General features: G+C 39.2%; 3 protein-coding genes across 11 annotated transcripts; 2 read left to right on the top strand and 1 right to left on the bottom strand.

Annotated features, from left to right (window-relative positions):
- Window positions 1–9,057: 9,057 nt before the first annotated feature.
- On the bottom strand, window positions 9,058–15,401 carry E2F6 (E2F transcription factor 6). Its single transcript, XM_068183451.1, has 6 exons — window positions 15,243–15,401; window positions 13,526–13,742; window positions 13,052–13,210; window positions 11,942–12,056; window positions 10,484–10,631; window positions 9,058–9,761 (listed from the first exon to the last, which is right to left on the bottom strand). Exons 1-6 carry the CDS (start codon window positions 15,283–15,285, stop codon window positions 9,706–9,708), a joined length of 738 nt encoding a protein of 245 aa, XP_068039552.1. The 5' UTR covers window positions 15,286–15,401; the 3' UTR covers window positions 9,058–9,705.
- A 12,089-nt stretch (window positions 15,402–27,490) lies between these two features.
- GREB1 (growth regulating estrogen receptor binding 1) lies at window positions 27,491–114,216 on the top strand. 6 transcript variants are annotated; one of them, XM_068183450.1, is made up of 33 exons: window positions 27,499–27,772; window positions 59,403–59,559; window positions 63,421–63,546; window positions 64,279–64,455; window positions 71,117–71,299; window positions 71,582–71,725; window positions 73,008–73,133; window positions 75,025–75,147; window positions 76,017–76,154; window positions 76,341–76,526; window positions 77,062–77,412; window positions 78,116–78,244; window positions 79,764–79,889; window positions 80,338–80,535; window positions 80,626–80,806; window positions 82,324–82,516; window positions 83,120–83,256; window positions 84,383–84,722; window positions 86,344–86,459; window positions 87,163–87,362; window positions 89,105–89,194; window positions 90,575–91,167; window positions 98,239–98,341; window positions 99,058–99,216; window positions 100,927–101,069; window positions 101,831–101,992; window positions 103,810–104,014; window positions 104,824–104,998; window positions 105,906–106,124; window positions 108,337–108,472; window positions 109,014–109,214; window positions 110,713–110,851; window positions 112,485–114,216. In XM_068183450.1, the coding sequence occupies exons 1-33, from the start codon at window positions 27,752–27,754 to the stop codon at window positions 112,646–112,648; spliced, it is 5,841 nt and encodes a 1,946-aa protein (XP_068039551.1). In that variant the 5' UTR covers window positions 27,499–27,751; the 3' UTR covers window positions 112,649–114,216. The 6 variants fall into 6 exon arrangements, with proteins under 6 accessions (XP_068039546.1, XP_068039550.1, XP_068039551.1 ...); XM_068183445.1 differs by lacking the exons at window positions 99,058–99,216; window positions 100,927–101,069; window positions 101,831–101,992; ... (5 more) ...; window positions 110,713–110,851; window positions 112,485–114,216 and having other exon boundaries at window positions 27,491–27,658; window positions 98,239–98,489; XM_068183449.1 differs by lacking the exons at window positions 98,239–98,341; window positions 99,058–99,216; window positions 100,927–101,069; ... (6 more) ...; window positions 110,713–110,851; window positions 112,485–114,216 and adding an exon at window positions 94,290–94,475 and having other exon boundaries at window positions 27,491–27,772; window positions 90,575–91,149.
- A 6,831-nt stretch (window positions 114,217–121,047) lies between these two features.
- LPIN1 (lipin 1) lies at window positions 121,048–202,113 on the top strand. 4 transcript variants are annotated; one of them, XM_068183440.1, is made up of 22 exons: window positions 121,048–121,150; window positions 141,787–141,843; window positions 161,792–161,992; window positions 163,306–163,401; window positions 164,606–164,943; window positions 165,299–165,418; window positions 170,822–170,951; window positions 172,862–173,168; window positions 174,631–174,724; window positions 176,100–176,287; window positions 177,203–177,296; window positions 179,661–179,730; window positions 182,304–182,381; window positions 182,504–182,596; window positions 183,912–183,985; window positions 185,943–186,087; window positions 188,756–188,904; window positions 190,547–190,633; window positions 193,394–193,546; window positions 195,379–195,493; window positions 197,615–197,718; window positions 198,575–202,113. In XM_068183440.1, exons 1-22 carry the CDS (start codon window positions 121,094–121,096, stop codon window positions 198,732–198,734), a joined length of 2,910 nt encoding a protein of 969 aa, XP_068039541.1. In that variant the 5' UTR covers window positions 121,048–121,093; the 3' UTR covers window positions 198,735–202,113. The 4 variants fall into 4 exon arrangements, with proteins under 4 accessions (XP_068039541.1, XP_068039542.1, XP_068039543.1 ...); XM_068183441.1 differs by lacking the exon at window positions 182,304–182,381 and having other exon boundaries at window positions 121,081–121,150; XM_068183442.1 differs by lacking the exons at window positions 121,048–121,150; window positions 141,787–141,843 and adding an exon at window positions 152,183–152,340.
- The last annotated feature ends 24,663 nt before the right edge of the window (window positions 202,114–226,776 follow it).

Below are 226,776 nucleotides of genomic sequence, written 5' to 3'. Positions count from 1 at the left end.
AGGTACGTAGCAAACTTAGTGACCTGCAGAGTTATACAGTTATTGAATATTTTTTGAATTGTCATCTTGGATTTTGGTGTAAGAACCACTGGAGGCAGCTAATCAATCCTTCTTTTGATCTGGCCTTTTGCCATAAGTATGCAGGAACTGGCTTGGAAAATGACAGTAAAACCCCAGTCACTGAATGCTCCTGGCAATTAGGGGGAAATGCCAGTAGAAGATGACTTGGATAGAGCAAGCTAAAAAAAGATGATTAGTGTAGAGGTTCTGTGTGCGTCTCTGAATACCCACATTATGTGTTTCTACATTAGCACTGTCATTCCTGTGATCTGCTTTTCATCAAGACTTAGCTACTGTTAATTGTGGGGAAACCAAGCCAGTCCAGCTGATACCGGGGTGTAAACAACTACAGCTGCTGTGCCTGCTCTCAGGGAACTTGCAGGGGATGTTAGATAGGAATAAGAACAGTTGTGAGTTCATGAGTGAAAACACAGCTTTGCATATAAGGGTTTACAGTCTTTGAGAAATGACATCACTTTGCATTTAAATAGCATCAGAGTTGAGGAGGGAAGGGAAGGGAAGGGAAGGGAAGGGAAGGGAAGGGAAGGGAAGGGAAGGGAAGGGAAGGGAAGGGAAGGGAAGGGAAGGGAAGGGAAGGGAAGGGAAGGGAAGGGAAGGGAAGGGAAGGGAAGGGAAGGGAAGGGAAGGGAAGGGAAGGGAAGGGAAGGGAAGGGAAGGGAAGGGAAGGGAGGGGAGGGGAGGGGAGGGGAGGGGAGGGGAGGGGAGGAAGGAAGTTAGTTTACTGCTTGGAAAAAGTATGACTTTTCTATCTATCCTTTTGTCCAGCATGAACAGTATGTTTAACTACTGTTACTTCTAGACTTGGCTGTCAAATAATAAATGGGATTACTGTGTGAAGAGGCTGACATAGAGATGATCTCAGTTTTGCCCCAGTCTTTGGTGATGGGGGACAATATTAAAATGAAACACTACACCTGGATAAGAAAACATATCCTGTAATACTTTAATTTTCCATGTTTATGGATAAGAAAAAATAAGGTATTACAGGAGGTAATTGCAACCAAATTGGAAGAAAACTTGGAAGATTTTGATGTGAGAAAGCTGAAGTTAGTGGGAATTATTATGAGACATTTCAATGTACAATTTTTATAGGAGAATAAAACATTCTGAAGGATATCATGCTATTCTCAAATTAAAAAGAACTCACTTCATGTAGGATAGCAATGCCTTATGGGGTGAAATAGGGAGGTAGGTATTAGTCGAATCCTTGAAGATTTGGATCAGTAGGAACTACAAGGACCAGTCCCTGCCCATCTTGTTTAACTTTTTGAAATTGGAACCTTTTTGGTTACCAGGATGTAATCCAGGACTACGCTGCTGATGCTGTTTGCATCAGACAACTCAGCAGAGAGTTGAGGGTTGGGATATTGCTCAGAAAATCTGGATCAGCTCAATGATGGGAATGATAGAAACAGGACATCATTAAATGGTACAGTCTATAGAGGGAGTGTCCTTGGGGACTAGTAAGAAATTCTGATGTAATGTGGGAACTTACCACTTGGAAATAGCTGAGGAGAATTACTTCAGGCTTACATGAGCTAATGAAAATGTGTAATTAAAAAAGTATAAATGGTATTGTAAAATTTAACAAAGATACTCAAGTGAGATAGGCTAGGGCAAGATCAAGTGAGAACACTGGGACATAAATAGTTCAATTCCTCTTGACTGGAGAAGAGGAACTGAAAATGGGAATTTGGCAGAGATAAAGAAACAAAGCATCCTGTTTTATGTGAGGTAGCTTGAATAACTCAGTTTTCTAGATCCAGCAGAGAGGTGAATGAGAATATGGTGGTGTCTGAAGATACACCAAAAACATCAACCAAGAAGTTTAAGAGCTGTACATTACAGAACAATGCTGGCAGAAGAGCATATGCAAGTAAACTGGCCACAAATAAGCACAGATGGGAAATAAAACTGTTTCTAGCTATTCACAATGTGTGGTTAGTACAACCTTCATCCAAGTAAAGGCAGCCAGAAAATACCTACCTGCAGTATATCAGTGCACTTTGAAAGGGCCATAAGATATGGTGTCCGGCACCACAAGGACTGGAGTTGGGAGCTCTCAATGTCATTTTCAGTTCTTATGTGGCTGCAGACTTAAGGGTTTGTAAGAAGCATAGGGTAGTCTGGATGAAGGTTATCAAACTATTTCATGATCAGTTAAAGACTTGGTGGAAGTTGCATTTTTGTTCAAGAACTGCCGTGAATGTCATAAAAATCAGCACAGTATGGACATAACTAAACTGGCTGCTTTTCCTTGCTGAAAGAAAATAACCTGAAGGTTATTTCTTTGCATGAACCATTAAATGTTATGTTTTAATCTGATGTAGAATATTTGTTTTGGATTCTTGAAAGAATGTCATAGCATGGATATATACTTAGGATGAGGAAATCCTACTTTTGTCCAAAGGAACTTGAAGCAGAATTCTACTTCTTAGAAAGCTGTCCAAGGACTTGGTATCCATGAAGCAGGACAAATGGGAAATTCTTCCTCACAATGAAGCTGCTGACCTGCACAAATGAACCAAGTTTGTTGGGTCAGCGAGGGGGAGCATGAGGGAGGGAGAATCACAGCTTCCTACTCTGGGAACCAGCCTGCTCCTATGGGAGGTGTGTCCCCATCCCTTGCAACTGGGACAAAATCAAAGTGGTCACAGGAAAGATTGAGCATAGTCCACCTCAACACAGCCTCTGTTAAGGGGTCTCTGCTACCTACGTACATGCTCTGATCATTGAGCTGTTGGGTAATTGGAGACTTTCCTCCAACACAGTTTATCCCCTTCTTTGTTTTTTCTTCCAGCCAAAACTGTGCAGCAGATTTGAAGCAAATAGTTTAGACATGACTGAAACCACATTTTCCAGGGAATTAACTATAAGAATAAATAAATAAATAAATAACCCAACTCTAACTATTACCTCTTTTAAAATCCATGATGCTTCTTTTCCACATAAATTGAAACTTTTTTTTATTAGTAAATGTAATTAAAAGTAACAGTTTGACCCATCTACCCAACCACGGTAGTAAATTGGGGTTCTTTACTTACGCTGTTCTGGAGCACACAAGCTGTTTTATAGCACTTACAACTAATGCTTATTTCTTGCTTTACTCATGTTTTCCTTTTTTTGCAGCCCCTTTCATCCTATCAGTTCTGACAGCTGATCACTGTAGGAGAGGGAACTCTTCTCTATTACATTTTCATGCTTTTCTAGTCAACTAATTTAAACTAATTAAAAAAAAAAAATTGCAGTGAACCTTGTGCTGACTTGTTGATAGTTTAAATAGATTATGCCATTCCACTAGATACAAGCTAAACTATTGGAATAAAATCAAATAAAAGGATATAACCAGATGTAGTTTTTAATAGTGTTAAAACCATTCAACCAGAACAAGGGGGGTTGGAATTAGATTGTTGTCAAGGTCCTTTGTAACCAAAAGCATTCTATGAATCCATGACTGTATGATTTCTGGTCTGCTCTCTTGGACCTTATAGCACTCCAAGCATTGCATCTTATCTTTCCAACTGGTAGTGTCCAAAGACTCTCCCTAGGCCACGGCGAGCAGCCCTCTGATGCATCCGTTGCAGCATTTCTAAGGACTGCTGGTTGCCGTGTGCGATTTGCAGCTGGTCAGGAATGTGAAGTGGTGGTTTGCTTCAGAAGCTGTGGAAGGATGATTGTAGACTTCCCTCTAGTGGCCCCGCAGCTCTGGCATCCCCGGGCTCAGCAGGGGCAGATGTGCTCCTCTGTGCAGCTGGGTCCTCTGTGGGGCTGGGGAACTGTCTGACACACAGATAAGAAATGGCAGATAATGTCTCCCTTTTTCCATTTCATCAAAGTTTCCCTGAAAACTCTGCACCAGTTCAGGGTGTTTAGAGTATTTGTTTCACACAAGCCTTGATACCTGAAGGCTGAACCCATTTCACTGGCCACTGTAAAAAACAGATGTACTGGGAGGTGGTATGAGGAAAAGGTTAATCCTGTCTCTAAGTTTTTTAAATGTCAATTTATTTAACCTAGAGTGAAAACAACTTTGTCATCATTGAAAAAAAAAGCAAGTTATACTTGAAGATTAATTAAATGTTTCGGATCTTCTTGTATCTTTAATACAAGACTGATAGAATACCAAAAGGGAAAAAAAAACAAAAAAACACTAAGTATATGTAAAATAAACATAAGGAACACTTATTTGTACATCTGTACACTTCAGCTTCTCAACTGAAATTGTCAATAAGATGCTAATTATGTGTTTGGAACACTGAATTTATTTTGCTTTTTAATTTGTTAAAGGTCATGCAGCAGAAATGAGAACCCTGGCATAGCATCTTTAAATTAGATAGTGAAGAGGTCTCCAGTACTGTCTTTGGAAAGGATGCTGTCCCAGGGCACCCACTGTGGTTACTTCATGGAGCACACCAAGTCTGGGGATTGCCCTTGCTGGTGCTGGACAAGCATCCTGTGGAGGGTCCCACGGAAGCTGGCATACTCTTAGGAGTCACTGCAGAGCAGAACTGATCAGAGTTTGCAAGAGATCAAGACAGTCCTCCCTTTTTGCAAATGGGCACAGCAGAGAAGAATGGTTTGTTCCAGAGGCAGCAAGCTGCCTGACAGCAGCAGGATGTGGTGTTGAAAGGAGATATGGGTTTATACGCAAGTAAAACTGTGCTTAAAGGACAGCCCACCCCGAGATTTTCTCTGTATGGAAACAGAAACTACACATCTCATCCTTCTGATAATGGTAGTTCTGTATCTCCGTAATTCATCTGTACTACCAGTATTACCATTGTGAATCCATTATTACTTTTAAATAATAATTACCTATACAAAAATATCATAGTGCAACAATTAAGTAAATTACACTTAGAGCTGAACTCATGCCCATTTCAAAGCTATCATTTGCTGTCAATAAAACCGTGGCTGAATGAGTACTTCTAGTTGAACCTCGATTTTGTTAAACTGATTGGAAGCAATCGACTGAACACACACCACCATCCTAATCAGGTTTTGGTTTCAAAGGTGGTTAAAAACTTTTTAAGTTGCATTAGGGAGATTTTTTCCCCATTTAGCTCCCCTTAGTATCATTTTCCCTTCAAATCATAAACGCTGCTTTGCAGACTTCCCTCCGTACGCCCAAAAAATAGATCCATGTGTCAATATAAGAGATGGACAATTGGCATAAAGTCAGCAGAGAGAGCATAAATGCCTGAGAAGTTTTTAGGCGACATCTATGTAAACAATTGCTGTTGTCTTGTTTTCATTTCCAGGCAACTGATCCTCAGAGACACATACATAGAATACAGACAACAATATCTGGACAACTGTCCAATCCCTTCTTTCCAAGCAGTTTATAGTTTCTCCATGTATAAAGGAACAGTATTTTACAGATTGGGAATAAAAGATATATTGATTGGAAGAAACTTGTTTTAAAGAGTCTAATTATAACCAGTGTCACAAATTTAAAGCCTTTTTGAAAGAAGTAAGATTCCTGAGCTTCAACTTGCAGTAAATTTTTGATACAGTCTAGAGTATTTCAGATCAGAAGAAACACACAATTAATCAATAAATACACATTAATCCACATTTGCCTCCTCTGGTGCTCAGTGGCCCAGGGTTGTCAATGTTTTTTGAGTCAAAACTACTAGTCTCTGCATGGACACTGACAATGTGTCAATTTTGGCAATTTGGAAGACTAGCATTTGTTTCTATCCCAAAGATAGAAAACATTTGTTTATTCAGATCTTTAAGATAAATCTGCAATTAAGTCTTTTTTATCTCAAAAGAAAGGCAATGCTAATTCTTTCACAGTATTTTGCTTTTACTTTGCTTTATTTTAACCTCTAATCACAGGAAGAATTAATCCTGTATCTCTGTATTTCCCTCATTAATATTCTTCCAGGATAGGATAATATTGCATAATTTCAAATGTGTTTGTTTTCTCTTCAGCTGAATAAATACAGAAATCACCTCCAGTAGCTTCTTGTCAGCCTGAAGACAATGTCATACATTGCTGGGCAGTTAAGGTTGAAGCTGTTTCTAAAACCAGGGATATTTTTTTAATGACAAATTATATCTTACACAAATTATTACTGGCATTGATGGTGAGAACGTTGTTTGGTAAAAAGGTTCTTTGACCATCTGCAGGGAGTAGCATTATCAAGTAAATCACAGTTCTCAGCTTCTGACTGAATTCTGTGCAACCTGCTTTAGTGTATAGGATAGAGGCACTGTGTGGATATTGTCCTGGTTTTGTAGTTGTTTTAGGGATTGTGAAAAGATCACAACTAACTTCTGGGAAGCTTGATTTGATCCTTGAATGCCCAGCTATCAGCAGAGTGTCTGGTATTGGCCACAGCGCACTGCAGACCAGGAGAGTTCCAAGGGTCTCACTTTGGGCTAGTGTGTGTAGGGCAACAAGAGTTGGGTTTAGCCACAGTTATTTTCCAACCTGGCCACAATTCAGGTTGGTAACTTTCTTTGAAAGTTTGATAACAAAAATTTTATTCCACTTAGGTTGTTGTTCAGGCAACAAAAATAAATTTCCAAGGCTGTTCATTAAACCACAGGAGCTTGTTAAGACAGCAAAAAAGTTCCCGGGAGAAGAGTGTTTCTGATAAGCTCAAGAGAAGCTCAGCCGGCTGCTGTTTGTAAAGGCTGAGAGCTAATGAACATTTCTGAGACCACAGTGTGGCTGGGGTGGGGGGAATGCACCCCCCCAGTGGCCTACTAGAAGTCAATAAAAGAGTTGCAATGTGCTGAGCTTGGATCTTTGAATTTGCCTTTACAGCTTCTAGGATTGTCTTCTATAATCCCATCCCTTAATCCAGAGTCAATTGGAAACACCACCTCATTCATGGATCACATGGTGAGGAGCTTCCATCAGCCCATGTCCACATGGTGGGTGTCTGGAGAGCGCAGCTCCAGGCCCTCAGATCACCCACTGTCTGCCTGCAGGGGCTGGCAGGGAAGGAAGGAACCAGGGCAGCCATGCATGGACAGAACCAGGCTGCCCTTTCTCTGCAAACATCATTAAATTTCCTTCGAAACACAGATCGTGCTTTTCCACAAACGAGTACCCCAGTCCTTCAGTAAACATCTACAAACAGTGAGGAGCCTCATCTAGATTTATATAACCTACACAACAAAGTATAGTTTATAGATTTTAACCTCAGTGCACTTCTCACAAGTTACCCCAAGCAGATACAGAAGTGGAACCAAAAATAGCAGATTTGTGCTCCTGATAAACCCTTCATCAGTTACTGAGGTCCCAGCAGGGTGCCAGGGCCATGGAACACAAGGGTTCCGAGCCTGCAGCCAGCCCCAGCACGCTGGGAGCAGCTCATGGCCTGGCCAGGTGAACCTTGCCACTGACAAGGACAAGCTGAAGTGACTTTTGAAATCAGTGTTTAATTATGCTTATAAATGAGGCTCTTCACACACACCAAAAAGATTATTCAAAATGAAGAAAATTGCTGACTTTTAAATGCTTTCCAACAGATAATAATTTGCAGGAATCTTCACTCTTTAAAAATCACATTATTTAAAACTGTAGTTCACATCTGAAAACTCTGACAAGTGGCTTCCCACACCAAATAAGGGCTGAACTGGCAACCTGCAGTGCTTTTCCCAATAAGAATCAGCAAAACCAGGAATTTATAATTATGGATCCTGGCTGTTGCTCTTGCTGATTAATGTATTTAGATGCTTAGCCATTCTTTTTGAAGGGAAAGCAGAAAGAATACTAGAAACTTTTAATTTATTAGAGTCCTCAAATAGCCAAGAGAACTTCTTACACATACAAATGTACTGAAAATGCACAGATATAGACTCAGCAAAAAAATAATCTCTCAAAAAAAATCAAGCATTATTATAAAAATTTAGAGTGAGGTTCTGTCACATTTACAAGTGACCTTGTAACTTGTGTGTAAGTTCAGCATCACTAAGGAATTTTTCAAGTCCAAGTTGAATCTTTTCAGCTAGTTAGTACACCGAACTTATACAGTACATTGTTTTCCAGCATCACCAATGGGTAATACTGTACGTAACCAAGTAGTAAAAGCAGTGGTTTAATCTTCCAAAGTCCATTTGTTCCACTGAAGGTGCACCATTAAAACCATAGATGTATTTAATAAAATAATAACAGTATAATTGTCATATTACACTTCTTCCATGTCACTGTGACAATTGTGTGGCTAAAAACATTAATTATACTGGTGAAAAACCTGTACAAATGAGTGAGGAAAAACAATCACTAGAAATTTGCTCAAAATGAAAAATCCTAATATTTCATTTAAATTATTTGTTCCATTGCTGAAGACAGACTTCCTTAGCATTTTATGCTCATCGTGTCAGCTGTGCCACATTATTTGTACTGTAGAACATAGAGCATTTAATTTCACTTCATCTGTCTACAATAGGTGGAGAGTTGCTGGCTAGAACATGTAGAAGTTAATTAGCTTTGATGTTCTCACTTGTGAGTGCATGTATAGTTGTCAATACTGTGTGACCCGAGGACTTGGACTTCCTATTTAAAACCAAACCTGCCAACCCTCCTCACCCCTACAGAAACCATATTGGGATGAAGTGAGCACAGCATTTGTACAGTGACAGTTCATTCCTTTGGAAATTCCAGGATACAAATTTGACAGCTTTATGGATATGAAAGATGGCTAACACAGACATAGTCCTAAAGTATTTCATGTATTTTTGCAAGCTGAGCCACAAAGATGTCACGATACTCAACTGTGCTGTAAAGCTCTGCTGTATGTAAACTCCAGAAACTGGAAGGGACCAATTTAAGTAGTTATCATTCATTCTTCCGAAAATTGCTACAGTACTGTGGCATCACAAGATCCAGATCTAAGTGAATCACAGAATCTGACAGCACCATGTAAAACAGATTTTAAATTTACACATAATTAAAATGTTTGTAGTTCCCAAGTGAATTGCAGCAAATGTAACCCAACATGTTTCATTAGACTATTTCATATTTTTGTAAGCTTATTTTATTTCTTTGCTGTACAGAGGCAGAAATGCAAACCATCTCAATAAATGTACATCAGTAACTACCTAGAAATGATACAAGTATGTACACAGAGCCCAATTATTTCACTTCAGTGTTGATACCACAGTTCATGTAGAGCTGGATGCAAACAGCACCTACACAGTGTAAGGCATAACTCTCAGGATATTTACATCTTGTTCTTTATAGCAAAGGCTTCCAATACACCAGTTCTTTGTTACACTTGTATTTGACAATCCTGCTTAGTAGTGCAGCCTCAGAACTGAAAAGTACATTTCTTCATTTTACACATTCTCACGCAGAGTGTGGACCCTTCCAGAAATTGTTCTCCAACCTTAATTTTTGGAAGTAATTGATTATCTGTGTTTTCTGTCAATTAAAATTATAAGGTAAAAATACTGTTTTCCCAAAGCTCTGTAGTCACATGCAATTAAGAAAACAAAGCTCCTAAACGCAACTCCAGAAAAAGCCTTTTGACTTGGGAACATAAGCAATCCTGTGAAAGCACTCAACCAATCCACTGCTGGGTTTTTAAAACACTTTGTAACCTGAAATGTTCCAAAGTTTGTAGATCCAAGCAGTTTGGAAAAGCCCTATAACACAGATATTTACATTCTATAATCTGGCATCTCAAATGTTTTTTTCTCTTCCATCGGAGATCTCACTTTAAAAGGAAAGTAAAAAAGGAATATGATTACTCCAATTGTATAAAATACAATTCTGAGTTATTCCACAAGTGAAATGAATTTAAAAAATGCTTAGGATGAAAAAGCCAACTCTTCCCTTCACCTATAAAGCAGCACTTCTAAAGATAATTTCTTTCTTTGTGTTCTGAGCTACTGCAATTCCTGCCACATTTATTTTTAAGCCACAACATCCTGCAGCACTAGGGTTCTTTGGAATCTCTATTCCATCCAATCTTGTTTTAGGAGATTAAAATACTACGTCCCCTCTTCTGTCTGCCCTCCCTTAGGGCAGGAATGAGCAGTAGCAGTCTCGTTTACAGCAGCATCATAACTCTCATGCCAATAATCTCAGCTGAGCAGACTCTGTAGTGCAGCAGCTGAGAGCAGACACACACTGCTCCATCCACGGAGTGCAGCTCAGACAGGAAACCAGCAAAGAGCAAAGGAAGGAAAAGGCCAGGGAACAAGAGCGCCTTGCTCTGTGTGCACGTGCCTGACTCTCTGACCTGCTGTTGCTGTGAGGTAACACAACAGCACAGACTTCTCTTCCAGGCATTTCCTATACTCCCACACATCTTAGCCCACAATCTATGCTCAGAAATTTATACTTGTTCAACAGTACAGCTTACAACTTTATCAGAATATGATAATCTTAAACAAAAAAATACACTTGGATAAAAATGTAAAAGGAGGCTGTTACCTTCATCAGGATAAAATGATGTCTCCATTTCACTAGTGACAGTATCCATATCTTCACAAGTTTTGGCACCTGGATTTTCTTTATCCACCTCACATAGATACACGTCAATGGGTCCTTTTGTGCTCTTCACATGTACTTCTATGTGATCCTATAAAACAGCAGCTTGTATATAATTAAAAGAATAAATCTTATACATTCTTTATCTATTTTTGCATGTATTTTAAAGACAATAGATTAAGAACAGAACAAATACAGAAATGATGTAACTATTTAAAATTGTGTTACTGCTTCCACATAAATTTTGACTATTACATACATTTGCAGGATAATTATTATGCAGAATTAAGCTAACAAGCTTTCATTTTTGATGAATGTGCATTTAAGTATTTGTTTAGTCTTTCTATTGACCTTCAGATATATGACCAAGACTTACTTATATGTTTAGGAACAGTATTTAAAAACTTGACAAAACAGTGCCATGAAACAGACAACAAACTGGAGCACACAGCTTTAACAAAATAGTAAAGCTTATTGCTTCTACTGCTTTCCTTAAGCAGACATCACATTGCAAGACACAGAGCAAAGAAATCTTAATGAACAATGGAGAAAATATTCGGTTCTAACGTACAACTTTTTAAATTCTGCCTTTTTATTGCTTCAGGAGGCATTTGGAATTATATTTCTTCATCTCCACTGGATGAGAGACAGCTCCTTTGACCAGGGAAACTACTGGAGATCTATGCAGTAGATCTAACACTTTTGGCTCTACTGATTCATTTCCTTTTCCAAAGATATCCCCACCTTTCTATCCACACAGCAAGGCAACCTCAATGACTATGCAATTGGGAAGATTATCAAAAATGCTCATGAAAAAAAGAAAATGGAATTAAAGTTCTGTTTGTTATCTTAGACTGTCTTCCAGGATTTGTCCTCTCAGAGCACTACCAACAGTGGGTTCCCAGTACACAGGTCCCACTATGCAGCTGCAGCACTGCTGGGTGCAGGGGGCAAAGGTCTGGCTCCTCTGTGAGACAAGAATGGAGCCTGTGTATTGCACCGTGGGGTGAGGACAGGGCACAGCCCCACTCCATGAAAAATTCCACTAGATATGACCTACCAGAGTGACAAAATGTTTTCTTTTTCCAGCCATACTGTACACTGCATACTTTATTACAACTGCTCCATTCTCTCTAACAAAACCAGGTAACTAAAGCTCAGATACATTTATTAAGCCATAAATGTATCTGAGCTTTAGTTACCTGGTTATTAGGCAAAAAGAAAAATACAGCAAGTAAGCTTCCAAGACTATTATCCCTGCAGCGTTGTTCAGTGGAACACAAGGACATTTAACTACCTCTATCTGTATGACAGAGAAACTGAAAGTCAATTACTGACTGCTGCTGCAAAAAATCAAATTTGAAAACTTTTGTTCTTTTAGGAGAAATGTATAATACTTACATCTTTAGGAACTGGTATTTGCAAATTGGTTTCCTCTGGAGCTTTGATTGCAATCACAATCTGTTCCTGAAATGCCTGAATGCTTCGGATATCTTGGTACGTCACATAAGCTAGTGTATACATTGGTCAAGGATTACGTAAAGTAATTTGCTCATGGGCAGAAGCAAGAGTGTGATGTCAAGATATGTTGAGGCACAATACCAATTTCTGAAAATTGATCAACAATTCAGCAGAGGTTAATATTAGCTTTGTAAAATGAAGTATCAGCTAATGGTAGAAAAATACTTTTTCTGTATTTCCAGGAAGGAAAAAAAGCTTTTAAAAATATATTCAATATTATAAAAAAAACTGAATAGTCTTCACAGATGTTGCCCGAAGTCTACAAAGCAGAAGGAATACTCTTCTTCAGGAATTACATTGTTTTCTAATAGCACAGTAATAATTTCCTGAGACACTGTAGAACTATTTTCTTAACCAGTAAGGTGTAAAGAATATGAGCACATTTCATTTGCACACACAACTTAACAACCGCCAAACAAGGGAGCTAAGTAATATTTTATTGTAACCCAAAGCCAAAATTCAATCTTTATGCTATATATTAAAATTAATCTCTTTTCTATTGTCAAAACCCATTTGAAAGTCAGAACTGCACTGGAATTTCTTTTAACAGAGAAGGGTATTAGGACATAACCAACATACTATTTTATCTCCTTGGTGACAGGCCACTGGGACTCCACTCTGAGTCCTCTTTGTCATCTCACTATGCAGCTTGAGCTCACTGGTAGGTCAAAACCTGCCCCTGAGATGACTCAAATGGAGAGAACAGGGTGATGGTCAGGGTGCTAAGGCTATTGCCTCACTTCATTCTTCTGCAGTGGAAAGGTCACAAAGCAGCACTCCTCTGAGGACAGGTTAGACTGTCCATGCTACTGCAAAGCAGGGCACATGACTGGCATTCTCAAATGCAAAGTAATCAAAAAGCTTGCTATTATAAAACTCATTACCAAGCAGTACTGCATACCTGTGGTATCAGCCTACACTTCTTACTAGATATTTGAGAACATGTAACCAAAACCATGTGTTAAAATAATGCAAGAGTTGAAAGGATATTTAGCATTCTCTTTGTCATCTGTTAGTTCAAATATCTGATGAGCACAATTCTTGATTAATTCATCCAGTGCTTCTTCCATGACTGATAAGTCAGTAAGTTCATCTCTAAGGGTTTGCTGCTCTGGTGCTTTTCCAATAAGTTGGTCAAGATCGTTACCTCTAGAAGAATATGAAAATTGTCTAGCCTGTTTGTATAAATAAAAGCCTGTTTATTAAACATCAAGTATACTAACAGCAAACAGTAAGGAAGTCTGGCATCCTTTATTCTCCTGAAATATGCTTCCATGTACTTCTGCACTTGATACCTGTTAACATACTAGGTAATTCACACAGCATAAGGAAGGACACAGAACTTAAAATATTATCTAGGAGAAGTAACTTAATATGCTTAAAGATACTCTTAAAGTTATAAACATTACTCAAGACTGTTGGGATTTACTGTTTCAGAAACTAGAAGCTTCAAAGTCAACTCACATCCACTGGATATGATTCTTAGATCTTTTCTGAATCAAGTCGATGCCATCCAACACATTGGTGATGTCATACACTCTTCGTTTTCGTACTCCAAGTGTTGTTGCTACTTCATTTAAATCAAGGACACCGTCTGGAGCTTTTCTGAGAAGAGCCATAAATCTTCGTGTCAAAAGCACCAATGATGCATCAAATCGAGGCCTTTTGACTTCCACAGTTTCTGTAAAGTTTTGGCAGAATATTTAGGGTAAGCTACTACATAAGCATGAAGTAAAAGAAGCGATAGTGATGAAGTAACAATGAAGGTAAAAGTCTGGAAGCAGTGCAGTTTTTAATGCTTACATTGCAATGGCATCATAAAAAGCCTATTAACTACACAAACTTTCATTTGTTTGCAATGATTTTATCTAAATAGCAAGCATGCATTTTTGTGCTTTCAGCATTCATGTGCTTTTAACTCCACACTGCTAGTATGGATATTAATAACTGAGTAACTGTATGTTCTACAGGACATGGGATTGGATTACTGAACAATTACTGAAACCTTTGGTTAACTATGGACAGTGCTGAGGTGCTGCCAGAGAAATACAGCTCTGTCTCTGCTGCATGACACTATTAAGAGTATTTTTTCACGTCTTTTTGGTCCAGTTTAACCAGCAGACCTCGCAAGTAACCATTAGGCATGGTTCAGGAGTCATCTTGGCTTCAGGACTGTTTCAGCCTGGAGAGAACCATTCTGTTCTAGAACTGAAGAACTTACTATGTAGACAAACTGCACTATTTGGTCTCAAGGCAAAAGAACTGGTCATTCCATTGTTTGATTTACTAATACAACAAAGATCTACAGCTACCCTGACACCCTGGTTTAAGAGATTACTGTGCTATGTGTATCCATTACCACCATATTTTCAGAAACAGCATAAATCACTGATTAATAACTTCAGATTGTTATTTATGTATGCAAAAAGCACAAAAAGCACCTACTTCTGAGGCACAAAAAGTCATGGTATGCACACACTCATTTGATGCCAGCCAATAAAAGACTGTCAAATTCTCCTGTTACTTGTCTTTTCTCCTGTAAAGCAAACCAGGTATTTCATCTGATCAACATGTGTCCCTGGGCACATTCAAGTCTAATGCTTCAAGAAAAGGTGAGTGTGTAAACAAAGTACTCTGGACAACACTTTTACTTCAACCATCAGTATTTTTTCCAAGATGAATGAGATATGCACTTTTACTCATAATGTATCACACCCATTCCATGGCTGCAAGTCTGTGCACTCCTTAACACAAAGGGACGGGTTCAACAACTCAGTTTTCGATTGTGTTACTGTGGAATGTATGAAACAATTCAGCTGTTGAGAAAATAAACAAAAAACCCCCCAACACCAAGAAATTCACTCAAGTTTATTTCCACATTTATTAACACCAGTTGAAATGCACCGGTTGCTAGTATGTTGTTCCAGTTTTCTCTAACTCACTTTTCCTGTGTACTATTTTCTATATAGCAGTGGGAAGGTATACTTGCAACAGATCTGAAGAGGAAAAACTATAAAGAATATATTGCTTCACATCTGTTATTTCAGTCAGTGTTCAGCATTTTTCCTGCTCTGCTGATATTAAATAGAATTTTTCATTTGTCTACAGCATTGTACTCACATTATAGAAAGGCACAACATACTGCAAGATTAATTTTCACACATGACACGTAGGAACTTACTTTTCACAAGCTGTGTGTCCTTGTGCACATTCAGGTTGATCATTGATGCCTGAGGAAATAAAAAGGGAAAAAAACAACTGTCATAAAATGCTATCTACAGGGGGAGCTTCTTCAGAAGAAATCATCATATCTACTTTAGAGGTTACAGCCATCAGCTCTGACAACTCAACAGCTATTACTGTGAAGATGCGTCACTAGATAGAAGGAATACATGCTCTTTAATCCCTGCCAGAATTTTCAGCCCTTAATCTCAGCACAACTCACTCTGTTTTCAAAAACAGGAAACACCACTGAACTTGCTGATGCTCAGGCAAGCTGCAACCTCTCTCGCTTCTTTTGTTTCAATTCATGGCCATTTCCTTTCAGGCACCCATCATGTGCAACTGTGAAATATCTGGTAACCTTTTAAAGTTCTTCACTTGCTTGCAAGTATGGAATGAAACTTATCAGGGGAAGTTTGGGTTAGATATCAGGAAAATGGTTTTTCACCCAGGTGATGGTTGGGCACTGGAACAGGCTCCCCAAGGAAGCAGTCACAGCACCAAGCCTGCCAGAGTTCAAGAAGTTCTTGGACAATGCTCTCAGGAACATGAGAGCATTTTGGGATTGTCCTGTGCTGGGGCAGGAGTTGGACTTGGCGATCTTTGTGGGTCCTTTCCAACTCAGGCAATGCTATGATTTTACTGCAGGGCTGTTGTGGCTTAACAAGTTCTCTCGGGAGTTCATTAACAGCCTTCCTGTATTAGTGGGCCTAAATCAGGAACAGCATTCCAAGGGCAATCTAACATGTTTTCAAGTAAAGAAAAAGAATAATTTCCCTCAATTTACTGTTCTCCTGCTAAGACAGTCTCATATGCCTTAATGTCAGGACAAAATGCAGGTGCACATTTAGCCCACCATCCATGAGGAACCCCAGGTCCTTTCAACAGGGTGGTCATCAGCCTATACCACTGCAGGTAAAAGGCAAGGCTTAACACTTGATTTTCAACTTCCCAGGTTCATGAGGTGTTAGATGACCCCTTCCTCCAGCCCATAAACCTCACATCCTCCACCTGACAACAGGACAGACCCTAGGACAGACCCTGCCAGGCACCCACCAAAGCTGGTCTATCACTCCCCTCCACAAGTGGTCAGGGGAGAGATGTAACAAGAAGTTCGTGAGTTGAGCTAAGGACCAGAAGAGATCACTCCCCGAATACCATCATGGGCAAAACAGACTCAACTTGGGAATATTAATTATATTTATTACCAATAAAATCAGAGCAGAATAATGAGAAATAAAACACATCTGAAGAAAACACCTTCCCCCCACCCCTCCCGCCTTCCCAAGCTCCACCTCCTCCACACCAGCAGTGCAGGGAGATGGGAATGGGAGTTATGTCAGTTCATCAAATGTTGTTCCTGCTGCTGCTCAGGGTGGAGAGTCCTTCCTCTACTTCAGTGTGGAGTTCCCTCCCACAGAAGAAATCCTCCATGAACTTCTCCAATGAGTCCATCCCACAGCAACAGTTCACCAACTGCTTCAATGTCCATCACTTTTCCTCAGGGTGCAGTCCTTCAGGCACAGCCTGCTCCAGTGTGGGTCAAGGGTCACGAGTCCTACCAGAAAGCCTGCTCCAGCATGGGCTCCACTCTCCATGGATCCATGGGTCCCTGCTAGGAACCTGCTCCAGCATGGGCTTCCCACAAGTTCACAGCCTCCCTTCAGGCATCGACCTGCTCCAGCCTGGATCTCTTCCATAGGCTGCAGGTGCATCCCCATGGTCCTCCATGGGCTGCAGCTGCTTTGGCACCTGGAACACCTCCTCCTCCTCTTTCTCCACTCACCTTGGTGTCTGCAGAGTTGTTCCTCTCACATACTCTCACTCCACTCTTCTCTGGCTGTAATTATAACGGTATAATAACTTCCCCCCTCCCCCCCCGCCACTTTTAAAATATGTTATCACTGAGGCACTACTACTATCTCTGATTAACTCTGCCTTGGCCAGTGACAGATCCATCCTGGAGCTGCCTGGCATTAGCTCTGTAGGACATGCGGGAAACTTCTGGCAGCTTCTCACAGAAGCCACTGTGCAGCCCTCACCTACTATCAAAACCTGACCACAAAAACACAATTCAGGGTATACAAGCCCAAGGTTTCCTTTGTTTAGGGTCCCTGTTCCAGCTGTTGTTGATTAAGTTATTTTAAGAATCCAAATGTCTAAGACTGTATTACGGGAAACCTGGGGTCAATCTGGTGAAGAGACCTTGTCTGTGCGAGTGTGGGGGTGCTGCTGCAAAGGGGCCTCGGTCCCAGCTCAGGCGGTGTGAGAGTGGCTGACAAAAGTAACTTTTGCATGGTCAGACAGGGAAATTTCTTCAATATTGTGACCTTTGACATTCCCTGCTAGTTTCAACACTAATATTTTGGCTTTCCAAGCATCATATTTGCATGTCCAGGCACTTTTTATCCTTGTTCTTTAGTCTGTCCTGTTCTTTTTGCCATGGGTGTCACGATGAAACATGGTTCTCCTTACTGATCTCCATCTCTTCAGCTCCTCCAGCTTCCAAAGTTGCCTTCCCAAAAGTCACAACCTACCTCTTGGCAGAACAAGCTGGAGTCTTGAAGACTGAGTAAGCTGGAATCCAGGTTCTGCACTTTACTACTAGCCTTCCTTACTAGTAGGCTGAGGGTCTTGAATATCCCACTGTTAAGAAAACTTCCCAGTCTGACCATTCATGAGACTCCCCGCAAGTCTCATGCTGTCACTGCTGGGACTGAAGCCCCTTCATGGTGGACTGCCTCAGTGAGCTACTGGGAAGCCCACTTGACTCCCTACACATCACACTCATGCAGTCAGGCCATGTTTCCTCACTGCTTCAACCCCAGGTTTCCCACTGCAGAGTCTCAGATGTCTCTCCATAAAGCAATTTATTCACAGTGCAGCAATACAGAAACAGCCCAAGCTGGTACCCCCAAAGAGGGACACACAGCAAAGGAACCTCTAAGGTTCTATACCCTCATAGTCTATTCAGGTAAATCTTGCTCTTCACCCTGAGTCCTCTGCTCCTGCTGTGTCTCCCCATGTGTCTCTCTTCGTCCACCTTAGCAGTGCCACCATCTCTGTCCCCTTTTGTTATCCCAAGGGTTGGGCAGTTCATGGCCTCTTGTCTAGGGATCCCACCAATCTGCTGCCTGCACTAGATGTAATTCACACCCACTATTCCATGGCCATCACAGGCAAGGCTGTTAATGATTACCACACCTTTGACCTCCCTGTTCATTGGAAGCTGATTCAGGAAAGTTTCACCCATTGTACATTCATCTAAGTATCTACATAAAGAAGCTGTGCCAACACCATTTGCTTCATACAATCATCACTTCAATTACCCACCTAAAAACTTACATGAACTTTTTCATGGCTTTAATACTTACCAAGTAGCCTTTAGTCCAACTGACGCTATTAATTTTTTTAAGAAGCAATATATTTAAAATATTTCACAAAATTAAAAGTATGCACCATCAGGATTAACTAAAAACATGTAACATTTTTTAAAAAGTTTTACAGAATAGGCTTTTTTGCGAGCTACTTCATAGCATTGCTAAAGGTAATGGTGGCAGCTGCACGTAAGATGATCGCAGACATTAAGAGAAAACACACTGTAGTCCCCTTTTCTCATACTTGGCTACAACATATTTAGCTCGATTAAGAGGCTATAGGTAACACAGGCAAAAAAAACCATCCTTTTGCATTCTAGCACCTTTCCCGGGAAGCCCATCCCGACGTCACGAGGGAGGGAAGCTCCATTCGGGTACCACGCTGCCGGGCCCGCCGCATCTTTCCCGCCCAGAGACGTAGGACGGGCTTTCGGCCGCCTCCTCACAAGCTCCCGCGGCAGGAGCGCAGCTGCAGCGCCGTCCCGCCCTCTCCCCGTCCACAGCCAGCGCCTCCCGCCACGTACCTCGCTCTCGCTCTCAGGCGACGCGTCCGGCTGCTGCGGCTTCAGGCGCTCCCATTTGTCGGGGCTGGCCATGTCCCCCCTGCCCCTCCTCCCCGCCCCGCGGCGAGGCGCTGGAGAAGGGAGAGCGCACAGACGGCCTCACACCGAAGCTCCGAAGCGCGGCCGGGCGCGGGGCGCCGCGGGGCGGCTCCGACCCTCATCGCTGCCCGTCATGGCCGCAGCTCCCGCCTGAGGCGGCCGCTGGGGCGGAAACGGGCGGGGCCCGCGCACGCGCCCTCCCCTCCGCGGCCGGGGCGCGCGCGGCGCCACCGCCTTCTCCCCCTGTTACCCATCGGCCCCCGCGGCGCCTTCCCCCCTGCCCGGCTTCTCCCGGCTTCTCCCGGCCCCCGGGACAGCCCCCGCCTCACCGAGCGCCGGCAGGAAGGCGCCGAATCAGCGCCTCTCCTCCCCTCCCCTCAGCCTGCCAGACCGGCGGAGGAAACGATCCCCTCAGTCCCTGTCCTCGCCTTGGCGACAGCGGGAGCGGCACTGAGCACTGCAGCAGCCAGCGTGGGTTAAGGGAGGAATCACAGAATATGTTGAGTTCGAAGGGACCCACATGGATCGTCGAGTCCAGCTCCTGGCTCTGCACAGAACACTTCAAGAGTCACCGTGCGCCTGAGAATGCGGTCCAAGTGCTTCTTGAGCTCTGGCAGGCCGGTGCTGTGACCGCTTCCCTGCGGAGCTTGTTCCAGTGCCCAACCACTGGTGCTCTGGGTAAAGAACCATTTTCTGATACCCAACCTAAAGCTCCCCTGGCACAACTTCGGTAATGCCATCAGGCCCTGTCCCTGGTCACCGAAGAGAAGTGTCGGCCCCTCCTCTTCCCCTCGCGAGGAAGCTGTGGCTGCGAGGAGGCCTCCCCTCAGTCTCCTCCAGGCTCAGTAAGCCAGGTGACCTCCGGCCCTCCTCATGCGGCTTCCCCTCAAGGAGAGGGTTCTCACTGGTTACCGCGAGGAGGGAGAGCTCTCTTTCCTCCAGGTAGCAGCAAGAGCTAGGAGAGAGCATTCTGGCTGAGCATTGCCATGCAAGTATGTGGGAGAGTAGTTAGTGTTGACTCGCTGCCAAATTACCTGGTTTTGTCAATACTTGCTAGTACGAGGCAGCCAAAGCTATGTGTGTCAGTCACAGGGGAGACATGGACAGAATGACCATGTCAGGTATAAGTTAATTACGAGAGGTTTGTGAGTGAAGGGCAAGGTATGTTCCTCTAGGGCCAGACAGGAGCCATCAAATGTGGCATGTCCAAATTAATCCTGTACATTTACCTTGCTCCTGCCCTTTCCTCCATACTTCTGATAATGTTTTACATGCACTGACATCTTGTCATTTGCCAGCCTCAGCAGTAGTCTCAAAATTTACAGTTGCATAGACAACTTCTGTTTGTCTGACAAAAACATTTCTTCTAAACACAAATCCTTGTTAGGTATCCCATTTGTTGCTTAATTGCTCTTTATGGCAATTAACTCTCTTCTACAGCAGGTAAGTCTATCATGGAGTTCTTTTGCTTTAAGAATTATGAACTATTTTGCTTCTCCTACCCACATTTCAGGTGAAATTTCTAGTCCTGATTTCATCAGACATGTAAAACTGCTAGTCTGGTATGAGGAATTCAAAGCCATGAAGAACTTTATTCATATTCTAATGTGTCAGACCAAACAAGTCATGCTCTTATTATCTTGAATAAATACTGAATTAATTTTCATTTACTGTGTATTTCATAGCCCTTCCAGTTAGACAGTCCTTTAGAGTAGCTTATGGTATCACCAGTGATATATCAGATGCCTCGACAGAGAATGGAGTTTTCTTCATAGCAACCAATTTTCAGTCAAGTACTTGCATGGTAATAATTGACCTTGTAGAGAAGTGTAGAACTGAGGTGAGTCGTTCTTGTGCTCTAATGAATCAACAAGAATAAAAGAGGGAAAAATATATTACAGCTCCTCAAAGACAAGATGTCTGTGTTTCGGGAGATCTGGAGTTGTGCATTTAAAGACGTCATGCAAATGCTGGTTGTCAGTATTGCAAGGCAAGGTTAGACTGCTGCAGGTGCAGGTTTTCCTATCATGGAAGGGACACATGATTACACTAAAATGTAAAAATGCTCATTTTTGTGTGTGCAACATAACCTAATTGCTAACTTCTCTGTGGTAGTGTGTGTGGTTCCATGAGGAATGAATATTTCTCCTTTTTGTATTCTGGAAGATGTATTTTATCATTGCAATTGCAGATTGTATAAACCCACTGTGATAAAGCAGGTTTTTTCCACCTGAAACAGCAAAACGGTTTGGAGTACATGTTTAGGGCCATGTTAGTTTGAGGTGACGTAAGGAATGTGCCAAGCAGTATCAACAACATCGAATAGGAGTTGGTGGTGGCTGTTGGCTGGTCAGACTACTAATAATATTCATTAGCTAACAACTCATAATTTGAGGATTAGGATACATGAATTCCTGTATTAACCCATGTGGAAGGCATTGCATCAATGTTTAACTATGCCGCTGTTCTAGCCAGTCATAAGATCAAATCCTTTTGTTCCCGTGCTTCTCTGCCCTTGCCTGCAGATGTGATCTCATGGAGCAAAGAAGAGCCCCAGTTGGATTCAGATTCAGGAAGTGTTTTCTATATTTATATGAAAATTAAAAAGACTTACTGTTCTTTTAAATGAAAATTAGATGTTGAAGTAATTTGCTTGACTGTAAGGAGTTTTTGCTGTGGCATTCTGCTGATAAAGAGTTTTATTCTGGAATGTTATTATTTACATTTTACAAAGCTGATAATTAAACATAACACATTCTTTATTAGAATTATCATGAAGATGAAAAAGTAAATTATACCCCATTTACTGTTGTCATATTAAAATGACTGTGCATTCTTTTAACACCTCCAGATACTAATTGTACACAGCATGATTCTTAAAAGATTTGCTCATTTATCTGAAATTGGTTTCTTTTTCATTGCATTGATTCTTAGCATGCCACCAGGGGGCAATAATTCATTTCCTAAATCTGATCTTTTACCATCAAAACCTGCCAGAATAGTGGATTCACTAATATTTTTAAATGACTGTATCTGAAAGGCAAAACATAAGTTTCTTAAAAATGCTTCTTAAATTACTTGTAAATACTTTGGTAAATACTTGTAAATACATGGTAAATACTTTGCCGTGCACTACTTAGGCATGGCACGTAGGTTTTACTTTTATTTTGAGCAGCTGAAATTTACTTTGTAAAAGTTTTTACTGGTAAACTTCATGCAGCAGTGCAATAGTGGATGGTTTGTATTTAATGCAGTATGAGTTTTTTGGTGGTTTTTATATTGCCATTGTAATATTCAACCTTTGTTTTAATCATCTTATTTTCCCACTCTTTTACTTTTTGCTGCACTAATATACTAATAATATTCATTAGCCTATATATGTGATCCTGAAATTAGAAATACATCCATTAAAGAGTACCTTATACCCTTATATATTTTTTTTTCTTTCTTTATGTATACAGTGGTTACAGCATTCTGCAGTTAAAGTCAAGGCTGCCTCCTGTAAAACTCTTCAGCTCAGTATCAAATACAATCTTTCCTTTCAAGACAATAATCTTGTAACTGGATCTTACATTAGGTGCACATGTATTGCTGAAAAGATGAGCCAGAGGAAATATATTCCTGCAAAAGTGCAAAAGTACAAAATCATGAAAGACAGCAATAACTGTAAATATCTGTTTGAACTACATGGGGCTATAGATTTATCCATTTTTTGTATATTGGTATGTCAGTCTGTAGAAGCTTCCAGGCCTCCCTAAGGTCCTCACCACCGCATAACCACTAGGTATAAAGGTATAAATTTTTATGCTGTAAAATGTAATGACTTAAATCTGTTTCTGGCAATAGTAGAATTTTTCTTGATGTGCTCAGTTTAAGCTGTCTGAAAAAAATTCTTCTTGTATACATGGCAAATAGTCATCCTTTAGTCTAAGAAGGTAGATCTCCTATTTCTTCACTTTGTTGTGTGAGTATGAGGAAGATTGAGTCAGTTAATCAGATCAGAGCAGCACAGTGCTAAACAGCATTAATTTTCCTCATGTCCTGAGCAACACTTAAAAGTCATGGATGTGGTATCACATTGGAGACATAGGGTTTAGTTCATGATACAAACTGAAGCTCCTGCTTCTACCTCTAATTTAGAAAAGAAATTATATAGATGGAAAAAGGACCCTTAAGGTGACATTAGGGTTGTGTAAATAGCAAGTACTTACTGTATATGAACACTGATGTTTTACTGAAAAAGTTCAGTGAATATTGTGTTCTTAGGAAGGTTTGGAAATTTGGCAGCAAGCCATCTGCCATTGTATGACAGAGCCTGGGGGTTTCTAGGCAAAGGTCTTTACAGAGCCTGCTGGAAGTTTTCATCCATGCTGAAGAATTTATCAACAGAAGAAGATTCCTGTTGCAAAAGGTCATTATTATATTTTTTGTTTGTATCTTTTCTGTGGCAGAGGAGGTGCAAAATTCCCTGATGTATTTAATTTTGTCAGCTTTAAATGTATGGATAAGTTGAAGTATGTCCTCATAAGGTGGTTGTCGTTATATCATGAGTTCAAAAATATCCTTGAAGTTAGTGTTTGTTTTTTTTGTTGTTGTTGTTGTTGTTGTTTTGGATTATTTTTGGTTTTGTTTGGGGTTTTTGTTTTTATTTTAGTTTTTGGTTGTATTTTGTGGTTTTTTATTAGTTTGATGTTGGTTTGGTTTTTATTGTGAGTTTTTTAAAATGTATTATTTAATTTTATCTTATAATGTGAAAAAGTGTTACACAGTACCTACTTGAAATTAGAGTAGCTTACTGTTATGTGTGCAATGAGATTTATGATTTAGCACATTCACTAATGGTGGGATTGTCAAGATGCATAAAAGTAATTCAAGCCTAACATGAAGTACATTGGCCACTTCCATCCTTTCTTCCAGTTTCTCACTCTCTAATAGCAGTGAGAACTTGAAATGGATGAGAAATATTGGGGCACCTGTTTGTGCTGAGGGAAGGTGTAGGAGAAGGAGATTCTGGGAAAGTGGGTTACCTGCCGCTGGGAGACAAGCTGTATACAGATGCTGTAAAAAAGACTGGAAACCACTGGAGAAACTCAGGTACTTGTTTCCATTTTTGAGGCATCTGCATTCCTCCATGCTCTGCTAGTCCAGCTTCAGTGCTTCCATGTCTTACCATCCTTACAGGTGGTTGTAGAGAGTAATAAGGTCTCATTGAGCTTCCTTTTATTCACCTTGAGCTGGTTCTGATCAGAAGGCAAATTCTAATAAATAATAATAAATTATTAATTGTAAATGAAAATTTATATAATTACAGGAAAGGAAAAGTGATCAGTTTTTACAGCAGTGAGTTCTATAATTTTAACTTGTTAGAAAAAAAATGAAGTAATTCTCTTTCATATATGTTCCCTAATCATGTAGTTTGGTACTCTGTAATTCCTGTGTTATGGGAAACTGGAAGAATTTCTTTTCAGTGCACTTTTTCTATATTATTCTCAACTAAATATTTCAATAGATATTTATCAGCTCAGTTACCAGTTTTCCAATTTCAAGACTCCTAACCTATGTAATCTGTTTTGTGTGGAAGTTATTTCAAATCTCTAGTCAGAATGTTGCTTTTCTGTTTTGCTGTAGCCTTTTCAAATGCGACATTTGAAAGGAATAACACTATAATCTGAAAGGGGGGAAAAAAGGGGGAAAAGGAAATTTTCCCCATTGTTCTCCAACATGAGAACAATAAAGCTGTGGATCAGATTGTCCAGAAATGTTGTGCAGTCTTCATCCTTGGAAGTTTCCAAGGATACAACTGGATATAGCCCTAAGTAACCTCACTGCAGAGCTGACTAGTCTTTGACTGTGAGATTGGGTTAGACACAGCTAGTGGTCCCTTCTAAGAAGCTACCTATGATCCCATGATCAGATACCCAGTCAGGGTACAAGAAGTCATAAGTTTAGACTTAATGCAATTTCAAACTGATATTTTCTTCTTTATTCTCTATTCTTTTTCTAAAACATTGTGTGTACCTTTTCAACAACTGGTGAGCATTGAGCCATTTAGAGAAAACTGTCTATGGTGCTCAAGCCCCTCTTTATCAAGTGGCTAGGAGTCCATCATTATGCACGTAGTTGGCAGTTGCAGCCAGAGCAGGGAAAAAAGCATCAAAGGGTGGTGTTGTGAAGTGTGGCTTTGGGAGAAACATCCCTCCATTCTCTCTGTGCCAGGTTACTTCCCTGAATTTGGACAAAAGCAGATAGTAAGGAGAAGGTATGTTTGGGGTTGCCTGGTTCTATGGCTGCTGCTGTTGGCTGAAGCAGTGGCAAAAACGTTGGTTCAAAAAGAGCCAGTTGTCTGCTGCAAAGGAAGAGGACTGCACTTCATGCCACTGGTGTGTCTATTGCCCCTGCTGTGCTCCCGCACTGGAGAGACTCAGCAGAGTTGGACCCAGTTTTAATTCCCTGACCATTCTCCTGCTCTCTGCATAGGTGACTTCTGCTAGCTGCTTTTGTCCTTCCACTGATCTCCAAATCTCTGTAGATTACCCATACTGTCAGCATCTTGGCTCTGAGTGCCACTGTGGCTTGTTAGAGCCACAAGACAGATATTTTCTTGCACATGTGTTGTTTTTCATTTATTAGTACTTAATTGAACCTGCCTTTTCAATAATCCATTTTAATGAGAGATGCCTGCAACATTTCACTGTCTATATTTGTGTATCCTGAATAGTTTTCTGTCACTTCTGTGTTCTGTGCTGTACAAGGTATCAAGCTTCATTAAAGCCATGTTCACCTCATTAGTCAGCCATTGGTGATCCACTCTTCTACTACTGAGGTTGGTTTAAGGTATATATATATATATAGGTCTTAATCTTATAGCTGGTAGTTCAGCAGTTTTGTATTTTGTGTAAACAACCTCTGGTCCTGCTGATACGTTACTTCCAAATGATCAGTGCATTCTAAAGCTTCCTTTGCTGACCATCAGAAAGAAGTTGTGACCTTCAGAAATTGTGCTGACAAATGTGACATCTCTGGACTGTTCTAGAAAAGCATGTAGATGATTTTATAGAGATATTTTAGCGTCAAAATAGAAATCTGAGTGTCTCTCCTTGTTTTAACCTTTTTTATTTTTAAAGTTTTCCTGTTCTTAAAACAAAACCTCTGACTTAGTACAGCTTAGGAGTGGTACGGTTTGGTGGCCAAACATCGCTGGTGAGAGCCAGAAGCATCACAAGACCTCAAGAGGGAGACCCTGTTCACCTAAATAAGGTTGTATAACCTTAAGCAGTCAAGAACTTTTAGAATTCTTCAGCATCACTTACATCTCTCCATAGTCTCTGTAACAAACATAACCACTTTATAAGGACTGTTTTATTATGTGTCTAAATTTAGGTCCTTAAGAAAAACATGCTGGTTAGCTATTACTATATAATATAGTAATTATATGTGATTTTTGGGAGCCATGTACTGGTCGCCTGTTAGTGCTTCTAATCACCGTAACTGCTCAAAGTGAGAAAAGATCCCTTGAACACATTTGTCATTCAAGCTGAAAAGTCAGAGGACTTGTGCTGGCATTTTCTGTGATCTTAAAGGGGTTATTTCATAGCTCATAATCTTAAAAATTGTTACTGATTACTTTTCCCCTTTTATTCTCTATTGTATCATCAGAGTATGCTGGTATTTAAGTCTGGCTGTGCAGGGGAAAAGTTTGGAAGCTTCTTTACAGAAAAGCTATTTAGAATAAAGCTTGAGGAACAAAGAGTATAAACAATAGGTAAACTGGATTTGGGAGATAACTAGCTATCCAGGGTACTTTTCTTTATCTGTATTGATCTCTTAAACTAATCTCCAAGTGGCAGGCTTTGGCTACTGTGATTTGATTTTTTTTTTAACACAAAGATAAACCCCCAAAGTTTCCAATTTCTCCAAAAGGCTTCCACTTTCCCTTTGTATCCCCGGTCTTGCCTGTGCATTTTCTGTTTTATAACTCTTTTTTCTCCGGGGTTGCTGAAATTGTCTGCACTTTAGATCCCAGAACCGACTAAGGCACGTCTGGTTGGGAAGATACCATATTCCGTGGGAAGCAGGGGTGAAGATGCCTGGGCGGAGAGGAAAAGGCGGGGGAAGGGTGAGGGGTTGTATTCTTGACCTTAGGTAGCTGGTGCTGAGAGGTAGCGCATTGTGTGGGAGCCAGGGAGAGCTGGAGCTCTCTGTGGATGGGAAGGAGGGAGCAAGGAGGAGGGAGGAGGAAGCTGGGACAGCGAGGGGGGAGGAGGAGGCAGCAGCATCTCTATCTTTCTTTGCAGACCACGCTGCTAACCAGCGAGGGGAGGCTCATGCTTCCCTAATATCCATCACTCCCTGCTTCCAGCGTGGTCGCAGACAGAGCAACAAAGAGGGTCTCAGAGGTAAGAGCCGTACAACTTGCAAAGCTGTAGCTTCTGCCAAAATAAGGGGAAGCAGCAGCAACAATAGAGAGGAAAGATTATCAGCACCTGGGAATGCTCCGAGACGGCAGGGGGGTAAGTGGAAGCCCAGGGCTCCTGACTGTTAGGGAAGTGTTAGTCCCAGCAGCAGCAGGAGTGCAGTTAGAGGGGAGAAGGGCAGGTCCGAGGGGAGCGGGATAGCAGCCAGCAACCCTGAGCTGCGGGCAGCTCGTGTCCCAGCTGCCTGGGTGGGAAGAGGAGAGAATGGGCTATAACGGATACACGGATACATGGGATTTAGCAAAGGATAGAAATAGTTCATTTACCCAAAATATAGTTTTGGAGTGAACAAAACAATTCATTATTTTTGTGCATGTCAGAAGAAAAAAAAAACCACAAAGTTAAAGTCTGCATATTGTTTTGACTTTTTTTTTACTTTAAAGTTTGATTTTTCACTTCAGGACAATGTTTCAGATTAAAAATGCAGTAAATAGCAACAACAAGAAAGAAGAACATTCCCAAAACAATATGCTTTTAAGGTCAAACAAAATGGGCTGTTTGACAATTGTTCTAAGAAAATATTTATGATACCAAAACAAGGTATAGTGTTTGACCTGAGAAATACTGTTTCATTTCATTTAGGAAAAAAATCAAACTACCATTTTATACTTGCCTGAAATGAAATTTCTAGTTTTGTGTTTTCATCCACTCAGACTAAAAAATCAGTAATTTGGTTAGGTGTATTTATAAAGTGAAATGTTTATTTTTACTTGTGGGTACTGGGAGCTTAAATGGAGACAAACTATAGCATCTCCACACTGCAAAAACTGATGTTTGCTTTTTACTTGTGCTTTGTCTCATTTACTTTACTTTTTGAAGTATAGGCTACATTGGTTTTGATCTAATACTTCATAGACCCTTCTGAAATTTTTAATTAATAAAAGTTATAGTGTCAGTGTTTGCTGTTAAACATGTAGAACCATGTACAGTGAAAATTAACAGTGGTTTGTATGTCTTATGAATGAGAGTCTTTAGGACCTAATGTTGGGTTTTGTTTTGATGGTTTTGTTGGTTTTGGGGTTTTTTGTGGGTTGGTTGGTTTTTTTGTTTTTGGGGTTTTTTTTTGCTATAAAACATAGAATCATTCTCTGAAGCTGGACATTCTGGAATATTTGTGCTTAATTGGAAGTTTCTATGTTTTCATCTCAACATTAGGTAACTAAAATAGCTGTAGTGAGTTGATTTATTGTGTGAGGGAGGAAGTTGGAACCACCTCTCTGGTACATTGGGAACTTGGAGGTGGTAGAGCTAAGTTTGATTTGCTTTTTTGCCAGTTTAAATTGACTGCTACAAGTGCACATCAGATCAACATCAGGGTCTGTACTGGTCTACATTGCCTCAGTTTTCTTATAAATGAGAGAAAAGACAGATTACAGAAATAGGACTTCTCTTCCACCAGTGTTTACAGTTATCTGAATTGCTATTTCAGGGCTAATTTCAGTTATATTATTTTCAGAATATAAATAACAGTCTGACATTACTCACCATGTCTGGTGTAGTAGTTGTCACCTGTAACTTTGATATTTACTTAAGTTAGTAGACAATCAGGGTTTTTATTATAAAAGAAAAACAAAATAACTTGCTTTCCTTTTAATAACTTGCCCACCCCCTTGCTTATACAAATAGTTTGGCTTTGTTTGGTGGGTTTTTTTTTTTTCATTTTTTATTCTATCTTTTGATTTTCTGACTTCAGGAACAACTGATATATTTTTGAAACATCTTGTTCTGTTTAGTCCTTAATGTACAGCTGTTTAAGAAAATACTGAATTAATTGAGGCCTTAAAAGTGATCTTTTGCTTCCTTAGAAAACCTCAATGTACTATGTACAAAATGATATTTTTATTTTTACTTTTCTTCTTGGTTTTGACTACAGTTTTGATTTTCTGTGGCTTCTGTTAAAGATATGGCATGTTCTCACTTAGGAAAGTTTTAGCTGTGTTAGATGCATAAAGAAACAATAATAAAAGAACCCTAATACAAATCTACCATTGCAGGTAAATTTCATTTGAAGCTAACATTCTTTTCTACTTAGACAATAGTTAGCTATTGTTCTCTTAAAACAACTTTCCATGAATTGTATTGTTCTTGAAGTTTATAAGGGCTGGATTCAAAGCTCCTTTAAGTCAGGAAGAGACATTCCACTGACTTCAAATGGCTTTGGATCAGCTTAGATTAGCTCCTGACAGATGTAATACGCAGAAACCCAGAAAGGAATGATTTAGGGATGGAATTTCACTCAGGCTGTGATCATCTTTGTGTTGTGAATATCTCTGAGGCACAATGTTTTTTTTTTCTGTTGAAAGTGTGTATATGCCTTGGTATTGGGAATATGGGGTTTTTCTTTTCACGTATGCCTCAAGTCTATTGTCTATTTGTGTCTGTATTTAAATTCCTTGTTAGGGTAGTCTGCCTTTGGATACAATAGCTTCGAATCTCTCAGATGAGATTTCGTTTTATTCAATAAAACTATGCATAATATGCACAAAGTTAAGGAAAGAGTTTTCTAATGTGAAATAGCAAGTTAAAAGCAATGGTTTGAATTCTTGGTTTTTTCTTGTTAAACCAAAAGAATGTACTCTGTATAAGAAATTACTGGCTTTCATAATTTCTCTTTTAATAAAACAGTACCTGTCCCCAAAACCCAGAAAATATTGCTGTATAAAAAGTGAAAAGTGGCAATGTAAGACATTTACAATTTTTCTGCATTTGAAGCTTATGGAACTGTCACACTGTAAAAGCAACAATGAGAAAAAACAGTATAGTTTTGTATAACAAAATAAAAGAAGGGCATTTTACAGCAGAAAGGAGGGCATTTTCCAGCAGAGTTAAGTAAAGCAAAATTTGGATTAGTAAGCTGTAAACTTTAAAAGGCGATTCTTACTAATAAATCAAAGCCTGTGAGACTCCCAGACCCTCTAGTGATGCTGGGCATAGTTATCTTTACAGAGAAATTGTCTTTGGTTCTTATTGATCGTGGTTTTTCTAATGAATACAAGGCCTGCAAGGTGAATGATAAGTGATCTCTCCCTCCTTTTTTTCACCTTCATACAAAATAAAGCGTTTACTTACTATCAGCTGAGATCAGGCAGAGCCTGGGATTTATTTCATGTGAATAAAAGCCACATAAGGGGTATAAAGGGCTAGTGGAACTACAACCAAACAAAATCTACATGAAGACATGCCTACTTTCACAAAAACATGCCTGCATTCGTGTATTCCACATATGCCCAGGGAAAGTATAGCTTCCTGAACTACAGCTGAATATTACTTTGCTTTTTTTTTCCCATGAAGACTATGGCTAATGATTCAGTCAGCTGGGAAATCTGACTAAATTTTCAGAACTTTTACACAGACTATGGCAGGAAATACTATAATTTACTAAGGAAATTCAAATGTATCACTAATGCTCATTTTATAGATATTTGTAGCTGTGCTTAAGGATTCCGTTATACTTAAGGATTCCAAAGATCATTGGTTTGGTTTTGCTTTGCCTTCATTTGCCATAATCCATGTGCTGCCTTTAATGCTTAAATATTTATGTGAGGAAGTAAGGAAGTCTAAGAAGTAACATTGGCAATGGTGTATCTCTGAAGAAACAGTAAAAGAAAGTTGCCATTTACCTACATTGTATACTGTAGGGAAAATGCTGTAAAATAGAAACACTGATCAAGTATTATATGAAGAAAATACCTTTTTTTCTAGTTAAACAGCACAGCAGTACTTCATGTTCTAAAAGCAATATATAATTATGTTGATGGCATATTTCTATAATTATGCAGTAGATAAAAATGAATAATTATTTGTAGAAAGTTTATTAACATCATAGGAAAGAAGGTGCATAGTAAAAACATAGAATCATAGGATATCTCAATTTGAAAGACACACAGATCACCAGGTCCAATTCCCTACGCCTTGCAGGATAGCCTAAAACTAAATCACATAGTGAAGAGTGTCATCTAGACACTCCTTGAACTCTGTCAGGCTTGGTGCTGTGACCCTGTGCCAGTGCCCAACCATCCTCTCAGTGAGAAACTTTTTGCTAATGTCCAACATGATGCTGTCTTTCCCTGGTTCTGCTTCATTCCATTCCCTCAGGCACTCCCCTAAAGTCTTGCCTTTGACACCATCTTGTCATCCTCCTCTAGACAGACTCTGGTAGTTTGATGTCTTTCCTAAGTTGAAGCACCCAAATTGCACACAGCATTGGAGGTGGGGCTGCACTAATGCAGTGCACAGAGGGACAATCACTGCCCTCGACAGGCTTGCTGTGGCTGGTGGTGCTGTGCCTCGTAGGACATGGTTGGCCCTTTTGGCTGCCAGAACATACTCAGATTCACATTTCCATTGATCCAAACCCTCAGATCTCTTTCTGTGGGGTTGCTCTCCAGCCCGGTTTGTATGTTTAACCAGGATTGCTCCATTCTAGATGGAGAATCCAGCTCTTGCTCTGCTAAATTTCCTTTGGTTGGTATTGTGCTGCTCCCTAATCTCTGCAAGTGTCTCTCTGTATTAGGCCTCTTGACCCTCGACTGACTCCACAGCTCCTCCTGTGTTTTTCAGCAAACTGAACTCCTGTGTCCAGATAATTTACACATAATAAAGAAAACTGGCCCTAAAATTGAGCCCTGTTGAACCCTGCAGTTGATTGGCTGCCAGCCTGATGACACCCCATGTAGTGTAACTCTTTGAACCCTCATTATGTCAGCTTAGAAAAAGATGTGATTTTACAAGAATCCTCAAGAGAAGTTTGTCTTCAAAATGACAGTGACTTTTGTTCTGTATGAAATAGAAGTTATGTAACTGTCTTGAGCATCTTTGAAGTATCATCTGAGAATTTCACAGTATTGTAACTTAGAAGAGACAACCTGCCTTTTTCTCCATGCGTAAGGCAGCAAGAACGTTAAGAAAGGCATGAAATCAGAGTTATAAGAACTTCAATTTTTAGAGTATCTCCTATTTGCCTACACTAGCCCACTGATGAACATTAGTACCAATATGTTCATGTGGCCTCAACTTGATCTATACACTGTTTCTTTTGTAATTTGTGCATAAACAACAGTTTGCAACCTAGACAGACAACATGTGTTTCAACTTAGGTAAATTACTCTGGCCTAAGTGTGTGCATGCTTCTTCAGCTGCTCCATCACAGCTACTTCTGGCTAAAAGCTTTTGTCTTTGAGGCCTTAAAAATGAAGGAGACTTTCGGTTACTTTGAACTAAACCAATTCTATCTTGCAAGCTGCGTTTCCAGCTTCATGCTCAACATATCTTTAATTCTGCTGCCATTTACTTCCTTTTCCATCAAACCTAATCATAATCTTCTTTTCTTTTAGTGGGCTGGGAAGGTGGAAGTGGGAATTTTTGGCAAGCTGTTAATCTAATGTACTGGTCTACAAGCGATCTGTACACTGACAATCCTACGTCTTCCAGTTCAACTGTGACATAGGGAGGTTTAATACAGAAGGGAAAAAAGCTCCTGTTCAGAGAAATAATAGGAGGAACAACTAGAAAATCAGGTAGTGTTGCTGTTTTCCGGGGAGATGTGTTTAGCACTGGTGACAGAATAAATGGGAAATGCTGTCTTTTCCTTGGGATTATTAAGCAGACATTGGGTTTGCTGATGCAAAACTTATCTTACTCATACCCGTTCAGACAGTTGTGTTAATGAATTTCTTTGGTTAATGGACCCACTTGTCCTTAATGGACCTGTCTTTGCTCTTCCACTTATTATTCCTTTTTTCTGACATGCTTCTGCCATATATTACTATAGCTTAATTCACATATGTTCTGTATGATCTAGAAGATTGCTTCATCTGGTTAATTTTGTGCTCCCATCCATGAAGCCCTAACATCATTCTGCATATGGATGTTTTTGTATGGAGGCTCAATCTATCTAATGGGCTGCCTTCCCATATGGGGAAACCAATGATTCCAGGTACTGTACATGTCAAAGTAGATACATGTCTTTATTTGCAGTTTGCCTGATTAGTAGAGAGCTTAGAAAATTGTAATATTCTCCAGCTGTAGTGCAAGTTTTCTACTGAATTTCTCACTGCATATGTAATAAAATAGATATCCCTAATAAAGATCTAGATAATGACTTTGAAATACTCAAAAAAGGCAAACGCTTAATTATACCTATGCATTTCTAGCATTTAGTTATTACTGTGCCTTAAAGGATCCTTACAATCTCAAAAGGTCAGGTTACATTTTCCAGTTAAAATACGAACATCTGTACATTTCAGGCAGTGATTATGGATAGTTCTATAGATTTTAGTATGTCTTTCCTTATGTCTATGTCTTCTTTTATTCAATGAAGTTTCCCAATACATTCTGATGCTTATTTTATTTTATTTTTAAAAATTTCTTTTATGCAGCCAGCATTTCATATGCACAAGGGAAAGGCAAAGGCAGCTGTGGGATCCAATTGGGAGTAACAGTTGGTGTGAAAAAGAGTGCAGCAATGGGGACAGGTGACTTGGCTTGAGTTCATCCCCAGGTTTCAGCCTACTGATGATGTTCATTGTGTGAATTGTGTTCTCTCTTAGGTTCTCTTTAACAGAAATCCAGTGATTTCTCTCTGAGGCAAAACTTAAGCATTGTTCTGGAGCTAATTAATTTCAAAGACTGCTCCCACTCAGCAAAGTGGATGACACAATTACTTATGACTCTCCTAATCCCACATGATTTTCTAATACTATTGAAGTAGGTGTCCTACCCTGTGTGTAAAGTGATGCAACATCCCTGTTCATGTAGCATGTGTTTTTAGTTCCATGCCAAAAAAAATCCTGCTCTGATAAAAGCTTCAATACAGCCTGCATAGTGATGAAATTTAACTGACTGGGGGAAAGACCACACACAAATAGTTATGTCAGGGCCATGGAAGCCCAGCTGAGGCCCAGAGACACTTTGGCCCAGCATCAGGTGAGGTGAACACAGTCCTGCAGTGTGAATCCAGCCCTGGACATAAAGGCCTGGCCTCTCTTCCTGGGCCAGATGCTTGTAGCTGTAGAGGTGTAAGGTCATGCTGACAGGTCAGTCTGGGTGGGAAGTCATGGTGTATAGGATGGCAGCAAGAAAACAAAGCTTTATGGGTGGTGCTATTCCCATTTTGAATTAGCTATACTGCTTCACTGTATTTTCACTGCTAGGTGGCATTGCTTTTGCTTGTAATTTGGTTTCTTTGGCAGTGTGTTCACTTTCTAAAAACAAAAGGCTGTCTTCAAGCTAAATCTTAGTCAGAATGATCCCTTTAAACCTTGCAAATGAGATCTTAATCTACAGGGAAAGGTTTCTGAGGTTTGTTTGTTTTTTTTTTTTTTTTCCATTGTGTGTTTCTGTGGGTCCAGGATGAAATAAACTTTTCTTTTTAAGGTGCAATTTTTGATATATCCAATTAGAAATTTCCTTCACAGTTGTATTTTTTAGGTTATGTGGTGAGAGTCTGAAAACTCCTGAGATGATGTCACAATGGAGAAAGAATAGTCTGACAAACTGCAGGACTGCAAAGGAATAATCTGTTCCTTGTATCTTCTGCCTACATCAGAATTAATTGTAGCTGCAGCCACAGAATTTGCCAACACTCAGGGCTGCGTATAAATGCATACACATGAAAAGGTAGTGTGTTTTACTAAGGCTTCATTCACACATCCTCTTCTGACTGCAACTGTGCTGGCTGAGATTAGGTTCCTGCCCCTAATAACTCCTTACTGCACTTCTGCCAGAGAGGTGACTGTGCCAGCAGAGCTGCTCCTGTGCATGGCTCCTAATTCATTCTGCTTGAAATGAATAGGGCTGCTGAAGATCTATTACTATAACAGTGTTAACTTTCTTTTACTAAAGAGGGTCAGAGATTGCTCACAAGGAAAACAATGTGTGTAAAACTGGCAGGGCAATAATTTCCAACACCAGAGCAGTAATGACCCTCTATAAAATAGTCTGTAATCTTCAGTGGGCACTGCCAGAACTGGAAGATTTGTTGATGGCCTTGTGTGCATTTAATTTATGTCACTGATTTTTCATATTTTCCTCTTGCTATCTAGGTATGACCTTAGGTTTGTATATATGTTGCCTGTTCACAGGTAGTTTTATCCATGGTCAGGTTTCGATTAAATAAAAATATTTATAGACTTGGGATTAATAAGGTTTTTCCCCCCCATTTTAACTTTACCTGTTTTATGTTCTTGCCAGAGCTGCTCTGAGGGCTCTGTACTGATTCCAAATCAGGCCTCCTGTTCTGTTTAAACACATGCAATTAATTTTAAAAATAACGAATTAAACATTGAACATAAATTGTCAGGATCTGTCACTGAACAGGAATCCTTGGGGTCTGGGTTAATTAAAAACCCACCAAAATCAGAAAGATCAATTAGAACAGCCCTTATGTGGCTACTATCAGCATTTTGTCTGAGAACTTTATGAATTCCAAAACATTTTAAAAAACACCTTTTTTTTCCCCTTTGCTATTTTTTTCTTGTTGGTTTATGCCTTATTTTTTATGGTAGTAAACTAATACAGAGGAGAAGAGAGTTTTTAAAGATCTCAAGATTCTTGGCTGTTTGAATCCCATACCATTCCTTTTGTGAATTCAGTTTCACTCTTTTCTGGCAGATATGAAAATAAATGAACATTGGCTGAGCTGAGTAGATAATATTAGGTGATTTAAAACTGGCTTTAAAACAAGCATTATAAATCCCAGTGTTTGCATTATAAATGATGAATAGTTTGGTTTTTAAAATGTTGACATTTATCTGTTATTCTGTATCTGTTGCACTGGTACATCATTGACTTTTAAATTAGGAGGAATATTGTCAGTGTAGGAAAAAATGGTATTGATGCCAGTTTGAAAAAAAAATCAATGTAAAACAATTTATCATTTGGGCATAATTTATTAAACTAAAGATGGTTTAGAAGCTTGTATACTGTAAAATCCATCACATTTTGGACCAGACTTTGTCCTCATTTCAAGCTAAAGAACTTCATGGCAGGATAATATTTTAGCACTGTGTTACAAAAAATTGTTGTCAAAGCATAAGGGACTGAATACTAGTTTGGCTAAACTCCAAATTTGTGCATACATATGGATTGTCAGTAGGTTGGTCTTGTTAAGAGGTTTTACTTGTATATTCACTTATATATTTGGAGTGGGTTTTCAGCAGGCTCTCCCATAATAATAAAGGAGAGAAGGGTGTTTCTCTAGGTGTTTGCCTGACTTCCAGTGTTTTAGCTGGATGTGTATTATTTCTGTTTGACCATTTTCTTCAATTTCAGTCCCTCAGAAAGGTGAAAAATAAAGTTGTATAAAAGTGCCCATGATAATCTCTGGTAGTTTTGTAGAAAATTATTCTCTAAATATTCTGGAAAACAGGGAAACGGATCCAATTATCAATCACACAGGCGTGTAGAGAGCGAAACAGTTTGAAAAAATGTTAAAATCACATTTCTTTTTAAAACATGAATACATAGAAATTGATATCAGTCCTTGACATACAGCATACACCACACTTAGAATGTGTATGTTTACTGAGTGAAGTTATGTCAGCAAGCAACATCTGCATGTTAGAAATAGAAATCTGTATGACACTGGCTAGGTAGAAATACTGTGGGTACATGTGCACACTCAAGGCATTATGATGACAATGTCAAGGCACTTTAGACAGAGTGGTTGGCTTTTAGAAGGCAGATGTTTGACAGTGGTTTCAAAACCAGAAAAATTTAAGTATTTTTTTTCTTGTTGACACTTTTCCTTCTACTCTCTTTGTAAAATCTTTGGTGTTCCCACAGGTACATTAGGACACAAAGCACTTATGGAAAGTAAAATAAATGCTTAGTTTATTGGCTAAATTTGGAAACAATTTTTTGGCGTTTCTGACCATCCTTCAAATAAGGATGTCAGAGTGCAGAGGTCAGGGTATAGAAGCCTTGGGATATCAAAAGGTGGTGAGAAGAATGGCTGGGATTTCCAGCAGCCTGAGAGTACTCTTTTGTCTCTGGTGGTCAGTTGTCTAGGATGATGCCTGTGGACATCAAAGAAATGTACAAACAGTGTTATCAAGGCCTGTCCTTTGCCCCCTGCCATGTAATGGGCCTCTTTTCAGGAAAACATTGGGAAAGCTGAGAAAGGGAGTTGTCCTATCATAGTGCTATTAATTCAGCAAGAAAGCCGATCAATAACATTTGCACTAACCAGTAAAACAGTCTGTTAGTTTCTAAAAATGCAGATTAGGCAAGCCTATAAATTGGACATTGCACATCCAAAAATCAATTTTAATGGTTTTTTTTTCATAATGTGTGTGTAATGAGACCTTAGTTTCAAAGAAGTTTTTGCCTTTTTGGAAATGTTATAGAGAACTGGTCTGAGGAAATGAAACAAAACAAACCCCCTATCTTCCTTTAACACTTGCAAAGAAGTTTGGTTTATGGGGTGTTTCGTTTGGTTGGTTTTATTAATGTGTTATATGTACTGAGGTATTGTTGAAAACAAAAAGGAGCCAGTATTTAATGCAATTCATGCTTGAAACATTGACTTATGCCTGGAAGAGTTATGCCATCATTTTTAAGATAATGTATTTCAAATGCATTCAACTTTTTAGTATCCTGATGAAGGAACAGCTATTGTGAGCTATATGTGCTAAATGCAATAAATTGTAATGAGAAAAAAAAAAACCAAAACAACTGTTTGCTTCTTGTAATTTTGGATTTCTTTTTAGAGATCAGAGCTCTTTAAAACCTCAGTTTTACAAAGAGATATTGCAAATTCCAGTGGTGAACAGCTGTGGTAATAAATAATCTGGTCCTGAACCATGTAATAGCTTATTAAGCCTAAAATAGGAACTAACAGAGAGGAAGGCAGCCTAGAAATGGGCTTGTGCTGGTGATTCCTGTGAACCAAACTCTGGGGTTTTTAGCTGATTCAGAGCCAATGATAGTGCCTGTGTCATGCAGTGCTGCTGCCATTCTTGAACTAAGTAGGCACAATGTAAAAAACATTCTTCACAGGACTGAGGGATCAGAACAATTTCTGACTATAGATCAGTCTCTAGAAATATTTGATAAACTCAGTTTTTAGGATTCACTGCTGCACCCATTTTGCTAAGAGTATATTATTAATTAGCATGTACTTGATATCTTTAATAAAATTAGACTACATAAATACACATAATTGCATTATAGTCATAAGAAAATGACATGAGTTCAATATGAAGATACTTAAACCAAATGGCAATGTTAAGTATTGAAAACAAACCTGTGGTTGAATCGTCAGCACACTTAAATAGAGGAAATCGAAGCTGAGATTTTTCAGCACGTGGTAATATGACATCTTTAAATATAGCTAAAAGTGTAAGTGCAATGTGCTTTTGAAAGTCTGAAATGAAACTATTTAAGGAGCATTGTTTCTCTGCCATAGTTTATTTTACTTTGGTTTAGGCCTGAAGAGAAAAGTTTGATAAAAAACCTATGAGTAAACTGGGAGAACATGGATAATAATATCATTGTTGCTGCATTAAAGTTTATAACAAGCAACAGATGTGCTGGGATAATTGTTATTTATTTGGATGGATACTGTACTTGAAAACTGGCATTTGGGGCTGCTAATATGACTCATCGTGACTACCTTCCTATACCCTCATTTAGTAAAGAAGAGCTGCAGATTTGCTTGTGTGCTTGAGTGACTGCAGAGAGGCTACGGGGTCATATTCATTTTCCTTGCTACTCTCACAGTCCAGATGCTTTTCACTTTCAGAGTATGGATCTTGAACACAGATACTATGTATTCCATAGTTAGTATATCTTATAATAGATCATATATCATATAATAGATCATATGTGCTACTTCTGGGAAAAAACATGGAAAACAAAGTATTGCATCTCCTATAGCATTTTAACTTTTTTCTTACTACACCTGTGTTTTTTCTTGTCATAGTCGCATCCTGATTTTGCAAACTTCTCTGTCCCTAACTTTTCACAAGAGAATATTTTCAATGAGTGAAGAGCATCCTTCTCTATTAATTGGAGAGGTACAGATTTGGTGGAAGGAGTGTTCAATGCATGAAATGTTAGTAGGGTCTGTTGTGATAGGACAAGAAGTAATAGTTTTTTAAAAAAGAGGCTAGATTAAGATTAGATATAAGGAAGTTTTTTTTTTTTTTTTTTTTTTTTTTTTTTTTTTTTTTTTTTAATAGAAGTGCTGAAACACTGGCATAAATTGTCCAGAGACAACCATGGTAGGTGCCTGTCCCTGGAGACATTCAACGTCAAACTGGATGGCACTGTAAGTGACATGGTTAAGCTGGAGATATCCCTGCTCATGGCAGGGAGGTTGGACTAGATGACCTTTAAAGGTTGCTTCCAATGCAAAATATTCTGTGATTCCATGATTCAATGTTTCTCCTCATGAAAGAAGCAGGATAGCCACTGGAATTATCATGCAACAGAACTGAAATGAAGAAATGGCTTGCTTTTATTATTGCTTATCTTCTGGAATTTTGTTTTTCTTTGTTTTTGATTAAATAGTTAACTATTAGATTAAATAGTTAAACTTGAATTTTACAATAATTTCTGAAGAAGTGGGCTCCTATGGTGTTTAGCAAGTTTTTGATCTAACAGTTTTTCAGAAGAGTTTTTATCGTGGATATCTAGAGATTTATTGATTACTAATATCTTTGAATTCTGTCACAAATTTATAAGAAAGAATTCTATCGGAAACCTGTTACATACCATGGGAAAGTGCATGAGAATTTGAGTAATATGAAAGAAAGTGAAAAGCAACTGCTGTTGGATAACACATATTTTGTGTTTGGAGAAGTTGCAGCCTACATTTGGATGACACTGCAACAAACTGTATCAGCTCCCCTACAGGATGAGGTTCCTGTCTTTATTGTCTGTATTTTAAATTAAAGTTCATTATTACTTAGCTCTTCTCTTTAATGTGCGCTGAATCTCATGTCTAGTCTGACTTGACTCAGAAAATGAAGAGTACAATAGTGCTCATTGATACTGTAAAATGATGGGACAGATAGAGAAGAAAAAACAATTGAAAACATATAAACTAATAAGGATACACATAAAAAATGTAAACCTGTTTGTGAAGAAAATGGGAATAGCCTAAAGAAATTTGCTGCTGAGTGGCATGAGCAGTATTACCCTCAAAAGTGTTGTGTGTAACTAAAGGCAGGGAGCAAACACAAGGCTTAAATCATAGTTTGGACAATCTACCCACGGCAAATCAGGAGTTGGTGTAGAACTTTTACTATTATAATGAATCAGATATTCAACTTGCTCCTGTGTTTACTTAATCTATGAAGTTCAAAGGTAAAGAAAACAATGCCTCTTATTGCATGGGTATATGTGCAGCTGCAATACCATTATAGTGTCTACAGGTTTGCAACAGTCTCAAAATGCATTCTCTTAATCTTTTTAACAATGATAAAGTCTAGTGGTGTCCAAGTGTCAGTATTAGTTGTTACATTGTTGAATATTCCAATTCTTGGAAAGGAGAGGTAGGTGGAAGTGGAGCATGTGTATAATTTTTGGGGAGGGCATTGAGAGTAAAACATTTTAAAAAGACAGTGAGTAAAAAAGAAGTTAGAGAAAGTAGGACTAAGAAGGGAAAACTGTGACCAGAGTGCAGATGGACTTGAAGACAGAGTCTGAAAAGGGGTTCCTGGTACAGTTTTGGCCCGTGGCAGTCAATAGTCTTCCAGGCAGTGCTTGGGCTGGCGATGGCATGCACCAGGGACTGTTCCCAGAGCACACGGACCTCACATGCTGTCCCAGCAGCTTTTCCCCACTAAAGCATTTCCACAGCCGTTCTGTTCCATGCTGTGAAAGCACTGCTGTCATGACTTGCAACGCAGCCCCGGCACCAATCAAAATGCTGACTCAAACCACACTTAATATGGCCACAAAGCCACAGGGCACTACATGGATTCAGGGGAGTGGGCATGACTGTGCCACCACCAGTGGCCTGGTTTTATGTAGCAATATAGACATGGCAAAGGAGCAACATTCCCTGTTTGTATGTCGCTGATAAGTTGGTGGGCTTCCTGAGAAGCTGCAGCCTCAACTGAGTGGGAGTGTTTGCCTTGTTGAGTAGTGCTAATGGCAGGGGTTTCATCTGTATGTGCCTTCTGATAAACTAATTTCTCTGGAGTCTATCACTAAGGGCTGCTGAATGTGGCATACAGAGAAGTGACTAATAGCAATAACTAAAAGTTACATTTCTGCGTAAGGGACATATTTTGTCCTTGCCTTTCATGCAAAATTCTTGTGAGGTCATGCAAGTAGAGTGATGAATGTCAACTAATAAAGGAAACTACAGTATATGCACAACTAAGTGTTGTATTATGCATTGATAGCTGAACCTCAGCCTGAGAATATATGAGACTCTCTGTGTATGTGTGTGTGTGTGTGTGTGTGTGTGTGTGTGTGTGTAGGTGTTAATAGGTATGTATGCACAGGTAGTTCCTACCCACCTGGTTTATTTTTATCCATCACTGAGATGTAGCTATTGCTTTAAAAGAACTCCTTAATAGCATACTGGGGCACTGTTGTGGGAAAAAAACAAATCAAAGTGATACATTGAATTTATTTGAAGGAAACAAAGCTTCTAAACGGCTTATAAAGTAAAAACCTATTCAATCAGAGAAAGTTCTGTAAAACTCTGTTTTGGTAAAGGATATCACCTTAATGGGAAGAGGCTTTTCATGTAGTATATAGACTGGTAATTGAATGCAGGAGATGATGAGGCCGAGATAATAATGTACAATTTTCAAGTCCATAATGTCAAGCACTGAAAGAAGTCATCAGTCAGAGTGTTAGGAAGAGTGACTTAGATAACAGAATTCTAGAAGAAGTAGGATTATTTTCTGTGAAACAGAAAATTCCTTTTCTTCTTCAGAATTTTTAGCACAGGAGACAATGAAGAAGGATAATATTTCAATCTGAAAGTGACCTGGGCCCTCCTATGGGCTTGACTCATACTTTTCTTTAGGCAAAGATGATGTTCCTGAGTCTAAATCAGCTTGTAAACAAGCAATAGTTGTGATTATTCCTCAGTAATTTTTCACGTTTCCCTGCATAGGATAAATTCTTGAGAACACTTCCTTTACAGTTCATCCCATGTTCTGTCACAGAGGTAGTATTTGGGTACCTTTGATAGGACGTTTTTCTTTATTCTTCAGGCAGGTGAACTACCCAGAATCACAGACAGCTGAAACTTTCAAAGTTTTTATTACAAGTTTAAGTTTGTTTCCTACTGATCTTGTGCTAATGTTTCTGAATGCATCATCTTCATGCTTTCAAATTATACCAGAGATTGCAATATTTTTCTGAAAGAGCCTTTATCAGATGTCTTGAAAAAAGAATGTCTTTTTTATGAAATTATTACTGCTATTGGATAAATTATAGGTGTGTGTAAAATATACTGGATGCATAATTACAGGGGAAAATAGATGCTGACATTTGTGTAAGACCTGCCCATTAAAGGCAAGAAATTTGCTGTTACATAAAACTTGTTCCTAACATGTCAGTTAGGAACATGTCATGCATTTTGTCCAGCTGTGGTGTTTCAGACATACCATTTTGTACTGTTCCTGCTGTCTGTTTGGAGTGCTGTTCCAGTCTTTCATCCAGTCATATGAACTCTATTCTTTAAGTCTGTCTCGATCATGAGAGACTCTTCTCTGCTGCAGGGACAATGTACAATGGGTAATACTCAAATGTGAGAGCAATGCCCAGCATTTTTGGAAAATGTGAGACACTATCAACCAACTGAAATAATGCTATGTACAATTTGTATTGCTTTTTTAAAATAGATCTATTGCTCCGGATTGCCTTTCCTACTAATATTTCTTGTGTATGTGTTGCAGAACATGCAATCATGATTTCAAAAGGAACAAGACAAAATGTCAAACAAGCCAAAAATGTCTTGACAGTGTTTTCCCCCCAGCTTCTTTTCTGTAGTATGAGGTGTCAAAAATGCTAAAGATTTTAACATTGCTTTTAGCATAATGTCAGAAATCAAACATCTGTCAAATTAAGTCCTAATTTTGTTGACAAATTTATTATCATTCTGGCAGACTTGGGTCCAGAGTGGCTTTTTGATAAATACGTAGAATAAAAGAGCAAACATTATACTTAATTATGTAATTATGCAATGAATACTTGCTTTTTAAAACTTTTTACTACTTTTTCCAAAGTTCAGCAGCAGCATATAGAGTCACTATGCTATTGCAGCTCCACATTTTGATTGTTCAGAACGCTAAATTAAGGTAGATGTTGTAGGACCTTTGCCTTTTCACTTTGATACTCGTTATTCTGTTTAAAGTGAAGTTTTGAGGCCTTGGAAACTGCATTAAATTTTATATGGCGGTAGCATAATGAAAGTATTTTCACATTGTAATATGTTCACAGTAGGTAACTTTATTGTATTCAGTTGAAAAGTGTAATTATGTTAATATATGAGAAAATAATGAAAAATTAATCCCTTTGTATTTTTTGCTTGGGGTGAATTGATAGACTAAACTTGTTTAAATGGTTGTGCTGTTTTGAATTAGGTATAATAAAACATAAAGTAAAGATGAATTGAATCTTAAAAACAGAATGAGAAAAAGGATCCAAAATTTGCAAAATAGTGTTTATAGCTCCTCCAAATAACTGCCTGTTGTTATTATGTAATGGAAAAACAGAGGCAGCTGAATTCCCAGTCTTTAGTACTATTTATTCTATTTGCAAATACTAGACTTGTTCCAATTTTTTTTTTAATATTTGAAAAATCCCTATGTTCGAGTCCCTCTTCCAGCTTTCTTGTAATGCCCCTTTAGGCACTGGAAGGTGTTCTAAGGTTTCCCCAGAGCCTTCTCCTCTCCTGGGCTGAACAAGCTGAACTCTCCCAGCCTGTCTCCATAGCAGAGGTACTCCATCTCTCTGAGCATCTTTGTGGCCTCCTCTGGACTCGCTCCAACAGTGTCCTTCTTGTGCAGGGACCCAGAGCTGGATGCAACACTGCAGGTGGGGTCTCACCAGAGTGGGGCAGAGAGGCAGAAGCCCCTCCCTCACCTGCTGCCTGTGCTGCTTTGGATACAGCCCAGGACACATTTGGCTTTCTGGGCTGCCTTTCATGTGCATCCAATATACAGCACTAAGGTCTTCAGTATTATAGGTGACCAGATGATAGAATTCTTAAGAAAAAAAAATATACAAACCCAAGGTGAACTAAAGAGATTAAAATTCTAATGATTCATAGTAATTAAAGTAAGATGTTCTAATAGAAAGATGTGCTGTAGTACAGCAGTTTTGTGTATAATTGTACTGTGTTGCATTTGTTTGGCTTGCAAACAGACATACATGTTCCTCTCTTGATGCACTGAATATGAAAAAAACCATCCATGGCTACCCACTAGACATGATTCCTTCCAAAGAATATGTGGGGCCTGGAAATACACCTGAATGGCAAATTGGGAAATAGGTACAAAACATGGCAGTGAGTGGGATGGTATGAGTATCTTCAGCAGTTTGCAGTGGAATAGCGTCCTCGCTGGCTCCGTAGTTGGAGATAGGCAGTGGGTTAGCACAGGCGTATCAAATCACACACACTGAGCACAGGATTTTTTCAATTACTTTCAGTTCACGTTAGCAGCAGAATGTAATGTGCCTGTTCCCCAGGTATGAGATGGTGCCACGTCTCGTCTTCTGACCCAATGTACTGTACAGCAGCCTCCATCACATGGCTTGGCATACGAGGTCTTTCACAAAGAAAGTGCAGAAAGTTGAGAGTTCTTAAGAGCTGTTTTTCTAAGCACTCAAAGGGATGTTACTCAGCCTGGAGGTTCAGAGGCTTTTTTGCCCATTACGACAATTACTACAGATGAAGGAACACTCTTAAGGAAGTGTTTTGAACAGTTGGAGTCTTTAATAGCTACAGAAGTATCAGTCAGGCTGTAGCTTTCAAGTTTTTAAAAAATGATCTGTGAAAATTAATTTAAGATTTTTACACAGATACAGCATGTCTGAATATGTGGTAGATGCTTTTGTGCAGTATGTGAATAAAAATAAAATGTGGGTAAGACATGAAAGCAGCAACAGTTTATGACTGTTAAGAGCGACGAAGAAACACATGTGACGTTCTGAAATATTCCTGTTGTGCCCTGAAGAAAGAAAGGGTTTTTCTGGTGTAGGTTCTACCAGTTGTAAAACAATATGTCTGATTGATAATGCATTCTATTGAAAAGGAATGGGAGGTTTGCAGAGGTATCGTTGTCTGTTGCAGTAATTAAGTCTAGCTTGCCTTGAGGTCAGCATGACCCTGTTTATTTTGATTTTTCAGTCTCTGGAAAAAGGAGGGCCTTATTTAACTACTTGTGGAACTAAAGTACAGTGCACACTACTTGTGCACTGAGTGCACAGTGCCTGGATGTAAACCAATGTGTACACAGTGTGATCAGGTGATGCGGAGCTGGAAGCACACTGGAAGAGGAGTCACTTAACAATGTAGATGCACCCATAGACATGCCAGTTTTTGACTTTGAGAGTAGGATTTAGTTTGAGATGCAGGATGTGATTCTGTGTCTTATGTGCTTCTGCAATTTGTGATGTGAGGGCAATTTGTGATGCCCTCAGGTATCCTGCCTGGCATGGTCTCCTACAGGTGTTTGTGGTACCTGTGTTGCTGCCTCTGATACCCTGGAGCATATCAAAGAGCACTAAACATCTTTGTGTAAGCAACTGAATTGAGCCCCAAGACTCCTCAATACAGAGGTCTTTGTGCAGCTACAGCTGCAGCGCCTTGTGGTCACTGAAGCCAAGTGTGGTCAATGGAGCTGAGGAGGGAAGTCAGCTCATGTTGAGCTAAATAAACACTGGCAGCTGGTCAGCTGAATCATCTCTCGGATCTCTCTCAGATCCCTTGATTTTATTGATTATAATGGAAATTTCTGCTTAGCAAAACAGTAGATATCTAGAGCTTAATTCACCTAAATATAGGTGCCTGGTTTCATGGTTTACACAGTTCATTGGTTTACCTGAGGTGTCCATAAAGGACTGGCATATATGACAGAGGACCTACTTCAGAACTCTGCTTCTTTGGAGCAGCAGTCAGAATCCAGACAGAACTACCCAGAACATCTCAAAGCTAAACAATGCCTTGGTTAGGCAGCTGAATTGCAGTCTGTATTTCTAGGTGATCTTAAAGGTATCCTCTTGTACATGTTCAAAGTACAAGACTGAGAGTGTTTCTCATGGAGGAGACAATCTGAGCTCCACATAAGTACCCTCCATACCAGTGTGCTATGTATTTTTAGCTTATATAGATGATATTTTATATAAGATTTTATACACACTCCAATATTATTTCCGTATAAACACAAAAGGCAGGTATGCCTACAGTCATTTTTAAAAACCTTTTGAGAAGAAAAATAGTTATCTGACAATTAAACCAGTCATTCTGATTGGCAGGACCCAGTTTTAGTTCTTTCATACGCAGTCTGCATGCAGAATGCTTCAAATACTAAGTTCTTGGGGACTTTTCAAGTAACAGTCTCCACTTTTATCTGCTAAAGTTGCTGGCTAAATCAGTCATTTGATCATAAATAACCTTTCATCTTCTTGGGGAAAAACCCCAAAACATTAAACTTTACGATCATATCTTAATTTTCCCTTCTGATTGCACAGGGGACCAACTCTTTCCTCATTCTGCCTTATAAATGCATGTCCTGGTAAATTGTTTTTATGATGCCATTTATAATTTTTGTGTTCGTGTGCTTTAGTCTTTTGAAAATCTTGTAACCCTGAGGTTATAACCTCAAGTTACATGACATGTTTCACTTCTAGTCCATTGTTCTCAGTATGTGAAAAACATGTCTTATAGAGTCCTGTAAAATATGATTCACTTCTTTAATGCCTAGGGTACAAGGTTACAATTTTACATACCTTTTGTGGGGATAATTACATGATCAGCTTTCCCTTAACAACTGTTCTGCCAATTCATCACTTACATTACTGACTCATTTCACACAGATTCTGCAGCTCATTTCAGCAGGCAGAGCCCCTCTTTTCTGGTTGATGTGGTATCAGCAGCTGCATAGTGACTAACTCTCACTGCTTCTGTATACAACATCTCTTATACATAAACTCCATGCTCATTGCCCATTCCTGGAATTCCTGCTCTGGCTACTAATCAAACACAATAGAGCCCTTTGTGCCCTCTTGCCCTTTCTTCTCCTCTGGCACTTCTTTTCCATGCTTATATCCAAAGCAGGCAGGCTTCTTTTCCTTTCTGCATTCCATTCCTGAGTATCAGGTTAACATGTTCTTCTTTAACATCTCCGCTATGCTAATATTCTTTAACATTGATGTGGTGTTTCCAGCCACAAAGCAAAGTCAGAGACAGATACTGCAGCATCTTAGACTTCATTCTAAAACACATCCTGGGCGGTGCATCCTAGAGAAATTTTGCTTGTGAATGCACTACAGTTAAGGGGTAAATATGTTTGGCTGGCATTAGTTAAGTTACACTTCTTTAAAAGGTGAATTTCCTGGCATTTGTTTTTGTTGGCCTGGTAAATTATTAAAAGTGACTCTTTCAAAAATCACCTCTCACATGCATATCTATTTTTTGCAATGTTTGTTTTCCTTTTGGATTTCTCTAAAATTTGGCTGTCAGTATTATATTTCAAGTGCCAGTTTGGTCAAGCTAATATGTTGAAGATACACAGTTGTACAGTGGTGGTAGGAAGCCAGTCAGTCATTCCTGCATTTCTTAGCTGAAAGAATTTGTACCCTACTTGAAAATACATGGCTGAGGTCTCCTGTATCTGGTGTCAAATATGGAACATTTATAAAGCTTCTAGTTACTTCCATAGTAACAGAAAAAGATACCAATGACTCTCCTAAATCATTATGTACTACTTTCTGGACGGTTTCTCTTTCACGTTCTTTAATGGAGTGCTTTTGTCTAAAATCCAAGAATAGAATTGACTGGACTAGAGTAGAGCCTGTCAGTTGAAAGAGACCCAGAGTGATCATCCAGTACAACTACCTGACCAGTTCAGGGCCAGTCAAAAATTAAAGCATGTTAAGTATATAGAGAGAGCATACAGTTTAAAAAATTACCAAATAAACAATGAAAATTTTCAATTAGTATGAAAATTGTTTTCAGTGAAAGCACTAAATCACTCAATTCCCAACATTGTGAAGCTTCAAGAAGCTTTAAAATTCAGGTTTTTCCCTCTTACGTTGCAGAAGAATCAGAAATTGTATCTTTCAAATTTTAAAGTGTTCTTTAAAGCATTTTTATAGAAAAAGATACTGTTCTCACCACCCTCCCTAGCCATGTACTGGTACTTTTCTTTTGCATATATTAATGCCTATATACTTTATGCATGGCTAGATGAGGGATCTGATCTAGCAAAACATGACCCTACAAAAACATACGAGTCTTCAGTTATATCAGCTGACATCAATGCCACTGTACAACAGAGGGGGAATATACAGTCAGCAGTGAGAGATGTTCTTTCCAGCAGTAACCTGAGTTCAGAGTCATGAGCCAGTCATGAAACCATGTCCTGAGAGTGAAAAGTGAAAATCAAATTTCACAAGCTGTACCAAAAATACTCTTCATATAAGGTTACACAGAAACTTAATTCAACTGGGAACCAAGGCAAGTGCTTGATTTTACTCATTTCAGTAATATTTAACTGAGTTCAAAATCAAGCATGTATCTGAACATTGCATGACTTGGAGATACAAGAAAAAGAAAATTCAGTTTTCAGAATTATTGCTTTTATCTTCTGAAGTTATTTGTTACCTAAAGAAATGTTTGATAAATATGTTTTTACCAGAAACATTCTCTGTACATGTACTCTAGCTGTATCTTGAAAAGATGCAGTGTTTGTTTAAATGTGATGCAACAGCTGTTTCTTTGTATATCCAGTGTTATACTGAATATGTTCTCTCAAATACTGGTTTGACTTCCTATCCTTTTGTACAGGAGATATGGGCATAGTACCAACACAAAGATAATATTGCTACATGTCTGATTTCATTCTCCTGTTTATCTTATCTTCTGTTAGCAAAACAAAATACCTACAGTACACACTTCATGCTTCCTTTAGTGATTTTGATACCTATATAGTACAAAAGGACACCCTTATTTCTTAAAAACCCCAAACTGTTTCAGTCCTTCCAAAAGCCTCCAACAAAACTGTTGATGTTAATAATGCTTCAGACTGATAAATTCATATGTGCTTGGCTGGGAGCACCATGACCCAGCACAGCACTTCTGTATTAATAAGACATAAAGTCAGACATTTATCATTTAGTACAGCCAGTACACAAATTAGAGAACACCTTGCCAGGGTATGTCGTGGTCTCATTACTTAGTTTTTGCCATAGTTGCAGAATAGATAGCTTTGAAACCTTCTTGTGCTCTGCTGTGACAGGAGAGTGTTCATGTCATGGTGACCCAGCTGAGTTGTTCAGTTGCGCACAGTGCTGACTCAGGAGCCTTAAGTGTGCTCACCAATTTGCCAAGCAGCAGACTCTTGTAAATGAAACAAAAAAGAAAACTCCACAAAGACATAATCTCTGGCAGTTCCACAGGTGTAAGGTATTCAGCACTGCAGTCAGGTTATGAAACTTCAGGAGTCTTTTACTGGAGCTCGCTGAGGAGCACATGCTTTCAGTACGGTACTGTATATTGTCTATTGCATATTTCCATGCTGAAAGGTACTGTTACTGTTTAATAAAAATATTAATATATCATAACATATACCATCTTATATTGGTCTCTGTTCAAATATAATATTTGTGAGACATTTTACAGCTAATATTAATGTTTTAAATATATTAATTTGTCTGCATTTTCTGTCTCTTGTTTGCTGTCCTTGGTTTGAGTGATTTCCTCTTAGGAAAACTTCAAAATACCAGAAGTTCAGACAACTTGAATTTTTAACCTCTCAAAGTAGACAACTCAGATATAAAACTGCTAAGTTCAGTTTCTTAAATGAATTAAATTTGAGGATTCTACTGATACTTCTAACTAAAGATATTTGATTAATGCTTTGGATTGTGTACTTTTATTTGCAAATGTTTCTTATTTAATGTATTTTCAACATATAATACTTGTGCAATCAGTCTCCTGATTGAGTAAACCCTGAGGTTCAGATCTATTTTGTAATGTGATACGCTCATCTGCAGATCTATTTGCTATCCACAGATGGTGAGGCACATTTTAAACTGCTCCCATTGTATTTGTGTCCATTCTTTGTTCATTAGATGGAAAATATGACCTAGATACAGTAGCGTGTGCTTTGCTAGTAGAAGTCAGTGAAGCTCTCTTTCAAGCAGTGAGGCCATTTGCTGTGAATGAGGTGGAGCCTCTGAACCTGTGCACTCTGTGTGCATCCTTGGAGAACTGCCCCAGGCACTGGCTCTGCCTCTGCTGCCCTGGCAGACAGCTCCAGTGTGTTTAAACTGTATACTCTGCTATCTCTGTGTGCATGTGGCTGCCCCTCAGGCCTCTACTGCACTGCTTCTAGGGGCGAGCCTGGAGGGCTAGGGGTAGGAATGAGTCTGGAGGCTTGGTGTAAGGAAAAACAAAAGTCTGGTTTTGAGGATGGCTCAAAAAGCTAACCTGTACAATCGGTACAGCATTACTCTTTGTATACTCCTTTCGGATTTGGAAAAGTTTCTTGGAAACACTCTATAGTACCAGTAACCAGAAGAAAGAGTAGTATGTCCCAAGTTCTGGTCTCTTAGAATTTTCTTTAGAAAATAAGCATTTCAAGATTATCTCTCTCCTGACTTGCCAATCTGCTCCCTACCGCTTTACTCTGAGATGTCAAGTGGCTGTTCTCAAAGCACTGAAGGACATGTCTGAGACAGTTCTTGGAGAGAGAGCTGTATTTCCTTAGGTAATTGTGAGAGAGCCATTGCACTTACAGGAATGCCCCAGACCTGTACAACTTGGGGATATTTTTTACAAATTTCCAGTCACCACTTTGATCATTGCTTCCTAGCCCTGATTTGTGGCACCTCCTTCCCTCCCTTTCTCCTCCCTCTACTTGACTTCCTCCTGCTGCTTAACAAGCTCAATTGGTTTTATGTATGTAATTCTTTTTTTTTTTTTTTTTAAGAGTTTGAAGGTGGCCTCTGAAAGAATTGCTTTCATCCAAAGCCAGGAGCTGATCAAAGCAATGCACAAAAGGCAAATGTGAGCCAAGGCAGTGCTGCCTGACCAGCCACAGAATCAGGGTTCTGTGCTGGAGAAATGGTAAAGCAAATCAGCTGCACTATGCTGGAAGCTGCTGAAAAGGGATTTTCTCTCCAGTAACACCTGCAAAGCCTGTGAGATCCTTTAGGAAAATCAAGGAAATCTGTATCAGAATACATTGTTTCTTGAAGAGAGGAATATGACAGCATTTACAGGATGAAGTGTCACTGCCTAAATGTATTTTTTGCCATATCATATATTAGGCTCAGTCTGCACTATTAATACAGCACTGTACCCAGCTCACATTTATTTTTATCAAGTGGCTCCTTGGCCCAGTTGTCAGGATATAAAGGAATGACAAGTCTTTGAAAAGAAGGTTCATGCAAAAACAAAAAGCAAATAAATGAAAACCAGTGCCATTACTGTATCTAAAGCAAACTTCCAGTGAAAATTAAAATAGATTAATAATAGATGCTAAGCCACTTTTAAAAATTCTAAGTAAAGATTTCTTCTGAATTCTTTTTGCAGATAGGAATTTTTATCAGGCATCAGTCCCAATAGTGCTTATGATTATGATTTTTTAAAACTTAAAGAGTAATCCAATATATGGCTTTTAACAAAGGATTTCTGTTATGAGCAATTTAAACTTTGGCATTTTTTATTCTATTTAAAATAAATTAAAATATAGTGTCATTTTAGCACAAAACAGTACTTTAAATGTCTCAGAAAAAAAATCAGCGCTAGTTTGAGAGTAGGTGTAAGAGTTACTAGGGTGAAGGAAGCTTACCTTTTCTGTCGCCATAAAGGAAGACCAAACTTTCTCTTAAAACCAAAACAGTCTTTCATCCTTAATTAATTACAGGAATCTAATTGCAATTGGAGTTTTCCCTTTCCCCAGAAAACTACAGTGTAGGCGAGTTTTCCCTTTCCCCAGAAAACTACAGTGTAGGCTGTCACAGCTTAGATTCCTTGTCACTAAATTGCCACATGCCTTAGTCCAGATCCCCCTGCATAGCTGTATATTTTAATGAGTTTATGACAACTTAGATGGCTCTGGATTTTTTCAGGCTTTCTTTTTTTTTTTTTTTTGGTTCAATGTAAAGTTGAATTTGTAAGAGAAGTTTTTTGGGTTTTTTTTTTTTTTTTTTTTGTTTGTTTTTTGTTGGGTTTTTTCAGACCTATCAGGAAATTCTTTCTCCTTTTTCTATACAAAATATTAATTTGCTATTTTTGCTACTGTTCCCTGCATGAATTGTAGTATTTAAATTGAAAAAATAAACACTCAGAAATAATGCTTATTGGATTTGCAGTTGAAAAATTTCAGCAAAAAAATAAGAAAACTCTTTTTTTTAAAGCTGTCTTTACTATGGCCAAAATGGATGTGAAATAAATCCATAATAAAAATGATCCATTAAAAAAATGGATTTATTTCCTGCCTGAAGAAAAAAGAAAGCAATAGCATTTTAATAGAGTTTCATTGAGGTGGTTTAACACTGATTTGTCCGAGGTTTTTTTCATCCTTTTTTTATATTGATCAGTTAAGAAATGGACTTGATTTTTCAGTAGGTGGGGGAATTTTCCTGTATTGAATTTCATTGCAAAAGTGTCCACATTAATCTCTGCAACAATCTCCTGAGAATAAAGACATTTTTCCAGTTATTTACTTGTGCAGTGAGTGAGAGAACTGATTTCAGTGAGCAATATAAGAATTGTGGCTTGGAATCAAGAGTTGCCAAAAAAAAAAAAAAAAAAAAAAAAAAAAGAAAGGCTTGACACCTTTCAATCTGCGCTCTTGTTCCAACATCCTGTTGCTTGGAAACAAGAGTCAGGGGAGGAAATCATCTCACTTTTGATGCAGAAGAAAATCCTTGTCTGTAGTCAGCCTGATTTTCAAAATCAAAAGAAGACCTCAGATAAAAATTAAAAGCAAACAGAAGATAAAAAGAAGTGGTAGAGAGATCTGACTAGTCGTGTTACAGTATATTTGTTTTATGGAAGCAGCAGCAGATTTGTTCTTGGCTGTATAAAGGTGGTAGGATTAAGTTCTCTGTGACCTGTCATCAACCTTAATCAGTCTCTGTGTTTCATCATGAGCTACTATCCAAATTTTTTGGAAACCATTAAGTTTAATCTGGACTGGTCTTTAGATAACATTTCTCATATAAGTCCACAAGACATATGGAAATTCTAAGATCTGGTAACAGAGAATGACCTAGGATTTCTGGCAAAGGTAACTGTGGTTTTATTTAAAGGTTTTATGTTGCATTTAAAATGTAAGGGGCCAAAGGGGGTCTACTGAACTGCCAAACTTTTGTCATATATGAAACAGACAATGACTAGAGACTTCTCATTCATCCGACATCTTTACTGCAGAGGAAAAGATTACTTCCCTGAAGAAGTGGATTTCAATCAACAGATCCATAAGTGACTACTGATTTTTTATTCTTGTTGATATTGGTAGAGTTGAGCTCAGGAAAGAATTGTGATTTCATTTCTCAGCCTCTTTTGAAGCTTGAAAATTTCTCTTTCGGGGTAACACTAAGAGACAAAAATCAAGCCCTTCTTGAAGATTTTGGCTAAAATAATTTTGGTAAAACGTTAATCTGGAAGTAATCTCAAATGAGGTGATGGTTCCCACGCTCCAGTATTATATCATAAACATCAGTCCTCTGAGCCCTTTTTTCCAATCTCTCTTACTGCCAAGTCAGTCTGGCAGAATAGTGAGGAAACAGATTTGACTTCCAGAAACTAGTATTTTTCTCAGAAACTGGCAATAATCCACCTTTTTACAATGCTTTTAGGTGGTTTTGTACTGATAGAGAAAAAGCTTTGTAAATTACTTCTACACGTGATAATTTTGTGGTACACAAACAACTAGGTAGTTTTCAGGAAGAATAATTTTTAATTTCTCTTTGCCCATATGGGCTACAGCTGTATTACTAAATGAAGCAATTGAAGGAGAGATTTCTGTGTGCCAGAAATCAATTTTATGTTGTAATGTCTTGGCATAGCTCTGGTGCTTGTACTCTCTCACTTCAGTAGTTCCCAGACGCACTTCAGGAGTCATGATGGACCAGTGACTGTTCCCAAAGGGCATTTTGGATGGAGTAACCTTATTTTGAGACTAGTAATGAAGACGTAACATATAATACTGTATTAGGTCTTGTGGGGGCTGAATATCAGAGTGTCTTTTAGTTCTCCTGAATCAAGAATTTTATATAACCTGTGGGAATAGATTTTATGTAACCTGTGGGAAATAAATACCACACAGTATCACTTCTACATGTGATACACATTAATATAGGAGATTAAAAATAATTTATTCTTTCAAATCCAAAGTTAGAGAAAACACTGTAATTACAGATAGCTTCATGGAAATAAAAGAGTAAATTGTGATGTTTCATGGCTGGACTTAATCCATGAGGAGCATTTTGCAGGATATATTACTGCCATTGAAAAGAATCAGTTTTGTGCTGTCTCTAAATTTATTTTTCTTTTTATAGTTATATTTACATATGAGTCCCTACCCTAAGATTTCTTTCTTGTTAGACTGATGTTTTTAATACATCAGTAGAGACTTTACAAATATTGATGGATTTTGGGTGTTACTGGATAAATATAACTTATGTACAAAGGGTAAAAGGATCACAGAACTTTTCTGGTACTATTCTGTTAACAAATTGTTAACCTGCAGTAAATAATGCTTTCTCCCTCCTCACAGAAAAAAATAAATAGATAGCCTTTTAGATACCTAAATCCATTGTCCATGCAAACAAATCCTTTCTTTCTATGCAAGTGAAAAACTGCCTTTTGTCATAGTGATAGCAAATTCTGTTGGAGAGTGTGAGAACATCTTGCTATTCTCCTCTTAGAAATGATACCATAGAAATTACTCTGTTAAACTATTTCAAAAGATTGAAAGCTGTCTGCTCAAACTCAGAAAACATATTCACCGCTATATAGCAATAATGAAAGGATTACTGTAGTGAAGTAGCGGTGTTGATTATATTGTGTAATGCAAAAAACTTGCAACTTAATATGAAATGTTCCCACCTGTAACAATTTGTAACTTGTATCTAAGGCTGAATTTCTTAGTAATCAACCAGGTCTTCCTATTTTCCCACTTAACTGCCTTGATTCTTTTTAAGTCAACAAAACACAGCCCACATATACTCTTTTGTTTCCTTAGTTTCTGCTGAGGGCAGGCTTTATTTATCAGTCTGTTTCAATGGGAGTTGTTAAAAGCCCTGGATTGCTTGCCATGCTCAAAAGTCCATAGCATTCCTTAGGATACCCAGTCTGTCCTAGGTGTAGGATTAATTTTGTCCAGAATTGCTGTGCTAGATCTTCAATTTTTACAAAACCCTAGTTCTCCTCACTGCAAAAAGTCAGTAAAGTGCTGCTGTCTCTGTTCCACTCTGCACAAGATCTCCCTGTGTGACCTGGGTGCTGGGACTGAATATCCTCCTGCTGGTGGCCATCGCCCTCTCTTGCTGTGACCAGTCATTGTCATGGCCCTCATCGCTGAGGGTACTCCTTACTGAAATCACAGCATGGGAGGGCAGGCTCATAGCAGGTTTTCTTAAGACCTGACTAGTTCAACTGCGGTTGAACTTGAAGTTGACTCTAAATGTGACAGGCATTCACCCTTAAGAAGGTCCCCATTTTTCTTAATTACATACTCCCTGTTTACCACTGAAAAGCTCACAGTTCTTTATTTGGAATTTGAGATGCTCCTTTCAGTGACTAACAAACTATTGCTTGCATTTTCAGATGCTTGGACTTAGCGTCTCTCTTTGCCAGCATTATCCATGTGTTTCTAAGGCATTGTCCTGAGGTGCTTCATTTGTATCTTCAGTTTTTTCTTAGGCTCCCTAGTGGCTCAGAGTGTTTTTTGTCTTTTTATCATGCTTTTATGAGGCTCTTCCAGGTCTATCTCTTTGCCTTTTTTCCCTCCTTATATTGGCAAGTATTTTCCTCTGCATGCTCTCCATGGAAACTGACCATGTGACAGGGAGATGCCCTTTGATTTATCAGTAGATGGGGTCGAGGGCCATCCTTCTGTGTCAGTGTATGGGGGTCTTTTTAGTAGATCTGGTCACCATCTATGTGCATGGCTTGGACTTTCACAAGCATTTGAAAGTTTAGCCTGTGGCACCCAGTTGTATCCAAGAGAAACATAAATCAGGGCTGGGAGTGCTGAGGTCATTGAAGCAGAAACATAGGATTCAGTTTTTGCCTCCTGATGCCATGGAATCAGCAACTGGCAATTCAGATACCACAGTCTAAGCATCTCTAAAGAAAAGAGGGGATGACAGCTGTCGTGTAGTTAGTGGGAAATGGTCTCTCCCTTGCTTGCTTTGGAGAAGTAATTTCTCTTGCAGTTGAGAGTCAGTGGGGCTCTGAACAACAGAGACTGGTGCTGGCAAAAAAGCTCCTGTAATGCCCATTTTCTGGTTCCAGTGGTGTGTGTTTGATAATGAAAAATGGCTAAAATATTTATCACACCTTCCAAAATAGGTTCCTGGGTTTATGATTGTGTTTACACTGATTGTAAGATCACACAAATACATGAGATCTTACAAATCCGGAAAGCATATTTTTGTTTCTTTTTACCAACCCATTCACAAAATTAAGTTAGCTGTCTATTAAACAAACAAACATGTTTGTGTTGCAAAGGATTCCAAAACCCTCTTCTTTCACAAATAATATAATCTTAACTGATTCCTTATCTGTAACATCACATTGATAAGATGCTGGTTTGTGCTATCCTTAGGATTAAATACAGAATTTTTCTTCTGACCACTTGTGAGCTCTGTAAATCCTGAGCAAGCATTCAGCATTGGATATAATTCATTTCAGGGCTGACCTGGGGTTTCCTGCATATAACTTTGATAAAGCCTGTTAAGGACATTACTGATGTCAGTCTTTTCTCATTGTCTTCAGCTGCCTTTGGTGTAGGGGGAAGCAGTACTCAAAAGGAGCCAGAGGGTTCCTATCAATGTGGGATGGGAACTGTGATCAGCTTTCATGTTGGAAGAGATGATGCAGCCTGATTTCCATATTAGCAGTGAACATCTCTAACAGGCTTTGCAGCTTCCTGTTTACCCCTTACCAAATGGATACATCAGTACTATTCAGTGCAACTTCTCTGATTGACTTTGTGTATATACATGAATATTTTGTTTGTAGTGCCTTCTTTTAGTCTAAATAATTTTCCTCAATACTGCCTCCATTGTTTTGTAGTTCTCATTATGGTCCTATTAATACTGTGTATATCCATTATAGCAGTGTTATATACTACTAGCTATACTCTATACAGTATTAACATGATACAAACAAGTACACTAAAATATGATTATATATGTAAAATATGCTTTACAAAGTCCAAAAAAGATATCCAAGTCAACAAGTTTGTGTGTTGTTCCCTTCAAACTCCTTTTCCCTTGACAAGAAGTATGTGGTTTTACAGTGGTTTCCCTTTTGCTTGACTGATTCCTACAGGATGCTTCCCAACAGGCGAATTTCCCAAGTAGCAGCCAGTGCTGAGGAGGGGCTGTTCAGTGTTTAAGAATTACTGCCACAAACAGGAAGCATTTCATGCTTTCTATTCACAGTTACTCGAGGAGGGAAAGGACATGGGGCCCAGGGCAAGAGCTACTTTGTAATAGGGAAAGAAAGCTGACATGGCTTTTGGTTACACCAGTTCATTGTGTTCCCTGTGGATAGTAGGCGTCAGTTAAGTCCATGGAATATTCAGCTGGAATGGACTGCCTGCTCAATGACAGAATGAATAAATTATATGGTTTCACTAAAAGTAAAGTCCTACTAAATAAGCGAATGCAAGATCAATGCATGTGGATGGATACTGTTTCATTAAAAAAAAAAAAGCTGTTTTTTGCAAGGAAAAATACTGTTTAGGATGAAAAGTAAAATCTGGGTTACAGCAATGCTACATTATTTATGAGACGGCATCTCTGAAAGATAAGTTGAACTGCTTTAGCCAGATTCAGCCATGATGGAACATGCAAAGATAAGTACACATGACTGTGCTATTGCCCAGATCATTTAATCTGTTCAAATCGCTTAAAATAGGCTGGTTAACAATAGATTGATGACTGTTGAAAGTGCATCTCCTCAATTGCTATAAAAATCAAGGAATTACTTGAATCAGATTTCTAGTCACTTTTTCAAGAAGGTGCCAAAGCTTGCTGTCTTTCTGCTGAATTAGAGAAAGCTGTTACTTTTAGATAGCTTCCTGTAATTTACCAGCAGGATCTGCTCAGTGACTGCTGCAGTCAATGTTCTTTGCCTTTCTTTGTCGACGATGAAACATTTCTCTTTCATGAGAAATGTTAAGCCTGGCATCAGCATGCAGTGATTGAGTTCTGAGTGCTTAAATTGTAATATCTAATTTTTTTTTTCTCGTCTCTTTTGCCTTTTTTTTTTTTTGAGAAGATGGGAAATTCTTACGCTGGTCAGCTCAAGACAACACGGTTTGAAGAAGTGTTGCATAATTCTATCGAGGCCTCTCTCCGCTCAAACACCTTAGTTCCCAGACCAATCTTTTCTCAGTTGTATTTGGAAGCTGAACAGCAACTATCATCACTGGAAGGTAGGAGAAAATTGAATTTTTATTTCTGTTAAAGGCAGTTCTGCTATTTGCTCAGTCACGGCTCAGCATACACATTTTTAATCATAATATGGGTAAATATAAGGTTTTATTTGGATTTTTTTATGATCTGAAAATATATATGTGTTAGAATTGGAGTTAAAATACAAAATACACTGTCTTTTATTTTGACAAAATTAAGCCACTTGCTCAGATTCATCTATACACATAGATTGAAGTTATAGGAATTGTTCCAATACATTTGTGGAGAAGTCTTTGGAGATTTGGAACATAAATCTGTTACCCCATGATTTATTATATACTGCTCAAAGTCACACAGTAAATGGTAGAAAACCCATAATAGATTTAGAAAACATGTATGTTAAGACTGATTTTCAATGTGCATAAATACAGCAGAAATATTTTTTAGCTTTTGAGATGGTTTGTAATTACTTCAGGCATATTATTTGTAGTTATTCTTTGGTTGAAAGGTAAAATTTAGGATGTGTGCTGTCACAAACCCTGCACACGTTGGTATTTAACACATAGGATTTCTCACTGAATTTGTGTGTGTGTTTACAGAAGCCTGCTTTCTCAGTAATGTAGTTTAGATGAACTGTATGGATCTGATAAACTCGTGATGCAGTTTGGTGTTTGGTGTCTGTTATTTGTAGTGATCTCATGTTTTCCAGTGAGTTTACTGGTGTGTGCATAACACTGGCATGGTGGTGTAAAGTTATGTTTAATAATTTGATTATTTAGTTATGTCTGTCAAGAGAGTGGAGTTTCACATCTACTTTCCCTGTCATACTTTGCTGCTGTTACAGTGAGAAATGCATAACGGTCCACAGTAACACACACACACAAAATCAGGCCAATGCGTAGTAACAGATAAAAGTATTTTGCACAAAATAAAGTATTTGCTATTGCCTCACAGTGACAGCTGTGAATATTTCTTGAAAAAAAAAATTCTGCTCACACATCATTAGTAGTTTCCTCTTTTTTTCTTTTTCTTTTTTTTTGCAACATAGGACAAAATAATGAATATACATCAGTTGTTTAAATAGATATGCTGCTTATTCCCTGGACAAAGTGATCCTTCTATCAAACCCTTCCATAAGGATTTAATAAACTTCCATGGTAGCTGTGATGTCACAAAATTGATTATGACATCAGTTGGGAAAGATACTACAGGAGCAGATGCACTGTTCAGGAACAAAAGTGCAATTTCACACTTCTGTAGTTTCTTTCTTTCTTTCAAGACTTTCAAAGAACTTTGCAAACCTTGAGGGGCTGATTCTGTGTTCGTTGTAGTTAATGGAAACAGAATTGAAGTGTAATTAAAAGTCTCATAACGACCTGGCAGAGAGCATTCCTTTCATGAAAGTTTCAGACAAGGGGAACTCTGAAGTGACTTATAATAGAGTGCCTCTTAGGTTGTTCCTCAGGTGGAAGAGGTCTTCAAGCTGCTCTTTCGTACTGCAGCCTTGTCAGAAATTGAATCTTCCACTTCTAGCTACATGAATCCCTATGCTCTGAGGGCCAGGAGGCACCTGAATCCGAGAGACATCCTTGGGGGCTTGTGCAATGCTAATGAAACCCTTTACAGGTGGCAGCAGCTCATGCTTGAGTGCTTTCTCTTTTACTCTTCCACTTTTGAGCTGAAAATGCTGTAGCTTTCTTGTTTCTTAGTCTCGACTTCCATTTTCCATTTCTTTCTTAAATCACCTATTATGGTTGAACAAACCTCACAGTTTACCTCTGTCCAAAAAGGAAATGAAACATACCCTGTTCTCTTTTCTTCGTCTATCCATACATTCCCATTTTCTCCCTTTTCATGAATTTTGCCATCTTTTGGATATTCCATTGTGCTAATTTAATACATAAACCCAGCAAAAAGAAAAGAGGAAATTGGTCACCTTTTTTTCCTTAGTTGGATTTTTTGCTGGTTGGCAAGCTGGGATGGCTCAGCAAAGGCTCTATTAAGTGTCAGAGCTGTCACAAAGAGGAAAGAAGGAAGGAATTTCTTGTCTAGGAGCAAGGGGAAGGAGTGAAGAGACAGATTCAGCCCTTTTGCATTGCATTTGGATATTAGTCAGGGTTATGTCATAACATATAACTTGCCCTTTACTTAAATAGCACAGATGAAGAGTTTTGCTTCTCCCTTCACTCAGTTGCAGCATTTTTGTCTTTAGACCATGCCCTTAAAATAGTTGTGTATAGTTCTGTTCTTAGTTGTGTGCACCAGGACTGGAGCTTAATGTTCAGAGTTCAAAAGTAAACATACTCTTCTAGATTGGACTGTAAATCTTAATGACCTTAACAGATAAATCTTCAGACTCCAGATTTACTTTCCCTTCTCATTTATCCTATAGTAGTTGTCTAGATGATTGTACAATAATTTGTCAGTAAAATAAAAGGATATTCTGAGGAGGGTCATAGAAAGAAAAGATAAATACTTGATGATATCCTGTGGGATTCTGAGTACATGATCCATAGCTGAAGCAAAGAGAGTGTGTCCAGTTGACACTGGGCTTTGGAGGATGACTGCACTGCTTCACTGTTTTTGTTTCAAGACTAAAATACTTGTCCAAGTACAAGCAGCTATTCAACTTCCTGCTGGTCCTCAAGTACCTGCAGTCCTTCACCACCCAGTTTTGCCAGTGGAAGCTCTTGTGTTTGCTGCAGGCATGTCCCTACAGACCCCTAGAAGCCTACAAGCCTAAGACACAAACCCCACTGGGTTCATTTAGTACTTGTGCACTGTCTCTCTTGTATGTAAAATGTTCCTCAGTCCTGTCTGTGGAAGTGTTTTCCCCATTCTCCAATTAATTGCTCTCCTCTGCTTGCCACTTTTGTCCCATTTGCCACGAACCTATCTGAGCCATAAGAGGGGATGGAGCCATTGGTCAGTATGGTCAGTTTTGATGAAGCTGTTGAATCATGCATGAAAAAACCTTTGTCCTTTGGGTGGAGAGAAGGAAAGAGGCAGTGTCTAGTTGAAGAGGTGAAACACACAGCAATAAAGCCCTCTAAAAACACCTAACACATTCTAAAAATTGGAGCTTATATCATGTATTCCTCTCCAGCATTCAGTACTGCCTCCATAGTGCCTCCTGGACTAGCACAGTCCAAGCACAGGCTGGTGTGAATCATCTTCCTGAACATCTGCCTTTCCTTGACACTGTACAGGGAGTGTTGGTGCATCACTTGAAGCTCTGGATTCTGGTAGAAGACAGGCTGAGAATTAGGTGTTCTTGTCGGGGCATCATCTGTGGTGAAACTAGTTTCAAGCAGGAACTGTTTTCTCACTGTCCTGTAAAAAACCAAGGACATGGTCAATACCTAATTAATAAATTCTGTACTTGGACTGTAGCCAGGACATTCTAAAGTGCCAAGAAGTAATGACTTTGGGGTTTTTTGGCCGTTAATATTATAAACAAAGCATACAGTTACACTTTTTTGATAAGCAAGAGTTCAAACATTAGAAGCTAGTTCCCTAAAAATTGTGCACTTATCTTAAAATAATGTGATTTTTAAAATTAATAACTTGAGGCTTATTTTTATTTGTCCTTTAGAGTGTTTTAATTTCTCAGGTGCAGTTGAGTCATGCTTTTGAACTTCTTTTGCACAGGAACTAACATCTTTATTTTCTTGGTGAAAGACATTCTATCATAAGCATGTCCAGAAGTTGGAGCTTTAAGGAACAACAACTATCAGGAGTTGGCAGCAGTAAAGTCATTGTCAAGAGAAGAGAATCCAGTTTGCTGTAACACTTTCTGTAACTGGGTCACCCTGTTCACACAGTGGTTTGTTGCCAGCATTTTCTGTTGTCCAGGTCATTTATGCTATGATAATTTGCAGCAGGCAGCAGAGCAGATAATGAGGAAGAAGAAGAAGAAGAGGAGGAGGAAGAAGGCTCAGAATCAAGTAGTCCTCCTGTTTCTTACCAGGTGAAGCCTCCCCCAGAAGGATGTTGCACTACTGATGGTAAGACTACAAACTGTGCTGTCAGAAGCATTTGCCCTTCTGAAAAGGGTAGAATTTGGGCTATTTCCCCTATAATTTGTCAGAATGAGATAATCTATATGATATAAAAATCTTAAAAATGTCAGTGTTCATTACCTGCCAGATAAATCTGGATGCTCTTCTATTTGACAGGGTCTTTGTTCAGTGTCAGATAAGCATTTTGTTGGAATGCCTGGCTCAAGGACAGAACTTCTGTACTCTTAGGCAACATAGCCTTTAAATTGTTAAGTTTGCAGGCATGGCATTTGCTAAAAGAAGTGTGATAATACTAATTACTTTATCACCACTCTTTCCTGTTTAAAAGTGGTGTTTAAAGTTTAAAGTGTATCTTATTCTATGAAGCTGTAAAAAATATTTGAAAACCCAGGAAAAGCTGGTGAAATTCACCAGATTTTGAGAATTTTTTCTCCCTTTTTGAATATCTGGCCTAAGTTATGATGATAGTGATGAGTCCTGTAAATATGTAGGTTACAAACTACTACCAAGAGAAACTTTATTGTGCATTTTCAAATTTGTGTTTGTTTATAGCTGACCAAAATGAGGGAAGAAAATTATCTTTTAGTACGCCCTTGATCTTAGAGGGTAAGATTTGGTTTTCATTAAAAATATAGGAAGTCCTTTAACAAAGACAACTGTGAGCAGGAAACAAAAACATCTTGTCAACTTAAAATAAGTTGAATTGATTTTTTCTAGGTTTCTGCCAGGCTGGTAAAGATTTGAGGCTGGTTTCAATTTCTAATGAACATATTGAGGTGCCATCCGGATTTTTACTTGTTGGTGCAAAGTCACCAAATTTACCTGATCACTTGTTAGTGTGTGCTGTGGATAAAAGATTCCTGCCAGATGACAACGGGCGCAATGCCCTGTTGGGTAAGTGTCTGACTGCAGTAACTGGATTCTTCTGTGGCTTCAATTAATAGCTAGTTTTCTGGGTTTTTTTTGAGTTCAGCAGATCTTATTTCTGTTCCACATCTACAGTAATGCTCACAGGTCATGCACAAGAAGATAACAAGTCAGAGCTGGCTGTGTTTGCTTTGGAAAGATACAGATTGAGCCACTTCATTAGAGATGCTTCATCACCTTCTGTCTCTCAGTCCAAGGCTAAAGTTATTATTTGACTGGTGCATGTCGTAGTTGCTGGAACTGCACATCTGATAACTGGACTGGTTGAACTGCTGCCTGTGTCTACTGTAGATTTCCAGATATGGGTGTGTACAGACTGTAGGCCTGTCAAGTGGAAATTTCAGGCTCTTATATACATATAAACAGTTTAATGATAGTTTATACCACAAAAAATAATGACCATTTCAATTTACCTCTTTGAGATAGGGATAGTATTCTCCACTTTATGAACAAAAGCCTGGGTTCTGTATCCTAACCTATGACTTCTTGCTATCATCATAATATAAATAAATATGAGTGATTATAAGTTGAAATGTTTCCTATATGTGCAATCAGTTAACACTATGTGTTTGAAAAATACTCTTACGAGGATGCTTCAATTTATTGTGTTTAATCTATTTAAAAGTTTACCTTCTGACATAAAAATAAATCCTTCTGTCTATTATAGTCTTCCTGATTGCCATTAACTTCATCCAAATCAAGCCAAATAGGGAAAATCTGCAATCATGTGAAATACTTAAATGAATATTAATGTTATTAAAATGGAATATTTTTTATATTGGGAAAGGTGTGCATAATTGGAGAGGGAACTCATTTTGCAATCAGACACTCTCAGGTACGTGTATATTGTTTTCAGAGTTCACTAAAAAAATGATGCATCATATATTTGTGCACCAGTCTGACCTTTGAATAGCAAAAGGGAAACATTTCCCAAGAATTGTAAGAGGTTTCTTTAACAAACACTGAGGGATATGACATGAACTCAACTGTTATCTCAGTTTGAGCAGCTCTTCAAGGCATTTGGGTTGACAGTGGAGTGTGAAGGTGCATAATGTGATCCTATGTACAGTAATTTCTTTTCCTATGTGATCTTGTAGAGTTGGATTGGTCACAGTGCATTTGACCAGTGATTGTAAAAGAATTAGGAGGGTTGTAAATCACCCACGTGTTGTCATTTTAAAGATAAAGACAGGAATGTTGTACCACTCAAGTCATTCAGTGCTAGCACTATTAACAGCTTAAGCTCCTTAGGCTGTTAGCAGAGAGGAAGTAGTGCATTTGTTAATTGCGTGCTAAACAAGAACAGAAAAAAGCAACAGGAACATAATTGGGAGGGTTTTATGCTACTTGCATCCTCAGTTTGCTTATTTAATACATTTTAGTTTCCTGAAACCATTTAAATGCTTATTTTTGACTGTTGTTATAACCCCAGTGAACCACATTCTTTTGCAGAGAATTCTAGTAACTCTGTGGTATGACTTTAATGTGTTCTACAACAAGCTCAAATACAAAAGAGCTTACATACTTTAAGAAATGAAGTCTTTATCTGGAAGGTGGAGATAAAATAATGTTCCTGGTCCCAAATCGAAAGAAAAAAAAATACATATCATAATACATAATTGAATAAAAAATAATATCATACTAACATGAGGATAGTATACCATTTGTACAATAGATCATACTGTGGATAGAAATGATTGTTTGATTCAGATTTTCATATCCCAGTGCAAGTCAAATCAGAGGAAGTAAAATTAGAAGTAGGCATGAGTAGTCTCATGGTTTTGGACACATAGTGGGATAAAAACCAGAGCCATAATTGCTCTAAATAATCTTTTAATGTATCACAGTGATCTCTGTCTGGCAGTAGATTTACATTGAAAACACGACATATGAAGAAGGGAAACGATTTAGTGTCTTGCTTTTCAAGACAGAATAGAAGCCTTATTTTTGGTATTCTGAGTTTAGGCAGTATTCTATCAAACATGTTTGCCTTTTGAAACAGCATGTAAAGTGGTCCCTTCAAGCCTTTGTAAGTTTAGAGGGAAATTGAATTGGATTCATTTTGAATTGAAATTAGCTGTCATGAGTCAGAGTCTATATCCCACACTTTTAGTAAGGCTTCATGGTGATAGAGGCACAGGATTTGTAACCCTTCAGCCTCACTGGGGTTTTTTTTGCCTAATTTCATGCTTTTTCCTCTTAATATACTGTACTTTAGTAAGGCAGCTGTTCCTCAGTACTGTCGACTTTTTTCAAAAGAGTTTATTTAAAGAGAGAAGACACCAATGAGTCACCCAGTAGTTTCTTTTGGTCTGCTGAATGTGTTTGTGAAGCCAGTGGACTGTACAAAAACACCAGAAGAAAGCAGGAAATGTCTCAGTAGTTTCAGGGCCAGATTTTGACTTTAGATCTTGTTCTCATTTGGGGCTGTTGATACTCCTCTGAGGCATGTGCCATTTTATTGATGATCCTTCCAAGTTGTCCCACCATCCAGGCAGATGTGCTTGTGATTTGAAAGTCATTTCTGTTGGAAGTTGTTTTGTTTTTTAGTTTTTACAATTGATGTATTATTCCACAGGAAGAAAACCTCAACAGTTTCTGGAAAAGACTATATTTTTGACAAGGAAAATGTCTTCTGTATCTAGGCTTGTTCCTCTTCTGATTCTGTTAATCATGTTAGATCACAGTTTTAACTGCTTTGCAAAACAGATGCAGGTTTTTGCCTTTAGGAAGCTGTTTCTTGGGTGTTATGCAGTCTAAAGGAATGCCTAGATGGAGGAAGTGATCTGTGATAGTGCAATATTTATTGTTTCCTAACTGAAGCAGCAAACATGTATCACTCCCAAAGGTGGTTTTTTTCTTGTTTTTGTTTTTGTTTTGCCTAGTTCTCCATCTTCAGGGGTGTCTCTCATGATAAACAAAACAGCTACTCACCCATCATTTTCCAAAAGACCAAGCGGCTGCCTACTTTCCTATCAGGGAACAAGAAATCCTTTTTTTTTTTTCCCTTTGGGTCCCTGAGGTCAGAATGACAGAGGAAAAGATTAGTTTGCGTGCATTGTAAGCTCTATGTAAGATGAAAACATTGTAGTATAAAATACTGTGACTGCTTCTTATAAATATGCAGTGATCTGTTAGACTTTTGTAACAGTACTGAGTTTCCTTAACAATGGAGCTCTCTGGCTTGACCATATTGATTTTATTCGTTTTTCAAACTTAAGACTTCAGTCTTCAAATGGAGTGATACTGAGTAGGTGGGAAAACCATGGAGCACTGTCAGTGTTTGAGTGCCTTTTTCTGTGAGTAGAACTGAAAAGAATACTTGTGGTGAAAAGTTGAAAATAAAATCATTCTTTGTTTAAGCAAGCTACAAACTTTCCACCAAAATGTTAATGTTAATTAAAAGCCTGTTACTCATTTAAAAGAGAGACAAGAAGAAAATTTTCTGCCACTTTATGAAAGATTTGACTATGAAATATCAAGTGGATGTCCTTCCATTCTGAATTCCTCTCTTTATCCCTACCACAAGCTCACTGTTGATCCAAAGGAACCATTTTGTCAGTGAGAAGGTAGGTCAGGTTTCATAGCCTTTTGATCCAAGGTCCTTCTTCAGAGCGCAAGGTCCCTGCTGCGGAAGTGCTTTTTAAATTATGGATAATTGATCATTGTGATGTGAGCAAATTCAAGCAAATGCATATGACAAATCACAGATACAATCAAACACCTTCTGATTAAACAAACTTCAGAGGGAAACAGCCTTTAGTCACAACTGAGCTGAGCTCGGTATGAACCAATGACCGAAAGGTGAAAGGCTTTTAGCCCCTAAACTCCAGGCATTGATTTCTAATTCTCTTGTGAAATCAATCCCATGACATAGATATATTGAGTCACCTTATGGCTGACCCAACTCCCCTGACCTTTGTCCTCTCTATAATGTATGGAAGAATATTTAATGCAGCTTGTTTATGAAACAAGCTGTCCCCTCTGTCAGCTGCTGCCTTGGGCCATGGCATTAACAGGACATTCAGAGGAGGATGATGAAATGTTTGGGTTCTCAGTGTTACTCAATCTGCCACATAAAATGCTCTGAGCAGGGGTGGCAGAGCCCTGCAATGAGAAATGACTGAACAGCATTTTATTGCACTGGAACTATAAGAGCATGCTGTGATCTAGCTGTGGTTTCAGGGCTGAGCTGTGTTAATGAAGCAATGGCTGTCACCAGAGAGTGTCAGTCAGAGGGAATGGATGAGAAGGGTGTTGGCAGGAGCTTGCAAGAAAGAATTGAGTCTCACTCAGAGGGGCTGGAGAAACTTGATGTGAAAGATGATAATTTAAGTTAAGGGAAAATTAAAAGATAAACTTATAAAATGTCCTCCAAGGGCTTTTCAAAACAAGTGGGCAATTTAGATCTGTTGAATCCTTACTAGGGCTCACATTATGCTATATAGAGTGTAAACTAATTTTCCAGTAGATGCCACAGAGTTAAGAATAGTTGATTAAGAGAAAAAGTTTTTTTTCAGGTAAAAGTTATTGCTAAATCTGGTTTGGGCAGATGTAATTTACAGAAGTGATCTGAAAATATGAAGTCCAAATGACAAGATTTTGTGTCTGCTGTTCAACTTGGATGGAACAAATACTTCAACATACGGCTTTGTCAAGTTGCTTTGTCATGACACTCCTAGCAAAATGATAAAACCTAAAAAGCGTACTTCTGGAAAAAAAAAGAGGAAATTTGGAAACATATGCACATGGTTTTGTAAGTGGCAGCTAGGCAAAATTACAGTGCTGCTGCTGTGATGCTCTGTGTGCTGCCAAATAGATGGGAAGTTTTTTATTTACTAGCAAAATCATTTTTGATGGTTTCTCAATTGGCATAAAATGCATGCAAACTCTACAGCTTTTGCCACATCCGTTCTGATTTTGTTTCCTTTTGTTGCTTTTATTGCAGCTACTCAAAGCTCTGTGATGTTAGACAGATGCTTTTGTGCTGACTGATATAACACAGAGGATTCTGCAGAGTCATAACTGCATTGTGATTTTATGAGTCACAATGACTTTTATCATCCTACTGACTAGGATCAGAGAGATAATAGGCAGCTTTCAATGGTTGTTAGCCACTTGTTCCCATGGATACCAGACCAATCTCCACATCAACTTTAGTTTTTAATAAATTCTTCTGAACCTTTTGAAAACTAATGAAAGTGCTCAGGTTGAAAACCAAGAAACAGGTGCTCATGGAAAATTATGTTTCAGTGCTTGTACTTTACAGAAGGAAAAAAGTATTGACTTAATTTGTTTGAGATATGTGATTGAAATAATTTCATAAATATATCTTCATTTAATTTAGCATATTATTGATTCTTTATTCCAGTTTTTTCTTCTCAGTGGTATTGTCCACCATATGTGTAATGCATTTCCTTTATTTTTACCATGTTTCAATTCACTGAATAGACCCTTTCCATTGAAATTCCTGTTACTACACATAAAAATGCACATTACATATGATTAAAATAAAAGAAAAGGTCATACTTCAGGTCATGTGTAGGGAACAGAGAGAAAATTTCCTTGGGGAAGATTATATTTTAATTAGGATAATAATAATAATAGTAATAGTAATAATAATAATAATAATAATAATAATAATAATAGGTATTGTTATTGTTATTATTTTCAGATAGTTGCATTAGTCTGATGAAGATGAAAATGTCTTAGGAAATACTTTGTAAAATGGACAAAAGAAAGAAGACTCTTAAGGCAGCTGTGTGAGCAGTGCCCTTTATTTACGATGCTAATGACATCAGCACCACGAGCCCCTTGTTGAGGCTCAAGCTGTGGATCTCAGAAGGAGAGGAAATGGCAATATCCCTGGAAATGCCCCATCAAGCCTGAGTACAAAAAGCTTTATGGGGAAGAACTGTGTCTCTGTTGTGTCTATAAAGTTGCAGACACTTTGTTCCTGTAATCATAAATAGTTTCAACTGCTGTGAAGTGCTGACACAGTCCAGCCATAATTTGACAAAGCTATTTTAAATTAATAGCCCAGGAATGCTTTAGTATTTTCTCCTCTCTAAAATAGCATCTGTAGTAAGAACTTGGTACTTAAATATGCTTAAATCTATCTAAATATAGTAGGTTAAATATACTTAATTTCTTGAGACTTAATTGCATGTTTCACTGAATTCAGTGAAATGAAATTCAGTGAAATTGAATGATATGTCAATGAAAACCGAAAGAGAAGTGAAGCATGTACGTGCTGTAGTGCTGGATTGGGCTAGGGTTAAGCAATTGACTCAGTGCTCTTCAGTCAGAAACTTTTCACATGTAGGTAATAAATAGGTATTGTGATATTTTTCTATGGGACAAAATGAAAAATATGGTCCATTTTATTTGTTTTTTAAACGTGGGGCTGTGTTTTTGCAGTCTGTTATCTGAAGTGCAATATACTTTCTGTACAAAGTGCAAATATTTTTTTTGATGAAAACGATAATAAAAAATTCACTCTGTGAAAAAAACCAACCAAAAACCCCAAACCTAAATACAGCCTTTCCTCTGGAAAGAGTCATGTTGTGATGTTATTAATAGTGACCCACCAAACTCATTGGTTTATGTGTATTGTTTATTTTATCAGGCTTCTCTGGCAATTGTGTTGGCTGTGGCAAGAAGGGTTTCTGCTACTTTACAGAATTCTCAAATCACATTAATCTTAAACTGACCACTCAGCCCAAGAAACAGAAACACTTAAAGTATTATCTGGTCAGGAATGCACAGGGAGCTCTGACCAAAGGATCTGTAATCTGCTGGAAAGGGGCAGGTAAGATAATGAAGCTGTCTTCCTCGAGCTCTGGTTCTCATCATCCAAGCTTAGCTATCACGGGGTCTGGCGTCTGTGTAAAGCCAAAGAGAGATCATTTGAAAGACTCTCTAAAGCCAGGTGACTGCTAGAGCAGCTGTAAAAGCCATTGTCTGACCTAATATGAGCCTGGCATGGCTGAAGACATCGGTTCCTTCATTCCAGGTGCTGTAGCCTCTAAGCAATTCATGTGTGAAATTATCAGAAAGATAAAGTTCTTTTTTTTTTTTTTTTTTTGTTAAGAGTTCAGAGGCCGGCAGTCCTCAACCAGTACCTGCTCAAGCACCTTGTTCCAATTGCCAGAAAGCTCAGGCCTCTCAGGAAGCACCTCCAGTGAGCCTCTCCCACCTGCAAATCCCAGTGCTCCAGCTGGGACTCAGCAAACAGGTACCTCTTGGAAGGAAAATATGCTGGGGTTCCACTTCCACTTAACTTGTCTGTGCTTGTGTATTTGGGTGTACTTGTGTGAAAGCAAAGACAAACAAGTAAGCACATTGCCTAATAAAACAAGTTTAATAGAATTAGAGATATATTACAAAGAAAGAAAGCAATTTTACTTTGAAGGCTTCTTGCTGTCTATTTTCTTACATCAGGTTTATGTATAAAAGGTTAGCAAATAGTAAATAGTGTTCTGCAGCTTGCTCACAGTTGAACCAAATCAAAATGTTTTAAAAAGCCCTTATTTCTGACGTGCTTTTCCAGTTGTCACTTGTTTGGACACAGATGACAACTGTTACAGGATCCAGTGTAATTTTAGCTTTTTTTGTCTGATCCAGTCTATTTTTTGCTATGATCAGAATCCTTTTCAAAACAGACATTATATGGGCATCAGCTTAAAAGCTTGTGAATTTTTTCTTCTGCTGAGAAAAGTGACTTTAATATTAAAAAACAAACTAATGATCAGTATCTGTAGCTTTCTTTGTATTAAAAATTCTTTTTGCGACCTTTGCTTTTCCATTAACTAGACATAAATGAAAGGTGATAGATGACAGAGGCAAGAGTGATCTCTCTGAGCTTCTTCATGATGAAAACAGCTCTTCAGTGTCTTGTGATTATTACAGGTTTTTCCTGGGTTTTTACACAGGGGAGCTGAAGCACATCTGTGGTGGTTATATTCTATATATTCTCTGTGTGAGATAGAAGAAGCCTGTTAAATAGTCGTGGTCTGGAATACTGGTGCCCTTCCAGAACAAATCATCAATCTCTTTATGATAACAGATTGCCTTTTTTTTTCTCAGATGTTACAAAAATGCTGCATTAATTACAAAAATATAAGACTTGAGAGCACCTCCTTTTTTTTTTTTTTTTCAATGCAGCATAGTACAAAAAATCTTAGAGAAAGATTGGGATGGAGGCTTAGTAAATTTTAAACATCTCTCTTTTGCTTGGTTCTTGAGTAAACTTTATGTAAGAGCCAGCAAAGAAGCTACAGCTTCTGACATACACATTTAATTATTTAATTGAAGAATCAGATTTTGCCCAGGCATTTAATTGGGAGTAGGAGGTCACAAGTGGATTGTTTCATTCAGCATTGTATTCACTCTGGAGCAGATCCCGATGGCTCTATTAGAGTAAATGATGAAATGATTGGTTTGTTTTATCAACTGAGGATTTTGACCTAGAAATGTTTAATGTGAATATTTTGGTTTTTTTTTTTTTTTTTTGTCAGCTGCAGCCGTAGATCACACCCCTTCAACAGCTTCATTCAGCTCAGCAGTTTATAATGGCAAGGAATCACCTAAAAAACAGCTGATGAAAAATAACCTGTCTGCTCTGACAAGACCTTCAGTGTTAGGTATTTCTATGGATTTGTTGTTTAATAAACCTAAACTCTATGTGTGTAAAAGAAGCATTGAACAAATTATATCATGACTGTAATTTCCTGAATTAATAGAAATTACCATTCCCTTCCAAGTCCTTTCTGACCACAATACCGTTTTCTGTATTAATTTCCGGGAAAAACAATTCTTTATATGTTTTCAGCCACAGTTTTGTTACAGTTCATAATATTAACTGGACTTTTTCCTCATATTTACAGTTCATTAATCTAATAGAGACATAGACCAGATTCTGAATCCATGTTCTTAAAGAATGTGTCGCTTTGCATCAATTTCACCAACAGATTTTGTGAAGGGAATTAAGAAATATTTATAAGTAATCACTCATAGGATGATTCCTATTGCAGTTCCTATTGAACTGTTGCAGTTCACCTTGGGGTGGAGAGCTAGACTTTGGCAACCAGCTCCAAATTCAATAAACTGTTCTCACTGTAGCATTATTTTCATGATTTTTGTTAATTGTTTTCTGTCACAAACTGTGTCACTGGCTTGTTTAAGAAAGAAAATTAGTTTTCACTATGGCAAGAAACAAACTGTAGCTCTATTTTAGGGTAAGTCTTCCCAAGTTTCACTGCTGGCATCACAGACAAATTCTTCTTCTCTGCCCATTCAGGCTCTTAATCTTTTTTTCATGAAGCATCCTGTTACTGCGAATTCATTTCAGAAGGATTATTTCACATATCAACATATCTGCACGAAAGAGCACAGCATTATCAAATAAAAAATCCTTTTATTGCTCTAAGTGTCTTGTGACTTAGTCCCAGCGCAGTGCCAGGAAACCAAGTGAAAGGATGAGCAGCACAAATGGCCAAAGGCTGCCCTCGCGTGGTAAAAGTGTAAGGGACAAAGTCACTGGGAATCTGTGTGTGAGGGTCTGCAGGAGAACAATCTTCTTCAGGACCTGAAGACCTCGGGTTTATCTTTAATTTTAATAATTTTTTCAAAATTCAACCCACACTTTTTATATGAAATTCTTATGTTGCCTCGCATTTTATGTGGGACTAACTATCCTGCCAGGAGATGTAGCCTTGGCAGGGTAAAGCAGTGTTATGACCTCGGTGTAGTCATGTCCAGAAACAGAAATAGCTCAATCCTGCAAGTTTCTGAGCAATTCCTGGGGGACCATTGACTCGCAATAATTGGAAATATTAGTGGAAGCTCATCATTCTAGGAGTTTGCAGGAATGCACAAGGAGACTCAAGAAAATGATGAAAGAAAATTAAAGAAAGTAGTCATCAAGATCTCCTAGAGAAACTGTGAGAAAATAGTTTTTGTGAAAAAAAAAAGAAGCTATACATTGGTAGGAGGATGGTGTAGAGGTAGTTTGATAGGAGTTAATATGGAATAACATAAAACCAAAGACGGAATCAGCAAGAAGTGGCAAAAATACGGTAAATGGGGAAATTGTTGAAAAGAACTCAGATGTTTATTACTATTACTCTGAAACCTTTGGGAATATCATTTTTCAATAAATTACATGTAACACTGTATCATGTGTTCAGAAATAAAAGGAGCAAATTGCCCACAGTCTTGACTTCAAAATATTAATATTTTTAAGGATTCTTAGTATGTCTCTTACTGTACTTATACTGTATTTTTCTTGTTAGACGGAAAGCATTGGTGTAAGATAAGGAAAATCTGGATAATTAGGAGTTCTCTGCACCAGAAATTTCCAAGAAATTTAGGCAGGACACAACAAAGTAAAATAAACGACAAAATAATTGTATTCATAGACTTGACTTTTTCTACTACCATACTCGTTGAATACATTCAGTCTATTAAAACATACTGAATTACCATGCACAAACCTGTATACATTTTATTCTAATATTTCTCTGAAACTTTTAGGCACGTTAACAAATTCAGGGCCTCCAAAAAAGCGTCATAAAGGTTGGTCACCAGAATCTCCATCATCCTCTGAAACTTGGAACTTGCAGCTCAATCCACAGGCTTCAAACAGAATTAAAAATGGTAAGCTATACTCAAAGTAATGATTTTGTTTCATTATTCAGAAAATAATGGGGGGGAAGGGGCATTGTTTTAAAGACATATGCAGATTCATATGACAGATTTCTCTGTGCTCACCTAGATGCTTTATTTCCACTGATTTGTTTTTGAGGCTCTGAGCCTAATTCTCCTTAGATTCCAGACACCGAGTCATTAACAAATCCCAGCAGATGCCTGGGTCCATTTTATATGCCAAAACACCTTTAGAATATTAAAATTAGTATAATAACTCAGGTCCATAATAGCAGTACCGTTCAGTGTTTCAATTATTTTGTCATAATATTCTTGGTACTTGGATTTTATAGTCTAGATACAGACAAGAGTGACATGCAGTGAAATAGACCCAGTTTCCCCAAAATGTTTTTTAATGTACTATTTTTTATATTAAAATTACCATAAAGAAGTTATGCCTGAGCAAACACTGAATCTTATTTTTTTTCTTTCTTCTTAGAGCAATAAAACCTGTTTAGAATGAGTAAAACTAAATATATCACACAGAACTCACAAATCATAACTGCACATGTAATCACAACTACACAGTATCACACAAGTCTCTCTATTTATGCATTCATACGTGGAACTGTTTATTTATAAACATTTCAAAATCTTTACATGCATATGTGATGTCCAATGTTGCAGTGACATAATTAGTCCTCCAAGACACTTAGAATAATAGTGTGGGTTGTAGTAACAGGTCATGAGCTGTTTGATGGAGCCACAAAAAGTAGTTAATACTGATAGCAAATGTGGCTATGAGATGATGCTGAACTTACTTCTCTCTGAGGAGATCATTACCAGACCTAACACCAGTAATAATATGTCTAAAATCTCAGATGGAGGAAGCCTGTCATCTTTACCACATTCTGCTTTGGTGGGACCAGCCTCCTCTCCAATGGTGGGCTCAGGAGAACCAGTCTCAGTTCCTGACAATTTGCTGAAAATCTGTAAAGCAAAACCAGTTATTTTTAAAGGTAAACCCCCCCAACCCCACAACAAGGCCTCTTTTTTTTTTTTTTTTGCACGAGATGTAAAGATATATCCCACTCCTAAACACTTCTAACACTATCCATTTTAAGAGGCTGACTGTTAAAATTCTTTAATGCACATATGAAAAGTGACAAAATTAATGTATGTACATAAATGTATGTATTTTGTAGGTCATGGAAACTTCCCATATCTCTGTGGGAACATTAATGATGTGATAGTGAGTCCTTTGTTGTACACCTGTTACAGAAATTCACAGTCTTTATCTAGAGCATACGAACAATACGGTGCATCCACAATACAGCCTATTTCTGAGGAAATGCAGCTGTTACTGACTGTCTACTACCTTGTTCAACTAGGTAAGGTTGTTCTACATCCAGATAGACTACACTGAATGTATTACATGCAGGCAATTGAGAAGGGGAATATTAGGGCAGGACAGTACTAAATCTGAGTCTTTGATAATGTGATATTAAACTATTTCATTTATGGTTATGGAACAAAGTGAAGTAACTATGTCTTGAAGGCCAGACAGATTGAATTATAAACATGCAAAGTTTATTTCCTGCTATCATCTAGGACCTCAGCAATGAAAATTAAAGGAAAAGAGCCATAATTCACTGTTCTTGCAGACAATCTGTGGCTTAGAAGTATGGTGAGACAGGCAGCACTCAACCTCTTAAATATTTCTAATTACTGGTACTCAGGTTCAAATTAGGGCAGCTTTATCTGAGTATCACAAAGGCATTTCAAAATGAAAAATTTGCTTTTCATCTACTAAAGGTAGCAGAGTCATGCATGCAGAAATCTGAAACATGTTTTAAAAAAAATAAGTTTACAACTCAACAGTTTTGATTAATTGTTTCATAATGTTTCCCTCTTCTTTTTTTTAAGCTGCAGACCAGGTCCCTTTGATTGAGGATTTGGAGCAAATATTCATGCGCTCCTGGCGGGAATCCCACCTGTCTGAAATCCGTCAGTACCAGCAGGCTGTTCCCCAGGCCTTCCCCCAGGTGCCCAGCCAGATCACGCCGGTGACTTCAGCCCAGCTGCCCTGGCTGGCAGGGCTGGCAGCCAGCTCCTGTAATGACAGTGTCCATATCATTGAGTGCAGCTACTCCCTGGCAGAAGGGCTTTCAGAAATGTTTAAGCTACTCATTGAAGGAAAATTAATGAAGACCAACTATGTGGTGATCATATGTGCCAGTAGAAACCGAGCCATTGACTCCTGCATTGTGATAACAGGTAATATCCCAAGGATGTATCTCCTTGCAGACCAGAGTAATTCACTGCTGTGAGGGGTTTGGTTGGAGTTCCAGTAAGTTGCCTCACAAAGCAGAGCTTTGGCCAACCAGTAATGGGCTTTGATGAAGCCAAGATGACACCGCACAGTTGGGTCTCTCCCCAGCAAACCATCTTGTGCCTGTGTTGCCCATTTTCTTACCAAAACATCTCAGCCAACAAGGCTACAAACAAGAAATAGTTACAGCACACACAGTGCATAAAGCTCTCCTGCTCTGTGCAACTGGAATTTACTGCAGAGAACCTTTCCTTAGCTTCTAAAAGATAGTCTTTCAATGTCATTCCTTTAACAACCTGCTCACGATTAAATAAATTATCTGAAAGGCCATTAAAAGATTCATTGTGATTGTAAGATAATTGGCAATTCCTTTCATTATTATATGGTCTTTTTATATGCTGTATCGATAAATACTTTCCAAGCTGGGAATGAAATACAAAGAATTGTAAAACATTAATCTATTTTACATGTGTCTGGTGCATGTATATGTTGGAGACATAAAAGAATCATCTCTGCCATTTTTGTATGTGTGATATTCATTTAGTTGTAGAGTATTCTTATTATGACTTTGAACATTCTTATCTTTTGTTTGAAGTGTTTTTGAAATTCTTTTTTTTTTTTTTTTTTTTTTTTTTTTTTGTCTTTTAGGAAAGTATCAGGCAAGAATTCTGTCTGAGAGCATGCTCAGTCCTTCAGACTACCAAAAAGAAGTTAACTATCAGCTGGTCACAGGGAAGGTAGAAACTCTGGGGTCCTTCTTTAGCACACTCTGCCCAGGTACCTAACAAATTGCAAAGAGGCATGTTTCCAAATCCCTGAAACTTTTAAGTCTGAGAAAACATCTGAGCTCATTTCCTTACCAGAAGCAAGACACTATTAGAAATACATGAAAAATGCAGGACAAAGTTGTCAAAGTACAGTTGAATTGAAATTGCTCTTAAAAGCGTCAGTTTCTAAAATCCATTGGTTTCATAAAAATAGGCCAGCAAACAGCTGAGCATATTCTTAGCTATGCAAATCCATCCTTGCATTATATATGTCCATATGCATATGAATGTATAAATTCTTTTGCCCTAAGCATTTAGAACAGAATAGATCAGAGCTATTTTATGAAAGGTGGGTTTTGCCCCTTCAACTTACCATACTTTGAACTTGATTGTGATGCCTGGGACAGAGAGGAAAATTGCAGAGAGTCTGGATAATTTTTTAAGTGAGTGTACTGAAAATTACAATAGGCAGGATTATCTGGGGATAGATCAAGCTGTGTGGAAAGTTAAACCATATCTCACAACTAGGGCAAATGCAGCATATTTGACAGGATTAATGGGATGTCACTGTCTTCTTTGCCATTCACATCATGTTGATAAATAGATCACAAGAACCCTTCTGAATGTGTTATGGTATTTTGAGTGGTCACTTAAGGGAATCTCATTTTCCTTAAATCATCTTGTAGTTATGTATTGTTTATCTTAGTATCTTCAACGTATGGTTCTCAAAATCAGAGAACCATAGAGTCACAAAGAATCATAGACTTCTCTGCTGTTGCTATTGTTTGAGCAGAACAAGTAAATGAGCATGCTAAAAATAGTTGCCACCTATATTCATTGGACTGCACTTCACAGGACAGGCCCTGCCTTTCTGAGCTCACTGCAGACATGTTCAAACATCTTATCAACTGCTGAGAAAATACTCATGCCTGGGTTAGGCATATTATACTCTCTGCATAGCTTTCATCTGTAAGTAGGGCCCCCTGCTCTATAGAAATGGGTATGTTTGAAGATATGCAATACTTGAATAAAATACACCTTGCTTGCTTCAGCATTGACTCATGTTTTTCTTTTGGTTGTATAAGAAATTATTTTTCTTTCTGTTTTTGAAAAATCATAGAGTTTTAAAAATGTTTATCAGATTTTTTTCAACTTTTTTGTAATCCTTTTTAATGAACAGTATGGATCCATGGTCTGAACATAAGCTAAGCCAGTTTCATGTCATTGTTGATGCTGGTTTGCATCAAGGCCTTAAGGTTAGTTTTCTACCACATTCCATAAATGTCCTAGCTGATCTGCAGAGATGGTTTGCCATTCTCCGGTCTGGTTTTCATTATACTAGTGATACTCTGTAAAAAGAGATGCAACAGAAAATAACAAGAGGGTTCCTGTATAAAACAGCCAATAAACCAAGGGCAGGATAGCTAGCAAATATATATAAAGTTTTTAAGATCTACAAGACAAAATCAATATGAAATGCAGCTCTTATTAAGATGGATGTTTATTCCACTGTCCCTTCCATTTGACAGAGGGTGACATTGATCTTTTGCTGGAAAAATTTTATCAGGAAAACCAAGGACACATCTCTTCATCACTTTCTGCTTCAGTGAATAAACCAACAGCAGTGAATGGAGCTGGAACAGCTGTGTGTACAAGTAAGTAAGGAGGATGTTCTAAAGAGGTAACAGAGTAGGGCACTGTACACCAAGTTCTGGGTGCACAGTTAGATCCCTCAGGGCAGAGCTTAGAAGGCAAAGGTCCTGAGGCAAACAGCAACTCATGTCTTGGAATATTCAGATTTACACTGATGGATGTTCTGCTTCATTCCACTGGGAATTAGAGTGTTTGAAGCTGTAAGTTGTACTTCTGTGGTAGCAGAACGCTATTGTTCAAATTCCCTTTCAGGTCTTCCACTTACAGGACCAGTAAGTCCAAATGCAGAAAGATTTCTTTGCATATTCTGTATGGATTTTCATAAATGAACTCCTGTAAATAAGCAAAATACCTTAAAGAGTAGATCAGTTATTCTTTGCCAGACTCTTAACATTTTGCATTAGATTAGACTTTGGGCATATATCTAAACAGAATTTTGCCTTTTTCCAGGTTATGAGATTGAACGACATCAAGTTCGTCCATTCCAGCTAGCAGTGGCTCAGAAATTGCTGTCTCATATTTGCTCAATTGCTGACTCCAGCACTCAAAATCTTGATTTGGGTTCCTTCGAGAAAATTGATTTCTTGATTTGTGTTCCACCCTCCGAAGTGACTTATCAACAGACTTTGTTTCATCTCTGGCATTCAGGTGCTCATTAGTTAGCTTTACTTTAGATTTACACAACATTTTTAGATGTATTCATATCCAGAAATACTGATACTTGTTCTGTTCTTTTAGGTATATTATTAGAACTTGGATTAGAAAAGGAACATCTTACAAAACAGAGAGTGGAACAGTATGTTATGAAACTAGATGCGGAAGCCCAAATTAAATTCAAAATATTTTTACAAAACTCTATTCAGAATCCACACACGCTGTTTGTCCTAATCCATGATCATGCACACTGGGATCTAATGAGGTAAGAAAACTGTAACTTGTTTTTAGAGAAATAATTATTACCTGCATTTTCTCTCAAGATTAGTTTTCAGATTTATCCCTTCCTTCATCTTTGTTTGCATCTTTCTGCTAACTCTGTCTCCCTATGCATTGAATAAACATATTTTAAGGTCCTTCATGATTTATTCTTACTGTGCTTATTATATTATGCCTCAGTGGAACATTTCAGCTTTTTTTGCTCCCCATTCTTACCTACTTTCAGTCACAGCTATTGTTTATTTGGCTGTTTGTCCTTTGTTCAGGGGAGAGTTTCCTATAAAAGTATACAGAGCTCCTCATCCTCTTTTATTGTCCTCTAGGCTGTAAAATTTGCAAAACCTCAGCCAAGTGAGTAGACAACTAATGAGCCAACACTGCTGCCTATATTTTAACTGATTGGAAATTTTCCAGTTCTTTTCTATCCAAAATCACTGACTTGTAAGAATTGAAAGCTTCTGTGGATTCATAGTGATGCCAGGTAGAGTTCTGAGGGAAAGAGAGAAGTTTCTGTCCAGTGTTCCCCATCAGCTCACTCATGTAACTCATTGCTTCCCTACAGAGCTCTGTTTCCATAGATTCTCAACAACCTGCCTGCTGCTTTTGCTGTCTGGTTCTGAGGCTCTTGGGAAGGTTGGAAAACATTCTGAATTCCAGAAACACCAACATATTCCAACTTTGGGATCATGGTAGTGTTTCTGAAACCAAAGACTGGAATCTTGCTTGTGAATGAAGTGAGGCCTTGTCTTTTACACTGGTTAACAATGATGACCTTTAATGAAGCTGCACCTGAGGGTTTCCTGTTCAGTTCCTGTGTCTTAGGAACTTACATGGAATTTTACAGGTGTCCTAGCCTTTGAGGCATTTATTCATATAACATCCTTGAGTAGCAGGGAAGTACCTATGTTGCTGCTTAACTCTGTCTTATATCTAATAAAGACACGTGGTCAGGTAAATGCCAAAAAATAAATAGCATGAATTTGGACAGAAATTTTGCACCAGAGCGAGGAATTGACTCTCAGTATTCTGTGATACTGTGATTTGCTCTAAGAATAACTTAGGGCAAACTTAGAGCAAAAATATTCTTTGCTTTTTCTCTCTTTTTCTATCATACTGACTTACCATCTGTACTTTTCTATCTTGATTTTTGTAGGTTAGAATTATCCTTTGTTAAGGGCAGCACTAACAATCTGACCAAAGTTACTACAGGACTATGTATCTCTTGGTAACTTCTGCATTAGCTTCCTTTCCTACTTTATCTCTCATATTCTGGTAGCTGCAAGGGATTGGTAATTTGCTTGTTAGAGAGCTTATCAGACTCAAAGAAATTTTTACTTGCAGTGAAATAATTTGCATTTTCTTCTGTGCAACAATTTCAGGGTAAAAGAAGAGTCCTAAATTCCTTTAACTTCAATTTCACATCCAGGTTTAAGCTATTCCACCAACACAAATATTCCCTTTTGCTGATCACTTTGTAGAGTTCTGGATTTGTTTTTTTTGCAGTGCTATGCATAGCCTTTATCCTCAGACAGAGCTGTCAACAGGACTTGTTGATAGACTGTTGAACTGCAGGGAGGTGAAAGAGGCACCAAATATTGTGACCCTCCATGTGACTTCCTTCCCCTATGCGCTGCAGACACAGCATACTCATATCAGCCCTTACAATGAGATCCACTGGCCTTCTTCATACAGCAATGTAAGATGGATGCTTTGAGGTGCTTTTCTGAGCTTTTCATAAATTATTTTCCATTTATGTACTTGATAAAACAGTGAAGCCCCATGATTTTTGTAAGCAAGAGTGAAGTTTGAATGATATCTTGTTCAGTCTGTGGCAAGTTCATTTTTTCTTTTCTTATCCTTTCTAGCTTTCTTTTTTATTATTCCTTTTATATCTTCCATAAACCTTAGTAGTTCTGCTAAAACCTTTTGAGCTACATAAATGGAGATAATTTTCAGTTCTGTCTCCAGTGCATTACTGCATAAATATATGTACTGCATAAATATATGTATAACATCCATAGATTTTCTTCATATATGTGCATGTTTATTCCATATAGCTGGTTTGTCTGTGTGTATGGATATGTGGGGAGAGAGAAAGAAATGGGGAAAAATTGGGTCAAATTTTCATTCTCTCAAAATAACTAATTCTGTTTCTTTCTCTTGTTCTATTATGTCTGAGTAGATGTATGTTTATTAGAGAATGTGATTGTAAGTATATCAAGATACCAATGGTTAATCACTCGCAAATTAATTATTGATAGACTTTATCCTTATATTTTTATTGCTTCATTTGCTTTAGGGTGTAGATTTATACCATGAAAACAAGAAATACTTTGGGCTGTCAGAATTCATTGAGTCCACCCTCTCTGGACATAGTATTCCACTGCTTCGGTACGACAGCTCTTTTGAAGCAATGGTCATGGCTTTGGGAAAGAGGTATGGGGCCCTCCTTTGTTTAATATGGGAAACTTAGGAAGTCCTTTTTAGGGCCTTGAGTTATTAGCTAGAAGACCATTTTATTTATTTATTTATTTTACTTCTCACTGTCTTACACATAATTTACATATGCAAGGCATTTCAGCTGTTCTTATTTTCTCTTATGTATTTAGTATATACTGGGCCTGCAGTGTCATCAGTCAAGGCTGTCTCTTACTATGGGTATGCACACTGCTTAGCCCAATTTACAGTGTGTTCTTGCTGTGTCCTGTAATTACCTTTATATTATAATAATCTAACATTGTATCACCATGTAATTTTAAATGTGTTATTACTTTTGTCCAATATTATCGCTTGCTGACTCTAGCTGATTTTGCTTTTGAGTACACTGCCCTTTCAACACAAAGAGAAGTTAGATATAGCACTGTGGTAGGTACACATAAATCAGAAATAAAAATTTCAGAGCAAGCCATAGTCATTTTTCTGAGCAAGCCATAAGTAAGCACTCTTTTTACTGTGTACCTGGGTTTCATTTCTGTAAAAATCAGAACACAGGAAGCTATTGGATATCCATGGATCACCTTTCCATAAACTGGGGATTGAGACAGGGTGTAGCTGGCTTTGGGAAGTTGGAGTGCTCATTGGTTGCTGCCTCCATATTCAGTCCTCTTGAGCACAAGAGTAAGTTGGTTCAGGCTTCAGTAAGAAAACAAGAGAAACACCCAATCTCTCTCTGCCCCTTAAGAATGGCACACAATGAAAAATACTATTGTACAATATACTTATTGATAAGATAATATAATTTTGATTGATGCTATTACTGAGTGCCTCAGCTAATATTCTGTGATAAATTTTGTAACAGCAGTAAGGTATGGATAAACTAAAGTGATGTAACCTTACTAGACTACTTGCTTAGTAAATCTTTATGAAGAGAAATTAAGAGACATCAGTTCTGATTGTGAAATGATGCCTTACAAATACTGTACAACTGCAACTGATGAGATTTTGTTGTATAATAGATATGAAGGATACATTACAGGAGAACATCCTGAGTTTACTGTATTTTGTAAAAAAATAGCTTTTTCACGTCACCCTTTAATACTTTTTAATTCATAATTTATTCCAGGTTCCCCAGATTACACAGTGCAGTGATAAGGACTTTTGTCCTCATCCAACACTATTCTGCAGCTATGATGGCAGTGTGTGGTCTTTCTCAGATGAAGAATTACACCTCAGTTGAAACTCTGGAAATCACCCAAAATCTAATAAACTCTTCAAGACAATGTCCCAGTGGCCATGGCCTCATGGTAGTGTTGAGAATTCCATGTATCCCTCTGGCTGCAGTGGCATATGAACGTCTGTATAATGTAAGGGAAAGACTCGCCCTTGAAGATAACTTTGAAATAATCTTGGGAAATCCTAATTCTGGAATCACAATCGGGAAGCACTTTGTGGAACAATTAAAGGTAAATTACAGAATGGCATGTGCTGGGAAGCTTCCTGAGATGGGTAGGTGGGGAGACTTTACTGGAGACAGTTATAGTCATGAGCTGAACTGTGGAGTCTTAAAGTAAAAACAAAAACTTCCATGAGGAGCATGACTTCTACCTTTTACACATACTGCCTGTGACACCTTTCCTGTTCTGCCTGTGGTGAATGCTCAGTGAAGTATTAACTAATACTATTTACACTTGATTTCCAGTAGCAACCTTCAGAAAGAGTTGAAATGCTTTTATCTAAAGGGACTATGAGAAATATATTAAAAAGCCAAAGAAAATGTTCCATTTTTGCTGAATTTTCTCACAAAAACATCACAGTGCAAAAAGATTTTAAACAGCAACTAGTTGATAGTTAAATTATTCCTGTCACCAGCAGGGGACAGGAAGACCGATTTGCTTGATCAGTGATGGTAGTTCTGGATCCTAGAGTGCCCTGGTGTTCACAATTTGGGATTTTACGCTTTCTGAATAATGTTTTGTTTCATGGATTTATTTATATCCTTTAAGTCCAGAATCATGGGTCATCTGTTTAAAAAAAAAACCTCCTTTGTTCTTCATAAAATTACCATCTTCTGATCGCCAAAGCAAAAATGTATTTTCATTCTAGAATGTTGTAATATATATATATATATATGTTATACTGTTTACTCTGTTTGATCCAATACTTGTTAGATGAAGAAATTTGAGATTCAGAGCCTAATGCTGATCTCATTCTGCTATTAATTAGGCATCACTTACTCTGAAAAATCAGCATTAGTTCTGAGTCACATCGTGATTTTGTTCTCTGACATGTATAGAGGGGAACATGAACAGATGTGAGTGGCCGAGTTGTTGTACTGTTGATCATACCATAGATACTCCTTATCTGTAGATCAGTCTTACAGCAGAAAGCACTGACTGGTGAGTAAAGCAATATAGCCTTAAGCTGAACAGTCAAATGATAGACTTGTCAGATTTCTCATAAAGTTACCAGGAAAACCCATAGCTTTAGGGGAGAGTGGGAGAGTCCAGAGGGTTGTAAATGGGGGCAGTGGTGTGTGTTGAACACTTCCAACTTTCTCCTGTTCCTCTAAGGTGAAAAAGTCTCATTTCAAGCTTATTTTCTTCCTTGGAGTCAGACATCCATATATTATCTGCCTCAGGAACCATCAGTATTCTCTTCTCTCCCCCAAAACTCCTGCTCAGCTTTACTCTCCATTGTGTCATATTTGCCATATGCCCTGGTCTCAGTGTTGTGTATGCAGCTTGGAAGCTGGGAGGGTTTTCAGGCTGGAACATACTGTCCCAATGTCCTCAGACTAAGAGCAGACAGATTGCTGTCTATAATGCTCTAGAAACTGTGAGAGCTATCTGTTTTGAATTTGGCTCTGCTGTGTAGCTTCTCTTCCACTGTACAAGTGGATTATTATAATGGATGATAAAGTATGTCTTTCTGTCTTTCTATTTGATATAGAGCTATCTCAAATATATATATTTTTATATATATATATGTGTGTGTGTGTGTGTGTGTGTGTGTATATGCTATTATATAGTTATAGATAAGTCCAACATATAGATATGTCCAACAGTGTTTCTCTACCTTGTATAGATCTGGCAGAAAATTGAGGATGTAGATTGGAGGCCACAGACCTATTTGGATTTGGAAGGCTTGCCTTGCATATTGATATTTAGTGGGATGGATCCACAAGGGGAGTCTTTGCCACGGTAAGAAGATTCACTCTTTCCTCAGTGGCAGTGTTATCCATTGCTTATCAAATAGCTAAAGATTAACTGTGTGATTACTTGTGTGAGAGGAGAACAGATTTCAGTGTTGAGGTGTTTCTTTGCCATTTTTGGGGCAGTTTTTATATCATAAATACAAACTCCATATTGTTGATAAAAACTTCTGTTAATAGCAAGATGTAAATAGCTCCAAGAATATTATGAAAGTTATCCCAGTTTAGGGGAGAGAATGGGTATGTTACATATTAAAAAAAAAGAAGTACAGCTGCTTAGGCTTCTTAGGGTAGCTGAGAAATGTGCATGATGCTGGTATGTGTGCTGCAGGATGTGTGGAGTGCCTTCTGGAATGGCAGCTGGAAGCCAGACAGGATGCCCTGGGGCACTATACGATTTTGTATGTTCAACTGAATCCTATTCTGTGTGTGTTAGGTTTAGAATCCAAATGATTCTTTTTCTTATGAAGATGCTAATGTTCAGTGCAGTAAATTATGTTGTGTAACTGGGTTAAGTGAAAGAAAAGTGTATGCACCACAGTGGTAAGCTTATTAAGCAGAAAATACTGTGTTCTATCTCATCCCTTGTTGAAGCATATCGTGAAAAAATTCCCCTTTGGCTGTGTTTCTCAAAGAGATAAGGCAGTAGATTACAGTGAGTTTTCATACTAACTCTTCCTGTTTCTCTCCAGATCACTGAGATACTGTGACCTACGTTTAATAAATTCATCTTCTTTGGTACGGACAAGCCTGGAGCAAGAACTGGGTTTGGCAGCATACTTTGTGAGCTCAGAAATTCACACAGAGAAAGCAGTTGTGAATGATGTGTTAGAAAGTGACCCAGAGAAACTAAGCAGTACTGACAATGAAGATGAAGAAATAGCAACAGAAGGTATTTTTTATTACTGGTAATAAAATAAGCTGTAAAATGATTAAAAATAATTAGCAAAAGCAGAAATGTATGGGTGAGGTTTTCTCACTTTAGTCTTACTAAGTGAGCTCTGCTCCTTAGTTTTGTTTCATTTCATTGAACCTCTGTTTCCTCACCCTTCTGCTGCTGATGCATTTAACTTCTTGCAGTTCTACTGCTGTATCTGTTATCTCTTATCTCTTTCTGTTGTCTGGCTCCCTCCTGTGTTCCTCCTTTGCCCTGTATGTTCTGACAGCCACAAAGTGGAGCTCGAGTAGGAACACCAGGTGACACTCCCTGTTTAGAAGACCCTCTGCACTCTCCCTCCCCCGCAGGGAAGGGTGCGATTTGCTAACTGAGAAGCAGCAGCAGTGACTGCATCCCTACCCTCAGGGCAGTGGCAGCTCCAACTAAACTGTTCCAGGTGCTACCAAACCCATGCTTACAATGATGTCAGTGATAGATTCCTTTCAAGGAAACAGCTGATTAGTCCCTAGTTTGTAAGGTGTTAAATAGTATGAATAGAAAATATATCTCAACATAGAAACCTCTTAGTTCTCCTTGAAAATGCCCATGAATTCAAATTAATAGTGTAGAGTTGGTGAATTCATTTCTTAAGAAACCAATTGAGAACATACAAATGTGTAAGAACCAACAATAATTTACCCAAGAACAATTACTTCTGGGGTTTTTTTTAGTTATAATTGATGGACCTTATCAGTTATTTATTAGTTCTTTACACTTTTTTTTTACTATCTATTGTGCCTGGAAAACAAAGGTTTTTTATCCCTGTAAAGTATTTAAATCTCAAACAACTTGCTTTCATTTCATTTTCTATACTATGAGGAGGAAGAAAGCCAATTACTGTTCACCTAGGAAGTTCTTACTCACTGAAAATAAGTGAAGAATAAGCCGAACAAAATTACTTTCTTTAATCCAATATGGACTCTTCATAGAGGAATGAAATACCTGAGGTCATACTCAGACTGTGTTCAATGGATGCCTGCTTCAGATGCGATGAGTACTCCTTGTGAGGAGTAGCACTGTCCATTTAGTTGAAGTATGTTGAGATTATACATGATCTGAGTCAAATGGGCTCCTTTGTTGTCTAAGGCTGCTCTCCTGGTCCATGAAGTATGGTATGATCATCCAGAGTCCAGTTCAGAACATGAAATAGGCTTACAGCCTAAGTTTGCTAATGACAGTGCTTATGTCACAGTTTATCACATTAAAACTGTACAGAAATAAGCATTTTAATTTAGAAGCCTGAGCTAGGAATCTCAAGTGAATGGCCTTGATGGCCACCTACCTGAGGATTTTCATAACCAAAAGCTGAGATATAATCTGGCCATAAAGGTGTGTGGGGTAGGAGGTAATTTCATAACATACTGACAAAATAGAGCTTTCCCTGACACTGGATTAGTGGGGAATGTAAGACATGGGTTGGAAGAGAAACCATGGTTGAGACAGGCCTAGGTATTACCAACTCCTGGTTGCAGCACTGATTTTTGTGAAGCTATTGCAGCTCAGCATAGGTAAATTAGACTGTAGGCTGATCCAGTATTCTGTGGTGGGAACAGATACTGGAAACAGTGTCAGGATGAGGACAAACCCCACGCAAACCCTTTTGTACTTTGCATTATTTTGACAATATATCTGTGACTTACAGGCTTACCTAAATTATATTTTGATTTTGTTTTCCCTTACTATAATTCATGAAACAGGTTCTACTTCAGAAAAGAGAAGTCCTATGAAAAGAGAAAGATCACGTTCCCATGACTCTGCATCTTCATCTCTCTCTTCAAAAGCTTCCAGTAAGACCATAAGATCATCTCTGTTAATTTAAGTTTAGGACACAAAAGAGACCTTAGCTTATTTGATAAATAATAAAAAGCATAAGTTACTAAGGTTTTGATAAGGCCTGTTTTAATGGGATCACTTAATATGACTAAAAAATATAGGGATTAGACTTCTGAAATATAGGAAAGAGGATCTTTCATTGCTTGAAAAATTACCATGCCACGGGGTGTCCAAACTAGGTGCTTCCATGTGGGCTGCTCATGGCTCTGTGCCCTCAGTTCATCCGTGGTTAAAGAAATATTTTTATTTCTCTTTTTTCTGTGCCCCTGGATACTGGTATTTTGAGGGATGCCACAGTGGTGTTACTTGCAGCCATTCACAGTGCTGGTGACACTTTTGTATTTGTTGCTAATGGCTATTACTGACTACTTTAGATTAATAGACAGGGCATAGCTTACTGTTTCTTGAAATCAGGAGAAACTATTCATTCAAAATGTGGGGTTTTTTTGAGAACCAGGATGGTTGTTTTCAACATGAGAGGAAATCTGGTTTAATATATGTTCAGCCTTAGGCAGATATTTCTAATACCTTGTATAGACTGATTCCACAAGCAGTTCTCTGTCTACTTTGAAGACTGTGAAATATTTGCATGCCCTCTTTCACTAAGCATTAAGGATGCTCAGAACCATTTAACATGTGTTAAACTTTCAAAAAATCTTAATAGTTAAAATATATAGGGTAAAAATATATAGAAAATCCACAATTATCTGTGGGGTGTATCTACATCACATATTCCCAGCCAACATTCATGAGTTCAGTATGTTCTCTGAGCTGACCCAAAGCTGTATGAATGCACTAATGTATTATGTAGCACCAGGGACTTGAGGGCTGCCAGGTTTTATTAGATCAGCCTAAATGCTGCAGTGACACAGACATGGGTGTCAGAGCAGAGCTGACTCAGAGGACTGCCTTTAGATGTCAGTCTGAGTAGACATTTCTGTAGTGTGGTGGGGTAATAGCCTGGAAATACTTTTTTCCTTCAATTCATTTAAACAATAGTTTCAGTAATTTTGTATTTGTCTTGAGTGATTAAAGTATCTGGTGAGCACCTTAAGCAAGGAATGTAGGAGGGAAATAGAAGACAGAGCAGTCACTGACATCTTTCCTATGCACTTCAGGACTTTAAAAGCCACTTCCTGCATTGAAACAAATACTACAAACTAGTCCCATTATGGCTTCCTGCACGAGGAAGGTCAAAGCAAAAGGGGAGCAAGACTGCAATGTTTGCTGGACAATGTATCAAGAGGATTATTTGTTGTGTTTTGTTTAACTGTGGCATTGACTAGCAGAGATAGTTGCACTGTGTTAAAATACAAATTTTCTTTTAATTACAGCATTCTGCACTGAGTCATCTCCTCCCCAAGCCCTAAGTAACAGCACTGAAGAAACTACAAATAACTATGAAAGGCAGAAGCAGAAAGTAGACAAAGGGGCACAAACAACGATCAGCAAACACTTGCCACCAGTAACTGAACAGCTGGATATGAAACAAAACATAAAAAGTACCCAAGTCTCCATCACCTCATCATCCTCCCCACCTTTCTCCTCCTCTTCTTCCTCCTCTGCACCTACTCATAACTCCTTCATCCTACAGACATCTCAGTGCTCCATGACCAAAGCATCAAAACAGCCTCCTATAGTTTTCCTGCCCAAACTGGTTTATGACATTATTACTTCTACAGACAGCAGTGGACTTCCCAAATCCTCTTCCCTCTTGCCTTACCATTCTGTTATGTGGGCAAGTTCTTTTCGTCCTCTTATGAGCAAGATGATGACGTGCACAGAGCAGTCTCTGTACTACCGCCAATGGACGGTTCCCAAGCCAATCCATATGGACTACAACAACAGAAATGAGGGCAGAATGGACACCTTTCACCCAAGGAGGCTGCTGCTGAGTGGGCCACCACAGGTGTGTAAAAAGAACAAGGTATTATCATTGATTTATTTTGTTAAAGTTTATCACAATCTCAGAAAAAATATTTAGTTATTATTTTTCATACTTGAAAGGGTGTGTTTTTTTTGTGGAGAGTAAATTACTTATATTTTATTTCCTAATCCCTTCTAATAAAAATATCTTCCTTTCTTTACTGTTAGCCTGAGTTCCAGTAAAGGGAAGCTGCAGCAATATTCACTTTTCAGTCTCTCTCCATTAAAATTTTTTAAAGACAGTTTGCTCAAAAGATAGATTTCATATGTAATTTCAGTTTCTTAAAGTTTAATATGCATTTACATTTTAAATAAAGAGCAAAGATCTTAACAAAGCCACTTTCTTATGTTCAATGTGAAAGCAGCTGGGAGTTTGTAATTAAATTATTTCCTTTGCATAGCAGACAGAAATAGAAGCCATTGTAAATAATACATGTAAGAAGGCCAGTTCAAAGTAGCAGAGCCATATTTAAAAGATGAGTAGCTGACTCAGGAGTTTTTTACATAACTTTGAAAATATATATGGAAATGGATCCAGTTCTAAGAAGTTAATTCTCGTGTAAATTCTCTAGGAATGTTCAGCACTTATCTCTGAGCATGGTAGCTCCTAGTTAAGTGCACATGTTACAGGCTACAGGTTGTATTGTGCCTCATGTTTTACTGAAGGATGAAGCAACAAGATAGGAAGAGGCACCGTGCCTGCTGAGAGCAGATATATTTCCGGTGAACCTCAGAAGTCAAACAGGATAAATGCAAACCAAGACAAAGATGTTTCGAGTTACTGTAACAGCAACCCAAAGAATTGATCCAAAGATAGTTACTGAATTCGCTTGCCACATGATCCACGCTTCTATGCCCATCCATGGCAAAAAGCAACTGCATATTGCTATTTGTTAAGTTGTTGTTTTCCATTGTATACCTAAATATATGGTGCAGAAGAGCGGAAGGAGCATAAATGGGCTCTTCATATTGGGAATTCCCATGGATGTTACTCTGATTCATAAAGGATTCCAGAAAATATTCTGATGATCAGTTTTTCACTGTTCATTCCTTTGATCTAAATAGTTTGTGTTTGCCAAATATTGAGGTATTATGTGATCAAGAAACTGAATTTCATACTCAGCTGCAGCATAAAAATGAATACAATCTGGAGAGATATGTTCATTTTTATCCCAAAAAAAACTCCAAAATGACAGTCTGTAACAAAATAACAGGCTGTAACAAAATGATAGGCTCTAACTTCTGTTAGAATTTTATATTGCATTCACATCAATCCCCATAAAAATGCGATTCTGAGAGCCATCCTAAGCATTCGGATTAGCCAATAAGAAATTTTTTCCTTGGTATTCATTTGCTTTTGAGTCCCAAATGTCAACTGTGGATCTCAGAAGAGTCATTCAGAGATTTCTGACAGCATACTACACATGGTGAGAAGGTTTTGATGCTTCACACTCTTGATATTTGCAATTTAACTATGATCAAAGAGGAAGTTTGTTTATTTGTCAGCCCACTTTTCACTATCAAAAGTCTCTGTTTTTTTTCCAAGTATGGAATAGGACTACTGTTCACTCTCTGTACAGCTGTGAATTTCAGCCTTGGTAACAATTCTTTTACTTGAAACTCCATCTCTTTTTCAGCTGTCTTCACAATGCAGGTTATTTCCTAGTGTTGCATTGGGTCCTAGAGTTGGATTAGTTCCTAAAGGATGCTTTTTATATGTTTATTAATTTTATATTCCTCAGTTCTTTCTGAAGAATATACCTGTTTCACACAGAACAAATTCATGCTCATCAAATCAGGAGTATCATATTTTCTTCCTAAATATAAAAATGTAGGGTTATATATTAATTTAATAGAATTTTACATTTATTATTCCATGGAAATATCTTCATTTATTTCTATCTTCATGGAAAAAACCAGCAACTTTTCTACCTTTACTATTTTAACCTCCCAAAGTACTTAAAACATCCATAAACCAAACAAACAGCTTTAAAAGTATGTGGGTTAATTTAAGGTATAACAGTGCAGTGTTTCTTGAAGGGAATAGTAGTAATAAAATATGCAGAAATTAGAATTACCCTTCTCTTTTGAGAAGAAACAATTTTCCTTCCTGAAGTAGGTTTTATTAATTTTTTTTTTTTGATAATATTAACATTTCACATGGACTAATACTTACTGCATCAAGAGGTATAGACAGAAATGAAAACAATTATTAGACAGCTCATATCTAAATGTTGGTAACATCTCAGCCAAAGTATAAGACTGCCAGAGTAGTATCTTCCCAAAAATTACTAATTACTTGTTTTCTTTATAAGGTAGCAATTCCTTTACTAAAATTTAAATCAGGAAGCAATTTTCTGGTAAAAATGAAAAAATACTAAATCAACAGAGCAAGAAAACTAGGCACATTAGAGAATCAAAATGACAATTCTCACTGTCAGGGAAATTAGTAAGAAAATATGCTCACCCTTCTCTCAAGGGTGAGAGAAGTTTTGACCAGTACATATTACCCTATGTACTGGTCAAAATATTTTGCTGGAAGAATTGACACATTTGTACAAGGACAGTTACATACATTAGAAGATAATAAATGTCTTATTTTTACAATAGGCTTTAGGAAATGCAGCAAAAGCTGGATAGGTACGGAATAATTTATCTGTAATTAGCTCACATGATCAAAGTGAAGCCATTGGTTAGTGAGTGTAATTTAATATACATCACCATGAGCAATACATATCATATCTACAGCTCGACGTCTGTTCCCTGGTAAACCCACACAAATGCCTATATGGAATTCTAAATTCCCTCAAGTATTTTTTTTTTCAGAACATTCATCTTAAAGTTCCCCAAAGTGCAGATCAAGATTTCGTATGTTTGTTTTTTAACTGGATTTTACAATTTAGAACAGGCATTTTCCTGAAGCGTGGAAGCTGCTGGTGAGCACAGCTCAGTCCTGTGTCACGACATCCAGGGAATGGAGCAAGCATGTCTTAAGACACTTCCTGAAAAGGAAAACTGCTGCCCATATTATTACTCTATTAAAATCTCATTACAAGGGGTGTATATACCATTCAGCTTATGTAAGAAAAATACTAGGGAGATATTTAATATATCTATTATTAGCTGTGTTTTAGAAGAATGTAGCATGTGGAAACACGGAGAAGAGCCATCAACATTTGACCAACTGTCTGTGGATCATCAGCATGTTTTCTGCAAATCATCATTGATTCACAGGCCACAGTTTGAAAACCACTGTCATGGTATGTGAAGAACTGTCTTACCTGGAAATTAGAATAGAAAAGCCCTGTGGAATTATTTCCCCTTTCACCATATTCCTCCAAATGTTGAGGCCTGAAATCAGATGATGCTTTATACCAACATGTAAGATTAATATAGTACTTCTAGCAGTTCTGGTATCCAGCATCTGGAACAAGTTAAAAAAGGAAGCTCATTACTGTTACACCTTCTACAACAGCACTTTTGGATGTCATTCCATGAATGCATGGAGGCACACATGCAGTTTATCTCACTGGAATGCTCTCTCTCAGATTCTTAGTTGGTTTGCACTCTATCCTTGATATCTATGGCAAGCAGAGTTCAGTGGTCAAAATCTTTGGAGAGCTTTCTTTTCCCCTCCTCTTTGGTAATACATGTTTTGATACAAAAACTAGACCTTCATATATACGTCAAATTTTCTTCAGGAAAGAATTTGAATTCATAATCCTTCCTCTTCCTATAGCTACACCCTTCATGAATGAAGCGCTGCAGAATAAGCATATGCTTAGTATTTTAAGGGTTAAATCATCCCTGACACTAAGGATGAAAATAGAAACAAAACCCTGAAATCTCAATAGGCCCCAAATTTCTTACTTATCATCAGTTTTCACAAGATTTGAGATTTTCATTTATTATTCTTCTGGGATTTTCTTCTTCCAAGTCTGATTCTTCAGCCTTCTGTCTTCCAAAGTCAGGTAGACAGGAACAAATTAGAGTAATACCTCCACTATTTGGGAATATTGCCCCCCAAGTGCCTTATCTTACAAAGTGCTGAGCACTGCCACATATTTGAGGAACCTTTTTTCTGGAAAGTAGATTTGTTTGTCATAGTGGCCCCTCTCATGTACATTTTGTTTCAGCAATTGTAAAAATGCAGCCCAGTTCTAGGTTCCTTCAGTCTTTTAATCTGTTTGCAACTTTGGTATCTAGATCAAAGACAGAAGATGGGGAAAAACACCTTGCTCAGAGTACTTCCTCACCAGTTGTTGTCATTATGAATATATCATGCTTAGCCCAGAGTCACTAGTTAGGATCAGCACAGCATTGTGCTTGGCTTCCCTAAAGCCATGTAAAGCTGCAGAGCAATCAGGTTGAAAGTTTCTTTTGAGATCTCCTATTTGTTGCAGTTAGGAGATAGAGGATGGGCAGGATCCCATTATGCAGAGGATTATGCTTCAAAGGTGTGCATATCCTGCTTGCAGGATCTCTCTGTAGCTACTTAACAGTGCACAAACTCTTGAAAATGGGATACTGACAGATGGGGCAGGGGCTCTTTGGAGAGATGTGGAAGTTGTGGTTTTTGACAGTTATTCAGTATTTTCAAACAAAGAAAAAGTCTCTGTGCTATTCCATTTTTTCCTAGAGATGGTACACATATAAAACAGTACAATTAATTTTAAAGGTGCATTTAGTTATCTGGGTATGCTACCAGTTCACTTGTTCAAGATTCTTCCCTTCTGGAGTAAATGCTGATTGTAAACGAGATGTCATTAATTTCTCATTTTCTTTTTGAAAATCTTCTCAAAATGACCTGAAATAGGTATTCTCTCTTTCACCAGTTCATTTATTGAGCAGCAAATGCAGGCAAATGTGCTAGTGAATGGAGTCCAAACATGAATGCTGCATGCGCTTAGCCCAGTCTCTGGCACGGAAACATTCTAATAATATGGAGTTATTCCTGAAAGTTCCCAACAGCTTTTTACATACAGCATTGCTCATATCTAGTAGTTCATAAAACTCACAATACTGAATTGGAAACGTTTAATGTGACAGATAATGAGATTGGGTAAGGTCTGATGCATGCAATAGCCTAAGTGCATGCATTACAGTTTAATGTGTAGCACTTGTCATCCTGTGGTTTCCACCATTTTTGACTCATGACCCTGCAGTTTTGTGTACACTTGAGCCTGGTGACTGATGCTTTTCATCTCAGCACCAAGCAGCAGTAGCCTCATCACTCCCACACACATTGTGTAAAGCCATTGGCAAAGACTGGACCCCCAAGGAAAGAAAAATACATGAGTTTGATAGAATAAAATCTTAATGCATATCAAAAAGAAAACGTAAGGTTTTCAATGGGCTGTTCTGTTAACAATTGTAACTATATACTTCAAACAGATTAAGAATTAATTTTTATATCGATATCTAATATCAAGGAGACAGGTGTGCTTTTGATAAATGATCTCATTTGAAATTAGGAAACTGTTAATCTGTCAGGCTACCCTGTGTTTAATCAAAAGATGATCAGAGGCATTTTAAAAGAGTATGTTCATAAGAGAATAAAAAGGTAATTTCAGACATGAGGAAAACAAATGAAAGTATTTTCTTTGTTTGCCTGAGATGTGGGAAAATAAGATGCTTTTGATTTAGCTGCTCGATCAGTAGCCATTGCAGCCAAGTTTAGAACCTTGTTCCAGGGTCAGAGGAAAAATTCTCATTAGTTTCAATGGATTTTACATAAAAACAAAACTGGGAGTTAGAAACATCTGGTCCATGGACTCACTATAGTCCATGCTGTCATTTCCTCTGTTCAAAGTCACTTTTTTTTCTGTGTTACTCCAGGATGACAGAGTTGTGTGCTGACATTTGATTCTCAACAGAAAACAGGGATAATGAGACCCTTATCCACCCTTTGCAGGCAACTGTTCAAACTGCAGTCTGATATGAAAAACAGCAGATAATGAGCTTTGACCAAAACAAATGTCTATTGCTTCGAATTTAAAGCCTCCCTTCCTCAAGTGTTGAGAGAAAATGAAAGTTTTTCTTGTCACAGTTGGAAAATAGTAACTTTAATACTCCGTTTAGCAATTCCAACACCCTGTGCTTCTAGCAGTAAGGGAAGTGAAACTGTTTTCAATTCAACAGTAATATAGACCTCATCCAAAATCTGGTGCCACTTTGTGAAATCAGACAGTTGCTGTCCAATGTGTTGTAACTGATCTACATATTAAACTCTCCCACACACACACAATCATGGTTTTTAAAGCTGCCTGCTTAGACATGGCCTTATTTACTTGATGTTATCATCAGCAAACTACATGTGGCAGACAGAGCAAGCCATTGAGTAAATCACTGGCTGTGGCTTATACCTTCCAGCAATAGTCTTGATGTTGTGAAGGGAAAATTTTTACACTGTGTTGGTGGGGTGAAAAAGAAAGGAGAAAATGATATTTTAAGATAATTTAAAAATGGATTTTAAAAGGTAATTTTAAAAGATTGGAAGGGAAATAATGTGTTTTCAGCATGAGAGGTGGAAGAGGACATTGTTGCACATACCGTGTCCTTCAGGAGTGGAAGTGGCCAGCATGAGCTCTCCCAGGGATGCATTGCCCCTTTTACTCCTCAAGGGAGTGACTGTACTTCAGTAGCAGGCAGTGTACTGGTAAATCATATGGAAATGAAAGGCTTGGGATAATTCTTTAGTCATCTTGTAATTCGAGGGGGGTTTTGTACATTTTTATGAGCTTATATGATTTTTAAATGTTCATTGCCTGTGTAGAACCTATGTTATGATGTTATCATCAGGAGAGAAAATTCTTGTCTGTGGGCCTGTAATTAGACCTGTGATATAAAATGTGTTTTTCCAGCTAGGCTCCTGCACAGAGAGAATAAAACTGTTGAACATTAAGCTTTTCATTTATGCCAAAGAATATACAAATAACAAGGATATCCAAGTGCTGAATATTAATATTCAGTTTCACCACAGCTACAGTTTCCAGATATGTGGAAAACGAACATGGTGAAAAGCAAAATTTTACTTTTTTTTTTTTTTTTTTTCTAATTTATATGTTTACAGATAGGGAAAACGGGTGCCTATTTGCAGTTCCTCAGTATTTTGTCCCGAATGCTGATTAGACTGACAGAAGTGGATGTTTATGATGAGGAAGAAATCAACATTAGTAAGTTCCTGATATAAAAATATTCTGCAGACAATAGAAAATTGTTATGCTAAATTGAAATATAGTTGTCTGTATATTCCATGCCTATTCTATCCTATTCACCTTTGCAATTGCTTTACATTATATAAATACTGTAAGAAAAATTTTCTGTGATCTTCAGCTGATACTTAAGAATATTTTATTATTTTATTCATCATTAAGAATTTAAGCAAAGAACATACTTCTGGTTTTTGTGGAAAGGGGTTGACAGCATTTATGTATATTAAATTATATCCAGCCATTGGTCTTCAGTGTAGAATTGGAATGAACGTTTGTGGTAAAGCGTATAAAAGGAATCACTGAAATTTTGTCAGATTTAAACTATAAAGAGCAATGTCATATTTTCTTATTACACAACATTACTTGAGGGAAGGAAGTTTCTGCTCTCTAATATCTAATTATAGTCCAAACTTGCTTTATTTACAGTGTATTAGTCCTCTATGTTGCCAGATGTATTTCTGTCAGACTGGACATGAAGATAATTTTTAAAAGGTAGAGTTGTGTTGAGGTGCAAAGTACATTTGCGCAAAAGTTTACCTCTTGGTGCATAATGACATTGTGTCATCAGACTCATGAAAGAAAAAATAAAGCAGGAATAATAGGTACAGCAAAACCATCTATAGCAATAAAAAGAGCTTTAAAAAAATCTGAATTCTTATTTTTCAAAAATATCATAGGCATAAAAGAAGAATCTGATCACTACTACCATCAGCCTGGAGATATGTGGCCAGATTTGGAGTCATTTAAGAAGATGCCTTTTGACTACACCATCCATGATCCAAAATATGAAGATGCAAGTCTGATTTGTTCAAAGCTTCAGACTATAAACACTGAAGGTTAGAATTTTTTAAATCCTGATTGGTACATGTATATGTATTTATTTGTTTTTAATGTGAGAATCCTATTAAACTTTTAAGCAGAGTCAAAATATCAGAATTGCTTTTGATTAAGTAATAGTGAAAAAAGATTTCAAGTTTTCCAGATGAAGTACCAGAGTATGACCCTTGTGAATTACTTATGGAATATTATATGGATAGTCTTTCATTAAAAAAGCTTTGTTTCCACAATAAGTTTGTGTATTAGAATGATTTTAGAAAGTAGCATTGTCCTGCTCTGTAGCAATGCAATGATTTATGTGCATAAAGTTAGCTTTGTAGTTAAAAGTATCTATCAGTTTATTTTTTAGGTTTTAGGTTAGGTTTGGAAAGCATGAGATGAACATACCCAGATCTAGACTCCTGGAGTATTGATGTGTGAATTAGTCCTCTGAATTAGCCAGCTGGACATACACAGGCAGGACTGGGTGGCAGGGAGGAAACACTGCTGTTCAGAAAGACCTTGGCAGGCTGGAGAAGTGGAACCTCAGGAACAGGACCCTGTTGAACAGTTCACCAAATGTGCCCCTTACACTTGGAATAGAATAATTTTATTCAGCTCTACAAGTTTGGGGCCAGCTCTATAGACAGCAGCTTTGCTAAAGGTGACTTAATGGTCCTGGTTGACAACAATTTGAACATGAGCCACCAGTTCTCCACTGGGTTAATGGCTTACTAATAATCTAACAACAGTTCAAGGGAAGTGATTATTCTTCTGTGATGGCAACTCTAAGGCCACATCTGGGTATTCTTTCAAGTTTTTGTCTTCCCAGTATGAGAAAGACGTTGACATAGAGAAGTGTGGCCAGTGAGCAGCCACCAAGATATGGAGAAAATTTGAGTGAATTGGTTTTGTTTCAATTGGGTTTGTTTGGGGAAGTCTAGCAGGTGCATCTGAATGCTGTCTTCAACTTCCTAATGGGAATTTATAGAAACAAACTGTTATCGATACACAGCAAAAGGACAAGAGACAACAGACACAAGTTGCAATATGGAAAATTACAATTAGATTGTATGAAAAATATTTGCAGAATAACAGTGGTCAAACCACGGAGCAGGTTGCCCAGAGAGATCATGAAAACTCTGCTCTTGATGATTTTTGAAACTTAACATGACAAGGAAAAGCTTTGAGCAACCTGATCTGATGCTGAAAATCTGAGGGGAAAATGAAATAACCAAGTCCGTTTCATCAGAAAATACAGCTCATCTTCCCTCAGTCTCTCACAAGGAGTATCCTTTGAAAAATACAGATATCCACTAAGGAGCAACATCACTAAATTGCCAAATTCATTTCACATAATCTGCTGTGATGTCTGTCAGAGAATGGCAAATGTCATGAGGCTCTTTTTTACTATTTATTGCTTTTGTAAACATTCTACTAATAATAGCAACAATAAAAATTTTAATGATCAGGCATCTAAGCCTTATGTAAAATCTGTACTGAATTATGATAATCATAAATTTGTACATAATTCCTTGTAGTTCTCTTTGCTGTACATAGCAATTTATAAAATATACTGTGCTCAGAATGAATTCATGGTTTGTTTTGCACGTGTTTTATATTACCATTTTTCCTAGAAGCTGATTTCAGTGACAGAAACAGTCTGTCACGAGAGAATATATTCTAGTCTTGACTATATGTTACATTTAATTTGTTTCTTTTCTTAATAGACAGATCAATGAGCAGGAGACAGGAAGATATGTACACATGCCGTCAAACAACTAGGATGAGATTGTCCAAGTATGCAGCATATAACACCTACCATCACTGTGAACAGTGCCATCAGTACATGGGTTTCAATCCCAGGTACCAGGTAAAGATTTCCAGGTGTTACTCTGCAGATCAGAAGCTGAAGCACACACAACCCAAACACAGCTTGTGTACATTCACTGTATTTTAATTGGCTTAGAAGTTGTATGTATGTACACATTCAGCTGATTTACAGATTTTGTTATTTCTTGAGGCTTACCTGCCCTGACTAGGCTGCAGTTTGGGGAGATCAGAGGGCTGACCCTTTTGTCATTTACACTAGTTTGTTCAGTGTTGTGATCTGCATGTGTACTACCAGTTAAAACTGCTTTCCCAGTAAGCTTTCCACTGGGCTTTGCTTAAGTGGAAAAGTTTGCACATGAGTATCTGCAACAGGTGCTACTTCTGATACAGAAGTGGTCCAGCACACAGTAGTCTTATCTGTGGTATACAACTTGCTTTTACTCAGAATAACCCTCTAATTTCTTGCCTATTATAATGTGAGGAAGAAAGTGTCAGCAATGCAAATACTATTTTTATGTGCCAGTATTTCTGAAAGCCAGGAGGGGACTGTAAGTATTGGTACCATCTGCCAGATGAAACTGAAACAACGGTTTCAAAAGAGGGAACTCTTTAATCGGTATTTTTTAGTGTAAGCTCTAGCCTAGGGAATATTGCTTGACACTTATGAATAATGAAGTTAAATCTAATGTCATACAGTAAGTGACTGTAATCTGTTTAGCAATGTTCTAAATGTATATAAACTACACTGAGACCTTGTAGTTTGACTTTAACTGAAATCATCTTATTTTTTCCCATCCTTAGATTTATGAGTCCACTCTGCATGCATTTGCCTTTTCCTATTCTATGCTGGGAGAAGAGATACAGCTGCATTTTATCATTCCAAAATCAAAGGAGCATCATTTTGTCTTTAGCCAACCAGGAAGACAGTTGGAAAGTATGAGACTACCGCTAGTTACAGATAAGGTAGCTGGATTATTTTTATTTATATTTATGGCCATATATAGGAGAGAGATACCACCAATTTCAAAATTTCTTGAAATAGTATTCTCTGTACGACTGTTCCTACTGCCAAGAGATAATGAAGATGTCCTTATGCTAAGCTTGTATTTTCTCCCAGAAAGGGATACGTGAAAAAAATTGCTGAGACACCAAAAAGCTCTATCTTTTGCTCATCCTCAAGGTTGATCCTTTGGTATAAATAGTCTTACCTGTGACAAAAGGTCTTTGGTTATGGGTTTAAGATGTTAAAGTGAGAATAGTTTCTGCAAAGAAACTCAAAGATATGATTTCATTTATCATACCATTTGTAAGAGGAAGCATTTTTCTGTAGAAATGCAGAAAATGCAGTGGAATATCCTGTTTTATTCTGCATAAATGCTTAGTTACTTTCATATAAAAATAACACTTTCAAAGAGTCTTAGTCATGGCTTCAAGACTGTATAAAGAATCACGTCATGCTTGTAGAAAACACTTTGTAAGGTCATCTATTTAACAGGCTCTGCAAACTCTGACCACAGAATCACAGAATATGCTGAGTTAGAAGGGACCCACAAGGATCACTGAGTCCAACTGCTGGCCCTGCACACCACCATCCCCAGGAGTCACACCCTGTGACTGAGAGCATTGTCCGAGCACTTCTTGAGCTCTGTCAGGCTGGTGCCATGACCACTTCCCTGGGGAGCCTATTCCAGTGCCCAACCACCCTCTGGGGGAAGAATCTTTTCCTGATATCCAACCTAAACCTCCCCTGACACAACTTCAGGCCATTTACTTGGGTCCTGTCCCTGCTCACCACAGAAAAGAGATCAGTGTCTGCCCCTCCTCTTTCCCTCAAGAGGAATCTGTAACTGCAGTGAGGTCTCCCCTCAGTCTCCTCCAGGTTGAACAGAAAAAGTGACCTCAGCTACTCCTCACACAGCTTCCCCTCATGGCCCTTCACCATCTTTGCTGCCCTCCTTTGGACAGTCTCTAATAGTCTAATATTTTTCTTATATTGTGATGCCCAAAACTGCACACAATATTCAAGGTGAGGCCACACTGGTGCAGAGATGTTGACCTTTACAGAGATTCCTCGTACCCATGTCTAAGGTGAAGCTGTGCCTTGCTCAGGCCACACTGCTTGGAGTATTGAAGCAATTTGTGGAACAGCAGTAGCACTTCTATCCTGGAGAAAATAAGCTGCTTCTAATAAACAGTAATAAATCAATATCACCCTCCAGGTCAAGTTTTAAATAGAAGAACCAAGACAGCAACATAACAGCAATGCAAGAATCACATCTCTTGCTCTCCCTCACCCAGTAAACTTGTGCTTGGCTACATGGTCGGACCTGTGCACTGGGTCCTTGTGGATTCTTTTCTTGCTTCTGCCACTGACCTGGTTTGAGGCTTTGACATTTAAGGACTATTTTCCATCTTCTTCTTTTTCTATTCCCTTGCTCCAGTCAGAAGAGTTGTACTGTAGTTTTGGAGTAAGGTGTTTCTTACAGTCCTATATACAGAGCTAAATCCTCTTCCAGATCTATCCTCAAGGTACCTCTGCACTTGGCAGGCCAAGGTTAACAGTCCTGTCCATTCCACCACACTCTCATTGGTCAAATAAACAAAATGATAGAGTTTTCTTTTTTCCAATTCTTATAAAAGTTGTTTATTTTCCTATCAAGGAAGTTTAAAATGTGTCAGTTTGTCTAGTGTTAGTGGATCTGATTTATTCTCCTGAATAATCAATTTCTCCTTTTTCTCTCTGGATTAATACAGAAGCTCACACTTCTTTTTACCTACAGAGTGAAGATTACATAAAAAGCCCCACTTTTACTCCCACCACTGGCCGTCATGAACATGGACTTTTCAATTTATATCATGCAATGGATGGAGCCAGTCATTTGCATGTTTTAGTTGTCAAGGAGTATGAAATGGCCATATATAAGAAGTATTGGCCCAACCACATCATGCTTGTTCTTCCAAGCATTTTCAACAGCGCAGGAGTAGGTAAGTGTAACAAAAGGTTCTAAAAAATGTGGACACACAGCTTGGGTCCTTAGGTGTGGTTATTTGACAGTGAAATGTAGACCCACAGCTTGCAGCTAGGATGTCTGATCTGGTGATCTGGATTCCCTCTAAATACAATGTGTCACAGCTGAAGACACACTTCTCTTAATCCAGGATACCTAGAACAAGCTCATTGAGTTGCATCCTAGAAATACTTAACTCTTCCATTGTCTTTGAAAGAAGCTGTGTTAAAACTCAGATGGAGTTACTGACTTCTGTTTCCTTGTGGAAATAAATTGCGTGCTATTTGCATGGGCAGTGATGCTCTGGTTGGGTACATCCCTCAGGTAGGTTCTGCTGATGTAACATCTGTGAAATACTCAACCCTTTGCTTGTACTGCTGGAACAACTTATATACAGCAGTAGTGACAAACATTCAAAGTAAATCATCAGGGACAATTTCCAGTGTTATTCCCTGGAAAGCTGGTCAGTCCCCATCTCTAACTCTTCACACTAAGAGATGCTAATATTGTCACGTGAAAAGAAGTAGTCACTAAATCCTTAAGACACTAGAAAATCTTTACCAGAGAAGTCAGGCCTCATTTTTCATCCTTGCCAATGTGGTTCTTTAAGTCACTTGCTTGCCAAGTGACAAAGCAAGTTGGCTGTGGATGGTGGTGGGGTTAAAATCTTCAGAATGATTTATATTCTTGTCTGTGCAGAACTATTCACTTCAAAAGGCTTCTGAGTTCAAAGCAAACAGTTTCTGCCCCTATTTTTAATCTGGTGGTTTATGCCCATGGTTTCAGGTGCTGCACACTTCCTGATAAAAGAGTTGTCTTACCATAACCTGGAACTTGAACGGAATCGGCAGGAAGAGCTGGGGATAAAACCCCAGGATATTTGGCCTTTCATTGTCATTTCAGATGACTCCTGTGTTATGTGGAATGCAGTAGAAGTTGATTGTTCAGGAGACAGGAAAAGGTAAATAGTGTAATATATGCTTCTTCATCTCATCTCTTTTAACCTTTCTCTGCATGTAATTTTGAAATTATATTTGCTACACTACAACTTCCACCCTGTACAAGCAGAGAATTGTCTTTGCCCAAGGAGAGTACTTTCCTAGGTATGTCTTTGCATAGCACGTAGGGTAGTGCTTGTTTTTCATTCCTGTCCCCTGAGGATTTGTGTGCCCTGCAGCCGTTGCTGTTGAAGCTAGAGTTACTTGGACTGCAGATTTCAGACCCTGTAAACACTCCCTGATACACTGGACAACATGTCCATTTTTCACCAGATTTTTCTAGGGAAGCTAAATGACAGTTCTGTGGAAGTTGTGTAACTGATTTTTTTTGGCTCTTTCAGCAGTCCCAGTCTGTGTGTCTCCTTTATGAGTTCCCCAAATCCCTGAACTAGCATTTTTGTTTTCATTGCTTTAGAATATTGTTTGTGCAAGATATTTTTATTCCATGAACAGACTATGCAGAATTTACAGCAAACTTTCAAAGAAAATGACACTCAATGAAAACTGAGATTTATATACTCTAGCGGTTGGCTAGAAGAATCTTAATACTTTGTGCTTAAGTTATGGCACAAGTCAGCAACTCTCCAAGATTCATTGGAATATTATCTAGGTAATTTTAAAAGTTTACATATCGGAGTGAATATTTTGAGAGACCTAGACTAAGTTTCATATCTGTCATACCAGTCCCCACCACATAAGCACTAGTAAATTATAACTATAGTGAGAGACAAAAAAATAAAGTAAGACAACACTGAAGTTATCTACCTGAAAGTCATAACTTCCAACTGTTAAGAATTGCTCTTCAGCTGAAAGAGATTCTGAATGTCCTCTATATATTTTAAAATTAACATATTTTCATAATTATTGTAGTGACTATACATGGACTGAAAGGAATGTTTCCCTGAAGCAAATTCTGCAACACATTGAAGGAACTCCCAATGTCACTCATTATGCCCTAATTGGAATGAGGAAATGGTCCAGTAAAACAAACAGTGCTGAGATCAAAGAACCGTTCTCCTGCTGCCATGTGCATGACTTCCTTATGCTGAATGTGGATCTGACACAGAATGTACAGTACAATCAGAACAGGTAAGTGACTTGGTAGCACTTTCAGCAGAGGTGATGAACCAAAAAAAGGAAGTTTTACCAAAGCTCTTGTTTTTTTTAGGGAGGTTGTGAATGGCATACAGGTAGATTTTGTTTTCTTACTGGTGATTCAAATCCTTCCCAGGCAGCCAGAAGCTGGAAAAAAGACATTAATTTCTGTAGTTCCAAATAAAACAGTGATAACTAAGTGACAGGATAGACACAGACAGCAGTGTACTCTGCAGTACTGGTGTACTCCAAGTGACCTTTGGTAAATAATGTTCTTCCTTTCTAGTCTGCCTAACTGCTCTCCCTTCCAAAGGAAGCAGGGATGTATGGATGGTGCATAACCAAATCTCATTCTGATATATATATCTGGGCTTTTTACGCTGAGTAGCACAACACTGCAGCATACCACATGTGTGCTCATCAGGGCAATCAGAAGAAAAGAATAAATAAGTCTTGTTCACGTTGGTGGTTGTTTCTCACATTTAGCTGTCTCTTTTTCAGTTATTGTCCCACTTAGGATATATCAGATTATAATTTTGTCATGCACAGCATTACCACAGTTAACAGAACTGGTTCAAAGTCTCACAGAACTTCACTGATCTGTGTGAAATAAACTGTGGGTTTCCCCCATTTCTGAGGGACATGCATTTATTACAACAGAATGAAGTGTATATATATCAGTAGAGGTGGGATTCACTTGTCTAAAACTGGCCTTTCAGTGTCATAGAATATGGAAGACATCCATATGGGGCTGGCAGGTGTGACATGAAATGGGTGATTTTCTGTAAGCTGGATGGGATGCGCCCAGGTAATAAAAATGGCTCTACATGGCTACACTTAGGTAACTGAACATGAGTCACTGTGCTTTTCAGAAGAACTCTGCTAACTCAGGAAAATGTCTTTTGAGGCCCAAGCTTACTTATAACTGCAGGGAAACATTCTGCATCCATTATTCTGTGAATAAACAGATGATCTATATTTCTATTGTCAATTTCCTATTGATATCTTAAAAGCACAAATTTGCCCCTGTGCATCTCCTAGTAGAGAGTTGTGCTCCCAGGCTGCCTGAGCATGTTACCTCATGTATGATGGACAAATGGAGACAGTGACAGTAAAGCAAAATTATATGAGTACAAGCAACAATGTTAAAATGTCAGGAATGCCACATCACACCACCCATTTACTGTCTCTGTTTTTGAACCCCATGAGGTTCATTGTTCCTGTGTGGGTACTGCTGAGTGTGAAGTATTGTATGGCATTCCAAGCCTGGGCAAGGAAAAAGGTACCTTTTAAAACCCAGAGACAGTGACAGTCAGGGATATCAAATAACCATGTGGATATTGCTAAGATCAAAGACAAAACTTTAAAAACCTATAATTGAATGCCATGTTTCTCACTGATGTTGACTGTTGCACTGATTGATTAGTTCGCTTAAATTCAAGCCCTGAATGTCAATCCAGTGGTTCTGCACATCATCCTGTTTCCTTTGTAATAAATATATTCAAAATGGAGAACTGAGTCTGAATTTTCCAGAGATGACAGCATTTGAATTTAGTCAGCTTTAGGAGTTTGCCTTCTATTCTGTTCCCTCATATTTTTAAAATGGGTCAAATTTAGCTCAGGGATATTTGGCCTCATTCTGCTTAATTTTTTCCTGTGTCTCAGCAGTTCTCTTGTATAAAGACTCCCTGCTTTCAGGGAGTCTTCATTTCTAAAATAAAATTACATTAGTTATTCATATTTTGAGGGGAAAATGAGTAGTCACATACTTCTGAACATTTGATAAATCAAATGTAAGGCCTTATCCATTTCCTTGGAAATCAAAGGAATAAATTTCCTTGACCATATTTGGGGTAGTAATGTATGTAGCAATTTCTTAAGACTCCATTATTGTAGTAAAAGGCAAAAAATAGTTTTAACTCATGAGTATTTTGCATAGCAATTTACTGCCTTTCCACTTTATGCTTTTGATCCTTTCCCCTCCCTAAGTGCTTTCCTCCCTCATTCTGGTCTTCTCAAACTGATTCTAGCCTAGTTTATAACAAGAAAGCTGAAGCCCCTTTTCCTTACTGATAGGTGCTGGTGGAGGGTCAGTATGTTTGATACCTGTCCTTTCTGTCGTGCTGATCAAAGGCTCTGAGTGCTTGTATTTGTCAGTGTGTGATGAGGAACAGTCCTCTGACCTGATATGATTTTTTCTTTCCAGATTTACATGTGATGATGTTGACTTCAACTTGCGTGTCCACAGTGCTGGCCTTCTCATATGTCGGTTCAACCACTTCAATGTCATGAAAAAGCAAATTGCAGTAGGAGGACAACGATCCTTCCACATAAAGTCTAAGGTGGAAACTGAGACCTCTGTTGCACTGTTGCTAAAATTCTGTTTTCCTTTTTTGTCTTTTTCAGTTAGGAGAACTGAGGTATTTTGGTGCATCATCTATTGCCAGTAATGGGGTATGCCTGCAATGTGAGGCTTTTTTTAGTTACTTATTTCTGAAATCCACAATATTCTTGTCATAAATGCAACTTTCCTTTATAGTTTTCCTTCGAAACTTCAAAAAACGTGTAAAGCGTCTCTTTGCAATCAAAGTAACCATTCACTATGTGGATTTTACCTACAGCTGTAGAATTGCTCATCTTCACGTGAATTCATAGGTGGGAGTACTTCGAGTTCAAAGAAGAAACCTCAAAGACTTTAAACATAAATATAATTTTATGAAACTGAAACTGTTTTGGTAGCAGATTTTTTTTGCTGAATAACTTTCTTCTTATGTAAAACTTAGATTTGTAGGGTAGAGATGTATTTCTTACAAACCAGAATTCACATAAGTACAACTTGATTGATTAAGACTGATCTGTATGAGAAATATTTTTTCCTCACAGGTATCTGACACTCCAGTTTCAATCTCCCCTGCTCAGTACATTTGTGCTCCTGACAGCAAGCACACCTTCTTGGCAGCACCTGCTCAGTTGCTCCTTGAAAAGTATCTCCAGTATCACAGCCATCGCTTCTTCCCTCTCTCATTGAAGAATTATAGCCATCCAGTGCTATCTGTGGACTGTTACCTTAACTTAGGACCACAGGTACTGAACAAAACAATCTCCAAGTAGCTCTAGAAATGCGTAGGCTCTGTTTTGGATAGGTTATTGATGTATTCCATGATAACAGTTACACAGCCTTTGAAGAATCAGGTACATTCCTATAATGTTAAAATCGAATTCTTAGTCCCATAGAGATATTGTCAGAGGCTTCAACTAAAGTACATGGAGAGAAATCCCAGAATTGTCCTAAATACTAATATAGTCTGTGAAGTGTTTTCTCAATCTGCTATAATTTGGCTCTTCCTACAGAAAATTTCTTCCACAAGAGGGTTTTATAAATACTAGATAACCCTTAGAAAGCACTTCAAATATACAGATGTTTTAGTTCACTTCAGACTGATAAGCTGAGGCAGAGAATCAAATACTAGACAACCAGTGGGAATGGGAGAAGCTGACATTAGGTCTCAGAAGCTGTTGGCTCTCTCTGATGAGTCTGGATCTAAAGCCAAGGTCATACTTCAACTCAAATACGTCAGTAGAAATTTGGTACTAGGGTGGTGTGGTTCAGGAGAGAGGGGACTGTTTTTATCTCTTCACTGAATACCAAATTAAATTCAGTTTTCTGGGTTTACTGAACTTCTCTTCCAAAGACCTGTGTAATAACCTTCCCATGTATGCTGCTCCCACAACATTTTGGGTTCTTAGGCTTTTGTTTCCACCATGTTTGGAAAAACAAGCTTTGTAGGAGGGCATTGTACTGTTACTGTCTTCATCCATTGCATCCTTTCAACTCCAACCCACTAAGCACATGAAATTATTTCAATTTCATTCTGGAATTGCTGCCTGAACTGTAATATGATGCAATAGGATTGAAGGAATATGGAATAAGCATACTGGTACAGAGTCTTAGTTGCTGAGGTTCAGCCTTCCTTCTCCACTCAATCATGCTGATCCATGCCAGATGAGTATGAGTACAGTGGCACTTTAGAAACAAAGCCATGTGCGGAAGATTCCCTTAATCTGAATTTAAAAATCCAGAAAGAGTGCTGTAAATATTCCCATTCCTAGTGGATTTCAGGAGTAGCCATAAAAACAAACTAGGCAAGAGGAAACCTCATAAATTCATGTATATGCATAACTCTAGTAACTTGAGTAATCCTATTGTAATGTAAATGAAATTTGGAATTTCTAAGGGTCCTTTTCCTGTCTGACTGTAGAATTATTGTATTTACTCACATATAAATAAAATGTGCTGGGCAGGTCACAGCATTATGGTTGTGGGGAGCTATTGTTACTGCAGCTTTCGAACTCTATCACATCTAAGCCTCATGATGATAATAATAATGAGTAGTAACAGTACATAATTATGAATTGTGCTTACGTATATTGTTAACAAGTAGTGCTATGTTTTGGAAGGAACTATAAAGCTCACAATATTTGGAGTTGGAAAGAAAGTCTGAATTTGAATCAAGTGCAGATACTGGAAGCTTCATATGGAAGCTCTAAAGACTTCAATTTTTTTCCACCCTCTCTCAATCAGATTGCAGTTTGCTACGTGAGTTCTCGGCCTCATTCTCTGAATATCAGTTCCTCTGGTTTGACGTTCAGTGGTCTCCTGCTGTACCTCTGTGACTCCTTTGTTGTAGCTAACTTTTTGAAGAAGTTTCATTTTCTTAAAGGTGAGCTGCAATAATTTTATTACAAAGAATTAGGTGACATGGTCTCAGAGAATGCGAGGAAAATCTATTTTATCTGTGTTTTAAATGTATTATATTTATTTAATATATATGCATATATATGTATATGCAGGTATTCATATTTGTCTTTATATGTCCCGCCCAACTTGGATGCTTGATCATGCTGGCACTGCACTGTACTAAACTGATATATAGCTATAAGTTCTGCAGATTTCTAAGTGGGATGGAATGTTAGATCCATATCATCATGCCTAAAGTATGTGCAGAACTGCTTATTCTGTTTGAAAACTGAGTGTTGAAGATTTATGCATGAAGCATTTGCCTACTGTGTTCTTGAAGCTTTTCTAAATTTCAATAGAAAATGGGTGATTGACAAGCCCCTATCAAAATCTATTTTCTATTTTTAGAAATAGAAACTGGGTCATTTAAGATTTATTGCTGATACCCAGTTTTTCCATGTAAACCTTATAATAGTGTATAGCAGTGGAGACAGCTAACTTCCACTTGTGCTGTAGACAGTCACATTGCAAACTCCTTTTGGATCCTTCTGCTGGTATCTTAGGCATTTGGTGCTCTGGGGATTTGTTTCTCTCAGCTATAACTGTCACTGGGAGAAGAGCACCATGGTTACTGCCTCTTGAAACTGGCAGAGTTGTTATAAACTGCTGTGTTCTTCATTGCAGCTAAACAGAGGCTACCAGTCTCATTTCACATAAACCAGTCAATTTTTATATCATGTAGCACAAAGTGTGTTTCTCCATCTCCCCTGGCAGTTTTTCATTTTCTAACCCATCACATAAGAATTAAACACCATGTGACTGTCTCTCTTGTTTCTTTTTATTATATTCACAGATTTTTTTTGGTCTTGGGCATTACCACTTACCTCACCATTTCTCATTTAGATTAGTGTATGCTGGTGAGGTAATTATTTTCTCTTAAAGGAGGACTTTTCTCAGAAGCCATGAAGCTATGCATGCAAGTTAAAGTGGTTATCAGCATGCCAGACAGGACAGTTGGCATTGCTTACTGAAGTGTGATTTTTTTAGTTTGGCATTCCGAATTTGCTTGTGTCTGTAGCCACACAGACCAGATTCTTTCTTAACTAACACATGAGTTTACCAATCCAAAAACTACTAAAATTTGTGATTAGTATTAAAGGCACGTTTAGACCATTTCTGGGCAGCAAAGCACAAAGAGCTTAGTCAGCCATCACAGTGATTGCTGTGTGGGTTTTGCTGCCTCAGGGTTTTGCGAAGCAAAGGTAATGATCAGGAGAGCTACAACAGGAATGGATGTAGGGCTTTTATCTGGTTTGTTGTCAGGACCCATCATGACCTCCTTAGACCTGCCAGTTTTACTTTTCTGACCCTAAGGATCATGGAAAGTGCTTCTAGTCCTGTTTACTAGATGATTGTGAGATACCTCAAGTTACACAAGAAGATCCTGACAATAGGCTGAACATAGCTCTCCTCAAGTCCTAGTTCAGGTGGCTTAATTTTCTCCCAAGCCCATTTGTAACTTCTGGAGTAGAATTCTCCATGCAGGGTGGTGGGACGTGAATGATCTGAGAACAAAGGGGATACTCACATGAGTTTCTTTTGAACTGTTTGCCCAGGTGCCACCCTGTGTGTGATTTGCCAGGATCGCAATTCTCTCCGCCAGACTGTTGTTCGGTTGGAGTTGGAAGACGAATGGCAGTTCCGCCTGCGGGACGAATTCCAGACTGCCAATGCCAAAGAGGACAGACCACTTTTCTTCCTGACTGGACGACATATTTAATTGAAAAGAGACACATTTCCTGAATGACAGAAGACACTAATTGCCACCATCTCATGAAATTAATTTTGAGAGGCTCTGCTTTCTGAACAGAAACAGGACAGTTTTCTGTTGTTTATTAGAATGATATCTAATCAGACAGTTTAAGATCATATTTACAAACATTGATGTGACTTTTCTAATTTAATGTTCTGATGGAAGTCATCCCTAATTCCTGATAGAGACACAGAGACTTACATGGTGGAAAGCATTTCATAGCAGAAGAGAGGTCAATGAGTGCACATCTCCTGTGACAAAGAAGAACACATGAAAGTTCATAAAGAAAAGGGTTAGGAAACTTTTTGCACATTACAGAAATAGGAAATGTAAATTTAGGAGCTGGTTCTGGTTTATAAGTCTTATTTATCAAACAGTCGGCATCGGGCAACGGGAGTTAGTACAGTTCTGTAGTGTACTGCTTCTGATTGATCCAGGTAGACTTTTTATATGAAGATTTGTAATGTATAGTTCTTGAACAGGTCTCAGGACCTCAGTTGAAGCTTTAATTTTTAGAATAAGTGCCACACTGGATAGTTTTACCTTGCAGGACTATTGGAGTAGAAGACTAATTTTATGTCTGGTTTTATTAGCATAAGGAAGAGAGTTAACAAGGTAGATGGTAAAATGAAATCTGAACATTTAAACCTGATACTGGTATTAACTTGAATAACTGAAGAGATCAAATGGTGGGACTGACCTGCAAGTGATTTATTTCTAGAACAGTGATGTTTTGTGACTAAATTGTAGACTGGCTGCAGACTTCAAGCTGAGGCAAGTGCACTCAGGAAAGCCTATGAAATGGTTCTAAAACGCTCCCAATACACTTTCTGGGGATATTTTCTTGCCAAGGTGCTTCAAAGGAGTGAGAAAATGGAGATTACAATGCTGAGAAATTCAGGTGAAAATCTAAAAACATGTTTTTGAACAGCACCAGGCATTGTGATATTTTGTACGCTCTAAATGTTAAATCAGTGGTCACTGTCTTTGTCTCGGTGTTTGGGAATGCTGTCTAAGCTGCAAGCTTCCTGTTTGTCTTTATGGAATCAGTGTTAATGTCACTCAGACAAGGTGTAGGAAGGATGAGTATAGACATTGTCAGAGGATATCTAATATTTGGGCAGACCTTTCTTGCTGGATACACCAATGAGGGATCATTGGCTTTATACAGATGAAATGCCATTGAGTGGCTGAGTCTGTTACAGCACTGGCCTTGAAACACAGGCATCGGTATGACTGTGCCAAAGAGCTAATTTAGGTTAATTTACAGAGAAAATGTAAGTTCTGTAAGTTGTGAATTCTGTAAGAGATGTGGATTGCTGTCTACAAGGAAACTGCTGGCAATCAGTGTGCTTCTATATTTCATTGTTTGTGTTTCAGAGTGAGAATTCACTTTAAGTTTTGTGAAAGAAGGTGAGCATTGGCCTTTGTAAATAGTATACTGTTCAGTTTTCACCAGTTGATTAGTTAATTTAAACTTTTTTTAAGGAAGTGTGACATTTATGTCTTTATAAATAAAGTTCATGCTGCATGGACATCTGTCTTGTGATATACTGGACCAATAAGTACACACACTTTTGTAGTGGAAAAAAAACAGAGGAAAAGCACTGGCTGAAAGGAGTTAATATAATTAAGGAATGACCTGAACTGATCAAGAGAAAATACAGTACTTCTTAATGGTCTACAACATAACATAACAAAGGTGTAAGGGTTTTTGCAAGAACTCAGATTGAAAGACAGTGAGTTGAAATTTCCTCTCCTGTAACCAAATATTTAAACAACTTATACCAAGTGTCTATTAAATTTTTTCTGTGTTTTAGGTCTGATATTTGCTTTGTCAGTCTTTATACTTCCATTCTCTCCAAGAAACTAAAAAAGCCCTAAAGTACAAAGTAATAAATAAATAAATAAATAAATAAATCACATCCTTTCTTAACATTCTCAGATGCCACAAAGTTTCCAAAACTTTGACAAAATACAGCTGATAGTCACTTGAAGCCATTGTACTCCTGAGTGTTGTTTCATGTTAACCCTTTTCTCCATACAGTGTCCTGTATACAGGATAGGAGTCCCAGGGCCTGGCCTCAGCAGACCTGTGTCTATTGTGTGACCAAGTGTAATCATTCTCCATCATGGACCATATTTATGAGCAGTTGTGTGTGATGAAAGTTGCATGCACAGCCCACTGTCTTGGCACGTACATCCTGTAATAAGACCAGATATGCCCTTACTCTGACCAAAATGCAGGTACTTCCTGTCATGCTGTGGGAGCATCTATGCACCCACATGGTAGGAAAACACAGCATTTTGCTCACAGGTGGCCAAAAAATGATGGTGGATGACTCAGGGTTCCAGAGTTCCATCCAAAAGTTTCTTCATCCCTGACCTAGTTTACAAGCTAAGCCCCCTAAAATGTAACCTTTCATGGAGAGGGCAGTGTAGGTTTTGTGTCCAGCTGGGACACTGAGATTATAAAGTAATACAGATAAATAATCATGATAAATTAAAGCAATTCTGTTTGGGTGGGACTAGCATCCTGTGCTGCAACACTTGGTGCTATAGGTCTTCACTGTACGTGCATGTGTAGGGCTGGGAACCCAGGTCCCAGCTCCACACTTCTCTTGTCTTTCTTTTGTGAGAAGGAATCACTGGCTTTCAGTCCCAGTGACCTTTGTGTGAAAACTTGGCCCATGCCCATTATGCACACAAATCTTTTAAGCATTTCCTTTCTGGTTTTGGATGTGGCAAGAAAGCAGAACTTTGCATTCTGTGGATTCACTTGACAATGTGATAGCAAACAAACTTTTTATAGCCTCTGCCTTCTCTAGTACCTTCAATGCTTTCTGATTCAGTCATCCACTACTATCACCTGCAGACAGTATTATTAGCATGTTCTGAATTGTCTGTCAGAGAGCAAAGTAGTTTATGATTTAGCTTCTGTAAAAAACAGAGTCCAAATATAGAGAAGGTTATTGGAAGGGTGACATTATTTTCCTTCTTACCATCTCTCTTCTCTGTTAAAGAGCTCTTCACAAGCACTTAAACACTAATATCTGGTATCTAATCATTAGAGGACGTAAGGGATTTCATCCCTCCCTAGCAAGTGCCTCCTGTTGTGGTGATAGGGAATGTACAGATCTCAGCTCCCACTCTGCATCTAAAAGTAGTTGCTAAACATTGCTTGTGAGGGGGTTGCTTTTCAAAGGCTGTATCTGTGACACTGTGGTGGAAGGTATCACACAAAAAGAAAGAGGTACAACAAACCCAAAGGATGGGTCAAGGGACAGCTCTACAGGGTAGAAATTGAAGAACAAGTGAAATGAGGGCTATAAATGATCCAGCAGCATGGAAGAAGTTGTGGGGCAAGTAGAGCTCCTGGCTGCAGTAGGAAGTGTTTGCAGGGGCACATGGACCCTGGGTAGAGACTATGTGCAGTGTGAAAGAATCTGGATTTTTATGGAAGTTGGAATTTATGTGGGTGTCATGAGCACCCAGCTCAACAGGACCCAGCTATCTGCCACGGGCTGCTGCTCTGGTCTGGCTGTGAGGGTGAGGGAGGATTGTGAGCCATCCCTCCTTCCTGGGGTCCATCCCCCAGCCACAACCACAGTGCCTGTGCCAGAAATGACTGTGCCAGAGCTGTTTCTCAGGGTGGTAAAGCACTGCAATTACCATAAAGCCCAACCTCTGCTTGCATCCCTCTGTCATGTGCGGCTTGCCCAGAGAGCACAGCCCTGCACACTGCTGGGCACCCACAGCCCCATGGCACAGCCTCTCACCATACCACACACACCACACCCAGCTGCCAGGCTGCCTTTCCACCCTCCTGTCACAGTCCTCCTCTCCCACATCATCCCCTCAACAACCAGTCTTAATAATTCATCAGCTACCACTGAAATATTGTGGCTATACTGGTGTGAAAAAAAATCCATAATCTTCCCTTTTTCCTACTTCCTTAAGGGTACAGCTCTTCAGTGAAAAGTAAAACTAGCCCCATACCTCCTCTGCCTGGTGACTCTCTTCTGTCCCTTATCCTTGCGCCAGGCTACACCTGAATAAAAACTCAGTGGTTCTGGTAGTTTGGAAATGCTCTTATAACATTTCCAGTCCTCTTTTGACAGCTCCCAAAATAACCTTTGATGACTGTGGAGGACACAACTCTGGCAGATTTGAGGCAATAGTCCAAATGCTAACATTGTCCACTGCTGACATACTGTTTGGCTAGGGAGTGGTGAGGTGTCAGATACAACAGTGAGACTCCTGTGCTGTGAGAAAAAGGCATTGGGAGTCAACTGCCATGATTTTAAGACCTCATAAAGCAGCTTCATACATAAATGTGGTTTTGAATAAAATCCTCAAGGAAACGGAAATTTTTGATTTAGATTTACATAGGAATATAAACAGAAGGAAATTTCTCCACACTTGCTACATGACCAATGTATTGATTATGCAATTAAGCACTGAACATACTACAGAGTATTATTCTGTCAGTGTGAGCTGTTGTGCTGTGGAAAATGATGGCATCATTAACAATAATTAAACAGTATTCTTTACACTTAGAGACAACAGGACTGACAGGAAAGTGAGGTTTTACTTGTTGCTACCTATCAGAACAATTTACAGCTAGGAGAACAGATATTGGCTCAGGGGTTATTGCAGTAATCACAGGGCTGATTCTGCATCATGAGATACACTTTCATAAATAGGCTTTTGCAAACACATAGAACATTTTTTTTAATGTTGATGTGATTTCTCTCTACTACACTTTAAATTATTCTTGTAAATACTGTTTATTTATCAGCCATAAATCTCAAAGTTCTCTCCCAGAAGAGATGGCACCTGTGGTGGAGCAGGCTGGCAGCCCTGTGTACCCTTCTTAAGTCCCCCACTAAAATCATGTTTAGTCTGAATTTGTAGCATCTTGAACTTCACCTCTGCAGGAGATGCAAAACAGGAGAGTTATGACTCAGCATTTCTGTTAGGTAGATTTTGCTTTCTCAATGGAGCTTTCTTAATATACATGGTGTTATATATTTCCATAGGTGTTTATAAGACAAAAGCCTTTACAGAAAGAAAATAGAACAGCTTCATAAGATTTGTCCATGGAAACTACTGTAATGTGAAAAGCAACTCTTTTAAGAGAGTGGTGCTGTTCCAGTACAGTAGAGTTGTGATTGTATTTTAAAATATCTTAAATTACTCTTTAAGTTGAAAAATTATTCTATTAAAAATGAGATGGCAGTTATCCAGTTCAGCAAAAGAAAGTTCACATAGAGGCTACCATGGACTAATATTTCTATATGTAAATATTCTATTCATTATTCTATTAAAAATAAGATGACAGTTGTCAGTTCAGCAAAAGAAAGTTCACATAGAGGCTACCATGAGTTAATATTTCTATATTTAAATATTCTGGAGTGATTACAAATTTTTTTTCCTTCTCATGATACAGCACTTGCAAATGCTGTTTATAAAAAGCAACTCGCTCCTGTTTAACCTGTGTCATGTAGTGAAATCACAGGACACTGTTTAAAACTGTCATCAAAACTTCTGTTTATAGTGGATAATTATCCAGTGAAACTTGTTGTTAGAGGATGTCACAGAGGCTATGGGCTGAGGAGGAATCTAAAACCTGATGTGAAGCCTACATGAACTGTGAGTCTGAGAACATTTTCTGTGAATTTTGTGTCAGCTACTATTCCACATTTGTCTTTGGCTGAAAACACCAAATGGGGAAGTAGCTACAAAGCTGTGAAGTCCTGAGAGTGCAAAAATGGGAAGGGAGTGAGGGGAAAGCAGCTGCTGGGGTAGTTGGGGAACACTGGGGAGAGGGCAAAGAAACGGTGGCCTGGCTGAGTGGGCGTGACAGCAAGAAGGAACAGAGCCACTGGATACAGCTATGTTGCCAAGGAGAAAAGCCCACACTCTTAGTGCTTCCTGGTGAAAGCAGAAAGTTCCTGAAATCGGATGGTACAGAAAATGACAAAGGCTTCAGGAATGCAGTGTGCTGGGAAAGATGCATGCCCACTTCTTGAAGAATTGGCTAAATAAACATTATGCAGCATATTACAATTATTTAAAGCTATTTCTGATAGATTGTTATACTTACCCATCACAGCTTGAAAGAAAACTTATCAGAAGAAATGGGTGGAACAGTGGAAAATTACTCCAACAAACAGTGGTTCCTATCTTTTAAATTTGGTGAATAGACCTTTCAGCAAGGGCAGGAATGCCATTGAAATTCATTAGGCGTGGCATTTCCCTGTTTATCTGAAATGAGAAGAATTGTATTGAATTTCCTTCCCCAAAACGGTTCCAGAAAGCAAATGTGATTTGTCAGATAGCTAATAAATGGGTTTCTGTGCTTACAGTCTTAACATTTGGTGTACAACAGAAACGAGTAACTTGAGCATCAAGTGCTGTGTTACTTTCTCTTGGAAGAGTTCCTCTACAGCTTGAGGGTCACTTGGCTATTGAGCCACTTCAGATTCAGAGTTTCTAATGTGAAGTGTCAAAGAGTCTAAATAAGGATCATTTTTTGTGATGATCAGATCCCTTCCAGATGCCTTTCACATCAGTGTCCTGTGATCCTAAGACACCCATCAGGTGGAAAGTTAGTCTATCAAGGACTTGCTGCAGTGGGGCAGTGCCAGGGTTTCAGGAGCAGGAGCAGGTCAGAGCCAGCATCAGGAGGCTGTGTGACAGTGCTGGAGGGATGCTGAAGGAGCCCAGCAGAGCCTGTGCTGTGATACAAATGGGCACTGCTTGTCCTGTGATACAAACTGCCTTTGCCATGCCAGGCATTCAGAGCAGTTTGGCAGCTGTGTTAGTTTTGATTGATAGACAGGAATAACACTCATTCCCAATACTCCCAAAGCTTAAAGGCAACTCCATGCAGCAATGAGCTGAACTCTCAGCTGGAATACCACAGCTTTTCTTGAGACCTCAGAATAAACTGTTTTGGGAAAGTATTTCAGACTTTAAGCAATCTTGCATGTTGTATTTTGGGATAAGGGTGACAGAGGCAAGCACAGCTGATGCTGATGTTGCTGCTGTAAACAACACACTGTCCAGCCATGGCCTGTGATACCCTAATCCTCCAGCTGACAATGCCTGGTGGGCTGCACAGAGGGCTGTCACTTTTTAGTCCTTTCTATATTTACATGCTGTCTACTTAGTGGCACAGTGGTGAGAGACCACGTGCTGGCAACAGGCTATTTCTCTATGCCTTATTTGCACTGTTTTTCCATTGATTGATTATTTTCCTACTCACTGAATTTGCATATAGCCTAGGGTTAAGTAGGAAGCATAGCTGGGCATATTTGTTCATTTGATATCTGTTATCAGCTCATAGTTAATGCTAGGACTCTCCTGCAGTGCGATGCTATAAATAGCCCATTTCATTACATAACAGTGGGAAGATTTAGTAGCCTTTGCCCAAAGCCAGACCTGTAACAGAAGGGTTCAGGGGTTTTGACAGCAACTTTATTTCACCAGCTACTGCAGCCAGATGTCTTATAAGCAGAGGGATGATAAATAACAAAATTCAAGCCACAGGTTGTGAATGTGAAAGTGTATCATAGCTGTAAGTTAGTGGTCATTCGGACACAAAACCTCAGGCTGTATCTTGGTGGCAAGGCTGCTATTTCTGACAGCTGCCAGAAGTGTCCTCTCAGACAGAGCCAGAAGTCTCAAAAGATTCAGGACAAGTTTATCTGATAAATAAATAGTGTGTGATCTGTATGGATCTGTGTGGATTCTACATACTGGTATCAAACTAGGCACAAACAGAAAACCAAAAGGAACAAATGGAAAATTATCCTCTTTCAAATATTATTTCACAGAGGAACAGGAAAGCTATGCTGCCTTCTCACTCATACAGTTACGGTTGTGGAGTTGTGCAGCCGTGCAGAAAGGCAGAATTAGCTTTTCACATTAAGAACCCATCCTGAAAAAAAAAAAAACAACTATTAAAATCCATACAAAATATGATCAGTGATAGAAATAAAATGTTGGCAGTAGAAATTCCTTATATTCTGTTTCTGGAACTTTTAACTCAGTAAACTGTCTGACCATAAAATCTTATATGAAAGTTAGGATACCGGCTGGAAGGGAATTTGTGTTTTTCAGGCTCTAATTTGTCACTGAACCTTTTGACTGAACTAGAGCCCTTGAGAAGTCAGTTGCAAGGAAAGTGTGCTCTGGTTTACTGAGCTCAGGTTTCTTGCTCTGACTGTGCTTCCAAGAACTTCGGCAGGTAAAATTAGCAAGAACATGATCGCTGCGAAATTATATTCTCTGGAGCTTTGTTGTCTACAGCTAAAATCTGAAGGCAGCTTTTTTGTATATGGCAGAAACCAACAGCGGCTTTAGCAGTGTATGTGAAGAACAGGGAAAAACTACCAACTCAGGATGTCGTCTGAGGAGGAAGATCATCCAGAGACCCCCACTGGCTCCCCTTGGTCTTGGGTAAGAGACTCTGGCCTAAGGTGGCATAAATAACACTTAAAGCTTTAGAAAAAAGTAACAAGCTGTGCTGTGTGACCCTCAGTAGTACTGAGTATCAGCAGCATTTTTAGTGTCCTGTTGAAGTCTGTGTTTCATCAATGGTTTGGTTATCTCTTCTAGTTCAGCCTGTGGACTTGTAAAAAACGAATTGAATGGGGAAAACCTTCTTTTGCTTCTCCTCTGTATGTCAGGTTCTACAAGGAAACCTGACTGATTCTGTACTGTCTGCTTTGCTGTCTCACTGTCTGTGCAAAGCTACACTGCTGAAATGTAGCTTTTAGGTACAATGGGAGGAAAATGATGTAAAGAACAGTGCTAGCATTTGCTCTGGAGGTCTGCATTAAAAAAAGAGCCAGTGAAATACAAATTTTTTTCTCAGTAAGACTGAAGCTGCCTTAATGAAAGACAATCTGCACTGATGCCCCTCTAATAGTGGCTGCATGGTCCTGTGTTTTAAGGTCTGGGCTGATGCCTACTGCTGCTGGAGAGGATGTGGGTCAGTACAGGTTTCTGGCAGAAAGACAAAGGATGAATTCCCTCTAAAGGGACTTTGGGTAGGAACAGCTCTACTGAATCACCTGGCAATTCACTAAGTTTCAGGCAAAGGCAGGATGGGTTATAACCAAGGCTTTCAATTACTTTTTAAAAAGCATGAAAGTAGTTAAAAAACAATTATATGCTTTGAAATTAATTATTTATGGTTTCATATATGGTTTTCATATCTTTTTATAGACACACACATCTATGATTTTTCAGGAAATGACAATATTTGAAATTGTTTCTAAATGTCGTCAGGCATGAATGTGTGTGATATGTCCAGCACTGATATGTCCTGCAGGTACTCAAGGAATTATCTGAGACTTTTGCTTTTTGAAAGTAAAATGCACAGAATAAATTGGTTTAGCTAATGATAGAAACATTCATTTAGTCTCATCTTTGGAGGAACATGTAGGGAGGGTGAAAATGAGCACCAGCTGTTCTCACCATCAGGACACAGGTTTCCTGGTATTTGTGTGTTGGTAGATGTCTGTTTTTGACAGACAGGAAGATAGTTTATAGGTGTTGATTTCTAAATTAAACATAGGTGGCAACTTTCTATTTCCACAGAAAATTCCCTACAGACTGAGCAGAATGGAGGCTGGGTGGGGAGAGATGGGACTGATTAGTTCACTGATGACTGGAGCACTAAGGGACATCAAGACTCTTCAATATAAACCAAACTGAGAAAGAACAGAGAAGTCAGGGATTTTCTTTTTTTCTTTAAATTTCAAACATCATTAAACTCATGGCTTTCACCTGTATTAAAATTTAAGCTATCCTACACAACACTTTAACTATTGCATTTGTATGATGTGCACTTTAGCTTTAGTTTCCTTCTAGAAATTTCCTGCTCATATAAGTCTCTTAAATTGCCAAGGAAAGTCATGGATCCCACAGCTCCTTTGAACAATCTGTTTTGCAGTGAATGTGTAAGTTTCATTACAAGTTAAATAAACAGTGTTATTCAACATATAAAGAATATCAGATTTCTGATAGAAATAGATGTGCTAAATATCATTTGAAACTGTTGCTATTGGCCTTTAGGAGCTGCTGACTCTGGGCTTCTGCTGAGGACATCATAAAAGAAGAAGCACTTACCTCTGTAGATTGACTGAAGTGGTTCTGTCTATCACTATGTTGTAGAGTACAGAGAAAATTTAGGTCCTTGGAGAGGATGACAGAATACATATAATTGAGAATATTAAAAGCTCATCCCAGAGAGCTCCTTGATGAAAAGATTCCCTAGGTATGGAAATAAAATTATATGAGCCCCAGGCCTTGAAATGCAGCATGTGATAAAAAACTTACATGCTTCCAGAAGCAAAAAATTTGTTTTTGTAAGGATTTAGACTTCAAACTTCCTCTGATTTATCATGATGTTGCAAGAGGACCAAACAAATACGATGTCATAGAGACATTTGCTTTCCCTAGGGTTAGGAATAAGATTGTACACTTATGTCCTTTCCAGAGGAGGAATAGAAAAAAACAAAACAAAAAAAAAAACCAAAAAAAAACCCACATAAATTAAGCATCACTGAGAGAAGCAAATATAACATGTAGGGATGGTGGTCAAAACTGGGCCTATCAAAACATAGCACACATCCAGGAGAACTGTGCAAATTCCTGCATCAAATACAAGCTTTCTGTACTGCCCAAGGCAAAATTCACATTTTATTTGCTAGTGTTTCAAATTATTAGGTAGCTGTGCTCTAAGATCTCAGCTCGAGACCTTCATCTTCAGAAGTATTTCTACAACTTTCACCTGTACCACAAGGAGCAGTTGTAAAAATACTCCCTGAGCCACTTGCACTGGGTACCCAAATTAAACAGGCACACTAGAAATTGTAACTTTCATTTTCTTTCTACACATATAATTTTTAGGTTCATTTAGGTTTTGTTGTGTTTTGAGATGCTCTGGGAGAAGCCTTCCAGAAGTGCAACACCTTGCTGCAGTCGCCGTCTGCCTGTGCTGCTGCTGCAGTTGATGCTGCTGCGGGAGAGGGACTGGTTGGCTCCTTGGGGCAAGTTTCCATCCTTCTCTTCCCAGGCCCAGGCCAAACCACTGGTCATGACAAAGCACTGTCATTTCTCTGGGGCTGCAGACAGTCCTGGATTCACCAGATTCCAGTGGGGGTAGCAATTGACGTGGCATCAATTTCTTTGGAAATGGAAGAACTGTACGTTTCTCACTGTGAGGCTTTTTCTGCACTAAGCAGCTCAAACAGGTGTCCCGGGTAAGGCAGAAAGAGCGGGCAGGCCAGAGGCTGCTCCCACCACACCAAAGCTGTGCCAGCCCAGAGCAGCCAGACGCAGAGCCCGCTTGCCCGGGGGCTGCAGTCCTGCACTTTACAGCAAGGACACCCACAGCTACTCCGACAGCACGGCTGTTCCCAGCTGTCCCTGCAGACGGCAATGCCCTGGGCTCTGGGACTGCTCCATCCCATGGACCTCTGCCGGGGAAGGATCTCTTCCCATGGGGCATGAATCCTCCCCTGCGGCTGATCTGTATCACTTCGGGCACAGGGATCAACTAATGCACAGGGGCCACGGTGTCGGCTCTCCTGGTTTATTTTGGTGGCCTTTTGCAGCCATCTCCTGAGCAGACTCCAGACTTTTCAGGGGCAGGAGCATCTTTCCCCCACAGTGGCCTTACCCTGCCATGCCCGGCAGGTTGGCAGCAGCAGCCGGGGGAGCGGGTGCCACCTCGTTGCGGCTCCTTGCTCTCATTTTGGAGGCTGACCCTTCAGAGAGTGGAGGATGTTATTTCTGCAAGGGTAAATAAGTCTCAATGGTATTCACTGCAGATCTGCTGTCCTCCAGCATCAAGCATGTGTGCTACCTTCCCACCTGCTGAAAAACAAACAGTAAATTGAACCCAGACCCCTCCCTCCCTGTGGTTCACTCTTTGGGAAGCTGACTGCAGGCCAAGTCCTTTTGCATTTTATTTAGGGCAGGTTGCGGGAGGTCAGCGATCATTCTGTATCTGGAGATTATGTCTCAGAGAGCGTGCCCTGTCTTAATATAGATCTGAAAGTTCAGCTTGGTCCACGGGGATGAAAGGCTGTGAGGGCCATGAGTGGCTGTCAGCTGCTTCATCCCCCAGCTCCTGTCACCTCCACTGCCTTTGCACCATAACAACATGCATGATGAGTAGTGCTTTAATAACACTTATTTATCTTCTGCTGCCATAAGATCAGCAGCCTCTGATCAACCTCTCTGTTTCTCACTCTCCTACTCTTTGTAGGGTCTGAGACAACTCAGTCTCATCTAGCGTAGGAGTTTGCACCTTGTCACGGCCACAGTCAAAGGACTGGTCAGTCCAAGGACTGGTCAGTCCAAGGCTGAGCTTCAGCAGCTCCAACTGGGCAGCTAAACAAAACCTACTGAGGTCTAGGCTGCAAGTGTAAAACACTCTGAAAAGTGGAGCAGATAAGAAAAACCCAATCCAAACAGACAGAAAACACAAACACATCTCCAAGAACCAGAGCTGTCTTAAACCCTGAGATTTTTGAAAGCAGTGATACATATTTGTTTCTTGCTACGGGCTTTTAGATGTCTGCATTTAAAAAACTTACCAAGCTATTACCAGTCATGGCAAAGGTTAAAACTCTTTTCAATTTAAAGTCCCCTGTCTCTGGGAGGTAAGGAAAAGCTTCCTGAAAAGCAGCATAAGTCTGACACTTCCACTGCATCTTCCCAAAGAGCTTCTGTTCCAAATCAATGAGCAGATAAGGGCTGGGCTGTCATCAGCTGAGTATTTCCCACAGACATCACCCGGGGAGCCATGAGGCCAAGGGTGCCATAACAGGGTGTGCACAAGGGACCATCATATTGGCACCTCAGAATGTGTCCCCTCTGTTTCTAATGCACACAAGCTGGGGAGATCATTGAAAAGCCTGCATGGCAAATTGGTTCAGAAAATACAGAACTGCCTTCTACTTCACTTGAAATTACATATTTGAGGTGGGGAATATGTTAAGGAAATGGGATCAAGTGAGCTTGGTGATATCATCACTTTTACAGAGTTAGAAATAATTTAGAAATTGCAAATGGAGCTGCATATGGTGAAGGCTAGAGACAGGTGAGAGTGAGCATGGGAGCAGAAAGCAAAGCTCTGCTTGCCTGTGGAGCAAAGGATCAATGAGAGGGGAAGGACATGTTTTACTCAAAGCCTCCTGCGTGGCCATTATGTCGGGGCACACTGCCTCACACTGCCCCATACTCCCAGTTCAGATGCACTGTATATTAGAACTGAGGTAAATGCCACTTGGGATTGCAGTTCCTGAAATGAGGAATGGAAGTGATTCCAAGACCATCCTCAGAATCAATTTTCTCTCTTTTGGTACCAGTAGCCACACTCATGGGAAAATCAGCCACTAATTTTATGAGAATTTACCAGTATAATATCATATATACTAATGCAAAGAGAAAAAGAAGTTCCTGGAGCTGTTTCCCCTTTAATCTATGATCTGTATTGTTCCAAATGAAGCTCGTAGTTTCTGCTGTAACTTCACCACCATCCCTGAGTCCTTTACATCTGTGCTGCTGCCTGCTGGACCTGTACTGGGATGGTTTCCCTGCAAAGCTGACAGCAAAGGAGAGCCTTCACTCATCTTTGCAGAGCCCCTTTGTGTTCTGTTCTGTAGGGATGAATTTTGTGGGCTTCAGTGTGAATTTTGTTCAGTTTCAGCCTCTTGTGACCCTGCCATGGTCTCAGGGGCTGGAGGCAAAAGCCTGTTTATCCCTCAGTAGTACCATTTAGAAGTTTTAGCTCTTTAAATCTTCAACAAGTACCAAGCTGTGATTTTTATCTTTACAGTCCCTCAGGAAGTTCATAATCAGAACCACAGACCACAGCACAAAAAGGCAATCATTTACTCCATATTACAGGCACTGTTACCAGGCAATGGAGACATGCCTGCTCATGATAAATTCTTCATCCTCCATTCAGAAAAGCCAAGAAGAAAATACCTGATGGAGGCATTTATGTGTTTTCCATTTTTTCTTTCCCTCTTTTCCTTTTTTCCCTTCTGTCTTCTGAATTTCACAAAAGCCTTGGTCTGATCTTGTAGTAATGCTGGTTTTGTGGCTTTGCAGAGAAATGCTCTGCTATAATGGATGAGCAAATTGTACTTTGCCCAACCAAAATGGGGAACAAGGAATTGCATGGCTGTTTCCAAGCAAGGGAGGCCAGGCAGGAAGCAGTCCCCTTTCATGAAGGTTTAAGTCAACAAGGAAAAAAAAAACTGCAAAAGGACAGACTGAACACCGGCAGCTGGTCTGATAAATCTTTTTTTCTATTCAAGCGCACTCTCCCTCTAAAGTGAACTGTATCAATCATCTAAGGAAGACTGCTGAGAGGAGAAACTTTGCAGTATTAGTCTAGAATTAATCCAGTACACAGAGAATTGCTACTTTTCTTTGCTCCTTCTTTACTCCTTCAGTAAACTTGAAGCCTTTGAACCAAGTGGCAGATATCTGATCCAAGGATCAGGTGAATAGTTTTAGCATATTCTTCTTTTAAATGCAGAGTTAGCAATGTGTCTGCATAGCAACACAGACAAAAAATACAAAAAAACTTTTTTGTTCTATTCCAATCTATAGTTGTTGTTCCAATTAATTGATTCATTAATGTTATGTGTTCTAGGCCAAAACAGTCACATTGCAAAAATCTGTAATAAGGAAAAAAAAATTAGTGAGAATACATGTTTCATAAAAGTTATCTGTCAGAATTTCCTCTAGCTCTTCTGGGCTGCAAAATATCTTAAAATGAAATAAATATTTTCCTATAAATTTTCATGAACAAGTGACAAGCCCCAGTTCTGCTCCCTCCTGCTTTTGCAGAAGTTGTATTGCTGCCAAAAGGCTTTTAAAGTGAGGGATTTTTAAATCAAAAGTGCCCTCCAGTGGTCCCACGTATTATTTTTGGCTGACAACTGATATTTATCTTTCCCTTCTTAGAAATGAGGCCATATTATATTTAACAGCTTGTAGCAAGTAAAACCAATTAAATTGGATGTACCCTTTAAAAAAAAGGTCAGTTAATTTGGATGTATCCTTATATTGAGATATTTTGTACACCTTCTAACCAGTTTAAAAGCTTTTAACTTACTCACTTTCATTTTTTTCATCTCAGGAGTGTTTTTTTCCTGCATTGTACTGGAGTATTCTCTCTGCTTACCCTCTACACATGGTACAGCTTTGACTAACACCATCCATATTGCAATCTCCTACAGGACGGAGGTGACCTTTGCAAAGCAAACAATATATCAGGCAACTCAAGGGTAATTTTTACTTACACAAACAATTAGGAATTCAGCACAGCTTTGCTAATAAAATCATTAATTTTCCTTTAAAATCTGGAAATTATGATGGATTACCCTATCTTTTTCTAAGTATTTTATGATCCCATGGACTCATTATTTCTTGGATATTTTAAGGCAGAGAAGGATCAGGGAGAGGTATAAACCGAGGCTTTGTGGGATTTCCATCTCACTAAATATCTCTGAGAAATCCCTGGAGTTCAAGGATTTTCTTTCATTATCAATTTCTGAGCCCCCCCGCTCTGCCAGGTTTGCTTAGATGTTTTTATGAGTCAAAAGCATCTGAGGGGCAGCATTCCTTCAGAGGGACACTTTGGAAATTCAATGGAAAAATACTCTTTAATAATTAAATAATTTGCAATAAATACTTTATTTGAAAACTCTTTTGCAAAACAACAGTTTCCTTAATCTGTTTTAGCCTTGTTTAAAAAAACCCAAAAAAGCAAACAAAAAACCAGATTAAACCTGAAGGAGTTTTCCCAATGGGTATTTAAATGTCCTTAATTTTTAATTCCTTATTGGATTCAACGTATGAATCCTGGTGCTTTTGTAAGGTCAGTGGAAATGCAACAGTCATTGCAAGTGAGCTAACTTAAAGCAGTTACAGACTTGACCTTTGATAAAAAAAGTTTGGGTGCTCCAAAATCCCTTCTTCTGGAAATCTAATGTTTGTGCAACAGAGGCCAAAACTTGACTATAAGTCAAGGAAGACTTAACTCTCAGCTACGACTGAGAAATGAGCTGTGGCTCTTGCCCTGGTCAGTGCAGTGCTGGCCTGAGACAGGATGACAAAGCTATTTTCCTTCACGCTGCTGGATGAGTTTCAATAACCCTCTGCAACTTTCTCAGCTGCTCCATCTGTTGGAAGGAGATTATGTTAATAACACCTTTTGCAATATATTGCGACATTCACCAGGCTGTGCTGTGTGTGAGCAGGGTAATGCAGTTAATAAACAGAGTACAAACACAATATATTTTTTTCTTTTCCTCTTCTATGTGAAAAATAACACTAAGTGAAAGGAATTTAAATGAAAGAAGATGTTAGCCCTATTTTTCATCAATTTCCTCTCCTGCTTCCCTGCAGCAGCTGTATTAGACTTGTAAAGGACAAGCCCATGAAGATGGGTGCAAACCACAGCAACACCTGTGTATATAACCCATGCCAGAAGGTTAATGTTTTTTTTTCAAAATTAATACACTTTCTTTTTTTCCCCCCTAGGATAGCAGGATGTAGATAGTCATGCCCTAATGGTAAAACTGAGAACAATTAGTTTCCTTTAACTTCTACTTACTTGACTAATTCATTAGTTTTATATTCTTCCTCTCTTGGTCAGTGCTGCACAAATCTCAACAGATCAAGAAATAGTACAGAAAAGAGAGCTCTGCCAGGACCTGTGAAACAAAAAGAAGATGGATGGTAGAAGGAATGGCATTTTATCTTGGCATAACTCTGTGGCAGTCAAAAAGGTGGTTTATTAATAGTGGTTTGGCAGACATACTATACCAACACTTCATGATTGCAAGAAGAAGACCAAAGCAGGTGTCTAATTTCCTGCAGGCAGCCTGTGCCTGAGGGGTGGCAGGTTTTTGCAGCAGGGGAGGCAATGGTCAAGTTTCCTCAGTTTTCTTGGCAGCTCTGTGCAGCTGGGTAAGAGAAGGAAGTTTCTGCAATGGATGAAGAACTGTGACAATGTTCTGGACTGAGAATTAACCCAGTGCTTACTGCAGGATCCAGATACTTGGGTTTTGCTTGGGCTGGGCACTTTACTTGTAACCTGTAAGCAGGAAAGGACAAATAAGCAGGACAGCCTGTGGGGATGCATCCAGGTTTGGCAGAAAGGCTGGGAACAGATGGGGGTTAATGGCAAGGGTGAAGCAGAGTTGGAGGGGGAGGGTGGACACATCCAGGGACATGGGGACACTGGCTGATGGGGAAAAGGTTTCCCTTCCACACAGCACCCATGTAAGCTGTAGGCAAGAGCTGGGCTGCTTCCAGCCCAACAATGCTTTTCCTTAGCTTTTGGCAGGAGCTGGAAGGAGCCTTTGCCCTACACTGAGAAGGGCTGCCAAACACCAGAGACATCAGCATCTAGCCCTTCTTCACATGGCATCTGGGGAAGAAACCTCAATCTCAGCCACTCCAGGGATTCCCACAGGTTCCCTGGGGCTTCCACCTCCTGTTTTCCTGCGGAGAAATGCTTTCATTTGATCTCCATCTATACTGTAGGAAAAAAAGGGAAAAAAATAGGATGCTGCAGGTTTGTTACCTCATTTCAGTGGAAAGATAGGTTTTGTATGAATACACTGAATGATTTATTTCTACAGTCCAAAGGCAACAATCCTGTTGGAGTAATTCAGTCCTAGGAATTGTCTCTATCTCTTCACTCCCTACAGAGGGAAGTGTGAGCTCACTTAGGTTTCCTCTAAGGTTTGGGAAGATGCTACTCACTAGGAATCTGCACAGCATTTACATATGGGAGAGGCAGTTCCTCACTTTAACCGGCTTGTCTCAGTTCAGAGCTATTGAACAGTGGTCTTAATTGCTTGGCAACACCAGCAGTTTATTTTCTGCTTTCTAAATCCTCAGACAAGCATTCCTGAAACCAGGCTGGAGCAGACATACCTCCTGACTACTTGCTGGCCTTGTGGTAGCTGTGCAGCATATACCTGACCCTGCCATACATGTCAAACAAACCCTTCAGCTTATACTAGGCTGCCTACATTAATGATGACTTGTTCCTTATTATATTAATAAAGTTGGTGAAGAGAGTGAATGACCGCCCAGACTTTTGAATGCCAAGATTTGGGAAAATTTCACTTAAATTAATGAGGATTTCACAAGAGAAGCATCCTGTTACAACCTTTTCATTTTGTCCCTGTACAGTGTGTGACAAAGTGAGCCCCAATTAAAGCTTCAAAGCACTGTTGAAGGCCAACAAACATCAATATAGAATGTGAGTCTTAGTGCATCTTCTTTTTCTTTATAAACCCTAGGGTAATTTGATACTTTTTTAATAAACTCTGTGATAATTTAATGCTGCAACAAAGGAAGCTCTTTTGACTGCTAAACTGCTTTTCAGGGTGTATTTGCACTTGTTTTCACTTTTTCATTGACTATGAGAATTTTGCTAAAGAGAAGTTGACTTTGATGGAAGTGGTATGGTCTAGGTGAGATACAATAGCAGATCTATCCTGTAGGAAAAAAGGATGGGAAATTTAATGGGAAAAGAATAGCAGGCAGTTATCAAAATGATCTTTCCAAGACAGGTCAGAGGTACTTTTAGAGAAAAAAGTTTGTATTTAAATGCTCTATGTCATGCCATGCTAAGGAAGCTTAAATGGATCATGCTCTAATAGTGCAACACTCTCTGTGGATTAATTAGTAAGGGAATCCAGGCATAACCATCTTTCTTATGACTATTTGAGGTTAAAAGGGCAGCCCCAGGATCTGATCCCACTTAAAAAAGGTGGCCATGAAGTGAAGGGGAACTATTCTCTCACTTTAAAGTCAGACAGGTACATCTGGGCTGAATATAATAGGATTCTTACATTAAATATCTTTGGATTCAATACCATGGAGACTCCAAATCCGGTCTCCAATGGAGACTCCAGTCCATGAATGCTATCTCACTAACACAAGCACTAACAATTCAGCCCAGAGAAAGGATATCTTTCTATTCAACTGATGCCACATAAGGAAGGCTGTGGCCTGGGTGAAAAAGACTCTGAAAAAGTAAAGTTTTGTGTTGGCACCTCAAGTGAAATAAGAACAGCTGGACCCACATGCTTGCCCTCTGCAGGAATCCCTTCATATAGGAATAATTACATTACGGGCATTGCATAGTGAAAACATGGAAAATAAGTGAAATAAGGAAATATGCAGGAGCATAGAAATATGCAGAAAATAAGTGAAAACAAGGAAATATGCAGGAGGAGCTGCTACAGTGAACAGATTATTTCTTGCCACCATCTTTCTTTTTGCTGACTACCTAATCTGTGAAGTTAGTTTAAAAATGAATCCCATCAGTCTGGAGTATCAGGAGGTGTTAATTTCTCACAGAACAGTTAACAATCCTTCATCCATTGAAGTCAGGAATACCTTTGAAGTCCAAAGTAGTCAATAAAAGATCATTCACAAAATGGAGATTTGAATGTTCCCTTGATCTAATTTCTGGGAAAATCATTCCAGTGTAGGTAACAGAAACAGCACTTGTGATCCTCCACTGACACTGGTGGATCTCTGACGGCCTTGACTGTGTTGATAGATGCTGGGGAAGGTTTGGAGGTGGAGGACTTGTAACATGTCTCTCCTTAAGCAATAAAGGCAAAAAATACAGTCCCAAAGCATTCCTGAAGGCAGCCAGTTGTGCTCTATCAATCCAGCACTGCTTCACCACCAGCCTAGCTGCAGTGGCATCCTCAGGAATATAAAATAAACACTTGGGGTTGCTCTATTTTTGAGTCAGCCAGCCCTTTGTAGAGCATCCACTGATTACAAACTTCATTCTCTGCAGCCAGGGATCTGTAAAGCTTCACCCATAGCACTGCCCTGCCTGGAGAAAAACTGCATGACATTTAACAAAGAGACTGATGGCTGCCAGGCCACTAAGCTTTGTTTAGGCAAAATACTGAAGAAAGTAGGAGAGGCAGAGAACTTCTAAAAGTGTGACATTGTGACATGGCGAAAGAATTTCAAAGCCAATGCAGTTATTTTAGTATTAATTAAAGCCCAGTCAAGCCCAAGGGATTATTAACATTTAAAAAAACCTTTCTAAATACTTTTCAAGCTTTCTGTATGAACAAGTACTAAATGTGCACCACAGAAAAAAATGTTCCTGGCCCACTGCATTCTGAGATGCTTCTTTCCAAGAATTTTATTCAAAGACTTCCTCTTGTTCTGCACATTCTGTTTTTCTTCTAGTCAGCAATGTTGCAGCATATATTGATTGGATTTTATGACTGCCTTCTTCCTAGAAATAGTCCTGAACAATGTGTAGCATTAGTGAGAAAAACAAATCACTTGCAATGAAGAGGCACACTCCCCTCCTCCTTATTTTCTGCCCTTCTGGACAAGAGCCAGTAGGGAGCTGATTCCAAAGTCTATTTATGAACATGTTTACTTTTGCATACAGGCAGTCTTTACTACATGTGAGCCCTGTGTACTGACCCAATGAAGTCAGAAACAGTGAAAATTGAGAAATTTGCTTTCCTAACAGTAGTCTGAGTTGATAATGTTTCTCTATTTTATATTAAAAAACAGAAGCAGAGTGGCGTTAGCTGGGTTGTGCAGCAGAGCACAGACAGCCTGCAATAGTGCCAGCTGCAATGGAAGTTTCCAAACTTCCTGACCTACCCCTCAGATGTAGGATTGTTTTTCCTCTTCTGTTGTCCCACTCCAGAAATCTGATCTTGGGACACAAGGTCTCTTCATATTACGAACATACCTATGTTCCACAAAACATAAACTTACTCCCTAAAAAGCTGTGGCTAGCAAATCCCTTCAAAAACCCCTATAAAAACTACACACAATACAATTTTGTCTGCTGTCAGGAATGTGCATGTGAGGCTTAATATTTGAATGCTTGAAGCTTTTCAAAGAACAGCAAGCCTACCTGTTTTTTTTTCCCCTAGGTGGACAAAGTAGAAAAAACCCCATGTATATTTTAATTCACTCACACTTTAATGGAGGCTTGTTATGACTCTATCAAGCCTGTCATGAAGCCATACATTAAAACCTTTTTTGCCCATCACTGTTGGTGCCTTTGATGACTCTGGACAGTGACTAATATGCAAGTACTTACATATCAGTACTGACTTAATGGAACTTCCCTCTGTGGCAAAATTTAATATTCTTTGAATAAATTGCATTCTTACGGGAGGCTTTCCACAAATCAATGAACAGGGGGATGGGAAGCATCACTGGCAGCCTAAAATAGCTATGATACCCATAGGGAAGACCTCTGAGTAAGTCTACAAGCAAACAAAGTAAATAAACAGAGAGAATAAGAAGCCCAGCTAGGTTTTACAGGTCAGCTCCAGATGTGGCCATTGCCTCCCACTTGCCATGACCTTTATGCCTCTATGGAGGCAGCTGCCCTAGGCAAATGGACAAAGGGTTCAATCATAACATGAAAGGCTTGTGCAGATTTCAGTGTGCAGCACACAGATTTTTGCTGTCATCTTCCTAACCCCATCATCATTCCTGAAATTCATGCCTACAATTGGACAGAAAACAAATGGGATCAGGGAAATGCCTCTTTCTGAAGGCTCCCCACAAGCTTCTATAAGGTATTTGTACAAGGTATTTGTATGTGACCCATGACAAAGTTTGCTAGCAAGCAAAAACATAGTCTGTGCCCGGTATGATTTGAAGAGCAGGCACAGCACAGCAGCAGTAGCAGCTTTGCTCCGTGTACTGCTGGGAGCGGGGAGCCTGGGGATCCAGCGTGTGGCACAAACCCAGTTTCTCAAGTCTTTAAACAAGCCTGCTGCCAGTTCAGCTCTGCTGCCGTACCTGTTTGACCAGAATCCCTCTGAACTAAATCAGGAACTTCTTGATAGCTCCTTCCTTTTTTCTCTTCAGAGAGCCCTCTGTTTACATGACTGAGCACGTATCCTGTGTCAGACTGAACATCAGCGGGCCAGGTCAGTTTTGTTGGCTCTGTATCATGAAAACCCAGCATTTACAGATTCTTCGTGGTTGCAGATCCTATATGCAGCCAGATCTAGCTCTGAACTCCTTTGCCTTGCACTTAACAATGAAGGTCTGGATGACCCAAAGCCTCACCACGTCTAAGCCACGGGCAGCGTCAATCCTGCAGTCATGAAGCTCAACCACCCACCAGCTTTCTGCCCCTGGCTGTGAGGAGGAGCAGCCATTTTCACCCTTCTCTGGTGAAGGGCATGTATTGCCCTCTTCTGTGCTCTGGGTAGCAGCTGCCACGTCCAGGGCTGATGGAGAAGTTGCTCAGGGAGGTGTCTGGGTCTGGAAAGGCTGATGCCATGAGGGAGGGTGGGGTGAACATCAGGTGATGTGGATACATCACCTCATGAAACACCTTTTGGTAGCCTAGGGTGGTTCCTAAGAGAAACATTCCCAGGTGCAGTGTTAACTGCAGCCATTAAAATATCCTACAAAAGCAAGTGCCGGTGTGGTGGTGGGGCCACCATCCCTGCCAATGGTGGTGGCGGCCAAACAGTCTCCACCCTGCGGAACGGTCTGCGGGAGTGACAGAACAGCCTTCATCAGCATGCGCTGCAAGATGTTAGATAAACAGCTGATAATTCTCTCTCTGAGTGACTAGGGTGAGGTTAAGAAAAGGGAGGAGCTCAGCAGAAAAAATCCAGACGTGGCATGAGGCTCTTTCAGGGTGTATTTCACAGACCAGGGTCCCCCGTGTTAACCCAGCCCTGGGATGTACTCAGTGAGGTTTCTGGCTAAATGAGCAGCTTCATAGTGTCTTGCTTTCAGTCCTTAATTTTATCTTTATTTCAAAGTCACTTTAAAGTGTGGTGAGCAAACCACCATGCCTGAGCTCTTCTGCATTTTGCAGCAGCTCCAGGACAGAAGTGCCATGAATATTCTCACTTTTTAATTTATAGGCTGTATTATTACAAAGCATTCAGCTTATATCTGGATTTCAAAATAATTTAGGAACTTGATGTAGTCCACTGGGAGATTAACTCATTGAGAGCAGCCCTGCAGAGAAAGACTTGGGGATTCTGGTGGATGAAGAGCTGGACAGGAACTGGCAATGTGCACCTTCAGCCCAGAAAGCCAAATGTATCCTGGGCTCCATCAAAAGGAGCTCTGGTGAGATCCTGCCTGCAGTGCTGCATCCAGATCTGGGGTCCTCAGTGCAGGAAAGACATGGACCTGTTGTTGGAGCAAGTCTAGAAGAGGGACATAAAAATGCTTGAACACCTCTCCTATGAAGACAGGCTGAGAGAAGAGGTTCTGAAGACACCTTAGATTTGCCTTCCAGTACTTGAAAGGGACTATAAAAAAAAAGACAAAGAACAACTTTTACATAAGCAGGCAGTGATCAGATAAAGGGGACAGTTTTAAACTAAAAGTGGAGAGATTTGTATTATATTTTAGGAAAAAAAATCTGTACTGTGAAGAGTGAGGCAGGGACACAGGTTCCCAGAGAAGTTGTTGATGCTCTGTCCTTGGAGGCATACAAGGCCAGGTTGGATGGGAATTTGAGGAATCTGGTGTAGTGTGTATCATCCCTTCCCATGGTGGTGGGGGATTAAAACTAGATGGTCTTTAAGGTCCCTACCAACCCAAGCCATTCTATGATTACAATGCAGGCATCCATGTTTTCAGCAAGGAAAGGACAGGGAGAACACTGCTAATGCTGCAAGAGCTGCCCTGGCACCCATGCTTTCTCCAGAGAAATAGAGGCTGTGAGGGCTAGGCAAGCAAGAAGACTCCAAACTGCTGTGATCTTCCCACCCTACACCTGCTCCTCTGTCTCCATGTATGCCTTGGGACCCTGGAGCTACCAGAGTGCTTGAGCATAATGGCTCCTTTGACTTTGGGCCAGGTTTGAGTGAGGTGATTAAACAGAACTGGTTTCTGGTTGTGCTTCCTCTGCTTCATATGACAAAACTTGACTCTGGCTTCCATATTGCAAAGTACTTAAACTGTTCTGTGGTCATGTCCATAGGCAGCAGCTCCCATGTTGCCTCCTACAGACCAGTGGCTTTATTTTGGTAGCCTTCTTATAGAAGATAAATACAGATAAGGGTGTTTTTGTTTGGAGTGCTAGAACATCAAGCCATTTAACGAGACACTCACTACTGAAGTTTCTGACAGAACTCTTGGTAGTTACATTTTTTTTCCACATTATTTACTGATGTCCCAAGCTTTGTCTTGACTAGTTACAATCTCTCCAGAAGAATTAAAATTGTCAGTCAAATCTGACTTATGTGAGAAGCTAGGAAATGGTTTTCTTATTTTAGGTCACTTAGAAAGGCAGTATGATCATGTGGCAATTGGATTGTCATCTTACCTTGAAAGAAGGTGGCCCTCCTTCCTCTTTGTTGCTTAAAATTACTCTGTAGTGGAGATAGCATCTCCTCACAAAAGATACCTACTCTGGTTCTCTGTGAAAGAACAGACCAGCTGCTTTGCTCTAGGCACCTACAGTGCAGGGAAAATATAACTCATTCTGGGCATCAGATCCTCCTCAAGGGAAGTAATAGGATGTTTCTATCTGGTACTAGCAGAAATAAAGCAAAGTGTGTACTTAACTACATTTAGGGGCATGATTACTGTAGGAACCTGATTTAAATTACTTGAGTAATTCACAAATGAATAACTTTGTTTACAACACCTATTGCATCAGTGTGATGAGCTAAACACCAGTCAGGTGATGTCGTGAGGCTGAGTCAGAAGTTTGAGACAGAAGAGCTGCTTAGGACACCCTGCCCATCCCTTGGCTTACTGTGCTGTGCTTCCCTATAACTTGTTTCTGCACTACTTTTTTTAAATTCAAAGCATTTCATGTAACAGGGTTTTCATCACCAGTTTCTGTATTTTTTCCCACTATGAGATTTCCTTGTTAGAAAAGAACTGAAAATGGATTCTCATTCTGCCATGTCACTTTATCACAGACTAACAGAATACAAAGCTGCAAGAGACTCAGAGATCATCTGGTCCATCTCTATGCCTAGAGGCAAATTCAACTATAATTAAAACATTTCTGTCAAATGCGTGTTCAGCCTGCTCTGAAAGATCTCAGCCTCTTCCGGCAAGCCATAGCAGAGCTTGGGTGCTCCTACTATTATAAAGTTTTCCTAAAGCCTAAATATTTCCTGTTTCTTTTCATGCTCACTGCATTTCCATATCTCTCCCAAGGGGGCATGGATTACAGCTACTGCTACTATTTTTTGCTTGCAATATTTTTATATAAGATATATTTTTCCATCTAAGTTGAGAGTATGAAATTAAGACTAATCTGTTCTTCTGCAGACATCAGGCCATCTCTGTTAGCTCTGAATCTTCTGTTTTACTTCACCTTCTATCAGCTAAAAGAAATATCTTCATTCTTAAACACTCCGTATTAAGTTGGGAAAAGTACAGTTTGGCTTAATGCTAACAGACTGGGCAATATAGGGTCATAAAGACTCTCTTTAGGGTCAAAGGGCAAATTTTGCTTTGCACCACAAATTAAAGTTTTCTTATAAATATTATTGAATTTCTCCTGACAGTTTAGGAGCATATTTATTTCAGTCATCAGGAGAGCTGTGCAATAATGCCTGTGATATACCCACACTCTTGGAAGCAAAAAAGCTCAGGTAGCTTCAGAGGAGATCTGGATCTCTTGGCTACACTGATGGTAGTAAACTAAAGAGTGACAGTGCCTGTTCTCTGGCTTTGATGCTACCTGGTGTGATCTACTCACCTCCTGCTATTATTATTATTAAACTCCATCAGCACTAAAAACCAGTTGGCCTCCTTGAGAGGTCTGTGGAAATGCTCTGTGCTCATTTCCAAGCTGGGAGCTGCCAGCTGGCTGTGGCAGCACCTGTGCCAAGTGCTGTTTTTCCAGCATCAGGGCACAGGCCAGAGTGTCCCAGTGCCTCCGCCTGTGCCTTGACTATGATTGCCTTGTACAGGAATAGCACTTGTGTCCTATTTCACTAGCTTAAGTGCAAGGTCATCTTTTCCCCACATTAGCTTGTTCTCTAAGGTCAGCAGGGTGCCTTCTGAGGCTAGCACAGCTAAAGGAAAGATTTCATGCATTGTGTCTGCTTTGAAATATTTTTTGCTCATGTCAGTTTGCATTTCCAAGCCTACTAAATAGGAAAGGCAGACAGCTGTTTTACAACAGTCACTCAAAAAGTATGGACAAAACATAAGTCATTAAATTCTAAAATTTTCCATTAATTGCAGGTCTGAATGAAAGCTCCTTAGGGTTGTTTTAAAAATGTGAACAGGAACAAGAGATGAGACAACTCAAAACATCAAATTAAACTTAACTGCAACATTAACTGTACTTTCAAAATGTTGGCAGGGATCCTGGAGAGTCGCGTGGTTGTTTCACCAGTACACAAAGAATGTTTTACAGGACTGTCTCTGATCACTGTTTTTCAGAGGAACTGAATGCACAGGCAGCAGCACTTTTGTAAAATTACCAACTCTGTTGCAACACACTGTTGACTTTTCTGCTAATGAAATGTACTGTTTTCCTGTGGCAGTTCCTATTACAGTGTTTCTGAGATTTATTTTTTGGATCATGGAATTTTGATAGAAAGAAAAAGAAAGAATGTGTGCTTGCAGCCCTGAAAGCCAGCTGTGTCCTGGGCTGCATCCAAAGCAGTGTGGGCAGCAGGGTGAGGGAGGTGATTCTGCCCCTCTGCTCTGGTGAGACCTCCCGTGGGAGTGTTGCACCTAGCTCTGAGGCCTTCAGCACAGGAAAGATGTGGAACTGCTGGAGCACGTGCAGAGGAAGCCACAAAGGTGATCAGAGGGCTGAAGCACCTGTCCTCTGCAGACAGGCTGAGAGAATTGGGGTTGTTCAGCTTGGAGAAGAGAAGGTTCTGAGGAGACCTTATGGTGCTTTCCAGTACCAGAAGGGGCAACAAGAGACTTGGAGAGGGACTTTTTATGAGGGCTTGTAGGATAAGGGTGAACATCTTTTAATTGGAAGAAGGTAGACTTAGATTAGATATTAGGAAGAAATTCTTTACTGTGGGGATGGTGAGGCACTGGAACAGGTTGGGCAGAGAAGTTGCGGGTGCTTCATCCCTGGAATTGCTCAAGGCCAGGCTGGATGGGGCTTTGAGCACTTTAGTCACATTAAAGGTGTCCCTGCCCATGGCAGGGGGGTTGGAACCAGATGGTCTTTCAGGTTCTTTCCAACACAAACCACTCTATGATGCCTCTTAAACACAAACAGGCACATGCAACAGGAAAATACAATTACATTGAATTCAGCATTTGCATATAACATGCATCCGTATTTCAATTATTAATTTAGCCTGGAAGAGTATTTCTGTTCATTTAATTATTGGTGTAACATTGCTGGTATTTTTATTCTGCTCCTGAGAACAGAAAAGATAGACCACTTGTTAAAACAATGGGCCATGTCGAAAGAGGTCTGTTCCTAATTCAGATGCTAGAAGTCCTTTGTAATGACAAGTAAGTCATTTAAACAGGGTGCATTTCAATTTCTTAATTTGATACATGGAATTTATAATATCTTCTGGTCCATAAGGTTGTTGAGAGACTTGGTAAACTCTGTTTGAATACTGTGGTGCAATCCTTATTGGAATGTTCCAAGTGCAAGATATTGTTGTGAACAGAAGGCAGCCTATGTGCCAGACCTCTTTGTCTTCCTCTGATTGTGCCACCTCAAACTTACTTGTCACGTCCCCCACATGAAATGATATTCTAATTACACATGTACCAGAGCATGTGAGTGTAATTACCAGTGCAATTAACAGTAATGGAACCCTTAAGAACTGAACCTACCAGAACCAGGTGAATTTATTTCTGTAGTGCTTGTTTTGCTATTTCTGATTGCTCCCTATTTGTAATGGTTTCATAGTCTTTATTCAAATGGAAGAAAGTTCAGAAAAAGGATAATTTGATACCTTTTCTATTTGCTTAGTAAAATTCCACAGAGTATTCTGGGTGTCATATAACTTGAGAATGATAGAGAGCAGAATGGTTTTTCTTTTTTCCTGGTAAGCATTTTTGTTTGAAAAATGTTGAGATTTGAATATGTGGGAATATGGGTGTTTTGAGAACACACCACCAGTAAATCTGGCCATAACTTTTCTAGGCAAAAAAGGGAAATCTTTCAAATTATTTGTTTTTATCATCATCATCATCATCATCATCATTGTATTTATTGATCCTGTAGTGTTAGTCCTTACAGTATGAAATTTCACTACGGAATGAGAAGTATTATAAAATGCAGTTCAGAATTTCTCTTCAACAACTTTTCCTTTTATTTATATGTGTCCCTTCATCTCCAGAAACACTGAAAGCTTACCCTACTTAGTGGGTATTAATTAATGTTAATATGTCTTGCAACTGTGGCTTCTTTAAAAATGAAATCACCATTTACTCCTACTTTTGTGCGTTCATAAAGAGGTTGTCACAGTAATTGTCACCTTAGCTGTGGGCTCTGTCTCTGGAAGTACAGTCACACTGCTGAGGTGCCTGTGCTGCCTGTCTGCAGAGGCATTACTCATGGAATATACTCATGCCTCTGCTATGCAGACCCTGAGCATCAGGTTGCTTCAAAGGGGCTGAAGTGTGTTCTTGTTCTACAGAACGGCTTTTCCTGTCCTATTGTGTACTAGAGGTCTTCCTGTACCACGAACACATCGAGGCATGATGCCATATGAAAAGATCTTTGATATCCCCATCCTGCACAAGAATAAACAGACACTGTTGTGGTTCTTCAGAGCTCACAGTATTTGCTGACTTTCAAGTTCTCTCCAGCTGATGATACAGATCCTACTAGTAGAGGACTAAATCCTTCTGCAAAACCCCTGAAAACTGAGGTGGTGGAAAGAGAGACTTGAGAACATTTCTCAGTCCAGATAAAAAGTGAGGATAACACAAAGGCCATGTGGTTTACAAAGGAATCTTAGGAGAGGTATTAATTGAACCTGGGTTTCAAGGACCATGAATGAGGCCTGTATATATTAACTTCTGTGTATGGTTAATTAACTTTTTTTTTTTTTTTTATGTTTTGTTTCTTTCAGATTCCATTGATGAAAGATCCCGGTTGGATTCGAAATGTCTGGACACGCAATCTAAATGTAGGAATTTAATTGTTCATTTGCTTTTTAACTCCAGTGCCTTAGAGCAGGCCCAGCTCGAAGCCCAGTGGTCTTTGGTAAATCAGGATGAGGAGTGGTTAATTCTTGCTCACTTCCTGATACCCAGTGCAGAGTGTCCAAGTGTCACTCTTTGGATGCTGTGTTACTATACAACACCACTATAATGTGATATTATTATTCCTGTGAAAGGCTGGGTAGCTCTGTGAAACTGGTGGCCCTCATATGTGGCCAGTACTAGCAGGATAAGGATGGAAAAAACATAACAATTTGGAAATTTGGCACTTGACCTGGACAATAAGCAGAGTGAGCAAACCTGTGACAAATGTGAGATGCAAGACATGTCCCAAGCCAGGGAAAACATGCCCAGACATCCCTGCTGCTGCTCTCCTGGAAGGCAGAGAGCACATCTGTGAGGTGGTGGTCTTGGGACACTGCCATGGATTGACAGAAGAACCACTCAGGAGAAGGAATGAGAGGGGGAGAACAGCACTTCCCATACCAGTTATAGAACTGCCACTGCTGAATGATTGGTGGAGGAGGCAAAAGAGGCAGATCCAGGGAACAGCCTGATGCTTGTCTAAGTGACTCGGGACTCTATTCCTCAGAGAGACCTACTCTTACAGTGATGGTGGGGCAGAGTATTTAGAGGCTGACTTGATGAAATCACAGGTAAGTCCACAGCATTTCTACTCAGCACCAAGCAGAGCTGAGCAATCACATCCACCTAGCTGAGCTATTGGAGCCACTGTCCAGCTCTGCATAGGCTTCACAGAGGTATTAGCCTGAGTGGAGTGTGATGTTAGATAGCTACACTGCTATCTCATGTAAATCCCACCTGGGGGCTCCAGACAACCTACACAGTGCAGTGTAGGATATTCTCTATACTTTTCAGAGGAATCTTCCTGATCCAGGAGCCTGTGGAGACTTGCTTGTAGCTTGTTGGTGCGGGAGCTGGCTGTTAGAGCCTGGCAGCCTCTCAGTTGGGTCTGGCAGATGTAGGAAGGTATGTCAGTTTCAACAAATTGAGGATCTAACCTTCATGCTGAGCTTGATATTAGCAATGTCACGTAAATAATTACAGCTAGGTAAGCCAAACAGGCAGTCTGAAATTAGGATGGGGTTGGTTGCTGTTGGCAGGAGTTGGGTTTGGACATGCAATTCAGTAGCTGTGCTTTGCAGACAGACAGGTATCTGGGAATTCAAAACGCCAGTAAAATAAACAGAAGGAACTCCAATCAGCAAATGACAGCATAAAATGTGAAAATTAAACATATGTGAAGTAATACTACAGATGTGATCTTTTCATTCCAAACTTTGGGAAAATTCAGATCTGCATTCAGGTGAGATTCTGAAATTTACAAGAACATACGCTGGGTAACCAAAACATGCCATGTGAACTTGTGATGTAACTTGGAAAGAACGGATGATAATACATACGTGCAGTAAGATTATATTTTAAGAAGGATCAGGTTATGGGTTATTTGGGCAAAAATTTGAATTTTTAAAAATGTATCAGTACCTTGCTTTTTGTCCTAAATTTCTCATAAGCTAGTTCAGAAATACATGAAGAAGAGGAGGAGGAAGAATTTTGTAATGTGGATGTGCTACATTTAAAGCCTACTCTACAGAAAGAAGATTGAGGGAAAGAATATTGATTGATTAATGATACAAATATCTTAGAGGTTTTGCAAATAAAAGATGTGCTTGCACTAAGCTGTTTCAATATCTGCAGAGAGAAGTTAGCAGTATGAAACAAAAAGTGAGAAAAAACATATCAGGCTGAATCTGCCACAGGAAGCAGAATTACACAGAACAAATAACATCTGACCTGGACAAGGTAGACAAGCAATAAGCATGATCCCACGCAAGCAACATGAAAAACATGCAGGGTGAATGAACTGGGCTGTCATCTAGGGCTGCAGGGGAGTGACATCTGATATCACTGGGATGACTGCACAGGGAGGCTTTTTTGCTAGTGCCCAAATTGCAGTGTGGGGATTGGAATGGGGAAAACGGTGTCTGAAGAGCTCACATCAGAAGCAGACATGTACCTTGACATGACTCTGACCTACCTGTGGGTATGACTTTGGTTTTTATTCTACTAAACGGGATTATTTTCTTTGTTTTCTGACCAGTCCTTTGTCTCTTCTTTTACTATGGCAGTGCTTGATACAAAACACTGCTTTCCTGTTCTTACTCTTGCTTTTTTAAAAATAACCCAAAACTTCACTGTTTGAAGCAATGAGCAAACCCTTTGCTTGTGTAATACAGAGTTCACTGGCTTTAAAGGGATTACATTGCTCTGTGTGAACTGAGCACTAGGCCTGATACATTCAGACTCTAAACTCACTGGGATGGGAATTCTCTTTGTGCATGATACCACCAACACAATGTGGCTGATATGTGAGTAATAAAAACAAGCTGATGTTGTTTTTGTGGGCAGAAGCTGCTGGCTTTGAGAGACTGTGCATGGTATGTACATTTGTCTGAAGCAGATATGGAATGAGGGTAGCAGGAATGAGGCAAAGTACCTGATAAATTCTCACATTTGCATAATGGAATATGGAAAGCATACAGGCCACCAGGACAAAGGTTTTCTGTGCCAGGACATGCTGGACACAATGAAATGGATTTTCCTAATTTCACCAAAGTATATTATTTCCATAGATTAAAAAGGGCTTGTTTTAACACACTCTTCTACTGTATTTATGGAACAAGGATAAATAATTTTCACAGTGTGTTTATTCCTGAATGTACCTATTTTCTCAAAACAATTCTGAAACATAATGTTTTTAAACAATTCTTGCATGTATACACAAGTGCTGATAAGCTTTTTTCAAACAGTGAAGAGGAATACATGGAGACAGAATTGACCCATTTATGTAAGGGCAGGACACCTAAAGAGCTACATGTAAAGCATACACCTAAAGAGCTACATGTAGAGCAGGCAGGCTTGGTAATACATTCATTTATAGTATCTTAATACTGGACTAACTAAAATTGTTTCAACTTTCTCAGTTCAACATTGAATTACATTTCCTTCTGATGGATCATTGCCTCCTGAGAGCCACTCAAGCACATCAAACTTTGCGACCAGATTACATAGACATAGTAAACACCCCTTTAGGACAGGTGTGTTTCACTTGCAAAAACTGTTGTGCATTTTAGACTTCAAGACTCTTTTATACTGAAGTTTTCATTAGAGTAAAATTTTAATTTTTGCTCAGCTTTCAACACAATGGCAGAAATCAGAAAAAAACCCACTTTCTTTCAAACCACAGACTACAGTTCCTCCGTTGGATAATATACCCTTTGTCAAAGCAAATCTAAATTTAGTTTTCCAAGTAATTATTTTTAGACTGATGGAGATGAAATGTTGTTAAATTATAGTTCTAAAATAACATTCACTACTATGTTCAGGGATTTTAGTGCTATAACAGTTCTGGAGAGACACTCATTTTGACACTGTGAGTACTTTAAGGGAAGGATTTACTGAATTACCTGGGACACTTCTACCACTCATAGAAATTTGAACCTGAAACAGACATAAAGTACCTTTTTCATAATTTTGCAAACTCAATCATACCTATTAAAGGTATTAGCACTCCAGTTGTAGAAATCATAAAACTTAAGCTAATTTCTCAGATAATATCATGTAGGTATGCATCTCCTTGCAGGAGATGTAAAGAATGACAGCAGCTGAAAAACAGAAATAAATGACAATGTTCCTGCTTTAATACAACTGACTTAGAGGTTCCAGTCAGAGTTTTATATGAGTTCTCAGCCTAAATCAGGTGAACGAAATGCTTAGATAAGAGAAAGAATGCAGTATTTACTGATTAATTACCCAGGCTTGATGCAAACAATTAAAGAGAATTTATTGTCTTGTGATATGCAGGATTTAATTCTATGCCTCAGCTTGTTCCTAGGATTTTCACACAATTTTTATTATTAACTTTATCTATAACAATATATTTTTAAGAACAAAAGAGCCAACAACAATAAGATTGTCAGCTTTTACAGCAACCAAGACTCAAAAGATTATTTGCTTAAGCAAAATATGTTTTAAAATATTGTCATTATTCCATTTAGCTCAAATTTTGCCTGATAAAAATTTATCACAAGAATTCAATGGATGATTGTACTTTTAACTCAAAACAAGCACAGTGGCTCAAACTGTAATCAGTAAAACCCCCAATAATGGGATTAAAAGGAAAACACTTCTAAAACAGATTATCCCAATCCAGTATCTCACCTCTCCCCCCGATTCACCCAATACAAAGCCTTGAGGTTAAAGATCAGGGAGATCTGAAATCTGTGCTGCCAGATTAAGTTGTCTTCCAGTTTGGCACAGAAGAAGGAACGAGAGGACAGTGTGGAAAGATCTTAGAGCCAGAGCTCCCTCGTGCCTCACTGTTACTGAAAGCCCTGAGAAGAGAAAGCAGGAGTCCTTCAGGTGGAGGCACAGGACCCACACCTGCTGCAGAAGCTGAATTGTGAAAAGTACCCTTTTAATGTTACACACAGTTGTTAAAAACAAAAAAAATAAACAACAAAACACTGCTCTAATCTGGTTATATTCTGTCACTTCAAATATTCAAGAAAACTGAGCATTAGAGAGAGAGGAAAACACTAAGTGGTATGAGGTTGCACTATCTCACTTTTTTACAGCAAAAGTAATAAACCTTTCTTTACTTTGGATGAAGGGATGAAGATGTGAACTTCTGGGCAGTACCTGCAGAAGCCTTCCCCATCAGTTCACTGGTGAGGGAGACAATAATCACAGTCTGCCTCTCCTCCTGACAGGTTGCTCACAATCCTCCATCTGCCTCTTTCTCGAGGGGAGAGTAAAACCCCTTTCATCCAGTTTATATGAGAGCCAGAACTAATTACGGTACCTGGGAGAGTACAGAATTATCTCACTTCAAAGCCAAGAAAACCTGCTTCTTGTAAAGCCAAGCCAGGGACAGAGTGCCCCTGCATTCACCAGGAGCCACACACAGCAAAGACTCCCTCTACCCTGGTCTGCACAGAAGTGAAGAATTTTTCTGTCACAGAGAGAAGCACCAAATATTGCTACTTGTATTTTAAAACACATTTTAGATACTTTACTTTCTCGGTGGAGTTATAGAATGAACTTCAAGCTAACCTATATTAGCACTTAATTCTTAGCTCACCAGAAGGAAAAGCTTTACACACAATATGTATTAATCCTCTTATTATCATAAGAGCAGCTGTTACATTTTTGCTACCTGCAGTTTTCCTGGTAAGGTGGAAACAACACAGTGTACTAATCAAGATGTCCAGTTTTACAATCCCCGAGAAATAACTTTCAGAACCTATTTGCAAGGAGAATTTCACATTGGTAGGCAGGCTGATCTGGAAATTTCAGACATGAGGCTGAGTGAAAAGAAACAAACTTCTCAACAGAAGGAGTTGGTTTCCAAATATCTTTCTCCTCTTTGGCATTAAGATTGCCATTTAGTTTCCAAGCATTGCAGGTACTGTGAAGAAAAGATTATACCCTGGGAAACAGACCAGCTTTGTTTGAAGTTCTCAAAGCAGATTTTGTACTATTTTGTTCTGAACAAATAATACCAATTATTTTGGTTTGCTGTGCTTTGAAAACAGTATTCTGGGCAGAAGTTTTGCTAGTCATGCACTGATATATTGGACTGATGAAAAGCTAGATTTTGGGCTGGAAAGCATTTTGTCCATGACAGGATAGACGAGCTGTGTTATGATCTCTCATTTCTTGTATGTATGTGCTCTTAGACACCAGTATGTATTTTACCTGAGCAGGATACAGGTCTATGTTTGAACAAACATATGCAGGAACTGTGGTCTTGGCTGAAGAAAGAACACATTGATGATTTCACTGTTCTATCCCTTACCTCACTTTGCAATTGCTTTGCTTTATCAGGGCTCAAGCTTTTCTAAGCTTTTTAAGATTACCTTTAGAGAGCTCAACTGTGGCTATTTACAGATTTGGAGCTAAATTGCTTTCTGATGAGACTGGACTGGTACAAGTGTAGCTCCAGCAGGGTTGATATGTTCCTCTCTTGTTCCTAATTTAAATACCCCTACACTCTTCTGCTTTGATGATATTTGGATCATAGGAGTCAACAGAAGTCTCTGTTTCTCAGTAGCCAAGTATTTTGTAGCAAAGAAATTACTTTTGACTGGGGAAAGAGCTGCTAGGATATAAAGGAAGCATTGAGGTTCTCAAGGGTTTGCACAGTTGGATGTGGATCTAGAGAAGGAAGAAAGGGTCTTCTGAGAACCTTCTCCATCAAGACTTGTTATACTCTGAGAAGCAAAAAAACTTGTCTAGTGGTTCATTTACTAGAGATCTCCTTTTCCCATTTTTTTTTCAGTGAAGGGGAGGAAAGGGTGTATCTGTCGCAAAACTAAGTCCAAAAGTACTTGGTTCAAAATCAACTTTGGTTATGCAATGCACACACTGATGGCACGAGAGATGTTATCATTACAGATGAGCATTTTGGTACATGATCAATGCTTCCTGCCCTGCCTCTAATTCCAGCTGCAACAGTTCCAGGAAAATTGCAGTCCCACATTTGATCATTTGACAAAATAATCCTCTCAGTTTTGCTTTTCACTGGTCACTGCCATGCCTCATTATTGACTGAAACTTTATACTACTTCTGATGACATCACAGTCCTGAGGATGAGGTCATCATCTCACTTCTTAAAACAGAGGTCAAAGAAGAAAGATAAGAAATTATGTCAAAAGTGTATTGGCTGGCATGTGCAAGTGTCAGCAAGTGATTCCAATACTCAGGAACTGTGATGATACAGAAAGCAAAATCCCAAAGCTAAAGCTGTCAAACTGCAAGGACCTCAGGGGGACAGATAAAAAGCAAAAGCAGCAGCACAGTCAAAACTGGCAACACGTTAAAGTCAAAGGTGGGGGAGGAGGGAATGTTTTAGAAATATCTGCAACTAAGTAACATCTACATATATTTTTAAAAATTGGTCTCCAATCAAGCACTTAGAGGCAGATTAAATGCCAGTATTTGCATGCTACAACACTCTGTACTACTGTGCCTTCAAATGAAGGATGAAATGAAGTAGTAGCTAATTGTACTTGAAGGGAAGAGAAAAAGAATGGGGGGAAAAAAAGTGAATCAGACAGAGAATTCAACAGATTTTCTGAAGCAGCTGTAGGTACTGTATAAAGATATCTACTTATGTTAGGAGAGAAATTCCTTTGTTATGATGGTGGGATGTTTAATCAGGTAATTACAGAGTCAGTCAGACTGCTTTTTGATGTTTACACTGGAATAAAACTAGATCAACTCTTAATTTACACTGCATGAGCTACTCTGAGTTTATTACTTATATAAAGAATGTCAGCACAACTCCAGAGCCATCTTTGCTTATGAGTTAATTATAAATTAAAAGCTAAAAGCTCATATTTTCTATTTACTGAATAATTTTTACCTGCACATTGGGCATTTGTTAACAGTTGTAGTCATTCATAACCCAGGTCCTGTGTGCCTGAACATCAACCCTAGTTTTAGTGGGGGAAAAGCCAGACATTACTGCTAATGCACAATGGTTTGAATGGTTATTTTGCTCACTGGCAACATCTTTGCTAGGAAAATCTAGCGTCCTAAGGTAGAATTGAAGGCTTTTTTCCCCCCGTGCATGGATTTATATAATTTTTTCTAGGAATCTGTTCTTGGATTTTATTAAACTCTTCTGTGCTTGTCAACTCTTTTTAAACCCAGTTTTATTAATTTACAAAAGACTACAAAACTCAACTTTCTTCATAAGTGTATTTTCATAGTAACTTTGAGCCCAGATCATAGGCTAGAACTCCACTGTGCCAGAACTATACAAACACAGAGTGAATACGTAACTTATAAGGTCTTTGAAACAAGAATCAGAGTTAGGTAATAATGAATTAATGTACATTGACCATCAAAGGAATGGAAAGAAAAACGTCCATGAGCAGGTCCTTCAAAATTTTGTGGACAGTTTTAGATCAAACCTTGGTAAACAATCATCTGTTGACTAACACAATACCTCCAGAAAGAAACCTGTCAAAGGCGAAACCTTTCAGGAAGAAAATAATAATACTTCAGAACTTCATCATTCCTGAGTGTGTTTTGGAAACTACACTGTCAGGGACTTTCCTCTTGCTAGGGCCATACTCCCTCTGCCAGCTAGTCTGTGGGTAACTCCAGATTATTTTTTAGGAACCATCCCTGACAGTACTATCCTCCAGACTCTGCACTGCCCTGAGTCAAATCCACAGCCATGACCATGCTAAGGCTTGAACAATATCAAAGTACTGGTTATGTACTAGTGCTTGGTCCTCTAGATAGAACTAATTGAGAGTAGTTATGAGCAGAAGTGCAGCACAAGTAAGGATTTCAGAATGAGTTGGCAAAGGTTGTTCCAGGGAAGTAATCTGAGGAACACCACTCTGCACACCAGTCATACCATGAATAAGAATAAAGTGAAAAAGCATAGAAGGATGGTACCCTGCTCACTGTTGCTGGGCAAGCATGTGGCCCTTCCCACAGCATCTCGTGTATATTGTGGCTCTATTTGCTCTGCTCTGTGGGAAGAGAAAACATGATCTTGTTAATCAAATAATTTAAAATGTAGAGCATTATTCTGTGGGCTATTTTACATCAAGCAGCAGATAGTTGGACTCGATAAGTAGCTAAACACAATATAGTACTTCCAAAAATGAGAACCTATCTTCTGGATTTCTGAAAGAAGCATGGAAGGGTAGGTGTTCTTGAGACTGGAAAGGCAGTGTTTTTGATTCAGTATGTTATGATCATGTTTTGACTTTAGCATAGTAGTAGAAGACCATAGTGGACCAATATATTAGAGGAGTCCTCCCACCTAACATGGATGGTGATGGCTGGAGATTTCCACTCTCTCAGAGGGAACACAATATGGGACTGTATTCCGCAGAGATGTGGTGGGCAGAGTACTGGTAGGATCCACAGTCAATACAGATAAAACTTCTTGTATTAACAGGCATGAGATTATTTACCAACATTTCTCATTGCCTACTGACTGCCCACTGGCAGGAGATTAGATATGAAATGCCTGGGAAATGAAACTGCAGGTGTGTATTACTTTCTCCTTGGGACTAAGTATACACCTTTCTTTGTCATGAGTGGGCAGAAACTGTCTTCACTGACTTTTCTGTTCTAAATTGAAGTGTACTCATTAGTGTAGCTGTGTAACCAGGAATGGAGGAGAGAACAAGAGGCTGGGCTTGCAGTCTGTGAGTTTGCACCGAGTCCTATCACTCAGTGGCTCTGTCTTATCTGTGAGCTGTACAAAGACTGGCCAACATGGAGAGACAGCTAAGAGAGACATAGAAGATGCGTCGCAGAAAAACAATTTGAAGGATTACAATGTAGTGATAACCTAGAGAAGATTCCACTAAGATTGTTTTGGAGTATAACAAGAAATTTAACAGAAATGGAAGGCTTAATTACTCTAATTACTAATTACTAATTACTCTTCCCAAGCTTCAGCTGCATGTACATTTTGAGGACTTCAACACAGAGATGCTGGAAATCCAACTGTAAAAAAGGTATTTTCAGGCCTAAAACACTTTGGTGGTGTGGTTGTTGGTTTCTTTTTTCTTTTTTTTTGTGTGTGGTGTTTTTTTTGTTTTTTGGTTTTTTTTGGGGTTTTTTTTTTTGGTTTTTTTGTTTTTTTTTTTTTTTTTGGTGTAATCTTTTTCGTCTTTTTTTCCTCCGTGTTCCTCTGTTTCCTGTTTATTTGTAATGGACATAGCACCACCCCCTCCCGAGTTCTGTAAACATGACTTCAAAAGGCCTGGAGAATTCCTTCTTCAGTTTGTTTTAAGCATGGACATCCACTTCCCTTTTTAGCTGTATAAGGCGGTCAGTGCAAAGAGAGGTTACAATACGGTTTACATACAAGGAAACCACTATCAGGTGGAAAAGCTTTATTTCATCGCATTTATTTAAAGCGATAAAGCGTCTGACGCTGACAGACGTGTTCCCGATGGTGAAGAATGCTAGGCTCGGGCTCTGGCTCTGCCAAGCGACGCCTATCGCGGACCTGCCTTTGCTCAGCCTGGGCTGAGCGATTCCCTTTCCCACTCTCCGTTTTTCCCAGCCAGAAACCCGACTCGCCGGTGGCCGCGGGATCACCCCACACCAGGGAGCCTCGGCCGCGGGATCACCCCACACCAGCGCGCCACGGCCGCGGCCCCGCCCCGGCCCGCGGCAGCTCCGGCCCCGGCCCCGGCCCCGGCGGGCGGGGCCGGCCGGGCCCGCGCTGTGCCCCCGCTCCGCCGCGCCTTCCCCGGGCCCCGCGCTGCCTCCTCCCGGCCCCTCCTCCGAGGCGGCACCGCCGGGCGGCCCCAGCGGCCCCGCAGCGTCCCGCGGCCGCGGCGCGCACTGAGGCGGCGGCGAGCGGAGCTGCGGGAGCCGGCCCGAGGCAGAGGTGGGTGCCGGGGCTCTGGCGGCCTCTGCGGGAGGAGGGAGGCCCTTCCTCCTCCGGCTGCCCGCAGGCATGGAAGGCAGGGCCAGAAGCCGCTGAAGGCAGCGGGTCCGTCCGGCCTGGGCATCCTGGTGGGGCTCCGGGCGGCTGCCCGCATCCCCTGCCCGCCTTTCCTTGGGAGCCGCACAGTGACAGCTGTGCCCGGGTTGCTGGGCGCATCGTGGCTGGACACGGCTTTGTGCATGGGATTAGAGGGAAGATGTGATGCTTTCCAGGTGTCCCCTCAGAGGGAGGTACTCTGCGTGGGCATCTCGGTTTTGGGTCCGTCCCCCGCCGAGCTGTGTGAGCTGGTGGTGGCCAGTGGCCAGCTGCTGCTTCCCCTTTGCCTTCAGGAATTTTGCTTCTCTTTGCCTGGCAGCTGCTGATGCAAATCGCTGCATTATGCCCCTGCTTCACTAATACTTTCCCTGAGCCTGAATAAAGACAGCAGTAACAGGACGGAGGGATTTAATGACATAGCAGAGCCTGGCTAGCAGCAATGCAATGGCTACACGGGAAATTAATCTTTCAGATATTTTGTATTTCTTTTATGTTACCCCCACCCCCCCCAACAGTTATTACTTTTCTATTGATTTGGATGTCTCTACCTTCAAGAAGCAAAACTAAAAGCAAATGTGCCTTGTGGGGAGGAGACAAAACACTGCAAATATTGTTATCCCTGTCAAATAGAGGAATTGCATAGAAGTAGTATCCCAGCCTTGATGTTGCAGACCATCTAGCAGATAATTTTTCTTTTCAAATACAAAGTCATAAGACTTGATACATCTTTTGACCTCTAATTTGGCTTCTAGTGTGGACGGTGTTTAGAAATGGTTTATTTTCTGGATGGTTTTATCTGTGTCCCTGCCTCTGCGGTCTCAGGAAGCAAATGCTGGTAAATGCTTAGTGTACACCCATAAGGTTTTGTTGTCATCAGTGCACTGTTAGATAGGTGTACTTCTATTACAGAAAAATGAGCCTGCTTCCATTAAGAGAATTTGGAGAAAGACTGGGGAGACAGTGAAGGAAATCAGATGGAAAATGCTCAATATAAATATGTTATGATTTTAGGCATAAAGCCATGGAAATAGTTTCTAATGGTTTTAGATAATTTTTGCTTTTCTTATAGCTCCGGGTCACTAATGCAGATGCAGACTACCTGATAATATCTGCTTACCTGATGCAGTGGGGCCTGTTTGTAAGGGAGTTGGGCAAGTTTTAGTCTTTGACCCTTTTCCATACCTGAGCATGTGCAGATATACAGATCTGTTTATCTGTAAACATACATACACACAGCAGTCATCAAAACCAGTTGGAATACAGTAAAAGCTTACTTTAAGATTTTAAAATGCAGAAAATATAGAGCCTAATGAACAAATTTGTTTTCAAATCCTGATGAGAGAAAGCATGCCAAGTCACGTGAAGTGTTTGTATAGAGTAGCACTGCTGTTTTTCCACTCTGATTTATGTTCCCTCACTGACATTAGAACTGTAGCACAGGACAACACAATACATGACTTACCATATATTCTCAGCATTCTCAGCTACTTCAAAAGTTCTTGGCTTCAAGCATCAGTTTGTACTTTTAAATTTGTTATAAAGTTTGAACTCCTTTATGCAGGGGCAGTCCAAAGGGGTCCAGTCCTTCTGTGCGTTCCCTCAGAATGTCTCCATGAGGAGAGAAGCACTGTATACTTGGGATATTAAGGTACAGTGGGACCAAGGGAAATGTGGAAGGTCTCCCAAGAAATCTCTGGGAAAGGAGTAGACAAGTCTTGAGATATGATTTCAGGACTGCCTGGAATTTCAAGAGGTGTCCCTTGTACTGTGCACTGCTGACTCTTAGTTTCTCTCTTTGGTAGTAGCAATTGTATGGGTATGTGGTGAGTCAGATCATCCCGTTGATCTAGCTAGAAATTATTTTTTCTAGCTTTAGTGGTGTTACTTTTCAGTGCTGACAGAAGGGTGAGATTTAGAGAGTGGGGAATGTGCAGCTGGGAGGTTGGTATGGGGACTGTGGTTGTACCCTTCAGCTGGCCTTGAAATAATTTTCCTGGACTCTTGGGTACCAGTTTGATATCCTGATTGTGGGGCTTTGGGCCAGTTCTCCTTTTTTTTGAACATGAGGATTTACTGCAGGCAAGTTTTGAGTCTTCAGTTTGAATTTTTGATTTTAGATGATCTCAAGAAAATATTCTGTTCTTTACAGGGACTTAATGAAGTATTGCACCAAGTAAAGTTTTAAGTATTTGAAATACAGTGCAATAGCAGAACCAGAAGAATAGTCATGTCATAGTCAAAGTCCATGACTGTGAGTGTGAGTGGGTGGACTGGCAGCTTGGAAGATAAGTTTGACATTTGATCCATTTGACTCTCTGGCTGTTATAAGAAGTCACAATTTTTGGCACTGGTCTTGGGTAACTTGGAATAGAAGTCAAATAGTTCCTAATAGAATTAGGCCTAGAATAATACCAACCCTGAAATATTTCTAGAGGTTTGACTGGCAGGAAGCACAATGCTCTTACTCTGGTGTAGAGCCAGCCACAGGCTGAATTTTGCTTTCTCATGTGGGACATACAAGTGAGCTGCACCTGTCTCCCAACTGACCAGATGTACTGTCAGATCACCTGCAGGAATGTGGTCTGTCCCACGCAGCTGTGACTGTGGGGAGGTCTGGAACAAATGTGAGTATAATCGGACTTGGGACAGAGTTTGCCTGTTTACAGAACAACCAGTCACACTGCTCAGCAGAGTGCTCTGGAGTTCTCTCTCAGCAGCTTGTCCAAACTGGGGTCGTGGCTGCTTATGGCTCCCTTTCAGGTCATGCATCCAGGTTTCCTTTCCCAGGAGAAAAGAATATGCAGGGAGAGTGTTTGTCTCTATCTCAGCTGGGTGAGCTTGGCCTGCTGCAATTGGGATATAGCCCCAGTGGTAGACCCTGCTTGCAGCCAATGGGAGCTACACCCTCTGAGATAAAAGCCTCAGTAACTTGCCCAGAGTTATGTGGGGATCTTGTAGGAAAGTGGAGCTCTAAAGGGAGGTATTCCAAAGTCCTGTGCAATGTCTTCATGGCTCTTCTATAGAAAATAAATCCAGGCTCTGATTTTACTCTGGAAAATGTACAGCTTTGCGGTTCTGCCTGGACACTTACTCAGAAAGGTAGGGTGGGAATTCATGGCAGTGACTTTAGGTTGGACTGATGTAGGAACTCACAAATAGTTAAGAAAAAGACTTTTGAGAGTTCTTAATGATTTTCAGTTTCCTACCTGAAATGGCAAAAAATACTAAGGGATTTGAATGTGATGATCAAACAGCATTAGTGACTTTTCAGTGTGTTGACAGCTTACTAATAAACAAAAGTATATATTTTAAAAATAATAGAATGATAGTTATTAAGAGCTTTTATAGTTAAGAAGTCAACATTACTATGATTGTTGCATGGACATGAAAGGCTAAGCTTAATTTTCAAAATACTCATCTAGAGAATCTTCATCTGAAATATTTTCTTATCTCCCCTACCTTTTTATCATGAATTTTTTTTAGAACATAACCTCTGAAACTGTTTTTCATGGTAAAGAATATGTCAATAGTAAAATTCCATTAGTTGCAGTAGAAGGATTAAGTGTTCAGTACTGCAGACAAAACAGAATTGTTTCAGAGTGAGGAATAGAAATACTTGATATTCAGTAAAAGAGTGTTAATATTCACTGACTTTGAAGTATTATAATTTGCTTATTATTTTTTGTAAATGAGGAATAATTTTCTTGAAGGGACCATAGTCTGATTCCCAAATATAGTCCGATCTTTCAAGCTTTGCATCTTCAAAACAGAAACCAAGGGCACGTCAGGGGACTAGATGGACCAGGTTTGTAAAATAGTCACAGTTTCAGTGTCAGCAGCAGAGCTGCAGTGATGTATTTTAAATGAACACTGGCCCATCAATTTTTATCTTCCCTTCACCATTTCACAACATATATGGAAGTTCTTAGGAGGAAAGTTAATTTGTTTTGTGCTTATGCCCATCGCTTCAGCCATGGGCCAGGGTCTCATCATCATATCAGGTATTAGAAGTGTAACTGAAATATTTGTCTGTATTTTTTGTGGGGTTTTTTGTGTCATGTTTACCATTGCTGCAAATCTTCCTCTCCTGGCCTACAAAGCCAGACCACAGTCATAACCATAGAACCTTAGAAAAGGGGCTGAAAGAGACCTAAATGTTGCCAAAGCTCATTCTTGGTGACAAGACCAGCTAGCACCATCTATTCTACAAAGCTCTGTAAATCTTCAAAAGAAAGTGAGTGCTTCTAAACTGGCCATGGGAGTAGTGCCCAGTCCATCTTAGCTCCTTAGCTGTAGCTTGGCATTGCTGCGAGAGTGCTTATTGGCCTGTGCCTAAAAGAAGCAGATTTTGAAAATTAAATAGATTCAGTAGAGATGTCCAGATTGTAATGGTCAGGTCTGTGATGGGATATGGGTTGATTTACTGCCTTGGCCACAGGCAGAGCAACAGTGTCTTTCCCAAAGGTTGCAGTTGCCTGTTCTTAAACCAGTCCCAGCAAATGTTTGTCCTGTTTTCAAAATGTTCTGCATTGGAAATTTCATATCTTCCAGAGGAAGTGTGTTTGACTTTTTAATTACCCTTACAGCATGCCACCTAAATTAACTGTCTTTTTAGAGCATGTTGAATAGCACTTGCATCCCTTACTAATTTGTATATGTGTGGATATCTAATCTATTATTCATTAATATTGTTGCACCTGACGAGACACCAGATATTGCAAAAGGAAAAAAGTCCCTTAGTCTCTATGATTTTCAATTTTTTATTTTGAAAATTGCAGTAAAGAAAGATGAAGTAAGGGGAAGAGCTGAGCTGTAAAAAAATCCTCAGAAAAACAACCAACCAAAACCATGCCACAAGGGATACAGTTACTGGCTTTTCCAGTGGAATTAGGACATAGTCTGGTGTACCTGTATGAAAGAAGTGGATTATCTAGATGACAGTGTGTTTGATCTTACTGTGGTATCCAGCAGAGTGGGACTTTAAAGAATTACTTATTTTGTTAGGTCAGTCTTTGCTAAGTGAATAAATCAGTTACTAATAAGGGAGATCACCCAATTTTTGACTTATTTTTCCACATGACGATAAATTCTGAAAAATGGCTGCTGTCTTTAACAATCAAAAGAGTTGGAAATTTTCTAGGCTGTCTGGAAGGTGATGCTAGTTAGATTTACATTTAAAATTATACCAGAAAATACCTTTAATTTTATAATAGATGCAAAATGTAGAGCTGTGAAATGTCTTCTGGCAAAGAACAAAACTCAGACCATTTGAGAATCCTGACAGAAGCAGTACAGACTGTTCTCACTTGCAAACTTAGATCAAAGGATTCTGAATTTTCCCAGCACGAAAAAATATTCTGTGCAGTGTCCACTAGCATGGTATGAGAACAAGAGTTTTACTAAACTGAGTATAATGAACAGGCAGGCACTGGGGGTGTAACCCATGATGTAAACTCGTGTTTGCTGCTGAAGTTGCTGCTGCCTGGTCAGTAAGTGAAAGACTTCTTGGAGCAGCCAGAGTGTTGCTCCAAAACCACATCCAGTCCCTCTGGGGTTTGAGGAGTGTTGGTTTCCTGGAGTGCTGACATGGCATGGATCAACTTTAGATTTGAAGTACAAACTTACAAACCTCAGACTCCAAACAATCTCAGCATTGGTTGGCATGTATAAAAGGTAGGATAGAGGGCCTACAACCATCAGAGTCTAATTTCTGCACTCTTCCCCATTTTAACTACAGCATCTTTTGTTCCCTACATTTGAAGAATAAACTCATTTTTGTAAATTTCTTGGGGAAGTGGTGTTTGTGTGATCAGTCTCCCAGTCTGTCTTCGAATTCCGCAATGACTTTTTTGCACATGCCAGGTTCTGCCCAGCTTGAGAGGAGTGTCCACTACCAGCTCACAGTCTGAATGTGGCACTTTTTAAGGGATAAGAGATTTCCACTGTATGGAAGCAAGTTGTGCTGAGCTGTTTGGCCTCAGAGCTTGTGGGTGGTATCCACCTTTTCTAATTTGTGGGTATAAAAATAATCTTTGTGTCCAAAGACAGGGCAGGCAGAGTAGCTAAGATTTGTTGTGAGCAAGAATAGTTGCAAAATTCTCTGCTTAGGATTTTAGGAGCCCAGCTGCTGTGACTTGTAATGAGGATGTGTGAGTCCTCATGTTTGGATTGTCTGCCCAGAGCTCTCCCAAACAGTGGGGTTTATATATAGTCCCAGCAGCTACTTCTCCACCAAGGAAGTAATGGCTGTTTTGCAGCTAGAAATTTTGTTACTTCAGCAGACCAAGCATTAACTGGGGTGAGCTATACTGTGTAATTTTGACCCTAACTGTAGCTGTGTTTGCATTTAACTTAGCTCAATAAGAAATGTGGTTTTGTGCTTTAGGTTGGAAAAATTGCCAGTAAAAACTATTTTTCCACAGCAAAGGGGTAATTTTAAAAGTTTGCTTATATCTGCCACCCTGGAGGCTGACTTCTGAACTTAGATTTGTGCCTGTGTCATGTCAACTTTTTTTAGAGTTTAGATGGTGGCCCCCAAGATAATTAGGGGGCTAAGACTTTATGACTTAGAAGCAGAGGCCAAGAAAACTAGTTTTATTTATTCTTCAGAATACTTAGGGGTGTAGAGGAAACAGCTGGGGTATTAGAAGTGCAGAGTGGTAGGACAAGAGGCAGTGGCATTAGCTGCAACAAGGGAAAATCGGGTTAGGTATGAAGAAAATTTCCGCTGTGAGGACAGGTATACATAGGATCAGGAAAGCAAAAAGGCTAAGAAATCTCCATTCTGAAGACACTGAGAACTCTGTAGGATCGAGGTTGTGGGCAGCCTTGGGCAGATGTTTGGACCAGGTGACCTTTAGAGGTCTGTTCCAACCTGTTGTTCTGTAGACATTTCACACAGCGTAGGGTGTGGCGTGAATTTCAAGTGCTGCTCCCTGTGAAACAGCTTGCCACTAGATTTGCATTCAGGAAGGTGATGTTTCTAGTGTATAATAGGAGCCAGGAGTGCTGATACCAGTTCAGTGCTGGAGAAAGGAATATAATTGCCATTAAGTTTTTGTGTATTGGTTTTTCAGTAGGTGGCACTTTCTGGATGCCTGAATTGAGGGCTGTGTAGAAACAGCCCTCACTTCTCCAAACACTATGTAGGGATTATTCTTCCATTAATTAACATTTTTCCTGGTTTTGGCTGAGATAGAGGTTTCTTTCTAGTAGCTGGTATAGTGCTATATTTAGGATGAGAATAATGTTGGTAGCACACTGCTGGTTTAGGTGTTGCTGAGCAGTGCTTACATTATGTTAAGGATTTTTGATGGCTTATGCCCTGCCAGTGAGAGGGCTGGAGAAGCATAAGAAATTGTGACGGGACACAGCCAGGGCAGCTGATCCCAGCTGGCCAAAGTTATATTCCATACTGGAGACCATCATTCCCAGAATATGAACTGGGGGAGGAAACTGGCCATGGGCTGCTACGTGTGGAATGGCTGGGAGCTGGTGGGTGGATAGTGAGCAATTGCATTGGACATCACTTGTTTTATATGTTGAAATTATTTTGTTCTTTTTATTAAATTTTTTTTATTACAATTTTTCATTATTTTCTCCCCTTTCTGTCCCATTAAACTGTCTTTATTATGCTGCCCTGAAGCTTATCACTCATCCTGCTTAGGATGGGGAATTGGTTGTGAATGAGTGACTGTGCAGTGCTTTGTTGCTGGCTGGGGTTAAACCATGGCAGCATCGTGTACACTGAATACTTAGAAAATAAAACAGAATTTTTTTTAAAGTTAGTGCCTAGTTTTAGTCTTAATCTTTTTGTGGTTCCACTCCCCAGTTGTCAGATGGGGAAGCTATGATTGCTTTTCAGGGACAATGTAGTGATGACTACCATAAATAATTCTTCCTTCAGAGCACAGTTTGTGTCCTGACCCATGTATTGCAACAGAAGAAAAGAAGAAAGCAAAGCCTCAGTCCACACAATGTAGAGGGACTTTTGAAAAAAACCACAGGTGAATATTAGTTAATTAGAACGGCAATGCATGGAAGAAAACTGCCTTAATTATAGCATTTCTTAATTTTTTGATTTTTTTCACTTTAGTGCTTTTATGGTATTCTTTAAATAGTCTTTTGTTTATAACTGTAAATCACAGTTAAAATTTGGAGCCATTTTGCAGCATCTCGTACATCTTTTTTGTTGTTTATGAAAGAGCACAGCTGAAAGAGTCTCTGTTGTAGCAGATACTTCTGCTGTGCAGTGATTGTCTCAGGCTCTGAGCTCACTTCTGTTCTCATCACCATCAGTGGGAGTTTCAGAGTTGCCTACCCTGCAACTGTCACTTTTATTGATGTCCAGGTGCTGTAGTACAGCCTAGCAAAGAACTTGTGTGTGAGTCTTATGCTCTATCCTGCGTGCACAAGGACTTTGATGAAACCAGGATCTTGGAATCTGCAAGAGGTGCTGGAAAAATAGTGAAAACAATAGACACTGGAAGTCTTTAAAACGTATATTGTTCAGGAAGGTATCTGCTTAAATTCACTCATGTTTTGGGAGCCATTGAAAGACTTTCTTATCTTTTAAGCATATCTAAATATGCATGTTAGTAATTTCTGGGGGACTAAATATATTGAACAGGATGTGTATTAATAATGTGGAAGCAGCAAACTAAATGCTAAATACTAAATAAATGCAGGAGCAGGGGAAATAAAGCAAATCACTTCAACAGTCAACATAATTGTAATTTTTAATAAAAGTGAAGATACTGTTTAAAAAGGCTGTTTGAAACAAGAACAGTAAAGTTGCATTTGGAAACAATGTTCAACCTTAATGCATATCTATTGTCTGAATGCATTATAATAACCTTTTAATGGGAGAAATCACTGTAAGATGGGAAAATAGTCTTTGCCTTTAGTGTGCTGGAAAATTAGATATGCTCAAAGCTATTCACTGGCCCTGCCTTTAAAAGCCTGTGGAAATACACAAAAAAAAAGTATTTCTGGTGTTGAGGGCACAATAAATGTTAGGAGGAGATGTTATTCTGGAAGTAATGCTTTTCTCCTCAGAGATAATTGGAGACATTTGAGCTTCAGAGTCTCAAAGTCTGACAGTGGTTTTGAATTCAACTGATTTTAATGAACCTTTGAAAGTTGTTGCAATTTTCTGACTTACACGGTCCCTTTTGAGTTTTAATACCTCTCTACAAACATGCTGTAAATAAATTAGGTGGGAAATCCTGATTTTGTGCAAAATTGTTGATTTGTGAAACAGGAGAATACCCCACTGGAAGATTCTCCATCTCTCGCGTCTCCAAAATACAAAGCAGGGATCAAAATCCAATTTGTTCCACCTTTTGCCTTTCAGGTCCAAACCATGAATTACGTCGGACAGTTAGCAGGGCAAGTGTTTGTAACTGTGAAGGAGCTCTATAAGGGTCTAAACCCAGCCACGCTGTCAGGATGTATAGATATAATTGTTGTACGTCAGCCAGATGGAAATCTTCAGTGTTCCCCTTTCCACGTTCGCTTCGGGAAAATGGGAGTTCTGCGTTCCAGGGAGAAAGTGGTAAGAAAATGTGTCATTTTTTATATGTCCTGTCTTTGAGTTAACTGTAATAGCATGGATGTTACTGAATGTTCTTTGGTCTTCTAGTTGAGGTTTTCTTTAGGCACCTTTTATAAAAAGCCTGAATTAATTCAAGCTTCAGTTAAAATGGTTGTTACTGATTCTTGCAGTTTAGAGCATTATTTGTTAACTATAATAAAAAGCAAAATTGACTATAATAAAAAACAAAACTAGCCATGAAATTTGTAATATTTATTTTCAATAAAGCAATTTCAAATGTGCTAATTTCAAACTATACTAGATTTCATTAGTTACTCATTAAAACCCCTTTCTTTGTTCAATGTTCAGTGATATGTTCAGTGATAGTTCCAAAAAGGGAGATATTAGTGAAGTAATATTTTCAGATAATAGAACCTTGAGGTTAATTGAAGTTAGAAAAAAAAACAGTGAGGATCTTGAAATAAATGCAACTAGGCTGAGTGACCTGGTAGTGTATCAGATGTGAAGTTACCAGTGTGACAGATTATTTTAGGAAGTAATTTTTCACTCCATAGAGCCTAGGTTCTACTGTAGCTAGAATTTTCAGCAGAAAGATCCTAAAGTCAGCATGGACATTGTTCAATTCTTACTTGGATCAGAAGGAAATTCCAATATTTAGATTTGGTAAATGTTGAACGATATTACTGTGCAAGTGGTTTACTGTGTCCTGAAATAGACTTGTAGACTTGTGCAGGTCTCCAAAAACTTTACAGTGAAAATGGAGTTGGTGGCAAGCATGGTTTAATTAAAGAGAGAGAGATCTTCCTGAGAAGAAATGGAGATAGTTAGGGCTGTACAATGATAGGATAAATGAGTGGAAGGAATAGTCACAGGAATTGAATGTAAAATTATTTTTCTCATTTGTGCTTCTCATAGTGTGAAGAGAAGTCTCTTTAATTAATTTGAAAGACAATATATTAAGAATTTGCATTTGGAAGTACTTCTAGCACAATTAAAAAATAGGCTATGAATGGAAAGAGCAAATAGATTTGTGTGGCAAGTGAAGCATTCAGAATTTAATTTAAAAAGATTCAGAACTTTATGTAATGACTATAAACCTTTCTGAGTAGAGGAGCAAGGTATCAATGAGCTGAACAAGTTACAAAAACACCTTTGTAATTGATTGCTTTTCGAAGGGGTACTGAAAGAAAAAGTGCAGGTCACTATTTCCTGTTTATTGTAATGTTTCCTACACTTCCCTGAGAAGCATTTGCCCAGTGCCAGCAGTAGGATTAACTTTCTTTTCATATAGGAATATATTTATTTCCTTCCAGGTTGACATAGAAATTAATGGAGAGGCTGTAGATTTGCACATGAAACTGGGAGACAATGGGGAGGCCTTTTTTGTGCAGGAGACAGATAATGATCAGGTAAGAGTAAAAACGACTTTTAATTCATTAAAAATCCGATGCCAGCTCTTCAGAGTCAGTTTTGAGTTTAGGAATCTTGTTGAAAAATACACTTTTATCCATTTTATAGTTTTGAACGTTTCTGGACAATTTTCTGCTATGGAAATTTAATGCTATGCTGTTTGGTTTTTTTTTTTTTAATTGCTGAGATTTGAAAAAGCTGAAGATAATCACATGGGTGAAAAATAAATAATTTGCATGCCAGTGTGTGAACAGAAATGGCAACTACAGAGTTCACATGCTTCAAAGTTGCATGCAAGAGGTTAATGTCCAGGGACCTGTTTTTTGCAGAAATCTTTAATTTGAACACATGCACCAGACCACCAGTAAAAGTGCACATGCTCTGTAAACATCTGTGCACACATTAATTCTGGTGCTTCTCATAAACATGATCTCACAAGTATTAGTCATGTGGGACTGTATTTAAATGAGAATGTCTGCTGTTGTGCTGTGGTTAAATACTGGTCCAAATAAATTATGGTTACAGTAACTTTAAGTAGTCCACATGTAATGTAATATAAGAAAACTTTTGAAGGCATTTCTCTTTATATATCCCAAATAATTTTTTTCACTGTCCAGAGTAGGATGAGTGTTCAAATTCCTGTGTTATGTATGATATTACCAGTTTCAGGTGAGAGTTTTGTGAAGATGCATCCCTATACCTTTATTTTTAAAATTTTTGTGTGGTAACAGTTATTTGGTGACTGAAAACTACTGGAAATACTTCCATGAATGCCTAGAGATGGATATATATATATATGTTTGTGTGACCTAATTATAAACCATTGACCTATTTAATACTATCTGTCATCTGTGTTGTGAAGGGGAATTGCATTTTACAAAATGTTCAGGTTCTGAACTAAGATTTTTTTTCTGCTCTGTATCTTACATGAGGTGGACAGAAACTTACACCGTAACCTGGCCAATATTAGATGCTCAGAGGATGCTGTATTAAGAGTATTGTCCCTGGTTTGTCTAAGGAGATGCAGCTATGGAAAAAAATTCCATATGCCATAGGAGCATAATGAGTATCCGGATGTCTAATCTTTGTTATTTTTCTGAGGAGTAAATAACTTAGATTTTTGGTAATTTGTGCATAGGTTGCCGGTTGTATGACTGGCTAAAGAGCTAACATGTTTTATGGTTTGAATTTTTTCTTTTTCAGGAGGTAATTCCTTATCATCTCTCCACATCTCCCATTCTGTCTGAGGGGACTGCCTTAATGGAATCCCAGCTGAAGAGGAATTCCATAGACAGGATACGAAACCTGGATACCAATGCATCCTCACAAGTCCCACCCCAAACCCATGGATCCCAGCCTTCTACTGAAACATCTCCAGTCTGTAGCTCTGTGAAAAAAAGGAGGAAGAAGAGAAGGAAGTCAACTCATAAAATAGACAGCTTAAAAAGAGAAGACACACATGGAGACACATCAGAAGATGAAGACATGTTTCCCATAGAGATTAGCTCAGAGGAAGAAAAAGAGCCGTTGGACAATTCAAGGTATCATAGTGGAATTGAGATATTTAATTAACCTGGGTTAATGATACAGTCCATGCCTTCTAGCAGTAATTTCTAAGTCAGAACATATGGCTTATGAAGATGTTAGTTTAAAAATAAAGCTTTAGGGTAGAAAGCTATTGGGAATGTTAGTAATTAAAGTAATGAAAATGACATTAAGAACATAAGAATCCTCTGTAGTGTTGTGAACTAGATGGTTTGAATGAGATAACATTTCTTTATCTCCTTTTAGTTCAGGTTATACTAGTTCTTTCTGTGATAGGGCTTGTTAGCTGAGGTATATGAAAATTCAGTAACCAAATATGTTTTTTAAATATCACTTCTTTCCCCTATTTAGGATCCCTGTTCCAGATGTGTTTGTTGATGATGTGTCTGACATAAAGGCTCCTGCAGTTTCTGTGCTTTCTCAGTCTGCACCTCACACTCATTCAGATGGAGAATGGTCACCTCTTCAAAGGTACTTTTTCTGATAGTACAGTTCTAGTTAGTACCCTTATTTTAATTTTTCCATTATTGTCTTCTGTGCAAGTACTATATGAAGTCTCACTAACGATTTTGATATCAAACATGGTCAGTGACCATTATTAGATTAATACTTTTATATTTTCAATAAGATAGTGTACCAAAGCATCAGGTTGGCTTTGTCCTTGATGCAGCAAATGCATACATAAAAATGCAGGTCCATAAATTCTGAAGACTATTTTTATCTGTTAATGTCACTGCATATAAATACTACAGAGAGGAGGAATGTTTTGTGAAATCTGAATATATGCCTGATGCACAGACCTGGTAAGGGCTTCAGTGAATGTAGGTTTATAAATCTTCAGCATTTTAAGTGTAATCCTTTTAAGAATTTCCCAGAAATTTTAATATATAAAAATAAGATTTTTTAAAATGAATATGAGCTTTTCATGTTGCTTTTAATATAGATATGATATATTTACTGTGTGAAAAGGGCACATACAGTAGTTTGCATACTTTTTCCTGTGTGTATATTTGTGTGCATGTGTATACCTTTCATGTCAGAACAGAGCAGTTTGGACCTCCCTTTTTGTGTCTGTCAGAAAGGGACAGTTTTTTGCTCAATGCATTGCACTATAATTCCAGTTAGGTCTGTGTGTGTGCGCCCCATGCACGTGTGCTCCACGTCCCCCATGCAGACTGCTGGAGTGCAGCAATATTCACAAGACCTTGTCCTAACAAGTCTAATCTCAATATTCTGCCTCTGTAGTTGAGGGGCAGAGGAAGGGAGTGTGAGGAGATTATTTCAGGGCAATGGCTAAATTGAACTGTTTTGAATTGCATTCTGGAAGAAACATTGTCCAGTGCCTGTAAAGCTTATTGTGATCGGCTTCACCAGGCTGCTGATAGCATTTGTCAATACTATGCCCTTTTGATGGCTTTTGGAACTGTGTGTTCTGTTTGTTTCTTGATTGCAGTATCCTGGGTTTTGAAAACTCTCAATGTAAAGTCAGCATTTGTGTAACTAATGCACAAAGAGTTTATGTTAATCAGCACTTGTGAATATAATGACACCCTGTCTTTCTTTCTCCCCCATGCTCTGCTGCCCAGTGAGGCTATAGATTGTACAGGGCAAACCACTCTCCTCACTGTTCCAGCAGACAGAGGCCTATCTAATTCTTGTCCTCAACAATCTTCTCGCTTTTCTCTTCCGGACAGGTAGAGCAGTTGTCCTCCTTCTTTTCTGGACTGCTTTACACTTTAATACACCTTTTAACACTTTAATACACCTTTACCACATTAAGACTATGTGAACTGCTGTTGTATTCTAACTGTACTTATTGCTAACCCAGACACTTTGAAAGTGACATTGGAAACCACTTCTCAGTTTGCTTCTTTGTGTGCATTGAGTAGCAGTAAGTTACTTTGATGAACCATCCATTGAAAGACGGTGGCTCATACAAAATGATGTCAAAGAAAGCCTGGGTTAAAAATCAAGTTCCTTAAGATGATAAAAACCCCAAAAAGGAAGAATATAGCCAGTGAATTAATTCTTCTGAAGAATGACATTTTCACATAGCTTTTTACAATCAGTGTATATTTTAATGACTATTTTATCCCATGGTTTTCCTGAGTTGTTTGCTTGTACATAGATTACTAAAAGCAAAACAAAAACCTCAGAGAATAAGTGAGCAATAAAAAATGTAAACCTTATAATGGGAAGAGCCCCATGCCAAAAGAAAACTTCTCTCTCTAGGCCTTTGCAGTAGTGTAGGATTCCACTTTTCCACAGAGCTAAAAGTGGATACAGACACTTTCTGTGTTACCTTAAATTCAAGAAGTCTCAAGATTCTGCAGTCAAGCTCTTTAACTCCATTAAGTCAGTGGAGAGAGGTTACAGCAACGTTAAAAAATTTAAAGTAGTAGAATATGACGTCTACAAATCTCCATTAGTGCTGGGAAAGCTTTGAGTAATATATCAGGCTAAATTACTCATTGCTTATATCAACATAGTTGCCATACTAGGTACCTTAAAGCCATATCAAAACTGATAATCTTGAGGTTTTCTCAGCTTCTAGGTATGCCTTCTTTAACCTGACCATGTTGTAACACCAAGTCAAAGTGAGATCCTGGGTTGTTCAAAACTGTTCTCCTTAGCATGTTCTCATGGCAAGGAAGGGCAGGAACACAACTTGGGACGGAGCAGTGATGTGCTCTGGGTGGCTTCATGAACTTTGTTCTGGAGTTCGCCTTACAGACTAGATAGACATTTAAAGTGCTGTGCAACTTGTCTGAGTGAGGCTCTGTGTTTGCAGCTGTTGAAATAAGAAATGCTTGGTGGGTCTTTCAGCATTTTTTTTCCCTCCATGTGAAGTAAGGAATGCTATTATGGCCACATAAGAGGTGCTTCAGAGGCTCTCTGTCATTGCTGTGACATGTACATGATGTAGGCCTCTTTCCTTCTGATCATCTTTTATCACAGGTACTTTTTGTCACACAAGACAGGGCTTTTTCTCAGGGTCATATTGCGGCTTTTTCAGGGATCTCTTTGGTTCCTGTGGAAAACACTGCAAAGATCATTGTAGTCTGTTATTGCAGAACTGCCAACTACAGGCAAATTCCTTGTTCTTTGTTATTAGATTAAGTGCAGTCATAGCTGTTAAAGAATATATAGGACTGGGATACAAATATTCAGCATCTATGGGATGTGAATCAGAGATGCTGATATAAATACCTGAAGTTTCCCTTCCTTCTTGTGTACTGTTGACAGGATGGGTGGCACTGGTTTGATCTACAGTATCTCAGCAATCTGAGCAAGGCAAGGAAATTTCAGCTGGGCTGAGTCAGTGCATAACTTAAGGACACAGGAATTGCAAGACATAGTTCAGCCCAAGGCAACCCCAGACCATTGGGCAGCAGTTGCAGCAAGAACCTTCACAGAGCAGAGCTCTGCTGCTTTAACGCAGCCACGTGTGTGCCCCGCATTTCTGGTACTTTCCTTGTTTCTCTGAGAATAGAAATCACGGGGCTGAGTAACAGCTCGGGCTCTTCCCAATCACCTGTGTGTACAAGGGAACTGAATTTTCAGGGAAAATTATGGAGAAGACCAGGTTCCCCTCCAATACAAATCTGTTTTCTTACTGCAAAATGCAGAGGTTCTACCCAAGCTGAAGCAATACCTTTATTCTTTCAGGGTGTCTGAGTAAGTGAGCTTGGGCTGAAAAAAGACAGGTTGGAGATTTTTCTAGGTAAACAACAGGTATCTTGGGTGTTAAAGTGTCTGTAGTGCACAGGGTAAGACATGAAGTGACAAGGCTTCCTTAAATCTAGATATTTTAGGCTTAAAGCAGCAGTAGGAGCATTATTGCCTGCTGAGATTTTCTGAAGTGCTCAGGCTATTGATTTCCCAGGTTTCAATGGCCTCTACTGCAAATCCTACAAACTTTTCAGTGGAAAACACCTGCTAGGCAATTTTTTTTATTGTTAGAGCTTGAAAACACTTAAAAAATTGCACTGTATTGAATCTTTCATCTGTCAAATTATAGGTTACACCCTAAGGACAGAAAAAAATTGAAATTCTTAGGCCCTAAAAAGATGGCTTATAAATTTTATAATTTAATTAGGTAACATAAATACGTGTGGCTAAAATGTCCTGGTGTTTGTCCATATTCAAAGTGTATTTTACTGCATAGTTGAAAACAGTGAATAGTGTAGATAATTAGGTTGCTGTTGTTTCAGATGTGAATGTGAAGTAATTATTTTGCTGTGATCAGTGAATTCCCTACCAGCCGGCTTTACAGAACATTGAAAAAGGGAGACTTTATAACACCTTCCAGCAGCTAAAAAGGAGAGGAACTTTTCACAGGGGCATGTAGGTACAGGACAAGGAGCAATGGTTTTGAATTGAAAGCTTGGACTTTGGCAAGAAATTCTTCACCGTGAAGGTGTTGAGGCACTGGAACAGGTTGTCGTGAAAATTTGTGGATACCCCATCCCTGGAAATGTTCAAGGCCAGGCTGGATGGGGCTTTGAGCAACCTGGCTTCATGGCAGGGTGATTGGAGTAGATGATCCCTTCCAACCCAAACCATTCTATGATTTTACCTTTACATAAATTTCTCATGTTTGATTTATTCTTTTCTGAATAAACTGAATATCCACACCAGTTTGGCTCTTTCATAGATCTGTGGAATCACAGAATGATTTAGGTTAGAAGGGGCCTTAAAGATTATCTCGTTCCAACCCTCTTGCTATGGGCAGGGACATACTCCACTAGGCCAGGCTGTTCAGAGCCCCATTCAGTCAGGTCTTCAGGGATGGAAAGTACACAGCTTCTCTGGGCAACCTGTGCCAGTTCCTCACCACCCTCCCAGCTTTTTGTCCACAAACACCCTGGACTAATTCTTCCTAGGGCTGCTGTCAGTCCATTCTCTGCCCAGCCTGGATTGGGATTGCCTCGTCTCAATCATAGCACTATGCACTTGGCCTTGTTAAAATTCATGGAGTTTGGCACTTAATGAGATGGAAGCCTTTTGTTTTTAAGAATGAAAGTAACTCAGTTTGGACTTTTGATTTGGGAATATTGTGGATTCTTTTGTTGCTTTTGGTTTTTAAATCAGGATTGGATGAGGATACCAAGACATGTTACAGCTCCAAGAAAAAATGCAAGCTTTGTTCAGGAGGTTTTGGGGGAGATTCTATGACCTGTGTTATAATCTGCATTTTTCCTTCTGTCCTTGAAATTAGTGATTCATTATTTATTAATGACTGACTTGACATCACATTCTTGACTTCACCACATTAAAAATACACTATAAGCTGATAATTTACTAATTAATTTATAAATATTTATTATCAAGCAGTTATCAAAACAAACAGTTGAATATGTTTCAACTTAAAGGGCTCAAATTCTTTGTGTAGCTCTCCTGCTGTTTTCCTTATAAACATCCATCTAGTGGTTGAGCTGAGCAAATTAGAAAGGAGTCAACTGGATTTCTTAGATTAAAGTATTATTTAGGATAAGGTATCTTGTTGATGTGAGTAATTTCTGCACTTCACATACATTATTCACCTGCTGCTGGTACCATCCCCATTCTTTTTACCATGCAGAAAACCAAAAACCCTCCTGAAATCAGGTCCAGTGTTCTTGTTCTATCTCTTTCAGCCTCTCAAATACTACTTCTCTGACAGCACTTACTGAAAAAGGGATGAGGCCTCTGAATGCCAGTGTAAGGGGATCCTGAACTCTTTAAACTATTTTTCTATGCTTTCATACCTTCAGTTGGCTCTTGATTATTTCAGTCTTCAATTCCTTGTATTGATCGACATCGGTTTGGGAAGCACTAGGTGCATTGTGGTTACTTTTGCTTTTGTGACATTTTTTGTTTGTTTTTCTTTAGCCCATCAGACTCACGTCCTCCTACTCCTCAGAGTGACTCAGAATTAGTCAGTAAACCTACAGACAGAAGTGGACTGAAGGATAATCCCCACATGCACTGGGCATGGGGAGAGCTACCCCAGGCTGCAAAGGTATCCAACATAAGTTCTTTAATTATGCTTGGCATCTCTTTTGCTTTAATAGGGCATGTATGCTTAGTCTACTGCAGACTGATGAAGAGGACATGGATCCTGGTTTTACCTAAAATTGCAGTGTTTTATGTAAGAAAATTGAATCTTACTCCATAGGAGGTATAGGAAAGTACCTTATGGCATGGATATTCTCAATACTGGTGATAGACAGTAGAAAATTAAGAAGTAACTGAGACCCAGTCTTGTAAAAGTTAGAAGCCTCAGAAAAAAATGAAACCAAATGTCCTTTGGTAAATCACTGAAATTCAAAAATGATCTTAAATGGAAATTAGGTGCTTGGTATTAGCAGTCAGATTCACAGAAATGAAAATGGACTGCTTCAGTACAAAAGCATCCAGAGACACCTGCAGTTCTGTATCTGTGGATGTGCAGACCTGCTGTTCTCTTGGCTGACAGGACTGGCTTGGTGCCTGTCTCCTCCTGGAGCCATTTGTCCCAGTTAGGTGTGGAATCTGCAGCTGGCAGTGTTGTTTCCAGTGCTGCACAGAAACTGTGGGCAGCTGCCCACACTGCAGGCTGGTCAGGTGCTGGCTGGCTCCTTGTGACAGCTCCTGAGGAATCACAGCATTCACATGGGAAAGGGGAACCTTAGGATTTACATGTGCACCAGGGTATGAGAGATAGAGGTCAGGTTTCAGTGGAATACTGCAAATATGGGGGCTGGGATAGTGCAGAGTTTGGCACCTCCTGCTGAAGGCTGGCTTCTCTGCAGAAAGAACTACAGGTAAGATGGTCTCACACACAGTGTAAAGAGGAAAATTTGTTGTTTTGCAGGCCAGGGAAGTGGGCATCCTGTTCATTAAGACTTCTATGTTCTGGTGATGGCACCAGAATTACAATGGCACTATTGTAATTCGTTGTAATAAATTCTTTGTTGGTAATTAATGAAAAAAGGAGGGGTGGGAATCCAGAATTCTTAATTTCTTTAGAGGAGCTCTGGTCTCTTCTTTAATATGTCAGTGGTGAGCTGTCTCATCACCTCTGCACTATTCTCCTTCCTGTGTACATTACAAGAAATTTGGGAGCTATTTTCTGCTCAAAGAGAGCTGATTTAAGTGCACAGGTCCATGCACGTGTTCCAAATTGGCAGTTGCAGTCTAGAATGGAGGGTTTCCTCCTAGGAAATTTAGGTGTATCTATTTAATCCCAGTCACACACCCTTGTGTGTATTGCAAATCTCACCCCTAGAGGCTTTTCTCTCTGCAGTCCCTGTCTATGTCCCAAGCTATTCTGATCTTGCCATACCTGAACTGGGAGTCATACTTTGGCTGCTGTTGTACTTCATGTAAGAGTTGTTTGCTTGCTATGACATGAAGGTTATAGCAGCTGTGCAGCTGCTGCTGTAGTTCAGCTCCTCTCTGTCCCTCTGTAAGAGCACTTCTTGTCCCACATTCAGAGAAGATCTGGAATTGTTCCTATAAAGTGATTTAAATTCTAAATCTGGGAATTAGACAGTGTCCTGGTGCCTGAGACCATTTTGGTTTGGCAAGGACTCCAGTCTGCACCATCTTCTCTTGTTTGTCAGGTTAACCTGAGGGAAAGCCAGGATTTTCACAGGAAGAGAGGAAGGCAGGGTGAGAGGTGGGATGTGCAGGTGAATGGAGAATGAAGACTGTAGAACACATTGCAGAACAAATTTTTCCTGGCTCCAAGATGCAAATGAATTTTGCACAAACACACGGCAGAGAGGTCTTTTGCATATTGCAGTCTCTATCTCAGTGGTGGGTTTCTGCTGTAGTTGGTCATCCTGACAGTCTGATCTCATCGGACTGAACAGAACAGGTTGAACTCTGGCTGTTGTATTTTTTAAGGACTTTTCTTGGTAGTAATCTGTTAAATTTTCCTCACAGGCCAGTTCTCTACTCAAAGCAAAGGAACCCAGCATGGCAGATGTAAATCCTGAAAGCACTCACTTTCGGGTCATCCAGAGCTCTCCTGTAGAGGAGTTGAACACAGTGTCTCCTCTGCCTGCCCTTGGACAAGCAGATGCAGCAATTGCTGATGAAAGTGAGCCCTTACCAGCTGAGACCAATAAGCCAGAGACAGAGCTGCCAGGAGCAGCTGAACCCCCATTGCCTGCAAATGAAGAAATAAAGCAAGCTGCGGCTTGCTCAGCCCAACCGACTGGCAAGACGGATTCCCCTTCCAGAAAGAAAGGTAAAGGTGTTGATCCTGCACTTTTATATGCATGACTTTATCTTCAAATTTTATGGTGATAAAGCATCTTATTGCCATATAAATTAATCCATGCCCTGAAGGCACATTCAGATCAGAAAAGGAATAAACTTTCAAAACCTGAGTTGTGCATCAAGCTGTTCACATGAGATGCGTATTAGAAGATTCTTCCTGGTGTGAAATTGTTGGCAGCTCTGTGCATATGAGCAAGACTACAAAACTTGCTCCATTTGACAGATTTGGGGGTTTTACTTTTATGTGTAAGCAGACTGTGGATCTGCTGATTCACCTGAGTGATGTGTTGCTGAAAATTGTGGAAACTCTGCTCTAGTGCAAAGTTGTAGTATGTCTTTTGTGCAATGAATAGATTTGCCATAAAATAAGGTGCTTTTGTTTTACATGCTTTTCTGTTCTGTGTGGTACATACCCTGTCCTGAATGTGTGAAATATAACTTCGTCTGCTTTTCTGTCCTAATTTCTGGGCTCTATTTCCATGGTATTTTATAACAAGTGAACAAGTGTTACAATCTTCACATGAAATTTATTTGCTTACAACTGTTCTGTTTTAGAGTGCTGATTATTCCATAATTATGTAAGCTGTATAGAAGCCTAGTTTGTGCAGCTGCTTTTTAATCAGTACGCATACAAGTTTCTTGGCCTCTTCCCCATGCATTCCACTGTCTTTGAAAACAAAAAATGACGTGTTTCTCTGCTAACTATTCAGTCCTTGTATAGATTTTCTGATTGTTTTTGTGATGCTTCGTGTTGGAAATTGAGACAGTGAGAAGTTGCGGGTTTGAGAATGAATTCCAAATTGGGTTTTGACCTTACAGTGGTTACTTATCTAGGTATACTGGCAACAAGAGGACAGTGGTGGCTCTGTGCTGGTCCTAGTGACAGGCCTAGAAGGGATGTGTTGTCCCCTACAGTGGTTCATGTGCACACACATCACATCAGCTGAATGTGCTTAAAAGTGAGTTGTCTCCCTAACGAGCCAGTTATAGTGTGTTAGTGACCATATTTTAGTCTGTTATTTCCCTTTTTCAGGGAGGAATGTAGGATTTGTTCTCAAAGATTAAATGTTCTGACTGCCATACTGTGATAATAGGCCTATGCAAATACTTAGAAGGTTTTCCTTTTGCTGTTTTCCTCTGGTGACCACTGACTTCTGATTCACAATGGTTTTGTCTGGGATAGGGAGTCTTTGGCATGTCTCAAAACTAGTCCTCTGCTGTCCCGTTTTGCTCATTCATAGTTTGAACAATGTATATAAACTACTTGTTTTGAGATTTTTGGCAGAATCATTTTGTACAAATACAGTTCACAAACTGTTATAACTTTCTGGTTTCTCAGTCTTAAAATGAATAGCTAAACAGTAATAACAGCTCTGTATTGTTATTCAGAAAATATTAATTAATAGGCTTATTTGTTCTGTCCCTTACAGACAAACGGAGTCGGCATCTTGGTGCTGATGGTGTCTATTTAGATGACCTCACTGACATGGATCCAGAAGTTGCTGCACTTTATTTCCCCAAAAAGTATAAGTCTTTCTTATATTCTTACTTTTTAAAGAGTTCTTTTCACCTTCCATATTTAGATCAAACTCTTCATTGCCAACCATATAAGATGTCTTTTTCAGGGTTCAAGCAGAGATGAAGACAGCAGGAAAGTAAAAATTTCTAGAGAGGGATATTAGAACTTTTTGAAGGTACTGCATTTGAGCTTGAGAATGGTGCTTGCAGCTGGTTTTCTGTTTTGGTCAATTAAGCATCATATATTGATTGTGGATGGCTATCTAATATACAGTGATGTTTGTGAGTGTTACTCACATGTCCTGGGAGAGCAGTTGGCCTTGGGATATATTTATCCCCATGCCCTGACTTACTACCGTAAAGAACACATCTTGCTGTTAACAGTATTAGCAGAAAATTATTGGTTAATGTTGCTTTACTGTGGTTGATTCACCTGTAAATATGAATGTGAGAAAATAATTTTTGGAAGATGAACAACAGAATTACATATGGAAATACTGCACTCTGAACATGCAATTTCCAGCTTGTTCTGATCTTTATTGGAGTGTCTTGCAACATTTATAGTTCTCTTTCAACATATACTCTAGTCACTTGATGAAAGTAATTGAGCAACAACTAAAGTAGCTTGTATATTTTATTTTTCTTTTTTTGCTTGCTTAAACTCAGCTGCTGTAATATTAGCATTTCAGTAAAACTGAGAAGGATTATGGTATGGGGAAAATGTTGGATTGAAATTTCTCAAATGCATTCATATAAATTTGAAGTGGAAAGCAGAGTTTGATGAGCTTGAACTTTGTAATATTGATCTCATCAGATTTTAAGTGGGTATGATGATTTATTGTTTCTGAAAATTTTAATCCTAATAGTTTACATGTAGAGTATTTTATTTATACATACATGACACATAAATACACAAACATACACATTATTTGTTTGCATTTAGCTTTCAGTTTACGTAGTTAATATAAATTAAATAATAAACTTATGTGCTTATTCTTGTTCCTGTGTGGGAATAGTTTGACTAGTATAAACTCTGCTTATTGTACCATTATTTTGTCTACTAAGACTATACAGTTTATTGTCTTATTTTCCTAGCTCTTATAAATAAGTGAAGGTATAATTATACATGCCTAGTTTAGACAAGTAAGTAGAAGCAATCTAATGTTGGAGGCCACAGGAGGCCTATATTACTTTGTTTTGTTTTGCTGTTAAATTTAAACAAGGGTTCTTTTTTTTCTTTTTTGTTCTTTTTTGTTCTTTTTTTTTCTTTTTTTTTCTTTTTTTTTTCTTTTTTTTTTTTTTCCCTAAGCTTGTACATGTTAAAGGGAATGAATTTGGGAATGAACACCTGAAGACTGAATTCCTGATTTTTCTTTTCCAGTGGGGATAATGGCCAAAGCAAGAGCACGGCCGACGTGGGGCCGCGGCCAGCCAGCCACTCTCCGCAGTCTGTCGGGAGCTCAGGTGTGGACAGTGGGGCTGAAAGCACCTCGGATGGAATTCGGGACTTGCCCTCCATCGCCATTTCTCTCTGCGGAGGCCTTACTGAGAACAAAGAGATAACCAAAGGTACAGGATGACTGTGTGAATTGCAGACGTGTGCTGGCAGCTGGGCTTGAGCTTCCCAGCCTGAGGCTGCAGAGCCCTCCTGTGGCTGTACTCAGCGCTGGGCTGAGAAGATAGATACTGGCCATGTAATGATAAACTTCCTAGAACTCATGATTTTTAACACATTTGAACAATCCACTATATATGAAAATTTTTGGAATTATTTTATTGGTATTTTTACTTCCTGATAGTGCTATGTTTCGTATCACAGTAGTGTTAATTATACTTTTGCCACTTAGTACAGTATATAGCTAGGAAATTCACAGCTGTTGGAGTCAGCAGTGAAAAAGGTGGTCCATAAATGGGAACATGAAGAGAAGGAGTTGAAAAGTTCAACCTGATTCCTGCCTTACCTCCAGTTTGTGTGTAACTTTTAGATAAATCACAATACTTCGTGCCTTAAACTTCCAGTGGCATAATATGGCCACCTTAAAATAAATGTGTTAACACTTGCACTTTCTGCAGTAATGTGGTGTCATAAAATCATATGAGCCTGGTGCTACACTGACTGCTGCTCACAAGCTACTTATTAAAATGTTTCAAATATCCTGTGATTTATTTGAGTCATACTGTCATCTGAATAACTTGTAAATTACATAATTTTTCTAAAAGGAGATTTTCCTCCCTCGCAGTTCAATCCCTGAGCTTTCACTTCAGGTTATATTTTGAAAGGGAATACACCCAGAAACAAAGAAACCCTCATCTTCTGAAATTGAGAGTCTCTGAACAACTTGCTTCCATATTGCAGTTAAATCTCAGCACCCTTGTAATGAAGGTGAAACCAATGTATCTGAGAGGTGCTGAGAGGTTTAGGTTGGCCCATCCCAGGCATCTATAAATGCATGCTTTACAAATGTAACTTCTTTTCCCCCACAGAGGAGTTCTTAGAACATGCAGTAACATATCAGCAGTTTGTGGACAATCCTGCTATCATTGATGACCCTAACCTTGTGGTTAAAATTGGAAATAAGTAAGTATATTTCAGAAAAAAAAATTACTGTTGTAACAGAGACACTTCTTTGTCATTTCAGTGCATCACATCAGTATAACTGTAGCTGAAAGCCAGGTTTTGAATGTTTGTAGCTTGGATTCATCCAGAAAGAGTCAACTCCCTAATGAATTCAGGTCCTTCTAGTTACCTTTCCTCCTTTGAACTGAAAGTGAAGAGCAGTTTCAGATGACCTATTACTGACACAGTTTGAATTTCAAGAAGCTGTTATCAAATGCTAATAGTATTCACATTCAGTTGACAGAGTAAAAATGAAATACGATGTGAACTTGCTAAGGCTTGCCCTGAGCCAGTTTGAATAATTAATATTTACAGGGATACATCAGTCTGCTTCCAGTCACTCAGTACCAAGCAATTTTTTGTATATACTGAATATTTTGCTAATATGCCTCTGTGGGGGCATTGCTTTTCAAGGCTTGTCAAACTTCACCAACTAAGTATGAGGCTTCCATTTCTGCAAGGAAAGACATTATTTTGTATGCTTTTATTGCTGGCAGAAGGGCAGTGCTGTGTTCTAAGCCAGATGCAGGTTTTTGGGGGGTTCTTTAACTTGAGAGTTCCTTGCACCTTGCAAACAGAGGAGAGATCATGGCTTTGTGCTGTGCTTAGAGAGGTTTGGCTACCCTTAGTCACATACATGGCTCATGCAAGGGTGATGTACCAGGTGATAGTTTATATTGTGGATGCTGCAGCCTCATACCTGACCTCAGCCCTCTGTGGTCTGAGGTGAGTCACTCATTGCTTCCCTGACATTGTTCTCTGAATCTGATGGTAGTATTTATCTGCCCGCTGAATGTACTGCGGAGAGGGGAGGCCTTAGTGAGGATCTTAAATGTAATATTCTCTTAATGTCGTGTGAACTTCATCTTTCCTGGACAATGGACACTGTAATTGTCCTACTGTCTGCAACAAGTGTTGAGCCATGTTCAACGTATAATCGCAGGAGCTTGACATCCTACAGACTGCAGCCCCTAAGTTTTATGTGGTTCCTTGATGGAAAAAAGGAAAAAAGCTTGTAAAAATGTGGCTTATGCTGTGATAAAGATGAATATAATAAGGCTTGTAGCTGGATGGATGCAGCCAGAGAGTTGCAGTCAAGAGCTCTGTCCAGATGGAAGCTGGTGTCCGTGAGGGCTCTGTCTTGGGGACTGGTGCTCTTCAGTATCTTTGTCAATGACATAGACAGTGGGACCAAGTGCACCCTCAGCACATTAGCAGATGACACAAAGCTGAGTGTTGCAGTGGAATCAACAGAAGGAGTGATACTATCCAGAGGAGGAAAGGGCCCACAAGAAACTAATGAAATTCAAGAATTTAAAATGCAAGATGCTACAACTGGTTTGGGGCAATCCCAGATATGAGTACAGGCTGGGAGATGAACTCATTGAGAGCAGTCCTGTAGAGAAGAATTTGGGGGTTCTGGTGAATGAAAATCTGGACATAAGCTAGAAGTGTGTGTTTGCAGCCCAGAAAGGCAAACATGTCCTGGGCTGCATCCAAAGCAGCAGGGGCAGGTCGAGGGAGAGGATTCTGCCCCTCTGCTCTGCTCTGTTCAGACCCTACCTGCAGTGCTGCATCCAGCCCTGGGCTCTCCAGCACAGGACCGACATGGACCTCTTAGACCAAGTTCAGAGGAGGGACATAAAGGTGATCAGAGGGCTGGAGTGCCTCTCCTGTGAAGACAGGCTGAGAGAGTTGGGTTTCAGCCTAGAAAAGAGAAGGCTCTGGGGAGACTTCATTGCAGCTTTTTAGCACTTAAAGGGAAAGTAGAAAAAAGAGGGAGAGCAACCTTTTATATGGTAATAGTGATAAGATACAGGGGAACAGTTTTAGATGAAAAAAGGGAAGGTCTAGATTAGATGTTAGGATGAATTCTTTACTGCGTTAAGGATGGTGAGTTACTGAAACAGGTTGTCCAGAGAAGTGGTGGATGTGCTGTCCCTGGAAGGGGTTAAGGCCAGGTTGGATGGGGCCCTGAGCAACCTGATCTAGTGGAAGGTGTCACTGCCCAAGGCAGGCGAGTTGGAATTAGATGATCTTTAAGGTCCCTTCCAACCCAACCATTCTTTGATTCTATGATGGCTTGAGTAATGTGTGACCACCCTTTCTACTCAAGGCCTAGCTTCTCTTGCATACCCTGAAAAATATACGTGGTAAATACCTGTGAGCATTCTGTGGAATAAGATGGGTCTGTTATTACTAGTGCAGGTCAGAGTTTGACCTGTGCTTCATGGCTTTCACCTGCCAGGTGGTGAATACCAGGTAGATTGTGAATTGTGACTTTGGGATTACAAAATGCTGTAATTGTCTCCCTTGCGTGCCCAGGTACTACAACTGGACGACAGCTGGTCCCCTTCTGCTGGCAATGCAGGCATTCCAGAAACCTTTGCCAAAGGTGAGATTGAACCTGAAGGCTGGTAAGAGGAGGAGTTTGGAAATGATGCCACTGATTAAGGGAGGGAAATGGGTTGTTGTACAAGAGAATCTGCACATTAGTAAAATCTACCCACATAATTATTCGTCTATCATGTGATGGACTAAGTTTAGTCTGTGACTAGTGTTTTCTAGGCTAAAGTTACTACAACTATTTTGAAGTAGGAAAATTTCTTTTTTACTTCATTAATATGGATTTTAGACATAAATTTTATTGACCCATGGTAATGCTTGCTGTAACTGAATACTTGGTGTTTGCTTTCTGTTTTATATGTATACAGCATATATTATTAAGTCAATATAAATAACCTCAATGGATAGGGTTTAAATGCTAGATGAGGAAGGCCTGTAGCTTGGTAACTTTTTGTTTCTCAGTTGGTTGTTCATAACCCAGGTAGGTAGTGCCAGATAGCTGTGTGACTGTGTGACAACAGTGAGTGTGGTCTTCTATAAATGTGCTGAAGAAGTTAGTTCAGTGCCACATGACCTGGTGCCACCTAGGTGATCATGACAGAAATACTGTAAATGTATCTAAAGCAGTAGTATCACCACTATCAACATTTTGTGTCCTGGTTAGACACGGATTTAATACATTTTTGAACCTAAACTCTTCTGCCATTTGCAGCACTTCACATATCTTTGGGATTGTTCTGTGTGAATTCAAATGTTATCTCTGTTGCCATCACTGTGGACTAAAAATTTCTATAAAGCCCAGAATACTCTCTGCCAGTGTTTCTTTCTTAGTGCCACATTACCTTTATAAGCAATCATGTGCAGCTGCATGGTAACATCCCAGTGTAAAATAAATTGAGCCTAAAAATCCCAAGTATCTGGTAAACGTGGTTTAAATTTCAAAGATTTCACAGAGCCAGATGTTTTGTGCATTACTGCAAATGTTCTGGTAATCATCAAAGGTGGGATTCATCCCATGGAACTCAAATTCCCACATAAGGTACATAGTTATCCTACTCTATATTTGTTGGGTGCTCACACAGTGTGATTCAAACCTTGATAGGCGCCTCTTGGGTCTTCAGTGGCAATAAAAATAATGTAAGGTAACTGCATTTTAAATTAAACACTTCAAAGCCTGAGCCAGATGTCTTGGGTTTTGCCTAGGATGGATAAATGGAAAGAAGTGTTATAAAGTATTTTTCCATAATGTTACATCAGATGGCAATTCTTTCAACAGCTTTATACTTATGTCATTATTCACATAGGTTATCAGTTGAGAAAAATCTTCTATGAGTGTGTAATTCCATGTGCTTGGGTTTTTTAATGGTTAATTTATATTCTGAATGCTGACAACTTGAGAGTGCAGTTTTAATTTAGTGGAGAAGCCAATATTTATAGTTTGAACAATCTGTATGTTTGGAAAGGTTTACTTGGTTTACTGTACATTTGAAACTAAAAAGACTCATTTATGTTACCAATCATCCTACTGGTTTTCTTCATCATTTGTGACTTAGAGTTTTGATTTGCTGTAGTAATGAAGTTAAGGAATTGAAGTATTAAGATACTTTAGTAATAAACAGAGTTTATAAAGTGTTTGAAAACGTAAGTTTTTGCAAAAAAATTACTGATGTTCTGTAAAATACACTTCAATGCACATGTAATTGTAAGCATTCCCCCACTAAAAGTCTATAGGACATCTGCTTGAAGTTGTTGACATGTTAGAGAATCTCCTTAAATTGTAGCTTTTTTTCTCAATTGTGGTACTCCATTCTCCATAGCTCCATCTGCTCCCTGTTTTTCTTAATTTGTTTGAAAAACTCAACTTTATTCCTCTGTAATTTTTTTTCTCATATACTTTAGATAATATAGTGAAGAAAACCTATGGAAAAACTGAGAAAAGGGATCAATTGTGCCACATGTTATCTGAACACAGCCCCCTCTTAACTGCTAAGAGTTCTTGGTTTTTAAAATTTTTTAAAAAAATCATTAATCAACATCACAGCTTTATTTTGGTGACCTTACTTGCAGTGGAAGCTATCATCTTAGAAATATAGTGGCCAAGCTGTTCTAGGATGTACCAAACCCTGTGGCCTCTTTTACCTTAATATCTTCCTGTTCCATCTGTTGCTTCTCTCTGACTGAAAGAATTCAGCTCCCCTTGTTAAAATGCATAAGACTCCAGTCATTATGGATATTTTAAAGAAACTTTTCTACTGGTGTCTAGTATGTAGAACCAATGTAAAGTAGAAAAAGTTTATAAAATAAACTCCTCTGACATTTTCAGTCAAGTTCATAGCATGATAATTCATGAACTCATAACCTCATAAAAGCTAGTAATTGCTTTTTGCTAAGCTGGTGATTAAATACAAACTTTGTAAATAACTCTTGCATGTCAGTTTGTTACTGTTTTGCATGACGCCTCCTTCAGGAAGTTATGTTTTAATTTTTTTTAATGTATAATTTGTACTAAAAAACTTAGAAACAGCAGGTTCTCCATTCTAGACACTATACTAATATCTCTTTATGCTTTTTTTCTTCTTTGATTTGATTTTTTTTTCATTTTCCTTTTAAAAATATCATAAGTATTCATGCTTAAGTTACTTCAGAGCAGCTCTGGATACCATTAGATTTTGCTTTAGTAGAATTTATGGTCCGCAGACAGTATGTTTACTTTTATTCTATTTATTATCAGTTAAAATTGTGTGTTTGGCACTTTTTCATTTATGTATGTCAGGTTGTCCTTTATTTTGGGCCTTTTTTATGTTACCATCCATTTATCACAGGCAACTGTGGAAACTATAATGAGGGACAAGATGCCAAAGAAAGGTGGAAGATGGTGGTTTTCATGGCGAGGGAGGAACAGCACTATTAAAGAGGTAAGTTTAAGAAGGAAGCAGAGTTTCCTAATGCTTGCAGTGAGAAGGCTGGGTATCAGCATATTCATCCCTCAGAACTTCACTTCAGAGGGTAACTTGGTACTCAGTTTGACTGAGGATATACACCTTAAACATAGTCTGAAGTCTGGTTTGTTTTGACTTCAGAAATATTTGGATCAGATCCTACCTGAAACATTTTCCTGAAGAATTTTGATTTATTTTCATTACACAGATCTGAGGCAGTAGTATCTAATGTATTAAATCTCTGTTTGGTAACCTAGAATCAGAATTGTGCCACTAATTTAAAGTTTTCACTCAGATTACCTACCTTTCAGCATCTTTCTTTTGATGGTCAAAGAGCAGACATATTTATGAGTAGAGTGAGCTGTAAAACTCAGCAAAACCTAAGATGGCAAACTGACTATATATATTGGTTTGAAAGTCTTTTTGAGTTTCTTTTCAGAGCGTTAGAAGTTTGTGATAACAATCTTAAAATCATGGATGAACACTGGAAAACTGAAAAAACAAAGCTTTATATGAAATATTGTTGGCTAGTAAAACCTCTCCATATTAATTTATACTACTGAAGCATAAGTACTTGAGGGGAGAAAAGTACTTTTAATACAATTTTATGGTTGTACCTGTGTCAAGAACTTTAACCTTGCATGAGATAACCGTTGTACTGGTCTGTGGGTATGGGTTTCAGAGCATGAGATTTTAGTTTTATAGTTGTTTGAAGTTTTTACGATTTTATCTGGAAGTATTTTATTATCTCTTGAGGTGTGACAACTTTAAATGGAACTATGTAAAGCAGAACTATTCACTATTTTAAAATCTTGTGGAATGAATTTGTTAGTGTTCAGCATCTACTCAAGATAAAAGCAGTTTAGGAAGTTTTACTGGATTTAAGATTTAAATGATTCTCTAAAAGGTAATTAGTGGGTTATTTTTCCTTCTCCCAAATCATCCTTTCCTTTCTCAGGTGGAATCTAGGTATTTGAGGTGTATGAACTGAGTAGCCATGGAGTTGATCCCAGAACTTCAACAGTACTAGATGTTAAACATGGTATTTCTCTACTTCTTCCCTGCAAAACTAAATCTTAATTACTGTTCTCAGTTTTATAGTTGCAGTTTTTAGTTCTTTGTACTGCCTTTATTCTTTAAGGGTTTTATTTTGCCTACAAAGGAGACACACATACTGTTGATTTTTACCAAATCTGTACAAGGCAGAATTTGATTTTCAACTGTTTTTCTAAAAACGTGTACTTTCTGCTCAGCAGGAGATGCACAGCTACTCATACTTGTATTTTTACAGGAAACAAAGCCAGAGCAAGGTATGAGTGAGAGTGGACTTACAGAAGACTCTTCACAGATGAGCAGGGGAAACAGGTACCCCCAAAATCATCCGTACCTGAAACAAGCAAGAGTGACCATTTAAAACAACAGCAAGTTACCTCAACTATTTGAACAAAGAAATACTGTCTCAGTGAAATACTTTTAATTTGTTACTCATTGCACCACAGAAGTACAAATAGGAGACCCCTACCCATGGCAGGGCTGCAAACCTTGTGAGTGCACTCTGGCATTTCTGTGGTTTCGCTGGCAGCTCGGGGACACACATTCCAGCCCCTTGGAAACAAACTGTGATTGGAGCAGTTCTCCAGAGCTACATGTATTTCTCTAGAGTTTTTAAGGGAACATCATAGATGAACCCAAGGTGCTGTCAGATCCCAGTTGCTTGGTTTTTTTTTTTTTAATTTATTTAGATTTATGGCCTGACAAATTAGTTGGTTCCTGCATAAGGGACTTTCCAGAGTGTTTTCCACAGGCAATAGTCATGCTTTCCAGGATTATGGAAGTCTCTTCCTTCTTGTGCTCCTAACAAATCACACTGTATAGCCAGAATCTCACCTTGGAGGGTTCCATAAGATGAGTTTTAGCTTGCTTTAGAGGGATGAGTTAGCCAGGGACAGCTCTCCTACCTTGTCCCTTTAAGATGCATATACATCTAAATGTAAAGACATCTTGTTTGTGCTGGCTGCAGTTACAGCTGAAAAGGACCAGATTCAAATATGCTTTATGCTCATTAAGGGGGGTTGCCCTTCTGGAAGAAAAAGCTCTCATTCTTTCTGTTGGTCAGCAGCTGCAGTCCAGGCAAATGTGCTGGAAGGAGGAATCCTCATTCTGTAGGAGATTAGTTACTGTCTCCATTGACTCTGAGATTGAGAGCCAGAGTAAATTGGAAAGGCTGTTTTTCTTTTTAAGGATGGCAAGTGACATAGAGGTCTGTTTCTTATGTGGTTGTTCAAAAATAAGGTTTAAAGTGGTATTAAGAGTTCAAGCAGACTAGATTCTGAATTTGGTATTCTTTGTTTAAATTTTAACTGGCCTTATAAATCTCTCATTAAAAATTTATTGTTTGCAAGTAAAATATGACAAGTGGGATGTTGAGTAAAGCTTTTGAGATCGCATGTCACAAAGGATAAGATAGGCTTTTAAATGAATGTTACTAGTCATGACATGCAGTACCTTGATATTGGGTCAAGACTACCTGACATTAAACAGCCTCCAAGTGTGATTGAAATAAAAGGCCAAATACTGATTGTTTTAAAGATCAGTTTTGTAGGATCTGATAGGTTTTTTTAACTGTAGGAAAATGTTCTTTCTGAGGAAGAATACCCTTAAGAAGTTTCTAAAAAATGGTTGTAGCAGAACAAAAGTAATTATTCCAACATGTATTTAAACAAAGTACTATAAGGGAGCTCAGGTTTTATGACTTTTCATCATTGTATTCTGAACAGGGTAATCCTGCAAATCCTGGAAAAGAATAATCTAGTTATCTGAAGTTGCTCATTGAAAGAACAGGAGGAATTATTTTGTATGATAAAACTTCCATAACTGCATTTTTTTAAAATTAATTTTTAAATTCTTTGTGGGAGGAGAGAAGAGGGAAAGCCCGCATAAGTGCCTCTTTCTTCTTTTGAGAACAGAGGATTTTTTTTTGCAGTTTTAGTATCTAATGGGTATTATTTTTGTATCATATGAGATTTTTGAGTTAATATAATACATTAATTTATATTCATCAGATTTAAGTGATGAAACTGTTGTTATAGCCATTCACTTGCCTATAACAGTCCAAGTTTGAATAATGGCAAATGTGTGAATGAAAGTTTGGTACTTCACTGATATATTAAAACTCATTATATGAATGACCTCCTGTGAGACAGTACTTGGTAGCAGAGAATCAATGACTTATTTGGTGACTCACTGTTAATGCATTTTTAATGGATACTGAGATGCATTTACTGACATGATAACATCATTTTCTGTGTGTGCAATGTTCCAGAATAAAAGATGAATCTTCTTCAAGCGATGAAGACCCTAGAGCTGCCAAACAAAACCTTGGGTCATTACAAACCAACTCCAGTCATCTTTCATTATTGTCTGGAATCAGTTACAAAAAATCACTTCGACTCACTTCTGACCAACTTGTGAGTTAATTTTACATCCTTGTCCTTAAATGGCATTTCTAATACAACATAAATCTTTACTGTTATTCAGGCTTCAAAGCTTAATTAGCTCTTACATCTTGCATTTAATGCTCTCTCATTATATTTTTTGAAAAAGCCTTTTCCCTTCTATTTTCTGTGTTAAACATGAATGTTGTTCCTTGCAGCAAGTGCTGGGGTTTGGAGGTGGGATCTCATTTAGAAAAATATCAAATTCCAAAGTGTGTATTTGTCACCTGAGTAAGTGTATTGGCACCGCATCCTTCTTTGTAGTATGTGAAATGTGTATAAGTTAACCAGCATCTCTTCTTTCTCCTTCCTCTCTTTTCCTTTTCTCTCATTTATAGGCAGATAGTAATATTTTGCGTAAATACAGTTTTCTGTTAGTAACTTCTGAAAGAGCTGCTTGTGAATTTATAATGAGGCCAGGCTGTTGATTTCTTTGGAGCTTATTAATTTCTTTGAAGCCAATTCTCTTCCTCTGTGACAGAGGTGTTTTGGCTAATGATGACAAAACTGTTGCAGTTTTGTGTTCTGTACATTTCAATTTGATCTGGAAAAATGGGCTTGTATAGGGAAATACTTCTTGTCATCTTAGGTACAGATAATTAATTTTCTGAAGGAAACCCACATGAGGCGTACAGCATTTAACAGCCCATCACTCACTGCCTGGATAATTTGTAAGAAATGCAGTTTTTCCCAAGAGACAGATGAGATGTGTTGGTTATTTTCTGTTGCAGAGAGCAGGGGTTACACAAATAAAGTGGGATTTTACAGTTTTAGAAACTTTGCAGAAATTAGCTGAAGTTAAAACTGCTCTTAAATTGGTTTCTTGATGAAACAGTGGATGAGATTCATCAGTTACCCATGAGTTCTGTATTCTCACCTACTTTTAATTTTTTAACTAATTGAAAAGTTGCAATGAAAGATAAGGAAAATATACACTAAGAGTGTAAAATTCATACAGGTCTTGGGAAAATGAACAGCTAGGTTCTCAAATAGAATCAAATCAGTAGCCTCTTGTCCCACATGTCACTAAGTGGCACAGGAGACAGTGAAGGGCAGCAAAGTGGGAGAGTTTAAGGATAGGTAGTGTAGGCTGAAGGGTAGTAGTTCATGTGGTGTGAGAGGTCAGTTATTGTACAAAAGAGATGAAATACTGTAGAGCACAAATTTTCCTAGAAAAGGTCTTAATTACAGTTTATGGAACTTTGTTACTCGCATTTCTCTCTGCGTATGTATCTGCCTTTCAGAGTGGGAAACGCCCTTAGATGGTACCCATTCCATCATTTGTTATTGTTTATGTGAACATTTGGGGTTTTTTTTTTAATTTACCTGATTGTGAAACAGGATTTTTTTGTTTATTTGTTTTGTTCTGTTCTATAAATCAATGCCTAGTATATACCACACAGGGTAAGCCTCTACTGTTGTTATTTAGAATACCTCTACTAAAAGCAATAAAATTCAGTGTGACCAAATTGAGTTGACTGGTTGGATGCCAAGTGCCCAGCCAAGCCACTCTGTCACTCCCCTTCTCAGTGTGACAGGAGAGAGAACATAAGGTCGATAAACAAAGAGAAAAACAAGTATATTCTTTACTTCCCACCAGTGAGGGATGCTCAGCTACTTTGCAGAAAGCAGGGCTTCAGCTCTGAGAGGCAAACATTGTAACTTAACAAATGTCCCTTGCTCCTTCTCCTTTCTTTAACTTTTATGTCTAAGCTGATGTATAGTTTGGAGTACCCCTTTGGTTAATTTGGATTATCTGGCCTGGTTGTGTCCCCTCCCACAATGCTGTCCACCCCCAGCCCCTTGATGGGGGAGGAATGTTGGAGGAACAGTGCTGGTGCTGTGCCAGTGCTGCTCAGCAGTACCCAAAGCACCAACACCTTTCTAGCTGCCAGTGCAAAGCACAGCACTGTGAGGGCAGCTGTGGGGAAATGAGCTCCAGCTCAGCCAGACCGAATACAATTTCCACCCCATTCCATACCATTTGTATCACACTCAGTTCCCACATAATTGATATATCTTCTAACTGTTCCATTGTATTTATTTCTTGTTATTGAAATCCCTCCTTACCCACAGATTCAATTTAACTACATTCTGAAATCATCTCTATACCAAACATATATTTCATCAACTACTATCCTATCCTTTCGTAGATACATGTTACTTTCCCATTCCATGGCCTTCCTCCACCCCTTCAGATCCATGACTTGGTCTCCATTGCATCAGGATGGGCGGCCAGGACAGGAGAGCAGCATACCTGATTGTTGGCACTGACACCGGTCCGGCTTGGGTCCTCATTGCATTCCCCTCGCTTCTTGCAAAATTCATTCTTCATCAGTTCTTGTCATTGCTGCTACTTTGCTTCCTGCAGCATACAGCTTACACCACAGATTATTTTTCCCCCAAGGTTAAATCTCCCTGAGGCACATATTGGTTCTCCCTATACTTCTCAATTACCCACTGAGTACACCCTGGTCTTTGGGCAAAACCAATCCCACACATGGGTTTGACTTTATGGGAGGAGAAATCCACACCAGTGTCCCCAGCCAAATACTCCAAGGTAATGATCATGTGCAGCTTTAACACTGTGTCCATTTTACATGCTTAGTTTGTTGATCACCTTGCTGATAATGTCTTGTAGAAAAGCTTAAAGCTCAAGAATGGCCCCAATGATGTGACCTTTAGTGTTACAACCCAGTATCAAGGCACTTGCCGCTGTGAAGGCACCATTTACCTATGGAATTGGGACGATAAAGTTGTTATTTCTGATATTGATGGAACAATCACACGGTGAGTTCATGAACAGGGAGAGACTTTATAAACAAGGATTTTCCTCCTTAGTTTAAAGGAAAACATAATTAATAAGGAATGTTAATCACAGAATCTTCATATACAAGTGTTTTGGGACATTTTGTTTCTTGTTTTTGGTAGGTTTTTTTTGGTTGGTTTTAAATTTTTTTTTTAATTTTAAAATTTGGCTTTCAAACCAGACAACAATCTTTAGCTGAATTCCTAATTTAATAGACACATGTCATATGTCCCCATTATTTGTCACCTGTTGGTGTTTCATGATAGCATTTACAGCAGTATTGGAGGACCTTCTGCAACATTCTGACCTTTCATGATACTCATGAAGTAGGTAATAATTAAAAGAGTAATTAAATATGAAGGAGAAATTATAAAGAAGAAACATGTGAATTTTATTTTAAATGGCATTCCTGGGGCATTCTATTGTTAGGCATTATTAGAAGACTAGACTGCAAAATCCATGTCAGAACTAGAATCTGATGGAAAGTTTCAGTTTAGTACTTTGGGTAAAACTCATAATTTTGGAATGACCAAAATGATTCACTGACTGGCTGGTTTCTATTTATTTAGTGTATTTAACACTGGGGAAAACAATTGTGTGTGGAACAGGGAAAGCATGAAATAAAAATACAAGCATTGTCTTTTTAAGTGAGATGTTTAATTTGTTTTGAAATCAATTTCTTTCAAAATCAAACTTAGCTATATCTACTTAGGAAAAAGAAGAAGGAAAAATAATTTTCAAGAGCAATCTGAGGGAAATTAAAATACTTGATTTAAACTGAAACTCTCTTCTTTCTTGTGGTTTATCCATTGTATGTCAAACTTCTCATTTGGTGCCAACATAAATTAACACCTCTCCCCACTTTGCTTTCTTAAGCTTCAATAAAGTGAGTGGGATCTATTCTCTCTGCTATTGATCTGCCCAGAGTTACTGAATCACTTCACCTTACAAATGCCAATGCAAATCCATCCTAACCCACTGCCCAATATTTCTTCCTCTAAGATGCAAGTTATTCAGGGTGTGGACTTTTTGCTGTGTATCTGTACAGAGCTTTGTCAAGCAAGATGCTCATTTGCACTATTATTATAGTGTAAATAATTTTCTGTCATATAAAGCAGGAAATATGTTGAAGCTAGAACAAATATTTCAAAACAGTTTACACCTGACCAACTCCTGGCTTAATGTGGAAAAGTTAGTTTGAAGTAAGCTAGACTGTGACTTACCTCATACTTTCAATTTCCCATAAACTTCCATTATGGGTAGGTTTTGTTTATTTCGAAAACAATGTAAACTCAAAAAGTATGTTTATCATTGGTGGCCTCCTAGAGGTCTGAGTGATGGCCTGTGTGCTGTGACTTCTGTACTATCTTTTGTGGCACAAGCTTATCCATCTTGGGGCACAGGAGTAATTTAAACAGCGTGGCCAAGGATGAGCATGTCAGTCTATCTAGAAAAAAAAGGGAAATAAACTAATTCTCTTCTAAAGACAATCAGTCCCTTACAGAATACCTTTTTTTTTTGTTTGCAGCTACCCAAGTAAGTTAGTGGGATTTGTATTAGACTTGACTGTTATTATAAGTATGGGTTTTTTCAGCTCAGTTATATTGTTTTTCCTTTATTCAGGTCAGATACTTTAGGTCATATTTTGCCAACTCTTGGCAAAGACTGGACGCACCAAGGAATTGCGAAGTTGTACCATAAAGTGAGCCAGTGAGTATTCAGTAAATGTGTTCATGAATCTGTGGCTTGTGTTTATTCATTTGCACGTAAAAATTTAAATTTCTCCACGCTTCTCTTAACCTATAAGGGCGACAATTTCATCAATTTCTTGTCACTTCAGTAATGCTTACACATTAACGTCTCCTGCATGCTATGCAGAGCAAAACCTGCTTTGTGATAACAAAAGCAAAAGCCCCTATCTTTGAGTGGAGATTGCCCTTTAACTAGCCTAAACAGATACAGATAGTTCCCAAGACCGCAGTAATTTGAATGGGTTCTGCAGTTGCAGGAAATGGAACTTCCATGCAAACTGGGAATTGCAGCAGTATTAATTCATAGCATGCTAATATACCTTCCTTTCACTCCTTGTTGAAGACTGTGGCCCAGGGTGGTCACTGTCGTTGGAATTCTTCTTGCTAACTTGACTTACCTGGAGTTTGTGCAGGGATGGAACCTAGAACTTACGGAATGAATCTGTTTGGCAGGAGTTCCCTTTCTTTCCACTGAGTAGTAAGGGAGTTCTTTGAAACAGTTTTGATTTGAACTGTCTAAACATCGAGCTTCTAGTCACGCAAGCTAAATCTCATCCTTAAAGCACAGCACAATGTCTTATCTTGACTAGAAATCTATCAGTTTTGGATACTCACTACTAATACTATTGTTGTTTTACTTGTATAAATAATGAGCTTCAAAGACATTGATGATGATCTGCTGATTGTATAATTTATTTTATTTCTGTATGTAAGTGTTGCTAATCTGTTGTTAAATTGCAAGGTTGGGAAGGATCAATCTTAAAATATTTATGTCATTGGTTAATTTTGAGAGCAAGCGATAAGTAAAAGTTGCTTAAAATGCCATTTAAAATTATTGAAAGTCAACAAGGACCATGCTGTGAAGGGCCTAAGGAAAAGGTTTAACCTGGCAACCTGCTGTATTATAGCCCAGTAACTGACCTGTACTGATGTCTGCTGGTCCACAGTAATAAATATCTTCCATGCTATTGGAGCAGGGACTTGGATTCATCATGTTTACTTGTGGCTTTTACATCCTATGTAATTCTTGGAGAAAGATGGGCATCTTCAAAAAGCAGCTCAATATACCTAGGATCTAACCATGTTTAGAATTTTTTTTTTTCTCATTAGCTCTTGAAGAAGTGTCAGGAAACAGTATATCAGCTATGCTTTAGGTTAGTTAATGTCATTAACATTATATCCAGATAGGACCTAGAGGAATTCATTCCAAAGCAATGGGGATGTTTCCTCTGATGAAGATGAACAGGAGAGAAACAATTAGACTGTACCAGCTCATGTGTGGTGATATGTGGCAATGCCTCTAGGTGAGCAAGGCTAGTGCAAAAGTACAGGTTCCCTGTTGGTTCCCTGGATACATTTTGCAATGTAGTCAAGCCATTTTGTACACTGGATGATCAAAGACAGAGTATGGGGATCTTTGTAATTACCCCTTGAGAGGAAAAAAAGGAAATGAGGAAAAATGAATTGATGTCTGAATGGGGTCAGATGGAGTATCTGATTTTAATTTTTACAAGGAGGATTAGTGTTTGCTGTTTTCTTTTATTGCAAGAATGTCAGCTTTTCTTATATATTTAAATTACCATAAATGTTTGAAGAGCCTCTGGTACAGATCACAACTCTCCTCTTAGTTAATCTGATTTGTTCTGTGTACTAGAGTTATGCTAAGGTTCATTTAATGCTTTTTGTTTTACATGGATGATGAATTATTAAATTATGGGTGTTGGAATCTAAATTATGCCAGAGACACTTGTCTTCAAGTTAGACAAATGTGTTCACAGAAAAGACAGGACAGCCTGGGAATTCACATGCTGAGTTTTGTGTATAACCTCTGCATTACATTTGGTGAAAATGTTAATTACTTTTTTAAATTGCAGTTGTTATTTCTGTGCCTCCTAGCATTATCAGTTGTTAGGGCTTTGATGATCATAAATATAGGGGGAAAATAGATTTGAGTCATGTTGGTTTTCAAATTACTGAGATAATTATGTCATGGCTAGATATTACAACTGAACACCATATAAATGCTTAATAGATAGAGCTAATGACCATGTGTGCACTGAATACAGTATTTCTTTATTTTTTGAGAAGCAATTTTTTAATAGGAATTGGAAAGTAAGCTGCTATTAAGTTGAACTAATATCAGATAGGATTCTGTTCTATCATGAACAGAATCAACGGCAACCTGTGACTTATACCAAAACGTTCATTTCAGCGTCAAGTTAAAAATTAGTTCTCATACTCTGTTTCGAAGCTCATGTTGTTCCAGCTTGAGAAAATATGTTACTGCTGCTGGACATCTCTTTTTGCAGAGGCCTGAGAGGCAGGAATGCAACACTGTTAATATAACAAAGGCCAATACACCTTTGTCTGTTTATGTCAAGTGTTTTCCTCTTTGCTGATGTCTTTTCAGTTAATTCTAAGGGCAGTGGTTCCACCACACAGGGGTGGAAAGGTAACCATAAGGAGTCATAAGGCCTGAGAGGAGCAGAGATAAATGAGCCCTCTTTAGGTGTAATCACTAAATGTAGCGGGGCTAGATGGGTTTTAATTATCCAGTTTTCTGGCATAAGTGTTTTTACTCCTTTTAAATTAAGTCTAGGTTAAACATACTATTTAACAGCCGTGATTTGATTCATGTAAAAGTAAAACCTCAAAATTATTGCTATCTAAACACCTGCTTTATTTTTACAGTAGTTTCTTCTTTTATATCCTCTCACAGAAATGGTTATAAATTTTTGTACTGCTCAGCACGAGCTATTGGAATGGCAGGCATGACCAGAGGATACTTGCACTGGGTCAATGAAAGAGGAACTGTGCTGCCTCAGGGGCCAGTTTTGCTGAGTCCAAGCAGCCTATTCTCAGCTCTTCACAGGTAATGCAATTTCACTTTTACAGAGAAGGAAACTCTTGAGGTTGGTGGAGGCTGAATTGTCAGCTTTTTTAAGTAGGAGTGCTTGAAATAATTAATTTTTTTTTACATATTGGTACAAATTTAATTAAGAAGAAATTTTGTTAGAGAAAGATTAAAATTCAGTAGTTACTCGATATCTGGGTTTTGCCTAGTTTATATCTTAGCTGTATATTAAGGCACAGCTGTGTTCACTGTTTACCAGTAGATACTGCTTGGTGACTTCATGTGTTTAATATCGTGTATTCATATTTAGCTATGGGATAAATGTGGACATTTTCATAGCAGTCACTCTTGTCTTTACCTGTAAGGTGTTCCAGTTGGCATAAGTATATTTTTGTGGAAGTTATTTCTTGATGGATTTTGAAGAAATTAATGTGAAAATGAAATTAACTTTTTATATGCCTGACTGCATTCTGGGATTCTGTGAGGACAATGTTATCTTTTCTAGCTGTTGAAGTGTGGTGAGTGAATAATAACAGCACAGATTATTAATATTGTACCTTCTGCCTAATTCAGCAAAGCATGTCAAGTGATTACTGAAAATATTTTAAGCTGTTAAAAGCTGCTGTGACAAGATATATTTCATTAGAATTTTTAATGAAAGGTTGTTCAGATGTTCTCCTGATTGAGTGACATGCTACAGGCTGTCTTACCAGTCACGTTCTAAATATAAGAAACCACGGAGGTATTACAGTACACTTCTCAGACTGATTAATAAATGCAGTGAAAGGTAGTTGCTGTTATCTTATGTTCCTTGTATCTAGAAATACGTTCAAAATGATACTCCTTTTGGTATCTTCTCTAGACTAATGAATGCCCATTTTCTGTGTACACTATTGTAACTGCTGAGGTGTATGGGCAATAAATGACTTCACTGTTCTATCCATAAATTTAATCCTTGTAGATTTGAGATCAGGTGTATGTGAGACTGAGGAAAGGTGGTTTTATGCATCTTTTGCACATTCTCAGGCATTGATTTATACATGGATCTGCTCTTCCAAAGGGCTGCTTTACTCCCATGAAGCTTCTGTACTGTTCACATCTTCCTAGACATTTGTGTTGGTACTAGGATCTAGGATTCTGAGCTACTTAAGTGTTTTTGTGTCATGCTGGCATCTTCCTATGTTACGGGAACTCCAGACTCTGTCACCTGTTCAGTCCTCTTGCCAAGAGAAGCTGTTGTGAAAGGGCTTTTGCCCAGAGATGAGGTATCTCTTGTGTTCATTAATGAATTCTCTATTCTGCAAGAAGCAGCTGAAGATAAATAGAAGATTCCTTTATTCCTTAACTTTTGCTAATTAGCAGTAGTGGAGAACCTGACTGTAATTCTGTCTTAACAGGCTGAGGTGCTTCTAGCACATACGGTGCTAGAGGATTGCAATCCTTTTAAAAATAAAATTTTAAAAAAAGCACCATAAACAGTGAGGGCTAATATAATCGATGAATCATTCTGCAGTTCTCAGGAGGCAGTTTACTTGGTAGGAGTTTATTCCTCATAAGGATTGGTTTAGCAGCTACTCCCTGTAATCCACTATCCTTGATCTGTAGCCATCATTGTAATATAGATTTCAATAGAAGTTACCTTGTTTCAGAGGATTTATTTACTGTGCCCATTATGTAAGCTTGGGAATACTGTTTTGTCTTCATGGGCAATCTGACTTCTAAAAGATTTATTGGAGAAGGGTGGATGCTATGCAGTAGTATCTAGCTAGGTGAAAATGTTGAATAAAGAAGATAAAATGGTTTTTGGTGTATTTCATGTGTACTTATTCAGCTTCCCTTTATCGTTTCAGGGAGGTCATAGAAAAGAAACCAGAAAAATTTAAAGTTCAGTGTTTGACAGATATCAAGAATTTGTTTTATCCTAACACAGAACCCTTTTATGCTGCTTTTGGAAACAGACCTGCTGTAAGTAATAGCTAAATTTATTTCTATTGCAAAGAACAGAAACATTGCTGTTATTTCATGGTTCTGTTGTATTAGAACCTAGAAGCTTTAAATGAGAATTAGGAACATTTTATTAGGCCCTGTAAAAGAGAAGGTATTAAGGTTCATCCTCAAAAATACCATGATGTAGGATTCAGAGACGGAAGAGCAGCAAAGTAACTATGTTATATCTGCATAAATTAGCAGTTAAGCTTGTGAAGAAACAGTGATCTCATTTTAATCCACACAGATAGTGTCAGTGAGAGAACTGTGGGCGGGCAGAAAATATTTCAGATTAATGTTGGTGGGACTTACACTTCAATCTCTTAAGTACACTCAAAAAACCTTGAATGTCCCATCGAAGTCGAAAAGGTTCTACATCATATGGAAAGTGATATATTTGACATAGAAGACAGATCTGTGTCACTCATTGGGAGACTGGATATTTGGGCTATAGAAGGCTGCTTCTCCTGCCCTTGACCAGAGAATGTTTTTGTGCATCTAGAGAAAGAAACAGTCTCATGGGCTTGGGCTGAGGGGGGACCCTGGCATGTAATTATCCCTTCTTTAAAAGCATTATGTCAGAGCTTACAGAGGTCCGCACTATCCCATTGCTGTATTGAATTACAGGCAGCTTAGTTTCCATTATCAAAGCACTTTTAAACATATCCTTAAGAAATAACATTTTAAAAACTTCTGTGATGTTGTATTATAGATAATAACTATCTCTAGTTCCGTTTGTTTGAACCTCAGGGAAATATGCATTCAAATAATGATTTTATTTCAATACTATTTCAAGTAAAACAGTAAGTTACTGTTTCTAAAGTAATTACTGGTAGCTCACTCCCATGCTTGCTGCCTGAGTGCAAGCTTCAGGTGTGCAACGTACTACAGGTTTTGTATAGCTCAGGATCACAGCTTTCTCAGTTTTCTGCTCTGGGTTTTCTGTTGTTTTTCTGTTTTGATGTTTTTCTTCTTTTTCAAGGTTTGTTGTTTTGTTTTTTTTTGGTTTTTTTTGTTTTTTGTTTTTTTTTTTTTTTTTTTTTTTTTTTTTTTTGTTTTTTTTTGTTGTTGTTTTGTTACGTTTTTGGTTTGGTTTAGTTCGGTTTGGATTGTTTTTTCCAAGAACAACCTCCGGGAAATTTCTGTACACATGGGTGTTACAGGTGTAGACAGTGTGTGGTGGACTGCCATGATGCTGAATTCTTGAAGTGATTGCTCTTTACTTCTGTTCAGTTACTTAATGTCTTTGAACAGTCTTTACAATATAGAAATAAAAATAAATTTTGTGGCTTTATTAACATTCCAGTTTTTCACCATCTTGGCTTTTAAAACCATGATTTATATTGGCAAAATGGAAATTGGTTTTGCTCTGATCTTCTGGGAGATATTTTCAACTTTGGTTTTGTCAAGCTTTTCTTCAGAGCAGATCAAAACTTATTTATTGTTTTCTTTAACGATCTGGATTTCGTAGAAGGCATTCTTAATTCTGACTTCTAATTGTACTTCCCATAGTTGTATCTGCATTACCTGCTGGGGCTCACTGCTGCTGTTTTGGCATGTATTTCTTGCTTTCCCTCCTTTTCCCCCTGCTCTGACATGGAGTATGCCATATGAATATGCCACAAATCTGAACTCAGGAGCTAAGTGATGACTTTAGTACAGGCATATTTGTTATGAATTTTGTGACCTTGTCCTTGAAAAATAATTCCTGTTTCATATGTCAGTTACACTTTAACCTCTGTAACTGTTGTAACATACTTGGTACAATGCACACAGGACATCAAATATTCTCTGAAAGAAAAATGAAGGTGCTTTTACACCAGATGTCATTAGTTCTTTACTGAATGGTATTATTGTGTCAAGGGAAGTTACTAAAAAATTGTGGCAAACTTCTTATCTAGCAGCAAATTGTCTGTTTCATGAACATTTCATTAGATTGACCTCATTTGTAACATAATGGAGAATTTCAGGCACACAATAACTAGGTAAATTTAATACCAGTTCTGTGTAAATATGTTCTTGCTGTAACATATTACAGCAAGATTACTCATGGATTTGCAAAGGCAGAATCATGATTTTTCTTTTTTATATTCTTTTTAGGATGTTTATTCATACAAACAAGTCGGGGTTTCTTTAAACAGGATATTTACAGTTAACCCCAAAGGAGAACTTATACAAGAGCATGCAAAGACAAACATCTCATCGTAAGTAATCTTCTATCCCTAACACTTTATGGACTAAATTAATTTTCTGTAACTTATGACTCAAGTTGCCCAAAGATCCATTCAACTTTAGTAATTAAAGATTGTTTTGAATGCTTTAAACAAAACAAAAAAGATTTAGAATAAAATACAGACTTTCCACTTCCCTTCAGTTAAACTGACAAAAAGATTTTTTTTGTATTTAGTATAAAATACTCCATTTACTTTAATCATGTAAAAGATTTAGAAGTGGATGATTTAGTCTGCATAAAAATGAGACTCACTAGTTTGCTGACACCTTTTCCTGGCTTTTTGCTGCCTTTTGCTGGCCTTTTCAAAATTTCCTTTTCCTGGATCTCCTATCTAAAAGAACCAGAAAACAAAATTTGAAGAGAGGCTCAAGTGCTTCCAGAAAGATGCTTAGGCACTGGTAAGCCCTAACACTGAAATGGCTTTTAGTAATGTTAAGTGCTGGTGTCCTTAATTGAAGGGGAGCCATATGTGTATAAAATATGAATAATCAGTTGAGCAGGGAGCTGCTTGAGCCAAGCTGGACAGAAATGGAGAAGCAGAATGTGATGCTTGAATATTTTAGCAGATGATCTGGGTGTAAAATGGCATCTGTTTCTCACTAGGTAAGTATCATTTGTTAGAATGAATGGATTAGAATGAATTTCTTATCCTAACTGTGAATTCTTTCTGGAAGCTGGGCACCAAAATTAAATTTCGTTTTATTTCTTTGAGGAGGGTGACTTTTCCACTTTGTCTGTTTGTAAATGTAGTCATTCCTGAGTGGTTGGAGACATTAAAAAATAAAAATTAAATGTGTCAGCATTCTTTTTTTTTTTTTATTTTTCAGCTATGTTAGACTCTGTGAAGTGGTAGATCACATTTTCCCTTTGCTGAAAAGAAGTCATTCTTCAGACTTCCCTTGTTCTGACACCTACAGCCAGTTCACCTACTGGAGAGAACCTCTGCCACCGTTTGAAACTCAGGATGTACATCCAGCCTCATCTTAACCGCATCTCCAAATTGTTGGTCTCACCTCAGAGAATGGGTTGGCTTGTGTTGAAAGGACACGACTTGGCTTTTGCTGTTGACAATTCAGTTGGAACCTGTGAAGTTGTGAGCATTGCATTCTTCTGTTGTGAGCAAACTTGGAATGCTTTTTCATATTTAGTCAGGTTTCCAGACAAGAGGAGCCTTGCTAGAAATAAGAGTTGCTTTTCTAGGTCCTCTCCCAGCTCCTCAAATTTTGCCATGCACTTTCATTATATAAGGTCAATTAAAAGTGCAGTGATGTTGGGGTTGCAGGTAAACATGCCATAAGGTTGTAAAGTGATTCCATGTCTGTTCTGCATCACTGAAACCATCTTCCATCCTGTCAGAACCCCTTGCTAGTAAGGGAGCTGAAGGTGCTCACCATTCCTGACATTATCTGGTGTCACAGACAGGGATTGCAATCTATATATCAAAATCCTGCTTTCTGAAGGAGCAAATGATTCTTCCCCTCTCCCCTTGCTTGACCAACAACTGTTTGTTTAAGAGTTAATTACTGGTCTGGATTCTCAGCAGATGTAAATCAGTGTAGCTGTGAAAAACAATTGAGCTGTGTTTGATTTATTCCAGCCTGTTTTGACATGGGACATTTCTGAGGAAATAAATTATGTGTATTTTAAATAGAAAGTAAATTAAATAGGATGGCCAGATTCTTCCAGTCTTTCTCAGTTTGAGAACTGTCATGCTTCAAGAGTAGCTTTTTGGATCAAGGTAAGTGTTCAAGTGGAAAATACAGGCCACTGTGGGTAGTGCCCACCTTACTGAAGCGGGTGAATTTCAGTAAACACATCTTTCCCACACACAGTGTGCTGAGGTTGAAGATTTTTTACTGAGCCAAAAATAGTAAGGATTTTATCAAAATGGAATAGTTTTGTTTGAAATATTATTTTGGTTAAAATGTGAATTTTGATGCTGGTGAATGATGCATCTCAGGTTTTTACTGTATGGGTTTTTTTGCTTTGTTTTGTATCATAAAGAATGGATACTTTTAGTGCAATTTACTCTCCTTTAAGGTAATGAAATCTCCTCTTTTTTCTTTTTTTTTTCCTTATTTATCTTGTCACAAGCTCTATAGATAGTGTTTTGACAGCCTTAAGACTGAACTGTGTGCACTAAAAGCAATACTGTGGATCAGTTGATAACATTTTCCAAATGGTCTGCCTTTACACAATGTGGTACTTGAAATATGGACCCCAAGTGCCCACATGCCAAATGATTTCAAATTAGGAAAGAAACTTTCTTCTTCCTTTTGAAATACACTGAAAAGTCTAATTGCTCTCTGAAATGCTGAAAATGGCATCATGGGTTTCTATGTACATTGTATTTCAGTGTGACTACACTGGTGGTTCACAAGCTGTGATCTCTGCCAGCTTGTGATCTGAGGCTATAGTACGTGTTTTGCAGCTGCTTTGTAGTGTTTTCACTTAAGAGTTTATTCACAGGAAAGCAGAGTGGTCCAGCAGAAATTTTAAGATGTGATTATCGTTGATTATCACCCAGAAATTTGGAAATGGCTGCTCTGTATCACATTTGTTCTGTAACAACAAATTCTGGTTTTGCATGTCAAGAGTGATAGCAGTATAGATAGGATGGTAACTCTCTGGTAAGGGTTTTCTAAGTTTTAGTACTGAAGACTTTATTTGGGATCTTAGTGGGCCAATTTATGATTTCTCTGTGCCTTCAACAGTAATGAGAACAAGTGCAATGCTTTACATAGCTTCAATGTGCAGTGGAGAGCCCTCCCTAAGTCTTCCTTTCACATGAATGTTGCTACTTCAGGAAAGGTAAATACCTGCTTTGGACATATCGGGACACAAAGAGGAAGAAATAAGTGTTTGATAAGCCAGAACTGATTGTGTTCTCTTGAAAGTTTCAAGAAAATGCAAACATCTTTTTACTTCAAGGTGTAAAAAATATGGGGTGGATTTTCTGAAAGACAATCAGGGGAGATGGCATATTGCCAAACTGAGATGATTGCATCTCTAAATGTAGCCACACTTTCTTTTAATTCTCTATTAATACTTGTCATTAATGATTGAATAAATGGACAGATGTACTAGCTGCATTCTATTTAAATTCAGTTTTGGTAAAGGCCTACTTCAAGCCATTTATTATGTAAAATATATAAATAAAACAGTGAGAGGCTGTTAGTTTTGTGGTTTTTATCCTTAACAGTAGTTAAAATCTATTTTCCCAAGATGCTACACACAGCAACTCCCACCAGAAAAGATGGTCCCTGAATGTTCTCCACAATTAAAGCCTGTGATATAACTTAATAACTATATAGTATAACTTAATAAATAGGCAGTCCAGGGTTGTTTGTTGCCTTTAGTGTTTAAAACCAAATGATTTTGTGAATGAGGAACTGTTGTAATTGTCAGATCGTGGCCACAGTGCAGTGCTGGTACAGGTAACCCTGAGGTGCTGCAGAATCTGTCCCAGTTTTTCAAGATTTGGTTAAACAAGGTTATGGCTGACTTGATCTGTTGTTGGTAGCCATCTGCTTTAAGGCTGAAGTTGGACTGCATGACCTCCAGGGGTCCCTTCTGACCAACTTTTATGTGATTCTGTGACGTTCAGCACTTCAATTCCGAGTTCCTGCATCCTCCTTTGTATCCGAAATTGAAATCTAGCTGAACAGTGTCAGGAATGTGTGTTGCTGTAACTTGTTTCAAATTTACTGACTAAAAAGACACATGAAAATCAAGGATTTGACCTGCTAGAAACATCACCACACTTTTCCAGAAAGTATAAGACATTTTGATTTGGTAGCTGAATAATTTTAGCGTAGTATTTAAACTGCTTTGTTAATTCATGTAGAAGAAAAAGGTATGGTTTAAAAAATTGCTACTCTTTCTGTGAAAGAAAAAAACCTTGCTTGCAGTGTAATGCTGGTTTTTGTTTCAGAAAGAATATGTTAACATAAGTATGCAGACACATTAAATCACAGTATATTCTATTAATACAATACAAAGAAACTAGAATTTGCAGCAGTGAGAAGTGGCTAATGTTTATTTTCTTGATGCTGATGACCACACCACTCTAGCTGGGTCATGGGAGGGAAGAATGTTGTACTTGTGACATTAGTTATGCTGAAGATAAAATGTTACTGCTTTAATTTGGGGAAGGAGGAGAAAGAGGTATTGGGTATTTTTTATTTGTAGATATGGTTTGTTATTATTTGAAAGCCTATTTATATACAGTGTTTACTCTGTATATGTATGTGTTACTTCAGTGATGAAAATAGTTTTAACACTTCATTTTGATCTGCTGAATGCAACAAGGGTTGAAATATATATTGTAATAAAGGCGAAAATAAATTTTTTCCTGACTTTTCTATTTTCCTGTATTCTTTGATCATGGCAGAGTGCTTTTGCAGAACTGCTGAACCATGGCTTTTGTATCTCCAGTCTCCACTACCTGTTTCTTACTGGGGCTATCCAGTATAACTTATATTATTTTTGCTGTTCAGCTGCAGTGTTTTACCCAGAGCCTTTTAAATCTGAAAAATTTAAGTCTGTTGAGGGAGATGGGGCCAGGCTCTGGGCTCTGGCTGTTTTGGGACATGGGAACAGCCCCTTGGAGCCAAGTGCAACCAGATGGGAACTGGAGCAAATTGGACCAGTCAGAAATCCTACCCCACCCCAGCATTTTTGAATCTTCCTTTTGTCTGATTCCTAGTGTGACCTAAGCAAAAGCTGTCCATCTGTTTTGAATGGGGATGTTGTCATCCATGGCAGTGAGACCAGGTAGCCTGTTCTGTGGGGCTGCTCTTCTTTGACATAGGCCATCCTGCTGGGGAAAAGCCAGTAACCTTTTTTTTTCCTCCTGTCCCTGAGAACACAGTGTTGCCTTTTGCTCCCACTGCCAGGTTTGCTGAGCAGACTCACTGCAGTGCAGTGATAGTGCCAGGCCTGTGTGTGCTGGTATGAAAACAAAGATGTTTGGGATTGATAAGGCTCTGCGGCATCTCAAGTTCTCTGTTAAAAATACAAAAGCAGCCGTATTTGGGCAGCCTGCAGTCACTGCTTCTTCAGTCTTCTCTATCTTCTGAATGTCTCTGCCTTCTTATAAGCATTTACCCTGGAGCTCTGGAGACAGACTTGGAAATGAAGGTGCTCTTTTAATTAAAAGTCAGAGAAATGGTGCTTTTGCATCAGTAAACCAGACTGTATGAGGACACACACATTGCTCCTGGAATATCCCACTGACACTAGAGATACAGCAGTCTGAGGGAGGAAGCTCCTTAGCAAAGACCATAAAGTTGTTGGGGGGGATCTTTTTATGCCACAGGGAAGGTAGGGAGTATTTCCTGAATACTACATTTTCATTATAAATAGATAGCCTTAATTCAATATGCATTGCATATGCTATCAGGTACCTCAGGATAGTTCATTGCAAGAGGTAGAAGATGGTTGATGTTAAGAGCTAGTGCCTAAGAATATAACTCATTTAACTTTCAGCTCTTAATGAATGCATGAAAAGGTGAAGTCTGAGGGTTGTTCTTAGTGGGTTTTTAGTGGGTTGTTCTTTGTGTTATGGTTGTTTTTTGTTTTTTTTTTTTTTTTTTTTTTTAATTTCTTTTCATAAAAGTCCAGCAAAGTATGGTGGTGAAGGGAATATACTCACAGTGCCATGACCTCAGGTAGTCTCACTCTTGTGCTTGCAGTAAAATACAGGCCCTCATTGTGTTCAGTAGCATTTTGGAAATATGCAGTCAAAGGGCTACTTGTAAAGGGGAGCCAAGAGACAGTGCTGAGGAATTACAGCTGTTGGATGCTGTGGGAAGAAACCTTCATCGAGACCTTTCCAGCCATTGGGAAGTGAGGGAGAAAAATAAAGGTAAAATGAGAAGGTTGTTTTTTTTTTTTTTTTTTTTTTTTTTTTTTTTTTTTTTTTTCTAAGGGGAACTAGAGAAAGGGAACAAAACCAGAACAAGTGGCCAAAAAGCACCTTCTTGTTCCTACCCTGTGCTGACCCTGGGTGGAGCTGGGTCGGGCACTGAGCTCTGCCTTATGGCCCCTTAGCAGTGCAGCCTGAGATCCCGTGTGTCTATGCTGCACAGAAGACATCAGAAGGCCATTTTGGCTTCATTTGCCAGACAGAAGAGAATAACATTGAACAAAAGGAATTCTATGCTCAAGTGTCCAAGGAGTACTGCTAATAGCAAAACAAAGTTGCAATTACAGCTGAATTTTAAGCTTATGTAAGGACTAGGGCTTCTTTATTATTATTTCATGAACTTGGGAAACAAAGCTTTCACCTGCAATATCTGCACCTCAGTGGTACCATGCATGCATCCTCTTAATACAGCTTGCTTCAGTGAATAAATACAGACGTCATCATTTTTCAGTCTATTTTAGCAAGTGTTTAACTCATCCTTCCCCGAGCTGAAACTTTATGCATATTCTTAAACACTTTGCTGGATTAAGCCAACTAATTCCAAGAAAACTGTGTACTGGGGAGATACAGTTTCTGAGCTGAAGAATTGATCTGCCTTTACTAATGGTTACCCTTGGACCGGTTTTTAGCCTCCAGCACTGTCAGGTGTTCTGCCTACTGCCAGCAATCTATTTATTGATACAGGAAATCCATTTTGCCTTGCCTTGCTTTTAATGAGTTTTGCAAGCAAGTGGCCCCTTCCTGTGACTCATTCTGTGTTTTCTGAGCAGGAGATTGTGGTTTTAAGTTTCACATTGGAAAGTAACCGCTGTGTCTGCTTTCCTTGTCTGCTGGAATCTTAACAAGAGGAATACATTTTGGAACAAAGAAATGTAAATGGAGTAGAACAGTTCATGTTTCTTTGCAAAATTGTATAAACATCCTTCTTTTCAGGACAGTTAAAAACACTAGTGAAAAGTAAAAATAAGTTTCAAAATAACAGCTTTATCTTAGAACATTGCTGTTAACACAGGCAAAAAAATATATTTCCCCTGCTATGTCAATATGTGTTGGCCCTTTGATTTATAGGCAATAAATATCCAAAAATTAAACAGTGGAGGCCTTTCTCTAATCTTACTGACACAGGATCAGCTCCATTAGCATCTGGATGGCTGCTCAGATATGCACAGCTATGATTGCAATCTGAATAGTGAGTGTTACAGATTTCTGTCCAATTCAGGATCCCTTTCATCCCTTCAGAATACTGGAGGCGAAGAGGTAGGAGATGTGAATGTGTTTGTTTTTGACTTTTGCCAAAATATGGTGGCGGAAGGAGAGAATCCTCAGCAGGCTTGGACCGTTAGCACGGAAAACTTAGATTTACGTTAAAACCAGCCATAAATACATCAAAACCAATGACCAGGACAGTTTCCATTCCCCATTGCTAGATACAACTATTTATATTTCAAGCTCGTGGCTATGTCTGTGCAGATAAATTGGTGCCCAGTAAAGGGTAGGGATCTTTTTAGGCACCCACACCAACGAGCTCGTTTGGCCTTTGTCCAGCTGCCTGACTGTACACAGGAGGACTGCTGGCCTCTGCTGACCCTCACACTGTGCCCAGACCTTGCCTGGGTGAGTGCTGGGTGCTCTGGCTGAGGTCACAGGAGACTGGACAGGCAACTGTGTGCCAGGGCTGGGGCTCATGCCCTGACACTTTGCTGATATGTCTGTGCTGCACCTGGGAAGAGCCACATCTGGGGCTTGGGTCTGGTAGTGGTTCCTTTCCCCATGCATGTCCCAGCTGACTGGTAATCAGATATTGGGACCTCTCTTTCCAGAGGTTTTGAGATGAGCTGAGCTCTTCCTATGGCTTCAGGAGGTGCTTCAGTTCATCTGTAGCTCAGTTCAGTCTCAAGGCACACTCTCTGGTCCTGAACTGCTTTGAGCCTCTGTCTGCTGGGAGCCTGTGCAATATTAATGTGTTAGAGAAGCTGCAGTTCTGCAACAAGGCCAGAAAAATCTAAAACCTTTGTTAGCACAGGCTTCTTAGAGATGAAGTATGGAAAACGAAGTGTGTAGAAAAAAAAATACCTGAGAGCAAATAAGTACACTGGGAAAGCAGAAATTCAACTGATCATGCTTAAAATGTGACCTTCCAGTTACCCCTCTCAATTGTCAAGTTCAAGCTGGCAGAGACAACAGCTGGGAGGAAAAAATGTGAGGCTCAGAAAGTGAAGCAGCTTTATTGGGAATTTACTAAGAGGAAAGAAAGAGGGAGAATCCATATTATCCTACTCCTTTCCTGTAGGGATCCAGATATTGTGTAAAAATGCAGTGCCCTGTATTGTGGACTTTTTTCTGATCCATGTATTGTGTGAATGGAAATAACAAGAAGCATTTCTATTTCTCAAAGTATGACAGGGTGGGATGGTTTTTGGAAACATTGTTTTGTGTCAGTAACAGATTGTATGGAGTTACAGTGACCTAGGGAGCAGTTCAGCTGTTCACACACACATTGCTTTCTCATGCACTCTGCACAACCTGAGAGCCTACATAGGTATTGCACTTCTCTGCAAAGCTCATTTCTTCTCTTGCTCTGCACTGCTTTTCTGCTCATCACTGGTGTGGAATAACTTCCATTTCTTTTGACCTAGTAAATTCTTGTAAATGAGGGCTGTGGTTTTAAGGGTGGCTGATCTGATCTACTGTTTTTTTTAACTGCCTAAACGAAAATGGCATTTTCCCTGTTTGTTCCTCCTGATTCTCCACCCCCATACCCTCTCTGTACTCCTGGGATTTTGTTCTGCATTAGGGAGTTACATGGTCTCAGAGGGAAGAAGAACCTTATGCTTCTAAGTCTTATGAAACTGTAAAATAAATTTACTCTGTCCATCCCAATTCTATACTTGACCTTTTTATTGTTATAGTAATCATCATATAATTGTGGGCAGACCTTACAAAGTGACATGCCTGGTGTCCATCAGTGAACTTGAGAGCATGGGATAACCGCATTCAGATGAGAACCTGAATGGTAACATACCACATGTAAAGAAATTGCAGGATCAAAACCACCTGCCTAAAAGGGAGGGACAAATACAAATGCAAAAACCTGGTTGCAAGTAAGGAACTGGATCCAGTCTATGCCCGGCACAGAAATCTTGTGTTGACTGAGTGAATCCTTCACTGTGCTTTATGCCTTGTCTCCATGCAGAAGGAGGGGATGATGGCAGTTCCTCTGTCCCAGGCATGCCCTGAAAGCAAGGCTTTAATGCCTACAGATGCTGCTATGTGAAACTGAGGGATCATGCAAGGAAGATATTTGAACCACCAGCAGTGGCTCAGCTTCTGAACACCTGACAGTCAAGTTTTATCCTTGCTGAGCAAGAGAGATGGAAGAATACTGTCTCCATTTAATATCAGGAAACAGAACATCTTGGTAACCTCAGTAACATCAGCTTTCGTTTCCTGAGTCTGTTGTTAGGGTCCCAGGTGTCAGCCTTCAGTTTGCTCAGAACAAGGATTGAGAGGAAGCAGGAAGCTCGGGGCAGATCCTAAATTGTCAAGTAAAAGCTTCTGGTCTTCAAACTCATGAAGGCTAATGCCTTCTGATACTGTGGTAGCCTGTAGGACGTCTCATCATCATCCCTGTGGTAACAGACCACCTACAAGTAAAGCCCAACTAGATGAAGAGAACCATCTACCAGAAAAACCCAGAAAAAAAAGGTATTGCAAGTATACAGCTATTTGGATGTGCTGGAAAGGAGCAGTGGGTTAGGCTGGTACAGAGAAACACCAAATTAACATTAGTCTCTGTAACAGAGAGCAGTACATACCAGGGCATCCTGGCTTGTGTGAGCTAACACTTGCTCTTGGGGTCACTGCCTGATGTCTGTTTGCTTGCTGGTTATCTCCCAGCTAATTTTGCAATGCGAGTCTAAATCCTTCAAACCGCACATCCAGTTTGTAATTTAAGCCTGTATAATTTTATCTCTCCTTGCTTACACTCACTGTCTCCTGGTTTACACAGGCTATTGCTGGTTTCTGTAAGAATTACTGCATTGATTGATACTTGAAACAGGAAGGTAGGATGTTTTAATGTGGAACAGTATTTAGAGAGATGCAGCATCTGTGTCTAAAGCGAGAGATAGTTACAGGGTTAGACAAGTAGGCCATCAATTACCGGAGACTGAGGTTAGGACCATCTGGCTGTTTGAAACAACACCAGGTGTTAGCAGAAGCAAATTTCCTGTGTTGCAACATAGGAGCAGCAGGCAAGAAGCAGCCCTCCAGAGTGAATCTCAGCCACAAAAGAGGCCACTTCTCATTTCCTTCTTTAGTGCTGTCTTGTGGGAAAAAAATCACTTCAAGATCCTGACACACCTGTGTCTCCTGCTTGGTGCCTCCCAGGGCCGCTCCGGGGCAGTTCTCAGCCAGGGGTGGGGACCCCTCCTCTGAGGAGGGTGGAGCAGGACCGGTACCCCTACAGCTGGCTTTGCCAGCTCCTGGCTTTCAGTCACAGCTGCAACGTGATCCTTCTGTTGAACCTGAGCACCGAAGTCCTGGTTTGTATATCCAGGATCCATGGTCCCCTCGAGGCCCTCCTTGCTGCCAAACCAACAGCACAAGGTGTCTCCACCCACGTGCATCCCTGCCTCGGTGTCCCTCCCCACCCTGAACTGTCTCCATCAGCCAAGGGAAAGGCAGCCAAGGGTGGGCTGATTGCTGGTGGAGTGCCAAGAGGTGTCAAGAGATGACTGTCACCCACAATCTGTTCAGCAGATGAGCCATTTTGAGCCGTTCAGGGCTACTGGGCTGTAGTTTTAAATAGTCAGTGGCTTGGTATATGCAAAAACTATTGTTGCATAGTCCAAGTGTATGTTGTTAAACCTGAAGGAGTTTCTCATGTGGTTGTACTGCTCCAAATTTTCTCATGTATGCTTGAGAGTATTATTATTTATATTAAAAGGGGGAATAAACCATAATGCTAAAACTCATCCAACCTAAAAGTTACATAAATATAAGGAAGCAGTCTCCCATGACAGTTGTTCTTACTGTACTAAACTTTAAGTGTAGTGAAGGCTTGATGAAGGGTCTGGCAAGGGACAATGTCCAAGGCAATTATTCCCAGGAGGCATCCGAAGTCAGCACTGTCCTCTCACAACAAGTAGACAAAAGATTAAAATCCAGGTAAATGCAATCTCAGTAACTCACAGTAGAATGTTAGATCAGTTTTTCCTAACTTCTATTTCTGTTACAAAGTTCTCACAGGTTTATTTTAAACTTTGTTATACTTTAATTATCTGTCAACAGAGGGGAAAACCCTCTGATTTGGTTATAAATGCTAAACTTACATGAATTCCTTGATAAAACACTTCATTTAGGGACCATGGCAAAGGTTGCTAAGTGACAGCGGTGCAGTTCTGTATCAGAACACTTCCAAACCCCTATTGCCGAGGAGAAAATGAAATAGCTGGAGACAGCAGCATGTAGGCAGGGTGGGAGGCTAAAGGGCTCTGGTTTGTAAGCAGCCTGGGCCTATGTATTTTTAGCTACCTATTAAATGCAGGCTGGTTTTCAGAAGCTCTGAGCACTTATGACATCCACTGAATAATGGCAACAGTGAGGTGTCCAGGTCACTGCTACCCAAGTACTCTCATGAAAGGGGATAATAAGGTGTTAGCTCCAGCAGGATTTGAAACCATCGGCTGTTATGCAAATGAGAAGGGCTCACACTGTTCATTAAAATGCAACAAGGTGAGTGTTGACCTAGGGATAACATATCCACAACATCCCTGTGACAAACGGGGAGGTAGAATTTTGACTAGCAAAAATTTCTAAGCATTGCCTTTAAAGAGAGCATTTAGTGGGGAATACTGTAGATAAAAGCAGTAACCATTCCTGAAAATAATGCTCTGATTGCAATTCATACTTAAAAAATTATGCAAAATTTCAGATGTCTGGTCAAACTAGCTTCCTACTGATTTACCTGTGAAACTGATTGGTATGTATGAGTAATAACCTCATGCACGACCTTCCATACGGGTAAGCAAAGAGTTATTAAATTCAAGAGGTGTAAGCACATAAGTCACATAAAACATGCCTATTTTCAGGAGCAGAGTAGTAATTTTTGTGTTCCTTTCTTTGGTGAAATATTTTTTGTATGTGACTATTTCATATTTTGCACTTAGAGATAAAAAAGTAATATTTATTTTAATGTTGTGCACTACAAATACATATTTTAGTCCTTAACTCTTTAAAATGCTTTATAAAGTTTTTACGTGACAGTTTGTCAGTCATTGATTTGACAATAATTTTACTTTAAAAGGAAATCTTATTTGCAAACCAAATAAAATGTTAACATCTAAAACTAGGTGAAAATGAGACAGAAGGTTGGTTTGACTGCTAAATGAATGTATAAAATTAACACACAACCACAGGTTTCTAAGATTGGGCTAGAAAGCAAAATATCCAGAAAAATGTATTGGCTGCATCTATCCAGCACACTTCCTTTGAGTGCTTTGGGTGGCTAGGTGCCTATTTATCTGTTCTCTTTAAAGAGATGCATCCGTCTCTTTAGCATTTCAAATTCCACTCTCTTCCTATGTGTTTTATCTTTACCTTCCTTATGAGCTGCCTGTTTTTCATGCAAGTATCAGGACCTGTTTCTATTTCAGAAGGACATGAGATGAGGATGTGTTGGGCCTGATCCCTCCTTTATGCCCATCTGTTTCTCTGTTGTCAGGAGGCTATGCTGTGGGGTTCTGACAGGAACAAAACAGCTGCTCATGGCCCCAAGGCCAAATGCAAAGATTTCACAAGGACTTATTTTGTTTACTAACCCCTTGAAAACTGATGGGGCTGCCCTACCTAAATCAACCCTCAGCCTGTCCAACAACCAGTCTTAGCTTAGCAATTTTGCACTGGGTTTGTGCAGAGACATGGCATTGCATCACTTAACAACAATATATATAAAGTGACCTTTATAAGGCCCTCATACAGGAGCCTGGTTCCATTTGCAGCTCCAGCCTGGATTCACATGTACTTTCAACCCTGTGCAAGAGCATTCAGAAAATTTGGCCACAGACAGAAAAAATGTTCTGGTAAGAAAAGTGGAGCTCAGTCCAGCTTACGCTTGGTTTCAGTCTTATCTAAGCTGCAGGGTGATGGGTCTGGCACAGACCTGTGTGCTGGATGAAATGTGGGTGCTTGGGCAACCACCCCCTCTTTGGCTTCTCTCGTCACTGCCCAGCACTGGTGCTGATGGTGCAAGACTGAAGCTTGTACGTTTGAAAGAGCAAGGCCCACCTGCCAAGCAGCTCCTCTGCTTGGTCAGGTCCATGCAGGCAGGTGATAAATGGGCTGGCAGTGGGTTGCTCCATGGTAGAGAAAGTGGCCAGCAGGGATGGGATGCTGTCGCATCCTGAATGAGCTCCTGCAGTCAAACTGCTGGTGCCTCAGGAAATACTTTGGGATATTTAAATGCCACAGGCTGAGGGCAGTGCTGAGGATGATTTTGGCTCCTTGACTGTTGAGTCAGTTGCTAGGGCTTAGGGGCCAGGGGACTGTTTACGGTACAGATTTGGGCTAATGCCTAAACAACTGCTCTGCAAGCAGTCCTGGGAGGGTCTATGCAATCCTGGCGCACCTCCTGCCTTTCTGGTCTGCAGGACAGGACAGAAAACTTGAAGCTGGGATCTGTGATAAAGCCTCCTTGGTAGGAGTAGCCAAAAGAAACTAGAGAAAGAAATATTAACACAACTGTCTTTTGATCTGACTGAAAAATGCGTTCTCAAGAATAATATGTGAGAAAGGGATTGGAATTTTTGTCTGTTTAAAATTTCCTATTGTCTTCTAAGGAGCAAATACTTTGGAGTATATTTTGTTTAGCTGGATTCTTTTGCTATGATGGTCTGTCTACACTGACTAAGTTCTTGTGCTAATGGCTCCATGATGCTGCATTTCAAGATTATAATACATTTATAGCCCACTGATAAAAAAAATTTAAAAAATAGAAGCAAGCAGCTGTATAAAAGCCAGGTATTAGCTGTTATTAAATAAAAATAATTTACAGCTTACCACAGTCAAAATGAATGAGATTGACTCACTCATGAGCTTTAGGACATTTTTTCTAGTTTTTTGTTTTATGAGTCTGTACATGAAGGATGTTAGCTCAGTTGGAGATTTTTTCTTTTACTCTATGCCAAGGTTTTCAGAAGTGACTAATGACTTTGGGTGCTTAACTGGAAACATTGTAATAACGCCTGAATTTCAGAATGGCTGAGCACCCATCATCTGAAATTTAAGTCCTTTTATGGTCGTTTAAATTCAGCTCTCAGGACTGAGGTCCTCTAATTCATCAGGAGCTCTTGAAAAGCTTAGAAGTTATGGAAATATATTAAAAAATTTAAGATGCAATTTCCTCCTTAAAAGCCTTTCCATGCCAAATTTTCCATGTCCCAATATGTGTGGAATTAGAAGAAAGAAACTGGCAATTATTGAATGCAATATGCTTTGAATTTATGATAGAGAAAACATTGTGTTCATTTCCTTACCACAGTGTGGTAGCCCTGCTTTTCTGATAAATTGTGATAACCATAACCTTGTTCTTAAAGAGGGTTGTGTCAGTTCTCTAGATCTTTAGCAGAAATCAGTGAAGTGGTTGAGGGAATTCAGCCTTTTTTTTTTTTTTTTTTTTTTTTTTTTTTTTTTTTTTGCAAAGCTGGACGCAACTCTGTTGTCTTTTTACTGGGAGGAATTATTCATGGAACCTAGTAAGCACAACAGGCTTGGGATACCCAGGAATGAACATCACACACAACACTTTATTTCATAGACTTTCTGGTGCTGTGCTGCCAGAAACCCACATAACCCACAGTTGTATAGTGGGCACATATTGCCTTTATTAACATTGCCTTTGCAGATACCAAGTCAGATCTGTCTTTGATATCCACTGGTGCAAATTAACACCAGTTAAATTAAGGCATCTGACACCAGGTGGTCGTAGCATTTCACTGCTCGTTGGGAGGTGAAGCCTTCCCTCAGGTAACTGGAGAACTCTGGCTGATCGTCTCATAAAAAACAGCTATTGCATCAGGCATAGAATAGAAGGAAGTGAATCTCTTAAAGGAATTGTAACTGTAAGCTTTTACTTTGTTTAGCCAGGCTGTTACCCACATCTTAGGTTAGATCTTATCTTTTTACGCTTCCCTACAGGTTTGCTCTGATTGTCTCCCCATTTTCCAATAAACACTCTCAGAGTCCACTGGGCAATTACTGAGGAAGTCCCTGGGAACTTTTCCCAGCATGTCTGATCCCTGGCATGCACGGTCTACAGGACTTGCCCAGGATCACATGCTCCCAGACACACAGGGCACATGGATGGCTGTTCCCAGAAGTGGATGCCAAGAAGCAAACTAGTGAGGGGCATGGGAACAACCTTGTGACTGCAGCCCACAGCAGCAGTGGGAGACTGAGGGCTACAGCTGGACTGTGAGAAATGAAGCAGCATGTTTGGTTGTGAAGTGAGAAACCCAAATGCACGTCTGAAGCACACTGGACATCCCTGAGCACCCAGATTTACAGTGATAGTGCTGCACAGAGGTGCTGCAAATCCTTTATCTCTGCCTGACCTTTCATCATCTGATCCTGAAAATTTAGCTCCAGGCAAGGACAGAAGAGTTCTTCTTGGCATCTTTTACTCTATTTTTATTAAAGGGTTGTAGCAACTATGATTTCCTCCAAATGCTTTTCCACATCCTACCTCTCTGACCCTGGGCTGTAATCTTACACTTATTCCTGCACTGGCTCATTACCTTTCCAGTCTCTCTTTTCATATCATTTGAGCGAGTTCTCTCCCCAGCTCCAGCCAGGTGACTCACTGCCTGTGTGGAGGACACACTGGAGAGAGCAGCTCCTTGTACCTTTTTTTGTAACAGTTTGCTTTATTTCTTCTCATTCAGATGACCCTACTCCAGTCTGTTTTATTGAAATCTAGCAAGACACATGGGAATCTCCCAATGTGCAACCCCAGCTGTGGCCAGGATCTCCAGGACCTTGCTGCCCACATCAGTTCCTCTTGTTGGATAGGCTCCACTCTTCCTGACTGGGCCAGATCCTCTCAGGTACAAGGTCTGACAAGCCAGGCCTGTTGTGCAACTGAGGCTGTACCATCTACAGCGGCAGCACACAATCATAGAGTCATAGAAATCCTGAGCTGGAAGAGACCTACATCAAAGTTCAGCTCCTGACTCTGCACAGGACAGTCCCAAGAGTCATACCATGTATGTTTTTGGCTTTTTTCTTCTGTCCTAAGAATCCTAAGTTATTTTTTTTTTCTTTCCTCCTGTTCTGCATCCTCTGAATTACCAGCCTGGCACTTGAAGTCCTCTATGAGGCAGACACCACAATGCCAAGGGCAGCTTAATGCCACATATTCCTGCATTATTCCCCCTTCTCTCCCTCCCTTTTCATGTGCTGGAATGGTTGTGATGTGCTGGAATGGTTGCAGGAAATATAAGAGAGAAGGAGGGTTTGTGAGACCTTCTGGCTGCCGAATTACCCTTCAGCTGAGGGTGAGCAGCTTGTGCTCCTAGAGATACCCAGATACCCAGAACCTTCTGTTCATGGCACCTCTCCTTCAGCTAAAATATGTGATGTCTGTTTTAATAAGAACAGACTAGCAAGGTATGTATGTCAGACATCATGAGTTTTGGGACTTGAGAGATTTGCAGGTGTAAAATGAAGATGATATTTTTCTTTTTTAAATTAAATAAGTGTAAGAGTTTGGACAACAGCATTGCACAGGGGAGAGTAAAATTGACTCTACTTGTACTCAAGGAAAGCTACATTGTACTGAGTTAGCATCCAGACTGGGCAGAAAATGTAGGGCAATGACTCTGCAAGGAGGGTCTGAGAGATAACGCTGGAGGTGTAACCAAACCAGGAACATATTGCCTGGCTCATCACCAGGGAATAAGGTTTACCTCACTTAAAAGGAAGGGAACGGGACCCTGGAGCTATTTCAGAGGAATGTGACACTGTTGTCTGCACTAAGCATGGCTTGATATGAGCTCTAAACCTCCAAGGCCACAGCTGCTGCCAAGGAAGCAGAAGCTGCACGGGCAGCAGGCTGGCTGCCTGCGAGCACCGCGCTGCTGCAGCCCCGCTGGCAGCACCCGGGGCAGTGAGGCCTCCAGCAGAGTCACAGCTGCAGGGAAAACCTCTGACACCCCAGCCACATCCCACCTTGTTCCACTTCTGCTGCCAGACTGATTTTGGTAGCTAACTAGATGGTTTTGTAGGTCCCTTCCAACACAAACCTTTCTGTGGTTTCATGGTAACACTTTTTTTCCCTTTTCTGTGTGTCCATCGGTGGCTGTGCCGATTAGCAGCACAAAGGTGTCTGCCTGCCAGCTCTGACAACACAACGTTTTTGGCACGTCTCCCCCAGCCCCATCCCATCCTAGCACAGCACCACCCCCGCTTCCAACATCCCTCTCAGGCACTCAGGCGCCTGTGCCTAATTGAGGCAGCGGCTGGTTTTAATATGAGCTCGGAACACTGTTTTGGGGTTTTTTTTAGGTCCTGAATTGCTTTCAATGGGATGGTGCATCATTCCCCCCTCAGCCCGCACTGCCGCGGGAGTGGCGGGACAGCCTGTGCAGCCTCCAGAAGATGGTGCCCTGCTGTTAGGAACAATGCTGCGAGCACAGTCATTCCAGTTCACTGGCACAATGTCACACAGAACGCTTTGTGTCTGTCAGCACATTCCTGGAAGGTCACAGTGAATGATGAATGCTCCTGTGTAGGAGCTGAGGAGGGTTTGGGTATGGTTTTTTCTTCCTTTTTTTTTTTTTTTTTTTCATTTTCCCCATGAATTGCATCACTTGGCAGTCTCTTGGCTTCATTCATTTGACTCCTGTGGTTACAAACCTTTCCCAATTGTTGTGAGCCTGCTTCCTCCACAACCCCTCTGTGGCCAAAGCAGGATATTCATGACTGACTGCCCTGGAGAAGCTGGATGACTTCCAGCTACTTTCCACAGCAGAGTTGCTCACTTCCCTCCCCCCGAGGGCTGAAATATCCTGTGGCTCTGGTTAGCTTTCTCTCCGGATGCACATCAGCTAAAGCATATGCATCATCATGTGATATCCAAGGTTGTTTCAGCACAGCTAATTGTGACAGAGGCTTTATTTAGATGCCATGTATAAAAAGATGTGTATAGCACTCCAGTGTGAAGTCAGAAGGATATTTGACTTGATCCTGAATGAAAAGCTAATTTTAACTGGCATTTAGCATTGGAGCTCTCCATTGAGCTTTGCACATATGTCTAAGATGTTTAAATAATTCCAATAAACTATGATGTAATCTTTGTAGCTCTGTTGCCATTTCCTATGATTTGGTTCATGATTTCTTTCCACTCTGAGTTACTAATTGCTCATGAAGCTTGTGCAATTTAATGGGGCTTCTCTATTTTTTCACACCCCCTTCCCCCATACAGAAAGCACACAGACCTGCTAGTTTTAATTTGGGAAAAACACCTACAGCTAAATTCAGCATTACTTCTCAGTGGGAATTGACCAGCACCTGAGTAGAAGTAGTCACTTGGCAGAGTTCAGCCAACCCCACTGAGGCGTATTTTATTGGCATGGGGAGTGTCTAGATGGGGAGGAGGCTTCTGAATGAGGAACACCTGCAAACTGTGTTCATGGGCCTGTTCATCAGCTCATGTGGGTACACATTCTTCTGGTGGATGAAGATGCATTCAATGGTCTGGACATTTAACAGCCTTCAGTACCCCTGATCTTGTTTGAATCAATGCAGCAGATTCAGAGAAGGCAGCACTGGTTCTCCAAGAGTACACCTGTTGAGGACTCATTGTCTTTGAAGCCATCTGGCAATGTCTGTACCCTTAAACTCTCTCCCTGGCCTCCAAAACTCCAAAAAAGGGTGCCTGCATCCAACCTGACTAGTAAATAGTCCCTGGTCTAATGCCTTGGCTGTGCCCAGGAACTGGTTGAAGGATGCTGGCAGACCACATTCAGAAGTGGTCCTGGCGCTGCTGTGACCATTCTCTGTTAGAGATGATGGTGATCTGTCTTTGTGTCCTTGCCCTACTGAACTGGCAGGTTGGACAGATTCCTCTGGGCTGTACAGGGTTCACCTGTAGAACTGGGAATCTTCATTTTGGAAATAAGAAAAACATCCCTGAGCAGGAGAAACTAGATAAGTCCAAGATAGAAAGTCAGTTCTGGGTGAGGAAAAGTGTCTGGACTTCAATAAAAAAATTAAATAAAGTCAGAGATTAAAAAAAAAAAAAAACCAAAACCAGGGACCAAATAAGTTCTTGGGAGTCAAAGTTTGTGAACTAGGGCAGGATATTATATTTTCCTGAAAACTGCAAAAAAAATCACATGTTGCTGCAAGTTCATTGGCATGTAGGGAGAAACTAATCAAAACATCACGGGGCTTTTTCAGCAGCAACAAATAAGGACATTTTGACATTTTACAAAAGCTTTGGTGAAGACAATCAAATTACAAAATGCTATCCAGTAATGGCTACGTGGCACAAAATGTGGGATGAAAGGAAAAGAATCCTGAGGATGTTTCACACTTTATATATTTCCAGAGAATTCATCAGAACTTTCAAGTTGTTGAAGGAATATCAGGAAATAGAGAAGCAGAGGTTTTGCAAAACCTATGAGTAATTAAAAAGAATTATTAAAAAACCTATGAATAATTAAAAAAAATGCTTCAGTCAGAAAAAGAAATCAGAACTTGTTTGGGTTGATTTTCATGAAATCCCTTGGTTATTACTTCCCAGGTCTGCATTTACAGGATCAGGATTCTTTATCACTTCTCTTTGTGCAGATCAAGAGTAGTTCCATATACAGGCACAAAAATATCAACTAAAGCCTCTGGGCAAAGGTCACTTCAGATCCAGGGAGCTCTGTCAGCATCTCTAGCAACCTGACAATAACAAGTGGAAGCAGGTTGGCCAAGAAACATAACAGGATTGAAACCACCTTTTTCTTTCCTCTTCAGCATTTCTTGATGACACTAAAGGGCGTTGCTAGCCAGACCCTAATCCTTGTATTGCTGAATCAAGCCATGGTGGGCTGCTCTGTGTGCCACTTGTGAAAAACAAAAGGAAGTACTGAGGTCTGCAGGGCTTTGGATAAAGGGCTGGAAGTACGTTATGGTGTGACACCACATCTGCAGTGTGTTCCAGAGGTGTGGCAGAGGTCCATGCAGACATGACATAACCAGCTGGAACAGGCCAGCTTCACCAGAGGCTGTACATGCTCATGCAGGATGCTGGGTTTGCAGTTGGTGGCTGTAAGTCCACTGTGTCTCCTTTTCATGAGTTGGCTATAGCTCTCTCCATTGTGTCTTCCTGAGGATGGGAGATCCTCAGGTCTCCTTGCCACACAGGAATGATACACCCAGTTCCTCTCAGTGGGAGATCACAGAGTGACAGAATGGATAAGGTTGGAAGGGACCACAGTGGGTCAGGTGGTTCAACCTGCTTGGTCTACCAGGGTTATCCCAGAGCACATGGCACAGAATTGTATCCAAAAGGGTCATAAATATCTGCAGTGAGGGAGATTCCACAGTCTCTCTGGGCAATCTCCGACACTTGCTCAGTTAAGTTGTTCCTCCTTATATTCAGGTGAAACTTCCTGTGGAAATGTATATGTGTATGATGCCAAGTATACAAAGAGCAGTAAGAAGGGCAATGGTGCTGTCTGCACCTGTCTTCCAGAGCTCTCACAGAGATATTTGTATAATTACTCAGTGATAAAGACTACAGCTTATCTGACTGCACATGAGAAGAAAGCCTGCCAAATCTGCCTTTTCCATCTGTCCAAGAGCAAACCTCAGTGTGCCCTGATGCAGCCATAAGAGCCTGTAGCACAGAAGATAAGGAAAAGTAGTCTGCTGTTATTCTCAGTGCAACACGGCTTGAGTACTCATGAGTCACTGTTTGCTCTCACACCTGACTGAAGGAAAATGCCTCCTGATATGTCAGGAACTTGAGAAAAGTAAGGACTTTAAGGGTCTTCTCAAGGTATTTTGACATGCACACCACACCATTTGAATAATAGCAAAATTGTTATCAGCATCTGTAGCGTGACACCCAAATGCACTCATCACTGGGATGAGGGAAGGAAGGCTTTATAACATGCCCAATGTGTATGAGGAAAAAGGGTTAGAACTTAAGGAGTTCTTCAAAGTCAGTGATTTGTTCTGCATGCTGGTGTTTGACCCATGCAAATAAAAACTTCCTGTGTATTTTGGCTTTTGCAAATGCCACTTACATACCAGTGTTCTGAGCACTTATTTGGGACTGAGATCTCCTCTACCACAGACAGTGCACCTGGAGGTTCCCTGGCTGTCTTGATCTGCAGTGGCAGCACAGATACCTTGGAAAGACAAAAAGACTTTCTCTGCTATGGTCCATACCCAGCACTGGCAGAGGAAGGCATCTTGGCAGTTGTTTCCTCAGCTTCTATAGCTGTCAAGGATGCAGGTGGGCAAGGATAAACATTCTCCACATGTGCTATGTCTTGCTCTTGGGTGGTGTGGGACTCCTATGTCCTGACTTCTTCATGTGTTTATCATAGATAAAACCCACACCTGGATTCAGTTTTGTTCTTCTGAGGGCCCTGGGAGGGAACGGCCAGGACGCTGTGGGATGGATGTGAAAGCTATCAAACATGATTTTCAATTACCAGTAGTGTTAGTCCAGGCAAATCCACCATTGAAGTCAACAGAGGTCTTTTTAATGGCTTCAGCTGGGCTTGGATTCTTACTCTAATTGTGTGCCTATGCAGGATTTGAGGACTAGGATTCATCCACCTAAATGTAGGTATTTGATGAAGATGTCTGAGGTAGAAGAGTACAAAGAGACAGATGTAGTCAGGCAGTGGGCCAGACTCTTTGATTGAACCCACCCATGCTGTTAACTGTGAATAGTCAATAAAGGAACTTAATCTTCTAATTTGGTGCCTTGAACAGTGCCCAAACCTAGTGGGAAGAACAGGTTGAAGCATCTCAGTACCCAACTGAAGCAGTGGGAAAATTATTGCATAAATTTCCTGTGACAAACTTACTAAGATGAGGGTGGAAATGTGGAGGTGTTGCTGGGTCTGACTGAGGGACAAAGAAGGAATATAATAAATTAGAAAAATTAAAATGAAAATACAATTTTATTTTTATGCTTTATTCTAATGTAGCTAGAATGTTAAGAATTTATCACCTGAGATAAAAGACTTAATCATTACTAAACCCTTTGGCAATTGTTTTAATAACATTAATCAAGATGAGCTCATTTAGTGCTAATAGGGGTGTTTTAAGTACTTTTATAGGATTTTCACTGAAATTCAGAATTAAATAATTGGGCCATTATTCTAAAGTGTTTTCGTCATCCCTCAGGGAAGTCTCAGTATCCCGGATTTCATGTGCTTGGTTTTATTTCCTCTTAAGCATTAATTCTGATTGCCCTTGACAATTTTGAAGCATCTCCTCCTAGTTATAATTTGACCCTCTTCTGGGCACTCTGAGGTTGGTTGCCCCTGATAATCTATTTTGTCAATGCAGTCATGGACAAGAAAGATTTAAAATACCAGGTAATTAATGTGATGATGGGTGATGAGACAGGAAGGGTGTTGATTGCCATTGGCTAAAAGTTCTGATGAGTTGAGTTTTCCCCAACAGCCAGAATGGATGAGCAATTGGCTAATTAATTGCCCAATTCTACCCAGTGTTTCCTTAAGTGAGTTTCTTTATTAGGGGCTGTAGCCTTTGCAATCTGCAACACATGGCAGTTGCTGAAGGCATTATGGAAGGAAGGCAAAGAGCTGTGGACTTAGGACACCTGCCTGAATTTATGCTTTTAGTGCAAGCTGGTGCACCCAAATGTATCTGGAGCATCCATATGATGGCAGGTGTAATATAGGATGTAGAATAGACCTTTGCCTTCCCTGACAAGCAGTTAGATGCCATGAGTGATCTGAAACAACACTAGCTGTTGTGGGCAGCTTTATTGAGCTCTACAGCTGTGAATCCATTTGAGGTTAGGACTCCATTTATACATTAACTAGGTATCTAGACTGTCACAGTCACTGGAGATCTATTTAATGTAGTCACTGGCACCCAGCTCATCACTTGGCTCATCAGTATCTCTCTGCAGTCAGACAAGTTGAGTCACCCTCCAGACTCTGGTGACTGTATCGAGTAGATCTCGGCTAATATGCTGTGAATCTGGTGCCTCAGGCTCAGTTCAGCTGACTGAAATTAGATGCCTAGTGCCATGGTAGATGCTCTAGACTATCCTGGCTGGCCTCCAACTCCTTCTTCAGATAGAGGCAAGTTCATCTCTGCCAGCCCAATGAGGACATCTCAGACATTCTATGGCACCTAATAAATTGCAAAACGGCTATATATGGGCACCAAAATGCTACCTTTTGTCACACAGTGCAGGATGGAATGTTCAAAGTCATTTCAGTACAAATGCTAAAACTCTCTGAGTCATCTGTATAATGATACATGCATTTATATGATAGTCATATTGGAAGGTTTTATTTGACCTGGTCGAAAAGCCGGTATCAGCCATCCCCTATTTTGATAATTGTAAGAGATGTTGCCATTTCAGTCTTACTCAGCAAATCTTACTCCCATACCTAGGCTTCAAAAATGACAGTAAAGGTTAACTGTAATACATTTAAACATGAAATAGTGCATATTTTTTTCATATTCTTAGAACATTCATAGTTTTATGACTGCTGTTTTCTATTTCCTTCTCAGAATAACTGAAAGTTTCTTACTCCATTTCTCCTACTGATTCAAAATAGTACAGGCTGGTAGATATATGAGGGGGTAAAAAGTGGAAGAAAGCACTCTTACTTTATATCTTGTCTGGAAAGTAAATACTGAAATTTCTTTGAGAAGATTATCCTCAGTGCAAAGAACTTTACTCCAATCATTGTATCAAGCACAACAAACAACTTAGATTACATACAGCAAAACTTCAGTTCCATAAATCCCATTTTCCAACACTTTTTGTGATAACAAAGATCAAATTTTGTAACCAAAATGTGTATATCTTGTATAATATATTTTTTTTTGGTTTCAGCATAACAGAACAATACATTTAAGATAGATTTAACAATTTCTAATTTTTCATTCACCGAAGGAAGTTGAATAATTACACCAAACAATATGACTGAGAATACTTATTTTCAGTATAGCTTAACCATTGTGTAGGATCATTAAGATGTATTTTTACTGTGTAAAGCATCTTTATTTTTGTGTGCTTTGGGATCCCACAGATAGGTCTCAGGTTTTGCAGCACACATTGGACATGGCTTATGACCACAATCTGAAAATATATAAGGAAATCAGAATCCAGGTAAAAATATATGACATGTATCCTTTTTACGCCTATATACTGATAATAGTTCAATCCTCTACAAAAAAACCTGATGCATTAAGTTTTCCTTTCAGAAGGTTACACTCTGGGCACATGGGTGACCTAACTGTTGCAGGCTGCAGCTGACACTTACATGTCTCCACTACAGCTGCATGTTACTGGTCTAACAACACCTACTGCATCCAGTCCTTGAAATTAATCTTCCAAACATCTAACTCGATTTGAACTTTAGCTATGCCAGAACTGCCTAAGGATTTCAGGATTTCAGCTGCAGCAGGTAACTTATGAAAAAATGAAGCTGGAAAATTTACACTTCCTGTGTCTTTAATTCATGGCAGTGTTGCGCCAAAAAACAGCGGGGATAGCTATGCCTGGAGATGCTAGTTGGTCATAATCTGGTAGGCCAGAGAAGAGGAAAAGCAGCTTGACTAATTGTAACTTTTTTTTTTTTTCATTGAATAGCTTCAGGGATTCCAAGGCACTCTAATTATCTAGTCTGACCTCATGTGGAATAGAGGCTTCACAGGTGGTTCTGGGCCATAAGGAAACTCTCCAACCAGCTATATGGGTGAGCATTACCTCATGCAATATATTGGGCTGTATCCTGAGTTCATTTTACCTTCTTGAAAATCCTGAGAAATCCACTTGGCAGCCCAGGGCTTACATGAATGCAAGAGAAATCAGAATTTGGTTCACCCTTCCGCACAATATTGTACCCAGTGAAAACTTTTCTTTACTCTTCTGATTAAAAAGTGTATAATCTTACATATTGTGTACATTGCTTCATTCTGAAGTCCAGTGCTTTGATGGAATCAATGATGCTGAGGTAAGTGGCTACTTGGTCCAGAATTCGGTGCTGTTTAGATGACAAGGAAGAATCTTCAATAGTTTTATTGCAGTTTATAGATGAGTCTGACCTTCTGTCTTGTACATTTCATCCCTAATATTGAATACTGAACCCATCATTTCTCATGTAATCAGAGAAAAACCTCTAAAGACTTAAATTAAGACTCTACCATATCACTAACCAGCTATTTTCAAGCACTTTCAGAAGCTATGTGCCTACCTCCAGAGAGGAAAAGAGTGAAAAGAATGACACTACAGACTGAAAATCCTTAATTGTAGTTTGATTACATATTTATCCTTCTTCCTAAAAGCAAAACTAGCATATTTTAAATACAGCTAAATCTAATGTGACAAGAAATAAAATAATTCAAGTCTAGTCACTATTCTAGGTAGTATTCTGATGCTTAGAAAAACTGCATCAGTGCATCTAATTATAACTAAGTAACAGAAAAATGCTATTATACTGTAATCAGCAGGGAAAAGAGGGGCTACGACAGCTAATGTCATTCAGGTTACTGGGTAGCTCCATCTGGGTTTCTGCCAGCCAAAACTTTTGGGACCTATATTTGACTGAGATCACCTGTTTTCTTTGACACACTTATTTGCATATCTGTGTCTTGCACATTATGTCACAGTTCTTTTCAAGAGAAAAGGATGTTGTATCTTTGAGATACTGCACTTAAGGTATCCTCTTTCTATCCACTCTAAAGTGGATATATGAAAATGATCCATGATGCTAGTATCCCAACCACACTTCCCGAGCGATACTTTCTAATATCAGAAAAATTTGTTGCCATGGTGACTGGCCTGACCTGAAACAGTTCAGTTGATGCTGAGCTTCCTTTCCCTTCCCCAAAAAAAAGGAGCTAAATATAATCTTTTGGAAAGGCAATTTTTCTTTTGATTAGTTAACGGCAATCTCTCTCGACCTGTTGTTCGTGCCATATTGGCTTATTAACACTCTCAGTTAGAACAGTTAGAGAATTTAAAGAGCGAGCTTGAAAGCAGACTACAGTTTTAACTGAAAATTATCCGTGTAAAAGGATGCTGTGCCTACCTGTCTCAGGTCACCATCTAATTTAACTTCTTCTGAATGGAAATGGAAAGTTCAAATGTGCCATTAAAACCCAAGAATTCCAGTACTGGGTAAATTCAGCATTACCTGCCCACAGATAAAGTGGACAGTGGCATGTTAAATGTTACCTTTGATCCTTACTAATTTAGTTAATTTGCCCCATCATTAGCATGCATCTTACTTTAATCCTCTACCGGATTAAAAGGTGACCTTTGCATGACCCTCAAGTGAAGAAATCTTTTGCTGAAAATTTTCTTTTCTTTGAAAGGGATGCTGAGAAGGCAGAAAAGTCAGGAGTGGCATCATTCTGCAGCTCCAGTAGCAGCCAGGACATGGTGCATTATTGCAAAACAAGGGTTGAAATCCACAAAAGGCCACACGTGCTGAGGAAGGATGTCTTAACAGTTTTTAGAGGCCAAGAATGAAAATCACAGGGCCCATAATCAGCACCAACTATGACTTCTCTGGTTAAGTTTACTAGGTACCTAGGGAAAGGCTCCAACTATTTAGTGCTGTCCAGCTTGCCTAAGAGGCATACCTGGGGGTCCTAAGGGCAGTAGGGTAAAGATGCATATAACCTGGAGGTGAGGGCAGTCTGTCTTTAGAATGTAGACCAGACAGGTACCTCAGACTTCCTATATTTCTGAGATTTTTTTTTTTTAATAACCTCAGTTATTAAATATTATTAAATATTTAGTAACTGTTGTTCAGGGATATCAGCTGCAGTCCAGGAGTGGAATTTGGGAAAAGGATCTTGGGACCTTTCCTGCCAACTACTTAAGAATGAAGCAGCATTGCCCACTGTAAAAGGATTAGGCCTCTTTTTCCTCACCTCTCCAGTCACCTCTCATAGGCCATCCTTCCCACACTAGCATCCTCCTCCTCCTGATTTAGTGCTTTCACCAGACTTAGACTTCTTAGACTTCATCTTGCTTTTTCTTTTTGGCTCAGGGCTTTTGCAGGTCTGGTGCAAATGATGTTCTTACTTTCCAACAGGATTTCAAACTATGAATTTTACCCTGTGCTTTGGAGACAGACTTACTGGCATTTACTGGCATGTCTTTAAGGAATAAATTCATCCAGTGTGTGGGCCTCCAGGTCTGAGCAGGGAAATGAGGGTCTGAATGCAGCATAGTGAGCTCAAAGAAACACAGGAAGTGTCCCCAGGTCTCTGTGGGATATGGTGTATGCTAATATTGGGAGAAGCAACTAACTTGCTCTGTGTTCTTGGCACATCATTTCACCTTTCCAAAGTCTCTTTCACAAACAACAAAAGGGGGCCCATTAACTGCTGCTAAGAATATGTCCACTGAAACGATGTCGGAATAGAAAATTAGGTTCTTAGCTGAAAGATGAAGAACTTCTGCATTGCTGTAAATTTTCCCCTTTTGGTTGGAAAAATTCTAAAGCAGAGTTGTTTGGCTTTCAGCCATGTTTAGCTTACAAGATTTTTGCTTTGCTAGATCTTTTTTCAGGAAAAGATCATTCTGAGCACCAATATTTATATAAGACTTTTCAGAAACTAGCAATGAAAAATGATCTTGAAATGCAAGAAGCAGTAGTGTTATAACTAGGAGCACCATCAAGAGAAGATTTGTAGGGAAAATAAAGTTTTTCAGTATATCATCTTATATAATTGGGGGGAAAATATAGGGATATAAACCCTTCCTCAGACCTCACTAACTTACAGAAAGGTCCTAGCTGGTAATAAAGGGCAAAGAAGTATGTCTTCAACTTCTCCAGAATTGCTCTCCAGAGTCTCTAATTGCTCTCTTTCACACACACAAACATACACAAATAGGTTTTAAAACCACTTATCTTGAACAGGTCTGCAATCTGCCAAATACCATGTTCTCTGAAAGGTTACAAAGGAACATGGGATTCCTCTTACCCCAACAAACTAACTGACTTTGACAGCTAAATTTCCCTTTAAATATGTTTAGAACTTCCTTTATATAGAAGTGTGAGTCATTCTGCCAGACCTAATTTGTACTGAAAAATGAATGTGTTAAACTTATTAGCCATTCAGGTTAGAAAGACTGTAAACAGTAGACCAATGACATTTGCACTTGGTGTACTACACCCTGTGTGCCTAAAAGTGAAATTATAAGAGTCAGTGAAAGACATGCTGAAGATTTGCTAGAAATTGTATCTTAATCCTTTTCTGCTCTTGACTCAATGTTTCCTTGATATTTCATTTTCTATAATGAGGAGAATATGTATGAAAAAATGCGCTTTTTTTAGCAGCGTTGTATTTAGAGCAATTTATTCATATTTCCATCAGAACTTAACAACAGTATATAGCAGTTTGTTGGAGCTAATAAAACACTCCACAATAGACCAAAGATCTGTTTGAGCCTGAAGACCCATAAAGTGATACTTAAGGAGATGTTGAAGTTCCAACCTTTGTTTAGAGTCCTTGACAGTGTCTGGATCTGCCTCAGTTTCTGTGCTAAAAGCTTTCCTGACTTGTAAATAACAGTGAGTGGAAAGGATGTGGTATTCACAAAGTCAAGTGTGAGTTACTTGGGAAATCTCTCAATCTCTCTTTGTTGTCAGGTAAGAAAAGCTCTCCAGAAGGTAATTCAGAGGTGAAGCCTATCTCAGGTGCTCACACGCAATGTTTAGTATTGCTGGATGAGCTCGAGGTGTGAGAGGACTCCTCAGTCCAGCCTGCACATGCCTCTGAGTTGGCTTGTCTGGGGAGAGCTGGCAGGTCCTCCAGGTAGGGAAACTCAGGCAGGAGTGTTCACGAGCCCTCTCC

Source organism: Anomalospiza imberbis, chromosome 3 (assembly GCF_031753505.1).
Source record: "Anomalospiza imberbis isolate Cuckoo-Finch-1a 21T00152 chromosome 3, ASM3175350v1, whole genome shotgun sequence".
Classification (NCBI taxonomy): Eukaryota; Metazoa; Chordata; class Aves; order Passeriformes; family Viduidae; genus Anomalospiza; species Anomalospiza imberbis.
This window is presented reverse-complemented; position numbering and strand designations above follow the sequence as displayed.

Coding starts and splice junctions, on each gene's coding strand:
- GREB1 (XM_068183450.1), top strand. CDS start 27,752: ATGCTCCGAGACGGCAGGGGG. Junction 104,015..104,823: donor TTTCAACAGCGCAGGAGTAG/GTAAGTGTAACA, acceptor CCATGGTTTCAG/GTGCTGCACACTTCCTGATA. Junction 104,999..105,905: donor TGTTCAGGAGACAGGAAAAG/GTAAATAGTGTA, acceptor TAATTATTGTAG/TGACTATACATGGACTGAAA.
- E2F6 (XM_068183451.1), bottom strand. CDS start 15,285: ATGATCAACCTGAATGTGCACAAGGACACACAGCTTGTGAAAA. Junction 13,743..15,242: donor GGACACACAGCTTGTGAAAA/GTAAGTTCCTAC, acceptor AAAACTTTACAG/AAACTGTGGAAGTCAAAAGG. Junction 10,632..11,941: donor AAATACCAGTTCCTAAAGAT/GTAAGTATTATA, acceptor GCTGTTTTATAG/GATCACATAGAAGTACATGT.
- LPIN1 (XM_068183440.1), top strand. CDS start 121,094: ATGTCGTCTGAGGAGGAAGATCATCCAGAGACCCCCACTGGCTCCCCT. Junction 164,944..165,298: donor GAGCCGTTGGACAATTCAAG/GTATCATAGTGG, acceptor TCCCCTATTTAG/GATCCCTGTTCCAGATGTGT. Junction 197,719..198,574: donor GCAAAGACAAACATCTCATC/GTAAGTAATCTT, acceptor TTTATTTTTCAG/CTATGTTAGACTCTGTGAAG.